The sequence below is a fragment of the Xiphias gladius genome, chromosome 17 (assembly GCF_016859285.1).
Source record: "Xiphias gladius isolate SHS-SW01 ecotype Sanya breed wild chromosome 17, ASM1685928v1, whole genome shotgun sequence".
NCBI lineage: Eukaryota > Metazoa > Chordata > Actinopteri > Istiophoriformes > Xiphiidae > Xiphias > Xiphias gladius.
This window is the reverse complement of record NC_053416.1, coordinates 22673948-22922294: the sequence shown is the minus strand read 5'-3', so window position 1 is coordinate 22922294 and position 248347 is coordinate 22673948. Positions and strand designations below refer to the sequence as shown.

The following is a 248347-nucleotide window of genomic DNA, read 5'->3' as shown; positions in this document are numbered from 1 at the left end:
CCTGGAGCACAGTCAGATTCAGCTGGATGGAAGCCAGTAGCTGCTGTTTCTGGTTTTAATGGGATTACATTAGCTAAGATGTTACTCGATATGATAAGATAGAACGAGAACTCACAGGGTGACTGCCACCCTCACAAAAAACAGTTCTAGGACCTTTTTAAATTAAGATAAATTGCTAATAATGACCTTAAATGCAATTTATTGATAAAAACTGAAATTTAAGAGGAAAGTGGATTCCAAGAAGTTGAGAAAAGCCATCAGGTAGGTAATAAACAGAACAAAAGAACATGGAAAAAGTCTGATCCCATTTATTGTAATTCCTGTGCCAGCATACTTGAGCCTGCAAGAAATAAAACCATGTTTAATCAAAATATTATTTGTTTTCATCAAAATAGCTTTTAGGAGAAGAAATCTGTCTAAATATGGAATTTTGGGAAACCTACAGTTTTGGGGGAAGGAGGTCTATACTATCTGCCCAGATTCAGGCAATGCTGCAAAACTGGCAACCCAAGAGCTTCTCAAGGCAAAGAAATGGAATATTCTTCAATGGCCAAGTCACTCATCTGACCTCAACTCAATTGAGGATGCTTTTAACTTACTGAAGACAAAACTGAGGGTAGAAGGACCCTAAAACAAGCAGCAACTGAAAGCGGCTGCAGTAAAGGCCTGGCAAAGCATCTCAAGGGAGGAAACTCATCATTTGGTGATGTCCATGGGTTCAGGACTTTAGGCAGTCATTGACTGCAAAGGATTTTCATCCAAGTATGAAAAAGAATATTTATATTGAAGTTCGTTTATCCAATTGCTTTTTAGCCTCTTAAAATTGAGGAACTAAATCCTAAATGGTTAATGCAATATTTTTGAATTAAAGATGAATGTTTAGAATTCAATCACATCTTGATGTGTGGTGTACAGAGGAAAAATTATGAAAATTGTGTCACTTATGTACCTGACTGTAAATCAAATGGAAAACAGACCTTCCTGTAGAAATGTTTAAGATTCAGCTGAGATTGTGTGAGTCGAGTAAAATGGCTTTTTTCAAATGGGAAATAAGTTAGACCTAGAAAAACATTTAAAACATCAATAAACTACAGTGGCACTCAGTAGCATGCATACTTCTGCCAAGGCGAAAAATCGTCTATCTTGCTATGTTAAGGAAGGTGATAAAAAATTTCCTTGATCTGCCCTTTTAACTGGATCAGCACCAAAATTGAATGTGTTACTTCCTGGCCTGTGCCCCATCTCCCCACCAAGTTTGTTACAAATCGGTTCAGTATTCTTTGCATAATCCTGCTGACAGCCAAAAAAAACAAAACAGAGTCTGGTTGGGTTTAAACTTTACCTAATTGGCAGAGGTGATAAAGAAAAGTAGTTCAACTATTTCAGTTAACTGAATTGATATTTTTTCATGGCATACAACATGAGTTGAGTGCCATCCTTGAGCTGTTTTCTAGGAACTCTTTGAGGTAGACTGTTCTTCTTAGGGTTTACAGTGAAGGACAAAGCCAGCCCCTGGTGATATATTGGACAGCAGGGAACTATTGGAAATCCATCTTTGTCAGTTTGCTACTTTACATGATAACAGTATTGCTCATAACGGCCCATTTTTCACTTCATCTAATCTCCTCACATCTTCCATTTCCTCCCACCCTCTCCTGTCAGATGGACATTTAATGGCACTGACCAACCATCACTCATATTAATGTGTATTATCCGAGAAATCACATCACTTTTTACAACCTGACTCTGACTCTCATTGGTCATTAAAATTTTAGATTCCTGGGCTTCGGAAAAAGTTTCACAAAAAGTTTGGCAACCTCTTCATTTATAACTCAGGCCTGTTTGAATTTAAGACTATTCTCACCAGAAAAACTTCAGCATTGTTTGTTGAAATGCTTAGCAAGACCTACAGTGTGTTTACATTTATCTGTGGCTGTGTAAACTGTGACTGTTGCAGAAGCAGAACTGGAAATAGTGTGAAGTCTTGTTGTCCTTTGTCTGTTATTTTTATCCATCATACTTAATTTCTATCAGAACATCTTGCCAAAGGACTGCAGTTAAAAGTAAGCCAGCTGGCTAACAGTGGCACATTTACAGAAAGACTGATTAATGTACGCCGTCCCTATAAATAAATAAATGAGAAGAAAACGAAATAAAACAGCAGCGCAAAACCAGAGACTATGGTTCACATCCTGTCTGCTACCAACAGTCAATGTTTGCTTCTTTTAACTATGTCCACAATCATTTGCTAACCATAACCGAGTAGTTTAGTTTGTAGTTTAGTTGTTACTTAACCATAAAACTGGCAGATCAGAAAAGACTCAAATGGACCTTGATTGTTACAGTTGTATAATGGTTATTGAAGGCACAACAATACACAAGGTGACATGTGTTAAAAGTTGGGTGAGCATGCCTATGGAAGCCCAGTATACCTGTAAAATGATGTTTTGACCTATCATTCGGCTCTGCAGTGGGTATCACGTGACACCATATTCTCTAGCCCTGACCTAATGCACTGTACCTGAAAGCTGTCTTTGAGTCCTACCCTCACCCAAGTAAAGACCAGGCCTTACATCTGAATTGTATCTAATAAGGCGAAACTACACTGGCTGGCCCCACCGAGAGCAGTTTTGTCTCAATGAAATGGCTGGCTCAGTTGTCCAGCCACAATCATTGTTCTAATTCAACTAGCCTTACAAATAGCCTCTAATCAGAAAATTCTCCATGTATGAACAATATCTCTTGACCTGCCTTACCAAAGAAAAAAGAAAATGTTCTTAGCTATATACACTTGTCTCTGTAAAATCACCTAACAACATACTAGCTAACAACAACCAATTACCAACATGTTATGCTAATTAGCATGTTGCCATAACTGCAAGAATGCGGCCTAGCCCACCAAGCAAACCAAACAATCTTCCTCAGCTACCAGCTAACAACAACAACCAGCAAATAACGCAGACAAATGTCATCCCAGCAATAGAGGTGCTAGATCAGAAAATGCTTGTATGGGTTACTTTAGCTGGCAATGATAAATTACTTATTGTGTTGTTTATATTGTAGGACTTGCTGGTGAATTCGGTTTGGGGAACTGACACCAAAGTCTTCCTTCAAACTCTACTGAAGCCCATTAAAATGGGATTCAAACATATTTTACTCATCAGTAATGTAGAAAATACACTCCTGGTAGTTTATCCTCTCACATAGTTCATTTATTTATGCATCTTTTACAGAGTCAATTTATTTATGACTGGTAGGGGAACGTAAGAACCACTTTATTTCTTCACTCCACTCTGTTACTGACATGTAGTGGAGAACAGCAGCAGTCCGCATTGGTGTTGCATGCAGGCAAAGCAGGACATCTGGAAACCCACAGTGTTTAGCCAGCTCAGTGTGACAGGTGTGAATGAAAATGCACATATGAAACAGAGAGAGAGGTTTAAGTCACACTGAAGTCCTCAGTATCAAGCCCTGACTATGCTTCCCACCCACACACACAGCAGGGCACACACCACTGGTGAGCCTACCTTTTTGGGCCATCCTCCATCTGCTTGGCCTTCTCTGTGGCTGCAGCCAGGAGCCACAGCAGCATATGTCAGTGTTTGGATTGGAGAGTTGAATCAAGATTTCTGGGTCAGCCTTTCATCTGGTCCTTTGATGGGCCTAACTGGCTCTGCAGCTGTGGACGAAAGTTGGCACAGCACACACACTTGTTCATGTGTGCACTTGATATGTGAAAATATAAATGTAACATGTCACTGAGCTTCAAATGGGGTCTTTCTCTAAATCAAATGCAACACGATTCCTCTTTTCTTTATTGTACTTGGCTTAGGAATTCTTTCGGCAGTTCACTCCACTAGTGTTGAGAAAATAACATGCAAGTATGTTATTGGGAATAGCTGATTTGCTTTGGTAACAACTGACATCATGTGAAGCTACATCCACTGCTGGCTACTGGCCATATTTTCATGAAAATTGGGACCAAAAGATGATTCCAAATTATTACAATGTATCTTTAAAGGACTTCAGGTGAACCATTTAAGATGGTGGCATACTTTTTTCATTCAGCTCCTTTTTTTTAATGCTATCATTCAGCAATGCTGCCTTTGCACAGCAACTCCACGGTCACATTATTTACACCAGTGAGGAGGATGTTGAGTAGACGCCACCCAGTAAAAGTTGTAAAATTTCTCCCCTTTCTAACCATCTCCTTCAATTACTGTGCTGTTAAACTAGTAGTCCATATGTTTATGTTGCCGCCACATGTAGATTGAACTATTGTTATGGGGTAAAGTAACTTTAGATTAGCTTCTTGGAACATGAATGGCTTAAATAATCCAGTTAAGAGAAGTAATGACAAAAATGAGAGGGGAAAATAACCAAATTGCATTCTTACAAAAAACCCACCTATCTCAAATTGAACATGAAAAATTAAAAAAAATTTGGGAATAAGAAAACATTTTACACTGCCTTTAAAACAGGTCACTGTTAATTTTGATTTCTCAGAGAGATCAGGGAAAGTGAGGGCAAAAATTAAAATAAAATGACCACCCTTCTTTGTGTTTATCTACCTCCACAAAACGATCAGAAATATTATGAAAAAGGTTCTGGAGCTGATTGCACATTGAAGGCACATTCAGTAATAAATGGGAAATGAGATACATTTACTAAAAAGAGAGATGTGTCTCCCCAGACTAAAATACTGAGAAAGGGTCCGGCTGAAATGGGCTTATTGGACACTTGAAGCAACCTACAACCAGCGGACAAATATTGTACTTTTTACTCTGCTTTCCTTGCGGTGTACGCAAGAATAGATTATTTTTCTATGTTTCTGAATTGCAGAATTGGAATGAGAGACATCTTGGATCACTCACAGATCTACTTGATATTACATTTGGACGGTAGAACAAAGTAAACAATTTGGAGACTCAATACAAGTTTGCTTAACAGTCGTACAACAAGTAAAATCTAAAATTAAGACCTTCCTCTACCCTAATGACAATGTTTAAGTGAACCCAAATATTCTATGGGATAGCTTAAAGGCAGTTGTCAGGGGTAAACTGATATCCCTCAGTGAAGCAATCAAGAAAGCAAAAGAAAATAAACTTTGACAGCTCGCAAATAATCTAAAAGAACTAGAACGGCAACACAGCGATCAGAGTCCCCAAATGATGATTAAAATCAAAGAAATTAGTAACCAGATTTTCCAAATTTATAAAGAAGAACTAGAGAGAAAACATAAATTCCAAAACAATCGTATTCTGAGGTAGGTCATCATAAGGCTACAAAAGTACTATCAAAGAAAATATGGAAAAAACAGATCTCAAAATCAGTATATAAAATATTAGACCTTAAAAGAGGGCAAATATATACAGTTTTAAACTTAGACTAAATCAATGCTGCATTTCAAACAACTCTAGCCAAAACAAGAAAGTAAACCTGTCCTCAATTGGCAAACATCAAAATGAGTGCCTAATGTCACAGATCACAAAAAAAAGAATTGGAGACTGCAGTGAATAAATTAAAAAATAATAAGACACCAGGAAGTGATGGTCCACCAGCTGAGTGGTATAATATCTTTAAAGATTTGACTCCGGTACCTTGAAATTCCTTCAATTGGAAAATGTCAACTCCACCTTTGTGGAGTGAAGCTGTCATTTCTGTCATCCCAAAAGGGGGCAAGAATAAAATGTTATGTAGCTCATAGAGACCCATTTCAAATTTAAATCAGGATTACAAAGTGTATGTGTCTATCTTGTGCAGGAGACTAAACTCCTTTCTTCCTGAACTAACTGACAGTGACCAAACTGGTTTTGTCCAGGGACGTCAAAAGTAAGATCAAATTTGATACAAAATATCATTTAATACAAAATATCAGAAAAACAAAACAAAGGCTGTGTTAGTCAGTCTAGATGCTGAGAAAGCTTTTAACCGCGTTAGTTGGGAATATTTGTTTTTGGTCTTTGACTTTGGTGAAAAGTCAATTAACAGCATTAAAACATTACATTCCTCTACAGCAAGAAACAAGACAAATGAATGTCTTACTTATTGCATAAAATTGGAAAGATCCACATGTTAGTGATGCCTCCTTCACGTGTCCTTTTTGCAGACTACATAGAACATCTGGGTTCCTACCCTTTTTTAGTATTTTAGGACATAAACTCAATATACAAAAAATTGCAAATATTAACATTTAATTTCAACCCATTGTCTGAGCTTATACAAAGACTCCCTAACTGCTAACTGACTGGGTGTATGTTGTATAAAATTATATTGTGTAAAAAAAAAAACAACAAAAAAAAAAACTACGAAACTGTAAAAAAGAAAATTAAAGAACACCCCTAGTGAATTTTAGTGCAATAATTGAGACTATAAAAATCTATATTTTACCTATACCATCAGTTTTCAAAGTGTGAGGCCTGCCTCCCCTGGGGGGCGCTAGTGAACTTCAGGGGAGGTGCAGCATGAGAAAAAATAAAGCAGAAAAAATAACTGTAAACAACGTTATAAGGCAATTAAATTATTGGCCCCTTTAAAAAAAAACAAAAAACTTTTACGGGTTGAACATGATATAAAATTCAAAACAAATTGTATTGATTCTAGATTTAAGCACTGGACAAATAAAGCTATTACTGCGTACTGTAATATAATGGAGAAGAACACATTACAAAGCTTTCGGACACTAAGAGAAAAATAAAATTTGGAAAAGCATGACTTTTTCAGATATATACAGTTATGCCAAGACCTCATACAAATTAGGCAATTATGGAACCTAATTAAATAATACAATTTTCAGTACAGGTATAAAATGTTGACTGCAGGAGCTAAATATTGACTGCAAAGGAAAAAAAAAATAATAATAAAAAATCACTCGTAAATGGTTACAGACCTACCCACCTACAGTAAATGATTGGCTTGAATGGAAAGACTGACTTTAATACTGAGAAATGACTTATACATCGCAAGATGGACAAAATGGATGGTATATTTGTTGGAATAAGGAACTGGGTTGGTGGCTTTTCTCCCCTCATCCTCGCTGCTCAAAATGTTAGAAATGACGTTCCTTCTGCTGTATGCTCTGTCAATTATGGAAACGTGCAGTCAAATTACGCAGTGCTGTAGAAAAAAAAACAAAAAACCCTGTTCATAAAACATAATATATTATGTTTGGTATCTGGATGTCGTGGATGTCCTGGTGCCTGGCAACGATGCTGTTGTACTGTTCTGTTGTTTTATTCAAAGAAAGAACTAATAAAATCTAACTGTTGTAAGGTATCTTTAAAATGAAATTTCCTGCAGATATTCCTGGTCCCAAGAGCATGAGCCCTATTGATTTTCGTTAACCTCTATGTGTATTCATGCAGGATCAGTACGTTGTTTATGAACATGCAGTTCCTTGAAAGCACAAATAAGATACGGACATTTACATGTCACTGGAACCTCTTGCCTGACGAACACATCATTGCATTAGTCATGCTACAGTGTTTTTCTCCACACATATTGTTATTCTTCATCATAACTGCAGGCGTCGAGGTATGAAAATATCAACCAAAATGAGTGTGGGTGAAGGGAATCAGACAAAGAAGCCACGACAACTGTGTCAAAACAGCAATTACATGCTGGCCTGATTCATAACGATAAACGCAGGGCTGGGTTACAGAGACCGTGAACACTGTCACATTGCGCCAAGGTTCCTGAATTCAATTAGTGACACACACACATACACATGCTCTCAGGGCGCTGGCAGCTCAATCAGGTGTGGCAACTGATTTAATATGTAACTGACAGTCAAGTCTCATGTAGTGAGGGCTCCTGTCTCAGATCTATCTCAGATTATCCTGTCTTTCCTACAAATGCATTCCATTCAGATGAGTTGTGCTTTAAATCTGGACCAACAGAGGAAAAACTACAGCAAACATCAGCAATAAGATCTTGAGCAAGGCCCTTAGGTCTAACCCAAAAGTCTGTCTGCACAGACAACCCCATTTCAGATGCATTTCCCATAAATTCACGAAGGCTTAGCAGTGTGTTTCAGCAGTGCAGACCTTGATTGAGGGAATAACCCATGACTGATACAGTAATATCATACTGGGACAGTTTGTAAATGAGTGGGAGGTGGTTGTGGTGAAGGTCAGTGCCTCCGAGTGTGAGGCCACCGTACTCAGCAGAGAAAAAAATGGTGTGATACCAGTAAACATGCAACAGGATTGCTCAAATAGTGTCACAGAAAAATCTGGAAATCTAGCAGTCCAGTTTACATTAAACAATTCTGACCTCTGGAAGTAGCTACAATAGTCATGATTAGGACACCACTATTTCATGTGAGGGCAGGAACATTCATTTACTAAAAAAGGTGTGTTTTATTGCTTGGCAATTTAGATAAGGTTTTTTGTTGGAAACTCCTGATTAAGACTGAGTCTCTTTGCTGCAGGTCAAAGACAAAAACCCAGATACAGAACTGGTTTGAAGTAGTAAAGTCTACTTATAATCTCTCTAAAATCCTCCACTCAAGGCAAACTGTGATCCAGCGTCTTCCCTGGAGGCGGCAGAAGATACCGTCCTACTGGGCCTATCAGCTCAGTGCAATGATGAAAAGCACCATCTGATTTACTATTTCAGCTAATTGGAGCGCCAGTGTGCTAATTAAATCAAGGAGCCACCTGGTGTGTGGTGTGCAGTGTGTGTGTCTTACCAGAGATGAAAAGTTCCCATTCCTGTTTACGTAGCTATTCCAGATGATATTCCAGTTGATCTTTTTTACTCTCTCCATATGGAAAGCAGGCTGTCCCTTGTCTCATTTAAAAGCAACTGATAACACAAGAGCCTTGGCTGCCTGGGCATCCTGAGCTCTCCCTAATCAGAACCATTTCGAAATGTGAGGCTCCCTTGTTAGCCATTGACACAGGCAAAAAGGCAATTATGCCATTTTCATGCTTCCACCGAGGCCCTGCTGCCTCTGACACAACTCTGACACCGTGCCCCCGTGTTTTAATACGGCCAACAGGAACATTACATTCCTCAGCTGCTATGAAAAACTAACCGAGCCATATTAATGCCCCCCCCTCACCAACCTCCATTCCCTCCACCTCCCTCTCCTATCTCTCTCAATCACCCTTATCTCTCTTTCTCCAGCCCTCACCTCCTCTTTCATTTCCGAAACAGTATGTCATTTGGGCAACATGGCGGCGTGATTGTGGCTTCCGCTGGAGGGGGCGAGCCAAATGCTATCATCACTCCAGGGCCATAATCAATAGTGTCAGAAATGGCGATGGCAGGAGGAGAACAGTGAATTGCTGCAGGGTCCTCAGAGATCATATTGGAGGGCTTTGTCTTTTCTCTGGCTCTCCCAACAGTCCTGTTAAATTATTCTGCAGGCGTTCCTACTGTCAGCCTCACTCCACTGAGGGCTGCAGGAAGAGAAACACTATTCTGTTATAAAGGGTATGAAGCTCATGTTGCCTGTTGAAAGGCTGCCAAAGATGTAGTTACTGACAAGGGTGTGCTAGTATATCAAAAAATGCGAATTTATCCCAGGGGGTATTTTCGGCCATGCTATGCGTTTGGTCAGAGATGCATTCCAAATGTGCTGATATTGCCCAGTTTCCAAGTAATAGTCTGCAACATTTTAACTTTCATTTATAATTATCACTCACTGACGCAGCCCTTTTCTTTTTACTGGGATTATGGGCATTTTTGTGCAGCCTCAACCTAATGAGAAAATGCCCCTTCTGGTGTTACTACCATGTTTTTTACATGCTAGAATATTTTTTCAGTTCCAGGACAGAGCCTCAGTATTTATAGGGGAGGGGAATATTACATGCAATATGTTAACATTTTGTGCTGCAGAGGAATTAAGTAACGTGACAAAGACACACCAGTGGGATAAGATCACACTTTGAAAATCATTCCAAGTAACAAATCATTCAGAAGGGATTCACATGTTTATCTCACTGATATCAGACTCAGTGTTTACTATTTACTCTCCTACAGTGATTTCAAAGCTGTATAAAATTACTGTTATTGCAAAAAAACAGTCCACTCCTGCTAGCTCACATCAAAAATAATCAACTGCTGAAAATCTCTGTAGCATTTATTGTGAAGCTGTCACAGGAAACGCACATTGCTGGACACTGAGGTTAGCCCTGACCACAATCGTTGATCAAAAAAGCGTCTATATTAAAAAAAAAAAAGCAGATCAGTTTTAAACACTGCAAGGAGAAGTGGAACAGTCAGGAACATCCACAGAAGGCTTTCAGCTGCGTTTTTTCCGTCGTCTGTCACATGTGTGTCTGACATAACAGATACGTTCCTGTTTCAATCAATCAAGCTGTCTACACAGGCCATGAAATGGTTCATGAAATGTTTCATGTTTTGCTCACTCTACACGTTTTGCAATGCAGCCCAAAGTGTATTTTTATGCTCCAAAACTTTTTTCTTGCATTCATGTGCATAACAGTTATGATGTATTGGGCTCTGGGCCCTTCCAAAATGCAGGTGCCCTACACTCAATGATGTGTCTGCATGCCTCCTGTCTAGTCACACATGGAGCACCAGAGCTTCTGCTGCTGCTGCTCTGCTAACGTACTGCACACGCTTTGTATTCTGTGTAGACACAGTGTAAGAGCTGCAGGCTACATGCCTCCAACTTCTCAAAAAGGTAGTCAAATCCTTTTACTGTGCCCTGCTATTGTGTGAAAAACTACTCACACCATGTGCTGCATGAAATCATATTGTGGTTGCTGACAGTATGATGGAAAAAGGCGAAGTATTGACTATTGTTGCTGTTGTTTCCCGAAGAATTCTATGACCTGGAGTATTGAAACACACCTGCTGTTATCACTAGTAAACTAGCGTCGCCAAATCTACGTGGACTGGAATCCTATAAATTTAGCCTGACCCTGTGAGAAATTGTTATAAAATCCCTGACACAATTTGCTCAAATGTGATTTAAAGATATTGTATTCTCAATGAGTAAAATTAAATGAAGTCCCTGGTGTGTGAGGAGGAGCCCTCTGGGTAATGTATTTCAGCACTGTGACATGTCATCCTTCAGGACAGCACTGTACGAGCCATAAAGCTCGAGGCAAACTGCTGCTCTCTGGCCCCCCTGGCAGTGTTGAGAGGTGTGGAAGAGCAATCTGTTCTCACAGGGAAAGACATGGAGAAATTAGGGTATCACTGTCAAGACATGGGAGAAGCCACGGAGGACCTGGGTAGGATTAGGCAAGCGGGCCCCGGGTCACCTGGCTGCATTGGCTCAATATTGCATAGTGTGCTTAAAAATGAGATCAGCACACCTTGTAATGTTAACACATAGCATCTTTTTGCTGTGCTTTCCTTCAACTCAATTCAAATGTCCCCAGATTGAGCTTTGCAGTTCTGTGTGGGATTCCTTTCCTCTGAGTACTCTTACATGACGACATTAGCCCAGTCGGCCGGTAAAGTGAGAAGTCAGCCGCCTCGACTCGTGACAGCGGCGTACTGCCATTGCGCTGCTGCAGTGTCAAGCTTTTTCTGGGGTTTCTGAACCTTTAATTATTAGCTGCAAGAGAGTTACAGAGAAGAAGGCACCTGATTATTCAGCTGTGGAGCAGAACAGCTTCACCTCACAGCAGGAAGCATTTTTTTAAAAGGCAAAAAAAAAAAAAAAAAAAGTGTTTTTGCTATCTTTTTGGAGGACATGGAAGGGAGCTGGTGGGAGGGGGCAGAGGGAGCAGAAAAGATGCAATTTCACAGCTGATCACACCCGCTTGGTTTTCCAGCATGAGCATGGAAGGATTTCACACCTGAGGTAATAACAGAGCGGAGGTAGACGATGGGATCAAATTTTTACACTGCTACCCGTCTGTTTCTCTTCATCAGGGAAGACGGTGTTGCCCTTTACAAGGTCTTAAACTAGCATGTACTTTAAAAGAGCAACACAGTGTCTTACATTCACTTAACTCCACTTGTGCTCATTTTTCTCCCTTTAGCCCTTATTCATCAGGTGAGATTACCTTGTGCAAGGGATAGATTTGCAAGTATTTTATACTCTCAAATGACTGAATTGAACTGGCAGTTTGTTTTTGGATTTGGGGCTTTTTTAAAATCCTAGAAATTCTTCTACGAACTTTTAAATTGTTAAATATCATCACGTGATGATGAAGTGTTGTTATTTTTTTTTTTATCGTACTTTCGTTCAATCTGCCTTGTTAACCTGGATTTACACATTTGATTTTGTACATTTTCCAGAACACCCAGATGAACTTATCAGTAGTGATATTGTTCTCAAAATGACCGCCAACAGATGTTTTCCAGTCAAGTACAAAGTGGGGGTGGTACTTCAAACACATCTTGTGGATGCATTGCATGGTCTACTGAGGCCATTGCTAGTGGAGAAACTCATCTCTCTGCCCTCTGTACAATGTGTTTCTCTCGGTATGATTGATGAATGTCACAGAACCAGAGTCTACTGCCAGATATAATGTTTACCATGTTAATCATCTTAGTTTAGCATATTTAAATACTAGCAATTATTAGGATTTTTTTTTTAAAGTACAGCTGAGGCTGATGGGAATGTCATTCATTTTGCTGGAATTTGATTATAAATCAAAGTATTGGGCAAACTAAAATTTTGACTTGATGACTGAGCTAGATGTTCGGGGATCACTAAAGTTACAGTTACAATTATTCCTGAAGGGGACATGAATGTCTTAATGAAATTTCACGGCAATCCATCCAATAGTTGAGATATTCCACTCAAAACCACAAATGCCAACCTTATAGTGGTTCTAGAATTTAAGTCAGGGGATCATCAAAGTCATTAGGATTCATCGTTTGGGAAACATGAATGTCTGTGCCAATCCCTCATGTCCATGTTGAGATATTTCACTTGATGTATGATAACTTTTACCTGCTGGCAGCACAAGAAAAAAAAGTCAGGGCATCATCAAAGCCCTTAGTCTTCATCCTCTGGCCAACATGGATACATATACAAAATTTGATGACGATCCATAAAGTAGTTGTTGAGATATTTCAGTCTGGACGTCAAAGTTTTGGACTCATTAACAGAATGACATTGCCATCCCTAGAATCACACAACAATGGTCTAGTGGGAGGCCCTTGCTGTTTGATTTTAAGAGACTGACACCAAAACCAAATGAAGACCTTTGGACATAGAGTATCTCACTGTGAAAGTGATGCCTTCTGTGTTTTACTCTGGATATCCATCTCTGGGGTTCAAGAAAACAAAACACCCACAAATGCAAAGTAAATCCCCATCAACCCACTAGCAGGTAAAGCTGTGAGAGTAAAGTGCTTTCAGGTGAATTTTAATTTAAAAATGATTTCTGTGTTGAAACCTATCGAGGAGGTTTCTAATCTTCTACGTATGGTGAACAGATACCATTTCTTTAGTATGTCCACTGTCGATGACCTTAAGAGAAGAAAAGACCTGGACACAACCTGCTAAACTGAAACCTTGGTCTGCCCAGCCCATGCACACACAAACACACACACACAAACACACAAACACACACACACACAGCTGCACATCCATTCTCATCAACAATAATGCACTTATGACCATCTTCATATTCTCCACTGTCACCCTGTGACCCTGCTCCCTTCCATTGTTATGCAGAAGCCATTTCAGCTCATTAGGTGTCAGTCAGATGGCCAAACACAGTCCTGAGGAATCAATCTGCCATCTCTATGAGCCCACTGGCAAAGCAACACACACATACCTTATAGCTACGGCGGAGGATAATCAAACTCCATAATTGCTTTTTAAATCACTACGTTAATGACAAGATCTCTCGATTATAATGTATTGTAATCACGCCATTAATATGGATATGACTGCAGCATTTGGGAGCCATCTGTTTGGCTGAGGCAGTGCTGGACGTTTTCCAACAGACAGTCATTTCAAGGACTGTATTTTGGCTAGCGACCACAGGCAACATAATCAATGTGAATGCCGCCACCAGCGCTGGGAAATGAGGGACCCAAATTGATCCATCAATCACCTATTCAGACAATGTTTATTCAGCTTTGCCTCACTTTGCAGTTATTCACCCTCGCAGATGAGAGCTACAATAAAAAGATGGCAGGGACTGAAAAGCAATACCATGGCACAAAAACAGACGCTCTTTAGACAAGGCTTTAGTGTTCACGTTTGGTGAGGTAGGTGATTGCCTTGGGTTACCTCTGGGTGGAATCAATTATACAAGCTTTTTAAAAAGGCCCACTTTGGTGTTCACAGGAAAGCACGAAGCGAGCAAGCTCCCGAGGTATCTAGCATTATTCCTTTTTATGTGCTTACATCAAACTTTGTCTTTCTTCTCAAACTTTTCCGTACTTACTGCCAGAGTGGAAATGTGGGGCATTTGAGATGTTATTGCTAAACTTCAATTGCCGCCCTCCCTCCTTTTCCTTACCCGTATGACTAATGTATTTCTAGTACAAAAGCATATGTTCCTTTTAAAGACGCTCCGCATCAACTCCTGGGTGTTGTCGCTGTGTTTGTGGTCGCTGAGGGGAGAGGCAAGAACAAAAAAATACTCCTTATTTTGCCTCAGGGCATTTCTGACAGTTTCACTTTGTGTTTTAGCATTAAAGGAAAGAGGAAGCCCAACCCTTGCTTTATTGTGCCATGGATCTTTCAGTGGCATCGCTATTCATCTGTGCTCTCTGTTTAAGTCTGGGGAGGCCAGAGGCTAGGTGAATGGGTGTGTGGGTTATTGGGGGCATCCCAAAGGAAAAAGACTTAAAGACCGCCCCCTAGGTTGACTCACCGGTCAACCTAGCGTAAGTACCGGTGATGGACAGGGCAAGAGGCCTGTGATATGTGCATCTTTTAATATTCATAGATCCAGAACTTCTCAACAGGGAAGCAAGCGTAGATGTGCTTCAGGCACCATTTCAGAGTTGTTGTTTTTTTTTTTTACTTTTTATGTGGGAAAACCATGTTAAACAAAATATTAATCATAGTAGAGTATTTTTACATACTTTAAAACGTGTTTGGAGGGGAACTTTAATGGAGCCACATTTATCCATAGCCTTCACAAGCAGAGATGCTTGAGCAAATAAAGGATTTGCAATTGAAATTTAGGACTCCAGAGTTTAATCAAAATATGAAAAAAACATCCTCTCAAAGAAACGTATCAATAAGGAGGCTTTGCCAGATAATGATGCCTCATTGCCCCATTTCTTTTACTGAATGTCTACAGTGTTTCATTAATTCCAGTGAAATAAATAGTCAAAGAGTCTAGATAGGGAAGACTGTGGGAAGTCAATGTAACTGCTTCACTGTTGATGGTGATAATGAATGACAGACAGACTTTATGTGAGGGTGACTACAGATATGTTTTTCTGGTTCAGTCCTGTTAGTTAATCATTGAAGCGAGGCTCATTTGGCAATAAAAGCAAAAGCAATAGGAGCCCTTAACGTCTTGCATACAGCACTTACAGTTTATGGTTTCCTGGCAGCTAATTTGCAATAGTTTCCCCGAGTTACAAAACTCTTGAAAGAGCACATTTTTGTTACATCTTCCTAGTGTAGCTTGAGGCACAAGGGTATGCAAACCACATGCCACGGTCTGTCTGTGACATCTCCTGTCTGGCAATTTCAATTTGGGCCTTTTTTACCTGCTGAAACATTGGAGCTTTGGGTCTTTTATAGTCTGTGGTTAATTGGCAAGCCTGCCTACACTCCCTCAGAGCAGAAGACAGTCTGCAGGGAGGAGGGCAACCAACGCAATGCATCTCATCTCTCTGCAGATTTCTTCATCTCTTGTAATTAATCGCATCTTTAAAAGAACAAAATGTAAATACGCCGCTGACACACTGCCAATTAATTTTCAATCGCCATGTTCCTGATGTTTTCTGCTCAACCGAGGGGGAAATCAAAAGTTTTAGAGGGTGTTACGAAAGCTTTAATAGTGTCCCTTTGTTCCTGGCAACACATTGTGAAAAATGCATTCAGGCCCGACAAAGTGCTCCTGCTCCGTTTAATCAATTCCCTCAGCCTCTACCAGCCAGAGAAAACAGGGTGGAGGGAAGATCTGAGAGACATCAGTATCTCACTTGTCTCTCCTTGTTCTTTGGTCAGGCTAAACAAGCTTCCTTTTACATTGAAGAAATGTAGACAAAAAGAAAACCGTGTAGGTGAACCATGGTAATGTAGCTGGTAATTAAAAGGTCAGTAATCATTGACTTACACTATCCACCAATACTTTTGATTTGTTTGACCTGGGCTCTCTTGAGATGTAAATCCTGGCCAAAATATCAGCACAATTATTTTACATTAAACAGGACAGAAAAAACTCACTGTAGGAAGCAGACTAAAGAACAGCAGGAACAAGAAGAGAACAAGAAGAGTCTACGTACGTAGACACAGCTTTTGAGCTAACTTCTAACATGCTCACAGTGACACTGCAAACATGCTAATGTTAAGTAGGCATAATGTTTACCACATTCACCATCTTTGTTTAGCATGTTTACATGCTAACATTTGCTGTTTAGCACAAAACAAGCTGAGGCTGATGCGAATGTCATTAGATTTGCGAGTACTTAAACCAAAATATTGGAGAAATTAAAAAGTTAACCAGATGGTGTCTTCAGATAAAAAGTCAGAGGATCAAGGTTATTACAATTAATCCTGAGGGGTGGACATAAATGTTTGTACCAAATTACATGGCATTCCATTCAATAATTGTGGAGACATTTAACTGAAAACCAGAAATGTCAACCTCATGGCAGCTCTAGAGGAGAAGAGAGGGAGTCAACAAAGTCAGTAGGATTCATCCCCTTGCTAGGATGGATGTCTGTACAAAACCGAATGGCAATCCATCCAGTGGTTGTTGGGATATTTGAGTTTGGACCAACAGACACTGCCATCCATAGAGCCACAACAAGGACAGCCAGAAAACATAAAAGGCATTTATGTGTAATAAAAACTGTTCACTCAACCAACATAGGCAGAGCAGCAGAGGAAAAAAATGATCTTATATGAAATAAAGTGAAAATGCTCCTGGAATAATCAGAATTCCAGCTTGGAAAAAAAGCAGATACTGACATCTAGTACTTTTATCAATTGTGAAAATAGTGTACTGTATGAGGGACCTTTCTTCCAAATTCAAACAGCTGGTTTGAAAAGTCAAATAGTAAAAGAGCACTAGAGAGACTAACTGTCCTTGTGGATGGCTTAGTAGAAGTCACAGCAGTATGTGGGTGTTTTACTGCATTATACCTGAAGTGCCTTTCTCTCAAAGAACCACCAAGGCCAACAGGGAAAGAATGCTCTGCTAAACTCAATGACTCTTGTAACAGGCTGAAGTGGGATTCTTTTCTGCCTCTTAAGGGCTCGCCTTTTATTACTCGCAAGCAAACAGCAGCAAATAGACCTGTGATGTGAATTGAAAAAGCTGGATGTAGTGTATAGTAGGCTAAGTGCATTAAGAACACCATTTAAGTGCTTCCTCCGGCGTTCTTGGGGAGATTTCTAACGAGGTAGAGGTATTGTTGTGAAATTGTTTTCCATGAGCTTGGTGTTTACACATCCTTGGCCAATGTGCAAGGCCTGAGAAAAAAAAAGACACAACAAATAAGAGATTCAGCTCAATGTTACAGATTGTGCATTGAATCACAATTACCATAATGTCTAAACAGAATTCTTAACAAGAAACGAAGGTCTGATTACCTCTATGGCCCTAAGATAACACGATTCTGTTTTCTATTATGAACAACGGCAACAGAATTGAATTAAAAACGAGTATTAAATCACCTTGTGATTTATAGAAAATACTCTTCATCTCTGTATGATATCAGATTACTAGTACAATGTCTCTGTCTATTACACTGCCGCCAAAAGATTAATCCAACCTTTGAGAGTTTACAGCAGGAGACAGGTGCTCTAATTGGACATTTGAGTGATCCTACAAAGGAGTTTTTACCACTTTGCTGAAATGATGTCTTACTTTAATTTGGCAATCAGGAGCTTTAAGCATCCTTGCAAACTTTCATCTTCTTACCCATCTTGTTAATGGATAAGAGGAAGTCCTCTGTCAGCATGAACTTGAGGTCCTGTTTTTGTGTCAAACTTGCAGGATTCTCTTAACAGATCCATCTCATCTTGAAATACGCTCAGATGGTAGTTTATTAGGTACACGTAGCTAAAACCAATGCAGTCTTATGCAACAGTTCTGCAGTAAACCCCGCTGTACATCACTGAGGGTAGGCCAAACAACAGAAACACCTCTCTGTAAAAATCAATGCAGTTCAATGGCACCACAAACTAAAGCCTCCAAAATGATTATATAGTTGAGTCAACAACTGTATAAAGCAATTTAAATAAAAACTGAACATTCTAACCTTCTTGAAGATAAGCTTCATTGCAGGACTGCTGCATTAAATTGCATTAACCTTAGCTAGGTGTAACTAATAAACTACCAGATGAGTTTATCTATTCATGGATCTACTTACTACGCTGTATGAATCTATGGAGCAGTTATTTCGTGTCTCACATAATCAGTTCACTTTCACATTCGCTTTGGGAAAGTGGTCTCAGACTTTTGGACCCGACTGTAAATACAATTAACTTGTTATTGGAATTTGCAGCATGAGAGCCTGTATCTAATTACAAAATGGATGTCAACACTGGGTCTTGCCAGTGTAGCAAATTATTGTCACAGCCATCACACAACAAGCTCAACGTGTTTTGTTTTACTGGATAGACCTGTATAAATCATAAATGGCACCCGGAGTTTTCCCTTCTCCTGTCTTCATACTGAACAGAAGGCAAATACATCTCTCTAACGTGAGCACCCTTTTTGTGCAGTTCGCAGGAGGTTGTATTTTGGTTGCTAGGCGTTAGAAGCACGGCGGCAATGCCAGCGAAAGCCCAACTGCTCTTTGATTTCCCCTTCGCTTGCTTCAGGCATCTCTCTCACAGCATCAATCAGGAAACAGAGAGAGATGAGGAAGTTGACTTTGTGGGTGCAAGTCCCTCAAACCACTTCACATGAAAGATTACGAAACATACTGTATATTATCTAGCCATAAGCATTTATGTAAACGTTACATGTTTAGAATTTCACTAAAAATGTACATTTTCCCCCTGTCATTATTTAATTCCCTGGCAATTCCTTCTTATATGCATGATCATTCTGGCTGCTGATACAGTAGTGAATCTACATGTATAATGCCAGGGAAATACCTAAAATGTGAATGTAAAAAATAATTTCCACTCACATCAAATTATATTCATAAACACTGTGAATCATAGGCCATTTTACACCGTAACGTCTTAACAGTGACAATTTTATATTTCAGCATAATGTGTGCAAACCTTGAAACTATTCTTAGGTTCTTCACTGCTGAGGTTTATTTATTGAATGGGTTTAGTCTGTTTTTAGCGTGGCAAGACTGCCCTCTGGTGAATTACCAGGATATGTCTATTAGGATATGATGGTACGGCTGCCGTCATATGATTTTTGTGCAGTAAGTGAGAGGTATAAAAGAAAAGAAGGCAGCCACTTCAACGAGGCTATGTAACTGTCTGTTACAGTCTTCAGCTACCGCAATCCTCTGTCTTATTGACAGTGGGCACTGAATGATAAGCTCAAAAAGACAATGGCATTGAAAAGACTTCAGAAGAGTGGTTGTCGTGATTCACAAACTGATATTACAATGTGTTATGTAGTCCACAGAATTATGCAAAATGTCTAAAAACAGGCTACAATTCCTTCTTGCAGCAAAATATGCAAATGAAGAGTTGTGTAAGAGGATTTGCTTCTGGGTCATTCCATATCAACTCAACTAGGGTCTCCCAGTTCACGTCATGAATTTTTTTGAAAAAAAATTCATGGGAGGACTTCTATCAAATTCATGGGACCTTGCAAAATCCTGTAGCTCTATTCCAAATCCTTTTTTTAGTTATGAATATTTGAAGTTTGGCCCTTGGAGCTAAATGTCATCATTTCTGCGAGTCTTTGTGAGCCTCACCAATCGATCTATTCTCACTGGATTGGGTGGAAATTTGTACTGAACATCTAAGAAACCCTGAGGATAATTTACAACATGTATTCATGTAAATAGTTGTTGCTAAATGTTTTACTGTAATCAAATTTAAAAAAATAAATATTTTTTATTTGAACAAATTTTCTTTCATTTACAAAAATTCATATCTCTACCAGTTTTCACTTTCTTACAATAAAATTTTGATTCTGTGTAGCGTTAATAAAGTTCTCTCACATCTGTCACTTTAATGGGAAAATGGTCTCAGACCTTTGGACCCCACTGTTGCTTCCGAGCTGAAAAACCCACTTTTTAAATTGTTTTTACTGTACATTTTCCCAAGAACTTGAAACCTTTTTATTGGAAAGTGCTAATATTCATTGCAGAAATATAAAAAACTAAAAGATGTTATATTACTCCATCATTTTATATATATTTTTTTTTAAATTACCTAGATTTTTTACTTTTCACTGGCTACAATATTCCAATCAGTAGTTTTATTTCAAAAGTAGACATTTATACTATGTTGACTTCAAGGTATTCTGTCCCTGTGTGATACCTATTCAGCCTGTTTTTCCTTGGGTTCAGGAAATTTGCAGGTTACAGCTCATAAAGCCACATATGAGATAAGATACAGTCAGGAGTATTGTTATATGTGGGAAACCAACTGCAATACAATGATGAGTGCAATAAGATTTTTTTTTTTACAATGTAAGAGACAAACATAAGATCGACAAAGGCTCTTTATTTCAAGATGTTCTTCTCAGCGCACGCTCTGCTGTGTTGCACAGTCTGTTCTGTATGGTATTGTATGTAGTATGTACTGACTGTGAATAGATATATCCACCTGGGACACTAAAGACTATATATTCTGAATATGACCATGAGCCACCCCCCAGTGGATGTCTGTTACTAGCCAGGCTTTAGGCAAGACACCTAAGCTGAGTCCAAGGTACGTACAAGATTAACCACAGTGGAACCAAAACCGATCTCTCTCCCAAGACCAAGCCTGGACAAGGACTTTAACAGCGATGATTCAATATTGTTGTTATTCAAGGGTTAAGTCAGATACAACGTAAAGAATCCCTCAGGACGCTCCACTGGATTTAAATGTTCGGCAGCAGGAAATCACCAGTGTAGTAGTCTACTCTGAGAAGGGGAGCTGACTGTAAATTGACATTTGTTAATGTAGCTCTACTTCTAAACAAATTCTGCTAATTACCTTCCAGAAATCACCAGCATGCAACACAGGCTCTGCTGGCAAAACCACTACAGAGAGTCATAAATTACTAAATGGCCTGATTGGTTGCCCTTTATGCTGTAGACTGGTAGACGTGGCCAGGTTTCCTTAGCCACACGGTTCATCTCTGCTGAAATGAGCTACCATTTCCTATTGTAAAATCGGGAAAAATCACATACAGTACACATACAATTTCACATATTATCTGCTCAAGGACTTACAGCTACAAAATAAAGTAGCATCACACTACAGATTATTAAAATAGCCTCAACAGACGCTACACACTATACAGCCATAGGTTACATAAAAGGAGACTGAGGAGTTTCTGTCAGATGCTTATGTCAAGGAATTGAGAAGAGAAAAAGTGTTGGCGAAAAAATGAAGGAAAACGAACAAACTAATCTTTTCTACTGATAGTTCTGAGAGATCAATACGAGTCAAGTTTACGCTGGTGCGCAGTAACTCCAGGAAACAGCCATATGCTACACTCCAAAGTCTGACATGACAACAGCTCTCACCTTCTCCCGCCTACTCAGCTTTTATTTGTTACTTATCTGCGAACTACAAGAACAACTTCAGTGCTCTGCCTGAACTAATTCTAAGCTTACATAGGGTAAGCATGGGGTATCCATCTGTTTCATTCCAGTAGTAGAAGACTCTACTACTGGAATCTACTACTTTTGTGCAGCAAATAAATATCAAAGCAGTATTTCAACCGCATTTAAAACTTCATGTTGGGGAAATAAAAATTTACAGAATATATAATTACGAACAATCCTAATTGTTGTGTGCTCAGAGCAGGAATACAGAAATGGCCAATGAGAGTCAAGGATTTACCCTTTACCCTGTTTTCTCAGTGATGAATCATTCAGCAAAAACTGTGGCCTTAGTTTTTTTTTTTTTTTTTTTAACTTTAGGAGTACTAATAGCTAAAACTGCCCGTATTATACGTATTTCTTTGGAGGCCGGTTGGAGGCTTTTTTTTTTGCTTATTCGTAACCAATGCTATGTGGTAGTTATTCTAAAACATGTCCCAGAAGGTGTGAGCTCTCCCTATTCTTTACTGAAGCCATTTTGGACCCCAAACGGGCTATTCAATCAACTTAATGTTAAGTTTAGTGCGCTCTTATTTTCAAGTTCGTACGCGTCAGTAAAAGTAGATGTTTCTATACCTTTTAAGTTAAGTCCAAGATACAACTTTTAGCAGTTTGATAAATACAGGCCCTGGTCTCCTCGCCTGCAGCTCTGACCATCTCTCCTCCAGCTCTGTAGAGCAGTATTTCTTAAGTCATGTCATGCTCGTCAGTTCTCAATACATTTCCACAGCTTTTTCGTTCAGGTAAAAACTCTCAGACTTGAGGCCACGCTAGCCTAGTGGTCGCCCTTTTTTTTTTTTTTTTAACAGTCCGGCTTTCTTCTTTTTCCGAGTTACTACGTGTCTCATGTCGGATAGACCTTAGAAGCTAATGTCCAATTTCGCTCACTTGCACACGTGCAGAAATCGTGAGATCAGGGTGCGGGCTAAAGAAAGTCCGGGACATAACTATAGTTAAATTGACGCCCAAGCAGTCATTGGACGTCCACCCGGGTAGTGTAATTGGCCGAAGAATGGCCGAGACAAGACACGTCCACGTCAACAACCCCACAAGACCAAGACAAGTCTGAGATGACAGAAAAATGGGAGATTTTCATCACTGACCAAAGGCACAGATCACGGACACAATGCAGCATCTAATGTTTCCCATTTGTCCCAAACACACCCACATTCCGTCAATGGAAGTGTTTTCTTTGTTTTATTACAAACAAATACGGTACAAAAGCTCCATATATTTTTTCAAGGCAACATTTTCCTTTTTTCAGTTGCTGAGAAAAAGGTCAAAACACTTATATTTTAGAAAAATATGCCTGCTGAGGTCAAGAAAATTGACCCATTTAACATTTTCAGTACTTTACTTTCTACAAACTGTGACAGACACACATTTTCTAAATAAGTTGGAAATCATGATTTATTTACAGGCTGTCAAAAAAGATCCTGAGGGTAAAGAATGTATTTTTCATTACTAGACTGACTGACCAAACAGACCAGAGTACTACAGTACTATACATGTCCGAAGAATGAGAGCAACCCACAACCTAGCATTGTCTGAGAGCCCTTAACAAAGGTGACATCAGTCTGAGTGCATGTGTTGATGATGGATGGATGTGTGTCTACAGTAGCCCTTTCTCAGGAGTGTGAATGTCTTTCAGGGGCATTGTTACTAGTTGTTGGTTGAAGCCCAGTCCCTCAAGAATGTGTCTGTGTGTGTGTGTGTGTCTGTGTGTGTCTGGCCTATAGTCCATGAAGGGTGGAGCTAATGATGTCCATGAATGTGGCTTCTACACAGTAGCAGAGCTGAACATCAGGGTCAGCTCCACCCAGTTCTTCTGCTGTCCTCTGGGGTAAAGTCAGCTTTGAGGAACCTCCTCCTTGAACCAGAGCCTCATTAGGCTTCTCTTTTAGATACTGCAGGCCTAAGCAAGGAAAACAACACACTGCTTAGACATTTGATTGAAAACTGGTTGATCTTTTCAATTATACTCTTTATCATCTGTCTTCATCACACTACAGACTTGTTTACACAGGTTGTGGTATGTATATATATCTCCAGAAAGATCCTTAATCAAGTGCAGGGTGCAGCTGATTTTTTGTGAATGTCTACGTTTGAGCGTTTTCATGTTGGTTGAATCCTCAGTGTCTAATTATGATAAAAGGAATCACGTGTACTATACTTACGGGCAATGAGAGGGTCAATGTCCCTGGCTTTGGTGGCTACATCAGAGGCACAAACCTGGCCCACTTGTACCAACAGAGCTGCTACTTCATCATAGAGTGGAGGGAAGGCCTGGCAGAAGGCCACCAGGCATGGCAGGGTGGGCATGAAGAAGGAGAAACGCTTGGCATGAGTCAGCACTAAAAAGCAGAGCACACACACACACACACTTTACAGTATGCACAAGACCCGTGTAAACATTGAATACAGTGGCTAAGAGGTTGTTACACATGTTACACTTATGTGATGGAAAGAGAGTGCTGCACTAACAGCCAAAGCCCAGATGGTGGCAGCCAAATATAGGAAGAAAAATAATAAGGCATACTGTGTGACAGCAGCTGATTTATACAAGATGAATTGTGATTTACAGTATACAGTGAGTCTGCTGGGAGCAAATTCACTGATGGAAACGTAGAAGCAGAAAAAAAGAAGAAGGCTGAGTAAACAAGGCTACATCCCAAAGCATGAGTGTATGAGATGAGACAGGAAAAAAACTGTTCACTGACCTGTGAGGAGGGTGCCCATGACACTTGTGGCCAACCTGGCCACACTGAGGGACTTGGGTAGGGCATACTGGGTACACAGGTATGATAGCAACTGGATTGCAAAGATCTGTGAGGACACACACAGTTACAACGGCTACACACATTTTCCCACTTATCTATATAGCAAATATGCAAACACTCAGCAGAATGCATCTAACAGAGCCACTTAATACTAAATGTATAAGAGAGGCTCTGGCCGAGCCCAGGGCAAAGCCCAGGGCAACTCTAGGATTTGTTGCCAGTAAAGGGAAGGAAGCGGGGGGGGGGGGCTCACCTGCTTTTCCAGCTGGGGCTGGGCCAGCAGCTCTGGGATGAAGTCCAAACAGATATGAATGGAAGGGATGCCTGCCACAGTTAGAGGCAGCAGAGCTTGAGGATAACCCTGACAGAGAGAGAGAGAGAGAGCAAGAAAAGAGGGAGAGAGGAGGAAATATAAAACTTCATCATAAACCTAGAATGATAAGGGAGGAATAAGGAATACACAAGAGATTCAATCAAGTAGTCATTCAAGGACACAAGTAACTTTATCTTAAACGTGTGTATACACGAATTCACACAGAAGCTTTTACTTGGCAGTGTGAGGGTGGATTAGCGTGACAGAGGAAGGACTGGCTTGGTGAAGTCCACCATATGGTCATTTGCTCCTTCTGGGAGTGCTGCAGTCACTTACCACTAATGCCATGGCAGAATGGGATGGCTAATGGGGTCAACATGACCTGGCACCCTTTTGAAAAACTGACTTGAATTCAGCAATATGGCACACTCACACGAAGGGGCTTTGCATTATAAACATGATTTTCTAATGGCAAAATCTGGAGGAAAGCAACAAAATCTAGTTATGCAGGAATGTTATATACAAGCACCCAAGGGTTGTGACTAAAACCATATGCTCAGGAGCAACATGTACCCCTGCTAATCTTTGAAACAGTCCTGTTTAACAATCTCCCCTCTGTGTTTCTGACTGTAAACCTGCCAGCCTTTTTCCTATTGTATTACCTGAAAGTGGACCAACTTGGCAATGTTGGGGTCAGCGATGAACATCTGATGTAGCAGACAACAGATGAGACATTGCACCTCCCTCAAGTCACTGAGCAGGCCTCCCTCTGGCTCAGCATCCTCCACGACCCTGCTGGCTCTCGGCCCCAGGCTTTCCTGTTTCAATTTCCCTGGCATAGGGCCCCTGATGCTCCTCAGTAGGCTCTCTGTGTTGGCCCCCAGCTGCTGCTCTTCAGAGGTTGGCAGACACACCTCAAGGAGAATCTGGACTGCTGCGCTGTCCTGGGGTTTAATGGAAACAGGTGGTTATCATGGCTGGGTGGGAAAGGTCATCTCTTACATAGATTTTTGTGTGATTTCATGCTATATTAATTCTGTACTCATGCTTTACCAATCTCCCATGACATGACAATAAATATAAGTCTATCCCTAAATAAAGGAATACACTTTTTCTGAATATGTAAGAGCACCAAAGTGTGTGTGAATGTGTAGGCTAGTAGTTAAAATACCTGTGCAGCTAGAAGGGCGTTCTTCAGCTCCTCCCTGGTGACCTCAGGTGTATCTGGCTGTCCAGGCACCCCCAGGCTTGAGACTGTCTGGCTCTGCCGATCAAAGTCAGCCGTCTCTTTCAGGTGGCAGTGTAGGTAGGCTTTTGAGGCCAGCAGGTAGCCATTCAGCATGTGAAGGACAATGTCCATTAAAGGAGGACACCTGGGACCAAAAAATAAATGAAAACAAGTCAGACCTGTTGTTTGTTTACTTAGGTAAGACTCAAACGTTTGTTTGTAGTCATCTGGTGCAATTTGGAAGGTATAGTCAGGTGCACATCCATAAAACCTTAGAAAGAAAATAAAAACAACAACAAAAGGTACCAATGCAGTGGAAGATCCCTGAAGCTTTATTAATGACGGAAACCAAATTTTAACAGGCTTTGATTTCATCTGCCAAAACAAATTAAATTTAATGAGTAAATGGTCCAGAGATCCAATAAATATACTTGGTGTAAACACACATTTGCTGTGTTTAATAAACTAAAAAGAAGTGTTACCTAATAACAGTTTAAATTAAAAAGTAGGGCCTGTTTGTGTGTCTACTGGCTGTGTCCTTTATATGTATACCTGGCTTTTTAGAATGTGACACGAGTCCTGTAATTACCTGTATACCCTCTGGTCACAGCGCAGCACAATGAGAGGATCCACCATCAGGTCGTTCTGAGTGTACGTCTGCTGCCTGAGCAGCTTAGCTGAGGCTTGGAGGGCATTTACTGTCATCACCCACAACCTGCATCACAAACACAATTGATATCATTTTAACATTTATTCACAATGCACTAAGTATTATAAAGTGGAGAAAAGACAGAACCTCGCTTGCAACATTATATATAACCCAAAGAATTCCATTTTAAAATGAGAGGTCTAACATTTGTTGAGACATTTGAGACTGTTGAGACTAAAACTTCTGCCGTACTGTATATATTGTATTTTGAAAGAATTATTAAAATGCCACTCAAAATATAATGTGACACACTTCAGTAGGGGTTTAATGACCTCAATGGTTCAGTTGCTCGCAGATTAGCTTGTGGCAGCATTTCACCCACCACCTCTCTTATCAGACCAATGCTAAACTATAAACAGCAGGGTACTCTTGGAGCTCCAAGCCTTCCTGCAGCTAGCACACTTGCATCAATCAGTTGCTCTGTGTGAAATCTGACACTGCTGGCCTCCTCCTAGATTCACCAAAGCCTCTGGTCTAGCCCTCTATAACATTCAATACAACAACAGGGAGTGAGGTAGAGAGGAGGGAGGGGGCAACAATCCCCTACATCTCCCTCATGGAGAGTCTCCCTTAGTTTTCTTGCCCTGTGCTCCTCTTGTTGGAGACCCCCTTTTGGATCATTAGGCTGTCTGCTCAGAGCTTTGGTAACTGTGCACTTGGGCTCTGGGACACAGTGAGGGTCACCCTCCTCTGTTCAGAGAGTTCACACAGGCTGACAGAGTTGCCTGGTTCAATACCTCTGATCTATTCACACAGTAATCACTGAGCAAGTGGCCTGGAGTTAAGGGCCAAAACTCTTGTTCCACATGTCCTCCTTTAATCAATTTCCTGAGTCTCACAGGAACTTTACAGACCCTTGGGAGAGATGACACCAAATCAAGTACTACTGTTAACCTTTTACTGAAAAGACAAACAATTATAATTTGAACTAGCAGTGAAAAGGGGGATATCAATTAATCTGTGGATTCATATTTATATTTTTCTTTGGGCCCTGAATTCAGATTTTTTTTTTTAATTTATTCACTTTTTCTTATTATGCTGAGCTCCCAAAGAGCCCTAATTCTAATTAGTGAAGACAACATATTTGTTTGGACTCTCCCTAATATCCAAGTGATGCTATTAATTTAAGGCATACAAATAACGCTCCAAGGCAGAAAATAAACCACATCCACTAGGAATAGCAATTATCTTTTACTTATATGAAATCTAAACTTGTACACTGTAAATAAATTTAATATTCCAATTACCAGGATGTATTATTCCCATGTGACATTCAGTGGTATTCTCAATTGAAGCTGTCACAGTAGCATTTGTCTATCCTATGTCTACAACATGTAATCATGTCCAGAATATGTACCTGCGGGGCATCACTGTGTTAAGGACCATCCAGAGCTTGTTGAGGGTCTGCAATATGCGACGAGGTACAGCGGGCTCCAGCAGCAGAGCCATGCTGGCTGTGAGGGCTTCCGCATAAGGGATCAAGTCTCCGGGTGAGAGCAGTGTTAAGTGCTCGAGGATCCGCATCAACCTGGGACTGCTGGATGGCAATTTCTGGAAGGCTGGGGTGGGGGTGGGGGGACAGCTGTTAAATTGGTATTCAAACTCTAGAGCCGTGGAACCATGTTTTGTTCCCTTAACTGATATGAACTAAATACACACACTGAACTTAACAGAAACCGAAGAAAAATCTGCCGTGTAAAATAGTGGCAACATTGGGCAAACACATTTATTTAGACTAAATAGCGGTGAGAAAAATGTAAAACTACAGAGGTATCCTTTAACCTTAATCCACAAATACCTTCATGTGGCATATAGCCATATATATGCATTTCAGCATTCAGATTCTGTGCATTATCCTATATAATGGTGTGTGAAACCGATTATCTGTTAGATTTTTGTCTTTTGTTAAGAATCTTTATCAATGAAAAACCATTTACAGCATAATCCTCTAAACCCTGAAGGATTAACCACTGAGGTAAGATTTCAGTTGGATAAAGGCTTTCATCCATCAATGTATTATACAATGATAGTATCATTCTCTCATCTGTGGACCATGGCTGATAACATGGCATATTACTATACATCGCAAATTATTATAACTGACACTAGTTTATATACCAATAAGACCTTTCTGGATTCACGTTGTCATGCTTTAATGTATGGTCTCTCTTTTACCCTTTTCACTTTAAACTATTTCACTATTTCTTGAAATCAGGGGATTTTGACAAAAATAAATGCATGGGAGCTCTAAATTAGGAACTATAAACCCTAACTTTATGCCTTAATCCCATTTCTTTAATCCCTCATTCCAACCCTGCTCACCCTGGTGGAGCTGGCTCTGAGTGTATCTGCAGATGTTGCTGGGGAGCATCATCCTCCTCAGCAGGGGCAGGGTACCAGTCACCTCCTCCTCACACACCCAGTCCTCCACTAGACACAGGTGGGGGTAGTTGGTGGCCAGCAGCCTCAGCAGGGCAGAGTGCAGGCCTGGGAACAGGGAAACAGAAACCAAGGGTGTTTGAAAATGTATTACCCGTAAGACTTCTGTGTTTTTGAGCTTTTGTGTGCGTGTTTCTCTTTTTTACCCAAACACAAAAGTCATTTTTATTTCCAACAAGGGATAATTGCTCTCTTGGGTTTTTTATTACTGCCTAGAAAAAAAAAAACAGCAGATATGATTGGGGGAAAGACAAACAGACTGGAAGCTTTTCTGGATTAGTAAATTTTACTATGAAGTGATATGTAATGCGGCGTTACAACTATAATCTTGACTTTTAATTCCTGTTCTCCCAAGCACGTAATACTATATTGGTAAAATAAAATGTGGATATGGATATGTAACCAAACATTAAGTCCATGTCTTACCCCCTAGCTCCTGCTGCAGTCCCTGGGCCTGGGTAACCAAGTACTTAATGGGGATTTGGTCCATTAAGGCTGCTGAGTAGGACTTTGGCTTTCTCTGCATTAGGGCTTAAAAACAAGGGAGAAAAAAAAAAAGGAGAAAAAAATATGGTGAGTGAAGCAAAGAAACTATAGGAAAGTAAATAGAAAGGGTGTGAACATAAAGCAAGAGAAGGACAAGAAAGAGTGTTTTATTTGGCTGTGTAAGGACACCAGAGCCACTGTGCCGATGTGTTAGAGGAGCGGAGGTGATTTTTCATTGACGTGGGTTCATTACCACTGTTGATGGGCATCATTACTCCTTCCTCAAAGGCTGAGGGAGCACTTGGGTAAACACAGCAATTAAAGAGATGGGTATAAACTCTCACATAAATCTGGCTTAATGAAGGACAAGAGGAGAACTCGTCCTGGAAGAGAATAAACACTGACTAGGCTAACTGCTAATGCTCATCTAACCTACAGCTGTCCTAGTTAGCTTAGCTCCCACAGCAATTGTACTTGGCTCTTTGTCAGCCCTCCATTTATTCTGTATGAAGCACACCGACTGTCAGTGTTGAGAGAGAAAAGGATGAATGACTGCACAACCAGAGTGTAAGTGTCTCCTACAACTTAACAGAGGACAAAAGCTGCCGCTCTCCTATCACTGCCTGACAAATTCCCTCCATCTCACATACAATGCCTTCTTCAGTGGAGGAGATGACAATGGGTGGACTTTAGACAGGCAAAGAAAAAAGAAAATAAGAAAATAGAAATAGAAAGGAAATGAGTCAACAGCACAGCTGGAAGACAGGCACACTGCAGTGCTGTATGGGACACAGTTACTGTCGTGTACATACCTAGCTGTTTGGTGCTAGCCAACAGGTTCTCCTCATAAGACAGGATGTAGTAGAGGATAAGGAGTTGGGTGGTGATGGAGTAGCGCTGTCGTCCCCCTCGACTACCCTCCCCTTGCTAACCAACAGAGAAAGAGAGAAGCAAAAATAACCTCTACAGGCCTGGGATCAGTGAATTTGGGGATGGATACTTTCAAAATGGTGCATCAGTAATATAAAAGCCTGAGATGCTTGAGGTTGGCAAGGAATTGCTGGTAATTTCCATTACAACAACCCAATTTACACCAATTCCAACTTCAAAAATTACTTAAGCCATTATTAACAAATCCATACAACAATCCAATCGTAACATCTTTGCTTAAGACTTGTTTTCAAAGCAAAAGAGTTTTAATGACAAAAGTTCTATATCTATAATTTGTCTTTGGTGTTAACAGCGTTGCAACTCAGTACTCATACTGTTTTGTTACGCAATTACATAATAATTCATAACTCCTCTATCCTGATAGCAACAAATATTAATTTAACCCTAAAATCAGGAGTGAATGTAGGTAATATTTAATAATATAAAATACAATGTACAGTACAATACTGTTCCTGAATTCCAATAATGATTACTGCTATAACAATTATTAAGTACAGTAAATTCAGGGTGGCAGAAGGACTGAAAGAGAAGTTGTGTGAAGTGTATTAAGGTAACATTGTGTGTAGTGCCATTGAAAAAAGAGAAATACGACTCAATTCTAAAGAGGTAAATACATAACGCACATAACGCTGGATATCATCAAAATATGAGATGTAAAATGAAGAGCACAACACAAAATTAAACCACAAATGCATTGAACAGTACTATTCACTTTTTAGGGTGCAGTTTTAGGCTTTGACTGTTTCTATGAAGCACTAGGGATAACTCACCCCAGCAGAGCTCTGGAAGACATTGAGGATCTCCTGCTCAGTGATAGGCTGGTTGGTGGCTTCTGGGTTGGCTTTGGATGCTGGGGTGAGGATGGAGTTGATATAGGCATCAATTAGAGGAATCAGTTGGGTGTGGATGGGGGTGGTTGTCTCACAGAGCTGGCGATAGATCCAATCCTGGAAGGTGCACCAGAGGGTAAAATTATTATTTTTTTTAAACAGATCTAACACTTAGCAGCAACTCACCCAGTCATCACTATGAGAGATATAGTGAACATATCATACCTTAATGGACACTTTGTGCTTTGTGAAGGCTCGGCTCCGAAGCAGTTGGTAGATACAGTGAATTGGGAGGAACCCCGTGATGTTGGCACTTAAGTTATTTGTCACCGCGACCCTAACCGCATGGGCTGTAACCACCTGCACACCAGAAATAATGAACAAGTTATCAGTACAGCAACAATGGAAAACTGGCAGAGAACACTATAGACTATATACAGATCCCTATATCCCCTAATGTAAAAAGGTTTTAACATCACATTATTGAATTAGGCTGACATTAATTAATTTAGGACGTTACAGTAACCATGATGCACGATGTAGGAAGGCTAGGTCATCACTGCAGGTAGGACATATACCAACAGATAAACTTTGAATGTTTGTACCTGTTCTGTAAAGATTTCCTGTGTGAAGATAGTCTTCATCTTGCTTAGAGAGCTTGGCTTGATGGCAATCTGTGGAAAGTTGAACACTGGCAATAAATAAGTCAATAAATAAAAATGAAAAGAATGTCAACAACATAGGTTTACTCTGAGTGAAAATAACCTGCTGGCAACAGTGCTGGTAATTTGTAATTCCCTCCTTTCATATTTCATAAGAAAAATTCTACATAGTAGACACAACATCAGAACATTGAATTGAGAGGATTGCCCTAAGGGTGGAAACAAACAGGCTCTAAATCCAATTACATTACACATCTTAGTGGAAAATACACTGAGACAGGAAAACTACTTAGCGCATAGGCAGGAAACAATTGTGCACTTAATAAGTAATAAAACAGAAAATTGACCCCAGGGCATAGAGTGTCTTGGTAGATGTGTACGCTGCAAGTGTTTCATCAGTGATATAGTCTTTATATGCGCCACTGCAGCCGTTGAGGAGTGGGCCAGTAGCTGGTCAGCCAGACTGATGTATTGATCACTGCCTCCCTTCCACCTACCACCTTACCTTCATCCCCAAAGTAGAGCACACCAACTCAATAATGGAGCTGAGCTGGTTGCTATGGAAATACATGGCAACCAGTAATAGCATCTCTCCAAAAGAAGCAGATACGCCTGCAGCACTGTAAGGAGGAAGAAACACACACACATGCAAACGAGGCAAGTGAGAAACGACACTTACACTTGTCATTAATCATGCATCTTACAGGACAGAATTTTAATACGCCAATTATGCTAGTTGCATCAACCCACACACACCACACGTTCTACTATCAGCCTTTATACCTTCAGTCTCCCCTAGAGTCACTTATGATGTTTTTTTTTTTTGTTTGTTTTTTTTAAATGGGCTAGAGTCATGAACGCACAGACACATGCACTGCTATTCCCATGAATAACACACATTTACATAGGAAACATCAAGTGCCTCCAAAGAGAGGACACAGACAATGCAAACATTGAGAATGCAGGCATTGGATTTACCATATTTAGCTTGTTACCTCAGTATTATGTCCAGTGACTGCAGAAAAAAAATCATTAGGAATCCAAGCTTCCCAACACAGCTAATGAATCACCATATGCATTCCATATTCTACTGTTCCTTATTTGTACTGTGAGTATAACTGTTTCTGCCAATCGACCTCCTCTGTGATAAAGTTTCAGTAAACTCTGTAGCTGACGTGCTGTTCAGAAGCAAAAGATCAGTGAGCAAAACCATACTACTTTATGGTAAGTACAACAATAGAGCGGACACAGTGTTCTTTATTTGATTCCTGTAATAATCAGATATTTGCTGAGGACAAAAAAAAAAAAAAATGCTAGAAACACGATAAATTAGGAGTAAATATTAGGAGTAAAACCATAAGAATCTGACAACTGAACATGTTAAACAGATAATGAAATACAATAAAATAAAGAGCTTTTTCAAAACTTTAATTACACGTCTTGTACTAAATACATTTATGAAATATTAATAATGCTTCCTATATTGGCTAATTCTACATTATAAAATTATTTATTCTGTAAAAGCAGTAATTCCATCATGAATGAACTCAGGGCAAGTCAGCATGATTGTTTTTACATTACCCTTTTAGAGGTTTACAGTATTAATCAGTGATATATTATGGAATGGTGTTTAATGATTTTAAAACAGCTTTTAAAGTTAGTAGAATGTTCTGCCTTAATGTAAATGGCAATGCTAAACCCAGACACAACTTCAAATAAGTTTGAGAGAAGTTGTGTTTTTGGGATTCATTGACCTAAAATAATACTCACTATTCACTTGGACATACAAACTAAGAATCACAGGTTATCCACACAATAATGCCTCATTATCATAAATATAGAGATTTGTCTTACCTCTCAAAGTATTCCTCCTCCTTGATCATCCAGCTGAGCCACATGACCATCAGCTGCTCCTGCTCTGGAGTGCTAGACACACGGACCCACACACACACACACACACACAGACACACAGACACAGACACACGGAGGATAATGCTGACACTCAAAATAACAAAAGGACAGTATTGAATGCTAAAAGATGCAGACAAGACTTTTGGCCGGCAGCCTGCATTGGCAGGGAAAAAAAAAAAAAAAAAACCCACACAAAAAACCTCAAGGCCATCTGTTAGCTGAATAGGGTTTGTGACCCCAACCTATAAAGAAGACTTCTAAAAGTAGGAGTTAATAAGACTAGCTTTGTTTACCTGACTAGAGTAGGGAAGGCCAGCAGTTTGCAGAAGGACAGGGAGACAAAGCGAACACCGGCAGGAGTGGCCGGAGGCCGGCTGGTCATCAGCTGCAACAGCTGCTCTGCCTCTTCATCTGTTGGTCTGAAGAGGGGTCACGGTGAGTATATTATCTTTATGACATGAGCTTTTAAAAGTTAAACCAATACTTTAAACAAATTCATTGACTGTGGAACATTTTTATTTTTTTTTCTGTACTAACTAAAGCATTCTGAGTTATGAAAAACACAGGCAAAACACTTCCTATCAGACTGTAAAAACAATAAAATACACACCAAATCATGGTGACACAAGTCCCAAATATAAAGGGGGATATTGCATCCTCTTTCAACTACCTGAGACCCGCGATACCCATGAGGGCACAGTAGAGTCGGAGCAGAGCGCTGGCTTTCACCACATGCTCCTCTCTGAGGCCAGAGTACCCTGAGCTGCCCTCCATTTCCATGTCACCATCATTGGGCACATGGGTGCTACGTGAGCGCGGTAGGATGGCGACCAGCTCCAACAGCAGCTGTCTACGCATCTGCCACAGCACCGAGCTGCTTTCTCTCTTTCGCTGGCAGGACAGAGACAAAGAGAGGGAAATACATAAGGCAACTGGTGTGCTTCCATCCAGGTGTTCACACTCAGGGGTTGCACCCAGTGAATTTTTGGCATTTTTGATTAATAAATGATTTGAAGAATTAACTGATAAACAGAAGTGTTGTTGTTTAATTATCTGTGCATCAATTAACAAACTGAATCAATTGAGAACCAGCTTAGATGCTAATTATAATGTACAGAAGGAAAATCTAAATGGGGACGGAACATTTCAACACATTTCACCAATTCTGCAGAGGCTTTTCCACACAGCTGAGAGAGAGCTTTATTGTCTATGAAAGAAACAATAAAACATTTTTTAAAAGGGAAACGTAAATTTGAAAAGTACCTTTCATCCATAAACTGTAGAAAAATGTATATTTTTTTATATATTTCAAATGTAATTTTAAATTTTGGGCAGTTGAGTTCAAGAGCTGACAACTAGTCAATACAGGAAAGAATGGGGGTGACACAAAACAAAACCCCCACCACTATTTGAAGTTGAATTTTGATGACATACATCGTCTATGAGAGCATTGGTGTGTGTGTGTGTGTGTGTGTGTGTGTGTGTGTGTGTGTGTGTGTGTGTGTGTGTGTGCGTGCGCCCATGGACTCAAGGTAATTTCATTACCTGCCCATTAGAAACCCAGGCTTAATCCAGATTGGGGTGAGGCTACTACTTCTACTACTGCAGAAAAAGAACACCTTACTCTGAATATCTAATCAAAGTGAAATCATAACACACGCATGCATGACCTAGTTTAACTTGTTAGCTCCATTTCATCCAGTAGCCTAAGATGTAGTGGCTATGTGTTTACTTTAACGTGGTGAGACTTGTGTAACATGCCACATCAGTGCACCGCGACATCTTGTCATGTAACAAAGAGTACTTTTGCCTCCGTGTTCTCTGCTCAACATGATGAGACAAAATTCTCATATTTGCTCATATCCTGGCCCCTCACCTGTTGTCCATTGCGAATGAACATGCTGAACCAGGTACGGACTTTGCTATTGGTACCCAACAGTAGACCGCTGACATAAGAGACTAGGGGACTGACTGCCTCATCTGCTGTATCTGGTTTATAGTCCAGAGTCAGAGCCACACCCAGGCCAGGCAGGTGGCACTCCTCCACCTGAGGAAACACAGAATTAACAGACACACAATACATTATATTGGGGATGTCCTTATTTTTGTGTATGTATATTTTTTTGTGATTATAGGATCATTCACATTATTCTTTCTTCAACCAAATCTTAATTGATGCCGTCTTTTAGTATATTCAGAATTTGAAGTAATTTAATATATGTTGTTTCAGTTATTTCATCAAACATCCCGCTTCAAAATGCTATTCCTGCTGTTACCTCACTGTCCAAATATTTCCCTTGTACCATTAAACCTCCTTTTAACCTTTTATCAAACATCAGCTGCCAACAACTATGGCAGCTTAGTAACTTAAATGCCTAATTTCGGCACAACATGACACCAGATTCCAAACTCATTGGGAAATGATGTCATGTTAAGTACAGCAAAGTATGAATCCTGCTGATGCAACCTTCAGCAAGGCAATACATTTCTACAACCGCCTGGCTCTCGTTCCATAACTGACCTTGCGCTGTTACCTTCTTGAGAGAAGAAGGGAAACAAGAAGACAAATTCCACCCTTCAGGGATAATATCACAAAGTGCATTGCAATATAAAGTAAATCTGTGCTTCTAAACTTCATGAAGTATTTGTGTGAAATAAATAAAGAATAAAATGCTCCCGTCAAAACGGAGCCGATAGCTGGGCGATTCAATTTGGAGTAAAAAAAAAAAAAAAATCACTGCACAGTGATGTTTAGGTGTCCAATTTTTTTTTCCAAATTAACAGCAGAATTTATTTGCTGGCAAATCATTCTTAACTAACAAAGCCACATGGCATGGAATGGATAATATTATATGAAATTTTTGATTCTAACATTAAGAAGATCAGGTTTTTGATGTGGCTTTAACATCAGATAAACACACATAGGGAACACGTAGATGGATGAGTCAAGAGTGCAATGCTAGTACATAGTCATTGGGAGAAACTGCAAAATCAGTTTTGTTGAGGTCACATTTAATTTTTTATGCACCCATGTTTCTGAAAACACAACCATCCTGTAACACAAACATGAGGTCATAAAATCATATGACACAAACTGAGGAGATGTCAGAAACGGCGTTAACAAGTATCAATTTTCTTCTTGTCTGGTGATCATAGTAATACTGTAACTGACCACCATAGCTCTGATGTTGAGGGCCTGTGAGGGGTTCATCTGACATAGCTGCCTTAGGGCTTCAGTCCTGCGTCGACCACCCACACTCTCCTCATCCTGACGCTCTCCATTCTTGATCAAACCTCTGCAAACTGTAAAAACAGACATGCACGTTTAACTAAACAGGCAGCATATAACAACTCATCAGAGAAGTTGTTTGGACTACTGAATGTTGATCCTTTGAATCAGGTGATCTATTTCTTTTAGCAACATGCTCATTGATACTGATTTTCCCGCAATGTAAAGCAAAAACTATACATTCAATACATTTTAATGTTGTATGTGATGTTAGTGAAATCATGTAAATCCTTGTCTAAAGGTTTACTGGATTTCTGTACATCACTGACAGACAGTAACAGTGTATAATTTCTCCAATGTCATGAACAAGTCATGTTCCTCCATTAACACATACACTCCATGGAATTATGACTCATTTATTTGCCTGTAAATAAGATTTAACAGCCATCAGGGGACATCATTTCCAAGGCTTTGTCTCATTTCCCCTGTGCTTTCCCACAGCTGACAGTTTAAAAAGCAAACTGTTTATGATTAGCTGAGACGATGACATGCAGTGAAATAATATTAGCTTCCATCTCTGCCACTTCTGGATTATTTCATATGCCATAAAACAGCTTGTGGAGTTAGGTCTTTTTACCCGCTTGGGTTCAATGTGAGAGACCTTGCTGCTTCTAGACAAAGCCATTTCCCACACTTCACTCTTACATCCATTCATTTCACTTTCGATTCAATTGAACAAGGTCTTTTCCAGTAACAAAGCCAAAAGGATTCCTTGACATTGACTGCTATGTAACACACACAAATAAGCTATTGACTTAGCTCTGACCTCCTGTGTGATAAGGAGGCACTGGAGACAGCAGGCATTTTCTTATGAGTCTCTCAAAGCACACAATGCACTCTCTGTGAGCCAGAGCAGGACAATAATGTTCATCATCAATCAAAGACAAACACACACACCCTCGGGCCTGAGGCATGGCTAGAATTATCAGGGGAAACAGTTAAGCTCAGAGTGAAAATGTGACGGCAACTCAATAAAAATCTGCCTATAATCACAATGAAACTATCACAGGAAGCCTGTGAGGTAACGTTAAGTAAAGGTCTAGTTCTGCCACAGCGGGCACACTCACTAACCATATAAAGCTAGTACTGGCAATTAACCGGCCACTCTCTCTCACATTATCGGATGACATTATGTGCTGCGTTGAAACAGATGAATTACCTTCGTTGAAGCTGTCAGGGACATTGGCAACCAACAGACACAGAAACCAGTCACCATTGCGAACATGAAGCAAAGCTTCTGCCACATCCACAATGGGCAGCAAGGAAGGTAGCTCTAAGAAACAGAAAAAATAAGCATGTTTTAGACAATGTAAAATAGGAGGTGCATTTTCTAATATACCGCTAATGTTTGCTTGTATACTGTATTTTTACCTCACTATCAGCATTACATATCTCCATGATGTACTTTCTCAGTCTGCTTCCCTATAATGAGGACTCCCCTTTGTGTCACAACTGCAGAAAGGTATTAGTTAACTGCTAAGTTTTATATAGCACGCTGCTGATGACTGACAGACTTAACTATGCAAAGGGGGATCTTAGCTTCGAAAATTCAATCACATGAGATAATGAATTTTTGAATGCATACCAAGATGAGAAAAACTGAGGCATTGAATCTGCCAAAACAAACATTTAAGTTCCGTGGCCTGAACAGTCAAATATGAATAACATCTGAGTAAAGCATTCTTTTTAAAACAGCCCATAAATATCTACAAAAGCCTTCTGATTCTGACCAGTCTTATCAATTTGTAGAGATGTAAAACCATATATATTTACAAAAAGTGTATGGTACATAACAGAGCCTCATTTTGGGCCTTCAGATGAATTTAGCATCATGTCACAAACTTTAATACATAAGCCGATCCTGCACAGGCTACATATGTTATAGGATTCTGGATCTTATAATTCTCATTCTTGCAAGGACCACACTTGTGTACAAAAGCTGTCATATTCAACATGTTCCCACTTGCAAAGCACCTCTAACTAAAACTGCTCAGAAGATGAAAGGAGTTGGGTACCTGCTTGTAAAATGCAGAGGACATCTGCGACCTCTTCCAAGTAAACAGGGCTTTCAAAGAGTTCAGACGACTTCAAGAAAAACTCTCCATTTGAGTCTGCCACCTGAGAAACAGCACGGGAAAAGGAAACAGACAGTGTGGATTAATCATCCAAGACACTGTATTAGGTGAAGATGAAAGTACTGAAGGACAATTCAAACACTGAGAAACAAATTTGTCAGTCAATGTGAGAGCAACTGCCAGAAATTTAGAAGTAATATCTGATGCCAACTTAAGCTTTGATGACCAAGTAAAGAAAGTTTTGCCATCGTGTTTCTTTCATCTGAGACCCATTTCCATAAGTAAGATATTTTTAATTGTTGAGTAATTTGTAATAAATCATTCAAACCTAAATTCTTTCTATTTAGATCATCTCTACATGACACAAAAGACAGCAGCTCAGACTTAGGCCGGCAATAATCACCTAAATTCCAAGTTTCCACAGTTTCTCATCTATCAACAATACTAGTAATCTGGGTAGTTAAGGGTGACACCCTCAGTACTATCTTTAAACCCAGTTGTTAACGACCTTCTCTAAATTTTGTTTGTAGGTTTATTTTTAAATCCAATTTAATTTCACATTATTTTGTACATTTTCTTGTCATGTGGCATCTTGTTTTTATTAATTATTTCTTAAGACAAAAAAAGTACCATTTACGCTAAGTTCATTAATGTTATTAATGTCCTATGATGTCCTGAATTACGTGTGGATCTCTGACTGTACCTTATTCATGATAGCCAACAGTTCACTGAGGGTTAGGCGGAGTCTCCTGAGGGGATCACTGTGTTCAAACTCCAGGGTCAGGCCATGCTGTAGCTGAGACACCAGGATGCTCTCTCCGTTAGAGCCACCCACCTTGTGCCTGGCAGAAGAGACTTCACATTGTGTATACGGCTAAAATGAACCCCCCAATTCCACCCATTACTAGACTGTGGCATTAGTCGCGGCGCCATATGTGAGTCAGTTATACCTAAGCTGCTGCTCCTTACGGGCATCCTGTTCCAAGGCATGAAAGTCAACAGACAAAAGCGCTACAATGGAGTTGACGGCTTCCACTCCTGAGAGCAGGCGAAGGATGAGCTTCTTGTCCTGTGCCCAGGACTGGCTCTGATCAGCCGGCGCACACAGAGCCATCCTCACTAGGCAGGGGAGCAGCAGCCTCAGCTCTGGGTCACTGAGTGCTGCCAGGCGCACCACATCCACCTTCTGCATGGCTTCGAAAGCATAGGCGCTGACAAACTGCAGCCCTGTGCTGTCTGCCATCGCTCCGCAACGGACAATCTTATGGGAACGGACAAACCAGAAAATTTTAACAGGGCAGAATCTGATGCCACCTGAGGCAAATAAGGTGGACAGTCTTCTAGTCTAGGCATCCTGTTGGGGCATGAGCAGATGTACTGATTTAACCCAGGGTCTAGCAAACACTAAAGAAACTCCACAAAACAATACAATGCCCGGCAAGTAGAGTTCAGCTAACAGGAGAAGCTTGATTTAAAAGGTAGTTACAAAGTGGCAATGCATTCATTTATCGATTTGCTAAAGTTTTTTGGCCTCTGAACAATGTGTTTGCAATCCATTTGTCTAGAGGTTTTCTTAGTTACTTGCGACAAAATAATGTTGCGGTTGTTAATATAACATCGATAACAAAACAAGGTAGCGTTAGCCGTTAGCTAAATGGCTGGGTATCGCGGAGAATTAACGCTTATGTCAACCTCAACTTTACTTGCCTCAGGTCAAAAATAACTTCGACTCACGAGGAGCACTCAGAAATATATGTATGTTTAAAGCAAATGTAACATCGTAGGGTACAGCTAGGTTAACTGTAACTAGGCAGCCGATTAACGCTAGCTACGAGCTAGCTTGCAGTAAATTAGCTAACACTCATTCGCTATCCCCATCGCTGTTGAAGCGACTCTTTGCTCACCACTTGCCGGCTAACAGCTAAGGCTAAGAGTAGGCTAGGCTAACTTGTCAGACTACAGTCCTCGGATGCGCTGACCGGTCGGTCTCTGCCGTGTAAACATAGCAGTTAATGTGCATACAACAGCTCAACAAGAATCATCTTACCTCGCGTATTAGGACGATATCTTTTTAAAAATAAATTTCACCATCGAGGCCTCGAGACCTCGGACTCGTATGTGTGCCGCCGAGCTCTATGAGCTCTCTCTCTTAGCCAATGACAGGGGGGGGAAAAGCGTGTCCTCGCTTTTGCCGGTAGGTTTATGGAAATGTCTTTAGCGTTATATGTTTCACGCCCCGTCTACTATAGTTTCCGCATGTCCACTGAGATCTCGTCTTTAGCTACAGTGTAGATGTGTCAGTTAGCGAGTGAGGGGGCTGCTCTAGTCAGCACCGTCTGGTAGCGCTGACTGCACTGACGGTACGCTACTCCAGTGCTGCACAGACTGCAGGCAGCGCTGGGATAAAACAAGGACTCTGTTGATTTTTTTTTTTTTTTTTTTAGAATCTATTTCTAATATTTGCGGGGAAACTGCAGAAAGAGAGCAAGATTGCCTGATGAGCACACCTTGGATAAATAATAGAACATTTCTGGGGAGTTTTCTGAACCGCTGATAATGAATGAAAAACAGACCATGTAGATACCCAGGCTCTTGTGGCAGGCGGTTAAGCTGCAGAAATGGATATATTTATAGAGCACGAGAAAACAACGATCACATGAATGTGTGCAGTCTAAAAATAGCACATCTAAATTGCACCATATCGAGGTTTGAATTGGCATGGCTTATTCGGTTTTTTGTACAGTTTCGAGGCCACAACGGCTTTTGATTCGCAACCGTTCGGACCTCTCTCCTAACCGTTGTCGACTTGTGCCTGCCCAGTCATTGACATGTTGTTAGGAGTAAACTCCAATACATTTTCAAGGGCACGCCGAGACAGCAGTCGCGGAGGGATGAGGTTCAACAGAGGAGGAGCTCTGTGGATTCAAAGGCTGCTGATACCAAGTGGAAATGCAGAGAATTCTCGAATGGATTAATTGCCAGCTGCTACTACATGACTCAGGGCAATTCAGCAATTTCCAAGTATATTTTGCCGAGCTATTTCAATGCCGTTCCCACTGAGTGTGTGGTAACAAGCTCGCAGCCCTACTGTACAGCAGAAGCAGATGATGAGTGCAAACGACCATGATTTCCCAAAAAGAGAAACATGGCAGTGGACTGAAAATATATTTTCAGGGTTTTATTAAATGTTGAATGTATTTATCTACACTCAAAAAGACCAAACACATTTTGATGGTCAAAATTTTCAAGCCGAAAAATCTTGGCAAATATACAATGTAAAGAGCAATACCAATGGATTTTCAATAGTCAAAGTAGTTTCCCTCTGAACAAGAAATCCAGACAGCATTTCTTCCTCTGTGCACGAACACTGCATATCCAATGGGCAGCCATCCACAGCTGGTTAAAGTTAATTTACACCACACATTTACTTTCACACTGAAGTAAAATGGGATTGGTCTAAATGTATCCACAACCAATCAGAAGTGGTGTCAAGCCAGACCTCATCCAATCAGAGTAAGGAGAGGTACAGCAAACTAAAGGGATGTGCTCAAAAGGACACTATATGTCGGCATTTGAAACAACTGTTCTCACATTCTTGCTTTTGTTCTCTTTCTCCCCTTTATTAAAAAAAAAAATAAAAAAATAAAAAAAGATCAAACCTGAGGTCAGCTACTTCGAAGAGTTGCTAATAGTTCTTCTACTCCACTATTGGTGTATTTGTCCAATTGCACATCACAGTCCCCCTCCCCAAAGCAATAAACACATGCGCAGGAAAATAAGTTGACGCACTTTATTCCTAAAACAGGAGCCACACCACCAACTGCTGGCATGGCATTCATATATAATTATTTATATATATTGCCGTTTGGTTTTTGTGTCTAAATGTGTGGTATAAAATACTATATACAACAATGTACCTCTTTATTTCAACACAGTGAAGTTCATTGCTGTACAAGTCCTCTGTAGCTACAGCTTTGCTGTAAGTCCTTCATGCTCAAAGGCATGGAACATAATTCTCCACTCTAATTCTTCTGTACATTGTGACAATACAAATATTCTTTCTCCATTACAAAAAATAATACTCTAAAAGCAACCTACTGGGACTTTATTTAATTTTTATGGGATTTTTTTCCTGGTTGTTTTTTTAATTAAGACGATTACATATATCTTAGACCAATTGCTTTAAAGCAGGAAGGTGATATAAACCTTCTCCAATTTATATATAAAAGAGGTTAAGAAATAAGACAAATTATACATTTAAAAACTTACAATAAATAAGATGGATGCAGGCATTTCGTTTGGATACTATTTCATCCAAAGGAATAAAAAGGAATTTCAGGTCTTAAAACCAAAGATCCATTCTTGAGTTTTTTTCCTTGATCAAATGTGTCCCTTTTCTTCCAATAACTTTACAGATAGACTTGTCTCTCCAATACAGACTGGCCAGTGACTGTGCTGCCATGCTACATACCATAACAACCAATCTGTCATTCTCTCACGTTCATTAATTGCAACTCAACTTCTGGTTTCCCCCTCTTCTTTATTCCCTTGTCTCTATGTGCATGTCTTTACATCACAAGGACAGGACTGTCTCAACCAGTAACAGCCATGGGGGACAGGACCGTCTCAGCTTTTAACAGCCGTCTAATCCAATCCTGGTGCAGGATCCAGCTCCATACTGGTCTGGTTCTTGCAGTTTTCTTCAGTCTTGATGAAACTCCCTTTGGAGTTGTCGCTTTCCTCTTCTCTGAAATGTGTCGCCCAGATAATTCCTCTAACAGGCTGTTGGTTACAACATGTTCATGATGAAGTTGTACATCTGGTTGAGCACCACAAAGTGAATGGGTAGACATGATCGTCGATCCTGTGTGGCTGGGTCACATGTCAGCCAGGAGAGGGCGTTGTACTGCTCCAGCACAAATCTGTCCAGGCATACAAAAGAAGAGCAGTTCTTTTTTTTAAATTAGGAGTTATTTATAGGTTGACACACTGGGCTATAAAAAAGTATTTTATACAGACATAATCTGTAACTCAGCTGAACATCAAAATATAAAATATTGATTATGTTGATATATGTTCCATAGAATTTAACTTGTAGGTGTTGAAAGCTGAAAAACTATTTCAAATTTACATTAAGCTGTTGCATTTCGTCACCACTTGTATCTATCCAAAAACCATCTCGGTCTGAATAAAATCTGCCAATGCAGAAACCAGCCTGGAAACACAGGCAGCAGGGTGGTGAGAGTATTTGTGCGCCTGACTTGTGGAGGAGTGTGTTCCGGTGTTGTTTACCTGAGTACATCTGAGGTCTGATTGGAGTCGAGGGGATGGGAGTGTTTGCTGTGCAGTAGTTCATCTGATTGCACTGAAGACACATGGAGGTGCAAAGAGGCCTGAGAGGGGGAGCACAGGGAAAGAGGTGGTGTCAGTGGCATTATAATGAAGTTATTAACTTTTTATTACCTCTCATCTAAATAATTATTGCTCTGTTCACAGCAGAGTGACAGCAGAGTATGTAGCTAATTCCAGAGGCAAAGGATATGACTGCAAATCAAAACTAGTGAAGCAGTTGTCTTGTATGTGCCATTTGTTTACACACAAGGGTTCAATGACTCCAACCCCACGTGCTGATGTAGGGTCACAGAAGCAACACAAATGCTACAACACAGATTTGCAGTTGATTAATTAAGATGTCTAAAAATTCTTCCAACTTCCAGTGGAGACTAGCTCATGGTTTTACATGTTACAGGCAGGCGCAGAGCCTGGTACCTTGAGGAAGAGTGGACACTGGTTCTGGGCTTGCGGACAGGCTGACCAGAACCAGTCGGGTAGTGGGCCGGCTTTAGCTGTGGAGACAAAGTAGCCAAGGGCCAAAGGCTGCTGCAGAAGATTAGGGACCTCTTCATGAGACTCCATACGGTCCGTACTCTGGCCCTGCAACAAGGCAGGAACTCAAGGTTAGCTCTGTTTCTGTCATACAGCGTGTTGTACTTAGTCATTTTTCTGTGCATGCACGTCTCACCTTACTGCCATCACCTCCGTGGTGGTAATGAGAGCCAGGGGAGTGTACTGGTGAGGTGGTGGGCGATATGTTGATGATGTCTGGGTCCACCAACTCGTTCTCCTGGTCCAGCAGGTCGAAGATCCCGATGGCATCGGACCCATCTGTGGAGAACATTTTATTTTTTTATATATAAATATATAATATATAATATATATATATATATATATATATACACACACACACACACACACACACACATATATACACACACACACACACACACACACATATACACACACACACACACACACACACACACACACACACACACACACATATATACACACACACACACACACACACACACACACACACACACACACACACATACACACACACACACACATATATATACACACACACACACAACCATTTTTTATTTATTTATTTATTTATTTTTTTTTTTAATAAAAGCTCCCTGTGTCTCTGAAAAACATCTGAAATGCTCTTAGTAAAATTTCCAGTGCCATTGTCTGATTCATTTTGCTCTCTGGACAAAAGAAATGAGCTGAAGACACTTAACGGTGCTGCAGATGCACTAAGTTTGTAAGCATACACTGCTACAACACAGACTCTTAGTAGAATAGAAAAGTAAACAGGAAGGATTTAGAAACAAACTACTGATTTGAGGGGAAAACCTCAGTAATGGCTGCATTTCGCTTTAACGTCAGTGAGTTTAAGGTCCAGCAAATGGCATGAGCCACACTGGATTAAAAACACTAGAGGATCCCAGGGAATGACTGCAAGGTAGATGAAGGAGCACTACTGACCAGTGGTGGCGTTGAGAATGTCGATGTTGGGGTCGATGTTGGTGTAATTGGAGCTGGCCACTTGGACGAAGGCGGAGGTGGGGAAGACCAGTATGTGGGTGCAGGAGGTGTCCTGTGGGGTGCTCAGTTGGGATGTCTGCATGTTCAGCGTGGTGCTGCGGCCAAACACTGAGCCCGTTGACACTGAGTCTGATGGGATATGCAGAGGAAGGAGAGAGTGAGGGGTCAATAAACAGTGCTGCTAAGCAGAATGAACAAAACAAAGCTGGTCACAATCATTTTATCTACTGTGGGAAAAATCCTTTGACTTGTCTATGAATGAGCAAATTCTCCATGTTTGAGCCAAGGGAAAAAATAACTAAACAAAGGAACAGACTTTGTAGTATTCCAGCATTGTTGAAACTGATGAATGAAGGAGATTTCCTCGGCCAAGCATCGCTCAACACAATCCTGGTATGATGCACTGGCAATCCCGCACTCGTTTCCCAAAATAAACCCATTGATCTGGCTCTCCATCACACTGCATTGAGATCAATGTGCGTCTGGGAGATAGTACTTTATGAGCAAAAGGTACGTGATCTTCCCTGCCATCAATCTGTTCTCAACAAGCAGAGGACACGCATTGTGATATGCTTCTGCCATCCATCGTGCCCCCCCCCACACACACACACACAGACATCAGCGCTGCCTTACTTAATAGAGTAATGCCACCCAGATGAGAAGTGTACATTAGAAAAGACAGTTGGTGTATTAAAAATTTTCCTAGTGTGCACACACTGTACCTGGCATGATGATAAAGGATCCCTGGGGTTCCATGGCAACCAAGCACACGCTGAGGATGCTGGGAGTATCTGAGGCGGAGATGCCACACATTCGACACATTTCCTTCAAACGGCGACTCAGTGACTGGAGGTTTCTCCTGCTCAGCAGAATACTCCAGTCTGGAACATCAAGAGGGGAAAGCAACAGGGATGAATAATCAATTGACCAACTGGTATGGAACACAGTTGAGTGTCATAAATGCTCCAGTTTTTTGTCATGAAAAAGCATTTTAGCATGGCATTCCTTCTTACCTTTTAATTCTCCGTGCCCTATCCTGCCCAGTCGGCCAATCACCACCCGCCAGGGGACTGATGTCATCTGCACCAATCCTAAACACCAATCCCAGAGCTTCTGTAAGCCGAGCCGCCGGACCGAGCCCTTTTTCCTCCGTGCCCTTCGAAAGATGCGCAGACACGTGTCAAAACCACTCTTCATCGTCTAGTGTAAATACGGTGTGCACCGTTACTATTCAGAGGTGGTTTAAAATATAGTACATTATGACTCCAAGGTCTTCAGATTGGTGAAGGTGATCTTCTTCCCAGGAATTTCTGGGCCCGTGCAGACAAAGCTTGACTGACAGCTATGTGCCTTTCCTCGCAAGTCTAATTTATATTTCAGCAAAGAGTGACACTTGACAGCTAGCATGACATAACCGACGCAGAAATCACAGTTTTGATATCAAGCAGACACATTTTGAGGATTAGCGAAAGCTGCCGCGCACCTTCTGTAAGCACATATACATTTGTTGTGCAGCTGTGACTGAATGTGTGATATTCACAGAGAAATATTAACCAGTCGAGAGTGTGGAAAAGGATGTCCAAGTCGCTATCAAACATTTACTGCACTGGTGTGAGTGCTGTAGTGTCCAGGGAAAATGTGATAGTACATGACAACTTTTCTGTCAGCAACACTTTGCTACATGACAACTATAAACTACTTTGTGATAAATCTTTCATTCTTATTAGTAAATAGAGTTGACCTCTGTAAATTCCCAACATACCTCAAAACACAAAACACCAGTTTGGAGGCGCGGACGCTTTAAGTGATTTTCTTTGTTTTGATTGTAATAACAACTGAAGCTTGTAGGTTATAATAATAGTGCTGATGGTAGTCCTACCTGTTGGCCACATCAATGTTGATGATGCAGGTCTCCAGCAATTCCCCATACAGGTCAGTGCATGTAGCCAAGAGCCAGCGTTGGTCATGGGACAGACAGTATCCTACAAACAGCACGTTGTATTTCTGCGATGCCTCCCCAAACGTCTCCCCAAGCTCCGTCTGCTTGTCCTTTACCGGTGCTAAAATGAATGGAGGTGTGTACAGACGTAGACACTCCGGCCTCTGCAGGTTGGGAGATGAAGATGTCAAAGTAAAGGATTTAATCATAAATCTTCAGCCCTTATAAACAAATTGATAAAAAAATTGGACATGCTCCAGAAATGTTCATTTTGAGCACACATGGTTGGTTGCTGAACTTCCTTTCAATCCTCTTTCCTGCTGAGTTCATATTCTAAGTATCTGTACAAGCAAAACTGTCCCTTGTGTCAGTCTCATCTCCCATCCATATCCCAGTTCCCCCAGCAAGGCAGCGCAAGGTTTGCCATGTGTCAAAGGGAAAAGGTAGCTCTAGCTGCAAGGAAGGAAGTCAACTGAATTAGGTCCTGATCTAAAGCGCCCCTTTGTCTAAACCTGGAGTCAAGATCCAATTATGGGGGTCTCAGGGAGCTAGCCAAGCAGATAATGGAAAGAAAACTCTGGAGTAGCAGAGGGTTACAAGTTCCCTTGGTCCTGTTCCAGCACAAAAACTATGGGGATGGTTAGCACTAAAAACTCTATATCTCCTCTTTCTCTTCATTGGCAGACTGAACACAGCCGTGGCAAAAGGCTGGGTCATTTTAGGTCAGGTTCATGTCTGGTTGGAGAGCTGAAAGCATCTGAAATGCTGCTGCTAAGGCCACAGTGTCAGCCTCTGTTTGCTTGCCTATCGATCAGAGGACAACGCGAGCATGCTGATGCTAACACACAATGCCAACAGGGTGGTGCTACTGATCAACTACAGAGATGGACTGCAACTGCGTGCTAGCGCAACAACTATTTCCACTTTTACGTGTAGATTGTGTAAACGTAATTAAAGTGCAACTTGTAAAAGTTTGCTATTTGTTGCATTTACCTCTGGGCTCTTCAGTGCAGTGTCAATGGCCAAGCCGGGGCCAAAGCCTGTTAGTGACTTGACATTGGTGGAGGTGGGCAGCGGCCGTCTACACTGAGCGAAGACAGAGAAGGCCAGAGACTTGAGGTGCTGGGCGTAGATATGACGGTCTTCGCCTCGTACTGGCTGAAGCAGGTACTGGCAGGGGACAATCTGGGGTAAAAAAGACAGAAGTTGTTAAACATGGGCAATTTAAGTACAACACAGTAACTACACTCTCTCCAACAAAGCCTCTACATCTGCAATATCTACTACTTAGAGAAAAGTGCCGAGTGAGCATAAGAAAAGTCGGACTTTAGTCATGACTTTAGAAAAAAATGTTTATTTAAAGTTTCCACGGAAACTTAAAATATATTAATAATGTGCATAAACATTAAGTGACTGATATATATAAAAGGCTCTGTACACAAACAAACCAAGTCACATCTCAAAATGACCTACAAAACTAACTGGCAGAAACAGAGACAAGTGACGGAAATGAAGGGAGAGTGATGCAAAGCATTGCAACTCAATCCTGTTCTGTGTGGAAATACGATGATTTCACGTCACAGATGATGAATGAAAACATGGCGCGCTGAACTGCATTGTAAATGCACAGAGGCCATGAATAATATACAGTATGACCCCTATTTTTATGAGAAATTGTGAAGTTTTTGATTGTTGTCGACATTGGGTAAGAGAGGTGTTGATCTATTTATGGTAATTTTTCAAGGCTGGCTGTGGTAGTATCTATTGCCATTTCATTGCACTGCATTATTAAGCCGTTTCTATTTTTCTGGTCACTCATGGCATACTGTTAGTAATCATGAACAATTTACTGCTTCTGATGATGATGGATATATCGGCAATGATGCCATTGAGTATAATTCTTAAATCATTAAGGAATAATTGACACACCCACACTGAATACACAATGAATGCGTTTTCACTCATGGAGTTAACGTTATGATAATGAAATACAATATGTTCAGCAATAAAAATATGGCTCTCACAAGAACTTTACTTGCCTGTACAGAAATAGAACTGCGGACGTGGGCGGGCAGAAACTGAAGCATCTCAAGGTAGCAGCGTAGCAAACCCAGCGTCCACACACTGGAGTGGGCCGGCACTGGGCCTGGGCCACCGTTGGCCTCCTCGTAGCTGAAGGGGTCCACAATGTAAACAACAATGGCTGGTGGATACGTGATGGCATGGGACTCCCCATCCGTGGGCACGCCTACCTTCTCCCGTTCCAAAGTGCTGGGGAAAGCACAAGATCACAAACCCGGTCTCATAAAACTTATCTTGTCCTCGGCTTACTGAGACTACTGAAACATCGCTTCAAAAAGCACTTATTTGAATGACAATGACCAAAAACAATCTCTCAAAGTGAAACGTGTCACCGGTGCTACAGTCTCAGGCCTAGTATATTTAATAAACATATTATATACAGTATACAGCTGAATTATTGCTTTATCATTATTTATAGCAGAATTATTACTGTCTTATGTCTACCATCATTTCATGAAGGGAATTAATTATTTAGTGACATACTTAACTGTGATTTCACAGTGATCTGACAGTTTCATTTTCATCTGAAAAATGTCAAATATAGTTGATCATAGCTTTTTGGTACCGCTGTCACTTACAAAACTGATCAAATACATTCTGCTTTTTTTTGAGTTGATGGTGTTCAGGGCCTATGTGTCCCACAGTTACCTTTCAGGAGGCTCTATGGGCCCCTGGGCCTGGCTGCTGGAGTTGTCCCCTGAGGTGCCAGTATTCTGGGTACCAGCCTGCTGTCCCAGCTGTCCACTCTGGGGGCCACTTCCCTGGCCCTGGCTGCCCATGCTCCCAAAGGGGGGGAAAGAGCTGGGCTTGGCAGACGGCACTCCGCTGCCAGGCTGGCCTGAGGTGGTCACCAGGCTGTTGGATGATGCAGAGCCATTTCCAGACCCAGTGCTGCTGCTGCTGTTGTTGGGAACCGAGGAGCCTGCAGCATTCACTGAGCCCTGCTGGCCCACTGAGTTGGAGGCAGAGCTAGACAGTTGTGTGGAAGATGACTGGCTGGACGAGGGTGGGGGACTGGGTTGTGTAAGGAGGGAACTGTCTAATGGCTGTGATGCGAGGTATGGAGCTAAAGGGAAAAAGAGAAACATAACATTGGCCTTTTATCAATAACATGAAACACATTAGGAGAAAAAAGACTCACTTTATTCCATTTCAACTTGACCTCCTCCTACACTGATCTCTCTGCTTTCACATTTCAAAGATCTGCTCTCTTTCAAGCTGTCAAGTCTCTCAAGCTAGCCTTTTTATAATAATGAAACCCATTGGTGTCTAAAGTGGAAATTCAGCAACAAAGAGCCGACTGAACCAAGCATCCGTCAACAGAAGAACCCAGGGCTATGTCGGCTCAAAAATGCGGCAGTATCCTGGCAGGTTGTATATGACACGTACCGAGGTTGTGGCGGCACACTTGTGCATAGAGTTTGAGCTTAGTGAAGGCATCGCTGTTGCTGCTGGCAGCCTTGAGGAACCAGTCGCTCACTGGCTGATCCACGAGGTTCTTGGCTCCATTGCCGCCAACGAGGACTATGCCATCAGGGTAGCCTTTGGAAATGGGCCGGTGCTGGCCTAGTCGACATGACTTTAGAAAAACAGAGATAGAGGCACTATAGTGAAGACAATCATTTTTACATAGATAAATGAACTGAACTGAACGTCACAGGAGGTTCTTCCTCCCTGTGGCCATCCAGTTATACAACTCCTCTTCTTTCTGCACACCTCCATCAGTACTCTGTCGTTCCGCTACTGTTAATTTACTGTTGACCCACATTATGCTTTTCTTTCAGTTTACCTTTGCACATTACGGTTAATTTACTGTTGAATTACTGTCAATCTACTTTACACGTTTCCATTTTTGCACTTTTGTCCATACTGTGATTCTACCTCACACATTACTTTGTATTTTTTGTACATTAACATTTGTACATTTTTCCATTCACTTACTGTGTATGCATTATTATCACTATTTTATTGTAGTTTTTAATTTTCACCCATTTACTTCCCTTATTAACTGAGTGTTGAGCAATTTTTCTGATTCTAATTAAATTAATTTATATTAATTAATGTGAAAATGTTGAAAGTATGTAGGCTTGAGTGTAGTTGTATATGGAGCACTTTTTTCATTAATCATTTCAACAACAGAATATGTTAATATATTTTTACGTTTCCAATAATTAAAAAAAAAAATGTTTTAATCGAGTTGTGTAATTAACCCTCTGAGTCCAGATTCATTTTGGACTTTATAGGCATTCATTTTTACCATTTAAATGTCCTTACCCCACATGCATGGTATCCTTTTTTCAGCACAAACTCGGCTATAATCTGACTTATCATTTTGTCTATATATAGAGCTGCCAGGAACCCAAAATACAAGACAAATGACACAGATACCTGTAAAAACATACAAATCTTTAGTGATAGTCACTCAAAATATTATTGTAAACAGTTCAAGGCTGCAATAAATATTTGTCATTTGTGCCAGACCTGGGCTGGAGACAAGTAAAGCAATGTCACATTTGGATAGCACTAACACTGGAGGGTTTTCACCCTTCTTCAGAGTCTCTACCTCGTAGACAGCTGTGAGGTCTCGGAAGAAGTTCTTGGCGCCGCTAAGCAGGGCCTCGTTGTCAGGACAAACCACCAGGTACCCAATGTCCCTCTGGGAGCCAAAAGGATCCAGCAACAGTTTCTCCCAGTAAGGCAGACCAAAAGGAGACAGTACCACAAAGTCATACTCATAACCCACCAGGAAGGTGGGGATGGGTAGGGGCTCTGGGGACTCATCTGTGCCTGTGGGAGTGAGGTGGAAGGAGGAGGAGAAACAAGGGAAAACAAAGTGTGGACGAAGGTAGAAAGAAACACAAAGAAAGAAAGAACAGTGAGTGGTATTAAAAGGTGAGGTTTCAGCCCCCCTCCCTCCCCTCTCTGCCCTCCACTGTGCATCAGAATGTGAGGTCACCAAACAATCTGACAGCTCCTCCCAACAGAGCTGACATCTGGACCACAGCAGAGGGACCACACTGCCTATTGATCTGACAACATCCAGGGTTTTTCTACCTCAAGACACACACATCCCAAAATGTCACACCCTCCAAAACCAACCATCCCAGTTGACACCATGGATTTCACTGGTAGGAAACAAATATTTTTGTGCTCAAAATGACAATAGTCAAGTATTTTGTGCTTTTGTACAGGGAGTTTTTCCAAGAACCTGTTTTTCTTTCTTCTTTACAGAAAAGTCTGACACCTCCATTGTATTTGTGGTGGAAAACACCACACTCACCTTACTGATACCTGATTTTAATACAACTACACTGGATGGTAGCAAGGTATTAGTCAGAACTGTGTATTAAGCAGATAATTTTCCCCAGCTTTTTCCCAGCCTTACCATAAGAGCCACGTCCAGCCATCTTGTGGAACTGCTGCCAGGTAAGAGGACCCTGAACACCCCACGACCGCACCGTCCTCTTCTTTTGGATTGCGTCCTGGAGTACAGGCTGGAGAGACATTAGTGCTCGCAGCACATCCTGAGAGCATAGTGCACTCACATCCACTGCTGGAAATCAGACAAGACAAGGGGAAACTTAAGAGTAATCACAACATGAGAAACCAACACTCTGGCTAGACATTTCAGTTTTCTTCTCAACAGGTATTTCAGTCCTAAATTTAGTCATAGACATTTTTCTTTCCAACCATTCTAAACTCTTGCTATTTGACAAAATAACAGGTAACATGACTGACTGATCATAGGTGAAAATACAGGACAGTTTCACGTATACTTAGTGATGTTAAAAAAACATCGTAATGTTATTGTTAACAATTGAATTACAGAAGTGCATTTAGAGAGATTTCTCATGTTACAAATGCAGTTTCACTTGTATTAAGAATAGTCTCAAAAAGTGATATGTCAAAACAAAACAAATCTGAGGCAGACGATTAGCACCAATAAAACAAAATGTTTCAAATTTAATTAATGGAACAATTTTCCATATAAAAACAAGTAAATCATTTTTTAATTAGCTTTGTTTTTATTTTTGAGATGAATGACTTTTGCAAATAATAAAATTATGATAACTTGTAGACAGATTCTTTTATTTATTTATTTAATTTTTTAAATGGTCCAATAAAAACAGCCTAATCATTTGGTGTCAAACTGAGCTATTTTTGGCATCCATGAAAAGCTTATAAAATTTCTCACCATTTTGTTTGCCCCAGTGGTGCAGGCAGGTGCTCTTGACCAGCGCCTCATCCACCTTGCCCCCTGACATGTTGTCCATGAACTGCCTGCCATGCTCCAGGGCCATGTAGCAGTCGCTGTGGTAGTCCCTCTCCTCCACCCTCACACAGGGCGGTATAGGGGCCCCGCTTGTCCCCCGTGTCACTACGTCATGCTCCAGAATTGAAATGGGTGAAAAAGGGTTGGTACACTGGTCCTGCAGGAGGAGAATAAGCTCATCAGGGACACGGTCACTCCTCCCGACTCCGGTTCTCTCCAGCGAGGAGAGCCGCAGCTCCTCAAAGCGCTTTTCTGCCTCTCTGCTGACATCTGAACCGCGGCCGATGATATCCAGCTCGTCCTCAAGGAAGAGGCCTGAGCCGTTGCCGTAACGCCGGTTGACCACAGCACTGAAGCCGCAGCTGCAGGGTTCCTGAGCCTCACCGACGGGGTCGCTCAGGTACACACCCACATCAGCTCCTTTTATGTTCATGTTACACACACAGATGCAGCAGCTGTCAAAGTTGCAGTCCTTGAAGAGGTTCATGACAGACTCGGAGAGGATGAGGGTGACGTAGAGGCTGTGGGCCTCAGGGATGGAGGGTACTGTGGCCGGCTCCACTGAGTTCAGCGGTCGGCAGGTGGAAGGGGTGGACGCTGGTGAGTAGAGATCAGAGTTCTCGTACTTAAGTGAGCCCTGGACACTGGAAGGGCCCCGAGGTGTGCGTGGGGTACGTGGTGTACGTGGGGTGGGGGCAGAGAAACGTGGAGTGGCAGGTGAAGGCAGGATGCCAGCACCACTGTTACTTGGTGGAGCGCTGTTCGACATGAAGGGCGTGGTCTGAGGGGTGTAAGTCTGGCTGTAGTCCTGGTCCATGGTGCTGCCCACACTGGGGATGTTACTGAGCGCAGAATGATTAAAGGACATGAATTAGAAAAAGCACTACAGAATGTCTGACAGTGGAAAAGACACAGTGGGTACTTCTTTAGGGGTTTGAAACAGGACCAGTTGTGAAGCATAACAAAGCCAGGTGCCCAATTAGAAATGGTCCTTATTCAAATCATAGGTTCCAATTTCAACATATTAACTTCCCCTGTTCAGCACCGTTAAAAACAAAAAAAGAAAGGAAAAAATCTCACAAACCTCTCATAATGAGGTTAGACATACAGTACATCTCCTGATGCATTAAAATAAGGCAGAAGTCCTGTACTAGAACATAACTGCCTTCTTTAAAAGAAAACAATGTTCTGTACATTTCTTCAAATAATATATCGTTATCTAACTGTCTCACTGCTTTTGTGAAGATAGTTTGAGAAATAAAGCAGTAGGCAATGACAACTTTTAACTGCAATAGGAATGTAGAGAGGGCTTAGACTGCACAGGTTTATACATGAGAGAACATGAAAGCGTGACAGAGAATGAGAAGCGTAAAGAGGCAGAGGGAGAGAGAAAGACATTCAATAAACATTTCAACAAGCGTCCCTCTGAGGTGAGGTTTATTTTTGGGCTGGCAAGCATTTGTGGCAGGGAGAGTGTGTATGAGAAAGCGGGAGAGATGGAGGGAGGGTGAGCACATCATGTCCCTAGCTGTATGTGGGGAACAACTCCTGGCACAGACCCATTAGAAGGAAGTCCCAGCGCAATTCTCTCTCCTGCAGCCAGGGCACGTTTCAAGATGGGATACAGCCGCCAAGGCAGAACCAACACATTATCAGACCCATGACTCTTTGGACACTGGGCAAACTTAGGTAAGTCCAGACACCCCTCCGTCCCTGCACAGTCCACTTTAAAACAAGGTTTTGCACTCCAGCTGCACACTTAAAAAAAGAAAATAATTCCCTACTAATACTAGTATTAAAACTATTTACAATTTGTCCACCTTTGTTGCTTGTTCTGCTCTACATTCCTGTAATGCTCCAGTGTACTTCCAATAAAAGAGAAATGTTCTAATTAATTCTTAATAATCATCAGGAAAATGTATAGCCCCACAGTTGCAATTAGCAACAACAAGAACGATTCCTTTTTATGTAAAAAAAAAAAGTCAGTCAACATTTCCCAGTCAGCCTGAACCTGTTGGATAAACTGCATACTGACAATTCACTTGTCAGTGAGAAGCAACTACTCTCACTTTTCTGATAAGCAATCAAAGTCATGACTGAGGAAATGCTTTGGCATGACACAAAGCCAAGGTTGACATTGTTAAAAACCTAAATAAGAAGTGCGTCATGGTGAAAGCTTCTCCTCAAGATTAGATATAGATCAGTGAACCCCTTAAGTCTGCTGAGCCTGCCAGACCTTCATGTTCCCGGGTCAACCGAACACATGGGTATAATAAAAGTCCATATAAATGTAATAATGGTCTATAGCCCTGATTATAGAAAACCACACAATCAATAGAACAAAACCAGGTTAATTTTCGTCTGATAAACTGATATTCCCATGTGTGTGGTTAACAAAAACAGTGACAGAGACACTAGAGACACTCCAGTGATAATCCTCATCTTCAACCAAGAAAGCATTTTACACACATTTCCCTGCATCGCCTGAGGCAGCCATGCATGGGAATTTGAGCTGCCCGCTAAGGGGGTGTCCATGGAGAGACCAGAGGGTGTGCAGACAGAAAGAGAGCAGAGCATGAGTATATGCACACAAAACGCAAAAGCAGCCAGCACAGCCTTGGCATGTTTTCTGCAAATCTAAATTAGAATGACTTAGTAACCTTCTGCCCAGATTATCATGATAAATTACAAGGAATCTTTGAAACCGGCTGAAAAAAATCTTAATTGGTTCAACAGACTTCAGAAAGATAAAAATCAGACAAACACAGCCATACCTGTCCTTGTTGAGGAAGGTCATCTCCCTGCCCATGGTCCAGCTTGGTCGGTAGATGCAGTCCTCTGGTATTTTGATAGGCGGGAGACACTGACTGGGCAATGTCTTCAGTGGAGCAAACATGGAGCAGCCTACAAACGCCTGGCACAGCTCTGGCTTGTAAACAAATGAATAGTCCTACATGATGGGACAGAAAATAAGGCTTAGTAAGGTAGAAAAATAGAAAAATATCTAACCTAATAAAAGCGATGAAAAACAGTGAAGACACTGTTCCCCTCTATTCCCATAAACACAACATCTGTGGCGGCTACATCTAAGTAACTTTGAGTATATGACTGACACACACACACACACACACACACACACACACACACACACACACACACACACGCACACGCACACGCACAGTGTCTAAACTGAAAATTTCCGTTTTCTTGTTGAAGGTTAAAAATGCGGCAGAAAATGAAATATGATGCATACAGTGGCATCATCTACTCATTAGGATATTTCAAGGATTCTACTGACATCAATCATTCCCTTTTTAAGAAAGGTTAAAATGGTAATCTTTTTTTCTTGTGATTTCTTAGCGGACTTATGGACGTTTATTTATTTAAGGAGATAGTGATATCCTCGGTGTCACATCACAGATTTTCAGTTGTGATATGTGTATCACGGTTGAAAACCTCTGCCTGACTGCCAGGCAGGGGTGAAAATTCCTTAGACCTCATAATATCTTCAGGTCTATTACTGCAGGACTGCAAAGCTGGTAGAGATCTAGTGTGTTGTGCACGGGCACTTCAGCTAGGCAGATGCTTGTTGACATGGGCAATGAACCCTGGTCTCCTAATCTGAAGGACAATCTCTGACTACATGGCCAGCCTGAAAATGACCACTGTGAAGAACACATGTCCACCAACCATCATTCACCTTGACTTACAGTATGACATCTACTGGTTCTGGCAGTAAATTCCACCCGTTGGTTCACTCAGTTGTAACGGACGCTGCAATAATACCCGACAGATTTACAGTACTAAGTCTAGACCTACCTTGATCTCAGATGGCTTGGGGCTGCAGAAGCTCTCCTCCACCTCAATCTTGAAGTGGCCTCCCAGAGATGAGGTGCCATCCAGTGTGGTCATGCCTGGGTTGGGCTCCATGCTGCCATACTCCTTGCTGCACATGTTCATGGGTGAGTAGCCCATGATGTGCTGCTCCAGTGAGGGAGGTGTGGGAAACATCTGGTGCAGGTCTGCTGAGCCTGGTGGGTGAGAGAAACAAAGGGCTATCAGAATATGTCGGAATAATCGGGATTATAATGTGTTTGAAGAAGAAGTAAAGAGTATAGAAGGAATGTCAAAAGTCTGTTCCAACGCTGTTACCCTTACCATACAGCTTAGAGTGCTAAACATGCTGATAATGAGATGGATTTAATTAGATTTTGTTTCCAATATTTTAATAGCTCTAAATCTAGCACTTTGAGACACAAGCCATTTCTAAAGACAATTATGTACTTAGTGTGGATGACTTAACAATGTGAGATGTGTAAATTTAAGCTGTTAGAAGTCTGCCGTTTGTTATTACAGCTTCTGTCAAGTTGCTTGCCGATGTATATTTCCTTGTTATGCAACCAAATATGACAAGCAGCTGTTGTCATACTGTAGGAGAGCAAATACATATGAATATTTATTAACAATGCTTAAAGTCAAAGGGGCATCTCACCCACAACAGATGACATGTTTGCATAGTTTGTCACAGTTATTGTTGCATGTTCGCTACCTTTTTTTTTTTTTTTTTTTTTAAACTGTATATTACTGAGAATTTACAGAATCCAGCAAAGTTGAGAGGTGGGTAAAAGCAGGAGCGTCTTCTTTTTATACTGCTTTCGTTTACATAAAGTAAGTCTACATTAGAATTACAAGTTTCCTGGCGAAGAAGCTCTATGCAAAGATGTCCAGAGAAAATAAGGGGGTATATCTAAGGTCTCAACCTCTGATACCATTTTAGTAATTGTTAGAGGCATCCAGGGTGCTATCAAATATAATTCATGGTAAAAGAGCAGAGTCTACGACTGTGAATTATCTGTTCATAAAACTGAAGGAAAACGGTTGATCTGAGACCAATTTACTTCACAGTTAAATATACACTGTCCTTAAATTCTCTTTACTTCTACATTAGTGTCCCAGAGCTCATACCTAGCAATAACTACCACAGAAAATACTGGTATGGTTGTTTTCAAATCTACAAAGGGGATGTAACTTTAAGACAAGACTCTGGTGTTAGTATAGAGGTCCTGCAGTGTAGTAACAACATAGACAACAAGAAAGCAGCTACAGGATGACTCTATGCTGCCAAACACGGATGCACTGTGAAGTTAATTACAGCCATATATTTCACCACTAGGTGGCAAAGGCCAGTGTGAGCATCAATGATGCTTGAGTAGTATAAGCCTTTATTTAGTGGATTATAGGATATGATGCCATTTACTTTACTAGCTGAAATTGTGAGCAGCGGGAATACTACGTTTAAAACTTAGGTGGCTTCTGGCATAACCTCACTGTACCATTCTTCATTTTCAAGGGTCTCTAAGGTATGATGATTCTGATTCTAGATTAACAAATGAGTCAAATCCATCCTTATAGTTTAAAGACACACAGTACATCAGTGTTCTGGGAAAAGAGAGTGACGTGAGGAGAGACAGGTTTAGAGATACATACTAATGCAGGAAACAGGGTCCAAAGTGGATGGCTTTGGTTCTTTGTTGCCAAATTTCTCATCTGTTCCATTCACTGGTCTCCTGGAACCAGGCTGTTGACAAGAAAAGAAAAAAAACGAAAAGAAAAAAAAAACGCGTGAGCATTAAGTATTTTAGCACCTGATCATTTTGGAATCTCAAAGTATCAGTTAATAATAGTGCTCTTTATTAACTCCTGTTACATTTCTCACACCAGTGCGGTCTACAAGTCAGTACAACACATGACATGTGTTGTCAGTTAATGATGGGCAAAGTAGAGAGACACACACACACACACACACACACACACACACACACACACACACACACACACACACACACACACACACACACACACACACACACCCCACACACACACACACACACACACAGAGTGCCAGACCAAACCCAGTGTAATGAAATATTGACTGCAGTGTGAGCCAGGGTCTATACTCACCGCCAGATCATCCTCGTCCGAGTTGAAGAGGTTGTCCAGGTCGTTGATGGACACCACCAGGTCAGTCTCATGGATGAGACTGGTGGAAGCCATGCGGTTGTGAGCAGCCGCCCGCTGAGCATCTGTACATACACAAACATAACTAATATTAATTTGAAAATATCAGGCTTCCAACTTAATGTCAACAAGTAGAGTCTGGGTGCTTGAGAAGTCAATGAAAGGCAAAAATCTTCGAGCTATGATTGTTAATGCTAATGGACTATCCAGATTGGCCTCAATTCACTCTCTATTCAATCAAGCCAGGAAAAAAGATTTTCTTCCAAATTCAATTACTGAAATGCATGTGGTATGACAAATCTGTTATATGAGATTTAAATTAGAAATAACTGAGAATGAATGCTTCTTATTTAGTGAATTAATGTAGTTTCTATTGACATATTTGAAAGACTGAAATTAAAAGTATAACTGGCAGGTTTTATTCAGTATGCTGCTTCCTCGGATCGGAATGACCACCAAGATGCAACGTGTACCCTTTGGCTTCACTGTCTAGATTTTGTGAAGGTTTAAGTACAATTATGTGTGTTTGTGTAATAGCCGTCAAGTCACAGACAAAACTGAGGATGTTGTCAGGAACTAAATAGACTCCTTACCATCTGATGGACCTGTTCCTCCATCTTCACCCTGTGAGGAAAAAGATAGGTGAGAAGGTCAGAAGAAGAAGGAACAAATAGCCACACACACATGTGCTACCAGAGAGATCTATCAGACAGTGAATATTTGATTAAACAATACTCAGAATGTACAATCCAGACGGATAAATTATTTATAAAATTACAATCCCATGTCAATGAAGCTTCTCCAAGTTCTTAATAAGGGCCCATGGCTGGATAGTCTGTGTCATTACCGTGGGTGGGTGAAATTCTTTAATCTTGTAATTGTGATTAAGAACTATACAAATAAATGTTACTGGACCTGAGTTGGGATAAATCGCAAACTGAATACGGAAATACAAAAAAAAAAAAAAAAAAAACATCTGCAATCAAACAGCCAGACTCAGCTTACAAGAGAGATTGCTTTCTTCAATTAACTCAAAAATAGTGTAATAAAAGAGAAAACTGGACAGAAACAGAAGAACCGAGAAAAGGGAATGTTTGCCTCTGCTGTGGCAAATGAGATTTCCAGTGTGGATCAGAGCAAAGTCATGATCCAAGGAATGGCTTCTTAGGCTCCCACCCAGACATCAATATCTGGGAGGGCTAGCCTTCTCTGTGTGTGTGTGTGTGTGTGTGTGTGTGTGTGTGTGTGTGTGTGTGTGTGTGTGTGTGTGAGAGAGACTGTGAGTATGAGCCCTCATGACGAGTTGTGTGTACACTGTGTGCTGAGCAGTACTAGCTGGGGAACAGGAATGTTATGTCTTAGCCATTGATTTCATTACGCTCCAGGGCTTTTCTCTGAGTAACGCAGACTTTAATTTGTCTCCTTTAAAGAACCAATCTACAGCGGGGCACAACATCCGCACCAAGGCCAGAATCTATAGGTGGTAATGATGCCTTAACCCCATATCAATAACCTGGCCTTGGGTGGGAAACTGTGTATTTGTAGTGTCTTTTCATATTGCATTTTCCCATCCTCCATCTTCCAACTTGCCTCATTTATCTGAGGCCTTTTCCACTATTGTATCTTATACTTAATTCAGCAGACACTGACATAGGTGCACCACTTCTCTGCAATGGTATGGTGATTGGATGATACACCATTACAGCATTACAGCATGTATCACATGGCTTTCAGCAGAGTCAATAACTCTCCAGTTTGAAGATTGAACAGTCTGGTGATTCGGCGGTGCTGACGTACGGTTCATATTAGGTCTATAGTGGCCACCAAAAAGTGGTTTAGTAGTCTGATGAGCAATGAATAACAAACTTGTCGAGCTCCAAACCCACTCACAAAAAAAAAAAAAAAAAGTTAAAATGGTTAGGAGTAATTGCTGGAATCGCAATCTTTTATTTTGATAGACTAAATTAATCTATGGAGAGGAAATTTTGTTGATGTTCCAGGTTTATATTCCACATCAGTAGGAGATTAAGTATCTTGCAGCTATAAAGAATGACAAAGATTCTCAAGAAAAATTGGTCTAGAGTCTAAAGTAAAACTCAGGGAGGTGAAGGAATCCACGTCTACGCACACATACCCACAAGCATGTGGTAGAGACACAAAGCACTTAAAGCAGACAGACAGTGGTAGGGCTCCATTGCACAGACTACTCTTTGGGGACTGTCCACTCCAGTGCGGGCTGCTTTCACCCTTACATTCCAACACAGACTGGGGGCGTGCAGCAGGGTCTTCACCAGACAGAAGAGGAGGAAAATATCTGAGTGTGCTTTTTAAAATTTATGGTTCGGTGAGCCAAGTTTGTTTCTGTGGTTAGACGCCAGGCTCCGTGAAGCCTGCTGAAAACATGCAGACCGGGACACAAACGGACATACACATATTGACTCTCGCTTTCCATGCTAGGGGCGACCCTCAGCTAACAGGTGGCCCTTGTCTGGAACTTGAGCCAACAACCCCAGAGTAAGAGCAGAGGAATACAGGGAGAAGAGGAAGGAGGGAGAGGGTAGATCGAATAGGAAAACTGTAAAAACTAAAGGAAACTGGATAACTGGGTAGCTATCTGGTGTTCCTCTGGGCTGGAGTAACAATGGGGATTCAGGGATGGCTTCCTGTTCATTTAGACTAGGGCAGTGAAAGCGGATGTACGCGGTCACACCGTTATTTTTAGTGCAGTATTGCTGAGGATGCTGATGGCCTATTTTCTACCTTGCCTGCTCCCTGATCTTGCAGTCTGCCCTCTTGTCCCGTCTTTACCCTGGGCAACTAGTGAGGAAGACATGGATTAAGTGGTTACTCTCTACGCTGCCTCTTAGGAAGCCTTCCCACCACATTCAATGTGGTGTGGTTGCAAACTGGAATGAAAGCAGCCAACTTGGAAAAGGCACTGTGCGTGGCTCAGTTTTAGGCAGAGCGGAGTACTTTACAAAAGCTGATAAAAATTCAGCATGGACTGTTTTTCAGGTTAACTCAGCACAATGATCTCCAGTGTATTAGTATTTTATCTCCATACATTTGGAAGACTTGTTAGAGTCACATTTTTAACAAAAGAATAGTCAAAATTAAAGGAAAACAGGCTGAGATATCCCAACTTTTAGTCCCTAGTATGGGTTAAGCTCCAAAAACACTTGATCCTACATTTCCTACATTCCAAGCCCAAGCCAAGATTACCCTGATGACATCCATCAGTTTTTTTTTTTTTTTAAACTCTCTAAAGCCCCCATTATACAACTGTTTTCACAGGCTGAAAATTGTAAGTGTATGGGTGTAATAAAAATTCTGAGTATGTTCAAGAAAGTTGCATGTAGCACAGTGAAGAGCTGGGGTGGAACGTTGGTTGTGGAAGATGCAGATAAATGTTTAAAAGAAAAATTAATGTTTACCAATACAGAAATGTACTGCAGTTTGTTATTATAGAAAAAAGTTACACAACCTGTTTTTTATTTAACTGTATCCAGTACCATCCTTTGATAATGCACATTTAGGACAAAATATAATAGTTGTACCATTGCCTTACATTTCCTGTCCAGATGAAACAATGAGCAAAACGTTAAGGGTTTCAGACCGTTTTAGCAGAAACGTACAATACATCTATTAAATACTGCAAGGCCTGGACAAGTGATATTCAAACTAAGAAACATTCCTCAGTACTCAGCTTGGCTTGCCTTACCTTATGTTTCTTGCCTGGCTCACGCTCCCCGCCTGCCTTATCCTTCTTGTTGGAGAAGGTGAACTTGACATCACCTTCCTCGAAGGCATAGGGGTCCACCTCTGGCTCGTGATCTCCGTCAGTTATGGCAGCGGATAAGTACTGGTTTCTCCTGGCTCGATATATCTGAACGCGCTCTTCGGACACCTTTAGTGGCCATTTAGACGTGGACATCACCCTGGAAGGTGAACAAAGCCTAGGTGTGAGGACTCTGGAGTAGCATTAGAGGACCATCACAGAGGTTTGCAATTCACAAGTAATAGATACCACCTATTCATTCCTAATGTGAAATCCAAGAGCTATATTTTAAGTAAGGACCTTTATAAAGTACCAAACTGATAAGCTGGCAAATAATGAGTTGTAAGTGAATAGAGCTATAGAAAAACTACTTGAATTGGTTCTGTGTGTGAAATGTTGGCAATTGGAACACATCCTCAACTTCTGTTTTGACCTGATGCTGCCTGATATCATATGTCAGTGTTGCTAGCATCATTATCTGCACTGAACAAAAACAGAAATGGCAGCAATTGCAAACAATTCTGACAGCTGTCATGCACCAGAACTGATGCACCATGTTTGCTGTCAGACAATCACCTCTCTGGCAGATTTATGGGAACATGGTGACTGCAGAACTGACTGCTCAAACACTTACAGACAGACACATTTATCACCTGTTGCTACGACATGGCTTATCAAAATGTCGCTATGACTGTGGCCTATTTGTTCCTCGTATGTAAAAGAACAGGGAAGCAGGGAAAAGAAAAAAAACACTTGCTGCATGGCAGGAGAGGAGGGACTGACCCAACTTATGCGTTATCCCTACCCTTCGCTGCCTCCTACATTTCTCTGTACTTCTGTCCTCTCGTCATGCCTGTCCAGCTCTGATGTGAGGTGATGGTGTGCAGTGGCCTGGGCCAGAGATTAGCTGCCATTCAGAGCTGTTGCTGGGAGGATTACAGCTCGCTAGAATAGTCCATACAAGTGGCTGGCCCCTTGGGATTGCATAACCTCGCTGATAATTCCCAGTACAGCTACCCTACAGCCTGCTGGTCACCCGGCCTGCCTTCACACTGGACAAGCCCTCTTACTCTGTCCATCTGTGATCCTCTTCCTTGCTACCAGCTTCCTCTTGGTGCAAGTCTCTCTCCATTGCCTGCCAAACTGATAGCCAGCAGACAGTATTTCTATCAGCTTCAACTCTAGTACAATAGCAGAGGTTTATCTTTATCTAACCCTACCATTACTCTTCCTCTCTCCTAGCTCTGGTGTGTGTGTTCGTGTTTGTGTGTAGGAATCAATGAGTAGTGCTGGCCCTGCACATTGGAGATATATGATGTCAAAAGGGCACATAGCAAGAGATTAACATGCCGTGTGCAGCTAAGCACTATACCGAACATTCTGAAGCTGAGGGATGAGAGAGGTGGAGTGAGGTGGGGGATCTGTGAGTGAGAGAGAGAGAGAGAGAGAGAGAGAGAGCGAGAGAGAGAAAGTGGGTGTTGCATCATTACTCTTTCAAAACAATTTTTTCTGGACTATTGAGAGTGCACCAAAGCAGCCCAGGGCTACTCTGTAACAAGCGAAAAGGTGGGAGGGCTTGGATGCCTAACGGCTTAGTCAATCTGTGAGTGGCTGAAGCCCTTATGGCCTTTTGTGTGTGTGTGTATGTGTGTGTGTGTGTGTGTGTATGTGTGTGTGTATGTATATATATATATATATATATATATATATATATATATATATATATATATATATATATATATATATATTATTTGTGTGTGTGTGTGTGTGCGTGTGTTCGCGCGCGCGCGCATGTGTAAGTGCGAATGTGTGTGTGTGTGTGAGAGAGACAGGGAGACGGAGAGAGAGTGAGAGAGAAAGAGAAAGAATAAGCAGTGATTATAAATTGGCAGGTGTCACTCACTCTGTGACCGACACCAGGTTGTCCTGTGAGGCCAAGGCCTCGTCCCTCAGCTTGTCCCCTGGCAGCAGTGGTGTGGGCAGCTCAGCTTCTTTCCTGCGGGGTAGGTTGAATAACCGCCATGGAGTGTGGGAGCTGTCCTCCTCCAGGTTGACCGCTGCGCCCACATACACAGTGGGTTCGTGAGGCTCAGAGTAGACTGAGACTCCAGGATGGGGGTGGGAGTGATGGGAGTGGAAGTGCTGATTCAGACCCTCTGGCCCTCCGAGCTCCTCGCCTCCACCTTTCACCCCGACCAGACAGGGCTCTGGGGGTGGCTGGTAAAAGTGTTGGCTATTGGGGGTTGAAGGGTTCTTCATGCCCTCGCCCGACTCCTCGCCACGCTCGCAGGGGTGGGGGCTAAGTGGTGGGGGTTGGGGGGAGTTGGCCTGTTCTGATGGCCCAGCGCTGACCGCCCCACTATGGAGCTGGGGGGCTTTTTGGATGGCAGACACATCCGCAGAGCGAATACTAGGGAATCTTCCTCCATCTGGGCCCCTCATGGCCAACCTTTGACCTGCACTTGTCTCCGTCTCTATTGAGGCCTCGTCGCTGGTCAGACTGCGATGATGGAAGGGTGTCTGGGGTCTTTTCTGCTGTTTGTCACCTTTCTCTGGCTTCTCTCCTCCAGCTTTGTGCTTGGTAGGAGGCTGGGAGGGCTGGCCTGCTGACTGAGCCTGGCCTGGGGTGCTGCCTGTTCGCTGCTTCACTGATTTGTATCTGCAGGGGAGAAGACAACCAGGGATATATGGTGAGACTATGTTGCACCAGTGACACTAAGCAAAATGGCAGCAGAGATAGAGATAATCTATCAAGCAATTAAGAGGTAAACTGAGGATTTTTCATTTTCATGATGCACAGAGATCTTGTGCAGCTTATGTAAAATCTTCCCTTAAACCCTCTCAACTGCTTCTTCTAGAAAACATCAATTACCTCAATTACTCTCATCTGCAACATGGCAGCCCCACTAATTCATCTCAAATCAATAAGCAAGAAACACTTGATTCAGACAACAATTAAGTTACATGAGTGTAAGACTGCAACAGCAAATCAATAATGGTTTTTGGCACTCAAACTCATGACATGAACAAAGTTCTACTTCTCAAGAACCTATACATTTCCTTTTACCTTTTCAATGTGATGAAGATGCCAAAAAGAGAAAAAAAAAGGTTTACCATTGTATCAGGCAAATTTGTGACTATGGTCATTAAAAAGTAAGAACAAAAAATAGGCCCTGTGGACTACCTGTTCTGTGACCACCTAACCTGCTGACAGCCAACAAACCATCCTTGCTCGCCTTCTCTCACTACACTGTGAGAATTCATGTCCTACACCCCCCGTTGCCTCTGAGTCTCTCAGGTCAGCATTAGTGTTTCTTGAGCCTCCCCACAGCCGGGTCCCCACTCAGCCTACTGTTGTGGTTACAAATTAGGTTGTCGTCTCAGACGCTGTGCCTCTTTAATGGCCGGTGTACATGTGAGTCCTGTCTATTAGATGTTAAGATAAGCAGACACATGGAAGGCTTCCATCTACTAAACAAAGCTAATGGTCATTAAAACTGGCAACGCACAGAGCTTCCCATTTCTGTGTCGCCAAAGTGCTGGGTGGCTTCCAGCAAATTAACATGCTCCAGCTGACTGGCCCAATCCACTTTGCTCTTGTCTGTGGTCCAAGTCGGCTCTCCTCTCCCTAGGTGGAAAACAATCCGGGTGCCAAGGATTCCCCTTATGGGATATGCCCAAACTTGAATGGATTCTGCCATTCAACACACAGAAAATATTCACTTTTGGTAGTACTTGTTCATTGACCATGAATGTGAATTTTATATCAAATCAATCAATCAATTCAATTGGTTCAAGCTTTCCTAGAGGATGCCAGTCAAGCATCCCGACATCTAACTCTTTGACTGGATTTTGCAGACTGCAGAGGACAAGATTGTATTTACATATGCTTTTGTGAGTAAAGCAGCCTGTTGTAACTGTGGTTGGTTGAGACGGATGATAAGCTGAAGACTGGCGGGTAAAGGGGACAGCTGATTTGCTGTTTAATTAAAGAAAGAAACTCAAAAGTCTGTCATTAAACTAAATGTGATGGACAAGAAAATAAACATACTACTGAAATCGATTTTTTCATGAGGCTGAATTTAGAAAACAGCCATACACTACTACGCACTACACAATCAAGTGGTGCATGTATAAGAACAAAAAGCAAACAATAAATATTATTAACACTCAGGTGTCAGACAATAAATTATATGCCTGCATGTGATGAGTGTATTAGTGTATTCTATGTGGGCGCTTGCATTAAAATTCAGAGAGGGTTCATGCTCATTGTAGACTTCCCCGGTCTATGTCCCTACTGACAATATGAATCAACTGTAATTGTGCCAGTCTGTCCTTGTAGATATAACAAGAGGCACTTGGATTGCCTTATGTCCCACCATGATCTCCATGACAAAAGAACACGTATGCTGACAGTACTAGTAGTTTGTCATAAAGAATGCTAACAGAAGTTTCAAAAAAGAGCAGTTTCACCTCATTGATATGCACATTTGTGCGGCAAGGCACACTAAAATTTAATCAGATCATCTACTCCCTGTGGGGTACCTGTGAAGTTTCTAATATGTACTGTTCTTGAGTTATGTTCAGAATGTGTCTACAGAGTCGCAGATGCTAGCATGACAACGAAATCCCACATACCATGGACCATTGTTGCGGGACATAAAAACACAGTGATATTTGAGCACACACTTATTGAATAATTTGACATGTTTTGAGCTCATTTGTCAATATTAGGAGCATTCAACATGCGTGCTCTTTTTACCACCAAAGTATCCCTTAAGCGCTCTATTGGAGGTTAATCTATTCTTTCTCCCTAAAATTATTCCCATTAGTGTGGGGATAAAAATTTCAGCCCAGCAGAGGTTTCAGCCCTGGCACAGCTGTCACTTTCACAAAATGCTGATAAATTGAAAAATATGAAGAATAATATGCTTGTCAAAGTCTAGACATGGATATAACTTGCTAGTTTAAATTGCTAGCTTGACAGTTTACTGACTATGGCCCTCTATACCTGTATCCTAAGCTCCACAGACTCTGTATAACCTCTTTGAAATGTCTTTGAGCGCACATATATGAGCAATACCTGCACATACTGGACATCCACATGGAAAGTGACTGACCTCGAACAGCTGCAGTATGACCTCTGTGAAGGCTCCACAAAATCCCAGGCTCCCACTTTCTCAGTCAGCTCCTCCTCACAGGTACCGTTGGTTGCAGCCGAAAACTTCCGCCTGGGGAAGAAAACAACACTTTCAAACACAGTTCTAAGAGGGAATTTTGACTAGAGTTTAGGCACTTCCTCAGCTTTTTTTCATGCAGTGTTGCTCATTTGAAGAAACTCGTCCTCTTTTTTTCATATCATTTTTGAAACACAAATTCTCAAAAGTGGACTGCCTTGTCTCATGTTTCTTTGGTATACGGTGGCAATTGGTTAAAACTTTGGGCTGAGGGTGAATTCATAGCCTTGCTTGAAGCAATAATATTTTGTGCTGAAATGCCAACAGTTAACTAATGCCGACATTCTGCGCTTGGTCAAGGGGTAAGGGATCCCGGGGTGCTCCCAATGTGTCAGATTCACTGATGTTGAATAAAACAAAACATCAAGGGACAATACTTAAGGCTGGGCGATACGGACCAAAAATCATATCTTGATATGTTAAGGCTGAATTGCGATACATGATATATATATCTCAGTATTTACTAACAAGTGGTCTAAATGTTCGGTTGTAAATCAAAGCCACATGTTAGATGTCACAAGCACTTTTATTAAAACAGACTGTGATCAATTTAAAATGCAAAGACAGATTTGAAGTGCTTCCACTTTTGGATACAATCTGTTTCTGGTATTCTCTAAAGATGACATGGTTTTGCTGCTCATCCAATCTTTTAAATCCAAATCATCTCTAAACAAATGAACTATTGTTTTTCTTTTTACAGACCAGCTGTTTTTTGGCGGTGTGGACTGGCGCTGTCCAGGTTGCAGGAGAACATGTGAGAGAGTGGGGCCAGGTTTGAGGGAGAGTGGGGGCGGAGTTGCAGAAAGTGTGCGAGAGGAGAGATGCAAATACTGGTACGGCTTTACAGAAAAAAAGGGTTAATTAACACAAAATCAAACTATATCGATATATGTGGTATTGTCTCATCCATTATCTCGTTTGAAAGTATAGATCGATATACCTTAAAAAGACGATATACCGTCCAACCCTAACAATACTGCAAAGTAACTCTTACTTTTATTTTAAATGATTTTTTCTGGTTTATGTATGAACAGAAAAACATAATGGCAAAAGGTTTGACACTTAAGACATAAATGTAGAGTATACTGTAAATGTCAGGTGTGCAGTCGGAAGGTGCCGGGGGGGAAAAGGGAAAAAAAAACAACAACAAAAAAAAACAACCCACTGAAGGGCAACCGTGCTGTTGAGCCTCTAGGGTCTTTAGGTTTTGACACAAACCTGCTATCACACATTATTCAAAGTTTATTTAAAAAATAAATACATCTGGCCAAAGCAGAACCTTGGGCCAGCTGCAGCAGTTGGGTTATTTGTGCTATTTTAAACTGAAAATGAGATTCTCAACTTTTCAAGTACTCAAGTACTTAGACACGGCTGCACAACCATGCTCTTCTTTACTCTGCTCGTTAAGCCTACAACTGGTGAGTGCTCATAAAAAGAAAAAAAGAGAAAACTTTAGCAAAGGAAACTTAGTAGAGAAAACGGCTTACCCAGTCAGCCTCTCCTGACTGAGAAGACAGACCTGGCAAATGGTTTGAGCATACTGTTTTTTGTTTTCTTTTTTGGCATTTAAGATTTATTCATTTTAACATTATGATATTAAACAAAAATGCCAATGTTACAAATAAAACATAGCTAAATTAAAATAAAAATTAAGACAATACCCCGGCACCCCAACATTCCTTCATATTCTGTAACCTGTACCCAGTAGACGATGATGATGATGTTGCACCTTTAATGTATGCCAGAAAATGATGCCATGTTTGGCTAGTTTTACTTTGGATATTATTTACCCTGGCAATCACATTTTCAAAAGAAGCAGTCTCCATCTTAAATTTAATGTACTCTGTACACTCTAGTCTATGTGGGTTATTCCAGTTACATAAAATAAGCCTGAATGCTACAATAAAACCTTTTACTGCCAGCCCAAACTCTGCTTTACTAAGCCTCGGTGGCATTGAAGATTTATCTCCTAACAGAATATTCTAGGAGAATGTCTTGCTAGTTTACTAATTTCAAGTGCTATGTTTCATAATTCCATGTTTGGGAGAGCCTGTCGTCCATCATCTCTTGAGGCGAACAGTTTTTTCCAAAACAGATTCGCAGCGTTTTCCCGTTCCATAGATACTCCTTAATCAGATGATTATATTGTTTAAAGATTCCCTTGGAAAAGGTTATTGGCATCATCATAGAGACTTAATTATACTGTTGAGCAACAACCATCTTAATAATATTAATTCTTCCCCATGAAGTGAGGTTTATCAATTTCCATTTATCCAGATTTGCCTTTATTTTTTGGATTAGTGGGACCATATTAATAGAAATCATATTTTCTAATTCTGAGCCTGAATACAGCCTAATATCTAGATATTGCATTCAAACTGCAATACTTAAAACTCCACTTAAAATAAGATGGGGTGACTGTTGATTGAAAGCACCACTTTTATATTGGCATAGATTCTTATTTTTACCAGTGTATTTTATAGCCTGATATTACTGAAAAGGATTGAGTTGTAGATAAAACAATAGGGACTTGGGAGAGGATCTCCTCATTTAGTCCCTTGTGTCAGGTGAAAGATGGGTGATTCTGTTCGTTATTGCTGCAGCCCTTGGTCTAAATAAATTACATACATTCGTTTGATAAAACCTGCCCCCAAGCCAAACATTTTAAGAGTATACCATAGAAGCACCACTTTTTTGGGAATCCAAGGAGAAGGTTGCTATTGGAATGCATTCATCATGATTTGTTAATGATTTTGCAGAGCACAACTCATGCAGGGAGACAGGTGAGTAGAAATATTTATGTGGGTTGTTTTGGTATTTTATTTGAATGCTTGAGAGCTTTTTTTATATATACTTTAACCCTCCCACATAATATCTCCAACTCACAACCTTGAATGATGGCAATTCATTTTTGTGCAAAGATGATGGAATTGTCCAATGGCCCTACCCTAATGTTGGAAAGTTTATTTGCCAAACCCTCATTTAGCCAAGAATAATCAGTGAGCATGTATACTTTCTATCAGGTAATACCCTGCATAACATCACACCTTGGAGCTGCAGAAGACAACAAGTTGTCAACTGTTGGCATTAGAACACCAATAGTCGATAATAGATAGATAATATGACATTAACTGATAGGTTGTTGAGGGAAAACGTTTTCTGAGGCCATGTTTTCCCAGGCCGATAGAGGTGGACTCAGGGAACGCTCAAAGCTTCTTTAATATGCCTCTGCCCCAATTAATACACAAAGAAAATATTTTGGGTTCTGGTCATTTTCATTTACAGCATGGTGAATGTGTCCGTGCTTGCTTTTTAGGAAAAGTAACTTACTTGTTCTGGGCTCGGTTGATATTGCACTCTTGCCAGACGCGCTCCACCACCTGACTAGCTAGGCGACGTGGAATCTTGCCTCCATGGTGACTTGTTCTGTCCACACTGAACACATCAGATGATGAAGGCATCTTAACCCATTTCTGGGCCGAGTGAGAGTCCACTGGAGAGGGAAAGAACATGGTTAACAGACCATTTGACAAAAAATAAATAACTTATTTCAAAAGCAACTCTTGACCATTCGACTTAAGTGAAGTCTTTATTCTCCTGTTATAAATCTGCACTGTGTTTATCACTACCTGTCTGCGCCTCCTCAGGCGACGTGGGAGGGGTGAGGGTCACCAAAGAAATGGCAGGCTCTCGCTGTGAAGCAGGCACTTGGTGGCCACCCGAGTAGACGGCAGTGCAGTGGGAGGACCCCACAGGGGCCACAACAGGGATGTCTGACTGGGGCACCAGCACCAGGCAGGCTGGGTACACCATCCGCACACCACCTGCAAACACACAGGCAGGATGTACAGGAACCAAACAGGTTAAACCAAAGCGTTCCACTCCGCATTTTAATCAGGTAATCTCATGGAGACAAAGCTTAATGATATATATATTTTTTTTTTTTTTTTTTTTAAACTGACCGACGAGGACCTCCACAGAGGCCAAAGAGTCATCTTCCCAGTCCATGTCCTCCACCTTGTCCTCTGACACACCCTCCTTGGTGCTGGGGCCAATGGGATAGAACTGGTTCCACTCCTCGATCAGCTTCTGAGTGGGTGGGTCTGACATCTTGAATGACTGGCCAGTTAGTGTCCCGTTGAGACCGAAGGGACTCAGGATTACTAATGAGCAGGATAGGGTGGAGCGGAGAGTACAGAAAAACAAAGCAATGTTAGTCAGCATAAGTAGGTCTTCTACACTGAACGGAGGAGCAGAGACAAAGAAAAATCTTCCACCCATCTTCATTCCTTCACCTCTGAATTCATTTCCTCCCTCAATTCCCTTCTGTATATCCGTATAACTTCCATGTTTTGCCTAACTTACTTTATTGCTTTTATCTTTTCTTATTTCCTTGTTTGTTTCCAGATTTATCCATTCTCTACATCCTTACACTTCCTTTCTTTTAAAACCCTCTAATATTGGTTCCACTATTCTACTCAATTCCCATCCTCCTTCCTTAGTATTCTCTCACTTCTTCAACCTTTCATAGTTTTAATTCTTTCGTTCTTTTTCTTTCTTCTCTTCTTGTCTCCCCAGACTTCTGTCCTCACCCTTTACCTCGTTCCTTCCTTTCTCAATCCTTCTTCCATCCTAGCCTTTCCCCTCCTCTTATCCTCCACTGCCTATCTTGCCCTTGTTAATTTTTGTCATCTGTCCTTCCTTAAGCCCTTTACCTTTGTCCCCCATTCCCTTCCTCTGTTGTATCTACCTTCTCTTCCTTTTTTCACTCTTTCTGTAATCTAATTCTTCTTATCTTGTCATCTTTCCTTTCTCATTTCTCCCATATGCTTTCCTTTCCCTGTCATTCTGCCATCTCTGGACGAATCAGCAGCGCTCTGACCTTTCCCGAGCACTGCTGGACTCAGCTGGTCCCGGCTGACTCACCAAATAGTTACAGAGCAATCCAGACGCCAATTATTGGCAAGCAGTGGCCTCTCAGAGCCCATAAACAGAGGCTTATAAAAAGGGCCACTCCTCGTCAAACACATTTGACTGCACATGCATATGGGAGTCACACAGTGAGCACATCAGTCTGCTTATAGAACAGACCTACATCCATCAGAGAATGCAAATACTACCATAAACTAACATGCATAATGCATACATATGAGCACAGAAACTATTGACCTGATACGTAGATATAAACATACAGCCTGTCAGCTTGTTATGCTTCTGTTCTCTTTCTCCATATTTATCATACATCTGAATGTTAAGGGTATGAATGCTTCTAGGAACAGACTGGCTGGGTGGGTGGGTGTGTGAGTGAGCATTTGTTAATGTCCCTCTCTGCTCTGCCTTTCTAGTATGTCATTACTAGACTGGATGGCCCCTGTCTCCAGGTATTGATCCTGGGGCTGGACCATAGAACAGCTTCCAGGATGGGAAAATGGGGGGAGACAATGGAAAGAAAATTGTAGGAAAAGGAAGACGAGATGCATTAGCAGTGTTTCAGTCTAGAGAGCTCGGGGACTGGGGCGGTTTCTGACAAAACGTCCTTCAGATGTTGAGCTTAACCTCTAAAATCTCCCGACACCTAAAATGATAATCCTTATGATTTTAAATAAATCAAAGCCCATTCTTGATATTATGTACGGTTTGCATTTTATCTGTACTAGCCCTTCAACATATTACCTACTGCTTCACATTAAAAGCATCTTAATGGCAAAGGGCTTTTTCTGTGAAGCAGGCATAGGAAACACAATGTATGTGTTACCACATATGGCACTGATCACAATCATTCATCAAAAATGATTCAAACTAAACTAGCATTTTCTTTCCCCATCTGTGGATCGTTCTTAATTTTTATGAGGGAGTAAGTGGACAGACAGGAGTAACCACAGTGAAGTGTTAGATGAAGAGCTGCAGGTGACAGGCGTCACACCTCCACCTTCTCTGCAGGGTAACCAACATTACTGTGCACTGCTGCTGCATTTCTGACAAGGAGTGTTTTCTGTAAGATTAAACCACGCTTGCTATTACCATGGTAAACACAGGTGTCACCAAATCAACCAGGTCTGAAATCTTAAAGATTAAACCTTTAAACTGGATGGTTTGGAAATTAATGGTTTAGAAGAAAAATTGAATATATAGAGCCTACACTTCTGAATATTTTAAGGATGTGGTTGGCAGGCGGTGTTGGAAGATAAATAAAGTGGCAGAAAGAGGCAGCAGCATTGTTTAGCATTACCAGGCAAGGTTTGGCACCTAGAGAGAGAATATTCTTAATTGTCAAAGGAACCTGGGTGACATTCAAAACACTAATACTGGGCCATTTTTAAAGCTAGAGCATGAAAAATGTCCTGAATGCCCCTCAGCATAACGTTTCACCTTAACCTACAGAACATACTACCTCAGCAAAAACAACCCAACAGAGGGAAGAACAAAAGGTTATTTATGTTGCAGTACATAACAACATCCAGCTAGGGCCGATCACATTAACCTTAATTAAATTTAACCCCACTCCTTTCCCTTTCATTTCTGCATTTCTTGCTGCACACACACTCCTTAGACCTGAGGCCAGTTGTGAAAGAGATCAAATTCAGCCCAATTATGGAAATGGTTTACCATTTTCCCCATCACCTCCCCACCGCAGCATCCCCTCCCCTCCCTTCATCCCTTCTGCCTCTCTCTCTCTGCCTATGAGTCTATATCTGGCTCCCTGAAGACATGTCAAATGTGCTCAGATCAGTGTAATGGGCTGAGAGTTCATTACATTCACTCTGCGCCCTTTTATGAGGTCACATCCTGGAGAGGTCTGTCTGCCGGAGCGCTCTGCCGCACAGTAAACCAAGCTTGGCGCGGGGGGGCTAGCCAGGAGGAGATATGCTGCGACAGTGAAATCACACCCCATACCTAAGTCCTCATCATAAAATACATACAATCTGCATTTTGTTACTTATAAAGCGATGTTCTCAACATTGGGTGAAGGTACCTCCAGGGGCACTTGATGTTTTTTTCTGCCACCCCCAACAACATGAAAATTTATTTACTTTAATAGTTTAGTTTCAACACAAACCACATGAATTCACCACTCCAGAAATTAAAATGAAGCAATTTTATCTCATAACAGACAAAGAGGAGGTTTGTGTGTCTGTGTGGAACCTGACACGAAAAGTCTTGAACTACATGACTGGGAAAATAGAAAGGGAGATAACTGAGTAAAGATAGGCATTCATAGACCAATAAAATTGGTCATAAGTAACTATCTACAAGTCGGTGAATGGGGAGCAGTATGATCATCCTAAATGAATAGCAAAACCCATCAACATCCTTAAATGAATCCATATGTCAAGTTCCAATAATCTTTTTATTTATATCAACGGCACTGGCCTTTAATTGGACAGGACATTATCACCTCCCTTAAGGAGGGCTTTAGAGACAGTAAAGGGGTTGGCTATATAGGAATTACTGTGGTGAATGAAGGAAGCGAGCACTGTTATTATTCTGAAAGGGGGCGTATGGGGAGGGGAGGGCTGAATCACATCTAACTATAGATGAGAGGGTTTAAGGAGGAAGATTTTTGCTCAAAGCTCATCTGTCACTCAACTTAATTTGTTTTTTAGAGAAAGAGTAAATTGAGGAATTTTAAGTTGTTGTTAAGTAAAAATCATTGTCCAAAAACTCGTATCAAAAGTCTCACAAAGTCCGGCTTTGTCAGTTTTCTAGGAAGCACTTGTTTCTATCTTGAGTCAGGTGCAGGCGGTATGTTGTTGTTTAGTTAAAGACAAGGTCCATTTATGTGACATTCTACTTGAGAGGGAATGATCACGAGAGGTCAGCAAAGTATGCAAAAAAAAAGTACAGCTTGATAATGCTTGATAGAGCTAGCCATGCCTCAGTTTAGATACGAATACCAACAGGATAGATGTGTAATACTTGTGTCAAATCACTATGATTTAATAATGTTATTCAGATAGCAAACTATTTCCTTCCCCACAAAAAATAAGACAAAATGTATATTACAGTCATTACATTAACACCTCTATCTGCGAGAGGAAATGCAAGCTAACAATGGTTTGGGGATTACACAATGTTTGGCTTGGGGTGGGATAATGAATTTAGAGCCAATGATGGAATATAATTAGGGCCACAGATTTTTATAACTGTGCTACACTTTAATTTAAAGTGACTACAGAGGCTTTTCTTTTAAACTGGCTGCAAGCCAATGAGTAATGAAAGACAGTCTGACAAAAATATTGTACGCTGATCAGCCACATGAAAACCAGTTACCGGTTTTAATGTTGTGGCTGTATGGTCTGCATTTGTATAAATAAAAAACAAACATAAATAAATAAAATAAAATAAATAGTCACTTTAGTGTACACACACACACACACACACACACACACACACACACACACACACACACACACACACACACACACACACACACACACACACACACACACACACACACTGTGTTGATAGATGCAACAGCACCCAACACAGCTCACACAAAGCTTACTAATAATCTTACAACTAAGCTTACAACAACCTAAAGTTGCTTTGAGCTAAATGGAATCTTTGAAACCTGATGATTAACGTGTATTTTGGTACATGCATAAATCTTTTTCTCAAAATTAATCATAAGCAGTAATGTATATACAAAAACAAGTCCATAATAAATTCAGCAATACGCATTATTCTTATAATTTAAAAATAAAAATTTAGTTTTGATTGCAAAGCCAAAGAATGCATACTTGCTTTGTAATTACATTTTTAAGTTTTAAGTAAAACTGTTGCCACAATTTTGGATGAAACTTTGCCGTTCCATACAGTTTGGTGCACTTTCATTGATTACAAGGCAAAATCTTCTTTGTAAGAAGAAATAAATATATACAATTTGCTGTTCTAGAATAAAATTTATTTCTGCTAGGCTACAGAATATGAAGATTCTCTTCAGCTGACTCTACATCTTAGTTAAAGTTACAAATTAAAAAAAAATAGCAAAAACAATAGGCTAACAGTTCCTTTGGTCTGGCCACCTTAGTGCACAGGCATGTGTACAAAGAAGCAAACATCAGAGGGCTTCTTCTGGCCTCTGTCAGCTGATTATGGCCTTTTGTTTTGGAATGAAGAAAACAAGAAGCAAAACATTGTAGTAGTACTTATTTCCTTCCACAAGATAAAGCTCCGTCTAATGGGGTCTGTTTGTTCATCTGTCACGTGCAATATTTCAGACACCAACGATCAGATTTCAACAAAACTTGAGGGTAATGATGTGTCCTCACAATAACTGTTTGTGGTACTCCACTCCAGGGTCAACTCAAACTGACACATTAGAGGATTTATCTAGCTACTGAGTTACTGATCAGTTTTTTAGAAAACGTGGGTATAATGTGTACCTGCACTGAACTGAACAGGGCGAGGTGAGATATGGTGCGTTTTTACAACTGTCCGAAATTGGGCTGCATTATACACAAAGAATTCAGTGTCTGTTGTTGCCGTGTAACATGCTGGTTTTAACTGCGTTGGCTAAAACAGTGTCTCGGTGAGCAGCTCACAATTCACTGGTGCAAGTTCAAAGATGCCGAGTGTTTTGGGACACCCACCTTGGAAGGGGCTGGACGCCTGCTGAGCCAGCGTGAGGTGCTCCTCGGTCAGATGGTAGACAGGCTGGTGCTGGTTGATCTCCACACTGGTGCACACGTTGCTCTCACCATGCAAGAAGAAGGTAAAGGCGCAGGATAGGTGCTCACTGTGTGGAAGAAGGGAGAAAGAAAGAGCGAGATGTGTCATTTGGGATCACACTACTTTAATATGCACCTCTGAAAAGAAGTACGGCTTGCAATGAATAACTCCAACAGAGTGTGAGGTGGAGAAGTGATTGCTGTGGAAAAAAGGATGCATATCACATAGTCTAGTTCATGTTCCTGTTCACAGCGAAAGAAAAAGAAGAGTTGGCAGGGAGAGGAACTGTAGAAGGAGAAAATATGATGATAAAATCTGTCTTTTTTTGTCAAAGGCTACAATGGAATCTCTTCTCACTCATATTCTGCTTCAACATGACAAAGACTCGATTAGAAGGATGAAGCCAGAGATAGACACAAGAGAGTAAAAAAAGAAGCTACTAAACTGTGCACCCTCTGGTCATACAAAGATGCCTTACATGCTAGTATCAAACTGTTCTGACGGCTGGACAGCTCTTTATTCTAATATCACCACTGATGATAATGAAGTGTCTGCTGCATCCTTCCACTGTAATATTAAATACACAGGTGGTTTGTGTGTGCTTCTGTCTATCTAGTGTGGATATCACCGTGTGTAAAACAAAGGGGAAAGCCCAGCCTAACCCTGGCTCTCTAGCTAAAAACACTCAGCTACAACAGTACCTTTTCTCACACACACGCAAACACACAAACACACAAACACACACACACACACACACACACACACACACACACAGCTCTTCTGCTTACAACAATGCCTGCCTGTGCCAGTCTGACCTCATCAGCACACAACAAAAGTGACAAGTTGAAGAAGAAACGGAAAGGAAAGACAAGGCAGATGGAAGGAGAGAGGGGCACAGCAAAATGCAGTTCATTGTCTGTGGGCTTTCCTCTCTCTTTCAGCCTAGCCTCATCCAGCATACACACCCACACATGCGTCACACAAATGCAGAGAGAGCGGGAGACAGCGCAAGTGACGGATGACCAAATGAAGCGGTGAATTTGGAAGTGGATCAAAGAGGGCTGCGTCCTCCGAGGATTTGGTTAAGCAAATATCAGTCTTCTCTCCCTGTCTCTCTCTGGCACACCTACTCTGCAGAGGATTAAAGAAAAGGAGCAGAGAGCGAGAGCAAGGCAGATAGAGACATGGAGAGAGAAAGAGAGAGAGAGAGAGAGTGCACTTCAATAAGATAATACCACCTACGTAGTGGAGAGATGCCCTAAGCCCCCCAGAGCTTGACATTAATCTTCGACTTCTTTTTTTCTGTAAAGATGAGGTGGTGCTCGTTAGTGAATGGCTATAAATGTATGATATTCATTTTCTATAGCTAGAGGCAAGTAGGCTAACCAAGGTGAGTTAAAGCTAGAGAGACTTGTATATCCTCAGCCGTTCTACCAAAATATCAATGTTTTAGTTTTTAGGTATTGGAATACTACTGCCATTCACTAAAAGGACAAGGTTAATACAATACTTACTTGCTCATATGTATACCGATAGAGTAACTGGTAACTGTAATCGTTCCTCCTCTCAATACCAGCAGTGGAGCCATGTCTCCCTAACGTGACTACAATGTAAATGGTGCTGGGACAAATTCAGCAGTGCTTGTTCTGTGAAAAAAATGCATTCTAAAAGGTCATCTACGATAATGTAAAGCTTCAGCAGTTTGAGTTACTGGGCATTCAGACAGAAAACAGCCCTGATTTCTGTAGTTTGACTGACACTACTGTAAGTCATCAGGAGTCTAAGCTAGACAGCTCCTGTGGGGTATCTTCCAAATATGGTCTTTTTTAGTATGAAATTCCCTCTGTATGTCTCTGGAGCGCTTCCTTGCTGAACTGCTCAAAAAGGTAACGCAAAAAAGAAATTTTGTAATAGAAAGACTAACTTTGAAAGATACCTACTTGGTTTGTCTAAGGCTGCACTCAGATGACATTAGCACAGCTTGAAGTGCAGTTCCTTCATTCTTTCAGATAAGTCCACAACTTTGATACTTAGGGGGTACCAGCACAGAAGGCTCCAGAAAAAAAATGCAGGGTTGTCCCGCAGCAAGGTTGAATCTGGCTCAACATTTGCAACATCGCAGTGCAACCTCATCCTGCAAGGCATTCCACCGGACAATCAAATAAATACAAGCAAACATTCCCAGTGGATTGCTTAGTAATGTTAAAGCAGTATTTTTACTGTTTACGTCATCGCAATAAAATGACAGAATGATTGCAGCTGTGATAACTTTACAGAGAAGTTTAGTCATACGTAAGTTAGAATTCTTTCTCATAATATTAATAATATTATAAACCACTGTGTAGTGGATAAGCATTTAAACTCATGGTTCTCCAAATTGAACTGGACTTCCTAGACCATACTTCACTGAAACATTATATGAGCCTTAGATGAACTTCAGAATGCACTTTTGCACAAAGAAAATCCTTCCATACTCAACAGTGGAATGGATAGTATGAAGGGACTGCTTTATGGCCAGTCTGCACAGTAGAAATGAAACATGGCTATGGTTATGGATGCAAACTGTATTTCAGTTGTCCAGCCTATAGGCTGAATTTACAGTATAATCCAAACATCATAATTCATCCTATCTGTAAAGCAAATATATCAAAAAATAATATATATACCAAGTAATTTAGTTTCCATTCCACACTGAAAATATGTTTGCACATGTCAAATACCAGCCTATTGTTAGTGGCTCAACATTGTACAGACCCAAGGTTTCAGTCTAAAATCTTATAATTTTAGCTTACGTTTTTAAACAATTAATTCAGTCTATACGTAGAAAAAAAAAACATTTTAAGTGTACATGATAAAATGATAAATTTGAACATTATATATAAAGTAACATACAATTCAACAGTTGGGTGGTTATATTCCCATGTGTATGTATCCTAAAGCAAAATACCAAGAAAAACAGACTAAGGGTTTAACTTAAAAAAATATATATTTTTAAAAGAGATACTTTATTTAAAGTAACCCTTTAAGAAATGAGTGAGCATTAATGTATGGTGTGTGTTTTCGGCTTACAAGCAGGTAACACTACTCAGACTCTTTCAAAACAGTTCAATAACAAAACATTTAAATTAAGAAAAGTACTGAACATTTACTGCCGGCAGTGACCGGTGAGAAGCAGGGGGATAAATACAAACAGACGAAGAAAACGCTGGTGAGAAGCCAGGTGAGGTTGTGAATAGGCAACTAGGGAATTAGGCCACATGCTGGCACAGACAGCAAAGACGCCTTTGTTTGGGAGGTGTGCCATAACAGCTCTGGTGCTGAAGTAGTAAATTACACTTTGCTTCTTTGAATGCAGTGCACGTAAGTGTGTGTGTGTGTGTGTGGGGTGGAGGGGGGTGGGGGTAAAAACAGGACAGGACATGTCACCAAACCACCTGGAGGGTGAGCAAGAAAGAACAAATAAAGAAAAATAAAGAAATAAAGATGGGATAGAATGACAGGCTGACATGGGCCCTTCTCATTTGCACAGCATGGCGCCGAACAGTAGAAGCAGTGGCAAACTTTGACTGAGACAGGACAGCAAGGGGTGGTGGGGTAATTTGAGGCTCTCTTGAAAGGAATAATCCAATTTCTGTGAAATTAATGTGCTGATTAGCTTGTCAAGCAATGTGAATGTTATCGTCTATGTTGTCATTACAGGAATGTACTTCCTACTAATACTGTGGTATAATTATGTACATGGAGGAAAAGAGGGGAAATGGCCTTCAAGAGCGACAAGGGGAGGATAGGAAAAGCAAGTGAGAGACAGACTACAACAGAGAGAGACTACGTGTGTTGTTGTTTTCTGCAGACATCAACAGAACTGCAGTGTACCATTCTCCTCTCGCACGCAAAGAAAACCTGACACTACACATTCACACACATCTGTGTTTGCAGGGCAATTGTAAGCTTGAGGTAGAGGGCTGCCATCTGTGGCTCAGCAGGCAGAAGTACAACCCAACACTTACACACACTTACACACACACACACACACACACTTACACACACACACACACACACACACACACACACACACACACACACACACACACACACACACACACACACACACACACACACACACACACACACACGGTATCATATCAGATTCAAATCAATCCTTCACAAACGTGACCGTACAGATTGCTCTGTCAGTTTCAGTCTATTGGTTAAGAAGATTATATGACATGCCAGCCGCACTAAAACAGTCTCATGCTAAATGATCACATTACAACTCATAAGTGATTAGAGTATGGCTCGTTCTATATGAAAATATTACTTTACATATCTAAATATCCCAATGATTCTGTAATCTGTTTTTGTCTACATGAATTAGCTCGACAAATCTCTAGTTGCAGCACAAAAACTTTGTAATTTCAATTTTTACTTCTGTAATTTTAATATTTCAGGTCAACAGACATGAAGACTGAAGATAATCCTGGAGACAAGCCTTACTAAAATCAACAGATGCTTGGTTAGCACTTGGCCAAGCAAGCACCGAAACATCAACATTAACAGCACATGACACGTTTCCTCACCACTGTCTCTCTCACTGACGCACACAAAAGGAACAGGATTTAGGGAAGCTTGCGCTGTGACAAACTGCAGCACAAGCCTATTGGATCTGTCTGTGTGTGTGCAGGAGTGTTCAGTCTCCCGTCCCCACACACACACACACACACACACACACACACACACACACACACACACACACACACACACACACACACACACACACACACACACACACACACACACACACACACACACACACACACACACACACACACACACACACACACACACACACACACACAAAAACACTAACACCGCATCGTGCCAAATTCAGTTCTTCTGCAAACATCCACGGCCTGCTGGTGCAGCAAACACAACCACACACACCTCAGCATGTGGGCTAGAGACACACCTGCAAACATTAGCTGTCAGGCATGGTGGAAAAGTGTGTGTGTGTGTGTGTGTGTGTGTGTGTGTGTGTGTGTGTGTGTGTGTGTAGCTGGAACAAGAGGAGCAGGTCAAGTGTAGGCATGGTAAAGCCACAACACGGATTTAACAAATATTTTCCTGTATATGATTACACACTCCTTTTTTTCAGGACAGAAATAGGAGACTTAAGGGGAATCCGGTGGCCTAATGGTTGTCAACGGTTCAATTCCTGGTTGGGGGACCTTTGTTGCATTTCATACCCTACTCTCTCTGCCCTCGTTTTCTGTCTCTCTCCCATAAAAAAGAAAGTTCACCAATTTACATGTTTAATCTTGTTTGTTTAATCTGTACAAAAGCAACAAGTTGCAGTTTTAGGGGGCATTATGTACGTAACTATTTGTTGGCCAGGTTCAGTGACTTTAGAAATCCCAGCAACATTCCTCTTCTACCTCAACTCCAAATTAAATTATAACGAAATCATGATTTCAGTTAAAAACTATTTCTTTCTTTCCCTCAGGGTTCCCAGGAAAACCCTGGGGGACCCCTCAGGGGCCTTACACCATCAAACATTGTGTCTGTTAAAATATGTCGAACTTGCCTCCAGAATCAGGTTCTCAGGGATTTTAGAGTGTCATCTCCCCTGCAGTGCGATACTGCTTGCACTTCAAAAAACCAAGGCCAGTGTTGAGTTCCACAGAAAATTATGCATGTGTGTAATTAAAACACCACCTGTCAGCAGCACACTGTGCATGAGCTAATGGACACAGAAATCCCTCTATAAACAATTAAATATTTCTCATCTCGTTTGTTGACTCTATCATTAGAGGAATTCAATACATCATTTTGATAACAGAAAATACCTGATACAATAGGCTGCAGTGTATCTAAAATACTGAGTTTAACAGCCTTCAAAACAAGCAGATACATGTCAGAATATTATGTTCATTAACTAGATTCGTTGGATCTCATTTCCCATGTTTTTATCCTCTCTTTCTCTCAGTCATGTTGAGAGGGTATGAAGAAGGGAGGGCTGCCGTTGTAGCCTGACAAAAAGCCACAGGGTCTTTTAATCATCTTTTCGCTTTGTCTCCACCTTTCCTCCCACTCCCCTCTCCTCTGCTCTTCATCTATTAAGTAGCAAATAGACTGGGCTGCTCTCTGATCTGCTCTCTCCTTTTCCTCTCCTCGCTGTCACACACAGCGCACACTCGCTCAGACGCCACTGTGATTGTCCACAGAGGCACTCCCTGCTACACCTCTCAGATGCAAATGGCCAGTGGCCTTTGGCTCAGTAAGGAGACAATAAGATAATCCAGTGAGGATTTGGAGCGGGGCCACATACAAAGGAGGGCAGGTGGGCACATTTGCCTTCAGCTGGCATGCCATGGAAATGAGGTGCCAAAGGCCAGCGGCGACCTGTGCAGCGGCAAGGGGAGACCGGCGCGAGAGAGGCGGCCGAATAGAACTGACAGCCTCTATCATGGCCATAGGGATGGTCTGCTGCGTGGCACACAAACAGATGATCACAACCCTGAAGTTCTGATATGGCCTTTATTTACAAAATACATGTGCAGTACAGCTTGTTTCTCAGCAGTGTAAAGGATAGGCTTTTTGACATTTTACTTAATCTGGGAGTTTATTCACTTTACTTGCACCAAGTAACACACCAAAGCAGAACAGCCTCCAACCATGTTAAATTTCAGAATGCTTTTAAGTCCTCTCAAACATTTCTAAATTGCACTCAACACCATATTCAACATTCTTCCACTGTTTGCCACAAATCTCATACTCCTTATGGCTGTAACTTACTACTACAGTATTTAATTAACAATTAATCTAATGTATAGATGTCAAAGAATTGTCAATAAAATGTCCATCACAATTGCTCCCAGCCTAAGATGTCTTCAAATTGCTTGTTTTGTCTGACCCACAATTCAAAACCCAAAGGCATTCAGGTTACAATGATGTAAAAATGGCAAATCATCACAATAGAAGAGCAGAAAAAAATTATTAAAATAGTTGCTGATTCATTTTCCTTTGTACCACTAATTAACTAATCGACACAAATCAGCCATCTTAAATTTTTAAGCTTTAAAGAACAATTCTATACTTTCTCAAAATTTCGTTCTTAGAAGAATCAGTTCTTATCCCTGTAAAACCTTGGTCTTTTTCCTATCTAATAAAAACGGCGGACAACTGCAATGAAACAATGAAACAAGATTGTTGCTTCTGAGTAAAACAATTACTCTGTGAGCAACAACATCTCATCATCTTCTGTGTGTTATCTGTATCCAGGCTTGCCAGCAGATGAATCTGTGGCGTGTTGTTACAGCAAATGCCAACAAAAGCAGTTGCCCGTGTAGACCTGAGAGCTCGAGCTGCTATAATTTAATGTGCACTGTAATTTTTTGTATCACGGGATTATGGTGTTCCTGCCAAATTTTCATGTATTAGTGGCATTTTCACTGAGTTTCTTTTTCCTAGCCTATCAGTTTTTGATGCGTTATAGATTCTATTCTTTAGATATTGTTACCCAACAAAATTGTGCCCCAGTCTGACATGATTTTTTTCATCTTTTGTTTTTGCTTTAAGGTCAGGTGTTTTTAAAAAGGGTTTAACTAATAACTAGTTGGATGAAATACCTTTTAAGCATTGCTACTGAGTTTTATCTTATTGCAAGCAAATGTAAAAACTCGTATCAAGACTGTAAAAGAGGACAGAACTCTGTCACTAACCATTAGCTACTGAACGTATTCCTGCTGAGGAGTCACATGCTTTTCTTTTAGGTATCAGATGAACACACACACCTACACACACACACACACACACACACACACACACACACACTTTTACAAAGGTAATATGAAACTTAATTTGAGGTGAATCAAAAGTCAATTGGAGGCTATGGAGCCTGAAGTGGTAAGAACAGTTCAGGGGAAGATATGAGGATAGAGAGGGGAGAAAAGGAAGGAGGCTGCAGAGCTGTGACATTCCACAGATGTTTGTTGGGCTTGGCTGGCCGTGCACTATGAACTGAGCTTCCGTTTAAGCTGATGTACATTTCCTTAGCACAATAACAACAACAGCAAATGTCCCTCCACTGGGAAGAGACACCCTTCCATCACTGGGCATACAGCAGTCACACCTCTGTTCTGTCTTGCACATGGATATCAGCCATTTGTTATTGCAATCTTGGGCATATAAACATGTTTTGACTGGTCATGTGCCGATGCAGTGACAGGACATGCTAGTGTCGGCACGGTTTCCGACACAACATTAATAAACAATGTTTCTGGAATAAAATCGTAAAACAACAATTAGCCACCACATAAACAAATTAGTGTAAACTGTTTGAACTATGGACAGTACCATAAGAGAGATTTACCAAAAAAACACGGTTAGTCATTAGATCCTTTTTCTTGGGAGGAGCAGTAGTACTAGGGAGTTTGTATGACTGCTTACACAATAACCACAACCATATGTTAGCAGAATGTGGAAAGGCAGTGCAAATTTCACTTTCATATCGAAGCCGCATTAGGAACTGGCCAAGCCGTAGGGGTAAAACATATTTGCATTAAATAATCAGGTGGCATTTTGGTCAAGACTGAAAGGTAGCATGACAAATAAGGGAGGAAAGAGAAAAGAAGGTACACAGCATTGAATTAGAGGACACATTTCCAGGGTGATATAATGTTCCCTACTGTCTAGCCACCTGACCATTGGGAAACAACAGCACTGTCTGCTGCCAAAGTAACACAAGCACACAAACACGCTGGGCTCTGAGAGAGGCACCAGCTCTGGCTTTACCACTCAGTTCACACAGGAGACTAGGTGCTGGAGAAAACACTACACTAAAACTCTTCAGGGCAGCACATTCGCTTACACACACTCAGAGCTCTATTACTTGGAATTGATTTCCCTCTGCTACGAATGGAGAGGGGAGTGAGCCACTATATATGTCAGATTAAACTTGGAAGGTAGAGAGAAATGGAAAGAGATGGAACGACAAGTCCATAACAAGAGGAGAAATCCGATCCTCTCCAAGTGTCATAGACACACACAGATACAGCCGGAGCCGACTAAAGATAATACTGACATAACCCTGACGGCAAGTCGGGTTGCAGCCCTCTCCCCGTTTAGGGTATATCACACACAAATGCAGACACAAACACTCACACGTGCACATCAGGGTTCCACTAACACACCTGCTGTCAGCTAAAATGCAACTCTCAATCTGAGCTAGATACCTTTGGCCTTCGGAAAGAAATAATAATCAGTGATTATACTCATTACCACGTTCACATCATCCCTTTGCAGCTGGATCCCGATTGTACTGCAGCATCTGTTCCTTCTTTAGAAAAAGGCGTTTAGTGTGACACTGCAGTGTGGTATGCATTTAACTGTCAAAATATGCACTGTATTCAGAGTATACATGCAAACAATCATACTCTGTGTAGCATAACACATCCTATACACCTGTGAGTGAAAAACTAAATATGTTATGGTAGCATGTAATGAGGATGGAATTTTTGAGCCTGTTTTAAGCTTTGCTCAAATTGAGTCATTAGGTGATGCCGTTAGTAATATAAGTTGTGCAGTTGTAATAATAATAAAGCTTAATTACCCTGAGCTATGGCCAATTAGTAAGCCTCATCCTGGATTAAAGCCGGGTTTCTGCAGTTAGGCCATAAAGGCAAGGCCCCTATTCTTTCAGATTAGTAGAAACACTTGTTGAAAATCACGTTATGGTTATTGTGGTTTAAATTTATGTCTACCAGCTGTGACACATTTCACGCAGAAATGTTACTAAATTTGCCCTGGCCAAATTTTCCTAACTGTAATCCAAAGGAATGACGAAAGGTTACCTGGAGGACTTCATCTCTTTGTTTTACTGAACAAATTCATAAACTTGCAGAATATCAGAATAAATATTAGATGCTTCGTGACTCTGTGTAGCGAAATTAAACTTCAATATCAGGTTGACAGCTCATGGAGAATGTAAACCTCTACATATGTTATTATTAGAACGTGTAAAAAAAATATCACCAAAAACTAGATGTGTTTTATTTTGACTCACCAAATTTAAAGCTCAACAGTGCTTTCAGCAGAACAACAACAGGTCTTCATAGATATTCGGAAAAAAACCTAAAACCTCCCTGTATTGTCTAGCTCTATTGAAGAGGTACTGCACACTTGTTTTTTGAGCTGTAAACTAAATGATATGACTGTACTGTGACGAATCATATCAAATCTTGATGTTGATATTGACATTGCTTAACAAAGTTATATAAAGCGGCATTTCATGGATTGAAAATGGCTCAACACGTTATCTACTGCCAATGCTGACATAGAGTCAACCGTTTGGGACTTCTTTATGTCATGAAATTTATGTTTATTAAAAAAAAAAAAAAAAAAAAATGCTAACATGCTCTAATCAGAGGTCCCCAGCACCTGTGATTGAGTGGGAGTCTTTGAAACTGCGCTAATTTTAAAATATATACTGATCGATATACAGTTTAAGCCATTTTGTGCTAACCTTCTACTCAGTATTTTTCAGTTTTAGTGCAGTGGTTCGGACTTGTGCTTTTGACAGCTGTAGAAGCACCACCTGGACTGCATTCTGTCCATTCAGACCATGGCTCAGCAATAGTTGCAGTTGGCAGCAGGTCCCTTGTTAGCAACACACTGCTACGTACATTAGCTATTGGCATTTTTCACGAGACTGCTATTCTAACTACATGCTCAGCTCGAGAGCTCCGGCTTCGGGCATTAATGGGACTGGAGCCAACGGCTCGAATTGATATGGCTCAGGACCACCATGGTCCTCCACCACCACTCCGCTTCAGGGGATTCTGGAGGGGAAGAGACCTCCACCTCCAAGCATAGGTGCCTTGCAATCCTCTCATCTAGACATTAGTTTGAATTAAACAAAAAAATTATTTCTGATAATGGAATCAATCTCAATTCAATTTTATAAACACGGGAAGTGAACCACATATTAAACCAATTGAGCTTTGAAGAAAGAGGATACTATGAGCTGTTTTAGTTGATGGCTGCAAAGTGTTGTCTATATGTCGAAAAGGAAACAAAGACAGGATCACTTACAGCCCACTAATCCTGGGCTTTATGTAGGGATTATGTATGTATGATTCTGTAACCCTCAAATGCATCTTAAGTATTTTTTGTTGCATTATTAGCCTACACAGTGACTTCAAACTGAAACCTGCATTTGGCCAGCAGAGATCTCTTTGGAGTTACCAAAGTTTAAGGTTTCTCCGGAGTTTGTCTTGGCCTCTGGTGAGATTCCTGTGAACAAACAACCAGTGAACATTTTACGCAAGTTCAGGTTACAATTCGACCACACTGTAGTCTACAGTGATTAGGTGAAATGTTTAACACCATATAAGGGATTTGCTTTAACTGTAGCCATCTGATAATCTCACAACAAGGTGCTACAAGTTTCTGATGGTGTCTTGTTTCCTCACACCGCTTGAAAAATTTTAGGCGTTTTTTTTCACTGAGCACAGTGTCATGAGATATGTTTATCAAAGTCATATTAGCTTCTGTTGTCACACTGACTTGGACATGCTATACCCTGTTCATCATTGAACAGCTAATCAAGTCGTAATCAATTCTTGTAAACTGAGTGTCGCTAACTCATTTAGAGAAATGGTTAACTATTTCCCTCAGGCAATAACTTCATGGATAAATATTGTTTTACCCAGTGCAGTCAACGTACATAAAATGCCTTGCCTTGAGGATGACAGTTCAAATGTGGGTGTGTAGTTAAAAATGTGTATATATGCAGATAGCCACAAACTGTATGGTGTCTGTAAGGTCACTGATACAAATTGTAACACTAAAGTGATGCAATGGGAAATGGACTGTTAATAATGTACATTTGTGCAGCAATTAAGGAAGTGACCCACACCAATGAACAACACAGGTATTTTCCTTTAAGAGCCACATTTATCTTCTGGACAGGATCTCTCCGGCAACATGATATATCCAGAGCGCCAGGTCACGTGGTCCCACAGCCCAGTCTCCCTGGAGTTCTTGTTGCTAGAGAGACTGATGAAGTACAGGGAAGATCAAGGGGTAGGGGGTCGACTGCTGGAGGGTGAGGCGTTTAGGAGAGGGGCTGACTTGTCCTGTATATCTGAATCAATGCTACCAGTCTATAAGCACACTACATGTTACATACGCAGTTCTGTCTGGCTGCGTTTCTTGTGTCTTATACCAATAATTCTAATGAAAAGCTAGTGTGCCAACTCTCTGACCGCCCTCGGTTCGGACTGGCTTGCATGCAGATTGTTGACAAGCATGTTTGTGTGCTCATGTCCCTGTGTGTTTGTGTTGTGCTGGGAGCAGGGAGGGGATAAATTTAGCGCTTTAGCCCCAGACTGGAGGCAGTGGCCCTTTATCCTGCACTGTCCTACTTAAGAGTGCTGCTCTCTGCTTCCGCCTGCCACAGCACACCAGGGCTCACACATTCACCTCCCAACGTCAGGCCAAAACAATAGAGGAAGAATGTGCCCAGCCACATAACACACAGTCATGCAGAAAAGTGCAGACCTTGGCATGTGTTTATGCAGGTACATGTGTTATTGTATAACTATGTTTCCATTCATTAATTATCATTCATTCTTGGAATATGAGCTGCTGCACACTGGCCTCATTTCATAACAGCTTGGTTTGTTAATGATGCTTTCAGTCAGACAACAACAACTAAATGCACAGCAGACCGCACATATTTAAATACAGTGGAGTAGTCATCTAACCCTCTCCTGATTGCAGCACAGTTGGAGTACACTGTAGATCTTGTAAATGCTGCTTTAAATACAGAGTGCATACCAAGCAGATAAAGAAAAAATGATACCCCTTTTGTCCTGATCAAACTGAAACATCAAAGATTTAATGTTGCTCTGAATTTCAGTAACGCAGCCAATTAGAAGCAAGTCAACGAGGTAGTCTGCCTTAAGCTGACCAATAGAGCACAAGCATCCCGCTTCACCTTGGAAACACACGATCCCAGGGTGCATTTCCTTGCTGCCATGACAACCAAGAGGAGCTCTCCCTTGCTCGATCCCTCACCCCCTCCCTCTCCCCTTCCCTCACTCCCTCCCTTGTGTTGTCTCCCGCTCTCCCTCTGTTTCCTGAAACCAGTCTACCTAGCAGCAAAAGGTTCTCAGAAACAACCAGGCTGCAGAACTTGGAGCCGCCTGTGCTCCAGACAAAGAAAATTACTTTCAGCTGTACAAACACATACTGCCGCATTTGCAGGTCATGTTAAAAACAATAGGCTCTAACCAATCACTGTGCAATGATTTATTTAAAAGGAATATTTCAAGCGGTTCAAGTGGTTTCAATATTTCATTTTAATGTTAATCTTGTAATATTTATTTTTCTTGTAGAATATAAAAATGACATTTTCTGAGAAAAAACACAGTTAATCCTCCATAATATCTTGGTATGGAAAGGAGGCAATACAAGCAACTGGAGGCACCAAAAGAGGTTATCATTAGTAAAGATTCTGAAAATTTAGTTTGCTACCTACTGCTTAGCAAAACATCAGGCTAAAATCAGAAAGGAGGGAGGGGCGAGAGATGATGTAAGCATTTCAACACAGGCTGAGGTCTTAGGTTAAGAATACTGTCAGCTAGCAACAGCCTCCACCAACTGGAGAATCTAGATGCTGCGCAGGAGTCTTCCATTGATCAGAGAGGTATCCAGTGTTTCCCATATGCAGATTCGATTGGAGCGGTCCAACCAAAAAGATTCATTATTTCTAGCTTTGTCAAGTCATTTGTCGAATGTGAAAATTTGTTTGAAATTTTAGACAGATGACTGACTATGACAAGTGTGCCGCGATGGTGCATTCATGTACTGACTAATCAATTAATCGATCAGTCAGTCAAAAGAAAATTAATCAACTATTTCAATTACCAATTAGGGCTGCAACAATTATTTTCACCAGTTAACCGAACCCATCATATTTTCAATCATTTGATTAATTGTATGGACAACCTATCATTAGTAAACATTTAAAAATGTCTATCACTATTTCCTAAATCCACACCTTTATTACAAAACCGGATCAAACAGTAGAATCCTTTGCAAAGTTGTACAAATCTTTATATAGGAATACCAACACTTTTTGGCAAATCTCTCTTATGGAATACCAACACACTTCTGATGATGCAAAACTCACAGTTTCTAAATCACATAAAATTAGCTGAACTGACAGAATCAATGGCTAAGGAGCTAGATGAGCCAATTGAGGAATGGGAGATAAAGCAGGTGATCTAAACACTCAAAAACAATAAAAGCCCAGGGCCAGATGAAAATAAAAATCAATTTTACAAAACCTTTAAAAACAAGTCGTCTCCCGTCATTAAAAGCACATCATCATGCATTAGAATCAAAATCTATACAGAGGCAACCATAGTGGTAATACATAAAGAGGGTAAAGACCTCACTTAATGCCAGTCCTACAGACCAATATCAGTGCTGAGTGGGGATCTGTGTATACTAACAGCAATCCTGGTTAGAGGAGTTAATCATTTAATGACTCAAATTATTCATCCTGACCAGACAGGAAGAAACTATGGAGATAATTTACGACATCTACTAAATCTAATATCGCGTCAAAAAGAACGGTTCAGATTTGGCTCTAACTTCATGAATTGGATACTAATACTCTACTCATCCTCGCAAGCTGTTGTCGAAGTCAATGGTTATAGATCAGGGAGATTCACACTGCAACGTTGATGCAGACAAGGCTGCTCTCTATCACCTCTGCTGTTCGCTACTAGTATCAAACTGCTGGCCCTAAAAAGGGAATTGTAATAAATAAAGAAGAGCATAAATTATTGCTTTATGCGGATGATGTATTATTATATTTGACAGAACCTATATCAAGCACACCAAGTTTAAAGAGGCTTATTTCCAAGTATGGGTATAACTCAGGATACAAGGTAAATGTGGATAAAACAAAGGCTATTGATGTCAACGGCAGGATTCCACAAAGTGTAAAACTTCAGAGTAGATTTAAATGGCCTAAAGAAGGTATTAAATCCCACACATTGCCAATCCCACCCATATATTCTGGCTATGTCCTAAATTAAGTATATTCTGAAGAGAGGTAATTAATGCCCTCAAACAGGTTTTCCAACAGCATATTCCAAAAGGCCCCACAGTGGCACTACTGGGAGTATTACCTAAAGGCCTGGACAGAAGGGCCAAGAAATACCTTTTAAATATATGACTTACAGTAGCCTTGGAACGTATAACCATTAGATACCTGAAACCAGACCCCCCCCCCCATACAATACATGGATCCAAAAAGTATGGCACCTTTATCAGATCGAGCAAATTACATACTCATTAAGGCTCCAAAAAGCCTCCTTTACTAAACGATGAGCCCTGTAATGGCTTTATTAATACAATGAGGTTTATTACCCAATGGTGCTCGGCCCTCCAGCCTAAATCTTACTTTTCCACTCTCCCTATACACACACATCACATACCATCTTTTCCCTGACTAAATGTTGCACCCGCATTTTTGCCTATGTGATTACACACTGGAGTGGACAATTACTATTATCATCTTTCTTTGATGGGCTTCTTTGTGTGTGTGTGTGTGTGTGTGTGTGTGTGTGTATAAATGTGTGTGTGTGTGTGTGTGTGTGTGTGTGTGTGTGTGTGTGTATATAAATGTGTGTGTGTGTGTGTGTGTGTGTGTGTGTGTATATATAAATGTGTGTGTGTGTGTATAAATGTGTGTATAAATGTGTGTGTGTGTGTGTGTGTGTGTGTGTGTGTATAAATGTGTGTGTGTGTGTGTGTATAAATGTGTGTGTGTGTATAAATGTGTGTGTGTGTGTGTGTGTATAAGTGTGTGTGTGTGTGTGTGTGTGTGTGTGTGTGTGTGTGTGTGTGTGTGTGTGTGTGTGTGTGTGTGTATAAATGTGTGTGTGTGTGTGTGTGTATAAATGTGTGTGTGTGTGTGTGTGTGTGTGTATAAATGTGTGTGTGTGTGTGTATAAATGTGTGTGTGTGTGTGTATATAAATGTGTGTGTGTGTGTGTATAAATGTGTGTGTGTGTGTGTGTGTGTGTGTGTGTGTGTGTGTGTGTATAAATGTGTGTGTGTGTGTGTAGGTGTAGTTTTCAGTGGACAATAAGAGTGGGAATTCCCTGGAACTTTTCAATCCTGCTCCCTATGGAACCAGCTAGTCAATAAGAATAATGTAAGATGTCAGCACAGACATAAAAGCCATCGTCATTCCACCCATGAGGATGAAGTCTCCCTAGGGGTGAATACTCAGTTCTCTATGGTAGACTGGTGGGACAAACCTGATCATCTCCATGGTGACAAGACATAAAAAAATGGTAGAGGAGCTCTGGATCACACGCAACGCATAGTAGAGTGGGACCTATAACTGTGTACTCAGCATTACTTTGTCGTGCAGAAATGTAAACCAACATTACTTGAGCCATTTAATAAATTACAGACACCACAGCACTATATCAGTAACAGCTCTAAAAAAATCATTCACTGTCAGGCCAGCTGATCTTGGAGCAGTAGCAACATAAAAAAAAAAAGGGAAAAAAAAAGAAAAGAAAATAACGTTTCCAGTGAATTGCCGTCAAAGGTTTGTGGTGCTTTGTCAAAATCCCAGCATGGCTAGGGCACAGCGGAGCAGACCAAAGGGAGACGAAAAACATCCTTGACGACAACTGAGATTCAGGGTGGTTGCACCACTATTTATAACCTGCCCACTCTGCTCCATGACAGCAGAGGGGGACGGAGGGAAGGGGAGAAAGAGAGAAAGTGAGAGAGAGAGAGAGAGAACCAGACACACAGACCGCGGGTGGCCTGTGAATTCCATAGCAGAGGAAAAGGCCATTGTTTTTTTTTTCCCATGACTGGGGCCCTCGGTGATTAGCGTACTGGGTAAAGAGGCAATAGAGCTAAAAACAAGGCATGAATATAGCTTAAAAGACAAGTGACTGTTTTTTTCAGTGTTATGTTGTTTATTCTTTTGTCTATTATTCAACCCATTAAGTGAAAATGTACTATACTTGTCCTGAGAGATAAGAGTCACTGTCAACACATGCAAGGCCCTGAAAGAGTTTGTATTAAAGCTGGCAAATCTTATCTGCCACCCCACACTGTGGTAATGATAAAGACGAGCTGACAGCAGATAGCAGAGTTCTGGCCATTTCTAACCCTGGAAAGAACAACTGGTCTGCAAACAAACACACACACGTGTCTGTGCACACGCAAGATTATGTCGTTGCATGGCTCCTGTGGTTACCTAACTGGGAAATCTGGTAACACCACCAAAACAAAAACAACAACACACTGACAAATACACACACATCATGGAGTTAAGTAATTAAATTAACAGCCTTTAAATTTCACAATTTAGAGGCTGCTATCTCATTCAACAATGCCCTGCAGTTGTTACACATACACAACCATTAAATCTGTCAACCTTCACATTACAATTGTAAATAAGTAAACAAAAATTTAAAAAGACCTCCATTTGAGCTGTCAAACACAAGCAGCACGTGACGTGTAGAGACAGTGTGAGATAGGACGTTGTTTGGGACGCATGGCAAAAATTTCTACGGTCATTTTCTCCTCACTACCCACATCCCCATCTCTTATCAATAAACCCAGACACTGACGGCAAGAAATCTAGCTCAGCAGATAGCGAAGAGGAGGTGGAGGTTGTCTCAATCATACACAAACACACTCATAGCAGGAGGATAGATAGGAGACAGACAGTGCTGGCACTCTGGCACAACAGCACCTCTTTCAATTTTCTTTAAAACTCTCATATCACATCTGTAAAGTAGTATACAATGCAGGATGTTCCCAGCTGATCCACAAGATCGGGACTGAGCCAATCCAGACATTTTCTGACACATCAATAATGTTATATAAACCCTAATCCTTTTTCAATCCTTTGTGTGTTTGTCCTAGGTACAGCAGTTGTCAAAAGTGCCCAACTGCTCTCGATTAAAAAACTAACTGCAAAGCAACCTGCAAGCAAGTGACCCGGAAGTTAGCTGTGGGGCACAAACAATAAACAGACAGCAGCAGCAGTTTATATACCAGCAACATTTTGCAGTGGAACCACACCTTTACACTGCTACTGGCTACTGGTATATTTTGTTGATCCTGGAGATAAGAATCACAGTAGAGCACTTTGTTAAAGGAACCAGAGATTGAAAGCTATGCAGGCTATATTTTCTTAAAAGTTCCCTGTGGAGTTTCAGACCTCTATTAGAGGTGTGGAGCTGTTTTTCAATGAGCGAGTCCCCGTTTTTTTGTTTTTTTATCTCTTGCATGCGCAGAAGACGACACATGCACACGTGCATAAATGCAGGTGACATGATACACAGTTCACCAATGGTGTCACATTGTTCCACAACAGATGGCAGTAATGTGCCAAGATATGCTGCAATACCCCCAAAAAGACAGCAAGCTAGGGAAAGCAAGCTAGTAAACATGGATGTAAACAATGTTAGATTTAAAATACTTTTTTTTTTTTTCAATAAAATCGGCTTTGCAAATGTTTTATGAGGAAGAAAATGCACGTGACATGTTTGTTAGACCTCAAAGACACACAATGCAGTTTGGTGAGTGACTTGAGAAAACTGCAAAGCCCCCCTTTAATGCAGAGCTATTTGGCTGTCAATACATTTCTTTACTGGTTTGAATTTAGCCATATCATAGGCCAACATAGTTTTACATGGGCAGTGGAGACGATGTCTTGTATGTTGCCTTTTTTTCCTTTTTTTTTTTAAATTTTGTTTCGTTATAGTTTTGATTATTTTTTTGTCTCCTAAGAATAAAACAGATGTTTAAAAGTGGTTGCCTCCAAAGGCAGATGTAATCTTTCCCTTGGCAGAATTAAGGCGGCTGCGATAAACAGCTACCTCTTTCATTTATGGTTAAATGTAAGTACTGTTGTTGTCGTCACCTTCAATTTTTATTTTTATTTATTTATTTATTTTATTTTTTTAAATCAGCACACCATGTCTATTAGACTGCCACCTACATATATTTGTGTTTCAGATGCAAATAATTTGATTGTTATCACATGTTAAAGGTCATGCTTATTGGAATTTATATGAGCTTTGTATTGACAGGTTTGTAAAAAATATTTGTAGATTTGTTAATAATTATGCAAAAAAAGTTTTGACACAAACTATAAAACAGAAAGCGTAAGCTTTTGCCGGGGGGCCAAATATTTTTGGGCCACTATTTGTTTGCTCTATGGTAAATGTGCACTGAGCTGCTTAAAGAACAGACAGAACAAACACAAATGTGATAAAATAAAGATTGTATTGGACACAGTATCAAATACTTGAAACAGGATCAGTGGCAAAAAAAAGAGCAAAAGATCCTTAATCTTTTTTGCCACTGATCCCGATATCATGCTATTTAATAGCTACATCTGAATGATGCTGCCATATGAGAATGTGTGTACTTATGTCAAATGTTGCTCAGTGGAAATAGAATTCTTGACTGTGGAAGTGTGGCTTAATAGCCTACACACTGAATAACACATAAAAACTGTTACACTGCGTTTGCTGGAGCAGTGCTCAGCCCACTGAGCTGCCCCTGACCACATCACAGCCAGCAACAACAGACATAACATGTATAAAGGGCAATAGTAAGAAAAAAAGTAAAGAAAACACCCTTTTCCACAGTGCAGTTACATGCGCATACAACAACTCGACAGAACGAGTGCTGCCAGCGTACCTCTTGTTGATGGGCTTCTCATCTTTCTCATAGGGTTTGACAAACCACTTGCCGATGCGAACGAAGCTGCGATTCATGAGACAGCGCTCCAGCAAGTTGTGGATGGCTTTGAACAGCAGCGTGCGACACTCGTAGGAAAGGCCATTCTCCCACAGCCCATCATCCTCGGCTGGTAAAAGAGAGGAGAGAGACAGAAAAAGGTGAGTGCAGTGGAAAGCTTTGAGAGTTTGGTTTAATACAAACCAGTAAGAACTCTCCAGGGCAAACAATGTCATGACAGTAAAAAAAACCTCCATTTACACATACAGTAAAAATGGTACATGTTGCTGCTGTGCCTTGTTGAAGCAAATCACAAAGGCGGACTTACACTTTGCAGTATGGCAGAATCACTAATAGGGATATTCATCAGTCAGTGCCCCCAGGATGTTGCGATGTCACAATCTCAACAATTAACCTTAATTCAACCAATCCCCATGAATTCTGCACCATACACAGATACATAACCAAACTCACTTGCTGGTTGTAATTATGCACACGTGTGACACAAATGTCTCACATTTAGCAACAAAAATTACCAAAGACCATGCAAGGCAATTCCCCTATGTTCTGCATGAAAGCGGGGGTAAATTGTTTTGTACCATGTGCAATGTTATGGTGGAACACAAGCCATCGATTGATGAACAGTTTTCTACTGCAAAACACACCCGAAGAATGGCTGAAACGGGTGGACAACGGACAAATCACCACAACAAAGGCTGCTGCATCCAGATCTATTGCAAGTGCTGAATGTATCAAGTTGAGTTGGATTAAATATGAATGGTTAGTGGTTACGTTAGTGTAGTATGAATTGCAAAATGGTTGTGTGTGTGTGTGTGTGTAGTTTAGGAAAATAGTTTAAGAGTCTATTCAAAAATATCAAGTTGGGTGCGTTATAAAATCAGAGATGGAGAGGGTTAGAATTATACCAAAAAAAAAAAAAAAAAAACTGCAACTATTTTTGCAATTTTCATTTTCTTCTGCAATTTCATTGCAAAAAAATGTCGCAACATTCCTTGCAATTTTTTAGAAAATTCAATACACTATAACTTTCCAAATAGGTACAGGAATTGAGACTGATGTATGAATATGTATACAATGTGTGAATGGCAATGACAATCTCACTTACAACACACACACTCAGTGAATTCAGTCCTATAGATGATAATATGAATCACCTTGCAATTCCGGTCTGACAAACTTTCTGATAAAAATGTACGTAGCTGTGAGAAACGACATCAACTAATCAAGTACAAAGGTAAATCAGAGGAGGATTTTGTGCATTCACTGTGCACAAGATCCGATCCCGTGCATAATCACTGAAGGAAAATTCTGACAAGGTTACTCTCTGACGATCTAATAAGCACGACGAGCCACTTTCAAAGACCTAGCAGATAACAGTGAACACCCGGATACAGAAATGTCACATTTCCTGGAATGCAAAACAGTAAGTCATATCTAAAGTGACACCTGAAAATCATCACATAAAGATGGCAAACAGAACATGTAAATGCAAACAAGTGTGCTCACTGTGACAGAGAGAGGAGGTTAAGTAGAAACCTGCTGCTGCCTGCTTTTAGACTGTAGAGGTTTCAGGTGCTTTCTGCTTCGGCACATGAGTTTTAATACCAAGGTTTAGGAGTGCAATAGTACACAAATTCACAGCACCGGTTTTGTTTTCAGTACAGCGGGGAATACCAAGATTTTATTTCTTCTCATTTTGCTGTAAAAGGTAAAGCACTCAAACATCTGCAAACTGTCAGTAAGTGATAAGGCATAAAACAAAAACTTGCAAAAGTAAAAACATTATATTGGAGCTCACACACTTCGAGCATACAATGCATAAATACCATGTCTTCTACGTGTCTGGCTTATTCTGGTAACACATCTGCGGCAGCAATCCTATGCGTGACGTCCCTTCCACAGACGCAGTTACCGTTTCATTGAGTGGCTTCTTCAACCCCATGGGATGCTTCCCACTTTCCCGCCCAGTAGCAGATATACCTGGGTGACACTGTCCCAAATGAAATAACGTGTCTGATGTAGTGATTTCCAGAGACAAAGACAATGCTACTTAATTTTGGTTGCCCAATTGTGACACTCAATTTCTGTCCAATGCAATACTCGTACTATAATTTACTGGGAAATCATGACGCTTGCATATAGGAAGTGATTTGGGATGTTTTCTGGCTTCCCTTTTGCATTACATACAGGCTGGAAACTCTCAGGTGGAACCTGCACTTTTGAGTTTCTGTTCCGCACGTGCAAAGAGTTAGACTGTAATTAGACAGTGTTAGACTCACAGCACTATAATTATTTGGTTCATATGGCGTACCAAACTGAAACAATTCACATACCACACTGTACCAAGTTGTTCAGGATGAATCTATGGACCATTAAACCCATATCAGAGCTGCTTTCTGAGTCACTTTCTGCGCTGGCCTGAATGCTGGTCTAATCTCATTAACAGCCACTGCTCACACCTTATAGCACTTAAGCTCCTTTCAGTCAAGTTTACAGCAAACATCTCCCCAAGTGTGCTGTCTCTGCCTGAGAACAGACGAAATAAATACTGACTGTGACCCACCCTTCGTGTCAGCTTAACGTACACCAGCTAGGCACAGGCCAGCCCAGACCCAAGTCAATTAGATGTTAATGAATTATCAAGTGAACCCCGGGCCTGCTCTTGTAATGTAGAGGTAGGTAAAATATTTTAAATTTAGATGATTCTAGGGCTATCAAAATAGGAAATTACAGTGATTTCCTTCCTTGAACAAGAAAGACCTTGTTCCAGCCTGGGAGGTTTGAAAAGCTTGTTTAAGAAGATGCTGAGCACTTTAATGCTTTTCCTGAGTTTAACCAAACAGCCAGCAACGTAGCAAGGGTGCAATTATAAACATCTGCTGAAAAAAACAGTAAGAGTTTCAATTTTAATTTAAAAAAAAAAAAAAAAAAAAAATATCCTAACCCCATCAAATCCACTTTCAAATGCCACAGCTCTACTAGACGCTCCAAGTTCAGCTAGGCTTTAAAGCATTACATCCAACCAAAGGAAAACAATTTCAGGCTAGTTGCCAAGTAAAGGGAGCTACGTGCCCGATGATTTTGAGAGCAACAGACTAATTCTTCAGGTGCACGCACATCTTGAGGGATAAGATCAGGAACAAAGAAAAACAGGGCAAAGGCAGGAAAAAGGAAGGAAACAGCAATTTCCCATTAAAAATTAACTGCAACTGCAGAATCAAAAAAAAAAAAAAAAAAAAGCAAGAGTAAAAACCCACTTCACTTTCTAGAAAATGTGGATCTGATAAGAGTATGCATGGGATCAAGTACGTTTTTCAACAAGTCTGCTTTGAGTGATCTGGCAGCAGGTCTGGCCATCCTGAGAGACATGGCAGGCAGGGGGGCAAAAAGTCATCACAAAAAGAAACCCATCCCACTGACGCACTGACAGCACATTAAGAGACAGGACGGGAAAAAAAAAAAACAAAAAAAAACAAAACAGAATTTAGGCCAAACTCTACTGCTGAAGAGGCAGATCATTGTAGCTGATAACATTTGAAAGAGAGGGGATATGAGGAGGGCAAAGCTCAAATCTAATGTAATAGAGACATCAAGCCAACATGCATTTTGCAGTTAAACCTGCAGTCCTACTTCAGCCCTCTGTTGATGATGGTGAGACTGGCAAAACCTACTTTTACATTAACCACCACCATGGCGATCCCATCTGCTTCCCTCTGCCAAGACCACATCTGCCCCATACCTCTTCCTCTATGTCGCCTGTTCCTCCTCAGTCTCTCCCTCTAGCACCAAGCAACTCTAAAACAGGCGTCTGGTTTACATCAAGTGTTCCTAACGACCTCATGTTCATCATGCAATGCATGCTGCAACACTCCCCGCTTCAGACAGACAGACAGACACAGAAACACAGTGTTTTAAGTCGAAATCTAGCGTTCCTTCTGATGTAAACAATGTGACAGTCATTCACTAGAAATGGCAATGCAACATTTTACAGCAAATTTTCACAAAAACAAAACCAGCAGGACAGGGGTGACTCTGGGCCAGATGGGACTTGGCTTTACAAGTTATAGTGGAGGAATCTCCATGATAAATGTCTATGGACTCAACGTGCTACAGTGACAGGTAAAAACTCTAGACTGGGTTCAGGAGGAGAAAAAAGATATAAACAAATATAATAATAATTTTAAAAAACCTAATCAGGTCCCAGAACATGTTTGCTTTTCTTGTTGCACTTGTCTTTCCAGGTCCTTGAGTGAATGAGTGAAATCCATTAGCCTTTTAACCTCGCTGCTCATCAAAAAAAAAAAAAAATCCAGCATTTAAGGGGGTTCCTCTAAATGGACAACAACTTTTCTTTCGTGAAAGTTAAAGATATTCTGCATGTACAGTATACTGAAAAGCAGTGGCCGATAATTCAAACGATGGGACACTTGATGTGTGTAGAGAACTTGTCATTCATCCATCACAGAGAGGTCATGGGTCACGTCAAGTTGCAAAATGGCAAAATATACGCTACTACTGGAACTACTCAACAAATCAAGCAGAACCAATCCTCGTTTTAACCATCTTATTGGTTAAAACGAGGATTGGTTTACCATCATATATGACAAAAAAAACCATCAAATTCTCACACTGTCACAACTTTAAGTAACAGATCTTTGGCAATTCTGACTGAAAAAACTGATTATCAAAATAGTTGCTGATTGATTTTCTGTGATTTAACTAATTGCTTAAGTTACAGTGAAAGTGTAGATTATTAAACAGTGTAATAAATGTGCATAGGCAGGGCTACCTCGTGTTTCAGTTTTAACCTGCTGTACTTATCGGTTTTCTACAGTTTTGAAGTGTAGTAGATAATTATAATGAAAACATATTACAAAGATGTTTAAAAGTTTAAATTTTAAATTTTCTAGTATATCTGTGACCTAAAACATGTGCATGCACATGTGCATACAGTATGTGTTAGGAGGGTTGGCCATGGCATGTGGCGGTTAGTGCATGGGACAAAAGATGAGTGGCCTCATTTAGACAAAGATTTACGAGCTCAGCTGATGGTTAGTACACTTTCATGTCTCTGCCTCATGTGCAGCAGTCCCAGATGAGCTGACCTTTATAAGAACTCTTAGGCGGGTGCACAGCAGCTCTATTAAGAATACTCACATCCAAGTCTAGCAAGGAAACAACAGACAAAAGTGCACAAAAACGCCTTTCCTTTCCAGCACCAGTCCTCTGCTATTCCCAAAAACACACCTGAACACTCAAAATCAAAAAACCACACGTGGATATTTTTGGGCGTCCATTTAAAATTTGGAAGCCCCCCCCCCACACAATTTGCTCTTGTGTATGTAAGCAATTAGAGCAACAGTCGGTAATTAAACAGCAGGATTAATGCCTGTGATCGACTGTGCTCAAGGGAATTCTACCAAGCCTGGTCAGAAGGTTTCTCCTCTCCTCCACTTCCTCCTTATCTGCAAGGAAGGAGAAAGAGAACCAGCAGTGCTCTGTAAAGTCTCCATTACTAATTAATGAATATTTCTTGAGCAGAGAGGGAAAAGAGAGATAGATAGAGAAGAGAGGGAGACTGCACCCATGGGCCAGAGCTGCATGCATGGCCGAGTTCCTGCGCTGTGCCAGCCAATGGAGATCCATCAGAGACCACGAGAGAGGGAGATGGAGCAAGAGGAAAAGAGGAAAGCGGAGGGTGGTTCACAGGCAGGGGATTAGCCCTGGAAAATTGATCCCCAAGCCCAAAAGCCATTGGTCCCCTCTACTTTTTCCTTATAAGAGCTGGTCTAGGTTTATCTGTTCATCATTCTCTGTGTTGCACATTGAAGATTAGAAGCAATTTTTGAAGGAAAAAAGAAAAAGCACAACAAATCCAAAGCCAAGTTTAACTAAGTGTATCACTGATGCACATCCACAGCCTTGTGAATCCAGTGTGTGCTCCAACAAAACTTCACCAAAAGTGGGCATTTCCAGGGTTGTTTGGTAGTGATCAAATAGTATTAAAATGAGAATATGTCATTGGCTGATATAAATTAAAGACATAATATAGTTTCCTGCCCCAATTATGTATTGTAAGCTAGTTTCTTAATCATTTAAGCCATTGCCAGGACTTCATGTACTGGACTTTTCATTCTCCACTTTAAAACTTCTGGACATCTTTTGTCCGTGTTTATAGCTTAAATTTGGAGACTTCAAAAATTCAGTTTCTCTTTCACAAGCTGTCCAAGTAAATAACATTTGGAAATTCTAGAGAGTGAGTGGCATTTCTCCTTTCTGAATCCTTGCCTGGGGCATCCACAGGGTTACAGTGCTTACAATGGGCCTTACATCACTGTGGGACTGAATTTTTATCACAGTCATGTGACAGTCCGCTCACAATCCAAGAGAGAAAATAGGCCATTACAATCTTTAAAACACGATTGCAAGTGCAGAGTCAGATATCCACATAACGGATGGCTTGACATTTTGACATTACAGAATATGGCTATGTTAAGGACAAATATGACCCTATTTTCTTTTTGTCAAAATAGGAAACTGGGGAAAAAAATGATGGAAACAAAAACCTGGAAACCAGAGAAAAGAGTGGCAGCATGGCAGCAGTACCAATCAAATGAAAATGATTTATTGAATTTATAAGATTGATGTTTTAAAATCACAGCTATCTAACTCAGATTACCAGAACGTGAGTTTGAAGTCTATCATGTGCAACAAAATCAGCACGCCACACAAACAATACTGTAAATCAACTTAGGAAGTAATTTCAAAAAGGCTACTTTTCCATAACTGCACAGTACTTTAAACCAGTCACATGTGGGGAAGATCTGTTTGCATTTCTACAAGACTTTGATTGAATTCCTTTGCAGCAGCTTAATCTTTAGAGTTTTATTTTAGATTCACAAACTGTTTCCTGTATTCGGTATCAGAAGGCAGGGAGAGTCTAATGAGAGCAGGAAACAGTTCTACCCCTTCTCACTACAGGCTCGCTGATGATCTATTCAAGCTTGTGCCACAAAAATATATAAGAGTCCCAAAATGGCGATAAGCTGGTTTTGCCGGTGCAGTTTTTCCACCATCTGACCATCAATTATATCTTTCTCTGTTAGTGAATATTTTTTCGTCAACTAACTTATTAGAACCTGTATCCTGCAGGTAGCGCTTCAAGCACAGCATCTCACACAGAGATATAGAGATATACATCTATATAATATATATATCTATAGATATATATAGATGGATGTGTGTGTGTGTGTGTATAAGTATGTGTATGTATAAATATGTGTGTGTGTGTGTCTATATGTAGAAAGATAGACTAAAAAATGTAGATGTCACGGCAACATAGAAAATGGGCAGAAGTGGTAAGAACAGATGACAATTATATTAATAATAATATATATAAATAATGGTTACAATTGCAATTCATGACAAAATATTTACTTGATATCATACTGAGAGTGTAATGTTATAAAATACAGTGATGGTGCAACATAATCTTATGCTTTTGTCAATCACAAGATTCTACCCCCAACAGTTTTATACAGTAGTTTGCTGTGCACCTTTTCACATTGCTCTGCCTAAGAATGCCTGAAAAACTGTTTCGTTTCCAATATACACCTTACTTTAAGGTTGCACGGGACTTATTAGAACCTGTATCCTGCAGGTAGCGCTTCAAGCACAGCATCTCTCATAGATATGAGGGCAGTTCAATATTTTTTAAGTTAAGATTTTGTTCACAGAAGACTAGGAAAAAAAAAAAAAAAAAGGCTGACCTGCAAGAAAAAAGAAACTTTCAGCCAACACAACATTCACAGACTAATGAAATATGCCCTTTGGAACTGGATATTCTGCCCTGAGGTGCAAAGAATGGTTGTTTTTTTTTTTACACCTTTGATTCAAATAGGAGTGGAGGAGAGTGGTCAAACAAGAAAAAAAATCCTATGAACCTGGCAAGCTAGAAAAATTCCAAGAATTATTGCATACCAGCAAAAACAAAAACAAATGTCAGACAATCAGTGTAAAAACAAGAATGCTGCTAAATACTGCTTTTCTTCGCTCTAAACTGGATGGATCCCAAACAATGTGTTCATCATCAGCTAGCGGAGGAGATGGACATTTTAAAAGCAAGCCTCTTCTTCCCTCCCCCACCACTTCTCTCCGTCATTCTCTAGAGATTTGACCCACCACCCAGTAAAAAATACATGGGTGAGCTGCAGGGACAACAGTGGAGATGGTTCGCTGATAACCTGTTCTGGACAGCAGATGACCAGCTCTCCCTTTCAACCTTCCCATTAACGACTAATAATTACAACCTTGCCATTCATAGATAGGAATATACAGGGATAGATGTTTCACATACTATTTTACAAGATAGCAACACTAAAATTAAACATATTCATCAAATCAGATGATTCCTAAAATCTGCTACATCTGTCTTCTTAAGCTTTTCCTCTTAAACTTATTCAGAAACATAAAGTATGATTGCATCGTGGAGCCCAGCACTCTAGAATCACATGCAGCCGAGGGAACAGTGAGCTAGGTAAGACCTACGAGGGCAACATGTTGCAGTGAAAGCCGAAGAGGGACTTGCATTGCAGGGGTAAGGGACGGGGGCAAACTAGTAAGAACTTAGGAGAAATGTACCACAGAGCAATTACCCTCTCATACAGACATCCATTCCTAATTTCTATGCAAAAAAAAAAAAAAAAAGATCAATGGGTCTTTGAGAGGAGGAAAAGGCAGCCATTTATCTTTCGCTCTGGATGCCCCTGGTCAGGAGCCTCCATTAGCTTTTGAGGGGAGAGGACGATGAAGAGAGTATAGGATTTGCATAAGAATACATTCCTATAGTCAACCACTGGGAGGGGGAGGCAAGCCATTTAATTCAGCAATGGCATTCTCTTGTTAGGAATCATTTCTGTGCATGGCCAGGGGAAGATTAGAATTGGTTTTCTCGTTGTGTTACGAGCAAGGAAGGTTGTTGAACAGCATAAAAACGAGGCCTGGTAGTTTGTTACCCTTGCATTTCTTCAATGGTGATTAAGTGTCAGACGTTAAAAGATCCCTCAAGTTTTCCACCCTTCACTACTCTCATCTCTCTAGCTCACTCCTTCTCCCCTCATCCCCCTGGAGAGAAGGGATTACTGGCACACTGGTATACAGAAATGGCACTTGCTCAAAATTAAAAGACTTTCATAGGCCGCTAATCTAATGAGGATGGAAGATAGTGGGGGGGGGATAAGTAAGCACCATTTCAGCTGCCGAAATGAAAGGAAAAGAGCACATTTTCATGTTTACCGCCAACACTGCACTAAAGACTAAAAAGAAGGTGAAAAAACAAAAACAAAAACAAAGCTTTTTAAGATTCCCGTGACAGGCTGGGACCAAAGGCAAAACAATTACACTGAACTAGTGGCAAAAGGAGAGTGGCAGTTAAAAGGCGACAACAGTTGTGACATTCCAGTTGAGCGCACAGGTTGGGCTGGTCCTGCCACGGTCTGCGCTGCCAACACTACCTGTTATTTGTCGATTCGCACCTCCACAGGCAGAACACCCAAGAGAGTCCATAAACGTAGCCAGCTGTCAATCACCATCCTACTTCTTGGGATACGCACACAACACTCTGCCAGAGCAGTGATCTTCAATCCTTGTGCTCGGTACCCAAGAAAAAATTATCATTTTCAATTCTATCAGCCATCACCTGACATCCAACTTGTTCCCAATTAGAAAGTCATAGTGAAAACCAGCTGGAATCTGGGGCCTTAGAAGCAAATGAGAAGTCCACTGTGCTAAATGTCTCTCTGAGAGGCCAGACACACAGGTCCATAGATACAGGTAAAGGAAACTGGACAGAGATCCTGACATTCTTCCATCCCGGTCTCAGCTGTGTTATCAGGTCGCAGGACACACCATCCTGAACAGACTCATCAGCAGCTGCAAATCAGAGGTTGAGGAAGCAGGAGGAGAGAATGGAGCCCTCCGGCTGACTTTACATCCATTGAGCGAGGCTGCCCTGCTTCATTTCACTAGCAGAGCCCCACAGCAGCTATGGAAGGGGGAAAAGTTCAAGAAGGAGAAGACGTCTTCCACTCGAGAGAAGGGAGCAGCAGCTTCCAAAACAGGAAACACGGATTATGACACCGCCCAACTGGGAACCATTCACACTGAGACACAGCTGAGTCAGGGTGCAAAACATTTGAGCAACACAGGGAGGAAGAGATGCACTGCAACATGTTGTTTCATTACAAATTCAGGGAACACAATATCTAAAACAAGACCTGACAAGAGTTCTGCAAAAACACGATTCATCATTTTATGCTAGAACACCTGGAAGGAAAATATGGTGCAAATTTAATGGTCAATATTCAATTATCGAATTTCTATCTCCTGAAACACGTTTAATCTCCCCAAAGCCTGAGTAAGAACACAGTAGTGACTACAACAATTTCCAAATATAGTCTCTCCATACCACCCCCTTCTATTTGAAATGCAACACACTCCATTAGAGGGCCTGAGCCAGACGCTTCAGGTTATTACCAGGACCTGTTAGACCTGAATGAGCTGCCCATCGTAGCCTTCAGCTCCCATTTTGAGTCCCCTTCAGCCTCAATGTCCCATAATGAAGGAGGGTCACAGAAGGGCTGTGCTTAGCTCAGACTCCAAAGTTCAATCTACATGGCAGAGAGCATGAATAAAGATGGCCTTTTCCCATCTTCCACCACTAATGTCACTGTTACCAAAGAGCGAAAAGAAGTAAGTGGGGGGTTGCATTTGCCTCATTTCTGCATGGCTGCTCCAGCACGCTGTGTTTCTAGCTTAAGTTATGATAGGACTGAATTCAGTTCCTTATACCTTCTTCCTTTTGTGTTCATCGTCTTTAGAATGGTGACATGTGACTTTAACCTATTTGTTCTACCTCGCGCACAAAAAAAAGCAAAAAAAAAAAAAAAAAAAAAAAAAAAAGCAAGGTGCTGATTCGTCTGCTGCAGGGCAGCGGTCACTTAGATATGATAGCCATCTCTCAGGCACACATCCTATTATAAAGGCAGTGTGAAGCCCAGTGTATCCAGGGAGAGGGAGTTTCCCTACAGGTGTTGGCACTACCAGCCTTGCTGGCTCAATGATCCGTCAGAGGAGGGTAAGGGGGGGGGCGCATTAGGGAGGTATCAGATTACACACATTTTAAGACTTCCCTGAGACTCTCACATACAGGGTTTCTTCCCTCTGCCTACCTGACAATCAAGCAGTGAACTCTATCATTTTTAATTGAATGACCAATAACATATCGTAACAAATTGATCTATGTTCGAGCGCCTCTCTTACAAAGCTGTAAGACCTCTACACTTCCCATTATCCTTTACACCCATCATTCCTTTAGCTATATAACCTTGAGTGAATCCAACAAAAAGTTCATTGGTAGGTGAATTGGAGATCATATTCTCTGAGTAGTGAGAAATAGAATTTTAAACCTCTCTCTCTCTCTTTAATCATTTAATCTCCCAAAACAACTAGAAAAACTATCTTGCTGCAGCAGAGTAACGTAACTGCTCTTCAACTAGCAGAACCAGCTCTGTGTCAGAGAGCGCTCGCTCCATTCCCTTGAACTCACTAAAGCAACCTGGATGTTGTTCTGTATCTGACCCTGACCTTCATGTACTGAAGAAGCCAGATAAAGAGAATGCACCTGCACAGCTCTAAAAAACATACTTTTCTTTTCCAAATTACATGCCCTTATGTGTATGCCAAGGGTCCCCCACCTGCAAGCTCGTGGTGGATGAGATCTGCGAAGTTAGGGTCGTCCCCCCACCAGAAAAGCCAAAGTTCCCTCCGACCCTGCCGCTGACTCCGCCGCCATACGCTTAGCACGTCGGCCTTCAGGCACCGGCTGAAGCTGCATAGGATGGGATCCTCCTCTGTCACTGGGAAGACGATGGGTGCAGAGGTTGGACCCTGCCACACAAACCTCTTCCATTTGATCCCCGTCAAGTCAGCCTGCAAGATAAGGGAGGGGGAGAGAAAGTGTTAGTGCGCAGAGTTGCTGCTTCAGTATCCACTCAGCATCTCGGAGTAAACATGTGCTGAGCAGAGTGTAAAGAGCCGATATTAAACCTCTCTTTACACTCTGCCCTTAAAAAAATTGGGACAGCTGTTTGTTCCTGCAAAGAACTGTGTACTTATGCTTCAGGTGCTTTCAATATCAACACGAACAACATGTTCGAAACACAAATAGGAAAGAAAGCAATGCTGGTAATGTGGTCTCACCACCTTAATCCTCATTACTGGTGAGTGCTGGGGGGATGTGTGTGCTTTGCCTTTCTATAAACACTGTCGGGTTTTTATAGAGAGAATAAAACACACAGGAAAAAGCCTCACAGGCAGTAAATCACTGGCAGGGTTATTAAGTGTTAAAGCAGGAGCATTACACTCCACTGCTAGCTACCACTACTGCTTATCAGCTAAACAATGACAGACTACCTATGTCTACCTAAACACGCGCACGTATACAAACACTAACTACCACAAAACACACGCGCACAATGCCTAAGGGCGTATATCCCAATTTGCTGGCAATCTCAGCCCGCTATCTATCTTTGTAGACATTTCATGTAATCTGTGCGGAAATGGACTGCTCATTTTCATGCCGTTCAGTCTTATTCCATTCAGTCTGAGTTGGCAAGCTCTCCCTCTGTATATTCAACCAATTAATCCATTACAATTCAGGGGATATCTTAACTCAAGTGCAGATGCGCTGAGCCTGAACAAGCGATTACCCGTGGTTGTGGCGAAGCGGTGGTCTTTTGCCTGGCTAGGGATAAGCTGGGAGATTTGTGGAGTTATTTGTGATGGTGGTGGTGAGTGCTGGGGGTAGGCTGGGGACTGTCAAAACAGAGCATTGTGTGGCGTCAGCTGGAGCAGAGCTGGATCACAACAACAAGTTAGCAAGCCATAAGACGTAGTGACCTCATACAGGCCTACAAATCATTGAAAAACCTACAGTTAAAAATAGTTTTGACTGCATTTATGGCTCCTGTACACGTCCAGGTAATACATCATAGCAGTATACAGGCTAGACTGTTATTCCACAATTAAGTATACACGGTATTTGTCAAATCAATAAAAAGAGAGCATGTGTTTATTTTTTTCTAAACCCCTCACTCAAAGAAAAACGTGTTTGGCAAGCATACAAAATCCCAAGGTTGCATTATAGTGTCAGCATAACTTAACAACAAAGTTGCCAGGCTGCACGATCAAAACATCATGATCTCTGATGAACAATCTGGCTCATAAGGAATTCCAAAGCTGCTACACATGCTGATTACAAGTTCTAAGGTGCAAGCAGCAGAGCTAGGTCTGTGTGTAACAACAGAGCTGCAGCAAGCAGGCTTCTCCTTCCTGCTGGAGTGCGAAAAGCACTACATTACACCTGCATCTTGCTCGGAAACATCTGTGCACACAATGCAAAGGGAGGGTGGGGATAACGGTTAACTGTGAAACCAGATCATAAGCAGTACAGATAGGCAATTAGCAATGGAACACCCCCATCATCTTACTGACCATTGCCAGTCCCCAGTGGTATTCTGTGTATAAAAGGTTTTGTTCATAAGTGGCCTACAGATTTTAATATTGGCCTCTCCCCCTCGTAGATATTGGTTTCACACTTTGAGACATGATTATGTGCAGCACACAGACAGCCAGGCATCAAGCTGGTCACAGGATACTGATACTTCGGCTTGAACTACAATACTCTTATTCAAATGAGTGTTTCGGTAACTATTGCTAACTAACTGTAACTTTTTTTTTTTTTCCCCAAGATTATCCAAATGTGCCTGCATTGTCTGAAATATCCTTTATGATTTCATGTTTTAGGTTAACTCTGAAGACTTATAAGACAACCTAACCGTAATCAAGGACCACTCAATACAAAGGAGATATGCAACTACTACAAGCCAGATCTAATGCAGTAGTAAACAAAATTAGATACAGTTACAAACTACTCTCTACCCTACCTCTATTAATTAATTACTCAATCAAAATAAAAAATAAACTGATGACAACTTGGATTATCAATTAACTAAATTATTTAAAAAGTAACAATAAAAAAAAAAAATTTCTGGTTACAGACTTTCTCACAAGACAAACATGGGTTCAACTGGTGTGTTTTGTCGCACTGATTTAAGAAAAGAAAAAAAAAAAAAAACAGTTGTGTGTGGTCATGAGATGGTTAAATAGTTTAATTAACAGGTCAGCCTGGTATCAGCTGACTTCTAAAATGGCATGCAGAGAAAACAGACACTTTTTGTTATTATCTATAGTTACTGCAGTATAACTTTACACACAGGGAGGAGTGAACTCCCTGACTACATCCTCCGGGCACTGAAACTTTGACCTAGTTCATTTCTTAAGTTTAGCTTGTGTAGTAACACTAAAATACTGATTAGTGCTGCTGCTGCACTGTTAATGCATGAATGAAATACAACAGCCTAAAAAAGCGGAAGACTTGAGTCTTCATCTTACATTACAGGTCTATTCATTTCCTTTTTAGTGACTGTTTTCTGTTACTATCAGGATGTTTTCATCTATGGTGCATTTTCTATGCCTAGTAGGCAGCTGAATGATGATTTAGAATATATGCCGAAAGAAAACCCTTCACGCCCTTTACTACACCAACTGTAGTATAAGGGGAAAAGTATAACCAAATGCTGCTTGTTACTGTCAATGAGCAATTATCCCCAGTGATAAATGACTCTCTGGATGTATTGTTCATTACTTGAAGTGTATATCTGACATCTTCTTTCTAAATATCGAAGTTTATCATTAACAGCCACCTCGATTCATTATTACCACTCTAGAGTAAATGATGCATCAGCAGATGCATGACCCACAATACTTAAGACATTTGATGAACAAAAAAAAAGTGAGTTGATAGATGCACAATTTTTACAATATTTCCAACTTAAATCTAATGTTAAATCATATGCTGCCAAAAGTACTAAAATACTATCTAAAAACAATACTGATCATTAAGTTCGTTTCTGCTGTGAACAAGATGCTAGGACGCAACCCTTCCCCTGCCACTGGCTCGCTTAAAATGTGATGGGAACATGACACGGGTGAACACCTAACCCCAGCTCAATGGGAAGATATTTTGACATCAACCAAACAAGCCTCAAACTGTGTGATGTATAAAATAAACCAAATTAAAATTTTACAAAAAAGCTTAGTTAACACTGTGTAGATTAAAGAAAACAAATAAGATGACATCAGACAGGTGTATCGCTAGTTGAGGTTGGTACACTTAATGCACATGTTATGGCTTTATCGTGATGTAAGGAGGTTTTGGGTGGATATAATTAATTATCTGTCATTAATGCTAAATGTACAGAGTCCTTACTGCCTGATTACATGTTTACTTGGAGAACAACTTGTGGCTGTAAAACGAAAGTAAATACAGCGCCTCATTACATCTGCATTTTTGGCAGAGAAACGCATGATATTACTGAATTGGAAAAAGGACTGTTGCTGTAAGAATAACTGGCTCTGAGTATACACAGACTTTTTTGCAATGGAGAAAGCAGCGTTTGCCCTCCAACAAAATCAAGATGAACACACTAATTTGTGTCTTGTATATAGAGACATGTAAACTGTGCAAGGAAAAAGAGCCGCAGTAATGGATATATGGATATAAAGCTTTTTCCAGATGTAGTTGGACTACAATAAAGACAAGAGCACTACAAGGGTTTGCTCCAGTGTATGTCAATTTATGCAATACATAGTCTTGACCATCTGCAGTGTTGAGTTAAAAAGTGTTCACCGACATTTAGAGTCATCTTTTCTCCTCTGCATTGCTTGGACGTTAGAGAGCACTTCATTACAAACACTTCCAGTGAGCGGCTGAGCTCAATACTGTGTGGAGGTGGTGACAAGCTGGACCCAAATTGAAACTTCACAAAGTTTGAGTGACTATAGTGACATCTGGGGGGGCTGGTCTTACCCCATATAGACTGCGCCCAAAGGAAAAGCTTTAAGTGAGGACCTGAAGCAGCTCCAGAGCTGAAGAAGCTCGTTTTCAACCTGCTGAGCTGATTTGGGAGAATTAGAAAACTTTCTGAAATCACCTTCAATGAAACCAGTCTCTTCATGCGAGCCTTCAACCAGAATCTGTTTTGTTTACACAGGAATTGATCCAAATATTTGCACTGCTGATTTGCAGTAGATCTAACCAATGAAGACTGAAAATTTGTTTATGTAATCAATGATTCTACAAACAATGTAATAAAACTGAATATACCTGTTGAAATACTAAAAGTTTATCTTTGTATTTGCAAACTGATGACATGATAAAAAGGTTTGTTTAGCTATGCTGAGTTGCAACATTCTGGGTTTGAAACATAAAATACTTCCAATCAGTCTTTGCTTTTAAGAAATATTTGCCTTACAGAACTTCATCTTTTTAAACAAGCAACGTCTGTAGTTGCATAGATGTGCAGAAGTCTTTATTATTGAGGAATTATTGTTCAACATCTATTGCAAATGGTGCTGAACTGCATTTGCAATAGAATTAAAAAGTTAGTTACATGCTACAATGTAATCACCCTGCTTATAGTTTGTATCTATTTTATCTTTGTTGTCATTATTTTATTTGATCAGATTTTGCACAAAATACCAGTGACTGTGTATCAAACAAAACCGTGGGCTGAATCTTATCCCTGCTACACACAAAAATATTTACTTCTGTCATTACATACTCTGAGCTTGAAGAGGCAGAACTGAATAGCCCCTCTGTCACAGACTAGACAATCACTGCTCCACTCCTCATCAACAATAACCAAGAGACAGACTGCTCTATCAAGGGTAAATGTGCCTTCTGCAGTTGTTTCTGTCTGTCCTTTCAAAATAAATTAGAGGCAGCCTGTGTGCAAAAACAGAGGGTGCCAAGGATATCTGTGTATTTCCTTCCAACTTGTGTTACACATGCAGGCTGTGAGCATGAATGTGCCTCAAACACTTTGTTCACTGCTATGAATCTGCAGTCTTCCCGCGTTCTGTGTCTTAGGAAATGCTCAGGTATGAGAGCAACTGCTTATAAAATGTCCTGGCAGGACGAGCAGTGTGGGTCATGAAAAGTTTTATCTTTCATATGCCAAAGCCAAAAATCACACTGCTGTAAGGGGGGGGGATCTAAGGCCAAAGACACTAGATATGGGCAAGAAGTTTTCCTGAGGTGATGCGTACTTGGGGGGTTACGACCCCTGATTTTGCCAGCTGCTCACCTTCCCTCTGGCCATTTGGAGTTCTGGGTCTCAGTGGGGAACACTGTGTTCAAACAGCTGCCTTCCTGCCTTTCACGATATGAGAGAAGCAACAGGTGAAGCTACTCAAATCATGTCGCAGATGCTTCTCTTCTACCAAGTCTCTGTCTCTTTTCCTGTCTGTCACCTCTCTCCTTCAGTTAACCCTGTCATGGAGCAAACATGAAAGTAACAAGTGTGTGATTGCATTTTTTGGTTTAGGGCAATGCAAATTCTAAAAGTTTCATTTGAGCCAGTTTATACATAGTTCTAGTTAATTTCTTGTATGCCACATTCAATGCCATCACCAAACAGAAGATTTCTGCCAAGTGCTTTTATAAAGGTTTGAAACTACTCCAACACCAAAATGCTTGGCAGCCTAAACTATACATTTCATAACAAGCCTGCTACATAGGTGCATAATAAAACAGAAACCGATAAACTAAACGTATACTCTATGTTGATTCCAATAAGACAGCTTTTAAAATACAAAACAAAAACAAAACAAAACAAAAGGATGCAACAAGTAGTATTGTACTCCGGAGAAGGCTATCCACTGAAAAACGACAGGGGGAAAAATGCCACAATGTGTTCACATTCTTTCACCATAAAACCACAAAGTGGAGTCTGTTCAGTGAGTGAGTCATAACAGCAATGGTGTTATGCTTCGTCTCACTGTGCAGGAAAATGTCAGCCAGAAAGGCAGAGCACCACAACTACCAGCCTCTACCTCATCTGTCGACTGTAGCCAACACTGCTTTCAAGTGCTGTCGTAAACATTGTAATTACGAGTTCACCGCACACAATCAACTCGAAAGAGTAGTATTGAGAGAGAGAGCGGGATTTTCTGCAATGAAATGTTACCTTTAGGGGGTGGACAGTTTGGAAGGTGTGTCAATTTGTGATGCAAAGCGGTGTAGTATTTCACTATATTGTTATTATACTAGACTCTCTGTCAGTATCACTACTGACTCATTTCTACTCTCACTCCTCATTTAACTTTTTCACATAGATGTATTAACAAATCAATCTACAGTCTGCGCTCTTTGTGGTCTTTGACTTCTGCCACTGCACCACAAATTGATTCTATGTCATTTAATCTATAAAGAAAATCCTCTTTTTCTAGGGGGTTATCTTTCAAGCACTTGGCAAATCATATTAACCACGTTCAACCGTGGAAGGAAGATGTTAAAATGAGCACATGAAGGCAGCATTACACTCCTGGACTACACAGTAGATACTCACTGTGCGATTTATTTCAAAAGGGATTTACAGAATACCTGTGAACTTAAAGTTGGTAGCAGCACAACCACAACTATTTAGGGTTATGTCAACTACCCACAACTGACAACATGATATGATGAAAAAGATATTAGGAGACAGAAAAACAAGGAAACTCATTACACACTTACTAGACCACACGATCTAAACTGTAGCTTATAGTAGCAGAAAGTGCAGCTGAGATATGTAGCTACCTAGATGTTTGTAATGCCCAGGAATGCATGCCAGAGATTATATAAATCAGCCCGGGGCCAATGCCCTAGTTGGTGTGAATACTAGAAAATGAAGTCCAAGGAGATTAAGCCACTGACAAAGCAGATGATGACATACTAACGTTTGCAAATAAATACTGTCACCCCAAACAATCTTGTCACATGCTTGTTGCTAAAAAGAGCTTTCTAGGCAAGGGGGGGGTTTATTGACAAGCTGTGCAAGTTGGGGATTGATATTCATTCATCCCGGAGTTGTCAGTGTTATACAAAAAAAAACAAAAAAAAAAAAAACAATGCACCATGGTCTCCCAGTGTAAGTGCTATAACTTGAAGCTGCAAACTGAAGTGCATGAAGTGTTTGGTTTACGGGGCACCACTTGATAAAACATAGTGGAAATGTAATGAGGAGAGATTGCAAGTTAATAATAAACAAGGTGTTGCGGCGACGGGGAGAAAGTGCTACAACTACTAACTCACTGGGACACACAGTCGAGCTCTTGGCAGTAAAATGCACATTTATTTCCGTGCTAACAGGCGATATATTGCTGTGTCTCCCTTGTGATATGTAGTAAGTGAAGCTTAACAAGCGAGTGGCGTTAAACCCAAGTGTCTGGTTTGCTGAAAGAAAAATTGAATTTTAGTAGAAATAAGATCTTAATTGACATGCCGTCAGAACTAAGTGACAAAGTGTTATAGGAACGGTACGTGGTAACATTAGCGAACTGGGATACCTTGTCCTGAAAAGATGTCAGCTCGACAGGGCCGTAAGCCTAGCTAAGCTACTATCAACTGATGCCTCTATGGCTAACGTTAGCTTAGCCCCTGTTCAGCTAGTTAAAAATGGCTGCTTTCCTTTAGTTTTAAATCTCTTACCAGACAGAATAGATTGGAATGGCAATCCTCCAAGCTGGCCCCGTTTGGTACAAAACAAGAACTCATCCTTCTTCACTGTGAGATCCAACTCTCCATCATTTCACTTCCCGGGAAATAAAGAACAATTCGCGGATTTGTCTTTTCTAAGATGTGCAGGCTTAATCAACGAGAAATATTTTTTGTAACATTTGGCTGGAGGATAGTTAATTCAACAACCTTCCGATTGCAGTTCCCCCGCCGGAGCTAAAAGCGGATAAAAGAGACTGTTTGCTCTTTATGTCGACATCTCAGAATCACGCAGTAAAAACCAATTAAAGGAAGCGACAAATGTTCATAAAACAAAAAGAAAAGGAGAGCAAAGAAGCAACTCTCCCCCTCCCCCTTAGCCCTAAAACGGTCTCTGCTTAAAAAAATAAAAACGTCCGGTCTTAGTCCTCCATCGCAAAATTCAGACTAAAAACGAAATACATCCCGTAAAAACCTCTCGAAATCTGGCATTGGCCTATATTTTAACGGTTATTTCGATCATTTTTTCAGCCTCGGTTCCTGTTGGTTTCCATTTGAATTCATGGATTCCTTTCTTTAATGGCGGCCACAGGGACAACTCTGCCTTCCACAGCCTATTGGCTCATTCGTGGTCAAAGCTTTGTCAAGCTAGCCGAAGACAGTCAGACACACATCAGACAGCAGGCAATATTTCCGGCAAAGTAAAAGTACAGAATTATTGTCTTTAATATTATGAATAATACTGTGAATATAGATTTAGGAAAAAAACAAAATTTGTCATGTCTATATAATAACTGAATAATACATTTGCTTTCCTTCAGGTACCACGTGTCAGAGAAAGATGCTGAAACATGTTATTATCGGTAAACTTTTTATTTTGACAGTCCTGGCAAGGCGTTTGGGCTTTTGGTACGGCTAGCTTGACATGTCGTGGTCATGAGGGCTGTAATAACACAAGACTGATAGGTATTGCCGCTAGGCCAAGCGCAAGTGGCGCTACTGAGCAACAGATTTTGTTACTAATGATCAAACCCTATAACTTGCTCACTTACACAGTGCACCACCTAGCGTATATGATGTTGCATTTGAAATTGAAATGTGCAACCAAGAGGCATTGATGCGCCCTTTGTTTTGTTTTATTTCAATCAAATACATTCACTTCTCTCAATTCACCTCAGTTTAAGCGAGTGTGGCTGAAGTGAGATAAAGAAAGCGGTAAAACCAAATACTGATTGGGTGCAGAACTGCAGGAATAAAACAAATGCATATTACTGAGGAAAAAAATATGAGGCAATTATATCAAGAGGACATACTGGGAACACTGACAGATAAATAAATAAAAATGTTTTTGCTGGCACAGCTAGGATAGCAAGTGATGTACCAGTGTGCATCAAAGCTTGGCAATAAGGATGACTCATGTTTCGGGGTTCAAAATACAGTCAAAGGCAAAAAACATATAAGACTGAGGTCAATGAATTGTACAACTTCTTAGTCAAAGTGAGAACAAAGGTAAAGTGCCACAACAAGCAATAGTTTAATATTAGCAAACACACAGGCCAAACCAAATTTAATCTCGATTAAACAAAGCTCAAACAGTGTGTTTTTCTGACACAGTATCAGTTATTACTTTGCGATAAAGCTTCAGCAGGGCTGAAACGCACACATTTATCCACCTTTTTATTTACAGACTGTTTTAGGAGAGGAAAAATCAACACAATTCAGGGTACCATCAAGGTAATATCATGGTCATTTTTTCACATTTTCTCCAGGCTACAACTTATCTACATGTCTACATATACTTTATATATACAACCTTTTATATACAACTATAATGAACAAAAGAAATAAAAATCCAATTCATTTGGTGAAATACCATCACCCAAGCCTTGATCATTTTACACAATATATTGTGTGCGTTTTGAGAACTTCTTTTTTGAAGTGCAGTTGTCCATCATTGATACAGGACTATAATCAAAATAATGCATTTTTTTTGTTTTTTGCAGGTTTTGGATGCAGCCTGCATTTCCTTCGAAGTAATTCCTGACTCAAACCAGACAATTGTAAATTATTAAACACCACGATTTTTGCTCTTAAAATGAGCAAAGCCATATATACAATTTTTTCAAAATACTGCAAAACATTGCACAACTGAGAGCCGCACCCCTGATGTTATACAACTAGCATTCTAGCTGGTGTTTGGCCAAACCAAAAGGGCTTCAATTACAGCCGCAAAATGTAAGAGAAAAAAGCCAAAGAAAATCATTCGTTCTTTTGGTTTGTATATACTGTAATGTGCATTAAGCTTAAGGCTAACTGATTTTATTGGGCGTAGGCTGTGCGGTCAAATACTGTAGTTGTCACAGTCAGTTTTATTGTAGCTGACATTTATAGATCATTTCAGCAATGAATACAATCCTTACACTGTGAATAAAAGATTATTACGAATTATATTGTACATACAATCGTGTGATGCAGCATTGTCAGCCACTGTCATACAAAATAGTTTAACAAATTCTAACATCACCATCTCTCTCTCGCTCTCCCTTTCCCCTCCCTCTCTCCTCTAATTAATTAATTAATTAATTGCTTTTTTTTTTGGACCAAATATTCTGTTTTGTCCAATCAATTCTTCAGGTAATCCAGGGATTTTAATTTACCCCAAGGCGCACTCCCAACCAGAATATTACTACCTCTATATTCAGGTGCAAGTAACATAGGTTTATGGAATATTAATGAGTTTTTAGCAGGTCCTTTGACTATTATTGTGAAATTCATAGTAATTTTAATAAAATGTAAGCTGTCTTCAGTCATGGCAGTTTCTTTTCAGAAATTAATGGCAACTGGCCAGCTAAGCCATAATTTCTTCTGTTATCCTGTGATTCACTAATGAGTAATTGCTTTCTCCAAAGTGCAACTTTTATTCAGCAGTTACTTCTAGTCCTGCCATTGCTTTTGCCATGTAATCCCAGACATGCTGTACAACACGTCTCTGTTATTCTAAACTGTTACTTTTATGAAGTCATTACTGCCTTGTAGTTTTTGTAAATACACTTTAACTATCTAGCTGTGTGCTCATAAATCAGAACTATACAATAATCCGTGACAATTCTTTTCTTCTGTGCCCAGGTTAAGCATAGGTAACTTTGTTTGTTTGTTTGTCTCATATTTAAAGCGAGAGCTGGAAAAACCAGCCCGTAAAGGTGGGGGTGACAAGAGGCCCTGAGGCTGGAAGAACAGCTGGCTTCTCCTGAAATGCAGATGGAGTCACGAAGGTGTGGTAGCCTGAAAAGTGACAACACTGTACCAAACAGCAACATGTGAGGAGAGCACATGACCTCCAGAAGATCAAAACTGTGTGAACACTTGAAACAGGCAACATTCTTCTCAACGATTTCTTTCACCGCCAACATACAGTATTCATTCATACAATAACTAAGACATATACCACCACACTAGACAAAAACGACTAGCCCCTTCAAATGTCCCAGCATTGCTCCTGTTTGTGCCTGGTTTGAACCAAAAGTTTTCCTTGCTGTTTAGACTGCTCACAAGCCAAAGAAGCTGCTGCCCCTCACATGAAACAACACCGGAAATATTCTAAATCTAAGTGATATGATGTGGCATAGATATGTTAATTATGCCTGCAATTTAAACTCAGTACCAATACAATGTATAACAAGAGTCTTGTGCTTGTTTTTTGCAGTCTCCCAGGGCTTACACAATCAGCTTTGTGTCTTCCATCTGATCCTAAAGGCCTGTGCAGCCTTCTCAACCTTAAATCTCCCCGTAGGAATGAATGATAATCTCACATTCAGTGCTTCCCATGCTTTATCATCACTCTCCTTCATATGAAAAACAATTCTGGAATGATACCATCTGTATAAGATTGTTTAAAGGAAAAAAAACATCTAATAGTGCAGCCGATGAACACAGTTGTCATAGCAGAGCAACTAATGTGGATACCAGATTGTTATCATATCCGGTGATGGGTTTCTCTCACTTATCTCAAGCTCCCTCTTATCTAATCCCACAGAGACATGCTGTCATGTATATTCGATCCCAGTAGCATTCAAAAATATTGGGGAAATGACAGTGTAAAATAGTTTGGAGTTGGCCAACTTCTCTTTTGACATTTGATTTGACATGCTCTGTGGTCCCTGTCGGTCTGCTATAGGAGCATTTGCCCCGTCTCACTGTTGTATGACTAAATCCTGCATGAGAAAGTGAATAACAAATCTAAGATTTAGCCAAAAAGAGAACATGGCCTGAATTTAATGAGGGCCTGTGGTCATACAAGACGGAAAAACAATGTGTTTAGACTCGGTTATCATTCACCATGCTCAAATAGTAGAGCATGAAATATTTTCCAGGTGAGAATATAGTATGGAGAAACGTGTGGGTTCAGGCTCTGATATGTTTGTGCATGCACGTCTAGCTGTGTATGTCCTATGATCTTTGACACAGGACAAGAAACAGGACGAACGCCACTGCTACTGAAAGATCACAAGAATCACGTGACATATTTGAAAAGCTTTCTGTAAATCAATAAAATTGACCACCCTGGCTAAAAAGCTTTTTCCTTCACTGGCAGACAAAGCTGAGGCATCCAGCAGCTATGAGCGTGACTCCAAGGTCCATAGTTCAACAGTGTAACTTGTGTTTACAGAGGCTAAGTGGTAATATCCCATTCTTGGCCTCTGCAGAGTAGGACTAGCTATATAGAGGTCAACAAGCATGCCATGTTCAAATAAAGTAGCCATCCTCCCAGCCCCCATGTTAGAGCACACACAGATATGCTCTTTGCTTTCTCTCCCTCCTTCCTTGCCTCTCTCTTGCACATACAAACAAACATGCTACCGAGGATTTTTTTTTCTAAGCACCCACAGACCTCATCCACAAAGATGGATTGAGCTTTTGAAAATAATGAGAACAAGCACTTATGCCATTCATTTACTCACATAATGGCACTTGGCCCTGACTGCAAAGTTATTAAAATGCGGAATAAAAACATCTTGCGAGCCAAAGTTGTGCTTGAATTACAATAACATAATGTCTAAGAGCCACAGGGCTTATCTGAAAAGGCGCATGTGATTCAAATACTTACTATATTTGGTTCACATTTCTGGATGTTAATTGCCCATGTTGTAATCAACACTGAGCAAAAGCTAAAAGTGAATAAATGAATATCCTGGTCAGTGCTTTTTGTATTTTGAAATAACCACTAAATCTTACTGAATTCAATTTTAAAAGGAGAAGAATCTGCTGATGAAGTTGTATCTTGCAAAGAGCAGAGTAAATCTACCTTGTACTGCAACATAAAACATAATGATGCAGTTTGTTAGTAAGCCAAGCAATGAAAATAAATCTTGACCTGAAGTAAACCGAGAACATCATGCACAGCATTTAAAAGGCTCTTATTTGGCTTGTGTTCAGAGATATTCAAATTTTTATTCTTTGAATTTCAGCGGAGACCAAGTTTCCTGTCACCAGGAATTGAGCAGTAATAATTTGTGATATTATCACTGTGTCACTGGGGCACTGTTGCTACAATGTGTTTTGGCATTGCATTGCCCTGTGTATGTTCACTATGAATAAGGTTATCAGTTTAGCTTAGAAACAAGACGCATAAAATAACTCATATACTCACACAAGCCACATTAGGGAAACTTTACCTTATTTTCCTTTACTTTCAAGATATTTCAAATGATGCAGTCGCCTCTTCTTCCTGTTAGCTGCAGACTAAGCTTTCCTCCTTTAAACCCGATTGTAAATGTATCAATAACAGGGAGGTTCAGTAGGTGTTGCTGTGACTGTCTGATCTCTGTCAGATAAAGTATGTGGGCGGATTGGCAGGATTTCAGGGGAAATTGCATGCTAAGGTTATAAGGTTTATAAGGAGTGAGAGGAGAAAAAGTTTTCAATTGGCAGAAAATGCCGTCTAAGGTGTTCCACGGTCTGCTTTACTCCAACATTACACCCCATTCTCCTGCCAGTGTTTAAAGAGGTGACATGGCCTAATCTTGAATGGGAACCTTAAAGCCCCTCCCAATCTACATACAGACTGAGAGTTCTTCGTATGACAAAGTGGGAGCAGCCCCCTTGTCATTAGCTCAAGAGGGCTGCAGAGTGCTGAGGATGCAGAGAGGCTGGCTCCGTGCCCTCAGCCTCCATCTGAACAGCCGGGCTGGAGTGTGCAAAGGCTCGCTGGGCGAGGGGTCATGCAAAGCAGATTGTGAACCACAATGTCATGTTAGCTTTGCGGGTCAACAAGGCATTATAGCATGAAAAAAAAAAAAAAAACAGCTGACTGCTTGTGCCCTGTCTTCACAAGGAATGGATAAACTTCAGTTCTTTGTCAGCTGACACCTGCTCAAATCCTACTCTAGAGCCTGCTTTGTTACAGGACCAGTGTGCTACAACATGAGTCTCTTCAGAACGACGTCAAACAGTGTTATTCAGAGGCAGTTAGGCAGAGAGCTGCTCTTTGTTGAATGACTTCTGTAGTTAAATAGTGTGAAGTGCTTGTCAGCTCAGTTGTTGCAACACTGCTTTGCTTCTCTATCAGGGGTGAGGTCTGGCTAAGGTTAGCCCCATGTTCTCTCCCTTGATGGAGCTGAGGGTTAGTTGTTCGGGTGCTGCCCCTGTGCACACAGGAACATTCCAGGCACTCAAATAAAGCCATAGCCGTGCCTTTGTTGCAGTGCTGACTAGACAAGAGCCTTTCTGCAGGGCTGCTGCCTTTAAAAAGACGAAGTCGTGCATCCCCGCTGGTAAATGATCTGACATACTTTTTCCTGCTGCAGTCTTTTCACAAGCCCTTGTTGTTAGGCTGTCGTTGTTATTCTCCCTCTCCTTTCCCGCCTTCTTGGTTCCTTTGCCACCCCCCACCCTCTTTCATACACTTTCGCACACACATTGCAAGCAGATGGAGGAAAAGGTGTCTATATTGAAGATATTTTCCCCCTTCTTAAGCCGCCTTCCACCCTGCAGAACCAGCATGGGATTAATAAATTCAATATGAATTGAAAGCTAATGAAATGTGCACACCCACCTCTCCCTCCTGACTGCCAGCCGCTGGGAAGAAGGCTGAGCACAGAGCTCCTTGAGAACAGGCAGAGAGACGGAGAGAATGAGATCATTGTGACAATTACACTATCAAAAGCAGCAGTCAGCAAAACCATAAAACTGGCCTGCTGTCAGGAATCTGACCTGGGTGACTGGCTACAACATGCCCAGCATTCCTCTGTGACATGGTGCTTTGTCATTTTCTTCACAGTGACACTGTAGGACGAGCCACATCCAAGGAAGCAGCATTCACTCTGTGTTCCAGGTTTAAAATGTCTGCTTCTATGTGGAATTATTTTCCTAGAGCATGCATGAATATTTGTCACGATAGTTACTATCTTCGAAAATAGGGAAATTAAATTTAAAAGGACACGTGCACGAGGCTACACCCAGGGGCCTACAGAGTGTACATACGCACACAAAGATATCGGTACGGTGCAATCCTCAATCTTACTCTTGCATTATGGCAGCTTGTGCCATAATAAAGGACACGGTAGCCACAGGAAATACATCCAGCTTTGCAGACACTGCAGTTTTCCCATTATCCATATGGACTGCTGCAATTAGATCAGAAACAGAAGCAGGGAGAGAGAGACAGAGAGAGAGTGAGAGACATGCAGACAGAGAGAGATAGAGAGAGAGAGCTAGAGAGCAGGCAAGAGAGAGAGAGGGAGAGAGAGAAGGAGCAGGAGGGGGCTGTAAGACAGAGAGCAATGGGGATGTTAGAGTTCAACTCAAGGGCATGAAGTATGTTGGCTGAAGGGCTGTTGATGTAGTGGAGGCCCTTGTGCAGCACGACCAGCCATGTTTCCAATTAGAGCAGCCTTGGACCCTAATTGTTTAATCGGAGGCTGTGTGTGGGATGGCGGAGGCTCCAGGGACCGCGTGGTCTCCCCTTCTCCTCAAGTGATTGATATAGAGGCCCCTTTTACCACGCAGTGGGCCTCCACTCCTCATGATAGGATTTGATTGCCCTATCAGCACCACCACCGACACAAAACGGCATCCCCGCCCCCTTCCAACCTTGCCCCATAGCTTCCTGCATTGAGCTCATTACATTAGTTGATCATGCTGTAAAAAATGCGACACTTGCGGAAATTTGTAAATTAAAGGAGAGCTGTGTTTGATGGATACGCCAACTTGTATTTCAAACAAACAACATATATGAGACACATCTACCCTTGTTTGAGTCACTTAACTCGCGACGTCCGAGCCTCAATTCAATTTCAAGCTCATAAATGTCAGGATCTGAGCTCCAGTGCGAAACCCCAAGTCAAGCCAACTCATAAGTAGACTGTGAAACAAGTCATTGAGATAAAGTCGTTATGTAATGTATTGCATACATTTAGAAAATACACATTAGAAAATTGTCTATTATATATGTATAATATAACATTCAAAGCCCTCTTCTGATCAGAGTCTGCATCATGTGCCTTGTGCTTCTGTCACAAACTATATTTATTTCTATATCTATTTATTTTTATTTCTTTCCTGTATCTTCTGTATCATATTTATAATTTAGAAAATTCTATAAACTAGTTAATTTACAAAAGAACTAAAAGAAATTTCTACAGTTTCTCCCACTTTGTTTTTTGATATTTGTTCAGTACATTTATCCACATTTATAATTGTAATCTCACATTAAAAGCTTTAATGATTAGATGCGTAATGACCTTTAGTTACGTTTTATTTGTGCGGGTTGTTTTAGCAGTTTGCTCTGTTGCATTATGTTTTGTATTTGAAAAGGCACTGGCATGACAGTGAAAGGTACATTCATCAAATGCAACAGAAACTACAGGACACTTTTGGATTCATTTGGTGTGTAATTTGCAGGTTTTACAGGCCGTTTCCACATACTGCAGCTTTTGTTTGGATAAAGAATGACTTTAGACTGTAACATTCATGTAAATACATTTTAAAAGAATTTTAGCCTTGCATGCATCCGCAGGGAAACAAACAACTCACAACCAAGGATCCAGCACGGCACACTCGTCAATATTTTATGGGACGTCGGTCAATATTCATGAGCAGGGTTTATTTGAACATGCTAGTTACTGGTCAATAAGTTTACCAAGTGCGGCATCCAAGGTCTCTGTAAACAGACTCTTACCAACACTGACAGATGCAGTATCCTCTTCTGTTCTGTTGATCAATAAATGCATTACACTAAATCGGTTGTAAATCTGGATGTAGAAAACAGCACAGTGATGACTCCTCATTATTAACACTCAATAAAGTTGACACAATCTGGTGAGGACTGTAGTTTTCATTTCTATTAATGCATCCAATAAAATTCTGTACATGTCACTACCTGCTCAGTGCAAGCTGGGAAGGTAGAAGACATCCGTCTGTACTTCCACTAGAGGCTACACTGTTCAACGTGCGTCTGCAGGCGTTTGTGTATCAGTTCCCATCCAAATACGTGAGTGTGTACATATGTGTGTTTGGATTCGCTATTCACAGTACAATATGCTATAAATACTCTCAACATAGCACACTCACATTGCAATGTGAACATTCATGCATTATGCATGTCTGCATCTGTGTGTTACATTGATGGTGTACAGTGTCTTGTTCTGAGAAAAAATATAGTTGGCATGATGTGTATGATCAGCCTGCACCATTTTTTACAGTGGATCTGATTTATCAGTGATGAGCACTTTCATGACTGTCAGCTTAGATGTCTCATGTCTCATGTCTCTCATGTCACTGTTTTAACAGTCATAGTGTCCAGTACCTGAAAAAAACGCAAGTTAATTTTGAAAACGTATGTTTTCAAATTCTCAGTCTTGATCATGTGAACTTTCACTTTATTTAAGGGGGAAAAAAAACCAGTGTGGAAATTACAGCATGTTTACAGCAGCAACATTCTCCTTTTTAAAGCTTCTGTCACCCTGATCTGAAGACGACTGCAGAATTAATGAAAACTATGTAACTTATCATTCTATCAGTTTATCTACAGCTTGTGGCAGATGCAAAAAAGCCTGCATACATACTGTAAGCGATATCATTTAGTGTCAAATGCTTCTTTAATATACTCCAGTTGTAAACAACTGAAAGGGACTGTTTTGGCTGAGGGTATTTGGTTTGCAAATCAGATATGCCCTTACATGTTTGAGTGCTTTCATGCCATACCACTTACAAAGCCTGGGGAAGGGCACAGCCAGCTGGGTTTACCTCATTATCATCACCGCAGCTTTCACTGGACCACTGCCACTGAATCCCAAAGCTGCCCAGTCAGCTGACTACTGGAGGTTTTACTCCCACAACAGGTAGCACAGACAACAACAGTATATTTACTGGAGCAACCCGGTAATAGATGACAGATGATAAGAGTTTGCTGTAATCTCTTTGTGTTCATATTGATTAGAGATAAACATCTGCGCAGTACTACCAGCCACAGACGCTCTGTGTTGATGTGGTTTTGAGCACATATTAAACCCTTTTATTGTACTCCTGGCACGTCCACCCACTGCTCACACACACAAAGACACACACACACACACGCACACGCAAACGCACACACACACACACACACATCGCACACACAAACAGTGCACATACCATTCACTCTGGCCTTTTCTCTCTGATTCATGGCAGCGTGTGACCCGATGAGTCAGAGTTGGCCTCAGTGAAGCATGAATGAGGGGTAGGAACTGGTTAACTTCTCTGTCACTCTGTGGCCTTTTAACCCTGACAACAACAACATCACAACACCTCTGCCACCCTCCATGTAAAGCACTGGAGACTGGAGATAAATGCAAAAAAAAAAAAAAAAAAAAAAAAAATTCCATGTGACATATACATTTTGGTAAAAATTTTCCTTGGATCTTGTTTGCACTTAAAAAGTCCCTTCAAGTTAGTCAGACTCCTGCCCACTGAGTTATGAAATTTATCATGTTGCTGTGGCACCACCTATAGGTGACAGGCCATCAAGTTTTGCAGGATCTGTCAGAGTCGACATACCTTACATATGCTATCCAAATGTGGTTGTAATTGCACAGCATGTAGAGGAGTAATGATAGCAGGTATGTCAAACAGGCCTCACCCACAAGAACGTAGTCACTAATTTTGGGGAAACAATAGGACAGCTAGAATTGCCGCCTTGCAGTTGTATGCCTTCACCAACCAGTCGAGTTGCAGTTTGAATCCATGTCTGTCCAGGTAGTGAAGGCATTTAATAAAAGGCATTGAGCTTGGCCAATAAAGCTGATTGTGATAGAACACAAAGTTGTAGCCATGACAGTAGACAATGCTTCAAATATGGATGTTGCTGCAAAGAAGCTACAAATTCTAAAACGTGGATCTTCAACCCAGCGCAGCACAGAAGATCTACCCAATCACCAGAGTTTCAGGGTGGGCACCCAAGATTAGTGTCACCAATTCAGTATTCGACCAAATTCGAAATATGGTCACAATCTCCCCTTCTGTTCCTGAGTTATGTCGTTGAATAATGGCCAGAAAAGTGGTTTTGCGGAAGATTCTGATGTCACAGAGAAGTTGACCTTTGACCCTTTAGATATAGAACGTCATCACTTCATAATTTTATTCGATTAGAAATTTGTGTGAAATTTTGTCATAATTGGTGTATGAATTCCTGAGTTGTGGCCAAAAACCTGTTTTGTGAGGTCACGGTGACCTTGACCTTTGACCACCACAATCTAATCAGTTCATCCTTGAGTCCTAGCACATGTTTGGGCTAAAATTTGAAGAAATCCCCTCAAGGATATACTGAGATACTGCATTCACCAAAATGGGACAGAACTGACCTTGTGAGACCGATTGTAAAAACCCTTGCTCACCAGTCTTTTCACCCCCCTTTTGACAAGACTAGCAGTGAAAAAGCCAGTAGTGGTGTTAAATCAGACCAGTACTGAGGGAGGCAGTGGTAGTGCTTCTCACTATCACTTTGGCTGACAGAGATTTTTTAAAAATGGCGCAGTATTCCCAGTACCATTTTCTTAAGGATTTTCAAAGTAAGAGGACGTAAACATCCTGAAGCAGAAAAAAAATTATGGTCCTGGAAGACAGATATTAAAAGTAGGGATTTTAAGTCCAAACTAAATTGACTTTTAATGAGCCAATTTGACAAATTTTCACACTGCTTAAATTACAAATTGCAGTTCTGTAGTCATAAAGGTTGTAGATATTTTGGTGGATATCTTTTTCATTTCCATTTAATTTCCATTTTTTCAATGGATGATATTCAACACTGAATACTTCCCTATAGAAATAGATGAAGGAACCTCAGAGGAGCAGAGCAAGCGCTAAATCATTCACGGGAAATGTTCTTAGAAGTATTTTTTTTAGGACAAGTGGACATTTTCTGACAGTCTTGCATGCAATTACTTTTACAACTGCTAATGAGTCAGGCAGCTCAATGCACCCTGCAGGAATAACATTAATTTCAGCTTACACTCAAATTGATACCTTTTGGAGTGACCCTGGAATAGAGTTTGTCTGTGTGTCATGACCTGAGCAAAAACTAACATTTGGCAATAAATGAACACCAGAAAGAGTTATGATAACAAAACCGTCAAATTGGCACACTATTCAAATAGATATTTGATAATATTTTGATACTTGGTATTTTTTCAGGTTGTATTTATTTCTTTGTCACATCCCGGTGCCATCGTATAATTAAGGTACTGTATATGGAACGGGTGAAGCAATTTCTTGATAACAAATAAAGCTATAATAAACACTGAAGTAGTTGACATTGTAGTCACATCTTATGAGAGGTCTCCTGTGCCACACAAACATATAAATACTAAAAACATTACTCTCCCACGCTAAATCTGTAGAGAATACAAAACCTTCAATAGATATAACATATTTGCAATTATCCAAAATGAGGGGGTCCTTGATAATCAGCAATTAATCTCCCTCAGCACCAGTTTTTCTGAGTGTCAGTGATGCCTTAATTGATTTTTATTATGTTAATATTATGTTTACACAAGTGGTGTAAGTGTAATCTGTCTGGTTCTGATCCTCCTCGGTTATACAGTTTGTTGCATCATCAGTCTGTGCATTGCAAGAGTTCTTTTTGCGGTGGCACGGCAGTATCAGTCTGCTGGTGGGTCAATCGGTCAACCACTTTCCACCATGACTTTCCAACAGAGATCAATTGTCCCCAGAGGATGAATCCTGAGGACTTTGGTGATCCCCTGACTTTACCCCTAGCACCACCAGCAGGTCAAAGTGTTCTCTTGTTCAGTGAAATATCCTCAGATATATCTAAGGGATTTGTCCAATGCTTTGTAAGATATCCATAATACCCTGAAAATGAGCCCTAATGACTTTGGCAATCCCCTGACCTTTCCTCAAGCACCACCATGAGGATGGTGTGTAGTTTTAAGTTAAATGTGTCAACACCTATGAGATGGAATGCCTTGAAATTTGGTTTTGACATCCCTGTTTGAATCACTTTTTTTGGTGCATCCACTCTCTTCCTACCTATGTCAGAATTTCTTTCCCACATTTTGACATCTACCAAAGACCAGACTTCGACCTGTTGCTTTCAGCTGTTGTTTTACACGTAGGTGGGCAGAGCAGTAGCAATAGCACAGTAAGAAGAGGCAGTGTTTTTCAGGTCCAGAAAAACAAGGAGAGTAGTGCTTGTTGCTCAAAAGACAACACATCTTGCGGTTTTTCTGCCATCTGGGCTACTGAGGCTACTGCTGGTGGAGAAATTCATTCCTGTGCCTCTGCAACAATGCATTCCTTTGTGTATGACTGTTGACTATTGATGCAAAATGATAAATCTGGAAGGAAAGCTTGTAATGGTTAGAACACACAGATTGTGCAGTATGTCTTTAAAAGCCACTTCAAGTTGTGCCCTTATATAAGTCTGTTACTAGTCATCGTAGAACCTCTGTGCTGTGTGAACAGGTAAATGAAAACAGATTGAGAGCCCCTCTGGAAATTGACTGACTGTTAAGCTTACAAGTTCAATTCAGAATGCTATTATTAGGCTCAGATATTAATGAGCTTTAGCTGTGTAGCTATCTGTAATCTTAGCTGTCAAACATGCTCCAGTTATTTCCCTCCCGGAACAGTAGCTTCAATTTTGCTGTCACTGGAAAGAGAGATCCAGAAGATCTGAAGTTGCATTTGGTTAACAATGCTCCCAATCACGTCTCAGTTTCTCTGTCATTGTTTACTTTCTGAATATTTAACACTTGCATGTTTGATTAAAGCTATATTAACTGGTTTGTCGGTTCAGTCCCCCCCCCCCCCAGACAGCTTCTCCTGCCTTTTTTCTTATTCCTGCCAAATACATTTTCTTTTACACTCCTTCTCCGTCTGTACATGTCTCTCCCTTTGTGTGTCTGTCTCTCTGTTTCCACTGCCCCCCTCCCCCCTTCCATACAGCTTGGAGGACACCAATTGAATTTCAGTGCAGGGAGTGTGTATACAGGGATTTCTGCTGAAGGAAATACATATTTAATGATAAATAGGAAACTGTGCCTCTTTAAAACCTCACCCATTAAGCCAGCATCACCCCTCCTCCCTCCTCCTTCACCTCTATGGGCCTAATGTCCCTTCCTATACTTCTCTCCATCCCTCCATCACTCGTCCAAGAAACAAAGGGGAACAAAAACCTCATGCACTTGCCTGTGTTTTACAACTAAGGCTTTAGCAGCAGTCATGCTCACAAAATGCAGGAGCATACGTCCGGGCTAAATTAGATTTGAAGTGTGCCTTTATTTATTTATTTGCCTTTCAACAACTGATTAGTCTCCCATGGCCCTGGAGTTTCATGCTAGACTTAGCATTTCAATTCAGCACACATCTAGCTTTATCCTGAAGCCAAATAAGTGTCTATCTCCAGTGGGAGTTTCAGCCCACAAGAGCGCAACCACTTCTGTGTGCGGTGGAGGAGGGGAGGGTGGGTGAAGAGAGGAAAAAAAGCACTACGCGCTCACTCGCAGAGATGAAAAATAACAATGAGTGATCGCCGTGAGGGGAACGAGATCTTCTGGTGTAGACGGCAATGCAATTACAGCAGACAAACTGGACAACACATAATACCCTTTCCCTCTGTGTGAGCTGCACACATCTGGAGAGGCAGCAAGGCTCCTCTTTTCTCTTCTCCACTTCTTCCTCTACTGCTCTCCCCAACAGTGGCAGCAGAAGTAGCAGCAGCAGCACAACTACTGAGGGGGCTGAGGGGGCTTATTTGTAACAGGAAAACACCTTACCAGTACATCTCAATGACAGGTGACAAATGAGCCTCAAGTTCGGCAGGGTTATTCCCTGTTCATAAATCAAGGCAAACTGCAGACAGGGGTGTATGTAAGAAGATTGGTTTACTCACTGCTCCAGAACAAACCTAAATGACACCAATGAAGCAAGCAATCTAGATCACAGATGTAGGCAGGGGGAGGTAAAAATTCTGCTTGTAAGCACTTTGTCATGCCAACAGTAGCTCACCTTTTACAGCCTACAGAGTGCCGGCCCAAGTAAAACACATTATATTACCAGTGAAATTTTCAAATCACTTGCTTGCTGCTGGTAGGATTTCAGACTTCTATTCAAACTTCTATAGTGTGACCGTGGGAATTTCCAAATTACTAAACAGGAATCCCTTCCGAATCACCCATGAATTTGTCCTTTTAATCACCATGTTTCTCCCTGCATCTAGGGTTGTAGTTATGAACATCTGGAACACACACCCCTCTAATATGCCAAGACTAAACAGGCTAAAAAACCTCACTTGTGATTTAAGGCCTGTCGTTTGGCCATCTATCCTCCCAGAGCCCCATTTCTACTCTTCCCTTGTCCTCTTACTCGAGGCTGTGTTGGATGAGACGGATGCTTTTTGCCGGACTTTTCATTTGCCAGCGAGCTTGGCACAGGAATAATTACCTGTCTCTATGATCAATTACCTGATTACTCAACAGAGACGCACAAGATGGCTGTAGAGCGCAGCCTGGGCCTGTGCTGTAGTGGAGGATGGGGTTGCTGCACTACCTGCACACACAGTACACACCGTGTACACAAACACAGACACGAGAGATTAAAATGTTTACAATGCATGCATGCAAACTCCATATAGATAGATAGCACCCTCTCTTGAAAACTCATCACACACACACACACACACACACACGCAATGGATCACATTCTCCTTACGTTTGTCAGGCAGCCCAGCAGCTGACAGAGTCAAGGACACACTGACTGGTGGGCCTTTGAAAACACAAGGAAATCATTAAGAAAAATCCTGACAAATAACGGCAAGAGAGCGCCCCTGTGTGGGGCCATAAAGACCCCCTAAACTGCCTTGTTTAGGGGGTGCCTGAGAGGAATGAGCTGTAAAAAGGATGCACTGCGCATTGTTGTGCGATATTCAGATATTATCCTCGTGGTCTGAATAAACACTTGAGTCAGATTATCATCGTGTTGTGCACGGCCCCTTCAGCAGTCATCGTGATATACAGCTTGACCTCTAAATAGCACTTAGATGGAAGCTCAGCAGCATCCTGATCTACAGCGTGATCATGCACAGATACACAAACAACGCAGGAGCATAACATCCCCTCCATCCACCATCGTGTCACATCTAATCCTACACATGGCATACAGAAGTAGCTTGCCTAATGCTTGGCAGAGAAGCAGCGTTTGAAGAGGCTTTCCCCGAAACCACTAAAGCGGAATATTTGTTCGTGCGCTGTGCATAATGTATATTTGTGTTCTGCTCAGCATGGGACAGCCCAGACAATGTGTTTCTCTTGATCACACACACAATAAGATGTTAATCCCAGCCTGCCCTTTGTTGAGCAGACCGCACTATACCATGTCCTCAGAGGAAATGTAGATCATACACCTGTGAATGAGCACATCTGAAGTCAGTGGTGATTGATTGATGGCCAAGTTTTAAGGTTTGAACATGAAAATTAACTATAGGAGCTCCAAGGTTTTTATACAACACTTACAATGTGTATCTACAAGGGATCACCAAAACTTGAGCCTGAGCCTTTTATGCAGTCGTTCAGGGGTGTGTCCTGACTGAATAAATGGGACAACAGGTGGGAGTTAACATGAACCATGCAGAAAATACTTCCCTTACTCTCATAAACCTACAAAAAAAAAAAAGGGTCTGAAATCGGTATCATCATCAAGTTTTTAAAAAATCTGTCTTTGGAGGAGTGTGAACATCCTTAAAATGTTTTGCTATTTGTCATGGGGCAGTACTTTCTGATGACACTCATTATCTCCTACCTGTGGTCCCATTTACCCAGCCAGGGCACACTGCTGGCTAAATGCTTAAAAAGACCAGGCTCAGTTATCATCTCTCGATTTGGGCCCTGATGAAGACCTGCTATGGTAAAAAACCATGTTTTTTTAACATTGTTTCATGAACAAGCCCCAAACTCCACATCACTCCTGCTCCTTATCAATGCGAAGTTTGCTCTTTTGTACACGTGTAACAATATATTCTCGTATGGGCGTATTATTTTGTCCACTCACTGCACATGTATACACCATTACACAGTCTAGGCCTCACACAAACAAATAAACAGATAAAGACTGTATACTACAAGATCAGTTCCCGGGGAGTCGGCTCTTTCCTTCTGAGAAAAAAACAAGATCTTTCCAATCGGTTTACTCCATTTCAGCCAGTAATGAGGACTGGCAGACTTGAAGACAGCAGCTGCCTTCCAGTTATTGCTGGAGAAACAAAAATCCCAAGGTCTGTGTGGGAAAGGTAGCGTAGCATTCACAAGTCGACTCAGAGGAGCAGGCTGCTTCAGCAGGGGCCTTCTTTGTACAGATTCACTCCAGTTGGTGGGAGACACAGGCTCTTGCAGAGTTAAATGAATATTACTCCCAATTCCCCTGAAGAATTACTGAAAATTAATTAATTATTAAAAGTTCTCCTACACACAAACAAAGTTTAAGAAATAAATCACACCAACACAAAGCCATCGTTCAGACATATTGCATCTTGTACAGTTGGGAAAGTCAGTCACACAGACAAAGCTCTGCTCAGGGGCAATCACAGCTACGAATAGCTCTGGTTAGTACAGACAGAGAGTAAAAACCTTGAAGCTGACTGCTTTCATGAGGTGCAGACTCTGAGTGGCAGGAAAACACAAATACTACTCCACAGTCCTTTCTTCTCTCCTAGCAGACGCCGCATTAACATAATGTAGTCTGCTCGGATTCCTTCGTCTCCACACAATTATGACTCCCCATTTAGACTCGTATGCCAGTCAATAAATCCGTGCCAGCGAGTCAAAGCCACTCTCCCTGGCTCATAGATATGTAGATGTTATGATCCAGAGGTTCTCTTATTTCCTTCTCTGGGAGAAGCCATTGACCTTTTCCAGTCCCCTGCATGTGTCACTGCAAATAACAACAAAGCAGTAGCTTGGCAGAGAGGCACTGATACCATCATTCAGGTTACATAGAAGAGTAGGTCATTGCCTACGTACAGTAGCACCAATGCGCTACTGTTAGGAATATGAAAACAGTGGAGTCAAAGGTCTTATTAAAGTGACATCAAAGGTCACTGAGATGTCTCCGAGTGAGTGAACACTAGAACCAAAGACAGTAGCCTCTGGTTGAGAGAAGCAGGTTCACAGGCGGCAGGGTGCTGGTTCAATTCTGAGGGCCACTGAAGTGAATGAATAATGTTATTCACTCTCCCAGAAAATATGTTCGAGGTGCATTTAAGCAGGGCTCAATACTAATACCACAGTGGAGTCGCTCATTCAGCAACAGTAGAATGTTATTGTAGTATGAGCATCCAGGTGGGTTTGTACAGGGTATAAACAAAATAATGCCACACTGCTCCAGCCATGTTACTGACCTATATTGAGCTTGTAAAGCATACTGTATTTTGTTACAGACACTGTGTTAGAGATACAAAATAATGAATTTTTAAAATTTAGGCCAACAAGGCCACTGGCACAAAGCAAATCAAATTTTCACCTCACTTTGAATTATCGTTTCTCATACTTACAAAGCACAACATTTTTTTCAACTTATAGTACTTACTCGTACTTTAAAAATGTTTTATGAGTATAACAAATAGCTTAGTTAATTGGTAATAATGGCTAGGATAGTTTAGAAGAAAGTCACTTGATTTGACATGAATTTGACTTAACACCTGAGTATTGTGTTAAGATTTGCGGACTTGAAAAAATGCGAACCTGTCCTTTAATAATTTGTTCATAACTGTCACTGAACTAGGGAAGGAATTTTTGGTGTGGATGCTGCGTAGCTCCTCAAGTGATTGGACTTGTTATTTGAGGGGGTGTTCTGTGTGGTGAATTAGACCTATTTAAAAAGACAAAGGAAGTTATGCTAGAGGAGGATGAACACCAACCAAAGGGATTTTTCACAACCTGTCAACCCATACTGTTCTCTTTATGACTCATTACTAATCAATGACATATTAATAACATAATGTAATAACAACTGATCAAAACGATGTTTAGTAAGTAGTACGGTAAGTAAGATATTACGATATTATGTTATTAATTCTTTAGAAAGAATGCCTCATTAGAAAGTGGTACCCACCAAATGGCGAGGCGGCGATCTCAACACCAGACTTCTCCAATGTCCGAGCCAGTTTGTATGCGGCGATAATTCACAACTGGGTATGGCAGAGTATATCGCAGCTCCGGTAGGACTTGGATTAAGGAGAAATTTTATGTAAAGAAATCCATGCTCCCCAGAGAGCAGTATGGCTGTCAAAAGCACGTAGAGTGGGAGGTTACCATTACCGTTCACCACACAGTAATTACAGAATTATCATTACTAAACCTCACTATACTCTACCTTTCTTTACAGGGTGTAGCTTTCCAGACTGCTCCTTTGATCACACAGCCCAGAGACACACATAGAACAATTTCTGTATGTAGGCTACTGTATCATTTCAATCTGGCAGCAACACTTATTTTCTAAATGTAAGCTGTTCTCTGTAGTTTGGAAAGTTTGCTTTTATGTCGAGCTAAACTGCACAACATCTTAACCAACATTTTCTTCCCCTCCTGTCTTCCCACGCACCCCTATATGCAACCCCACGGTGAGAGTGAAGTGTCTAATAATCATCATGGTACGTAGCATTATTGTAATGGATACTGTCATTGCAGTTCCACGGTGAAGGTGGTGATGCTTAATTATACAGAGACCCAGGAAGGGGTGGGGGGGTGAGGGTGAGAGCTTGGCGCCTGGTACACTGCGCGCTGTATGCCTTCCTGGGAGCTGTCCGCCTTCTTTGATTCCTGACACTGTGAGATGCCAGCAAGAATCTGCCATCAGGAGCGAGAAAGAGAGGAAGGGTCAGGAGAGAAGAGGGGCTGCGGGGGGGTAGAAGCTGGTAAGTTTAGGACTGATTGCTCAAGTCAGTGATACAGGCAGCTGCACATGCAGATCCCCCCCTGGCACTGTTGGTTCTGCCTGATTATTTAACAGGAGCAACTGGAAGTGGTTGACATGGTTCCATGGGCTTTGTGCAGTGCGCGCTCCTCAATTATGGATGGGAAAAGTGACACTGTGACAGCTGTAGCTCTCAGGGGGTCGGAGAGAGAGAGAGGCAAAGTGAGAGACCGAGAGAGAGAGTAGGCAAGGAGTAATTCTTTCCTCCTCGAGCGGGAAGATAGGACACAATCTTCAGCGTAGACGTACACACAAGAGACACATGCACAAATACTCGCACATACTGTACACGCATGCACACATACACACACACAAGCCCCTTCCCTCGTCTTGTTAAATTAAATATGCCCTGAAAATGACGGGAGGGGTGGGGGTAATGAGGAAATTATTCACAATCCTTGACATGCTTTAAATCAGATTATACTCTCCGCCTGCCTCACCGGGCCCAGTCTAAAGACACAGTCCAATCCATTTCTTGCTTAAGGCACACCACCTCCTACACACACTCGTGTAATCTCACACACACACACACACACACACACACACACACACACACACACACACACACACACACACACACACACACACACACACACACAATGAAATGTAAAGAAAAGCTCATCTGCAACCATCTCAGTTAGAGACAGGGGAGTGAAGAGCGTGGAATTATCCACAGCTTCCTTTGTGGCTGGATGCAAGGTGGAAAGGGGGCTTGGACCTGCTGCCATCTCGGAGAATCATGAGGTCTGATCCTGGAGGGACTCACTATGCTGTGAGTGGAGGAAGTGAGCCAAAAGAGCATGGTTCCCCAACAGCCGGCTGTCTAATGAAATGCATATTAACCAGCTGAGAGGGAGGGAGGGAGGCATGGACAGGAAAATGGGAACAAGGGAGACATCACTGGCTCCAGCCCACTCCATTTTTCACCAGCTTACATGCCATTACACACCTCCACAGAGGGAACAGAGGGCCCATTGTTTAGCATTTAGGGCTCTTATGCTAAGAGAGACATCTTTGCTGGTACACCCTGCAATTACGTGGTAATGAGGTCCATGCATTTCGCATGTCTTGAGCGGTTAGAGCAGGTAGCAGCGAACATAAAGGGATAGTAGCATATAGCACAATAGAGTGTCAGATATCCCCCCCCACTAGCTCCTAAATAAATCAAGGCTACAAAATTGCAGCAATCATACATGTTATCCTCCCGTTTAAATAAGAGGGAACATTTCAGCAGTGACCTTGCATGCAACCTCAACATGTATGATCTATGGTAATGTATGTAAATTAAGACCAGTGATTGCTTAAATTAGAGCTTAAGATGTGTGTTTACAGATTGATGCACGTATATATGTGTGTGGTTGTGTGTGTGTGTGTGTGTGTGTGTGTGTGCGTGCATGCTTTTGATGAGCCAGAGCCTGCAGCATTCTCGGTTAAAGCCCACAGCTGGAGGCGCTGGATGGTCCAGGCCTCAGAGGCAACAACATTCAGGTTATACAAACACAGCCAGGCAAGAGAAGTCAATCTCACACACACACACACACACACACACACACACACACACACACACACACACACACACACACACACACACACACACACACACACACAAGCACGCACACAGGTGCAAAGACAAATGCAAGTGCAAGTTCACAGAAGTACACATACACACACCTAATTCACTCAATTTTTGCTGTGTGGGCTCATTTGCAGACACACACAACATCTGACTCTGATTTATACAGCAGTGTAGGGCTGCTGTACAGTACATAGCTGCATTCCTTTACACCACCAGTTAACCCGCATGGAAGCGTTATCCTCACTCTTCAAATACAGGGACGCATTCCACATCCATTCTAGTTAGTCTGGTTCATCTTACAATGTAAAGACACTAAGTAGTCTTAATCTGTAACAGAGCTAAGGTAGACTAACAGGAATGCTTACAATCCTGTTAGCCAGTGTTTTCCAGGGCCAGGAGCATCAGTCTGTGTTTGTCCCTCAGGACGGAGGAGGAGAGATAGGGTAATCTCAGAGATATCTACCACCACAGCTGAGGCCAATGGCAATAACAGCAACGGTGATAGAAAAAAAAATGGTATAGACAGAGAGGGATTGAAGCATGGGAATAAATGGATGAAATACAAACAGAAAGGAAGGGAATAAAAAAGAAAGGGATACGGAGAGATGTTGGAAATGTGTCTTCAGTGTGTACAGAAGATGAATGGCTGTCGGTGGATGTCCTGAAATAACAGCAGACATTCAAGGAGGACAGCGGGAAACAGATGCTGATGAATTAGTGTTTTTACACACTGAAAAAAGGAGAGATTAAATAACCATGGCTACACAGGATGCTCACTCTTTTTGAGGAAAACGTACAGATGTTACAACACAATACACTAATTTTTTTGTAATGCACACAATGTGCACAGTCTGCACGTGTTAGTTTTGTTTTACTTAATCTTTTTTTTAAGTCCTCTCTAAGTAAAATAGCATGTATTTCACATTGGTAGGATGACCTTCTATTGAAGCAGTGATACAATGTTTTTCTGACAAATACATAAATAGACCTATGAAAAAAGGTTATCTATCTTTAATTCCACTAAAATAATAATTAAACTTCTAATTTATTAAAGTCTGACACTTACAATTGCACAGATAATGTGTTGAAATTATATTTTAGGTGAGACACTAAAGGCAAAAACAGTTTCTTCATGCAATGGTCAATTTTGAGATTTCCGGGCTTTTTTGCTTCCATAACATGTCTTCTTTCAGACTAGTGGATTAAACCTCCAAAATACACATTTGGGTGTTTATTTTACAACGCGTCTCGCCTTCAAGCACACGACTCTATCTGTTGTTATCCAAACTCGATTAATTTCACTGACCTGCTGGTGTGCCAATCATTACAAACCCTGTACCAAACACCTTTCCAACCCACGGAACTTTAGTGGAAATACAGTGCCGAACTTTCCAAAGATATGTCAGAGACCAAATATGTCAGGCTGAAGTTTGTGAAAAAAATTGTATAAAATGATGCACAAAACATCGAGAATATTTTCATATGATGGAATGTATCAGCCATGAAAGACCTCCCGGGTCCGAATATTTCACTCGGTGTAAACATCCTGAAGCTTCAAAGAAGACAAGTTGATACAGACGTATAGTATATATGTATGTGTGTAGCAGTGGGTAAAAGTGTAAAATAATATGGTTTCTTCAGACTTAAAGCTAGTATAGGGAAAAAACAGGGGAAAGTATGTGAAGGAGTCTTAACAATTTTGGTGTGGTAGGAGTGTTTTCCTTGCACACTCTGGGCCCCATAATACCAATCACTCGTGGTTTGAATGCCACAGCCTGACTGAGTGTTGTTACTGACCATGTGCCTCCCTTTATGGCCCCAATTTACCATCTTCTAATGGCTACTTCCAGCACGGTAATGCACCATGTCACAAAGCAAAAGTCGTCTCAACTGGTTTCATCAACATGACAACTAGTTCAGGGAGCTTCATTGGCCTTTGGCAGCTTTTGGTCTTTGGGATGTCGTAGAATGGAGACTGGCAGCGTGAATGTGCAGCTGACAAACCTGCAGAAATTATGTGATGCAATCTTGTCAACATGGAGCAGAATCTCAAAGTAATGTTTCCCCATCGTGTGAAATCCAGGCCACGATGAACTGAGGCTGTTTTGAGAGCAAAGGGAGACCCTACCCAGTATTAGTACGGTGTTCCTAATAAAGTGCTCGGTTAGCGTATGTCAGACACTGTTGACACCTTGGAAGAACTGACTCTCTATTTGTGTTATTTCAGCACTAAGAATTTTTAAAGCAGTGTCAGAGCACATTTCTTTTTTTCAGCACTGCTCTGTTGTACTAAGGCCACTGCTCATTTAAGTTTTCCATCACTGACTTTACACATTCACCTGAATGCATAAAGACTGACCATTGCTGCATCATCCCTCCCCTTTCATTCTGTCCTTCTCAATTTCATTTGCAGCGGCGACGGGGGTCATTCCTACGTTTATCATTTTGCCAGCCTGTGGAAATGGTATGGAGGAACATACTCTGTACGCGGGCCAGATCGTATTTTAGAGCTGACACAACTTCTTGCAGCATTAAGGATCTTTTGCTTCAAACAGAGCCCTCTAATTACAAGAATCTAAAGAATAAAGGCATATAGACCTATGGATTGATGCAGAAAAAAATTGTCCTTTTTAAATCTTTATATTATTAAAACTCTGGAATTTTTTTTAATTCTGACGTATCGCTCTCATTTCAATATAACACAAACAGTCATACTATAAAAAGTAACGTTACAAAAATTTTAGTGCTGTTCATGTACACTTTCAGTGATCAGCAGCTGGGGAAAAACAAAGTTTTTCATGCATGCTTTCTTTGTGTCATGTTGTATTACAGAATCTGTACCGCCATAAATAGTCAATTATCATTTTAGTCTCCCAGAGCACAAAGGTCCTGTGGGTTCAGCTTATAAAAATACAGCAGGATGCAAGGTCAATCAAGTCTGCAGTGTCGATAAGTAGCAATTAATAAAAACGCTTTATGATTTCCTTTTCTTCTTAAAACAATAGGTAATATTTATGAGGATTAAGAAGAAAATATGGAGAGGGGAGCAGCAGGGATGCTCCGCTAAAAGCCATCAGCTCTACTTATATGGCTGTTTTCATCTATGCTGAGCAGAAAACTCCAGCAGTGGCTCCTGTAATTAGCTTTTGGCAATCAACATAAGATTATCTGGTTAATGACTGAGAAAAACAAATGGTATCCATCCTACTGGTAGAGGAGCTTCAGAGTGATCAAACTCACAACATCATTAAAGCCTGCTTTACACTTCAAATTAGCATGAAACAGCTCCAAGATAATTAAGCTAAGGTGGAGGTTAGGGCTACTGGAGATAGGAGATTTGTGAACAAATAATCGCACTCGCTTATTAATGAGGCATAAACAATCATCCAAAGTTTAATATATTTTCGGCATACCAAGATGAGCTATTCATGCCCGAGAGGTCTACTTGCTTTCAGCTAATGCAAAGCATCCACATCAATTCAAGGACTCAAGTGAAGGTAAAGAGGTATGGTATGGAGGTAACGGTCCCATTTTCGCTATCTTAAGTGGACGTTTCAGTCCTTGAACCTGATGAAATAGGACCTGGGAGCAAGTGTCCCGCTGTCTGGGAATGAATGATGAAAAGAAGGTGTCATCAATTAGAAGTACATTTTGAAATCAGTTTATTTGATAATGTGAAACCCCGGTTTGGGGAGTCAACCTGGAGCAACCTCGCACAGCACTGTGTCAAAAACTATTCCTGATCTGCATGATCACAATCTGGCATCTTTAAAGTAATCTGCATGCCTACAGTGTAATAAAGCCACTGTTTTAGCTGTGTGTGAGTGTGACAGCTGAGTGCTAAGTGCATCGTGTTATCATGATTCAATCAAAGGTGGAGAATGATGTGTGTACCCTAAGGACCTTGAGATAGATGGGACAAGAGTCCATAAGGGGGGAGAGTGCGATAGTGAGAAAAGAAGTCAGTGGCTGGGTATATACAGAGAGTATTTGTGAGAGAGCAGCGCCTCATTTGCATTCACTACAGACCGACAGCAGCGTCACGGACCGAACCAAGCCCATCACCAGCACGTCCCAAGGGAGCTGCTGCTGCTCTCGCCCAGAAAGAGGAGACGCCCGGCCTCCTCTGCTGATGAGCAAGCATGATTTTATTAAACAAAAACACAGAGAAAGGGAGAGAAATGAGAGACAGGGGGAGGGTGTCTGGGGGTGATTTTTTGTTTCCGTTATGCTGAGGACATGAACTCCTTTGGTAGTGGACCATCTGGATGTCTGTATACAGTTTTCACACTTTTTGTTGGTTTCTGTAATTCCATCCCCCTGTTGTCTCATGCACTCAGAATTGAGCACTATACATAGTACAATCCTAATAACAGATGTCGAATCTTCATGTAAACGCTTGTGGGCAATAATGATATTAATTGAGCGTATATGTCTCCAATGGACAAAGAAAGCCAAAAATGTACTTATACACATGCATTCCTTAAACTGCACTTTCTACTAACAGAAATGCATTTCATTATTTTTTTCAGCATATAACCTGTAGAACAATTGTTTTCCTAAACAGAGATTGAGACAACATTTTTTTTTTTTTAAACTTGTTTTATCTTAGGGTAAAGGAAGAGGGAGGGTGAGAGCAAATATGGAGATGGACGAGGTGATAACACATGTCCCTGTGGCAGCAGTGGAAAAAGTGCCCAGATCTTTTACTCATTGAAGAGAACCAATATCCCAATGTAAAAATACAGCATTACAAGTGAAAGCCCTGCATTTGAGTATTATAAGCTAAATGTATTCAAAAGTAACAGTCACTGTTCTGCAGAAAATTGCCCACAGCAAGTAACATATTATTATATATTACATTTCAAAGCGTAAGAAGTATTTTACTGATTGAGGTTATTAATTACTTTATATACAGTTTGGTAGTTCAGTCCAGTGGTTCCCAACATGGGATTCAGGCCCCCCTAAACGGTCACAAGATAAATTTGAGGGGTCATGGGAGGATTAGTTAGGCAGGAAAGAAGAAAAAAAAAAGTTCTGCAACACAGAGTTGCATTCATTTTTAAACTCATTTTGCATGTTTGTTTTTTTGTGAAATATTGGAGAGTTAATTGTTAATAACTCACAGACATTCCGACATGTGATACTGGGCATAAACGAGACACTTCTTTTGTGCAAAGGTGGACATAGGCCATTTAATGCAAAATCCTAATCTGAAAGGTTACTAGGAACTAAAGCTGTCAAATAAATGTAGTGCAGTACATTCCCTCTGAGATGTAGTGGAGGACAAGTATAAAGTATCATAAAATGAAAATTCACAAGTAAACTGCAAGTAACTCAGAACTGCACTTAGGCACGGTATTTGAGTAAATGTTCTTCAATATGTTCCACCAATGTCCTATGAGTGAATGTGAATCCATGACATTGTGCCTTAGCCAACTGAACCATCCTGATACACCTCCTACCTTTCAGTCCAATTCCTGTCATTTCGTGGGATGATAATAGACATATTCCAGATCTTAGGCTTCTCAGGTCAAATGGTTTGATTCAGTAAGGTAAAGTTACGTGAAATTTTCTTCTAACAGACACTTCATCTGGATTTTCTCTCACAACTTCGGATCGTGATCTATCAGAGCTCGGTTCACAAGGTCAAACACTGGGAACTGTGGCATAAGGGTAAAAAAAAATATCTGGCTACTTCCCTTAGACAGGAAGGAATTAGGTCAAGTCCTGGCCCTGATTCACTGTGGGTAGAGGTGTCAGTGGCTGCCAAGCACAGTTGTGGATCCTCCAATTTCTGCAGGCTCCTGCTGGGCCACACAGCATCCATCCACTGCAGTAATTAAACACAACCCACAAGTACAGTATACACACACTTACACACACGTGCACTATTTGCAGGCATGAGGCGTCCTACTCATTATAGGCCAAATTAAAGCAATCAATTGAAACTAGAGACCAGCAGAGAGGAATTCATTCATGGGGGCCTGATCTCCTCTATAAAGACCGCACAGGCTGTGTCAGCTATACACTGTGACTAGGAAAAAACAGTGCCTATTGACCAGGGTCTGTCACACAATCCGCCTGTTAATCACCTTCACAGTCAGCCTAATGGGACGCACTCATAAAGAGATGCAAATACATTTCACTTATTCCATGTTATATGAAACCCATCAAACCGGTTTACAATGTAGAATTCTGTTCTTCTGTGCCAGAAAAAATCTCTTGGCTGACACAGGGGGCTACATTGCTGCACACATCTGCAAGGCATTTACTAGCCCAATGCCTCTCTGAGTTTCTCTCTTTTCTTGCTTTTGGTTTCTCCAACATAAATACACACACAAGAGCGGATCAAAGTGTCGAACATCATGGAAAAAGCCAACTGTGGCAGGTAGGGTAATGCTTACTGTTTCTCTCTGTGTTTAGCACAGGACGCTGCAGAAAATGAACACATCTGCCAAAATCAGCCTCTGCATCTCTGCACAAGCCCGCTTAAGGGGGGAGCGAGAGTGTGAGCGTATCCAATTCCAACATTCTCTGTGTTTTTACAAACACATCATGCTCCTGTCACTAGGGAGCAACCCCCCCCACACACACACACACACACACACACCAGCCAGGCCAACTGTTGCTCCATCTCCTGGGTTGATTAGGGGAAGTGCTGGCTCCTGAAGAATGCAGGCCTGCTGCTGCCGCCGCCACTCTCAGCTGAGGATTTATTAGGGCTGGCATGGCGGCCCAGGCTTTTGGCCTCCAGCTAGCAGGGGAGAGAGGAGGAGAGAGCGGTGCAAGAGGAGGACCTCTGCTGAGATATTACATGCCATCAACTGAAAACATCATGGTGCCTCTTAAAGGAAAGCAGCAGCTTTAGAGCCTGTGCTTGAGTTCATTCTGGTGCTAATTGAAAAAAGGTTAAAGTTAGCGAAGCAGGGTTCCAGGTAATAAAAATAAAACGTGGGTAAAACATGACTTTCAATTTAAGAACATCGCAATCATCTAATAACACGGAACAAAAATCAGTTTTTACTACTTGGTGTCATATCACATTGAACTAATGTGCCATGTCATGAACCTTAAGCAGACGGGTGCTATGTGAACATTTAAATGGACACCGCGTTACACCCAGTCTGAGCTGCAATAACAAAACAATTACACCACAACAGCAACAAGATCTGACCAACGATGTGGATCCATGGTGAGTAACTAGGAGCCTCCACAACAAATGCAGTGGCCTAGATCCAGGCTCTACCCATCTATCAGATTGACAATTGAGAGGCCGTGTCGTGGCTGATAAGGCTGTTTTGTTTTGTTTTTTCTATGGCGGCTGGGAAGAAGCCCATCTGTTAAGATGAGAAGGGAAAAGGACCACAACTGTGTAGCCATGCCAGTGGCATTGTAACAAAACTGGTGTGAGTGGCTGCTAGGCCTGAAGAGGGGGAGGACGAGTACGAGGAGGACAGGGGAGGTGGGGCACATTTTAAATAAGCAGTGGCACCCAGAGGTCACCGCAAGACGATTCTTTTCACCTTGGTGGCCACCGGTCCGCTGTGAGGATAGCACAATATTAATCCGCTCTTCACCGCTCTCCAGAGCTAATATTATGGATTTATGCACTTCAGCCGCTCAGTAAACCAGTCAATTCTGATGACTGGTGATGGCTAATTAAGGACAGCCAATTATAAGAAGGAACCTCTGTGTTTGCGTCCCACATGAGCAATAGTGTAGGCCTACATTAGTATATGGCTATCCAAGAGGTGCAAATTAGCAGTCTTAAAATTTTAATAATTATTTACAACCATCAGTTTGTAGCAGCTGTTGTGTATTATTACTCTGTGCTACTGAAAGATGAATTCATCTGTGCACAGGCTACGCCTCCTTTCATCACATATGATACAACGCCACCTGCTGGATGTTACGAAAAAATACTGACCAACAAGAAGCTGGTGTTCATTATCAGAGAGAGATTTTGTCTCCTTCAGTGTCTTTGATGCTTTGCAGTTCTGTCTTTATGATGCATAGATTATAAGTGGAAGGCCTGGGGTAATATTTGGTGCTGCTGCACATAGTGACACTGCCCTTTATGTCTGTATGGAACGCTTTAAAATCCCTTTAGTGATTCTGTTGGTTGAGGCCTACCATATAGTGTTGAACACCTACAACAATCCACAGATTGGATTACACAGTCTGTATAGAATCCTAATCAGTTCCCTTAAATTATTAGTTATGGTGTTTACAGTAATGCCAAAATACCCCATAATTCCCTATTTTAAAAGGGTTGAAAGTTGAACTGTTTAGAGAAGCCACAAAACAAACTGTTGGCAACAGATAAAGAGAACGACAAGATGTTAGTGGAGAATCCTCCATGGACTAAAAACAAAACCTTCCTCAAATAATTTTCTCTCAGATTCTGTCTTGAAAACAAAACAAAAAACAAAAAAATCTCTTTACAGTCCAATTTCTCTAAAAAGTCTGTGGACAAAAAAGAATAATGAAATGAGTGAACAATAATCAATCAAATAATAATCTCACCCCACTGACTAATATATGGCAATGCATCTGTTGGTTTATTTTACATATGTGGAAATTGTTAGCGAAAATAAGCATTATTTAGTGACAACTGAGTCACTAGTCAAATAGTCAAGTTTGTACAAAATCATACCTGGGCCTATACTGGGTATGACTCAGATGTGATGTGAAAACAGGCACTAATGTAGTGGTAGATGCCAAATGTCACAAAGAAATAGAATCTAATAATAATAGTCTCATAATCCAAGGTCAATTTGATTTACTTATTAGAGGATCTATGTCAGCTTAAAAGCTGAGTATATTGCATTATATGCACATACAGTATTTTGTAAACACCATATAAAGTGGCATTGTGGCAGAGCCCAGATTAGGGTTTCTTCACTGAATCCAAACAGAAATGACTATGTTTCAGCATGTAGTGCAAACACAGTTGTCACAGATACATGTTACCAGCTTTACAAAAAAAAAAAAAAATCTACCTAACCCTGGTGTCACACATTTTGTTTCTAGACCAGGGCGCACACAAACTCTCTCACACACACACACACACACACACACACACACACACACACACACACACACACACACACACACACACACACACACACACACACACATACACTAACACCAGACTGACTGCAGACTCCTCTGGGAACACACAGACATAAATTAAGGCTGCAGATGAGAGAAATGTGCCACCCACACATTCATTGTCGACACAGGAGTTCTCCCCCATTGGCAAAATTTGGTCAAGCCTGTAGAGGGCTGGTATGGGTCTCTTTAAAGCTTATGTTTCATTGTTCATGGACAAATCATGTCAAAGCATGATTCAGACATATAATAGACTTGTGCCTATTTATTATTGTGTTTTAATGTCAGTTAATTCTCTGTGAGCTACCCTGCCTCTTCCAGACAGCAATAACATCCCAAAGTTCCTCCTCGGATTCCGTCTCAGCAAACAGGAGGGTCTCCAGATACTATGGATGTGATCTAAAAGGCCAGCCAATCCTCCTCTTCCCACTTCAACACTGACCTGCTGGACGGCATCTGAGGGTATGCGCGCACACACTGCAGCAGAAAACACAAACTAGATACAGCCAGTCATTAAATCCTTCATCTCAACTGTTGATGTATCATTGAGGCATTGATGCATAAAAGTAACAGGTATCGAACAAGCTGCAGTTATAGACCCTGCTAGTGCAAGAACTACTTATAAAACAAGTAAGCTGTGTTATTAGAAATCTTAACTTAATGTGTCTTTTCCTGATTGTGGAAATCATGTCCCGAAAGCAATTTAACATGCACTCAGATCGTGAAATGTTATTTGATGCTGTAAATGTCCTAAACAATAACACAAGCGAACAGGCAGTTGAAAACAATGAATTATTCTGATGTATCCATATGCATGGACACACACACGCACACACACACACACACACACACACACACACACACACACACACACACACACACAGGACGGTGCTAGCATGGAGTCTTTGGCAGCTCCAGGAAGACATCAGAGGAAGCAGCAGCTGGCACCGTGTATAGAGAAAGAAAGGGAGAAAAATGAAGGGGGATATACAGAGTCTGTCAGAAGCAATGTCAGGTCACTGCTCTCCTCATCTGCTCTCTGGCAAGCTCCATTCATCTTGGCAGATAGCAATTTATGTGTCAAGTTAACCTCCCCCCACAGACTCTGCTCCGATGTCTTGAGTGGGGCAGTACGACTCTACTGACAATTTCTATAGTGCAATAACACAATTACAGGGCACGGGATTGAGCCGGGGAACAGCTCTGACAGCTGTAGTACATTAACCTCCTTTCACCACAATTTCTGACTTCATGATCATACGGTGTCTAGGCAATACCAAGACAGACATTGGAGAAAACAAAAGCTCTTTTACAGAAACAGGTCAAAGGACTACTGTTAAAAACCTCTGAAAAGGCTCAGATCCTGTTCTGTGGAGAACCTGCTGGTAATATTGTATAATTTATAGCTGGTGTTGCTTTGTTGGTATTGCACGACATTTTTATTTGAAATTTCCTGAGGTTGGAACCGTGCGGTTTGCACTGATATGAAATCTAAATATTTCATTTGTCAACCAATGGGGTTGAATTCTCAAGTGTTATTTACAAGCTCAATTAGTAGGACTTTTTTGTTAAGTATAATTTCCCAGTCAGTGATAGAAAGTAACTAAGCACATTTACTAAAGTAGTGTACTTAAGAACAATTTTGAGGTACTGATTCTTGGGTATATCCATTTAATGTACTAGAAAATGAACACATCGGTCAAAATCAGCCTTTGCATCTCTGCACAAGGCCGCTTAAGGGGGAGCGAGAGTGTGAGCGTAGACTTAGCCAATATTTCATAAAAAAAGCAAAGATTAGAGAACAGTTCTAAAAATGAATAAAATTTTTGTTGCAGAACATTGTATCATGACTTACTACAATTGTAAAATACTACTTACACATTGTTGCATTAGTCTAATAATGTCATCTAATAATCTAATACTGTACATAATCTGCCAGCCATTGTTTTCTGTGGAACCACTTGCTTTTGATACTTTGAGTACAGTGCAAAGAAGTACATCTTGCTGATCTGTACTTTCAGTCAAGTAGAATTTTGAATGCAGGACTTTTACCGCTGATGGAGTATTTTTACATTGTGGTCTTGGTACTATTACTCTATTACCCGAGTACTTCTTTGACCACTGCCCAATCAAGACAGTTGCTTCACTAACAGTTATTTGAAAAGCTTTGTGGACACACTAGTAACACAGGAGAGTATGGTTCAGACCCACAAAACTATAATTAATACATTTTGTCTCGATGACATGATGAAAACTTGTTTCTGTGCTCTCGGATTTAGAGTTGCCTTTGGTACCTCAAATTAAACCCTAGTGGAGGAAATGAAGGGACTATAATTCAGCAAGCACAGTCCGAGGAGATAGAGGAGATTATGGGAAGTTCAAAAGCAGTTTCATCCTCTCCTGCTTTGATTCTCCCAATTTATTAAACTGTGGGAGATCATATCGGCTGCCCTTCGCCGCAGGTGAGCATGAGCAGGCAGGCAGGCATGGCTGTTTGATGAAAAAGACGAAGGCTGGTCGGGGGCCCAGAAGCCCAAGGCAACAGAGGGAAGACTAACAACATGTTCATACTGTAAGTTTGTTGGCTGACTGCAGGAAGAAAATCAAAGAGCCCCATTCCCCCAGCTCCAGATCATCTCACAAATACAGTCAGACTAACTAATCAAACAAACTTTAGTTAAGTAATTCAGGGAGAACTCGGTGGAAGAAGAGCCTGTACATATTAGCTTTAATCTACTGTATGAATAATAAATATTAATGCTCACTAATGTTTAATCAGTTGGAATTTTTCAATGTACGTACTGTATATATATATATATATATATATATATATATTATGCAAAGTTCAATGTGCTCATACACACTACATGACCAAAAGTATGTGGACTCCTGAATATTTCACCCATGTGTGATTGCTGTACATTTCATTTGAAAACCACGGACATTAAAGGGGCACTCCACCAATTTTACACGTAAAGATCAGTGTACTCATGATGAGTTGTATAATGTTTTCTGCCTTTCATCAAGTCTGGCTCACACTTGGTGTCATAGTTCATCCCAAGAGTGATGGATCGGGCTGAGGTGCAGGCCAACCCAGTTCTCTCACACCAAATTCAGAAAAGCATTTCATTTTAGACAATTATTCAGAAAATTTCATCATATGCTGTAGCATTAAGAATTCCCTTAAAAGAGTAGTCAACCAATTTAGCATTTCAATCCTATGACACTGTTGAACTCACAATGAACTATTTTTTAAAAAACCATCAAAATTGATGCAGTACAGCCACAGATTGTCAAAACCTGGTGCCTACATTACCCACAATGCAACTCGACTGCCAACAGTGTGTGGGGGGAGATTTGAGCGTGTTATGCTAGAGGCAGTTAATGTAGCCTCGAGCCACTAGCCTCAAGCAGTGATAAGGAGTGGGCTACAGAGGTCTGGTAAACTCACTTCTTTCTTAATTAGCACCCCCAGATTTTTTTTCATTTTCAGACCCAACAAACACTGACTCAAGTTACATCACTTGAGGCAATTTATGGGCTTTTATGCAGCTCCCTCTGGAGTGAAAAAAGGCTTTATAAAACCTTTTTTCATATATGCAGCAATACTGCTCAACACCTGTAAACAGACTTTGATGAGTAAAATTGCTGGAGTTACTCTAACTGTAATCGAGAGTTCTTACACAAACCATGGAAAAAAGCCTCAAACCAAAAAGTAAACCAGGTAGCTAAGACTCACAGTGTCTGTGAAGGATGAGGATTACATTCGGACTGACTGACCTGTGTCAAGTTGGACAATGCATAGTGAGGAAAGAGCCTTCAACCTTTTGGAATGCCCCAGTAAAGATATTTTACTTTCTGGCACTGGCAGTCACACAGGCCTATCTGTCAAAATTAAAGTTACTTTGATGAGAAAACAGAACAACAAAATGATGCCAGCATTTTCATTTTCAACTTACGTTACCGTTAATATCAGTAGTAATAAGTAATAAGCGACAGTGGTAACAGCTGTAGTGATATCACAATAGACCTTTTTCACAGCAGACATCTGGACTCGTCATAGTAGGAGAAGAACAGGTGTTCCTAATAACATCAATGATGACTGTTGTGTTCACGTGTCCCAGTAAACTGGGAGAGTGTGACAGCATTCCAGGAGCCTGACCCACATGGGATTCAGTCATCACTGACTTTATAATTTACATCTGTGCTTTTCTTGTGCTACTGTGACATGTCAAAATGTCTTGCATGAAAATGGCCAATTATCCAGAGACACATGGATTTGGAGACGTATTCCTCTTGAATTTTATTTAAAGGTACTGGAGTCGGAGTCAGTTTCAGTTCATTTAGGTTAACAAGTAGACGCGGACAGAAACTGAACCAAATTACTTAAGGGATGTGAGTCCTCATTCATCTTCTTTCGTGGTCTCAATCATAGAGTTGTGCTCTCCCTTGCATGCACCTCTCTCCCCTAACATCTGCCCTCTGTTAGGGAGGGACCTGCAGGGAACATGGCGGACCAACGCAAGAGACACCTCTGCAGATGACAGGAAATCGTGTGATGCGGAAGTCGGTCTTATCCTTCTTGTGTTTTTCCTGTGAACTAGCACACGGATTAAAAAAAAAAAACATGCAAAGTTTATTCATTAGAAATATATTTCTTCAAGGCTTTATTCAATATTTTAAATTAAGTTTCAATTAGTACAGATTTTGAAATGGGCCAATATAAAGTTAATTCAATAAGTCCTTAAAAAGTTGTCGATTATTTTAAATGTTTAATGTAATGTTTAAATCTAATTAATTCACTTATCAATTTCTTATAAACAATTAATGAAATAATGTGAATAGGCTGTGCTTAACTAGAAGGCCCTGTGAGCTATTGATGAAATACAGCGACCCTTAGTTAAACAAAACTAACCCAGCTGTTATGCTAAAATAAACAGACACACAACATCGAAAGTGTTACCCAAGTTTACACTTCAGAACATCAGTAAGGAACACATAGTTCAGAATGAGAATACTTTTACTGGCCAAGCTTGGTGTTTGCATGAGTACATTTAAGGACAGAAAGAATACAACACAATGTAAACCAATATATAAAAAAATATAACAAGATGGTTAAAACTGTCTCCCTCTGGCAATAGTGACCTTCAGGATTTTGATGGTAATCTGAAAAACAGTTAGCAAATGATCCAGTCAATCCTTGTCCTGTCCTGGATGGTACACTTTCTTTCCAGAGGGGTAAAAGAATGACCACACTAACCCTGTAATAACCTCCCTGTACTCAATAAAAGTCTTGAAAAGATAGTTTACAACCAGTTACACTATTGCTTATCCACTAATAATATCTATGATGGTTTCCCAACCTCTCACTGTCCTGGTTTGTACTCAACAGTACGGTATCCATTTTAAACTCATTTAACCTCAGGATTCATTTAGGTTACACAAATTTTTTTTTTTTTTAAAACATGACATGCAACAATGAGACAAAAATTGCTAAATGCTTGGAGCCAGTTAACATTTTCAAATATGTTTTCTCCATATTGGTATACCTACGCTTGCTGGAGTCTTCAATATATATTCGTTTGATAGACAACATGGAACAAAACCTTAGAAAAGCCAACAAACTTTGAAAGGATCCTTAATAGACTCTGTATCTTACTGCTGTAAAGTCCTTCCACTTTCTCAACCTTTCCTGCCACAAGTGGACCACGCACATGTGCAATGCAGATGTTCACGCAAAAACGGCACAAAGAAGACCAACTACTGCTGCTAAAGGTCACATTACTTCCTGTCAACTGCGGAGGTGCCGCTTGCGGAGATCCGCCATGGTGTCTGCAGCCGGCTACTCTTGCTCTGTTTGGCTGTTAAGCAAGACCCGCCCGTTTGAGAACCAATCAAAATGACAAATGACAACCTGTGACCCTGACATTCCTATAATTTACCAAAATCAAAATATATGGTCAGTCTATGAATAAAGTAGCTAGCTTCCCCTCACCCCGCTACAATGTATACACTTACATTAATACTTAGTGAATGTATTACTATGGCACTCACTAGAGCACATACCTCTGTAAAATGTAAAGGAAAGTGATAAAAAAAAAAAAAAAAGAAAAAAAAAAAATCCTGGATACGGCCCTTTAACCAGATCTGCCCCAAAATTGAATGGGTTCTTCTCTAGCCCATGCCCCATCCCGCCACCAAGTTCAGTTCAAATCAGTTCAGTACTTTTTTGCATAAACCTGCTGACAAATAAACAAACTAACTAACTAACCAACAAACAGACACGGGTGAAAACATAACCTCCTTGGCGGAAGTAATGAAATGTAAGTAATTTGCAATTGCGTGAAAAACAGTAATACTGTAATGTCATTAACCATGTTTTATACCTGAAATAAAATTATATTAGACTAAGCAGACATCAATAACATAACATTAATGTCAGTTAGAATGATTTGTCAAGCAGGTTAATACTTAAATTTTGGACACTTAATAAGAATGTACGGAGTTTAATTTCAGCAGATGCTTAAAGGCAGAGAGGGTGTTGCCACTGTCATTGGAAAATATTATTATTCAGTCAAGATAGATGTCCCATTCATTCTACAGTGCCCTGTGCATGACTGACCTCCTAGATAAACACAGTATGAACAAAAACCGCTGTGAAGAAGAAAAATCACTGTTACTCAGCTCTACTTTTCAATCCTAGGCCTTTTCTCTAACCTTTCCCAGATTTTGTTTTCTAGAAAGAAAATGTCAAAAATATACTTGCACAAGATATAGCACTTATTATCAAAACAAAATGTTGTACCTTGGACCTAAGGTACTACTAAACTTCTGTGATCAGTCTACTGATGCATGTGGCTCCAGGGAAATAAAGGCTGCCAGTACCCAGAAAAGAGGGTTCTTCTGTGTGGGGGGCAGGTGATGATCCCTGCCTTTGAGATGCTCAGGGCATATCAGGCATGCATGGAAGAGAAAATGTCATTAAGACAGACAGTAGTGGACAAGAAGGGATGCCAAGGCCACAGCTAGTGTGTCAGGATCAGCAAAGCAACGGCACTGAAGCTGATAGGATGTCAGCTCAAGGACACCTCAGAGAGGACATGAACCTGCACATGGTTCGAGGACAGAATTACTAAGCCGACGAAGCCATTTCTGGAGGTCGAGCAGTAACAGAGATATTTGATGAACATGTCACATGTTAGTTTTCATCTAAACTCAGTTTACTGTAGTGGTAATTACCTGTGTCATGATGAAAGTCAAAGGAGAATATAAGAGAATAAAGACAGTGATGCTTGCAGAGAGGGGATATTTTCAACATCACTAAAGAGGCAGGGGAAGGAAAGTTAATAATGATAATTCCAGCGGGGGAGTCTTAAAAGTCTGCTATGTCCATATGATTCAAAAGGTGATGAATTTTCCTACAGCTCATCCGCAAACAATAATAATGATGGTAAAAAATAATTGTTATTTGTGCATACTGGGAGAAAAGGATTGATAACCAAAAGTTTGAAAACATGCGTAAATTACATTTTGTATAAAACCACGGGACATGACACCAGTGAATATAATACTGCACTGTATCTTTTACACATTGGATTATACCATTTTACTGTATATCGTACATGCTGTGCATGTGTCTAGGGAGTCTCTCCATTGATACAATACAGAAATGAAAGAAACAAGAGCAGAGTAAGTCTTGCAGCAGTCAGGAGGCATTGTAAACATAGAGTTGTTCAGCTGGATTAGAACTATGTACCGTAGGTTTTTAAATTGTGTCAATTTCCGTTAATACTTTATGATCCCACGAGTGTAATTTGAAAATCTTCCAGTAGGTGGAAGTATTGCTGCACTTCACATCCGATACACCGCGATAAATCCAACAGAAGAAGCTTGCGACGTCTGTCGTCGTAAACAACGTCAAGATGTCTGAATGAGCAGCTTATGGCTTAGCCTGAAAGCTAACAACTTGGTTTTCTTTTTAGTTTGCTTTTGCTTTTGTTTCGTTTGGCGACTTGGACATAGTATTAGATGGGGACCAAGAGCCTACCATGAAACTCCGGGTGCAGAATGACAGGTGAGCTGAAGCCTTTACAGCCGTTAGTGTGACCTGATAGAAATCATCTGTTACCTGCTAATGCTAACGGCAGTCCAGGTCTGTATAGGAAGCGGTCAGCTGTCTGTTATCCGTCTCTGTCACTGAATTAGTGTCTATTGCCTGAAAATGCCTGATGCAACTGACGGTTAGTTAAGTTATCGGCAGTTAGCTCTCAAAAACATTTGTGTAAAGGCTCAGACGATCAGGAGGAGTCGGGGTAACGTTAGTTTTGTTAACACTTTCATTTTTGCCTGCTAACCTAGTCAGTTTAAGTTAGCAAGCAAAAACCCAACAATAATCCCTGTCGAAACTATGCTACAAAATACTGTCTATTGTCAGTGAGTTAATATTTTAATACATTCAGTGTTTTTAGAAAAAACCAGAGAGGCCTTATTGTCACTTAACCTAAGTTCTTAAACAACAAGTGTCTTATTGCAAGTCTTGCAATAATACATAGAGCTATATAGTTTGTATATCTACAAATAACTGACAGTCTTCAAATGTGCAGTCTCTATGGGTTCACTAAAAATGATAGAACTTGTCAATACAGCTGGAATCACAGTTCATCCTGGACTAGTTTTGCCTGAGGCTACAAAGATTTGTCTCTTGTTTCAAAGGAGTGATTCCAGAAGAGCAGTGAAACTGAGGGAGCCTCCTACTGTAATGCAGCCTAATTCAAGTGAGCAGGACGCTCATGCAGGAAATGGTTTATCGCTAACTCTGCAACCAGAGCTTCTCACCAGGACACCAGCCCCTGGTGCAGCTGCCGCTAACCCTGAGAGCAATGAGGTGCGGGTACCCATGACAAGCGGGCCTGGGGAGTCCAGTGGAGGCACATCATCCAGAAGGTCCAGAGTCAGCTCCCACAGCCACTCACATTCACACGGGCATAATCGGGCGCAGCATCACTCGGAGTCTGAGCTTGACCCGCCTGACTCTGATCTGGACTCAGGAGAACCCAGCGCCTCCTTGTCTGAGCTTCGCTGTGTCTTCCGCTGGCTCCAAAAGAGTCTTCCTTTCCTTGTCATACTGTGTGCTAAACTAGTCATCCAACATGCTCTTGGTGAGTACGGGTTATGCAAAGAGCATTTCTAGAAATAGTGATCACAAGACAACCTCTCATCTTTCTTTTCATTTACCAGGTCTAGCAGTTGGGGTTGGGCTCTTCACAACTTTTTTATATGTGAATAAAAACATTCAAACTCAAGTCTTTCTTCAGGTAAGTCTAGAACAGGAAAGCCTTTAATTTATGATGGCTATGATATCAGCTGTGAGATTCCTAAACCATGTCTTTGCCTGTGTGCATCCTCAGGATCATCACTCAAAGCTGCATTGTGTATGGCTGCTACTCTTCCTGATCTCTTCCACCCTTCTGCTTTACTACACTTTTCTCACTGAGACACTTTACCACTGGTAAGGCTCAATTCAGTATTTCAAATGAGTTACCTTGAACAAGACTGTGTGGATGTTTCCTGTGACCTGTTTTTGGATTAGATAATTCAGTTTGTCTCTCTGGGCTGAGTAAGCAGTCAGAATACACAGTGCTAATTTAACCATTCTCTGGGTGAATTTGCTACAACTCTTTATAGCTAATAGAGCTCATGACTTAAACATCAAGCCTCTGCCTTTACTAGTATAGAGCTAGAGTATAGAGAAATCTATGCTGTGGTATAGTAACCACTGTATGTATATGCTGCCCACGTCTACTGCAGTTTAACAGCTAAACCTGTGCAGCAGTGAAATGTGCTAGAGAGGATTGTGCCAACTTAACCTAAGTGTCAGCCTCCTTCCAGCCTCATCTTCCTCAGCCCAACCATTGAGCTGCTGGGTTTCTGGGAGGTTCTATGGGCAGTCGGCATCACCAACTTCATAATAAAGTTCCTCTTTATGGGGATTAAGTGCCTTATTCTGCTGTTGCCATCTTCACTGGTGACCTACAGAACCCAGGTAAGAACAATGGATTTCTTCTTGGGATTGTTGATTAAAAAAAAAAAAAGAAATCTCACTGTAATGCTGTGTCGTGGAAGTGCTGGCTCAGCAGTTCTTTTGTGTTTCTATGTCTCTAGGGGAGGTGGCTGATGCTGAGCGAGGAGCTGGGTCAGGTGCACCAGGCGATGGCTCCAGTTTCACTGTGGTTCCGTTACCTGGTCACCTACCAGGAGGCTGACGGCACTCCTGGACTCACCCTAGGGGTCCTGCTGGCTTTGCTCTACCTCATACTGAAGGTGGGATCAGTGAAACTTAATAGCCATAGATCTTTGTTGTATTCATGTTGAAACCTTCCACTTTTACAATAAAAATGGAAGTTATTTTTTTGATCCTTTCCTCTCTTTTTCAGCTATTAGGATTGTACGGACAGTGGACATCTTTACTTAAAACTGTGAGGATATTTCTGAAGGGCGAGGTCAGTGTTATAAAACTTCTTTGTTAAATATTCAATGTTCGGAATCAGTAACCAGCTGTGCTGAGGTGTTGTGGGGTTTTTTTTTTTGTTCCTCAGCATACAGGCACAGCGGCCACTAGGAGTCAGTGCAGCGAGGCCGGAGACATCTGCCCCATCTGTCAGGGAGAGTATAGGGAACCTCGGGCTCTTCTCTGTCAGGTAAAACCACATTAACAGGGCCTGTCATATCATTACGTCATTCAGACTTTTTTATTTTAGTTGGTAGTACTTTTCCCTAGTGTGCTGTGTGGGCATCAAGAGGCAGATAAAAATCCTTCAGGCATCTGTCTGTCTCCTCTTCATTTCGGGGCTATAAAATCAGTTTACAAACATTTGATGATATCATTCTCTTTAGATATTCAAATAGCAGGAGCATTATTACTTAAGAAAAGCTGTATTATAGAAATGAAACCCTAAATAGAAATTTTGACACCTTTGTCAGTTTTTGTAGCTTGGTGAACCAAAAAAATCCAGGCAACACAATTTGTGCCCTATATCCTTCAAACTCCTACTCTCTTAGTTACCACTGAAATATATTTTCCTCACTAAATTAAACTCAACAGATCCCTCATGTTTTTTTGAATCAGATGAACTATTCTTTTGCTCTATTCATGTACAGTAAGTGCAGGACATACTGAATGCTGTTGCTTCTCTGTTTTGCAGCATATATTCTGTGATGAATGCATCGCTCTGTGGTTTAACCGGGAGAAGAGCTGCCCTCTCTGCCGCACTGTGATCACAGAAAAAGTCTATAAATGGAGGGACGGAGCCACATCTCCACACCTGCAGATTTACTGATCAATATAAGGCACAGGTTGGGAGCTTTTGGTATTAGCTTGTATTTAATGTGATTTTCTTTGGTTGTCAACCCCCACTGACAATGTTGTACACACTGTTTGTCCATCAGCTAAGGGCTGTGCCTGCTGCGGGCCGAGGTCAGTAAGGGCACACAACTTGCACCTACAGTAGGCGTGTTTCTGGCTTTTTTTTTTTTAAACCAGTAAATCCCTACTTGTCACGGACACAACTGAAAGTTGATTATTTTCATGCGCTCAAGTGTTGTTTGATTTTTCTGTTTAAGTTCTTTCCTTTTGTGTTGCTTTCATTTACCTTTAGTCTTAATATAAACTTTCCTTATTGGGCAGCAAATTGGTCTCCTTCCACTGTTTGCTACTTGTAAATTTGGGAATATAAGAGAAATATATATAAAGTTTTTTAAACAGATTTGTCTTCTATCATATGTTTGAACAAACATGCAACACATGAACCTTGTATTATCCAGTGTTTTATAAATTTGTGGATGCAACCTTTGATTTGTAACAACAAATGTGTAGAGGTAGGCAGCTGCATACCTCTGCTCAGGAGTACTTTTTGCTTTAGATGCATCTTTCAGCTTGAACTGATTAAAGTAAATGTGAGACTGGAGGGCTGGCAACTAGCACACTGCAGAGGCTCTTAGGAAGCCAAGTGCACAATGTGATATGGTCCAGTAATGACCAGGACATAGAATCTGTTTGTGATGGAGAAAAAGTTTGCCTTTTGCTTTCAGCTTTTGGTGACTCTTTGTACGACTGGTAAAAAGGATGCAACTAAGCTTGTAAGATTGATTTACACAAATTATTTTTCTATAGAGGTGACTTAGCCTCATTTTTGTAAAAACCAAAGACTGGGAGAAACATCTATTTTATAATGTACAAAAATCATTTCACTGTTATATTTATCCATTTAGATCCATAAAGTATATGAATAAAGATCTACATTTGAATGATGTTTGTGACTTGATTCCTGAAGCACAGTGAGAATCATTCATTCACCAAACAGCTAAGCCTTAGATTGGCTGACTTAGACAGTCACTGACATCTAAATAATATTTCAAATGTGGTGAGCAGACAGCACAAAGGAGCCTGATTAACAGTTGAATTTAATCCCTAAAAATGTCACTAAGATACCCTGACTAGACAGTTAATTTTAACAGATTTTGCCACTTTCTTTGTACTATCCATTCTATTACATCGCGACTGCTCAGAAAGAAGATACATTCATTTTTAATTCTGAGTTTATTATGTACATGATGCATATTAACATTCCCCATCTGAAGGGGCAGATTTAAGGGTGACAAATCAACAGAAATAATGTTATTCATTGCCCAACAGTGATTAAAGCACCCCTTTTACTCAAAGATGGTGTTTGTAGGATGCTTCTCAAACATACCTGAACAGAAGCAATATGCATCATTTTTAAGTTCCCAACCCACTCAGACTCCACCGAGTCAGGTCAATTCATATTAGTGAAGCAAAGAAAAGCTTGAGCGATCTAACAGGAAATGAACCTCAGATCAACCCCAGCCTTTTCAACATACATTTACAATATACAGCATCCTGTACATAAGCACTGTATTCTATCAGCAAAGGCACAATGCCATTCCCATTGGTTTTTGCATCAGTTTTTTTTTTCCTACAATAACTGCCCTTTGCTTTAAGCACTGCAAAAAGACAAACTGAAGTTTTCAGCAAGAAAAGTCTAAGATAAAATGTTTTCTGAAAACACCCCTTGAATATGATACTCTACTACACAATAAATACTGTAAGACATTTAGGTCACCATCCTCAATTTTAGAATTTTAAAAAAAGAAAAAAAGGCTGCTTCTGAGGTTGCTGTAAGACATGTTCTGTGGAATTAAGATCATACTCTACATGCTTATCAGTATGACAATAAGTCTCTGACAAGAACGCCAAATCAAATTATCACACATTCTGCTGCCTTATCTAAAACAATACTACATAATAAATACCTAGTTTGCATAGTGTGAACAATGCAGTGGAAACAAAACAGCGCTTTAAATAAATACAAACTAAGAAATTAAGTGGAGTAAAAAGTGGAGTGACTGCTTTTAAACACAGCTTTTTTTTTGCCAGAATAGTAGAAGAAAAAAATTGATCATTTCAGCTTGACACTGATCATTAGTAAAACTTTGATCTCTGCATCCTTTACATCAGCTTGACCTATGAAAAAAATGTGCAAAGTTACTTACAGGAACACATTGAAATGTCTCACCGAGTATCAATGTGGAAAACAAAGATGATTTGATTAAAAAAGGATGAATGAGGAAAACATGCTTGAACTGTGAACCTTGTAGTTCTTACAAAAATCAGTGACTTTTCTACAGTTGTTGTCCAGGGTTTTGTTTTCCAGCAAAAATAATTTGGTTCATTTTAAACAGTGCTTATGGTCAATGCAAAACACCAAGTATTTGGATAACAAGAAACATCAGGGAGCCATTCAAACACAAGCTCATTTTCATGCATTCAATTTTCAGTTCGTATCGTGGGAATATGCATCTGTCGGTTTGGTAAGTTTTACGATGAGAAATTTTGAATGGCTTGACTCCAAGGACTCATACCACAGCTTTACATCACACAAACAGCTCAAGCATCTCAGTTAAAACACATTTAATAGATGGTTCAATCATATAAGTCTGGGTTCATCCCCTTAACACTGAGAGCCCTATTACTGTCAATGCACAAAAAGCATAAGCAAAGCACATAAGACATGAATGCAGCCTGAATCAGTAAAAGGCAGTGATACAAATTTGGCTGAGCATATTTTTGGGGTCAACATGTTTGTTGGTTTCCAGCCATGACCGTGGCAATGAGGCTGCATGAGTAGAAGAGGTAAATATAATGCTGCAGGGGTCATCAGAACTAAGCACAGGACATTTAAGTGACGCACAAAAAAGGCATTTAAAGTGTGTTTACATTCAACACAAAAAAAGCTGAACAGTGCTTCTGGACACACCTCCTACAGAAAGCATTCTCGACCAAGAAAGCAGTGCCAGCATTTGGAATTGATTGTGGTGGAAGTGATGCTTTCATCTGAAACTTCACTTCTATCTTTTTATAGCTACTTTTCCGTAAGTCGTGCCCCACCTTCTCCTGACCACATGCTCTAGTGGCAAAGGCAATATGATTCTTTCCCTCAAATATAAAAAGGAATGCTGGGTTCATTGTGGAATTGTTATGCAGTAATTCTACCAACTGACAGTGTAACCTGCAAGTTCTTATCACAAGGTGATCATTAAACAAACAAAAAAAAAGCCTAGCATGTAAAGGGTGAAAATTAATGCCCCATTTAACCAAATTTTGTCACTGTGATGGAGGCAACTTGACATAAACACTAAAAGTAACATTATCCAGACTTGAGGATAAAAGAGCACCAGTAAATCATACGATAATGCCAGTTGAATACACCAAAACAACCTCAGCCCACTTATCAGCTGGCATTACCCAGCCGACAGGCTTACATTGAGAAGCACCTCTCTTACGCCACTCCTAACTAACCTCACATCTACAGATGATGGAGAGAGTCTACACACCCCTTAAATGGCAGGTTTTTGAGATGTGAATTTTTTTTTTTTTAAATTAAACCAAGATAAATAATTTCAGAACTTTTTCCACATGTAATGTGACCTATAACCTAACAAAATTCAAGTGAAAAACAAACTGACAAACCATTTAGGAACAAAAACAAAAAACAAAACTTATATTACCATAGTTGCATAAGTGTACCCAACCTTAAACTAATACTTTGTTGAAGCAGCTTTTGATTTTATTTCAGCACTCAGCCTTTTTGGGTAGGCTTGGCCCATCTTGACTTGCCAGTGTTTTCCCAAAATCTGTCCAATTGCAAGGGCATCCCCTGCCCTCTTCGGGTCCCCCCACAGATTTTCAACTTGATTCAGGTCTGAGCTCTTTTTACCATCTCAATCTCATTTAGGTGAAGCCATTCCTTTGTTGATTTGGATGTATGCTTTGGGTCGTTGTCATGCTGAAAGCTAAAATTCCCCTTCATCCTCAGCTTTCTAGCAGACGCCTGAAAGTTTTGGGCCAAAATCAGCTGCTATTTGGAGCAATTCATAATTCCCTCCACCTTGACTAAAGCCCGGGTTCTGGCTGAAGAAAAGCTGCCCCAAAGCATAATGCTATCTCCACCATGCTTCACCGTGGGTATAGTATTCTTTTGGTGATGTGCTATGTTCTTTTTGCGCCAAACGTACCTTCCAGAATTATGTCCAAGAAGTTCAGTCTTGGTCTTGCTGTAGGCCCCTTGGCTGCCTCCCCTTACCAGTTTTCTCCTTGTCTTTTCATCAGTTTTGGAGGGACGTCCTGTTCTTGGTAATGTCACGGTTGCGCCACATTTTCTCCACTTGTTGATGATTGTCTTCACTGTGTTCCATCTAATACCTTGGGAATGATTGTGTACCAATCTCCCGATGGATACTTTTCAACAGTGAGATCCTGTTCATGCTCTGAAAGCTCTTTGTGGACCATGGCTTTTGCAGTAGGATACAACTAAGAAGATGTCGGGAATAGCTGAACCTCATTTGGGGTTAATCACTCACTTTAACTGATGGTAGATGTATACCAACTACTATTTAAAATGACTTTGAATGTGACTGGTTGATGTGAACACAGCCAATCCCCAATAATAAGACGGTGTGTACACTTATGCAACCAGGTTATAGTAGGTTTTTCATTTTTGGTCCTAAATGATTTCAGTTTGTTTTCCGCTTGAATTTTATAGCTTATAAGTCATCTTAAAGATGGATAAACTTCTGAAGTGATTTATCTTGGTTCTTTTTTTTTTTTACATCACATAAAACTGGCATGTAAACAGCAGTGTGTAGACTATATATATCCTGTACTGTAGTTAACTGCTAATTATCTGTGGCAGGCTCAGGAGTCCAGGCTGAGTCAGGAGGATTTTGGAGGCCAAAGAGGGGAAGGCGCTGCTGGAAGAGCTGGTGATCGGCATTGACAGTGTCAGTCAATTTTTAAAAATTTCTACAAGTCTCTTTGAAAGAAAATGATAAAAGGTAAGGAGAGGAGGAATTGGAAGAGTCCTAATGTTCGTAGGCAAGCCAAGCGTCATAGATTCATTCGTAGGTGTTCGGGCCGCTTGGAGTTCATGGGGTAGGCCTGCTTTTTGTAGGGCCCTGCATTGATGCCTGAAGGGTGCCTGATGGGAAGTGGCGCAGAGGCCTCGGAGTTGCCGCTGCCGCTTGTGTCCATTTGCTCCACTGTTGAAACATCCATTGGCTGCTCTCCAGAGCTGCCAGGGGACAGCACAGATGGGTTGCCTGTCAGCGTTGTCCCCCGGGGCCAACAGTCCCCTCCTGCAAACTTCACCGGACTGTTAAAGAGTGAGATGTGAGAAACTTTGATTATTCCTCTGAGCTATTGTCTGCAATACACTATCTCTTTTTTGTAAGGTCACAGAGGCAGTTTTTTGTGTTGCACAAGTATAACTGGACATGATTATTCAGTGAGGAAAACACACTTGGAAAATTACTGGAGCTGATGGCCAATTACTCCAAAAGCTCCAGAATTTCCCGTACCTGCTAGACAAGCAAGTGTTCTCAACAACTACTTATTTGAACCATAATGAATGAGATGATAAATTGTTTTCAAGCCTTCAGAAGATTCCTTTAGTGGCATTGGAAAGAAGCCTTTATTTACACTTCTACCAATAGATTTATTTAGGCCAAGCAGACTATGTTTACAAGGTCATCAAATGAGTCATCGATGTGGGAAGACTTGCTATAGGACAAATTTGTAAATGATCAAATGAAAAATCAGTGGAACCAGAGACAAAAACAACTTGCTGTTACCTCACAGGTGTTCTTGGGCTTCCTGGGAACTTCCGTGGTGAGCGGACTTTCGGTTCAAAAGAGAACTTCTCTTTCACGTTTTCAAGCACAGATGGGGCCACATATGTGAAACCCTGGGGAAGGGGTGGGGGACAAAACAGAGAGATCTGAGTCCACCTCTTCAAAGACCATCTTTCCGAAAACAACCCACAGCTGATGATGAGCAATGAAACACTGAGTAAACCATATCATGCAATGTGGTGGAACAGCAAGTGAAGCTTCCAGGAAAACCAACAAGAGTAAACCAGATGGAATGCATTAACCGATTCTCGTAAGACTTACTTGGTAAAAAGGAAATAACAAAACATTATGTCCAGACCTTGCCTGTGTTTTTATGTTTGTTTGAAAACGACACAGAAACTGTAAAGGGCAAGACTAAGGGCCACATTGCTGTTCTATTAAAAACCCTTCATCTTTGCTTTAAACACCCAATCAAAAATTTGGCATCATCACCTTTGCTCCAATTAATGCTGCACTAGAACTTTAGTTTACTTCAACATGCTAAGTGCTGTTAGCTAAGTGCTAAAAGAGTTTAACAACAAATTATGAGTTGCATCACATTTTTACAACATTCAAAATACTTGACTCTGATTGGCTCCATATACATAAATATCTCTCTATGTTGTTATTTGGCAGTGACTTCTCCTGGTTACTGCTCTTTGAAGGCATATTTACTCAAAGACTGAGAAAGACGATGCCAACAAATAAATATGTATTTGAAAAGTACTGGTCCAAAACATAAATGAACTATTTTAATCTTTAGCAACTGGCCATGTTGTAAGCAAAATAATGTATTGTTGCCCTCTGTATCATGCATTATATTTGAGTGGCTGCGTGGTTTGCCGGGGATTATTCCTTATATACTGTAACTTGTTATAAGATTATGAAAATCTCTGGAAACTATATGCCAGAAGTATGCCATTGTTTTCTGGGAGGTACAGGACTAGTTACCCACCAGGAACACTTGATTGGCACTTTCACTGAGCGTGGAGTCATCGGGGCTATCCACTGGAGTCTGGCTGGTGAACTTGGAGTCAAACTGGCTGACATCATCAGCCGATTGCTGCCAAAAGAAGCAGCTCAGTTAATCATCTTGCAGGGACAGGTCACAGAGGACGCTGCTGCATAAAAAGACAAACTCACCAGAAAAGGTTTAAATGGAGGTTCTACTTTACGAGCAAGGAGGTCATCCCAATTTATATGCCGGAAAAATGGGTGAGCCTAGGAAAGACAATAACAGCAGCAAGGTCTTAATATTTCATGACCACCACCAGGTTTGGAGGATTCAGGAGGATTCTCATTTTCTGAGGCCCCAGACCAATATGTTATCACACTGCATGCTTACACTTGTGACTCTTCTTTCAGTGAATGTATTTACCTGGACCTCAGCAGCATCTCCTGGTCCGGCCCCGAGTCGCAATGAGGCATTTCGTTTCAGCAGCTGAAAGAGAAAGTTTGAAGACTCCATTTTACTGCCTCTCGAAAATCTTTCAGCAGAGACAACACAGCAAGTGAAGCATGGGGCAGTAGAAAAGATTTTACAGCTCACCTTTTTCAGAAGGTCCCTGGCTTCTTGTGTGAGGTAAGGTGGAAGGCTGAGTTTGCATTTCAAGATTTTATCAATCGTCTTCTTTCGGTTCTCACCTGTGAAAGGGGGCTATGAAAGAGTAGTTTGTCAGAAACAACTGTTCAGCAAATGCTTCCTACCTCAGTTTGCCTTTTGATGGCCACAGCGCTGTGCCTAATTTGCTTATTTTAACAATACTACTATGGGATCAAGTAGTGTGCACTTACTGCGCCTGTGAGCATGTCATACATGAGAGCTCCAAGACTCCACCAGTCCACTGCCCGGTTATGTCCGCTCCTCATTAGGATCTCTGGAGCCCTGAGGAAGGAGAGGGACCGACAAACTGATACAGCAAATGCATTACACTGTGTTGAGGCTGAATGTTAAGATGTCTTCAAAACTGAATCTGAATTCATCTACGAAGTCTGCATGATGACGGTATGACATACATGTATTCAATAGTACCACAGAAGGTGTGGGTGACCGTTCCATCATGGATGGACTCCTTGCATAGACCAAAGTCTGTCAACTTCACATGCCCTAGAAAGAAACAGAGTAAAAGCAAGAACATGAGAGAAACTACACTCCAAACAAGCAATAGATCAAGTATGAGTTTATCAGGACAAAGAATTCATTCTGTGGAAAGAACATGTATCTGGGTGCAAGTCTATCAAATCTAGCTTTTGTGAGGAACTTTTTCGGTTTATGTACCGTTGTTGTTGAGCATGATGTTCTCAGGCTTCAGGTCTCTATAGATGATGCCCTTCTGGTGCAGGTGACCGAGCGCCATCGAGATCTCAGCCAGGTAGAAACTGCCAAGAGAAACAAGCAAATCAAGCCGTCGTGTGAACCTGTTTTTCTCCTGGTGACCCATCACTGATTTTGTACATCTATAAATTATCTGCCATAATAATGGTTTACATTCCCCACTGCTCCTCAGTAATCTACAGTCAAAGTGTTATTCTCACTTCATTCAGGTTATTCAAGGTTGATTACAAAACTTATTTTACTTATTCAGCAGCTTGGTTCATCATCATTTCCATCCATAGGCTGTTTATAAAACAGAACAACATGCACAGGAAGTGTTTTGTACATGTTCCACGTCACTGTCATACTGCCCAAGAAACACCTTTCACATACCTGCCAGAATCTAAGTAATTGCTGTCTGCATCTTTACAAGTGTTTGTGTAATTTTTAGCATTAGTATGCCAAATACAACGGATCACACTGAGGATCAGGCGTCATCTGGCGTATCGCAACTGGCTGCACATCATGAATCACAAAAAGAGACCTTGAAGAGATTTTGCAACATAACTTGCAATACTGTGTTTGTTTCGGTTCCCCTACTGTAGTCATTTGAGAATTAATTAATATTGTGAAAATATGTATACAAACATAGTGTGACTGGAAAATCTGGTGCAAGATTCAAATTGATGTGTTTACGCAGAACATCACAATCCTAGGACATCATTTCTCAGAAAGATTCCAATTGATCCCCCCAAAACACTGTAAATAAGCCAGAGCAAACCTAAAGTCAAATTCTATCCATGGCCAGATGTTTAAGAGGGACTGCATAGAATGGATTGCATTTGTACAGTGCCTTTATCCTAAGTACACACCAACGGTATTAAACAACTATGTAAGGCTCTCTTCTAATCCTAAAGAGCAAATGGGGTTCAGTGTCTTGCTAATGGACATTTGGGCAGGAGAAGCAGGGGATCAAACCAGCAACACTGTGAATCGTGGACTCTACTCTATCATGCTTGCCAAATTAACTTACCATGCTGTGTCTTCCATGAAGATGCCCTCTCTTTCCAATTGCATAAACAGCTCTCCTCCTGTAGAAACCACATACAAAATCTGTCTGTCAATTGTATTCGTAGTTGAAATGTAGACCCACATTTCATTGTTTTAAAAACACACACACACAAAAGCCAATCCAATTTCCAGAGCGCACACACTGTCCAATACAATGTGAATATATGACAATGAAGAGTGTTGAGATCTGTACTGCATGTTTGATTGGGCATCACTATGCTCACCGCTCAGATACTCCAGGATGAGATACAACTTTCCCCCTGTCTGGAAGGCGTAGATGAGGTCCACAATGAAAGGATGCTTCACTTCCTCTAGAATGTTCCTCTCAGCTTTGGTGTGCGCTGTGTCCTTTGCATTACGCACAATCATGGCCTTGACAAGGGACAGAAAAGCAAAGAAAGTCGGGGTGTGAAAATATTCAGGCAGTAACTTAAACCTTATTAGCTGGTGTCAACATCAACTTCAGAGGCACAGCAGGAATCAGGACGCCTGGATGGTAGCTACAGTAAAAACCAAAACCTCAAGCTTCGGGGAATATGAGCTGGCTTTTCAAGCGTAGTCAGACATCAGCTCTGTGTCAGCTGTGGAGAGGAGGCCAAGCTGAACAGAAGCAGCAGCTCTGAGGTTTCATGGGAAAAAGCCTGCTGCCATTACTTTGGGTGGTCTGCATTTAGCTTCTGGCTAGAGAGCTGAATGCATCAGTATGTCACCATAAAAGACACATAGTGACTTACAGGATATGTGAAACAGTAGACACAGTAAAGCTGCATAAGGCTTGGGAGACAACGGCATATGTAAAGGGCTAATTCCCCATGGATGCAGGCTACTTGTATTTCTTTACATATGGATTAGATCATTCAGTTTCTATTTCTATAAGACAACACAACTCTATATGTACACTAGGGGGCAGTTAGGCTCACTTTTAATGAGCATAATTGAGTTGCACTCTATATTAACTATATTACACTGTATATTAATATTAATATAATATCAAAACCTTCAGTCAAACCTAAGAAAGGCGGATTCACTCACCTTCTTCAAAACTTTCATTGCAAAAATCTTCCCGGAGGTAGCACCTGATACTTTTCGAACTTGAAACACCTGTAAAAATTTACATCATATCAAACAAAATCTATAGACATCTACAGAGGCTTTTTGCAGGGTTCACCAAGTTAAATTTAAGACTTTTAATACTTTTTTAATACCACAGAGAATGGAATTTAATACCCATTTCACAGCCATACTGGCCAAAGTACGACAGTATGATTGAAAACCAGTAGCAATGATATGGCCTAGAATAATTTTATTTTACATCACATTTGTTCAGTACTTCCAAGCAGTATATAACAATAGTACTGGTTCTGGATAATTGGCAAAAAATGGATAGATGGAACCATTCAAAAATTCACCACTTTTTTCTTAAAAGTTCATTGAAGTTGTTGCTAAAATTGACAATTGCTCATTATGAAACATTGAGCTCATAATGAGCTAACAACTGTAGCTAGAAGTAATGACAGTGTTTGCTATGGGTCTGATGGTGCTGACTGAATCTCTTTAAAAAAAAAAAAAAAAAAGATTAAACAGCCTCCTGTATGCAGCTCACTGTTGTAACTATCACACTTTTAGTTTATAGGTGTGTAATGTCTTCTGACAGCCCACAATCTAAAAACAAAACCATTTTATAACTAACATTATCACTTACGGCAGGCAAGAGAAAATATTAAACAAGTGACTTTTGTAAATTAAATTTAAGGCTTTTCAATACCTTCTTGTTTTTTGAGAAAACTAGACTCAGTGCTTTTGAAGGCCTTTTAGGAGCTGCAGAAACACTGGCGTCACTATTCCTTTGGTTGTGTAGACCATTTTCTTGTATGTCTCAACTATGGCTTGAAAAATTAAACTTTATCATGCTGGGGAAAGTCAGATAAATAATTAGGGACAAATGGAAATGGCATTTTTTAGCACTAATATGAAGTTTGGAAGCTGCGTAATGTGTATTCATTCAAGAAAGCAATGAATGAAAGGTCAGTGTCTGTTTCTCTATTATTCGGACTACAGTGCGACCAGGGCCTGCTCTGCTTTTGCATGTAGTGAAGTCAGTGTTTTGAGTATCGGTTTACCAGCATAAATGTTGAAAGACTATTTGCTCTCATTTTTAAGGTCAAGTAACATTAAACCTGTGCCAATTGAATACTGTAACTACACAAGAATATAAAAACAAATGACAATGTCTTTCAAAAAATGTAATTACTTTGCAATGCTGAGAAAGTCCCAAGTTGCAGAAAATGATGTCTTAGTCATACACAAAACCACTTCAAGAAAAGAATAAGTCATGCTTCTGCTGGTTTACGTGAAACAAGTTTCCAAAATAACTTTGATGTGCACTTTCATAGTGAGGCATAGAAAAAAAAAATGTCAGAATTTTTTCCAGAGCTCTTCAGGTTAGTAAAAAAACCAAACAAACAAACAAAAAAAAAAAAAACAACAACAACACACTAACACCAAAATAAAACCATGGAAACACAAGATTTCCAAATGTACACTAATGGTGTACATTGAAATATAAGCAGTTCAAGTCCAGTGAAAAAACTTACAGCTTTCCTGCAGCAATGAGAGTAAATCAAGCCTTGAAAATTAATGCAAACAATTCCTACATGGGCCCCAACATTTTCTTGTTACTTACAAACCCCTTTTCTGCAAAAAGGCAGTGTTGGAACAAACTGTGTTACTACACCCTCTGATGCATTATTAGGACAGTACTTTACGGGGTGCCTGTGGCTCAGGAGGTAGAGCAGATTGATCCCTGGCTCCTCCACTCTGCATGTCGAAGTGTCCTTGGGCAAGGTACTGAACCCCAAATTGACCCCGATGTGTGTGTGTAGAAACGCTTAGAGTGGTCGATAAGACTTGAAAAGCGCTATATAAGTGCAGTCCATTTATCATTTACTGTACTGCAGGAAGCAGTACTGTATACTGCTATCAGAATGGTGAGAAAAAGGCCAGTAACAAAGGAAGACAGGCTGGCTGGTCAGGGGTTCATCCTACAGCAAGATAATGACCCAAAGCATTAGAAGAAAAGAACTAGACGGTGGCTTCAAATGATGGAAGAGCAGCACAGTCTCCAGACTTAAACCACATGGAGCTGGTTTGGGATGAACTGGACAGAAGGGGAAAGCAAAGCAGTGACCTTCTGCAACAGTGTTGGGTTAAACTTTCCAAACATCCATTTCCATTGTAGAGAGAATGCCACAAGTGTGTTTGGCTGCTGGAGTCAAAAATTTAGATTAAATTTAGGATTTAAGATTCCATCATTCCTTTTTTTTTAAAATATAAATTATTAATTATTTGTTCTATAATTTAATTCAGAAACACTGAGACATTACACTATGTAAATTTCAGCAACAACTGGAAAAATGGAGGTGCTCTAAAACTTCAGTAGATATATATCTTTAAAATATTGATTGGTCTCAAGATTAGATACAGAGGGGTGCAGGTGATTACATTTACGTTTCATGTTGATGTGGGTAAAGCAGGAGATGGTTCCGGGATGCCAGATCATACAGATAAAGTTGAAGTAGGATTTTTTTTTTGTTAGCCACAGCCAAAAAACAATGTATTATCTCCGGGGAATGAAAATGTCACAGCTGGAACAGTGAACAAAAATGCTGATATTTCTTGCTTGCAAAAACAAAGTCACTTTGTTTAAAAAATTCCCCACCCACTGGAATTTCAAGACAACTATAATGTTCTCCCCCACATACTGGCAATGTGATAGCAGCCCCCCCCCTTCTAAAAAAAAAAAAAAAAACAGTACAGTACAGTGCCCACTGAGAAATACAAACCCAACTTTACAGCTCTACACAGCTGTTAATCTCCAGTCTTCATATGATATATATAGTTACAAACCTCGCTGCATTTTTAAGTGGAATATAGAGGAGGAGGACAATCAATTCACAGGTGTGTGGTAAAGGACTCAACTTTATATGTACATTTCCATTCTTGAGAATCACATGCCTCACCTTTCCATAGCCACCTTTCCCCAAAACTTTCAGCAGCTCAAAGCATTCAGGCCTGATCTGCTCTGTTCCCTTGTTTACGCTGTTCTCTGAAATTTCAAACTTCTCACAGTCATCCATGTTACTGGCAAAACAAAGAATAAGGAAAATAAAGGAAAAAAAGCATGTTTAAGACATTCACACAACATTATGTTTACAATTTCCAAGACACACACCAGTGTTATCAATGAGTGTTACAAGCATTTGGGCCTAAACATAGGCATGGGTAATGGTGGAACTGAGGCAGATGGCGGTACAACAGTTTTGTTGTTGGGAATAAACAGCTGACTGACTGAGATGGGTGCACACTGCTCAAGTGGTTCCTAAATGGTTTCATACGAAGGTCCCTCAAATAGATGTAGATTAGAGTAAGGTAAGTAAGGTTCAATTTCATTACACTCTGCCTTAAGAGACTCTTTCCAAGGTAACATCAATTATTACTTGGTACTTATGGATGGGTAACAAATTAAAGGAAAAACCTGGATAAAGGTGTGGAGAAAAATAAAATGCGGATGCTTCCTTACAGGGAGGCATCGGCATTTCACAGTCTCACAGTCACCAGATTTCAACACAATTGAACACCTATGGGGGACCTTAGATCACATTGTAAGACAGCGCTCTCCACCGCCATCATCAAAATATCACATGAGGGAATAGCTTTTGGAACAATGGTGTTCATCCAACCAGTAGAACTCTACAAACTGTGCCAAGAGCATTGAAGCTGTTCAGGGGGCCTGTGATGGCCCAACACACCGTACGTTAGTTTTCCCTTTAAATTGTCACCCATCTCCACTTTCTTGTGGTTTGGCAGAATGATTAAGTTGTGTTAAGTTAGCTCTAATCTTATACTTTAACTAGATGAATATAAAAAAGCAGTACAAATGCTATCAAACAGGGATTCAACTAACAAGTATTTTCCTTATCGATTAATCTGCCAAGGATTTTCTCAATGAAGCATTTAGTTGTTTGGTCTATAAGATGTCAGAAAATAGCAATCGGACAACAAGGTGAAAAATCTTTATTTGTCTTTTTTCTCCAATCAACAGTACAAAACCCTAAAATACTTAGTTTGCAATTATATAATGGAGAGAAAATCATAAACCCCTTCCATTAGAGAAGCGGGAACAACCTTTTTTTTGCATTTAAATTACTCTAACGATTAATCGATTATCAAAATAGTTGATTCCCTTTATACCGAACAACTAATTGATCGACCAGTCCTTTTAGCTATACTGTCAAAGCCCTAAAACTTATTTACAGGTCCTTAGTGGCAATTTCCAGTCATCCAAATAAAACCGTTTGACAGAGTTACAGTATCGCTGATACTCACAATTCAAAGCTACTGCACTGGTCCATGTATTCACTTAGCTGGCCCTGAAAACAAAGGAACAGGACAGAAAATCTCAGCATATAGGAATGCGAGGGAGGGCTGTTTTTTTGTTTTTTTTAAACCAGCGATATATTATGGACGTTACAATGTTTAACTATTCGTGTTTGTTCACCTCTTTATCCAAATATTCTTGCCTATTTCGCTTTAAGTTAACAGGTATGGCTAACTAACGTATCACCTAGCTAGTTAAATAGACGCATACTTTCTCTTTAACATCAATTTAGTAACAATATTCGAAGACGCCCATGTTTGTCACTAATAGTTAATAAACCAGTGACCAGAGTTCTATTCAATCCATAACGCTAACCTCAACAACTAACTTCACGTTAGGTGAGTGGTAAGAAGCTAGCAGTGTGGTTCTATAGCTAAAGTCCCTGTAGCGCTTGTATATTATACAGCATACTGTTGGTCGTCTTTACTGTGAGTTCATTTATATCCCACTTACTAAAAATGCAAAAATAATTGTCAAACCATAACTACTTGGGACCTTCATGTAATTGGTTGCATGGTAATGTACATCCCTACAAATGACGAATGCCGATGCAGAGCACGGGACCACTTAATCGGTGACTCCATTATCGGACATGCAGCAACGCCAGCTTCAGTAGATGCGTATGTCATTTTCGTTTGTATTCGGCTTTCGTTATGACGATTTCCCTGTTTTTCAGATAACCAATTTGCTAATACGCTGGCGTTGGGTTTCACTGTTTGTTCACCTAAGATTAGACAAGTTAACGTTACACGTTAGGTTTAACTTCAGCAGAGGAAACGGACTACAATCTGTCCGCTGTCAACACTTTCGATTCTGCGGATGTATTTGTCCAGTGGAGGCGATTAAACTTAATGTGTGGTAGGTCATAATTTTAAATTAACAAAATGCAATGGAAATGTGTTTAAATAAAGTACAGTGACTGTTTAGTGGGTGGCTGCCAGATTCCGCGGGAAAGGGGCGGACAAGGACATGTCCGATAACGGATACCTGACAATTGATGCTAGCAACGCAGGCCTCTGGGCTGCTAAGTGCTAGCTAACTGGCTAACAGAGGCGGTATTAGCCACAGCGTTAACGTGAACTCACCCCGTCCTCGAGTTCGTCGTCAGAGACATTCTCATCCGGTTGATCCAAATCGATGTCGAAAACCCCGGCCATGGCCACGGCACTTCACTCGGTGTTTTAACCACAAAACACAGCCCCGCTCCCCCGCCTCATGGGAGAGCCATCACCACTACAGCCGGCTAGAGCAAAGCAGAAAGCGTGGGCTAACATCCAGCTAACCAAAACAACACCAGAGCCGAGCAGCAGCAAAAGCCTCTAGTGTCGGCCACCGGCACTACTCGGCTCAAGTTGGCTTAGAAACATAAAAACCTATTAGTGAAGAATTGACGAGTTACCGTTTGAATTTGAACAGGATGCGATAGGATTTAGTCAGCTGTCTTTAAATAAAAATAACGGCATTTCTCATTCAGTGTAGTAGTAGTAGTAGTAGTAAAAAAGTAAAACTGCAAGTTCATGATTTCTCTTTTAAATGTATATGTAAAATTAAGTATTTAATTTAAACTGTGCTTTTTTTCTTATGGTGTATTTAAAGTATTGTTGACAGACTTAATGTGGGTTTACAGTAGAAAATATTAATTTAGTGTAGGTTATCATTATATTTTAGAGTGAAAAGATTGTTTCCTTTGGCCTTGACTCTAATATAGACAGTTGTAGACCTACTGTTATAAGATTTGAAAAAATGCATTCATGCAAGGATATAGCATTGCCATACATGTGGTTGTCTTCAGTCATTACTCTTTGATGTCAGAAAGTAAAGAGCTCATGGGAAAGTATTTAAGTTGTTTCAGCACTACACATCTCCAGATGAGCTTCATGGCATCTAAAGTTGGCGATAAGTGGCACCAGCACTGAATCAAGAGGTCTTTTCCATTCACAAAAGCGGAGCTCTCGGCACGGTTCCAACACTTCCCCACAAATCAGAGATATCATTTAATGTCATTATTTTTACTCGAGGACAGCAGGATGTGAGAATGTGTAGGTACGCCTCTTCTAAATATAGGTCTTACTTGCTTCGTCTGGTTTCCTCCACATACAATGCAGACAATCGTATTCATTTTCTGCCGTGTCATAATCTGATAACCTAAATAGGATTATTTTAAAGCCAAACCTGCTCCTGATCAACAGAGAAACATCTGTGAATTTAAGTAGTTTGGATATATCTTTGTTGTTCCCTGTACGTTTATATTTTTTTCTGTCATGCAGGGCAGTGGCTCCACCCTAGAAATCTGGTAAAACCACAACCAAAATAAGTCACACAGAGAAAACTTCAAAAACACTAACAATAATTGCAAATAATGGAACTTTAACTTATTTAGATCAGAATTGATTCATTAACAACGTTTTTTTTTTTCACCAACTATTTTGATCATTAGTTAATCTTTTGATATTAAGTAAGAATCTGGTCAGACCACACTTGCAATTTAGAGACGTCGCCTTGGGCTTTAGGAATGGACTTTTTTTTTCTTAATACTATTTTCTGATATGTAGACCAAACAATTAGTTGAGAAAATAATCTGCAAAAATTGTGTAGCCCTGTATCTGGTATAGAACTATTTTTTTATATCGGAGTCGAGGACATCCTCCCTCTTAATTTTCTTATTTTATTTTTTTTTTTTTGCAGTATTTCTGACTAGCACAGGTCTAGACAGTAAAATGAATGATGGCCAAATTCAGCAGCGTTTAGTTGCTTCCGCTGCAGGGGCCCCGGCATTGTTCTTGCTGAACCACTGTCACACTCTCCCAGTTTACTGGGACACGTGAACACAACAGTCATCATTGATGTTATTAGGGACACCTGTTCTTCCCCTACTATGACGGGTTCCACATGTCTGCTGTGAAAAAAGGCTTCTTCAAGGCTTTACACCGCAAGAGGTCAAGTCTCTGGCTTTAGTGCGTTCCACCCGGTCATGATCAGATTATATCCCTGTAATTCACTGCAGGGTCTGTCTACAACAGCCTTTTCTCACCAGTAGGTGGCAGCAAGAATAAGGGAATCCTTTCCAGGGTGTGAAAGCCATTTTTCATTCATCTTAAAATTTCTGTGTGTAGCTACACTATGTTCAACCATTTCAGTCCAATTCAAGAGCCAGAAAAAAGGCCAATATATTATTAAACTAGAATTCATATTATTGTATAAAGTCAAGACTTTTTATAAAAACTTTTTTCAACATTTTTACACAGGCACTTTTGAAATGCATTTTCTAAAAAAATGTTTATCTAGTTAATCACATCTCAACTAAATCTCTTAATATCAAAAATCTTATGATCATTTTTTATCTATTACATGCAGAATAGAAATAGATTTTGTTAACATTTTTCAACATCCCCTCCAGACGTGTTTTAAGATGTATAAAAAATAAATGAATAAAATGATGTTTGACTGATGTGTTTTTTCTACAAAAAAAGTTGAATTAACTGCTTAAAAGCACATCCACTCATTTGTCATCACTGAAAAATCCAGAATCTGAAAGTTAAATTGCTGGACACAAGATGTCTCCGACTTCACTGAAAAAGTCTATTCTCTGTGTTTTTTTGTTTTTTTATTGGAGGTTTTAAGTTTCCACATCACACTTGTGTAAGTTGCATACTGGGCCATGATTGGCCTTAAAACTAGTTGTGACGTCAGTAATCATACTCGTATGTACTGATACATGTGTTAAACAGAGATTTGAGATGAGAGACTTCCCTCAAGCACATAATTGTGAGAACAGCCTTCTGCTGTCAAACTCATCATCATTCTGCACAGTGAAACATCCAAGTGAACAAACAATAAACGAAATACATGTTTATGTATGTGTGTGTGTGTGTGTGTGTGTGTGTGTGTGTGTGTGTGGTGGGTTGGGGGGGGTCAAAAGTTAATTCAGTACAGATAGGAAACACTCATATCAAACAACAACATGCGATCTGCTGTGACAGCACAAGGATTAAGCTCCGAATATCATGAAGCAAGTCATCCGTTGGGATTTTTACAGTGATATGCAGGAAACCGTTCCTGGGTTTAGGTCAGCTAACAGGTTGTTTTCAGAATCTGAGGCTATGGCATGATTACGCATAATGATGATGAGGTAAACAGGAAAGCCTGTTGGAAGTGCATATTAAATAAACTGGATCTTCAGCAAACCCTTCCCACTGCCTTCCTTCACTACAGCAGATATGAAAGCAGTCAGCAGAGTGTCCCAAGTATTGATGATTTTTTTTTAATTATTATTTTGAGAGAGGGTGTCTTTGAATGATGAAACCATATTTGACCTCCACAATATTTAAGTAAAATTGACAATGATTACAGATGAAATTCCCAATAAGTCCCCTGCCTAAGAGCTGGAAGGTCAATCTTTACCACAGCTTCTTTTATTGTGGGGGGTTTCCCTGAAATCTCTCTCTCAGGAGGCTCAGGAAAGGCCCCCTGCCGGGCAGAGTTACTTTGAGCGCAGCCTCAATTCCATCTGATAGTTTGTTCTACTTTGATTGCCTGGTGATCAGAACCAGCTGCATTGGGTAACAAAATATGTTTTCTGTGTGTGTTCTCTGTTTTGTTTAGCTTTGTTTATGTTTACAAAAGAACAGACGAGACACTGGTAGAAAAGTCACAGAGCTCTGTTGTGGGTCTGAGTGCTGACTTGAGGTCGGCATATTTTCATTCAAAATCACTTTGCATATCAGCTGACTGTGTTGTAATGTCATGTTTGGACTTCGTCAATATGGAGGGTCATTAATATAAAATGCAGGATGAAAGCTGCCAGCATCTCCATTTTTCTTGCTTTTGAATGGATTTGCCCGCTGTTTAATGCAAGATAAAGACTTGTGGAGTGTTCTGTGCAATATAAATGTTTTTACGTGAACAATAAATATAGATAACGTGAGAAAACGGGACTATATCTGTTTTCATGATGCTTAATCAGCCTGCGAATGCTACTGAACTGTTTAAATTGCAGGTGTTCCCCTTTAACTGCAGTCTGTAATTGAAACAAATTTTCACGATATGAAGAAGCTATCTGATCGGAGCTGAGTCCCAACAGCAACATCTAGTGAAAGGGTGACAACAAAATTTACTGTAACACGCCGGAGGAGGTGGGGGAGTTTATTCTCCAAAATAAAGTATGGGCTGCACAGTGAGTTCTGAAAGCCAAATATCTAAGCATCTGGTAAAGTAATCCCTGTAACTCCTGCATATTATGTTTATTTTGTACAAAGGGCCACTAGTCTCATGGGGTCAGCCATAATATATCAGGTCAGCTCCGCTGGGTTTTGGCTCAGATGTGTGTCGGAACAATTAAACGCTAAACCATGTTTGAAATGTCTAAACCAACACAATGCCTCCTGAATTTTGTGCTCAGAGTAGGAGAAGTGAAGAAATGCTCACAGGCTTACTATATGTTTGATTTTATATATTTTGATATTAAATCTAAGAGGCCTTTTTGACATTGATTTTTACACAGGAGTATGGCGTAATAGAATTCCCTTTAAAACAAGACGGATTCTGGCAAAATGTTGTCAGTCATGTCTGATCGTCAGTGTCCATTAATAATAGGTCTTACTATGGAGGCCCATTTCTGCCAGAAAAAAGATGAGGAGTTGCTAAAATGTAAAACAAACAAACATCTACTTCCTTTACTACATGAATCTACTGGCCAAGAAAAGAAAAATAATTTGAAAAATTAGTCAAGAATAATAATAACAATAATACTCATGATAGATTTGACATAGTAAGCGAAATTTGTGACCACAATAAGCATTTTTATTTTTGATCATGATTTGTTTTTCATCCTTTTTTTTTTTCTTCTCCGGGCAGAAATGGGCTTCCATATATTTCTGGGGAAACAGACAAAGAGAGGTATGAAAGTAAATGTTTAATTTCCCCCAAGATTCGGTTTGGATTAGAAAATAAAGTCAAGCACTGATGTACCTTGATAATTAAGGACTTTCAGCCGGATTTTTATAAAATCCTGCTTGCGTGTGGAACTAATATATGCACCCTCCTGTTAGACTCTTAGACTCTTCCCCTTTTTGTTATTGAAAGGAGAAAGGCTCTGTGAACTACTGCAATGGATGTAGAGGGAAAGGACAGACATGATGATTATGATAGATGCTGCTCAACAGTTGGTAGCAATCGAAGACATGACAGAAAACGAGGGAGTATAAAGCAGTTTGGCAGCTCACATGAGGTTGTTAAAGCAGTAAAAGTCTTTAGGTGGAATATCACAGCAGAAAAGTCAGTCCAGATGAGCTGGGAGCACAGTGTGTTTGTTGTGTAGCCTGGCATGAGTGTGTCTGGTTTTGTTTGCTCTTTGTGGTTGTTTGTGGCACGTTGATGGGCACGCTGCATACGACCACACTGCATGCGGTAAACAGGCCTCATGCAGAGTATGTGGACAGGACTAAAATTAGCTCTGATTGCAATGCCATAAAGGCTGAGAACTTCAGTTGGTAATGGCAATGTTAATGTCACATATTTTTGATGCTGGTATATAGTCGCAGAGGATCCTGTGGATAGATTCCTGTATTTTGTTGAACGTCAAAGCAAAATGTTAAATCTCGAAAGAAGCTCTTTTGGGTTTCTGAAGGACTGACACAACTAGGGATGCAAAGATCCAATTTTGCTGATCTTTATCGGTGCCGATACTGACCTTAGTAAGTTGAATGGGTATTTTCTGGTGTGTAACAGTAATTACAGCCTCACAGTCCTGCTAGCATGGATATCAAATTTTAATTTTGTTTTTATTCACCAAGCTAGTGGCCGGAAATTTTGTACAAGTGTCCATAGTCCTAGGGGAGCGACTCCTACTCACTTTGGTGATCCCACGATTTCTAGCTCCACCGGCAGGATGACTTTTGTGGTTCTATTTTACTGAAGCTAAAAAGTGACTATTTCCAGTTTTCCCAGTTCATTCGAGTGTTGCCTAATTTGCACCTACAGCGGAAAGGGCAGACCACAAATTCCCAGCATTGGTATGCTTGGAAGGCAGTTGAGACATTCCTGAGTAATATTTCTGAGATGGCATCATGTCATGACACAGAAACCTGCATTGACATGCAAAGCTGTGCTTAAGCTGCACTCAGCGCCTAAGGATAAAATGGGCTGCGGAGGAGAGTCCATACTGTCAGATTTCAAGCATTCTGAAGGTTCACTCAGTGAAGTCCTCTCATATCCAAGGGGTGTGTTTTTTCTGACCGTGTGTGTGTAGGAGTACTCTATACCTTTAGACAATATTACATGCTGCTGCTTTATTGTGTTTTTTAATCTTACCACAGCAGTCGCGTCCCCTGTGTATTTATGACACACCTGAATGACGCAGTTTCCTTGGCAAAACTCCTGGGACAGAAAAGGTAGGAGAAATAAAGAAGCATGACGAGCCATTATGCAGGTCTACAGCGACTCTTCTCCGTCTTGTTATGACACATAGCCACATAAAGAGAAAACTACGACCCATGAAGTAACTCACACGGTCCATTTGTGAATGTAGCACAGAACCACATTGTAATTTATTTGTTAGAACGGTGAACAAAAGGTTTAGTCAACGGTATTCTTCTCTGAAAACATCTTCCCCACAAAGTCGCAAAAGTGGATTGAAAGTACTTTGAAATCTTTGACAGTACAGCGACAAGTACACAACCAGACATGGGTCGGAGTGTTAGCGCCTTGAGAAAAAGGAAGGCGGAAGAGCTACGGATGTGTGTGTTTTGGGAAAGTGCCCCGTCATTGCCACCTGGCAGCAACCATTAGGCTGTCTGCCATGTTGGCACTGTGTGGGCAGGAACAGCAGATGCTCCTGCCTAACTATGCTCTGTTAAAATACCCACACATAATTTAGTTTAACACAGTGCATGGAGATGTCTTTTGTTGTGTCACATTTAATCTGAGTAACAGTTCATCAATAGATTGTAATGGTATTTAAATAATTGTAAATCACACAACAGCAGAGATCAGCCAAGTGCCTGTTGATAAGTTTCGTCAAACACCCAATAATTTGTAATCGATCTAGTGATCTAACTCAAATGAGACCAATAATATCTCTCCTCTCAGACTGAGTGAATTATGAAGTCTGAAGCCGCTGATAAGCTTGTTTGATCTTGGCGTGCCAAAGCCACAATAAAGAAAACAAACGCATTTTGAGCTGGGGCTTCGCAGTAACTGCAGTTATGATGTGTGTGCACACATATACATGTGTGTATGACAGAGAAAGAGATATCCACACACAGCTGCACTGGTCAGTCCTGAACATATGACAGAAATATGACCTGTATGTAGTTGCATTAAGGTTTATACTCACTTTTGATGCAATTAAGCGCATATTTAAAAAGGTAGGCTATGCATGTAAGGTGTTGTAACTATGTTTTTATCCTGTTTTGGTTTTATTTTTGTATGCCCCTCTTTGTTTTACTGTTTTATTCTGTTATACTTTTAATTCTTGTAATTTAATTATTTTAGCACTTTTACTGTTAAGCACTTAGTAATTGTTTAGAAAAGTTCTCTATGAAAATGTCCTTTTGCTTTCTTGCCTCTCAGGACATCCGTATAGGGTTGTAAATCAAAAGACAGTGTGCGTCATTAGGGCAAACAACTACCAACAAATGAGAATTATTTATGTAATGTTATTTATGTCTAAATATAAGATATATTAAAAAAATTCTGATTTGAATAATCATTAGTATGTGACATTGTCTTTCCACGAAAAAATGTTCAATTACCTGGTTAAAATTTCTTGACAGCATATCTACCCCTTCCTCATTAAAAAATCCAGAAACAATGAATACGGAAATATTTTTCACCTCAAACGTTTAACTACTAGACACAAAATGTCTCCCACTTCACTGACAAGTCCATTCTCAGTGTACATGTTTCACATCACTCTTGTGTAAGTTGTATACTGGACCATGACTGGTTCCCAAAATCCTGCTGGAACGTCCACGTATTAATCTCAGATTTCTGGGGGGGGACTTTAAAATTTTTTTCACGACATAAGATGAAAATGTTTCTTTTCCATTGGCCACTTCACTAGTTTATTCATGACAAACTATGGTAAAATTTTAAACAAACACAGTTTTCACTAATTTTCTTTCTAAAAATCAGACCACGGCTACCCTTATATCAATTTGACACTAAATAGTATGATACTTTATCATCACTCATTTTAAAAATAGTGTGTTCTGCAAATTTAACAGTGGGTACTCCTGGGTGACATACCGATAAATTGTACCTTTCCTTTGGTAAGCACCTTTCTCTGTATCATTTGGTCTGCCTGCTCACTCCACTGTGGTCTGATATGAACCCCTGACTGCTACTTACAAAAACAAAGGACCTTAATGTGATTTTGAATGAAAAAAAGGAAAGAAAAAAATCCACATGGTCAGCATAATTTAATGAGACAGAGTGTGAAAGGAACTAAGTGGATAACCAAATGCAGAGTGGGCTTGTGGGTGGGTGGTGGATGAAGTCAGTGATATTTCAGCATCCCTCGGTGGTTAGCCGGCTGACAGGGAGGGGAAAAAAACTGGAGAGCGAGAGACAGCGAGGGAGGTGGTGTGTGTGTGTGGGGGGCGAGTGGGTGGGGAGGGGGACTGTGCCAGAAATTCAACCAGCGCCACCGGATTCAACTGTAGTATATGTATAGCATATGGAGAGATCAGAGAGAGAAAGAGAGTGAGGACAAAAGCAGTGTCATTATCTGAATATCAGTCCCCCAGCCTGTTTGGACAGGCAGGATTTGCATGTTGGGTTTTCAGCCGGAGCCCCAGGGCAGGGTGGCATAGAGTGGGGTGGGGCGGGTGGAAATAATCATCTTCATGGTGTTCTGGGTGTGGCTGTCCTGGGAACAGGACTTCTCTCAACAGGGGGCTCTCAGCACAGGTTACACATCTGACCTCAGGACACAAGATCACGCTGTGTTCACACACCATAGGATGTCAGGTTCTCGGTTTTTTACACTTCATAACCACAAAGAACAATCTGAAGTCAAAAAAATACCTGCATCACGTGAGAGCAATATAAACTACTGCATACTGTGTGTAATGTTTGATACATGAATTTTACTGATTGTTTCCTGCATGGATTTTTGCAAATGTGTGTGAAACAAAAACAAAATTTAAATTGTCTTATAATTTTCTAATAAATTTTTATTAACTTGTGTTAATTTAATAACTTACTTTATTTATGTTCAATTAACAAATTCTTCAGCAAATAATGTCTCACATTATTATAATTTACTAAAATGGAAATGCAAATTTAAAGGTATAAGAGTGCTGTACTTAATACAGCTTCAATTAGCTCCGAGAGCATAAGTGTAGCTAGAATTCACAAGCCACAGCAAAGGCTTACTGTGGAATCTGAAATGGAGCTGATGTCAGTATGGAGAGAGCAAATCAGTAATGTGATAACTGTTTGGATGTGAAACACTAGACAGGGAAATTGGAGTTGTGATGGACTCAGTATCCTCCTTGTCCCTCTTTCTCGGCTGACATGTGAGATTCTTTGGAGGCCTGTGGGTCAACACTGGCCCAGTGTGGTCAAGACTTATCACATAATGAACAGAACACCAATCCTCTTTTTAAAAAGACTTTATTTATAGTGAAAGCAGAAAAAAAAAAAAAAAAAAAAAAACAGCACATACACATTGAAAATGACCCAGTTACAGACATCTATTAGACAAGAAATACAGGGACTTATACATAGAAATATAAACAGAATTTCTAGACAAACATGCGAGCACACACACACACACACACACACACACACACACACACACACACAGGCATGCCAAAAGGGGGCTCCCTTATGGAACAGGACATCCTGAAACTGCCAAGAAAAACACTCTAAGCCAGTGAGCCATTCCACTGTTATCCAATGATTTTGCTTTTATGACCAGGAAGAAAAAAAAAAAAAAAAAAAAAAGAAAAAAAAAAGTTTTACACTTTTGCTCTATTCTAAAAAATAAAATAAAAAAAAGATAAAAAGAAGAAGAAGAAGAAGAAGAAGAAGTCTAAAATAAAACTGAGGCTTTGTGGCAAAAGTATCCCACTGGTCAAGCAATGATTTTCAGCTTTGTATAATTACCAATTTGTGGCCCTTAGAAAAACACCCCCTCAAGAGAGTTGTTCCAATAAAATGCAGCCTCCTACTAAAAAAGTGCGTATTGAGCAACAGAAGAACATTCTTAGTAAAAAGAGAAGAGGGAAGTGTAAAAGGGAAGGGGACAGCTGGGTGAGCACTGTGTACCATACCTAGGACTGGGTGTCACAATGAAGTGTGTTGCAATAAGGTGTGTACCGTCTGGATTCTCTGGAAATTCAAGAGGACGGAGCCAGCTTATGCACACGCACGCACACACACACACACACACACACACACACACGAGGTACACATATACAGAAGTGCGCTATTGACATCACTACATCTGTATTTGCAAACATGTGAAAACACAGTTCCCCACATTAAAAAAAAAAAAAAAAAAAAAGGAAAAAAAAAAAACCCTCACAGATGTCAGCATGGAGGAAATAAACAATAGACCCACGTCTCCGACGTTTCACAAGCGGTTGGGATAAAGGGAAGTGACATCGCAGCACACACCTCTAAATGGGAACTGATGCTAACTGAGACAATGACAGTAACAGAGGGAGGACAAAACAGGATGCTGGTCAGATGAAAGAGCCCGAAATGTCAGACAGCCTACAGACTGTTGTCGCCTTGCAATCTTAACAGCCAACACCAGTCTGATAAGCTATCTGACAGGCCGAGAGAGTGACGGACATGCCTGAGACGGACGCATGTACAGAAATGACAATGAAACGGGAAAAAAAGAAAAAGGAAAAAAAAAGAAAAAAGAATCCTAACCCTACTTACCATGACAGGAGAAAAGCGGAGATGTGAGTGTTCTGACTAGAGCTGGTGCAGAGCGCAGGGCTCGGCTCGCTCAACAGTACCCCTCTGTTTTGAATCTACTCGAGTGATTCGTCTCCTGGCTCCGTGACTAGGGCAGTGCAACGAGTTCATTCGAAGGTTCAGCTGAGGTAACGGCACAGACGCTTTTCACTGTGCGCTTGAGGGGTTTTTTTTCTCCCCCCCCCCCCTCCACACACACACACACACACTCCCCCTCCTGCTTGTGCCTGCTCTAGCGCCCACTGCGCTCAGTCCAGCGTAGCACAGCAGCAGTACAGAGAGGGAGAAGAAAATAGCACATTTCACTGGCAATTATGGGGAAAAAAAAAGAAGAAGGTACTGCATATATTGAGAGCCAGCTGACGTTATCCGATGAAGAGAAAAAAAAAAAAAAAAAGGAAAAAAAAAAAAAAAAAAGAAAGAAAAAGGAAAAGGCCAGAAACAAACATGGGTCATATAAAATGCAGAGTTATGTTTTAGGAGCTGCTCATGTAATGTCAAACAACTTTCTGCCCTCATCATGGGTAAAAATAATTAGTAAAAAAAAAAAAAAAAAAAAAAGGTCGGAGGACAAGTGAAGACAAAGAAAAACACTTACCATGACACAGACTGTCTCTAAGTTAAAGCGAACAGCTACGTTCTGCTATACTAAGACTTCCAGGCAGACTCCTGGTCTATTAGTGGAGCACAATCTGCTCTAATCCATAAAAGATAAAAGAGAAAGCAACAAATGTGGCAGCCATGCAAACGCAACCTACTATCTCTGTCTCACTCTCTGTCTCACACGCAGGCAGGGAGGCACACACACACACACACACACACGCAGTTGTAGATCTGATTCAATATATGGCTGCATCTGGTAAAGTAGCCCCAGGCTGACTCATGTGCTCTCTTCCTGGAAGCAGAACAATAAGGGCAGACAAAGGGACCAGCAGGATGATTCATGGCCGACTTATCATTTCTCATCCAAAACTACCAAAATGAGCTTTACTGGAAACACAAACCTGACTTAGCACTCTACAATACGTAGAAATGAGGGGGCTCTGAGGAGGACACAATTATTTACAGTCCATTTACTTCTCTTATCTAACCACAACAACTCTTAACAGTTATAAATACAGAATATCTTATAAATAAACTTGCAAATCTAAATCATATATAAATAGGGTATTGAACAAATAATGTGCTGGTTTTACAGAACACTCACAACATAATCAAAAGTAACAATCCTAGCTTATTCAAATAAAGTGAATTCAAGTGACTATGAAGATATAAGACTTTTACGGTTTTCCTAGTGGAACAAACAGTGCAGCTTAAGGCCTCACCGAGAAGAATTATTGCCAGCAGCTTCTTCTCACATGCTTGGGAGCTGCTAAAAGCACCAACTGAGACACTTAAACAACACAACAGCGTACACACACTCGCACGTAACCCAACAAGCACCTACCTTACAGAGAACAAATCGTGGAAATCACTACCAAATGCAAAAGCCTTAAAGAGCAAGTCAATGGAAGTCCAAGTTCAACATCAACATGTTGATACAATGACAAGAGAGAAACCAGATGGGGGCTGATATTTTGCCTCAGATAATGGTGGGGTATCAGCCAAGAGGGAGAGCAGAAATGAGGATAGGAGTGGTGGGAGCTTTGAAGTTGCTGGTTTGCCGTGGCCTTCACTCCGTCTTGTCCTCCGAGCACTTCTCCGGCTGCTTGCGCTTGGCGTAGCTCTGGGCCATGGAGTTGACAATGGAGCAGACAAAGAAGCATACCATGATGACCACAACCTTCTCAAAGAGCCACGACAGCCAGTTCTCCTCCTGCCAGGAACCACAGAGAGAACAGAGAGAGAGGAGAAGAGCTTGGTCAGTAAACTGAGGGCCACCCCCTATCCCCACCCCCCTCCCTCCTTACCCCCCCCCCCCCCCCCCCACCCCACCCCACCCACACACACACCCCACACCCTGCTCTCCCCTCTGCTCCTGATGCTGTAGGCTAGGTGGGGATCCGGCTCCATGTGCTGGACAGATAGAGATCAGGGGTAATAAAACACGCGGCAGCCCCCACCGTCCTCCCTCCTAACGCCCCCACTGACCCCAGCCTGCAGCCTGCCTCCACCAAGTTAAATTGGCTTGCTTCTCTCCTGTAACTGCAGGAGGCTCAAGTTACAAGAAAAAAGGAACATTGTTCTAGAAATGCCTTAATCTGTCCTTGTGCAACTCAAAGTCTATCCTTTTTTTCTTCTCCCTCCTAGTAAGCGCATAAAAGAGAAAAAAAAAAAAAAAAAGAAATCGTTTTCAATGAATCACTTAGAGCAAGACAGAGAAAGAGGGAGTGAGACAGAGGAGCGAAAAAAAAAAAGCTTTGAAGAGAAATAGGCTACAGCTACAACTGGCTCTTTTTGTTCTAGACGGGGGTTTTGATGGATTGTCACGGGGAGGGGGGGGACCTGGTCTACAGTCAGTGCTGGGTTCAGGCGGAGCACTGAGTGCAAGTGTGTGTGTGTGTGTGTGTGTGTGACACATAGGGGAGTGACCACATTCACACACACACTCCCAATTGGTAAGATGGAGCATGAGTCAGCACGCCCCGCGCTACAGTAGTACAGTTCAATACAGCGAGTGGAGCCAGACCCCACACTGGCCCCTCTCCTCCTCCCCTCTTTCTCCTCCCTCCCCTCCAGCCCGCCCAGTACAGCGCTAACCCACACTGTCACTCTGGCCCTAAACAAGCCTCTGTAATCTACTGTATCATTACAGGTTATAGTGAAATCTACAACATCAAGACTTCCTTTAGAAACATCAAATCAGGTTTAAAAAGAATATATAAAACTGATTTAAAAAAAACAAAACAAAAAAAAGCGGTACAGGTAAAGAAGGTGAAAACAGAATTAATTGTGTTCATGAGAGAAAATAGGTCAGAGATGTAAAGGAAGGCTTAGATGAAGAGAAAAAAGGGACACAAAAAAGTGGAGGGAGAAGGAATGAAAGAGGCAAAAGTAAGGGGGCCACATTCTTTTCTTGGCGCGCAGACGTGAATGAATAGAGGCTGTGAGCTTGGGGTTGAGGCCCCTGTACTTACAGTTGGGATCCCCTCTCCGGCACGATGGTGCAGCTTGGCCTTCTGGGCCTCCAAGTACTCCCTGAAGGGCTTCTGCAGTGCCGCACCCAGCAGTGGAACAGCTCTGCCTCCACCAACATGGGGGGGGGGGGGGTAGAGAGAAAGAGAGCGGAGGGGGCATGGAGGAAGAACGGGGGGGGGGGGGGGGGGGCACAAATCACGTCACATCATTGTTACTCACCAGCCCAAGGGCAGCAACAAAGGGAGGCATGCTGTCCTATCTCCTGTACTGTGTCGGTCTCCCCTGCTTCCTCTCTCCGTGAAGAGAGAAAGACGGAGAGAGCAACGAGTGCGATCCCTTCACTGTTCTTCCCCACACACACACACACACATAAACATACATACACACACACACAGAAACAAAAAGTACAGACTGTACCATAGCCACGGAAAACAGTGCTGCCCAAAAAGAAAAAGTAAAAAGAAAAAATTACATTTTTAAAAAAAAAAGATAAAAGGCAGAAATAAAGTTAGCTGGTCCTTATACGACAGCCGTGGCATCAGTAGTCACCCACATTCTCCCGCTCTGCTCTGCTCTGCTCTGCTCTCACACACACACATACTCGGCTTCCTCCCTCTCCTCTCTCTCTCTCCCTCTCCCTCTCTTTCTCACACACACACACGCACACACACACACAAACATCAGTGAACTCGTTCAACTCCCCTGCAGTGCCTCCTCTGCCGCTGCAGCGAGGAGAAATGAATGACTTCTCAGAACTCTCACATTTATCACAGGCGGTTCCTGTAAGAACTGGTTTCAGCCAATTAATGAGGAAGTGAGTCGTACCCAAGCTGTGTCATCACTGGCTGAGACCTGGGGGGGATGGCCCACGGGGGAGGGCGCTCCTGTAAGACGGCCCATATTAGGAAACCCTTTACAAGATTTAGCCACCAACTACAAGCACACTACTGAACCCCCCCCCCAACACACACGCACACACACACACACACACACACACTCACTCACTCAAAGAAAAAAAAGACGCAAGAGACTGCAGAGAATGCCCTAGAATAGCGAATCAGTGGCCCATCCCTGGGCTGGAGTTAGTGATTAATCACTGAACAAATATATACTAAAGACCTTCACTTATTCTCCTTTGTGGCTATACACAGTCAATTACATCCCATGAGCCATTGTTTCAAAGCATTCTGTATGCTCCACCTTTACGTCTTTTGTTCTTGTTGAGGAGGCATCATCAAAGCTCAGACACATCAGAGGCAAGACTGCGTGGGCAGTCATGTCACATACGGTTGAGTTTAGAGCTGATAACTTTCTCTGAAGGAGGCAAGTCATTTCCGTCCCTCCCCAGCTCCACACTGACACACAGACACACACAAACACACACACATGTGCACACACCTATGTTGTTGTGAGAAGAAAAAAACAGGTTGTGTTAAATGATTGAATTTACAACAAGGAAGCCCTTTGGTAATGATTAACTTTATACCAAGTAATGATATCTTACATGTGAGTGGACATAAAGCAGACAGGAAGTGTAACAGATGGATCACGCTATAAATTACACAATAGAAAATGGTTAGGACACACGGTATCAAAAATCAAGCTAGGTTTTTTTTTTTTTTTTTTTTGGAGGGAAACAAAGCCTGTACTATTCCCATCCCCCACTTCACAAAATTCCTAGCACCTCTACACCTCAGAAACTTACCAAACTCATTTAAAAATACATAATTGTAATGAAAAGCCGACTATGAGTTTGCACAGGAGAGAGAAATGTTCAAAAACATTTGAGAAGTACACTAGTTCAGCAGATAAAAGTAAACAGGCAAGAACAAAGAGTGAGAGAAACTGTTTTCAGAAATGGCGGGCAAATCATCTCCTACACGATGAGCAATACTGAGTCATGAGCCTGGGCAAATCCACCAACAAAGAAGCTCAAAGCCAGCAGCCCAAAACACGTTCTTAATACCTCAGAGTCAGGACTGTCTCTTGGTTTTTCCATTAAAAATCTGATGATTTTGTGCTTTTTGGGGATATATTTTCACTTTCTGCAGAACATGTTTTGAAACTGTTGGATTTGAAAATTTCTACTGTACGTGTGTTTATAATTTACAAGTGAGTACCTGTGCTGTGCACCTTTCTGTGTGTGTGAAAGAAGCCCAGAAGATTATCTTTCTTAGTCTGAGATAAAATTAACTTCCTGTTAGCTGGAATTGAATGAGAAATTGTGTAACTTGTGCATGTATTAATTTTATGTAATAAATGGTATTATGTTGTACAGAAACTGTTGTAAAAGTTGATCTCAGTTTTCAGTCAAAGTTTGGAAATTTACAACAGTATTTTCTGAGTTCTGTCTGAGTTGAGCTGGCAAGGACAGGAACAGCTAGAAGCTGAAATTTATAACAACCATAAGATGTAATTTGGCAAACAGTAAGCCTGAACTATTTACTCAGCAGCTACTGAACAAACTTAACAATGGGTTTGTTAAAATCTTGTGCTCAGAGTACAAGAAAACTCCTCACTTGTATCCTCTTCTTCTATCCTCACTGTGGCCTTGAGAAACAGGGAAATAAATCACTATGAGCAGAACTATTTACTTTTTAAAAAGCACAAAGCCTGATTTTTACTCTCTAAAAGCTCTTGCTAAATTTCTATATAAACTATAAAGCCCTCATTTATAACTAAAACCGATCATGCCTCCATTTTTGTCGAGCATAATTTCATAATAACCACTAAAGTATTACCGTAGAACAGCATGCATGTTAGTTCTAATAATCTAGTCCTTAATTAAATGCATGAAATGCAACTACTACTCATGATGAAAATAAAGCTCATAGATTCATGTCTCTAATTTTATGTATCACCAGTGTGCCTAAAATAACATTCAATTTATAGTTTTTGTCTTCAGTTTTTCTTGTCATTTAATGTGGTTGTTAAGGAGAGAAAACAGTTATGATTTTTGCATGAATTTATGTTGTATATTAATTGAGGAATTTTTCTATGTATTTCACATGATATTCTTCTTTTTTTTTGTAGGTTTGTATCCCAAAATATAAATGGACATATTAAATTTATTGTCAAGCATAAAAAAACATTGCAGTTAATCCGAACAGATCTTTAAATTGTGACTCTTCTCACTTTCATCCTCTAAAGAGGAAAAAATATGGGATAGTTAATAATAACAATAATGAAAAGTCTTAAAATTTAGGTGGTTTTACAACCATAAAACCCTGCATGTGTGGATCCTACTTTAAAACTTTATAAAAGTGGTTCTCCAACTGATTAAATTACTTCCAGAAGTTGTGCGAAAGCCACTTACTTAGGTTAAAAAAAATAATCCCAGTATGTATGTGTGACTAATTATCCTCATTGTAAGTAGATTTTATATAACTGTACGCATTAGTAAACATAAGCAGTGTGGGTGATAATTAAGTTATTAATCAGCATCAAATAGGTAACATGTAGGCTTCTAATGATCGTAGCGCCATCAAATGATTTCCATTTTGTCGCTAACGTGAATCAATAAATGAAGTAAAAAATTAATGAAATATAGAAATCAAAAGTAAATCTCTCGAAGGTTTATTAGATGCAACAAGGACACTTTTATTTCTTATTTTATCAAATGTAATGAAAAATAGAGGCTAAGAGGATTTAAATAAAATGCAAAGTTGTAACAAAGGCATTTAAAGAAAATCAACAAGTAAAAATTGTTTAACATGACTGACTATGTATGATATGTGGGAAGAGGAACTCAGCAGCTCAAACTGCTGACTCTTAGGTTTTTGCTGAAGCAGGTAAAAAACCGTTTCAGACCCCTGTCAATATATGATGCATTCAAACAAACCGGAGGACAAACAGAAAGTTGACATGTATCATCCACACACACTTTCTTTGTTCAAGGGGTATACCTCTTCATCCAGGGGTAGATTCAAAGTGGCCAAACAGAGTTTGAACAATATTCAGTCAACACGAGCAGCTCTTGTCCAGCACCATCACTGTCCTACAATGCCATCGAACTGATCACTTTTTCCATTTTTCCAAAAACTTCCTCAGTGTGGTCATTCAGTACATCTGTGCAACATAAACAAATGAGCAAGACAAAAGTGTATGACAATTTATATCAATGTGTTAAATGAAATTCAACAATGCTGCCCACAAGTGGACTTTAGAATCAAAGTCAAATTTAGATAATTGCTAAAACCAACAAGAAACTAATTTCATTATGTGACCAGCTATTCTGGGTTTTGAAGGCAATCCCACATTTTTCTAAAACAGAAAAGGCAGCACATTCTGTATTTGCATCCCTCAGAGGACATTGCTTGTTGCTAGGGCTGCAGGCTGTAGGTACAAAACAGCATCCTCTGCTTCAAACTTGCAAATTTAAAACTACAACTAGGTACCAAATGCTACATATCTGCTCTGGTCATGAGTGCTGTAAATGTACCTCTGGTGGTAAATCTGTGATTATTCCCGCCTTGAGCACAAAAATATACTTGTCATATAACTTCTACCTCCAATAACACTGCAACAACCGGTGTTTGAAACTGTGCCTGTCAGCACGTAAAGCAGGAAATGGGGCTAATTTGATCAATAATAAGGAAAAAAATGAGGAGGGGATAAGCAAAGGAAAACAAAAGATATGGAGGGAAAACCCCACATCTGTCAGCTTCCAGCAGCCTACTTATTACTGTGAAGGGTTAATTTGTGAGCACCATCTCAGCCTCTCATTTTTTAATGAACTATCATTTCCTGCTGCTGTTCACGGAGTGTGGATCGTGTTTAGGCGTCCTGTGTTCGTTTTGTGAAAACTAAATTCCACAGGCCATGAGTCAGACGTGACCTTTGACCTCTCTGTCCTTTCTAACGGTGGCCACCTCCAATGGCACTCGAGCACACATACATACACACTGATAAAATGCACAATTTCCTTCTTCTTTATGATAATGAAATTCTCAAGGTGCACACTCACACACACACACACACACACACACACACTCACACACACTCACACACACACACGCAGGTACAGAAACGCGTGCCCTGACGTTCCAGGCAGGGGATGATAGAGAACAAGGGCTCACATGACAGCCAAATCCTGGCCAGGTCCAACTGGTTACGACATCATCACAACAACTGGCTTAGGCAATCGCTAGTGTTACCCAATGCTCCACAGGGCCACAGTTCACACCTAACATAACAGCAGAGACACTGCAAGACGCACACGTACTGTTAGGCAGCGTTCTGACCTGAGGTATTCAAACTCTGACCCTTACACCATCTTCGGGCAAAACACTCATGATCTGACTCTTTTTTTTTCAGCTAAAGGCTTGATAAAATACTATTGCTTAAATTTGATTTTATTAAGTGTTTGAATAGTGAAATAATGGAATTATGGCAGGAGGAGTGTGTTTCACTTCAGCGTAAGGAAAATTTTGATTCATGTGCAAATGTTGTAAGGTTATCTGTGTGTGTGTGTGTGTAGTTGCCTGTACGTGTGTGTGTCTGTTCCTCCTCCAGTTCAACTGGGCTTTTTCCCAGTGACTTCACCACTAAAACATGGAGCCCACTCCTCGACGGAGATCCCCCTGCCCAGGGTGTTTATCACATCTCTGCTCCACAGCCATCTGTGTCAGCCAGCACACACACATACACGTACACATACACAGACTCACACACATGTAAACAGGCTCGGACACATGCTATCCTCTCGGGTGCCCGCAGTGCTGCCAGGAAATCAAGGGGCACCAATTATAGCAGTCTATTATTCCTCTCACTTCCCAAACAGCCACATAAAACAGCCCTCCAACCCCTCCTACCCCCCAGGATCAGGTCAGGATGCCCACACAGATGCCCCTCTTGGTCTGGGTGTAGAGGTGAGTGGAGTTGCTGGGTCACTGGATAACCAGGCATAGACCCTTCCAATGGTGAGAAAAAGTTGCTCAATGAGTCAGACGTGAGTGGAGACACATCCAGACAAGTCATACTGCTACTTGTAGAGTGGCAGCAACAGGCAGGCTGGAAAAGGAGGGAGGAGGTGGAGGGGGAGAAGAAGAAGAGGACGTGTAGGGCATTGGGGGTTATGCAGAGAGTCTCCATCCATTGTGTGATGTCATGTTTGGCGGAATTGCCGCCGATGGGATCTATGGTGACATTGTTTCCTACGGGACAATGTCTAGCCCTCTCTTCAGAATGAACACCTAATGAGCTGGTGATAACCCCACCTACTGTATTTCTGTTTAAATTTACATTTTATTAGTCTCAAATGGGAAACCCGAACATAAAAGAGGGGTTAAATGAACACATTACGACATTTTAAATAGATATGAATGGCAAGAACACACCACAGAAACATGGTTATGGGATGGAAAATTAATGGCACGTGAAATAAATGGGAACTTGACGCTGTTTGAAGCTCAACTGTCCCATAAACGCAATGCATGTCACTAATCAAACACAGCAGGTTACCCAGCGAGCCCGAAACTGTATGTGTGGGACTTTTTCAGACTACAGTACGCTGTGGGACTGTATGGAGTCTTTGTGGTTCATATATACTGTGAAATGCTGCTCAGACAACCACATAGGTTACTACGCATCTGTCAAAAGCCACAACATGCTGTGGATCTTCACCTTCAAAACTGCACATTCTATTCTGGCTGCAGTACAAGTGTATAAGTGTTTAACAAACCAACAAAGAGAAACTCATCGTAAAGACAGAGAGCAAGGCCAATTTAATCGTTTTTTTTTTTTAAAAACAGGCTTGTACATGCCAGTTGCAAAAAACTGTAAAATTGCCAAAAGTGATTATAGTAATCTTATTTGCTTTCTGAACAGTTGTACGTATAGGCTTGCATGTGTGTTTACACAATGTAGAGGTTGTAATTAGAAGCCAGTGAAAGCGGACAAGCAAAGGTTCCTGATGTCTGCACGACAGTATGCTACAGTATATGAACACTGAAGAACCTGAGAAAAAGTGCAGTCTAGTGAAAAACAAAATACAACATTATATCCCAGTAGAGCTGTTATGCTGTGTGGATGTGATTCAAGATCCCATAGCAGTCTAGTAATAAATTTCCTTCACAGTGGTGAATCTTCAAAGTTAGACAAAATAAAATAATAAGCTAATTATTTATGTGCCTGGGATAAAACAAACAAACACGGCCTCCTCGTAGTTAAGATTCATGGTTGCTCTTGTTATCAGGATGAGGCCTAACATGGATTATTCTCAATCGGAAAACCCTGAGCATATTTACGGTAGGATTGATCACAAACAAACCCTCTTTACTGTCTCTCCCTCTTCATAACTTGACGCTGTTGCGAATTGGGCTGATGGTGGACAATGTGTCTGTTTTGACTGAGGTGTGGCGGGGGCAGGGCGGGGCGGGAGAGTGGTCCGGATGGCTGCCCGGCTGGCCTGTGACTCAGGGCCTGTCTGGGATGACTCCTCTCAAAGCACACAGATACAGACACACATACTCATGACAACTGGTGACATTACAGCACACTTTACGACGTTCGCGGGACTTACAAGACAATACACTTCAGTGGATGATGCTGATTAAGAGCTCAAGGTCACGTTGTTTTCCCCTGATAAATGAGCTGCTCTAAAAATGAATCAATGGCGTACTGTTTCCTGAAACAACATACAAGCCGGCTGCCATCCTGTTGAATAAATACATTAGTAATTTCACAGCCTTGGCCTGAGCATGTGCAGGAAAGACTTGATGAGCGAGCAGTATGTGTGGTATGGTGCAGAGTGTGAGACTGAGGACCAAAACAAATGAATCAGGGATGAATAAAGCAGGAAGTCCTGGGATACACACTGTGCCTGAGGGGCACATAATATGAAACCAGACCTGGAACCCACATCTGACCTCTCCATCTCTTTCTATCTTTCCCTCTCTCACACAAACACCCACACATACACACTTACTCATGAAAGCTACAATTACATTCAGATCTTTGCGCACCCCTTCACTAAAGGACTCAGTGTGCTATTTACCACAAAAATAGGCCTACAGTCCACGATCTGAACAATAAGTCTTCTTGAGTGACTGAATATTATTCTAAATGGCTGTGGTAAGGCTTTCTGGCTCCGAGTCAAACCTCTCTCTAACTGTTACTGCCTCTGTATTTCTGTCAGAGCTTGGGGGCCAAGGTAATCAGAATGGAAGTGGGGGAGATGAGAAAATGGATGCCCCACAGAGCTTCGCATTAAACTTAACGACGCCATATAAAAAGAGAGTGGACTGCGACCTGCCGCAACATCCCTCACCCCCACTGTGTTGCCCTGTTTGCCTCTGATCCCGCCACCCGAAGTAGAAAGAGTAGGGCAGGTTGTGGAGGGACCGATCAATGCCATCTTTGTCAGGGCGTATCTCAGGTGACCAGAGCACCCGGTGACTAATAGGATCAAATATACTCCCTTCCTGTGGATTGGGTTAACAGGAAGCCTTTGCTCACATGACCCAAAGAGGACTACTGTATTTATAGTAGCAGTGAAGTGACTGCCGTGCAAATGGTTAAAGAAAAATAGCGACATTTTGGAGTTTTAATCTGTTTACTATTCTTCAACACAAGGACAGGGAGCAGTTACAGTCTGCTAGGGTGCAATACATCGCCACAAGTAACACAAATAACTTCAGCTAATAAGAGTTAGCATAGACTGCACTTCACTTCATTTGTCCTGTGTATTTTTTACACGAACAGATATGGGTTGATCTGGAAAATTCTTTTTTTCAGATTGGTGCAATCTGCTTTACACAGATGTATGTGATGATATAGAAAAGACTGAAAAAAAAATCCCTCCCTGCTGAGTGACTTTCTCCTCTGATAAGACCAAACCAGTTACCTTCAACCCAGACAACCCCACATTTAGTACGAAACAAACCTAGTTTCTATATGAGCTGTGTGTGTGTGTGTGTGTGTGTATGTGTGTGTGTGTGTGTGTGTGTGTGTGTGTGTGTGTGTGTGGGGGTTCAGTTCAAGATGGCTGAAATTTAGTGGAAACAAGCAGTAACATACCTTTCTCCTTTAACTGCAGTGAGTACACAGAAATAACTGCGCTACTTTGAATACCAAGAATAGTTAGATTAGCATGGTTCTCAACAATTTCACATCTCCACTAACCTAGGTTTGCATGAGTCACTTTAGAATTAATGTGTACAAGAATGTATGGTGAACTCGGGTCCAGTAGGAAATAGAAACGTAGGAAGAAAATAGATTAAATGACTTAAAATAATCACTATTTCTTTATGTGCCATTTGTGACATGAAAACTGTGTTGCTGTCTCCCTCAAAAAATAACTTTTTCTCCCACAACCACCACCGCTTTTTTCCACACACACACAGCTTTGAATCCAGTTTATTGTGTGATCTTGTTGGCACATGCAAAGAATCAAAAGACAGAGAGAAACCAGATCAAACAGTGTAAATGCAGAGTAATTACAAAGTCTGAAAGGCCTGAGAAGTCATCCAACTCCAACTCCATTGACTGTCTTATGCTTACTCCAAAAACGGCTTTAGCGTACCTGGTTAAGGTTTAACATAACAGTTGGTCTTGTTATAATCGCACCATTACGGTGCAGGTAAATGCTGATTGTGATCCGGAAAGTTCCAGTATGATCCAGTCAGCATCTCTTTCAACCCCCAGCTGCCCTTCCCTGACCTGTGACTCTCCCCTGGCCTCCCTCTGAGCAGGGCTGCCTGCTGTGATCCTCTAATGCCAGCAGCCTTGTGCGGCAGGAACAGCCATCTGCAAGCCCATTGTACTGGTAACGGACTCCCACCTTAGAAATGGACTCACATGGAAATGGGTGCATTCTCATGGAGATGTGCAAGGTTCCCCCCATGGCCCCGGCACACCAGTTCCTACTGTATAACCTTTTCAAGTCTGGACTCCTCCTCTCTGCATCTCAATCGCTTTCTCCACGAAAGCCTGACAGTGGTAAACCCCCCACTTGACACGTGAGTCTGAAGGATTTGTTAAAGTCAATACAAGACATGGAGAGTTGCTGACTCAATCGAGATGATGGATTATTGAGAGCAGTCATTTAGGATACTGCTGTGAGATACTAGGTGATGAAACTGTAATAGCTTCTCTCTCTTCTCATTTTCTGTTTTCCGCATTCTCAAAAATGTAATCAGCATTATAACCTGCCTCGCGCTTTGTCCTCTCCCAGACCTCTAAAGAAACTAAGCCCGGTCCCACCACAGTCCCCACTGACTGGGGTCCTGCAGACAGTGAATCACCAGCACTTCAAAACCAAAGGCATTAAATTTCCTTCATCCCTACAGCTGCTCTCATAATTAGGGAAAACTTCTATTTTTTCCTCTTCACATATTATCACATATGAATGGTTGCTGAAAAAGTGGCAGGAATCAGAGTTAGCAATTCAGCCTAAACACAGCGACTCACAACAGATCAAACGAGGAGACTGGAGGGCCAGACTGCAAGTCAAACACAGGAAAACTCCCCGTTCCATTACTGCATGCACTGGGTGATTTTGAGCTTTTCCTGCTGTATATCACCACCTCACTGGCTGACAAAGCCCCAGTTGAGATAAGAGAAAGGAGGACAGGGAGAATTGGGCACAGAAAAAGATGAACCTGTTGCCCTGCAGTTATATGGAGCATAGCAGCAGTGGCTCCACCATCCTCTGAAGTGTTTCTAGAGTAATTGACCTCACTTACACATTAAATTCAAGGAAATTCAAGGGAGGATAATCTGCAAGTTGTGGGAGAAGGCAGGATATGAGTCATAAATAGATATCCAAGATCAATTTTTCGGCTTTTTTCTAAGGGTGTTAGGTGTTCAGTGAGAGGCCCAACAAGAAAGAAAACAGATGTACATTCATTTTCAAAAATGTATAAGGCCTGATATTTTAAAAAAAAGAAAATCATATCTACATACTCGAAACCCTAGTTTAAAAAGATGGCAAGCCTGTATAAGGGTTTTTTTTTACAAGAGGGGAAAAAAAACTGAAAAATTTCAATAAAATAAATTTAAATTTTCAGTAAAAAGCAGCATGAAACCGCTTAACATATAACTACTTCGGATCTCGATCAGTGTGAGTTAGCGGAATTTTCTCCTGACCTAAATTATGACCATACACTCACAGTTAGTCTTGAAGAGGAGACATCTGTACGTTAGTCATAGGATGTAGGAAAACCTAACAAGTCTGATCAGACACACAGCTCTATTGGACCTGCTTATCAGCTCTTGTTATCAGCCCAAAAGGCACCTAAGCAGGGTTTTATTGGGACATCGTGGCCGTTTCAAAGCAAAATTATCTTTATTATTATCCCACTAGTGCTGACAGAAGGTTATAGATTTAACCTTAAATGCTTTGCACAGCAAGAAAACTAGATTGAAACCCGTCTGCCAGAGATACTGTTTGAGAATCTGTGTCCACAATACACATGAAGAACTAATACATCAAGTTTGAATTGTCTGACACGCTTTTTTTTTTTTTTGCCCCAAACGTAGAGTAATTAGAAAAACAGTTGAACAAGGAAGAACACTTCACTTGATTGAACAACTGCAAGGACAGAACTTATTTTTCCACTGAACCTTTTTTTTTTTTTTTCTAACTCTCAAAAGGAATATCAGAAACTCATAAATGTATAATGGAAATTTTAACTCACTTAAGTTCAAGTTGCTCTAAAAAAGTCGTCTGCATCTTCTCTACATTTTATTTCCAGCTAATAAAAAAAAAACCTCTGGAGTTGGCCATTTTTGTTAACAGAGGTGATGAAAATGGCTGTTGACAGTTTTAGAGCCTCGTGATGTTTAAGCCTCAGATCCAAACCTCTCCTGTGAAATTGAATTTCAGTAACACACTGTTTTCCATTTGTCATTCATAGAAAAAGTACTTCACTTATTTAAGCTGTTGATGAAAGTCTGAAAACTACTAGAAATATTCCTATAAAAGGTCCATATTTAGATCTGATATAAGATCATTTATAAAATTAACTGAGTCAAACATACAACTATAATACAACGATATCATGATGCACAACTCAGATTACCACATAAATATTTTCAAGTGCCACAATGTTGAAAAACACAATATTTTCTAAATGAAGGTTTAGAAGAACTGCCTGTTCAGTGAATAAGAACATCATCCTTTGTCATGATTACAGGAATATTAACCAAATAAAACAAAAAAAACCAAACTATACTGCTGTACCGTACTAAAGATTTTACTTGACAGTCACACTATGGCATCTAGCCAGAAGGCCGTGTTTAAGTATTTTAATCTCTGATCTCATCAGCTTTACATGTGCTACTCAAATATGCAGGGCTTGGATAAAGCAAAGCCCCCCCCCCCCCCCCACACACACACACACACACACACACAATTGTTGTTCTTATCACCAAAAGTATGTGTTTTCACTATAATTGAAACTCAAGGGCTGTGCCTTTTTCTAAAATTAAAGGTCAACCTACAAAATGTAATGCAGGGGATTTACCAGGTAAAATGTCTTTTTTTAAAGTTTGAACAAACAGCAGTTTACCATGGAGAAGTTGTGATGGACTCATAGAGAAAGAGGTTTTTGTGTGTTTTGTCAGGAAGCTGAAATATGATTTAAATTAAATAATTATCAACTTGAACGAATAAAACAGATCAGTAACTTTATTAAAAACAAGAAAACAACATGCTCAAGATAATGGTTCAGTTAATGTTAATGTTCAGTTTATAATAATTTGAAATTTCATAGTCTTCAGTACAAACATGGTTTGTAAGGCATTACACTCTGAGAGGTTACAGTCACTGACTTCTGCATCGTGTGTGTGTGTGTGTGTGTGTGTGTGTGTGTGTGTGTGTGTGTGTGTGTGTGTGTGTGTGTGTGTGTGTGTGTGTGTGTGTGTGTGTGTGTGTGTGTGTGTGTGTGTGTGTGTGTGTGTGTGTGTGTGTGTGCTAAATAGCTCACCTGACAGGCAAAAAGCAGGAAATTAATTGTGTAGTATTGTATTATGTCATGCGAGAATGAAATCACCACGGCCAAAGTCCAACGGTTACTTTAGTCACCCACAAAGACAAATACTATTCCCTCGGTTTACAGAGATAAATCCAGAGGCAGGCAGACAAAAGCAAACTGAGTCTAAATATGAAAATTCCACATTATAGACACAATTTTTCTAACTTTATTTATTCATCAAGTACAAACATTTAGTTACAAGTGAATTTTATTATAGAAGAAAAAACAGCTGCAAACGATTGCAAATGCTGCACATGCTTAAAACATTTCACAAGGAGCAATCAAAGACAGCACAGATGTTATAAAAGGATGAGACTCAACCATAAATCAATCACAAGCGTAAGACCTTTCAAAAACAAACATGTTTTGCAGACATGGCTCTAAATCGTTGTTTTGGGAATCCGTTTATGCAACACCAAGAAATAAGAATTTTACTGAAAATTGTTTACATAAACATAAATTTAAAAAAAGAGTAACTCCATTTTCACTGCAATTCCAAGAAAGGCCAGGTTTGAAATGCCTCACTGAAATTTCCAGATTTATTTCAAATATGAGTTTGTAGGAAGGAAAGTTTTGGAAAAGTCCTGCAGCTGAGGTGAGAAAAAAAAGAAACGTAGGAGATGTGGAAGTTTAGTATAAGTGACTTTTGAGAAAGAGAGAATCCAGAGGACAAATGTTTGAGTTACTGTATGTGAGTGTCTGTGTGTTGTGAAGGGTTTCTGTGTGTGTGTGTGTGTGTGTGTGTGTCTGTACATCAACTGTGCATGTACATAGTAGGTGGTTGCAACTGCAGGTGCTGGAATTTTAGCAGGTGTAAAGGTGTGAATTTATTTTCGAGCACCTGCATTATTAACACTGTGGTCTCTCTGTGCCTTAAGTGTTAAAATTGAAAGGCTGGCACCCATTCATAAGGTGATGTGTGACTGAGAGCAAGAGTGAGTGAGGACCAGAAAATCATAGGTGAAGGTGCAAGGGCCACAGTGAGGAAGGAAGATGACGGTTGAAAAGTTATCAGGGAAACTTCCTTTAGAGAAGAGGCACACAAGTGAGTCAGACTGAAACCTGTCAATAACCAATGAACTGTCACTTTGAGTCTGCAGCTCAATGAACAGTGACTGACAGAGGGGACAGGTCTTTTCACAACCCAACACACAAACACACACACACACACACACACAGGGTATCTAAAAGCCTTTTAAATTTCTTGTAAAGCTTGTGCTGTCTAAGTTTCATTGATCACAGCTCAATTGGCACATAATATAATTTGCGGCATTAAAAGAAGATTAACAAACCGACTGTAAAAATTCATATGAACAGAAAAGAGCAGCTTATTTAATAGCCGTCAATGACTGAATTCTTTTTCAACATTCATTGTGCAAAAGACAACATGGCAAGGAAGGGAGCTGATGCAATCTCATCGCCTGATTTCAGCAAGCGTGTCTGTGTGTGAGAGAGAGAGATCAAGAGTGAATGAGTGTGACTGCTTGCGTGTGTGTGTGTGTGTGTGTGTGCGTGTGTGCGTGTATGTGTGTATGTGTGCGCGAGTGTGTGTAATAAATGGCACTCCCACAAGCAGGTGTGTTGAGGGCAGTTTCCAGCTGCAGCCCCTGGCATCTCTACAAGGACACCCATCATGGCACCCACACCCAACACCAAGGCTCTTTCAACTTCTATTACATCTAGCCCTTATTTTGAAAAGCCCAGAGGTGCTATATGTGTGTGTAGCATGTAGGTGTGACTCTTACATTTTCCTTTGCATTTTTCTTCAAAAGGTTTTACTGGTTTTACATTTTCAAAATCAGTCTGGGGGACGTGATAAAAGCAGTCTCTCAGTCCTACAAAATAACTTCCTATAGTTGGTATATCGAACACTACACCCACAGTACACTGATGCTGGTTTCAGCTGGGCCTCCAAAAATACTGACATAAATAAGTTTCCTTTGTGACATCTCTCCAACCGGAAACTCAAACTCGATTTCTCTTCCCTTCCGAGAGATTGCAGGCTAATAAACGCTAGCACATCCTGCCTGAGAGGTCTGACACCTGAAAGGCCCTATTTTATCAAAAAGACAAAAGGTTGCTTCATAGTTATCTCTAAAGACCCAGAAGCAGCCCCCTCTTTTGTGCTACCTATGAGGTCAGGTACGTAGATAATAACCTACTAGATAAAGCAGAGAAGAGGTTTCTATGATAGACGAGAGTTCATCCTGTCCTGTGAAGCAGCCAGAACATGTTCATGCCCATAGTCATCCAGTGGAAAAATCCAAGCCATTAATCACCATGTAGGCTATTACAGCAGAGTAAGGAGCCAAAAGGGGAACAAAATGTGACAAAACCTTTGTTTCAAGGTCTACAGAAAGCATTTCAAACAGGGTAAAGCAACAAGTCATCTTCCAGAATCACCGTGTTTAATCCAAAACCACCTCTGAGTCTGTGTGACCTTCATCAGAGTCATGAAGAGGAGGAGGAGGAGGAAGAGGCAGATTTCACACAAAGGAATACAAATTACCAGAATGCCCCCTGACCATGCAAAAGGTCCCTCAACCGTCAAATTCTGTATTAACTCTTTCATGTGTGATAGCTGCACAACCCACAGGCTACTTTTGCTGAGCAAAACACAAACACATACGAACACCCACACCCACACCCACACCCACACACACACACACACACACACACACACACACACACAGCACACACACAAACACACACACACACACACAGCTGAGCCCTACTCACCCAATGAGAGAGACCATCCGCTCCACTATGTGCCTGCTGAAGGTGATGATCACAAACAGTTTCTGTATGACAAAGAAACACATAGAAAAAGATCGAGTCAGTTACTGAACCATGAGGTCACCGCTGGGGTGCAGAACAAGGCAGTATATGCATCATAGTTTGATCAGTAATTCCTTAACTCCCCCTCACACGCGCACACACACGTGCCTTGCACCGCCAAGGCGGTTTGGTCTAAAAGCAGCCATGAAGCCGCCCTTTTGTCATGGTGGGCAAGAAATAAAATGCCTGGGCTCTATGACACACCACCAACACAGTACGCTACGTCAGCACACACTGGCCGTCATCAGAAGTATGCGTGCATGCGTGTGTGCGTGCATGTAAAGGATGGATGGATAGAGGAGTTGAGGAATCACAGGCAATGTGTCATTGCTTCACAGGGGGTCTGGATGCCGGCTCCAGTCCGGTCTGATTCTTGCTTAGTCACCGGGCCAGAAGGGATGGACAGGCAACTGGTAGCCATTCTGGTTCATATCAGCCCTTTGTCCTCCTGCAGGGCAGTGGGAACATGCACCTACTTATTGACAAGTTTTTCCAAGGTCCTTTCCTTACCCTCTGAGTTGTTGTAGGCTACTGTATTCTTATAAACGAACATGCGTTTTGGCCACTAAAAATGTGGTTTGATCCAGTGACATCTTGGTTGCCTCCAACATGCCATTAGAAAGGCTTAACCCAACAGAACTTTTGGCAGGTCTATCATAACTAACTCATGTTGTGCAGAAAAGGATTGTTCAAACCCACAGAACCTTATTTTAAATTCTATTCCAGATTCCCAGGGTTCCAAATATACTAAATATATACTGCCGAATTACAGGGAAAAGTGTATAAAATGATACACAAGACATCATCATTTTATGTAATGATGGAGCCATAAAAATGTCATTTTAGATTTGAATATTTCACTCAATATAAATATGTAGCTTCAATTACATACAGAATAGATTGTATATAATGTGGAACTGTCTGATCTGACCTAGGCTTCAAGTGGTAAAAGGTATCATACTCTATTGAGCTGATACAATTATATATTGACCCACATCCATCAGTATTTTCAGGTTGCTTTTGCAAAAGGCTAAATGGTACTGATCGAATGAAATGAAATACTATTTGACAGGCATATCAATCATAATACCTTGATGTGGACCTTGACTAGCTATTCAGATACTGTAGGTTATTATATTATTGATATATTATACTGTTGAGGTTTTCAGGTTTAAAAATTGCAATCTTCTCTGATTGGTAGGAGTTTAGCAACTGTTTAATGAGGACTTGCTTTTATAATAAAATTCCCTTTGAGCTAAATGATTTTACTTAATGATTAAATAAAAATACAAATTGAGTCTTTATTGTGGGATTGTAGTATTTAGACTCAGTTTGCCTTGTTCCAACACAATTTATAAACAATGAAGGTGGAAAATTTGTAAAACTATGGGAAATAAACCGAGTGGAATAAATTACGCTTTGAGTAGACAAAAGTAAATGTGACAGCTGTGTAAGTACAACACACAGAACATCACTTCCAAATGGTTACACTGCAGAAAGGTCTACACCAGCCCCGATGTCAATTTTAATTTCCTTAAAATTATGACAGGGCCCTTTGATCAGTGCTTTGTTAGAGGGTTCATTGTAAAGTTATGTAACTTGTCATTCAGGTCATGCACGTATTGTTGTTTAGTTGTCTTTTAATTTGGGTGGGTGTTAATCCTCAGGACGACACCGTGGGTTAAACAGAATGAATGAGGAACCTGGACTCAAAATGTTGGCAATGTCATGAAAATTAAAAAAAACTCTGGCATAAAAAACCGGCATCTGTAACAACACAAAAAGATTAACAACTGCCACAATACTAGTTCTGTGCCTCCCACAAAATTAACATGAAACGGCACCGTAAGTAATTCCCCTCATGGGAACTTTTAACCTCCGCTTCAGCGACAAGCTTCGGAGTTACGCACATAAATATTGATTTCATGCACCTGCACATCCTTAAGAGACACTTACAACTGATCTATCATCCGACACAAAGGAGGAAGGGACAGCAACATGGCCGACACAGGAAGGCTGACTAAGATGCCTTAAATGGGTCTGCTCGGAAACCAGTGGTGACATGGTCTTGACTCGCTGATTTCAATTGACTGATAATGCGGATGAGAGCTACGCACATCCCAGTCATAACTGTTTTGCCACACATACACACATTAACAAGGGGGAAGCAATACCTCAGTTCTCAGTCGTTTATAGAAAAGGACCACTTGTTATCAAGAACCATGAGGTGCATTGAATGTATATACAGTAAAATGGAAGTGAGAGCATCCTGCTTTAAATGTTGTGTTTTTTCAACTCTGAGAATGCATAAATTCAATTTAAAGTGTCAGAGAGTGTAGAAGAACAATTCTCTTATTTCACTGTTGCTATATGAAAGTCTACTTTTTCAACCACACCTCGTAGCTCTTCAACAAAATCAGCAAATCACCTATCTCTAGGGCCTGAACTGGGTACTTCCGTGTCATCACCCATCATCCTTAAGTGACCGGCTGCTTCACAGAGCAGCGTACATGAATAAAGAATAAAAAAGCCTCTCCTCGGAGACTGGTGAGAGCGCACCTGAAGCACAGGTACATACCCAGATAAAAAAACATGCTTTGAAGCACTGAAGCTGCTCCGACACACACACACACACACACACACACACAAGCCTCAAAAACCCCTTTTGTTCCGTCTTGGCCCATGAGGGAGAACGTCACCTGCTCTCCAGTGCACTTTCTTCTCGTACTTCTTGTTTCTGCTTACGCACTGTAAACTATTGAATCATTTGCATTAGAAGCAAAAGCTGAGCTTGAAGAAAATTAAAGCAAGCAGCTTCAGGAGAGACTAGGGCCCCCAGACGTGCTGCAGAGTCGGGGGAAGTCTTTCTTTCCGTGAGACAGGCAGGGACACACCTCTGTCAGATGAGGCCCCTGGGACCTCTGGGTGTAATCTGGTCCTGTGTGTGTGATTGTGTCTACCATGTCTGCAACCCCCACCTCCCGACTTCCCTACAACCCCCCCCCCCCCACCAATCGCTGCTTCTCTCTTTCTCCATCACCTCCCACAGACAATGTTTATCTACTTTAGCTCGCGCTCACTAGGTTCACCGCCACCAGCCCCCCACACCTTTTTTTTCTAGTGTGGTGCAGGACAGTGCATTTTGCGTATGATATGGAATGAGTCTGTGGAAAAAATGCTTAGCTTTTAACCCTTCCTCTCTGTGTCACAATGAGCAATCTCCAGCTTTTGCTTAGAAAACAGAAAGTTGAGCCTCTGACGGTAATCACAGACATACTGCAAATTCCTGGACGCAAATTGAGGATTTTCCAGGATTAGACGAAACGTTTGTGATGCCAAGTCTCTTAACAGCAGTTTCTTATTCAAGGGTTAGGATGAATCTCTTACTTTCCCATAAGTTCTCAATCTGCTGTATTCTGACCAGTCTACTGTACAAAGTACTGGGCCTGCTTCAGCTGCAGTCACAAAATGGTTGACTCCCCCTACTATGCCTTCACAAAATGGCCTCCTTACAACCAGCTGAGTACAGTACAGAGATGCCGTGCATGAGTGTGATTCATTATTTAACACACTTCTCGCTCTGAATAATATTAAAGCTGTAGGCAAATCTCAAACTTTGGCACAAATAAATGTTGCTGTTTCTCTGCACTATGGAATAGAAAAGACAGAAGACAAGTACAACATATCCGGTGGTGTCAAACTCTGCTTTTCCATATCTAAGTGTCAACTGTATTTTTGTGAATGCTTATTTGGAGAAAAAAAAAAAGAAAAAAAAAAGCGCTGGCATTATTTATATGGATTTATATTATCTAACTGCAGCTTACCTGAATGTGCATTTTGATAACTGCTTTTCCAATGAGCGTTGCACCGAAAAATGTCCAGAAGGGGACCAGAAAATGTCCACATGTTATTCCCGCCAAGTCAAACAAGGGATTTGGTATCTGTCGAAAATAATATAGATGATTAGACTTAACACTGTGAAAATTCAATTGAAGAAATAGGAAACAAATCATATAGAGAAAGTGTAATATATAACAGTTTGACACAATTTTGAAATCCATGTAGTATTTGTTCTTCTGCATTTATCTTACATCTGTATTTTACCTATATACTTATGTAGGTATACCTACAGAAGGTCACTGATGCTACCATGAGAATATCTGATACTTTTCAAATGTATATTTATTCATATTTATTTTTTTGTTCATATGCTGAACAATTCAGAACTGGCATTTCCTTTGAATTATGTGTGCATGTGGACAGGACAAAATATTTACACTGATAAACTCCACGGTAAGGAAGAAGAATATTTTACAGGGAAAAAAGATTATGTATTTTTTGCATTTTACTTACAGAAGCACAGGCTAAAATCCCAAAGAATCCGACCCTCTGGATGAGTTTCTGCACTGCTACTTTTGCTCTGGTGGCAATGTCCTGAAAAAAAGCAAAAATGAGAAAAATGTGTGACTATATTTTCACCACAGACTTGTTGATGTTTAGCTGATATAGATCACATACTTCATGCATACTGTATAATGTAATGTAGACAAAGCTTTATTCACAGGACACATCTCAAACCTGCTTTGCATATTTTTAGGAAACAGCAAAGTACAAAATTTATTTATATTATTGTTGTAGAGTTTCTACTGATTACATTCCATAATGTCTTTATAATTACTGTATTATGTCTGACAGATTCAAACTGTTTACAGGATAATAATGATCTAAGTTTCATATGATTAATTATTCACAATTAATTTCTAATAAATTTCAGACTGATAAATAAAATTGTCTGGATCCAAATAATTAACTGGAAACTGCAACATTTATTACGGCCAATTAGAGTTTTTCAGGGTTTTTCTAAGCATTTATATGGAAGAGGGAATATCACAGAGGTGTGTGAAACAAATGTGTGTTGCAGCTACAATGTTGTTTTTGAAGGGACTTTAACAAACACTTTGAAACCCATTCAAATGTCATATTAAAACAAATTAATTATTTAGGATTAGATCTTTATTTGGGATAACGCTGTATAATCAGAGATCTGCTTTTAGGATTTCTCCATTACCTCTGAATGTTAAGGTTTAAGCTTATTTACAATTTTCTGTCTGTGTACTGACATTAAATCCTTCCATTTTATATCTAAAAACATACTGGGTCTCAAATGAAACGAAAAATTAGGGAATAACTAATTTTTTTTAAAATCTGTGCTTGTTTCTAAATGAGTTCAAAGGAGCAGCAGCTGCAACAGGAGGATATTCTACTTCCTGTAAATGTGCCCTCAACAAAAAGTTTGAATCAATTAATGAATAAGATGATGACTGACAAACCAAATAATTAGACCCTCAGAAACTAGATATACAGTAGTACAAACTGTTTAGAACCTGAAAGTACAGATATTTTAATGGATTGTGCATCAGAGGGATTTTCCTTTAGAAAATTGTAGAATATGTGTTTCTAAACACTTCCAAGTTTAGGCTTGATTTTAAATGATAAAAATCTTTAAAAGCCTATACTTGCACATTCCCTTTAGAATATTTGCACTGTGTTCATTCTAATTTATTCACATCTTGCAAAACAAATGTGAAGAGTGTGTGTGTGATGGAGTGCTCTAGAAAAGTTGCCTGATTGTTAACATTTATCACAAAAAAACATGAACTCATCTAATAATAAACAGCTGTTTAGAGGAAAAATGTATTTATTGTCTTTAAATGAAAAAGGTAGGTTTCAAGATAAGTCAAGCGTGGTGCTAAATTCATGATCATCCTTCCAACATAAATATCCCCAGCTTGATGGCAGAAATGCACTGATTCCCTGGCCATATATTCTAAGGGAAATACAAGGCTTATCTCTAAATATGCATCTTCATTGTAGGAGAATTATAAACTGGTTTTAGTATGTCTGTACCTAACCTCTAGTGCCAGTTATTTATTCCATTGTCACTGGGAATGTGAGAACAAGACAACAGACTTTGGTAATTCCTGTGACTCACAGATTCTTACTTTTTCTGCTGGTCTTGCCCTATCCTCCTTAACAGCTACACAAAAGCTTCTTTTCACAGCAATGACACAGATTTTCCCCCAATATACCTTTTCTGGGAAGAGGAGCTCTAATCTGTTTGGATTTTACTTAAACTAGTTCTGGGAACACAGTGGGGATGCAGAGGAAACCCCTGATCCAGGACCTTTCATATTTTTGGAAGACAGAATATCTAGGTAAAAAATAAAATGATTGCTTCCTTTCTATGCTAGAGTTGCCATTGTTAAATTAAAAATATTATTTATTTGCAAAAAAAAATTGTGTGATTCTGGGTTGATATCATAACCCTTAAATACAATAAAGATAAATTACACTGAGGACATTGCATTCCCAAAATATTCAATGCCAATTTATTTTTTTATATATATATAATTTTTAGGCCTTGATATGTAAATATATTGATCTTTTGGCAGTACAGAATATAAAATTCACAGCCAAAAACTGGACCATGGCATTCATTCTTTATTATTATATCTACATTTGTCTGAGCTTTTCTTTTAGTTGTTGCATTTTTATCATGAAAAACAACAAAATGATTCTTTGTTTGCAAAATTCATGAAATTATTGTGATAATACTGCCTCTTTTTTAAAAATGCTCAGAAGTTCTCAACATTTTTATACTTAAATATATAAATAATATATAAATAATAAATCATTTTTAGTTATGTCATATATTCTACTCTTTATTAGGCAACCTCTGTCTCTATGATACCTTAATAAATATTTTGCAGAGAAAAGCCTTAAATGTATTCGTAATGTATTCTTACAAGGTCATATGTTCAAAAACACTTTAATATTTTCATTGCTTTAATTTAAATATGTGTCTGCTGCTGTAAGGAATGTATATATTATAGTGTATTATAGTGTGCATTGGCTGTATGAAATTATACAGATGTTTCACTGTGTGCCTTTCAGATTAAACTTCAGACTTATTTAATATTTGCAGCCTGAATGTTTTTAATGCAATAAACATCACATTAATTAATTAATAACTGCAATTGAACTTCTTATAAATAAGAATATGAAGGCTTCTGTTCCAAAGTGAGAAATCGTCTATTTAAAGAAAAAACACACTCTTCCAAACTGACTGCTAATATGGACACATAATTACATTGATAACATTCACCTCAAGACATTTTTAAAATAGTTTGTCCTTCTTTCTAACGTTTTATTTCCGTTTCCTGATGATTTTCATGTGTTTACAAAATGCATCTATTACATTTTAGAGTCAAGCCCTCAAATAATTAGTGGTCAGTGGACTGTGTTGAATTATTTTAAATCTAAACATCCTTAATGAATGTTTGCTGTATTTGAAAGCCTGCTTTTCTCAACTAAAACAATACAAAATCAACTGACAGAGAATCTAGACAAAAAAACATTTGTTTTCCATATGAAAAGACAAAGAAAAAAACATTTGGTCTCTTTTAAAAAGTAAGGCCTCTGTTTCTAAAACATCATATTAATTAAAAAAAAATGAGGTACAGGAGGGGGCTGGCAATACATGATCATACCTAATATGGTCAACAAAACCAGTACAGTGCTGATGACATTCTTTACGGGGTGCAACCCAGCGGACAGGAAATTTGAGAGACATGGGAGGTCGCCTAATAAGGTGGTGGTGGGGGGAGCGAAGGGACACAGAACCTGATTGGTTCACGATTTGAATTTCTGCCTCCACTGATGTCCAATCATGAAGGTTTCTCCTTGTACAAGCCTGTAGTTTTAATTCTAGCCTGTCCCCATGTGTGCATAAGTGTGCTTGTGTCTGTGTGTGCATGTGGGTGTGATTGTGTGTGTGTGTGTGTGTGTGTGTGTGTGTGTGCGTGCGTGCGTGCGTGCGTGCGTGCGTGCGTGTGCGTGTGTGTGTGTGTGTGTGAGTTGCTCAGCTGGTGGGAGACAGGGAGGGAAGGAATGTGTATGGCTGGTTTACAGCTGAACCGCTGAGGACTGTGTCTGGACCAGGGACACCTGACAACCGCTGGTGTTGTAGCACAGACAGAACTCTGCAGGACCAATCAGTGTCATGGAGATGGCCTGTGAATCCCATCCGTTTTCTGACATCATGACACATGCATTGTTTACATTAGGTGCTGTAGTTGAGCTTTTGGCTCATGCAGTGAGAGCAAGCATGAAAATATCACCACACTGTGAACAAAGGGTCCCTGAGGAGATGCGGGGAGGGTGTAAAAGGGTGTGTGTATATGTGTGTGTGAACTTGTGACACTGTGATTTACTATAGTTGAACTATGTACTTGGACACTCTCTCTAGTCTGCATTTCTGGACTGGGGAAGCGTCTATCTTGGATGGCTGGGGTTCAGACATCCAGACTCTGTTGTTGGCGGCTTATGGAAAATCACCATCTTTGCCAGGCAGCTTGCCAAGGGCTGCCTGCTGCCTCCCCAACCCCCACCCCTCCTCCACCCCCATCACCGCTGGCCTGTAGGGCTGGGCTTAGCAGCAATTACATTTGGTAAGATCTTGTCAAGGGTGCAGCGTCATTAAAACCATGGAGGTTTTGGTTCCAGGTTTGGCTGCTCGGCACAGATGCTTTACTCAGCAGTCTGCACAGTCACCCCACATGGAGCTAACCACTGTGGGGAATAATACTCACATTTGATCTGTTATAGGTTTGGATTTTCCCCCGCATGTACTTATGATGGTCAGATTATCGATTCCTCATTTGAATGAGCAAATTATAAATGCTCTGACGAAACCACAGTTGACCGGTCATGTCTTTTAATCTTTACAGCATTTTCCCGGCATGATTTCCATCAGCATGTGTTAATTTTGTGTCAAAATAAATCAACTCTTTGGAAAATATGGAGTTTTTTGAAATAAAATGACACATCAGTCTGTGCTCCATTACAAACATAAGCAACATATCACGTCTGTTTTGATTCAATCACAGTAAATATACTGTAGATGAATTCATGTAATAAATGAGGAATCTCAGGGTGTTTGTAACAAGATTAGCATTAACGGAATTATGTCATTGAATGAACTGAATTAACCTAATAAATTCTTCTAAGGTAAATGGCCAAAAAATGACTTTTAGTCTATGAGTACAGGAGCATGTCCTGTATTGAAATTTGTGAGGATGGAACAGAGTGAGCTCTACATTTAACATGATAGTCTGAATATCTGTGGTTACAGTTGCCAGGTGATGACAGTTATTAGAAAAATCCACAGGGAAAAACCCGAGAGAAGACAGTTTTTTGAACTGGTTTCAGCAACCCCAAAGTATTAACAGTTTCTTTCTTTTAAGCAGCGGCATTACTTAATTATAGTACATGCTGCTATACTAGATGCAAACATGATCAGTTTGCAGGCATTAGGTTTTTGAAGTAACTATGCTTGTGAAGTTTTTTTCTGTGCCTGATGTTCATCTATAGTGCATTATTGTACGATGTGATATCTGTTTATTTTGGATTTGACGACGAGTTGCTCAGAGGGCTCCTTCACGAAAAGTGGACTTTTCATTGTGAAAAAGCTGGCAAAGCACACACTTTGTTTTCAGTAGGCTTTGGTAGTACTGATGAGGTTCAAACATAGACAAAAAGCGGGCAGCGACAAGGCACCCGGCTCCGTGTGGAAAAAAGTGTCAGACAAGGAAAAATCTATGCATAGCCTATACACAAGTCAACACCCACACACATTTTTTCTCTCCCTCTCTCTGTTTTCTTTTTTTCTCAATGAAAGTCTTTCACACAGAAGACACACATCTCCGGAGCGGCCGTGAGCCCCCCGACACGAAGATGGCCAAAGTTCATGGCATTAACTCCTGACAAGCCCGCGCCTGCGCCTGTTCTCTCTGGCACAAGAAATGGAGTGATTAGGGAGTCCTGACGCAATCAAAGCTACAGTCCTCTTTCAAGAAAAAAGAAAAAAGAAGAGCTACGCATTCAATCTATCTGGACACACACACAAAAACACACACACACACAGACAAAAAAAAAAATGCACCCCTGAGTCCACGTTGACAAATTCTTTAACAAGCTGTGGTTAAAGGGAAGCTGGTTTTACTCTGACTCACCCCCCTCCTTTCAAACAGTTTACTGGAAATAAAGAGGGAGGAGGAGGGAGGGGGCACTTTCAGAGAAGTCACGTGACGGGGCCGGGCAAACCACAGCACAGAGAGCCTTTGAGTGCAGTAGGCCAGGGGGGAAGGCAGGCATACGCCCAGCGCAGATGGCCCTGATTTGAGTTACAGGAGATACGATCCTGGGAGTTGGCAATCAAGAATTCACAGCCTGTTAACCCTTTCCGTTACAAGCGGAAATTACAAGCAGTCATGGACTTGATCCATGCAGGATGCTTCGAGACAGTCTGTGTCGATAGTCGAGAGGATTCCTTCCAGCACACCGAGTACTCTCGTACTGAGCTCAAGATTTAAGAGGGGAAAAAAAGCTGATGTTCATGACATCAGCGTCTGGAGCCGTTAGAAAAGGCATGACTTCATTATTCTTGAATAGCTCTGTTGAATGAATGAGAAAAAAACCCAGAGTGCTCTGCTGCTGTGCTTCACGTGCACTTGTGGCAGGAAGTTGGCACGTGCAGGCTGGGAGAAATACCATAGGGTTTAAGTCAAACTGCTGGAACCTACAAACCTCTGTGACTTGAGCGGAGGGGACGTAGTCAGCATCTTAATCCAGATCTGTGTCTACACGGTGAGAGAGTGTGTGTGTGTGTGTGTGTGGGAGAGAGTCTGTGCGTGTGCGTGAATGTGTGTGTGCATGTTTGTATGGATGGATGGGGGGGGTCACATCCTTGACGACAAAATTTAACCACTTCCTGTCTAAACACAATGATCCAACGATAGCACAGTTTCTCCAATCCAATCCCAATGGAGTCTGTTTCCACTTTGGTCTACTACCATTGATATTCAGCTTTCAGTCAAGAACTCAGACACAAATCCACAGCTGATGAATCCCTCCGTGTCCACCTTAAAAGGTGTAAAAAGGGCAAAACGTGGAAGCGTGAAAATCAGAGAGGTGTTGCGGGATCTCCTTGAGTGAAAGATGGAACCCTGAGTACATCCAAAGTAATGGTAACGGCTCTGGCAAGAGAAAAAATGTTTCCGTATGTGGCAGGTCCTCGCCGCTGCGAGCAACCTGCCTCCAGATGCTGTCCAATCACACGAGCACACATTACATACATACACATGGCTGCCAGATATCATCAGAAAGAGAGAGAGAGGGAGAGAGAGAGAGAGAGAGAGAGAGAGAGAGAGAGAGAGAGAAAGCAATGCACAGGAGGAGACGAACCGAGTGCTTGAGAAAGAATATGGGCATAGGAAGAGAGATAGAAAAAGAAACAATGTCAGAGAGAGAGCGAGGCTAAGGCTGTGTACTGAGACAGCAGCATGCAGCGTCACTTCAAATCTGCCTTTGCACGGATGTGAGACAAACAGGCGATGCTCCTCCTGTATAACACTGTTCATTTGTTTGGTAAAAGACACGCTGGAGCTCTTCGATGCTGAGATGATCATTAGACAAAATCTCCTCTTCCCCTGGCTGCCCGTTTGTCTTGCTCTTCCACTGTCTCTGCTCTTTTCTCACAGTTTTGGTGGGAAGCGCCACTTTATCAGTAAGTGATGTCAGAGCTCCACTCTCACACGTGTGGTCCAAACTCTAAGGCTGCTGTCGGTGCCAACCTACCCAGCTGTCCACAGCATTACTAACAGTGGACCTTCCAGAGGGTGCTTCGCCCCTGCCCCCTGTTAACCGGCGGGACAGATTGTTCTCAACACATTTTTTGTGACTTCCTTGAAAGTACTGTTTCAGTATTCATGTCTTTATAGGTCACTTCAGTTTATTTACTGGAAGTCAGTTAAACTATGCTTATGAGGAAAAAAGTGGTTGATGCAATATTTCCCTTTAGAAGAGCAATGCTCAATTTATACACATAGAGCACATCTAATGTGGCCAAATGTATCATTTATGAGTCCTCTAAGCATTACATGCTTTATTAGGAATAATTATTTAAAGTACTTATTTAAAGTTAATTTTGTACACTTCACAAAATCTTGATGCTGAGATGCAGGAGAGGCGGGGAGAGCATAAAGGTGTGTGTGTGTTTGTGACAACGGACTAACTATTCACCTGTTGCTATTTGGAGACATTAACAGTTCTGTGGGTATGTGGTCCAGCCACAGGTAAAATACCTGCCCTGACATCAGTAATTGAGCTGTGGCCAGAAATAACTGTCCAACGTTTTATCCTGACAAAGTGTTGCAATAAGGATTTCCTGCCACTAGAAATGAATGCAGTCATTCATTTGTGATATGGTCTTAATCTTTTTGTATTTAAGTCTCTCCAAAGTAAACTGATTTTTTTTTTCCAAAATTTTAAACAAGTAACATCATCTAAATGGACGGATTGATTTGTCCGGTTTCAAGATAAAACCTTCTTTCTAAAAAACTGTGACGGCTAAAACACTGCAAACAGGTGAAATCCTGCCTGCAAAATTGTTCTATTTGTTCAAAACAAACGGCTTTCATTTGTAATGATTAAATATTTTTTTCATGAACCAGGATGTTAAAGCAAAAAAAAAAAAAAAAGTTTAAAAAATAAAATTGTTTTACACCCTACAGAAAGGGAATCCTGCGGCATTTTAAAATCAAAAAATGAATTTACTGATATTTTCTACTAATAAAGTTAGACGTACAACACATCCATGGATATTGGAAGGTAACAACAAGGAAAAAAGATATTTGTTTTATGGGACATAATGTTATTTGTTGTAATTTCTAATACATACACAAACATGGCCTAATATATGGTAGATTTTATATGCTATAACCAGAGGCATTCATTCCAGGCATTTTTTGTCCTTTTCGGAATAACAAAGAAAGCATGCGAGTACTGAACGACTCACATTTAAACTAGGGTTGGACTGTTATTAATCCTGTATGCATGCCAAAAAGTGAAATGCATACGGTTGAACAAAACGAAACATTCCTCTGAATCACCCAGTAATCCTTTGTTATCTGGGATACCCTCATAAAAAAAAAAACCAGGGAATTTATTTGCTAACAGTCTGGTACTGTCTGCTATAGTTTATTTGCAAATACAAGAGTGAGTGAGCCTGTCGTAAAGTTCAAAACAATTTATGGATGCAGTTGTTTTACTGCACTTGACCTGTCTGACGGTTTGACCCACACTGCTGGAGAGAGAAAAGCATTCCTGAGGATGAAGACTGTGTCAGGACAGATAGTTCTGATGAACAGCCTTTACAAAGCCACACGCATATTGCCCCTCAGTTCTCTGCCTCCATTCATAATCACAAGAGGGTGGAAAAATAAATATTTACAATCAGCTGTTAGGCATTGTTGAAACATTGTCAGGGATGTTTGATATAAAAACATTTTTTTTTTTTTTTCCTTTTACAGGGAATTTCAAAATGAAGTGCCGGAAATGGCGGGAACATTTTACTCGAGTGCATCATTGCTGTTCTCTTAGTCATAACGTTGTAAAAGTACTTGATTTCTGTTGTACAGCTGAGACATTGAGGTAAGACACACAAACACACACACACACACTACAAGGTGGTAAATCTGGCACACCAAATTTCACTTCAGAGGGAATGCAAAGGCCGATTTAGAACAAGGAACAAGCACAGAAGGGCAAAAGTGCAAAATAGGAGAGAGGTGAGAAATGAAGTGAAACTGGCAGAAGGAAGAGTTAAAGCTTGACAAGATGAGTGTTGTGGGGAGTAGGGGCAGAAGGAAGAGGAAATGAGAAGGGTTAGATAACAGAGGGTGATCAGGATGAAGGATGAGCTGATGAAGATAATGCCGGGAGCAGTGTGTCACCTGTGCAGGCTGGGTCTGGTCCAGCATCTCCTCAAACCTCTGGTAATCCTCGTCATCGGGGTCAGCACCGGAGAGCCGCGCAGCCCGGGCCATGAAGTAGGGAGGAAGCTCTCCTATAGCGGTACCCGCGCCCTGCTCACACAGACACACAGACACAAAGACACACACATACAGAGAATGATAATTATTGCTGCTCAGCTGTTGGTGTTTATAGTACTCCCTGATGGGATGGCCTTCTGTGTATTGTTTTGGCAACTCAGGCTTGTGTCCCATCACGCCAATAAATCTGAATTCAACATCATTTTAACAAAGAGGGAGAGAGATGTCAATTGTAACACAAGATGCAGGCTGTTTATTTTTTATCAAGTTCATTAAATTGTATTTAGATGCTGTGGTTGACTTTATTGCTTTAAACTGTATCTTTGTAATTATGCATTGAGTAGGTTGATTGTAAAACTGCGATATGTGTCATAACATTATGCTAACTATTAGAACAAGCATGTTACCATGGTGCCCGGGGGGTTAATGGAGCAACAATATCAATATCCACTATCCAAAGGAGCTTACACTGCTTGATGTCTGGGATTGTGTGATCAGCGGGCTTAATGGGAATAAAACGGAAAGGATTTACAAGACCGAAAAGCCCTAAAATTATCTAAACGATCGTGGACACATGAAAGACAGGCCTGGGGAAGGTGAAAAACCAGATACCACCTCTAAACAGGAGAATCAACACACTCCTCTGCTAACTGCTCTCTTCTGATTTACTTTGGACATGTGGAATCCAGTGTTTCTGGAAAATTTAAGAAGTGCTAAAAGGCCCAGGGGGGTCGAAAAGAACCGAGATATCAATATCCAACAGCCAAAAGGAGCTTGTAGCTATAAAGCAATGGAGCCTGAGTGATTGAGGGGAGCTTAACAGGAAAAAAGCGGAAGTGATTTGAGGGAAATAAATCCTAAGCACTTGGTCGGTTCACCAAGTTCATACTGCCAAAACATGAGGACGGAGAGGGAATGGGGGAGTTAGGGGTGAAGGCTACAGACTTAATTAACACAATGAAAACAGACGCCAAGAAATGTAGTGTTTTTGGAGTTGCTCACAGCTCATTACTTTAATGTTTCCAGGCACAGGGGGAGAGTAGGGGTGCGAGGGGAATGAGAGAAGATGCTGAGGATATAGTTGGTGTAGGTTACAATTACAAATTGCATATGGATGATTTCAAGCCCCGACACGTCCCTAACATCCTATAATGCACCGACAGCAATGAAAAAAGTACACTTTGCGCTGAAATTGGGTTGTCTAGATGGAACATGCTCAAAATCACAGCTTCAATCTCTCTCTCAGAAGAACATAACTGACTAATCACAGCCACATTACTTGCATGTAGCTGGATGGCTGAGCCAGAAGATGATTAGTGGGTAGTTAGCAACCATGGCAGCGACAACAAGCCCAAACAATCATTCTCAGGAGGCGGTGCTATCCCAAAACCTGGCAGACTGCATTTTTAATCTGGACAACCTCTTCTCTTGTTAACACTGCAGTCTTTGATGAAATCTGCCAGTTTTTTTCATAATGGAGACATGCCTTAATCTCCCTGGCAGCTGCTCCATTCAATAGCGCTGCCTCTGTTTGCGAGCTTGCTTGTGCCTGTGTGTGTGTGTGTGTGTGTGTGTGTGTATTTGTGTAGGGGGCAGTGAAATAGGTCCACCTGCACAGTGGTGGTGTTTGAAGTGGAGCACTTCAGGGAGCAGCAGTAGTGGACGGAGAAGTTTCAAGAGGTAACAGAAAAACACAAAGAGAGAGGAGGAAAGCGAAAGGAGAGAGGAGGAGAAGAAGAGGTAGTGGTTGTGGTAGTGGTTGGGAGGGGAATGTCATGTCTCATCACCAGTGGGAGGCTGGCAGAAGGAGGGGGAATATTGGCACGGGTGCTTTGAAATCGTGGGCGCAACAGGTGTCTCCAACTGTAGAGCTGACAAGCCTCAGCCGCGGCCATGCCAGGCTGGGGTTTCAGGGGTGTAGTGGTGACTGGGTGGTGTTGAGTCCAAGGGGATTAGGTGGCACACACACACACACACACACACACGCACACACACACGCCCACAGACACAGACTCCTATATCACACCTCAGAGCACGGTGCTGCTGCTGGTGGGGCTGCAGCTTGGCTCAGAGGAAACTTGACTCCAGTAAATCAAGCATACAGACTTTTTTACATGCAGGACCACTGTGCCTCCACACACACACACACACACACACACACACACACACACACACACACACACACACACACACACACACACACACACACACACACACACTAAATGGGAAGTAGATATAAGACAGGGTGTGTCTTTATAACAACAGGAACATCATTATTATAAGGAGTGAAAGGTGAGGATCACAGTATCCTTTTTTACAGTATCATTTTTTGATATTAGTTTAATATTAATATTCCTAAATTTAGGGTTGAGGATAGTCAATGAATATCAATGAAATGTCCTTATTAAGTATTGTAGTACAAAAGTGCATTTGTTTAAGGGAATGATTATCCAGTAAATCAAAACCTTAAAAGTTTTTTTTTTACATGTGTAGTGTGCATGTTTCCAATTTACGCATTTGTAAGTGAGCATCAGTACATGCCTGTAAACTACCAGTCAAAAGTTTTAGAACACCTCCATTTTAAAGCTGTTAAATTTAATCAAAATGTTTGATTCAGCAGCTGAACACACTCGTGATTAATTTATTAGAAACAATAAGGAAGCCTGAAGGGAAATTACAGTGTAGAGCAGGTTATGGAAAGCCTGCCTGGTTCCTGTAAAGCCCCGGTAATGAAGAAGTAGCCGAGGATCTGTATTTCCCCCTCACCTCAGCATCTTCCACATTATGTCAAACAGGGAAACAGATAACTAAGAATGATAAAACTCCTATCGCGTGTCAGTGACCAAGTTCTCTTTTCTCACCGTTCGGCAGTTCTGCCTTTCTCACGATGAAAGAAAAAACCGACAATAGCAGTGGAAATTAAAAAAGATACTGTAGGTACAAATAAGTCCATAAGGGACTGTGACTTCTAGATCACTGTGGCACGTATCTGTTGTTGTGTTTTTATGTGTCCTGAGTGTGTGTGTGTGTGTGTGACAGTAGCACAAGCCATTGTTAGTGGTTTCACGGTAACTCTGAGACATGTGTGAGTCATTGATAAACCAACAGAGCCCCGGCCTAAGTGCAACTAGACTCTTTGAAGGCTCTTCTTTGCCTAAGTCCAAGCTTTAAAAACAAAACTATGACATTATAAAGTTTAACATGTTACTTTCATGTATTTCTACTATAAAGTGGTGAAAATATTTCTGTTCTGGCCCTGAAAAAACATGGTAGATCAAACATGTTTAATCTTTCTCAGCAGCCACAAGGCTGGTTAGAAGTGTGAAACCACTGACAGTGCATGGGGGAAATTCACGGTAAGTAGCTGGGGTTTTCCAAGCAAACGAGTTATCAATGAATACATTTTCACCCAAAGTGAATGCAAATTTACAGTACTGCATAAAAAAAAAAAAAAAAAAAAAAACAACAGAAAAATACACCAAGGCCACTGTGAAACAACTTACACCAGACATTAGAGAAAAAAAATTCTAATTCTTAGTAAATGATCCAGATCTGCCCCAAAATCGAATGTGTTCTTCCCTGGCCCATGCCCCATCCCTCCGCCAAGTGCGGTGAAATTCGGTTCAGTCGTTTTAGTGTAATGGCAGAGGTTATGAGCGAGCAATGGATCGCCACCTGCGACAATGGTTCTAAAATGAAGGTGCCGGAGCCACACTGTCTGTGACGTGGTCAGAGGAAGATCTAAAAGATTTAAATAAAACTTTGTATTAAAATGTCACAGACAGAGAATGCACAGGAATTGCCAGATTTTCACCTTTCCCTCTTTTTTTTTTTACCACACCATAAATTGCATGTTAAGAAAAAATCATAGTCTGATTTCTGCACCTAATTTGGAGTCCTTGGCATGTAGAGTTTGACAGTGCCCTTGGAAAACTAGGTCTCTAAAAGCCTTCAATTTTGGTAATTTTCATGTTTCTACCACCCTCTGTCTAATGACACCTTTCAAAACCCACTGGATAAATTCAAAAATGCATGGTGGTTAATCTGAAAACAAGACTGTTTTCTTAGCTCCTGAGAAACTGGCATTTGGGAGATGTGAGGGTTACACCTGACAGCAACAATATTTCAAAGGACACACTCTGGATACTGGTCAAAGCTGTGGCCAATGTGCAAGGTCGTGGCAAACTGTGACCAAGACTGAGCCATGAGCAATGTTTATAAAAGCTTAACTCTGTGCAGATCCTGGAATCGCCTGGAATTTAGCTGTTCCGGGCTACAGAATGCACAGCCAGTGTGTAACAGACACTCACCCACATACAAGCTTCCAGGCGGACTTTGGAAATGATGGTCCAGATGGAGATGCTTCCCTGGAGCACTGCTGACCCCACCCCTGCCGCCTCCACGCCCACCTGGTCAGACTCAGAGCCTAGTGCTGGTGCTTCGTGCTGGGGACAGACTATTTGGTCTGGATAGGGTGGCTCGGGGAAATCCACTGCGCCGCATTCATGTGCCGCCAGGGTCACAGATGCTACGTGTGGTCCCTGAGAAATAGAGAGAGAAAGACAGAGAGAGAAAGGCGGAGAAAAAGGGAAGATATAGAGAAAAAGAGAGCGTAGTGAAAAATAGAGTGGGAGTGAGTCCACCTGTTGGAAGTAGTTTTGAGTCAGAGAAAGAGCCCCTCCTTATTAGCATAGGATTAAAAGTGAAAGCAATGAGTCAATTACTGAATGATAACATAAAGGCACGGTTAAAAGTGGGCCAGTGTCTAGACAGTGTCCTCTATAGTTCCTACAGCAGTAGAACTATTCCTCTGTTTTTCACAACAAATTAGCATAAAGGGTGAATGTGCCTTCTGCTTTCCTTGCTGCCTAAGTTAAATAGCCCGTTCGGAAACACGGAGAAACACCTGTGATTACGCTTGTTCATTATGCAAAAGACATAACGTGCTGTTTCAAAACCTACAGGAGACTCAAAAGTGTCAATACACACAGAGAGAGAAGGGCCCCAGGTGGAAACAATCAAAGATGAAAACCAAAGCAGGGGCACAGAAACAATTTGGTGTACACACACACACACACACACACACACACACACACACACACACACACACACACACACACACACACACACACACACACACACACTCACATCTGTATACTCATACAAATGAATAACAAAAATGGTAAGTTAAAAATATGTAGTGCTCCATTAACACAAGAGGTTTAAAAGGCCTGATCCTCCCCACCCGTTCTCAGGTGCACACATACAAATGCACAATCAAGTGTAGCCATAATCCCAAGGCCACATGTGTGTGCCCACAGGAGAGCCATGCCATAGTAATGAAGAAAAGAGCAGCAGAAAAAGAAGCGGGTTTTTCAGGCTCTCTTCAGTCAGAATTTATTAATGTGTGACTGTTCCTGCTGTAAGAATGAGACATTAGCTTGAGGACCCAGTGTCTTTGATAGGGCCCGGTCTGGTTTCCATTTCTGGCTCTTGTTTATTTACTCATTTCAATTAGGCTTCCAGTGAGAAAACAGAGGAATCAAAGGAAGGAAGAGAGGCGCAGGTTGGATTTCTGCTGCGTGTTGAAAGTGAGTTGAGCTGCCAGCTTTTTGTTCTTGACTCTGCAAACCCTGAAACAAGTCATCCCAATATCCACAACGCCGCTGTGTAGAGAGACTCTTAAGGCCACACGCACTCACAATTAAACTCAACTACACAGAAATAGCAAAATGAACATATCAAGAGGGGAAATCTCCATGTCAACACACTCCTGGCATTTTGAAATTAAGTACCAGCATTGGCCTCTTCTACCACTAACTGCACATTATTTTAAACATAAGCAATTTAACTTTCCATTGCTCCTTTACAACGGGGTTTATCATTAAATGGCTGAAGTTCATTTAACACACCTGTTTTGAAGGACAATTTTCTTATGATATGCCGGTTTTGAATAGTAATTTAATTTCCTATTTACGTCAAAGCAAAGGCTGAATAGTGAGTGCTGGATTGCTGACCAGAGCAGGCTACAATACGTACAACACTCCCTGGGAAAACTGCTATGATACTGCTATTCCGGCAGCACAAATTCAGTTATCAAAGTTGTTGTCTGAGAGGAACAAGGAAACTATTTGTACAAATAGCCGCTGGTCATTCTACCCTGGCTGAGTATGACAGCAAAGTTGATAAAATCATCTGAGAGCACAATGTTTGATTAAGTTTTATACTGAACAGGATCCAATCAGGAAGAAAAGGTCATGTAACTTTGCATTTCCTCCGTAAGAATACATGTCACACTGAATAATAATCCAGATAGATCTGAAACGACAAATATGATCAACCAAGTCAGTAACACTAGTGTGATCCCTGTAAATAAAGGCAGGTCCCTGGAGTGGGCCGATGTAAGCGGGACCTGTGTACTCTGTCTACTCCATGTGTTTACACTCATGCGTATGTGTGTGTAGGAAGGGTGCTCCCAGTGACGCACAGGGGCAGTTTGGCATTACGCAATGTAGCGCCAAAGCAATCTGGCAAACCTGGGGTGTGGCTGGAACTTCCGGAGCTGTATGGGACAAGGCAGGACAGGACAGGACGGGACGTGGGAGGGCAGGACAGTGGCATGTGAGGCAACAGGAAACGGCCATGCCTTCTCATTGCACTCCCTTTAGATGGCAGAGATTTGCGTCTATTCACACACTATTAATAAGGAAGCGCTGTAACATTTACATTGATAATTTTCTTGAAAAACACAAAGAAAAGACAAAGAAAACATCTGATGCTTACACACTTGTTTTCTTACAAAGGCAAAAGACAAATAGGAAAATCTTTAGTGACCCATAGAGAGAAGTCAAGAAACTCCCAGCACTGATCCAGTCAGGCTGGATACTCCCATGCCTCATATCCTCCCCACTGACTCTCCAGTGAGATCGCGCTGCCCTGAGATCCACACAAACACACACTTCATGAACACAGACAGATTCCTCGAGCAGAATGTTTGTGTGGCCAAGAAAGACTATATCCCTCTTGCTCACACTTTCCAGCTCTATCGCAGGTAATGTGTGTTTACCAAACACACACAGACAGCCTGCCAACAGAGAGCGTTGCGTGACTTGGAGTACCTGCTCTCTCTCACTCTCCCCCTTCTCTCTCTGTCTAATGCTGTGTCAGTGCTTCTCAACTTACACAAAAGCCCAGTCCTCTCATGTCGTCCAGGTGACTCACCATTAATCTGCAGCTCAGCTCGCAACATCCAGGTCTCTGCCCTCTGTCTCTTTTTGTTACTGGCTTGATGAGACACACGGACAAACAGGCGCACAAAAGAACATCTCAATTCTTAGGAATACGTAGTAGGCGATTGATAACAGGACGAAAAAAACACAAAACATGAAGTATTTTTTTCTTTCTGAGAGAGCGTTGCTCCGTTTTATAAGCTGTCTACTATAAAAAAAGGACCTGTGGTGAGGGTTTATGTGTGTGTACTGAAATAACCGTTCAACCCCCTGACAGTGTCTGCGTTCTAATGCCTAATGCTTTAATACATACATAAATCCAAATCAGCACTGACACAAAGTTGCTCTCTCTGACCCTGTGGGATCTACAATGGAGGCAGCATTGTTGGCATTCCTGTGGCGACCTGCACAAACCAACGCTCGGCCTCCAAAACGAGTGGGATCCCCACTCCTGGGTACGAGCACATCCGCACAGACTCTGAGGAGAAGCACACAGTTTGCATCCGGTAATTAAGTGTGTCTGTATGTGTGTTGACAGTATATCACCACTAAAGAGCTGAGCACATGCCAGTGACAGCACACGGTCAAAACAGAGAACTACTGTCAGACAAACCAAAGTAATACATCCAGTGGGAGATGTTTAAAGGAACGATCCAGACAATTGAACTGAGTCAAACTGTCATCTAAAGCCCTTTCAGACTGGATTTATGTCTTTAGGGGAGCTGGGGTGATTTTAACATTACCTGTCCGGGTCCGGAGCGCTAATGTGGGTAATTTTGCTCCCCCAGCCCGGTAATAATTACCTACGGTTTTCCAGCGAATTTACGGGTCCTGCTGTAATTTAAATCCCGTCTGCAGCTACGTCCTTGTATTTTCAAGTAGACGTCTGAGTTTCTTCCATGGATAGAGCTGCTTGTCCTTCTACTTTATTTTTCTTTAAATCAGCTCAGTGTGAAATTTGTCTTTTGGGGAAATGGAGGAAGTCAGAAATGTTTCTGCTAATCTGATAGACAGAAACATGTTAACACCAAAATATAGGCCTGTTTGGGAAACAATACAAAGACAGAAAAAACATTAAAGTCATCAGGAAAGTTAATCAAATGGGCTGTTGTAATGTCAGGTAAATACAGGTAATGCTGGTATTTTCTTTTGGCTTGTCCTGTTGAATGCCCATGTCTCTTACAGACCACATCCTGTAATTTCCTAGTTAAAATGTTGTCCGGAATGATGGGTTATATTACCAAGGACCACCTCCCATTGTTAATCCCAACCGACAAGCACTTAAGCTAAAAGCCCCCTTTGGAGTGTTTGACCACTCTTCGCACTACAGAGCAATGTTTTTATGAACATGTCCCCATTTTGTCAGTCTCCTGCGCATAAACATGCGCAAGCACAAGGGAAATGCTAAACGCATTCCTACCACTGGTTTCATGCTATTCTGCCATTATGCCATTCTTCTCTTCTAATTTTTGTTTGTTTACATGAAAGCTCCACAGGGCACTTTAAAAATTCCACTGAAGCTAATAGGAGCACTAAACACACTCCAGTTGGCCCCAGCAGTTCATTATCATCCCTGTTACAACATATCAAGGATGATAGGGCCACATTTTGTAGCTTCTCAAGAAAACATTAAAAAGTCCACAAAGACGTGCGTCGGGGTCTTCATTTGCTAATTCGTAGTGATCCTGGTGGCCGCTCAAAATACCGGGGAGTTTGACATGTCGAGGGTGAACTGATAACTAATTATTTTTGATGTGTAGTAAATTGTTCCTTAGCCTTTACCATGGACGAGTGACAGGGATCGGCTACGAGCATGGCAGTTGCTGGAGCACATGAACGGAAAGGAACTTCCTCTCACTGCCACAGCGAGAACAAAGTGTGCGTCAGTGCGCTCACTGAAGGAGGATGTGAAAGCTGCCAGGCCAATAGCTGCTGCTGTGAAGAGCTACTGACACGGACTGTCAACCACCTTCTCTGGTCCACAGGATCCAGCGTCATAATAGACTTGAATTGTTTAACGCTTGACATATAAATACTTTCTTTTGTGCGTGACCTTGTGTGTCACAGTGACAGTGTAATTTGTATTAGTTCAGCAGACACACACACACACAGACACACACACACACACACACACACGGACTGTGAGATGTTGGAGGTTAGACGGGCTGCTCCCAGTTATTTATCCGCTATATGACCATATGCTCAGAAACCTCTCCTTGACTAGCAGGCGGACACACTCGCTCTGACCTCCAACTGAGCGATGGATCATACACTCAAACGATGACACTTTCTTTTCAATCCAAATGATTTGAAGCTAACTTAATATTTAATGGTCAAATTCCGGACTTACAGTAGCAAACTAAATGACCACACATGTATATGCTAAAAGGGAAATTGAATGTAAATATATTGAGTTCAGTTTCAATGACTTTACTGAGTAAGGGATCAAATTTGAGTCTTTCACGAATTCTCACTATCGAATGATAAGTTTCAGTGATAACTGAAAAAACACATTTTCTTTTTAACGCTATGCTTTCTTTGCTCTAAGGTCACTACCCTTTAATGATTTACTGTAAATCAACCAGTTAATATGCAGTCCTTTTTCTGCTAAATTCAAATGACTAGAAAAATACCTGTTCAAATGTGTAGGTGGCAAAAAACACATTTCTAAATGAACCAATATTTTTTTCATGCAGTACTTTTGTTCCTGTATCTAAAAAAACATCAACATGCAGCGAAATCAGCTTTTACTGTTTACTGTTCTCTATTGTAACATAATAATAAATAACGTGCATAAAATGTAGCATAACATAATATGCACAGACATTAGCATTTTCATTCTATGCATTAAAAATATTGTTACCTTTTAAACACATTCAAATGGGAAACTTTCATTTATCTTTATTTACCTTAATTTACCGTAATTTTCAATTAGTTGTGTATCACCACAGTTTTGTGATCAATTGTTTCGTCAATAGAAAATCAATTGTCAACCTATTTAATCATTTAAAGTATTTTAAAAGTTTAGTGTTTTAACAGAGAAAAAGCCAAACATTCTCTGGTTCCAGCTTTTCAGTTGTGGGGATCTGCTGCTCTTCTTTGGCTTATGTGATAGTAAATTGAATATCGACAGTTAGTTGGACAAAGTAAGCAGTCTGAAGACATCACCTTGAACATTGGGGCTTTGCAATGGGCATTTTTTCACAATTTTCTGGCATCTTATATATCAAGAAAATGGTTGGCAGGTTAATCGAAAATGGAAATAATAGTTTGTTTCAGCCCTAATTGCAAAAAAATGGAAACGTATAAACCAAAATGATGCTATGGAGGAATTAATGTAAATCAAAGCACAATAGGTGTATATTCTTTGTTTAAGTGTGTTTCATTTTGCCGACTTAAACTACTCCAGGGAAACAAAATGTTGGTCACCTTAGAAAAAACCATCACGCTGATGCAAGGAGATCCACCAACAGATCCACCTGAGGGCATGTGATGGTATGACGGATAACTTAAAAGCACTGGGTGACAACTATGGAAGAATTTCATAACAAAACTATGTTTCAAAAAACCTAAACATCTGCAGTCTGCCAGCAGTGCTCTGGTTTGTTCTGGTCAGGTTTGGCTTGTTCTGGCAGGGTTGTTGGTGCCATTCCAGGCTGACTACACACTAGGCCCGCTTTGGCGCAGGATTTGCTTCCTGTGGGCTCTCAGTGTGTATGGCTGCGTGTGTTTGTGAGAGAGGGAAAGAGTGTGTGTCTTTCTGAGTGAATGGTTATTGTACTTGGTATTAACAGGACTCCCGGGGCCTCCAAGACACAGACAGACAGACGCATGCCTTGGATGGCTGAGGTGTGACAGTTAAGATTGAGAAGCTATTAGAAACACCACACCCACAAACACACACACAAAGCTCCCATTTACACAGCTCTCTGGTATTCGTCTTTGAAGGGGTTTGGTGAAGATGAATAAGTCACAAGACGCATGAGCAGATCCATGTCTCGAACCTTATGAGGAAGAAAATGAATTACTTAAAAATCATGAATGAAAGCGATTGTGCTGCCTGTTTTTTTTTTTTTTTTCCTTTTTGCCAAAGGATGTAAAAGCATTTTTGTTGTATGTCACATTTAAACCCAAAGTTAGACAATTCCCCTCACAACCAGCTGCAGCTCTATAACTTAAATAAACATTCTCAAACAACGTTTAGTATCTTTATGTTATGTAAGTAATACTAACTGTTCAGTAGTGGCAGGATCAAATCCAAGCGATAAAGTTTTGACACACTATCCAGATGTAGTTAAAAATTAATGGCTTCAAATTGAATTTAAGAGGTGCTGAAGTTAAAGTGAGAGATCCATTACTGCCAGCCAGTGGTGAGTCAAGAGTAGCTTTTCAGCGTTTCAAAGAACTACTGAACTTGATCCGGACGTGTCATTTGTGCGCCGAATAACATGTATGCAAGGTATCAATTCTCAACTTGGTGAACAGAAGAGCGACGACGCTTTGCTGAGTCATGTTTGACACAGAGAGTATGCGCGGTGAAGTCAAGAAAATTTGGAGTCAATAGCATGGCAAGGTTTATAAATACACTGAGTCCACACTCGTCAGAGTAAATTCAACACATTCTGAAGAGCCGACCTGAGCCTTATCAGCTCTGAGTTAGGAAACACACGAATACTAAATAAACAAACAAAAAACACTTATGAGTAGTGGAAAATTTAGGTCAAGTCATACAGTCCAGCAGGGGTGTGTATGTCACAACTGAAACGAAGCAACCAGTTTCTGTCTACGTGAATGTGAAGGTGTCCAATTGTTTGCTTCGGGGGTTGTAGCAAGGATTTTCACTGTAAAAGCGAGTGTGGGGTAGTGCTACCACACACACACAAACACACACACACACACACACACACACCAGTCCTTTGTCCAATACCCTGCCATGCTGTGACCAAATTTCCCTCACCCACATGTTCTTGTCAAACCGTGAATGTGTGGGTGAATTGCACTTAACTGTATAACTGCATCTGAGTGGCAGAGCTTGAGGGACCTGAGCAGCAGTGTGTGTGGAGTGCGAGAGTAACGGCAGTGCAGGGACGGTATGTGGAAGCCACACTCGCAGACCTGCTCAGCCCTTACAGCGATAGTTGGCGCTAATTAAAGCTGTGCTCCTGGTAATTGCCAACAGCCAAAACTTAATTTTAGGGGGTTTGCTGGGGAAAATCTGTATATTCTACACAAACCTCCGCTGCAACCTATAATTTAGCAATCCTAAAAGAAACTGAATATAGAAAACTACAGAATGTTCCTTTATTTAGATGAGCCACTGGTTTACTTTTTGAAAGACAAGGGACTGTAAATCATGAGTCATAAACACGCCGGACACATGGTCAGATTTTTTTGTTATCCCATTTGATTGGTATTGTTTTTTCCCCCGGTGGCTGCTGACATTTATGCTCACAGAGAGCCACAACATGTACACCTCTCACTCATAAAACAGCTCAAAGCCAAGAGGGGGGAAAAAAAAGACTAGCCTAGTTGCTATTATGTAAACAGCAACGTGCGCAGCTTCAATTATAATGACTTTAATTCTTTGTTGCTGTTGATTTAACGTTGAGCACAACAATTTTCATGCTGCCCATAATGACTTAATGGCAACAGCCATTACTGAAAGTAATTTAATGGTGGATGACTCAGATGAGCTTTCCTCTGAAATATTTACAGCATTCCCCAGCTTTCAAGAGTCACACTCATTGCTAACCCCTTCTCAGTTAAAAGAGGATTTATGGAGGGCAACGACACTAGTCGTCACTAGAAAACAAATGCTTAAAAACTTGAGTGGGGATGAAAGCCGGTCCCACTCCTAATTGTGATCTTCACGATCATTACGGCGGACACATGCACAGGTGCAGGACTCTCAGCATGCGTACGTGTGCATGTGTGTACTGATCCGCACCTCCACACCCTCTGCCGAAATGAGATCTCTCCAGTGTTCCTGCGTGATTTTATTGTTTTCAGGGTCTGTATTGTAAGTACCCACCCACCACCCCCTCCCTCAGAGCAGCTGGATAAAATACACTTGATGGTGTGCCAAGGAGTGTGCTTTTTTTTTTTTTTCTCTACGCCTGAGTTGCAGGGTTTTATCTTTCTCCATTAACCAGTCCTGTCCATGTACAATGATCTCCCGCAGTCTCAGCAGGATGCAAACAAAGAGAGGAGACACAGGGCAGCAATTGCCCATGTCAGGCAACAGGAAAGCTGCCACTTCTGTTCTGGTTTGACTGACTGGGGTGGCGTGCGTGTTACTGGCTCTGCACCCCCCTCTGCTGGTGGCTCTGCATTACTTTCATAATGTGATGCTTATTGCTTCCCAACAACCGCTAAGGGTACGTGCTGTTAATATGTGGTGTGGTCCTTTCTTTCTACCAAAACACCTGTTTGCAGTGAAAGATGGTCATAACGATTTCCTAGAGGTTAAACAGAAAGGCCTGCAGCTAACAGTGCCCAATTCAGTGAGGTCAACACTGTGTCGGAAGAGAAAATTGTGGCCACACATGTACTGTAACTGGAGAGAATGAAACAGTTCGCTTCAACCAAGGAGTTAAGTCCATTAAAGAAGGCATAAAAAGAACAGAGGCATGATGACAGCTGGTTAGGTAGGGGAAGTCACATGACATCACAGACTCACATGTTATGTCATGTGAAAATAGCACTACCGAGATCTTAACGATTATCAGAGCTGCTAGTATTCATGCCTTTCCTTATCTTGCACAGAGGTGGGACCCACCAAAGAACTGCAGTCGTAATGTGTTTGTTACAGTTCAGTGATTCACGACGTGCCTCTCTAACATCTTGTGGTGTCTTTTCAGGTTTCCCTGTCTTTTTTAACCTGCTGGAAGAAGCTGAAATATTTAGTAGGGATGTCAAACAGTAGTTATGTAAAGCCATAAATCAGCCACCAAGGAACTTTCCCAAGCTTTCAAATTCGCTTCTCTTTTCCTTAGCTTCATTTTCTAGAGAGACCATACATGAATCTTCAGCTCTAGCTATCATGTGAATAAAAATATCAAGACCTGGTGTCCATACAATATTCCAACACTGCATATGAAATATTGCAATATTACTCTGCACTGATTTTTCTGGTTGATCGAAATCTTAAGACCACTGGTACCCTCTACTGACATATAATAGCAATGGCCATGGTCAGTTACAACCATCTTTCATCGGTCAGTTATTATTTACAAAAACCATAGCTTCAATCAGTTTCTTACAGACTGGCCTCTTTACTCACAGCGAATCATAGTAGATTTGATTATAATCTACAACGGCTGTATATAGTTGTTCAGCTAGTGTACTTGTTATCAATCAATCTATTATTCACAATTATTTCACCTCACAAGTTCCCAGATCTTCAAATTGCACGCTTTGTCCAACTAGCAGTACAAAATCTGAGGGGTTCTAAGTCCCAATGAAATAAAGCGCAAATCCTCGTACTTGAAAAGCTGAAACATGTGTTTTTTGTAAAGCTGTATTTGCTGTGAAATGTTTTAGTTAAAAAAGTTTATTTAAAAAAACTTGGAACCAATGAATGTTTAGATCACAATTTCAATTCAGCACTTTAGAAATCGCAAAATTGGCATTCCCTCAGGTAGAGCTGCAACTAACGATTATTTTCACCAGCGATTCATCTACTGATTATTTTCTCAATTAATCATTTGATCTGTAGTATGTCCGAAAATATCGATAAATATCCACCACAATTTCCTAAAGTCCAAGGTGACATCTTCGAACGTCTTTTTTTGTCCATCCAACAGTCCAAAACTCAAAGAAGAGTAAGAAAACCAGAAAATATTCTCTTTTGGGAGACTGGAACCAGAGGATTCTTGCTTCATTTTTGCTTAAATGACTTGAACGATTGATCGTTTATCAAACCAGCTGCTGTTCAATTTCTGCTGGTCAATAATTGATCAGTGGACCGATTGTTTGAGCTCTACCCTCCGATCTACTCAGTTCCTCACAATCAGGCAGTTTGCTGAAGTAAAAAGGCATTAAAATGTTTCGCCAAACTGTAGCCTCGATGAGAAGCTGTGCAATAAAAGTTCATCGTAATGCTCCCCTGTGCTGTTGTATATCTCTAGTGGTGCACTTGTGTACCACTTACAGAGTAATAGTGGTGGTGTTCTTTCCAAATGTTGACATGGGTGTAAATCAAAGTCAAGAGCTGGTAAACACCCAGGCCCACTTCGATTCTCATTTCTAGCGTATTATTAAGTCTTATGGGCAGGAAGAATCCAAGCTCCAGCTTCAAGTGTTAGAGTTTTAAGTTTGTGGGGACATCTTAGCAAGTGTTCTGAACTTGTCTGACCCACTTATAATCACTGACCCAGTCCTAATTCCTAAAAACAGGACGACATGTCTGCTGGCACTCTCCAGAGTTCACTTACCACAGAAATTCTTAAACACTTTTACCGTCAAAAATCAGAAATATCTTGTCAGGACCCAGAAATCTACAAAATCACTGAGGAATCTCAAAGGCTTCTTTAAACAGTGATTCTACAGAAGAGAAGATGTATAATTATAATTCTCTGAGGTCAGTTTTGTGCTTCTTATTTGTGGTTTAGACTCACAGTTGAGGAGAAGAAATAGATACTAGATCAGACAGAGTTCCTTATATAAACAAATATGGTTAGACTAATAACTTTGGCCAATATTGGGGCATCCCGGGAGCCTAATGGTTAAAGCGCATTCACATAACCCAAGAACCCACAGTTTGACTCCCAGCCAGGTGACCTTTGTTGCAGGTCATACCCTTTTCTCTCCTCATCTTTCCTGTCCACTCCTAAACTGGCTGTTGGAAAAAGGCACAAATGACAAAAAATATTTGAAAAACAAAACACTCGGGCCAGTATTACGCTACAGTTTTATCAGCCAATTAAAGACATTCAATCCTCGCTGACCACAGACGTTTTGTTTTAAATTTTATGTATTTTTGCCATCAACAATATCTGTCATGTTTAGATGTTTATAGAACTGTCTCATGGTTTAAATGTAATTTCAGTGCATTCAAATCACAAGAAGTCCATTTGGTGGGAAACAAAATGCTTAAAAGTGTGATTTTATTCAGGAGTATGTAAGATAAATTTATCTTTAAAAAAGCATTTTTTTAATTTGACATGTACACAAATAAATCATCTGTCAGTAGATTAATTCCAAAAATATCTGCACCAGTATCGGCTTTGAAAAACGAATATCAGTCAAACTCTATAAAAAATGCACGACAGCAGCTCCAGCAAGGAGCACCAAGTTCTGTCATGAACCCAATGACACCACAGCCTGCAGTAGCAGCCGCGCTCACTAGATGGCGACATCCTACTTTAAACCTTCCAGAAAAGTGAGCTGAAAAAAGAAAAAAAAAACCCTCTCAAATTACATTTTGGAGCCGCAGAGTTTGGCTTATAAAACAGCAGAATGGAGGACACGCACTTCAAAGTTTTCCAGTTCAGCTCCACTGGGCAAGGGCACACAAGTGCGACAGTGGACTCCCTGATGACAGATGGACTCAGAGCAGTGAAGACAAGCAGATGTTTTGAGACCCTGATCTGATCAGCAGCAGAGACCCAACACCTCCCCGCGCTCAGAGCAAACACACTGAGAGACGAGGAGACTTGAAAACAGACAGAAAGACACAAACAGAGAGAAAGAGGAAGGGAGAATTAAGGGGGGGGGGGTAGAAGGGGGTACTGTGAGCAAGGGAAGGACATAAAAAGGAGAACGAGTAAGGGGGGGGCGTAAGAGAAAGTGAGAGTGAGCGACACAGTGGGGAGCAGGAGAGCAGGGAGAAAGGAAAGAGAAAGAACTCAGAAAGGGGGAGGGAGAGTGTTTTTATCCTCATGTGCACTCAGTCAGAGGGGTCAGTGAGTGCGATTGTTCCTGGACTGCCTGTCAAAACAGTGTGGCTACCACAGCGTCTATTCATCTCCGCCCCACTCTGAAATGCACGCACGCACGAACCCATACTAACACACTCACGTATGCATGTGTAAATGCATGAGGAGCCTCCGAAAGCTTTTTGAAATTCCCTTATTAAAGCCTTAGCAACAGCCCAACAGCAGCATCAACACAGCCTTTTGAGACCTGCGTCACTGCACCGCCACCATCCACTGTGTTAAAGTTTCAGCCCCGCCACAAACACGCACAGGCAAGTGAAAAACTGAAGTGTGAAAGTGTGGGAGGTGGGGGCGCAACTTGTTGTGGAGAAACACAGAAAACGTTGTCTTACCAGGTAGAGGAGGAAGGTGTGCAGGCCAGTGCCAAGACCCACCGAAGAGAGGATGCCCAGGCCGACCCAGTAGGAGCACCACAGCGTCTTCTTCTCCATGTAACACACATACTGCAGAGGCCGGAGAGAGGGACGGTCAACCACATGGCAGAGACACATGCACAGAGTGTGAGGAAGAAGTATGCGTGTGTGTGTGTGTGTGTGTGTGTGTGTGTGTGTGTGTGTGTGTGTGTGTGTTTTTGGGGACACACACACACACACAAACACAAACACACACAGAGAGAGGAGGGGAGGGATAGAGACAGAGTGAGAGAAGGTGCGAGAGTGAAAGTGTGCAACACAGAGGGCACTTTAGAGGGTGAGAGAGGGCAAGTGAGTGGTAGAGAAAGAGAGAGGGGAAACAAGTGAGAGAGAGACCTTTAGAGACAGAGGTTGTTGTTGAGTTTAGAGGACAGAGCCGTAGGGTAGGAGTGTTCAGCACACTGACAGAAGAACAGCACCATTATTCTTTCTGGTGGCAGCCAGCTCTTACACAACTAGTAAAGTAAGGCAAGCCAAGATCTCTCACTGTCTCTCGCTACGTTCCTCTTCATCTTCTTCTTCCACCACTATCGCTCCATCTATCACTACGTTCACACTTCCTCCCTCGAGCCAAGGGCAGGTTGTTTTGAGGAGGAGGCACGGAGTGTGTAGATTACGGGAAGGAGGGAGGGGACTGACGAGTGGGGAGTGGGGCGGCTCTGACCAAAAGACTCCATTTCCCAGGAAACTCCGAAAAACTCCAAAACAAAAAACAGCTCAACCTGCCCCTCTATTAGCTGGCAAAGAGGTGGGGAGTGCTGTGCGAGCGATGGCTGACTGTTAGGTGTAGTTACTGAGAACTTGATTACACAACTCTTGAGTCTCTGCGTATTACATTACAAAAAAAAAAAACAACCCTATTATGGCTGTGGGTTTCAAAATACTACAGGAAAAACACAGAGAGTGGAAAAAAAAGGGGAAGGGTTCTAGTCAGATCTCTAGTACAGTCTGCTGTACATTACACTCACTGCTCTAGTAGTTTGTCGTATGGACATAATATAATAAGCAAGTAAAACTAAGCTTTGTGGGAAGCTAATGATTACGTGCTGGAGATGATGTGCATGCAGGGATCCTCTCAGAGGCCCTCTTCTGTCCCTACATTATAAATCCCAATCTCTTTGCCAACGGTCGTGTGGGAGAGTCGCATCATGATCACACTCAGTGCCACTGGGCAAAAGTAAATGGACTGCACTTACATAACACTTTTCAGCCGCACGACAAGCGCTGTCACTTGGTTAGGTGTATTGCTGAAGGACATTTCGACCCACGGACGGGAGGGGCCAGGGATCAAACCATCACCCTCCAATGTACAGTATAGACACCTAGAGCCACAGCTGCACCAAATACGCAATTAAGTAGAAAACTATAACCTGCTCTCCATGACATACAAGCCAATGGTTGTTTGGCTTGTAATCATGGAAACAAAACAAAACTCTATTAAATTATGCTCTCCCTTAAAAGACCGAGGCTTTCTAACTCATATCAACATGGATCAGTTCTACAGCGTTCACGGCCTTCTCAACATTTAGTGGATGATTAAGGTGCCAACTCTTTGCAGCACTTTAGTACGGTTCTGATATGCTTTGAAAAATATTTACAGTATTCAGTCACCTTCTGGTGTGTTCCTTCAATACGGTAGGCAATGCAGATGAGGATAAGCAGGATCAGTAGGCCAAACACAGTCTGTCTTTGCAGCCAGAGCCTGGATGAAGGAAAAGAAGAGAATGAAAGTGGAAATGATGGATGCAAGGGTGAGAGGGCGGAGGTGAACCGAATACAAAGCGGGGAGAAAGACAGTGAGTGAGGAGGAGAAAGTGTGAAGGCAGACGGAAAAAGTATAGTGAAGGTATTAGTGAAAGGAGAGGATGCAGTTTTCATCTCAACCTGAGCAGGAGACTGGCTGGCAATTTCATTTTTCTACTCTGAGGGGAGAGAGACATCTGCTGGAAATTAATCAAGCCACCACACTACAAGTCTTGTAGACTACAGCAGGTTCGCAGTTGGATAACAGACATGGGGTCAATACACTGCATATATACCATATGTGACCCTTCGGTACTTAATGTGGTAACCTGGCCTTAACAGTGTATCGAGAAAGGGGCATGCTAGCTGTTTAAGCACTGATGGTTGAGAGTGGGGTTCATGTTGTGTATGCTGGTATTAAGAGATAATGGATTCAGATTTATCACAAATTAATGACTTAAGGCTTAAAACTTTTAACACCCAAAGACTTTTTAAGTATCCTGATATCCTGCAATAAATTAGATGGTACTTAATTTAAGAAAGCAGACCTTGCTTCACGCCCTTTTTTTTTCCTGTATTGATTGAGAATCAAATAGCAAACAAAGGAGCAGGCTCCGTCAAGGATAAGCCAAATGCAAGGGGGAAAAGACAGCATTTGAGTATTTAGGTTATTCTGAAATAAAAACACCAGCAACATGGACTGCGTCTGCACACAAAAAAACATCAACAATAAGCACTGTTTATTAAAAATGCTCGGAGTGTGATTGTATATCCTACTAGAAAAGTGTTTTTCATCTTTGTCACTCAGAAATGGCTTCTGTCTTTAAACTGGTCTCTAATGTCTCTAAATCGTTTGTGAATCAAAGGAAGCACCGACTGTATCACACCACACGATATTGTGTGTATGGTTTTTATAAGCAGAATTTGCAGTAATTTCACCATAATTATCTCTTACAAAATAACAGTCCCTCACGTAACCCCATCCCAATCCTCCCCTTTGTTTCACAAGCATTGCCCCCATTTACATTTACTTAAGAAAAACTAGTGCAGAGCCACAACAATGAACAGTATGTTGCCCCGAGGACTCCCTGTACACATGCTGTAAATTACAAACCACTTCTATCCAGATTCAGGATAAACGTCTCTGTACACTTGTAGACTAAGCCGTAATGTGTTTGCATGTATCCAGCCTGCAGCATTTACAGTACCATGTGTTTTGAGTGTTGGTGAACAGCAGCTCGTTCAGTCAGAACACTGCTCATGGTGCTTGCGGCTCACCACATCCTCTTGTAGTTTAGAAAATAAACACGTTGTCCTCACACACTTAACCACAAAAGCCTCCCTTGGAGTACACGCTGACCTTCTTTTGGGCTCTTGATGTCAACAAAGATTATTATATGTGTAAAAGACATGTTGTGCAGCGTGGGGAATTTGTCATCAAAGCAAACTCTGACGTAGTCTGGTCTGATGCTGTTGCTTTGTGGGCGAACTTACATCAGTCAGTGAGGTAGAGAGACATTGTTTGATCTATCAACAGTAAGAAGGAAAAGTCGTGAGGAAAAAAAAAGATAAGCAAATCCTGTGATGTAACCTCTCTGCAGCACTATGGGTTTCATTAGGCCCGTGACTGTTGACCCAACAGTGATGGAGAAGGCCTTCCTGGTTGATAGGGCTGAGACGGTCACCTCCCATCTGGTGTTATGTGTGTGTTTGTTGTTTTCTGTGTCTGTGAGGGAGAGAGTGTGGGGGAGTAGTATGATGGTTATTTTTCACAATCATCATATCCTCTTGTTGCCTTACAAGCAACACTAGCCCCTTTATAAATAAAACTAATGTCACAGAAACACCGTAGAGCTGCTGTCAGCACTACACTGGCATCAGCACATGAATATACTAAAATCACTCAGTTCATATTGAATTTTTTTTTTTTTTTTTTTTTTAAAGTTTCTCACTACATGGATTTTTGTACAAACATCAATATAGTTCCAACTCAACTAAATTCAGGGGTAAACTATTATTGACCGAACACATTCATTCATTCATCATTTGCAGCCGGTCCAATGGAAATCAGAGGAATCACCTCAAGAGCAATTCTGCAGAAGCGAGACGGTGTTTTGGGGGGAGGTTGCATCCCACTCTTGGCCTCACCTCCATATCCACTCTTTAAGGGTGATGAGCAGTTCCAGAGAGAAGTAGTGGAGTGTGGGTAGAGGTTTCTTCCATAACACCAAGGTTTCACGCTCCTCCCTGTCCCTCTGCTTTCTCTCATCTGCAGGTAGCTCTGGGTCTGGTCACACAGTGTTGGCATCGCAAGCACACACACCCAAATAAACATACAAGGAATTTACATTTTTAAATAACTTTTACACCTTTTCAAAGATATTTTACTACTGCTCTTTTAATAACAAAAGTATCCTTCGGCATGGGTTTGATCGATTGCTCAGCTGTTTTTACCTGTCACCTCTCCATTCTGCTGTTCCTTGACACCAAGAAGCCTCTGAGTTAGTTCACCTTCGACACCACGCTCTGCCATCTCGCTCACCAGGAAGGGGTTCTGCTGAGAGAAGCACAGCATCATGCACTCCATGCAGTACACCCCTTCCCCAATCTGAAACTGACGTGAGCGCGCCCAAACAATCTCTACACTCAACCACATCTGTGCAAGTCCTACAGCTGAGCAGCCAGTGTTTTCCCGCTGCTGCATCCTGCAGATTACTAGTAACCCAATCAAGCCTGTACTTGTCCTAATGAATACTTTAATTAGATTCAATGTGGACATTGAGAGCACATGCAAGTCTTCTAAATCTTTCTCTGTGTGCACTCAATTATAAGTCCACCTCCCCTGGTGACCGGGAGACTTATACATTGGAAGGAACAGTGATATGCAAGACAATATTTAGCTTTTTGTTCCTTTGTCACATTTACTCAGCGGGAGATCCACACACCTTCATACACAAGCCTACAAGCACGGTTTGTCTCACTACAGAGCCTGAGGTCTCTTAGGAATCTGTCAGTGAGTACTGAGATGGGGACTGTGACACATAGTTATGCAGCTCACCATCTGGTGGAATTGTCAGTGTCACGCAAACACGCAAACACACACACACACACACACACACACACACACAGAGCGTCAGGCCTTAATCCCTCTATCCTGTGCCCTAGGTCTGGGCCTCTGGCTCCTGTTTCCCTGCATTCACCCTTGCCTGACTGTCAGGCTACCGACACTTTGCAGCACAGCAGATATTACAGCGAGCCACGATGTCTCTTTAAAATCTGTAGGTCCAGGGACCAAAAAAGGTTTAAGATCACTATGTAGGCTCAGCAATTTCAGGTGAAGGACAAACACCCACGCGCATTCTGGGCACTGAACATCGAGGCTGCGAGCACACTGCGGTCGGATTTGTGAAGGTTCACACTGAGAAAAATAAAAATTCTCTCATACGCTTAGGCTGAAAAGCATTTGGAGAGCTACTTTTGGCCCTCTCAGGGAACCGCAAACAAGCTTTTCATCACAAACTACAAAACCTTGAGCACAAACTAGACACACTGCGTCATTTCTTCATGTGCAATAGTATTTAATAAACCCTATCATTTCTCCTCCTGCACTGAGGAGAAATGATGCATTGTCCCACAGAAGGGCTCAACAAAGAGCGTCCGTGTGAGACATCCTGTTAGCAACACTAATTATAGAAATTGGTGCAAAACAGGTCACTTTGTGTGAAACATGCACCTCAGCTGCTAGTATGCAAGTATTTCCTCTATTATACTCCATGATTGATTTTAGTATTAACTCAATTTTAATGCATTTTCCACAGTCATTACCTCATAAACAGTTTCCTAACAACACTAATGCTTGTGTGAGACACAGTAGCACAGCACTGCTCCAGCACTTGATTGCACAATCACTTCTACCAAAACAACCCAGACCTGTTGAGTAACTCTCATGCAAGGGACAATGAGAAACTCAACAGAGCTCTTACACTCATTAGGCTGAGAAACTGAATAAGCTGTGATCAGTTTCCAGGTTTCAAACTGAGATAAACACACTGCACTGGAGGGAGAATTATGTATTCACAAAGTGTAAAACAAAGCAGAGCTGTAATGTAACAGTATTTTAGCTACACATTATGCAGAGAGAGTAAACTCACCATTCAGCTGACGTTTAATCCACAATGTGCTCTGGGCTCAGGTAAAATCTTTGGACGAGCCCCAGTGGCAATGTAGGACAAAAAAGTAAACTAACCCATGAACCGCATCATAACTTGAGTGCAGGGTGTGGTGATGGAGGGGTCCAGTGAGGGATAGAGCACTGATACAAGCTTGCCGGGGGAGGGGAGAGCAGACTGACAGAAGAGAGACACAGAAAGAGGGAGAGACTTCATCATTTGTCTGGTAGAACCTCCAGAGATTCAGTCTAATTAAAGGTCTATAAATAAGTGGATCTCTTTCCTGGAGCGCACTTCTAACAGTCCTCAGTCCGCAGTAGGTTTCACACAGTAAGTGGATGAATGGCATTCGGGCAAAGAGAGCTCAGCCAATTCTGAAATTCAAAAAAAATAGATAGAAAACAACATACCTCGTGACATCACATTTTTCAGGTCATAATTAGGGAACACACACAGAACACCTCAATAGTATTTCCGTGTTTGAATTTCAGCATCGCCTCGTTCATCAGTTTGAGAGAAGTGTTTCGCTGCACTCTCTGGTGATTGTTCTCTGCCAGGTCACTCTTGGCTGCTGATGTTTCTGTTTGGGCATGAGCAAAAACCAGAGTTTTTGATTTAATGTCTCGTGGAGGGGAGATGTAGTAGGAGTATGTTTCAAGAGGACGAGACCTCCCGTGTCATTTACAACATCACCGTAGTATTAAATGACAGTGTATGTACTCTGAATTGAAGTGCTACACATGGATGATATCTGTGTTAAGCACAGCCTGTGGTGGCTGCCCAGGAGTCTTAGCATTGAAGTTATATCAGTTACTTCCTGTAATATAGCTAAGAGGTCAAGGGCGCTAAATGCAATCCCAGCAGGCACTGCCAGAAAGACAGGGAATATGCTGGACAAAAGCACCCAGCCATCCATAACACTTCACATGCATGTGAAGAAGAAAAATTCTTCACTTCTCATCCAACTGACATTACGCAGTCATCTCAGTTTACGACAGGATTCAGCACATTAAACAATAGGCTGGATCTTGGCTGCTGATATTTGTTCTGTGCCATGTCATGTTTGAAAGTGTATACCGCAATTAATTACTGCTTTCTGCTGTGGAATCCTGTACATTGTGATGTTGTATAGAATGCAGAGTGTTTCATTATGACCACAGCCGCTAGGTTTATCTTAGTGGGAAACCAGAGACACATTTCTTGTGGCAGACCAGATATGCCACACATCAACTTAAAACAGGTCTTCAGAGGAAGAAAATGATAAGATGTCAAGAGCACACTTCAATGATGTGGGAGAAATAATTGATGTAAATGAGGAACTACAAGGGAGTGAAGAAGAGGAGCAAGATATCAAGTGCATATCTCAGGGCAAAATAAAGATTTTTTTTCCCTCCTCAGTCTTATTCGACTTAGAATATGTGGTAAAGACACCCGTCAATATAAAACTGTGTTTCTTCTGTATTCTGGTGTGTCTATAGTGAACAAGAAGAGCTCAGGAGAAGTCTCCGTCAGGCTACAACCATTTACAGACAGCAGAGGGAGCTCCATGACTACATGTTTGAGCATGGACTGGCACTGGAGAAGCTAATAAATGACATGGCAGCTGAGAATGAGTACCTCACGGGCAAAATGAAAGAGTATGATACCTAAATAACTAGACTTTTCTCCCCTGTCAGAGGCATCATGGCAAAAACGTGACTTATATATACACGCTGGCCATTGTCTGCTCAACTCTAAAATTCACCATCTATGCAGGCTGAGAACCAGTGTTTACACATTACACATATATTAATGAGTAATGTTACTCCCAGAGGGACACTTCATTCCCATGTGTAGATTTTCTAAATAGGATATGATCGTTTATATATCCCTGGTTGATTCTGTTTTCAGGTCCCAACAGCAGGTGGCAAATATAAGAAAAACGTGGGAGGATGAGGATGAGGAAGCCCTGCGCCAGCAGCTTCTGTCTGAGGAGGAAAGCACTGTTAAGAGCCAATGGATTTATATAAGCAAGAAGGTGAGTGACATGCTTACGTTTCTGCTTCAAATATGGTTCCCTCTTCTTCTTCTTCTTCTTCACTCCCTAATATATTAAATAAGAAAATGAGAAGTGGAGGTATGAAACATCAGAATTTATTGCCAATGGCAATATGCTCTACTTACATAAATTCTCATAAATGAATGTGGGAAAAAATATAATACTGTTATTTGAAAAGTCTGCTTTAAATCAGAGTTCAGGACTGGCGGCGACCAAATCATCTAGACCTGTAGTGCAGTATTAAACAGCATAGAGTTTGACACCAGATTTCTTTGTAAAACTCCTACCAGCCAGTAGCCTCCATCTAAACTCTTGTTGTTGATTTCTTGTCCTGATTCCATGTCTTTGTTTTGTGCAGGAGAAGGAGAATCAAAAACTGAGGGTGAAAAATGAGGATTTGACTGCTGAGGTATGATCTCTGATTCTTCCAAGTGCTTATTATTATTATCTCCTCTCTCCTCCTGTGTGTGTCTCTCTCGGCATTTTACAGCCAAACTTTGATCTTTAAACTTATTAAGACGCATTTCATGGCCTGATACATGCCAAAGTAGCTCATAGAATCTGAGAAAAAAAAAACCCCAGTTACAACTCAAAAGAAAAGCATTTAGCTGGTGTTAATTTCCCAGCATCCTCCTCTGGATCCCGCTCCACCTCTGAGTTGCTTCTCTTTTCAGCTGGACACCCTCTCTCAAATATTGGCAAGAAACTCAAAATCTAAGGACAGTTGAACAGGAATATAAGGTAAAGTCCTGTCCTTCACTTATCGTTACATAGTAATGTAATGATATATACTGTATTCTTCTATACTGCTTACCTCTCTAAATAGCACATTCATAGTGGAAGTAAAGTAATACAGTAGAAGGTTGACTTGTCATGTGTTTTGTAGCAAAAACTGGGGGAGGTTCAGAAAGTCCTGTGTAGTAAAGATGATGAAATAGAGAAGGTACGAACAACTTTATGAAATTTTCCACATAAATTTTTTGTAAAGTCTCTCTTAGCTCCACTGTCAATGTCAGAGTTGCTGATGATTTGATGAGACTGTTCATCTGAGCCTCTCTGTCTTGCCCGGACCTTGACTGAAAAAAATAATGAAATAGAGGAGTATTTCAACACCATTGGGGGGGGGGGGGCAATTTTAATATTTAACATGTCAATTACATTAAACTGAACTTGATTTTGGCCTGGTAGTTAGCAGTAACACACACTTCATAGCATGAGGCACTGAGCGCATTCGATCCCCTGAACTTCTGATATCCCTGTGTAGGCATTCTTCAAAGATCTGTTTGAATTTGTTCATCTGTTTTAAGTTTGCAAATGTTTCAAATAAAAGAATAAATTAATTGCAAAGCTTCTACTTTGTTTTTCTCATTCTTTAATTGCATAAGAAGGTTCTTTTTTGTAAGTATGTCTATGTGAGCCCAGACGGGACTTCCCTGAGAGGTGGAGCCTTAAATGCAGCACTCACCTTCTTGAAAGGTAAACAATGGAAAAAGAAGTCAAGCATTAATTAATGATGCAACTAAAAATTTTGTTCATAAATCAGTTTGATTCCAAAACCAGCAGATTAAATCTGGGTTTAGAAGTGAAATAAAATGTCTTTGTCTATTTATTTACTGATCTGAATTGTTTATGTATTACATACCAGTTCATCATCTGATTATTGGATGGCAGTGTTTCAGTGTTTACTTTAAACCAAAGGAGCATCATCATCCTGTGAGGTTGGAGGTCTTGAATTCTTAAGAATAGTGATCTGAGTTTTACTATTTTATTGGCTTATTCAAAAATGTTATGGTTTCATTTGGCTCCTTAGTTTGTCTATAATTATATGATTGTTTCATAATGTTGTATTTATTCATTTCATACAGAACATTTTGGGTCTCCACAATAACATAGCTGACAGGTTTTGAAGGATTTTGAGATGTGCTGTGTTGCCTAACT

General features: G+C 40.9%; 5 protein-coding genes and 2 long non-coding RNA genes across 11 annotated transcripts; 1 reads left to right on the top strand and 6 right to left on the bottom strand.

Moving 5' to 3' along the window:
• Positions 1 to 23009: 23009 nt before the first annotated feature.
• ints2 (integrator complex subunit 2) lies at positions 23010 to 42868 on the bottom strand. 2 transcript variants are annotated; one of them, XM_040151163.1, is made up of 25 exons: positions 42794 to 42868; positions 40455 to 40765; positions 40208 to 40346; positions 39445 to 39547; positions 38589 to 38702; positions 37313 to 37443; positions 36017 to 36187; positions 34811 to 35031; positions 34434 to 34559; positions 34084 to 34155; positions 32735 to 32849; positions 32173 to 32241; positions 31793 to 31927; positions 31508 to 31684; positions 30599 to 30713; positions 29727 to 29831; positions 29184 to 29348; positions 28219 to 28420; positions 26742 to 26867; positions 26096 to 26297; positions 25587 to 25868; positions 24865 to 24972; positions 24552 to 24657; positions 24009 to 24185; positions 23010 to 23746 (listed from the first exon to the last, which is right to left on the bottom strand). In XM_040151163.1, exons 1-25 carry the CDS (start codon positions 42848 to 42850, stop codon positions 23565 to 23567), a joined length of 3711 nt encoding a protein of 1236 aa, XP_040007097.1. In that variant the 5' UTR covers positions 42851 to 42868; the 3' UTR covers positions 23010 to 23564. The 2 variants fall into 2 exon arrangements, with proteins under 2 accessions (XP_040007097.1, XP_040007098.1); XM_040151164.1 differs by lacking the exon at positions 42794 to 42868 and adding an exon at positions 41552 to 41900 and having other exon boundaries at positions 23565 to 23746.
• Positions 42869 to 43280: 412 nt separating this feature from the next.
• On the bottom strand, positions 43281 to 119507 carry med13a (mediator complex subunit 13a). Of its 2 annotated transcripts, XM_040150171.1 has the most exons (31): positions 119092 to 119507; positions 118876 to 118978; positions 110978 to 111212; positions 99165 to 99333; positions 79319 to 79464; positions 73688 to 73888; positions 73355 to 73549; positions 73056 to 73218; positions 69609 to 69719; positions 66392 to 67147; positions 64432 to 64648; positions 61304 to 61334; positions 60654 to 60775; positions 60180 to 60270; positions 58512 to 58723; positions 57467 to 57642; positions 54615 to 55534; positions 53805 to 53972; positions 52983 to 53206; positions 51809 to 51998; positions 51068 to 51485; positions 50377 to 50608; positions 49331 to 49522; positions 48278 to 48501; positions 47412 to 47554; positions 47121 to 47279; positions 46339 to 46527; positions 45527 to 45669; positions 45274 to 45438; positions 44797 to 44897; positions 43281 to 44426 (listed from the first exon to the last, which is right to left on the bottom strand). In XM_040150171.1, exons 2-31 carry the CDS (start codon positions 118939 to 118941, stop codon positions 44294 to 44296), a joined length of 6492 nt encoding a protein of 2163 aa, XP_040006105.1. In that variant the 5' UTR covers positions 118942 to 118978; positions 119092 to 119507; the 3' UTR covers positions 43281 to 44293. The 2 variants fall into 2 exon arrangements, with proteins under 2 accessions (XP_040006105.1, XP_040006104.1); XM_040150170.1 differs by having other exon boundaries at positions 118876 to 119507.
• Positions 119508 to 157914: 38407 nt separating this feature from the next.
• Positions 157915 to 162297, top strand: rnft1 (ring finger protein, transmembrane 1). 2 transcript variants are annotated; one of them, XM_040149586.1, is made up of 10 exons: positions 157915 to 158105; positions 158744 to 159189; positions 159269 to 159345; positions 159439 to 159539; positions 159920 to 160073; positions 160193 to 160351; positions 160465 to 160530; positions 160627 to 160728; positions 161233 to 161383; positions 161477 to 162297. In XM_040149586.1, the coding sequence occupies exons 1-9, from the start codon at positions 158080 to 158082 to the stop codon at positions 161365 to 161367; spliced, it is 1266 nt and encodes a 421-aa protein (XP_040005520.1). In that variant the 5' UTR covers positions 157915 to 158079; the 3' UTR covers positions 161368 to 161383; positions 161477 to 162297. The 2 variants fall into 2 exon arrangements, with proteins under 2 accessions (XP_040005520.1, XP_040005519.1); XM_040149585.1 differs by having other exon boundaries at positions 161233 to 162297.
• Positions 162298 to 166178: 3881 nt separating this feature from the next.
• Positions 166179 to 177274, bottom strand: rps6kb1a (ribosomal protein S6 kinase b, polypeptide 1a). 2 transcript variants are annotated; one of them, XM_040150257.1, is made up of 15 exons: positions 177183 to 177274; positions 176046 to 176089; positions 174680 to 174800; positions 171693 to 171761; positions 170885 to 171032; positions 170623 to 170680; positions 169554 to 169654; positions 169292 to 169382; positions 169070 to 169160; positions 168825 to 168932; positions 168654 to 168716; positions 168419 to 168496; positions 168231 to 168338; positions 167237 to 167349; positions 166179 to 166758 (listed from the first exon to the last, which is right to left on the bottom strand). In XM_040150257.1, exons 1-15 carry the CDS (start codon positions 177252 to 177254, stop codon positions 166494 to 166496), a joined length of 1530 nt encoding a protein of 509 aa, XP_040006191.1. In that variant the 5' UTR covers positions 177255 to 177274; the 3' UTR covers positions 166179 to 166493. The 2 variants fall into 2 exon arrangements, with proteins under 2 accessions (XP_040006191.1, XP_040006192.1); XM_040150258.1 differs by having other exon boundaries at positions 174680 to 174765; positions 177183 to 177245.
• A 12103-nt stretch (positions 177275 to 189377) lies between these two features.
• On the bottom strand, positions 189378 to 191818 carry LOC120802118. Its single transcript, XR_005709190.1, has 3 exons — positions 191332 to 191818; positions 191112 to 191214; positions 189378 to 189850 (listed from the first exon to the last, which is right to left on the bottom strand). It is a non-coding gene; the product is annotated as an uncharacterized LOC120802118 (long non-coding RNA).
• Positions 191819 to 206817: 14999 nt separating this feature from the next.
• On the bottom strand, positions 206818 to 239661 carry LOC120802117 (vacuole membrane protein 1-like). Its single transcript, XM_040149605.1, has 7 exons — positions 239656 to 239661; positions 238379 to 238489; positions 225190 to 225420; positions 220781 to 220912; positions 211281 to 211361; positions 210752 to 210868; positions 206818 to 206890 (listed from the first exon to the last, which is right to left on the bottom strand). Exons 2-7 carry the CDS (start codon positions 238475 to 238477, stop codon positions 206825 to 206827), a joined length of 726 nt encoding a protein of 241 aa, XP_040005539.1. The 5' UTR covers positions 238478 to 238489; positions 239656 to 239661; the 3' UTR covers positions 206818 to 206824.
• A 2716-nt stretch (positions 239662 to 242377) lies between these two features.
• Positions 242378 to 244461, bottom strand: LOC120802119. The gene is made up of 3 exons (XR_005709191.1): positions 244354 to 244461; positions 242657 to 242756; positions 242378 to 242489 (listed from the first exon to the last, which is right to left on the bottom strand). It is a non-coding gene; the product is annotated as an uncharacterized LOC120802119 (long non-coding RNA).
• Between the last annotated feature and the right edge of the window lie 3886 nt (positions 244462 to 248347).

Excerpts from the sequence above, each read along its gene's own strand:
- med13a (XM_040150170.1), bottom strand. The coding sequence starts at position 118,941 with ATGAGTTCTTGTTTTGTACCAAACGGGGCCAGCTTGGAGGATTGCCAT. Across the intron at positions 60,271-60,653 it reads CGGACGAGGATGATCTGGCG|CCTGGTTCCAGGAGACCAGT; the intron begins GTGAGTATAGAC and ends TCTTGTCAACAG. Across the intron at positions 53,207-53,804 it reads GGCTGGACGTGGCTCTTATG|GCACAGATGAGTCCCCAGAG; the intron begins GTAAGGCTGGGA and ends TCACTCCCACAG.
- rps6kb1a (XM_040150257.1), bottom strand. The coding sequence starts at position 177,254 with ATGGCCGGGGTTTTCGACATCGATTTGGATCAACCGGATGAGAATGTC. Across the intron at positions 176,090-177,182 it reads ACGACGAACTCGAGGACGGG|GGCCAGCTAAGTGAATACAT; the intron begins GTGAGTTCACGT and ends CTTTGTTTTCAG. Across the intron at positions 169,383-169,553 it reads CATCATGCTCAACAACAACG|GGCATGTGAAGTTGACAGAC; the intron begins GTACATAAACCG and ends GTTTCTTTCTAG.
- LOC120802117 (XM_040149605.1), bottom strand. The coding sequence starts at position 238,477 with ATGGAGAAGAAGACGCTGTGGTGCTCCTACTGGGTCGGCCTGGGCATC. Across the intron at positions 225,421-238,378 it reads ACACCTTCCTCCTCTACCTG|GGACCACACGTAGCATCTGT; the intron begins GTAAGACAACGT and ends TCTATTTCTCAG. Across the intron at positions 220,913-225,189 it reads GCCTGGAAGCTTGTATGTGG|GGCGCGGGTACCGCTATAGG; the intron begins GTGAGTGTCTGT and ends CTGTGTGAGCAG.
- ints2 (XM_040151163.1), bottom strand. The coding sequence starts at position 42,850 with ATGCTGTCTGGATTTCTTGTTCAGAGGGAAACTACTTTGACTATTGAA. Across the intron at positions 40,347-40,454 it reads CGTAAGGAGCAGCAGCTTAG|GCACAAGGTGGGTGGCTCTA; the intron begins GTATAACTGACT and ends CTCTTCTGCCAG. Across the intron at positions 32,850-34,083 it reads GAGGAGGAATACTTTGAGAG|TGCTGCAGGCGTATCTGCTT; the intron begins GTAAGACAAATC and ends TCCTCCTTACAG.
- rnft1 (XM_040149586.1), top strand. The coding sequence starts at position 158,080 with ATGAAACTCCGGGTGCAGAATGACAG. Across the intron at positions 159,190-159,268 it reads AGTCATCCAACATGCTCTTG|GTCTAGCAGTTGGGGTTGGG; the intron begins GTGAGTACGGGT and ends TTCATTTACCAG. Across the intron at positions 160,352-160,464 it reads TGCTCTACCTCATACTGAAG|CTATTAGGATTGTACGGACA; the intron begins GTGGGATCAGTG and ends TCTCTTTTTCAG.